This window comes from Aquarana catesbeiana, linkage group LG11 (assembly GCF_042186555.1).
Source record: "Aquarana catesbeiana isolate 2022-GZ linkage group LG11, ASM4218655v1, whole genome shotgun sequence".
NCBI lineage: Eukaryota > Metazoa > Chordata > Amphibia > Anura > Ranidae > Aquarana > Aquarana catesbeiana.
The window spans coordinates 212,925,447-213,151,719 of record NC_133334.1 but is presented as its reverse complement, the minus strand read 5'-3'; the positions used below and the strand labels follow the sequence as shown (position 1 = coordinate 213,151,719).

At 44.5% G+C, this 226,273-nt stretch overlaps 1 protein-coding gene, 1 non-coding gene and 1 pseudogene across 4 annotated transcripts; 2 read left to right on the top strand and 1 right to left on the bottom strand.

Annotated features, from left to right (window-relative positions):
• Positions 1–37,157: 37,157 nt before the first annotated feature.
• Positions 37,158–37,230, top strand: TRNAA-AGC (transfer RNA alanine (anticodon AGC)). The gene has a single exon. It is a non-coding gene; the product is annotated as a tRNA-Ala (tRNA).
• A 27,368-nt stretch (positions 37,231–64,598) lies between these two features.
• PGGHG (protein-glucosylgalactosylhydroxylysine glucosidase) lies at positions 64,599–136,975 on the top strand. Of its 3 annotated transcripts, XM_073605273.1 has the most exons (14): positions 64,599–64,693; positions 67,709–67,979; positions 75,719–75,926; positions 83,075–83,501; positions 94,073–94,192; positions 102,120–102,251; positions 104,202–104,313; positions 106,130–106,202; positions 122,807–122,943; positions 131,249–131,382; positions 132,565–132,660; positions 133,409–133,506; positions 136,010–136,218; positions 136,384–136,975. In XM_073605273.1, the coding sequence occupies exons 2-14, from the start codon at positions 67,736–67,738 to the stop codon at positions 136,443–136,445; spliced, it is 2,052 nt and encodes a 683-aa protein (XP_073461374.1). In that variant the 5' UTR covers positions 64,599–64,693; positions 67,709–67,735; the 3' UTR covers positions 136,446–136,975. The 3 variants fall into 3 exon arrangements, with proteins under 3 accessions (XP_073461374.1, XP_073461375.1, XP_073461376.1); XM_073605274.1 differs by lacking the exon at positions 94,073–94,192; XM_073605275.1 differs by lacking the exons at positions 136,010–136,218; positions 136,384–136,975 and adding an exon at positions 133,964–135,987.
• An 8,700-nt stretch (positions 136,976–145,675) lies between these two features.
• LOC141111732 (mixed lineage kinase domain-like protein) lies at positions 145,676–170,200 on the bottom strand (annotated as a pseudogene).
• Between the last annotated feature and the right edge of the window lie 56,073 nt (positions 170,201–226,273).

Sequence of the window (226,273 nt, the reverse complement as noted above, 5' to 3'; positions counted from 1 at the left end):
AGGGGCAGTGGGGACAGCATATAGAGGAGCCGATCCCCCCTATTTTGCTCCTGCTTCTCCCCCTCTCCCGCCAACAGGCATTCAGTGGCTGCAAGAGGAAAATGGAGGGGATTGGTTACTTTATATGCCACACCCATTGCTCCTCCTATACAAGTCCTGCTGCCCCCCAGGCCCCTGTGTGCTCTCTTGGCCCCCCTCCCCTCTCCCGCCGGCTGCTGCAGGGGGTGCTTTCAGGATGGAGAATGGGGAAGGGCCAGTAAATATGTAATTTACCGGCCCCTTCCTTTTTTGAAGGGACAGAGTCAGTGATCAGTACAGATCATTGACGCTGTTCATTCATAACTGATGTATAGTAAACTGTGTTTGCTATGCTTCAGTTTGTGAAAGCGATGGGTGAACCTGAAAATCTGTATAGAGATATTCATGTCCATTCATTCTGTGCAGCTGAGGTTGCCAAGATGGGGATTGAGGGCTGTGTCCTTAATCTCCTTTCTCTGTGTCAAAGATGGAACAGCAGAGGTCTGTTTAGACACCTGAAATTTCACCAAAGCCCCCCAACTGAATTGAACTTCCTCTTTTGAAGTGTCGTCAGTATGTTGAAACGTTACTACGTTCGTGTTTGTTGCCTAAAAAGTCCTGCCGTGTGTATGCAATACAAGTTCACGGCCAACGCCCTTTGGACAGAAATCCACGGAAAAGTTTGTTTAAAGTCCGATCGTGTGTACGAGGCTTTAGGGTTTCACGGAACCCTGGTTGAGAAACCTTGATGTAGACATTCTACATCACTGACTGTGAACCCAACAACACCTTTCATCTCACCTGGAGACTAGTACTGCTCAGGAGCCATTTCCCATTGTGGATACCAAGGTTCCCAGTCAAGTTCAATACTGAAGAAGTCCATCCCAAACCTGAGTAATACACCTCGCCTTGCAGTCATCCTACAGTATTCCCTTCAAACACCTCTGTGATACCTGTACTTCCAGATGAGCCATTTCCCATTAGGAGTACCAAACAAAATCACAGTCAGCTTTAGGAGAAAAGTGGCTCCCCACCTGTCAAACTATGCGCCATCAATAAGATGGACCATAATACCCTATATTGCCGCTAGGAAAATCAATCTTACTCGACTACCTAAGCACACCAAGGTAGACATTTCCCATTAGTGATACTAAACTTCAGGGTAAACCTGCCTCCCACCCTGGAGAATTCTTTGCATCCCATAATACTGCCTATAAACCTGCCACACCTATTTGATAATTCTGATATCTGTACTCCTAGAGTTCCCACTTGCACTAGGTGACACCAAGTTTCACAGTTAGGTTTAGCAGTAGAACTGCTTCATGTCCACGACATCCTAGAAAGACTGACAATGCTGCCGGCAATTCCACTCAACACCTTTGCAGCACACGTGAATGCTTGAATTCCTAAATGCTATTTTCTGTGGTAGGTACCGAATTTCATGGTCAATTTTTATGTTGTAAGGGTACCTCTTACCCTGCCAAAGTACACATCAGCTCCAAGATGTCCCACAATACCCTGGTAGGCCAACAACTTAAAACTGAACTCCAGACATAAAAACTTTCATTTACAGGTGTTCCTCAATAGCCACAGAGGATATCAATCTACTTTGTGTGCACCAAATGCATTTTAGAATACCCAGTTATTACCTTGTAAATTAGCAGTGACGTCATCATTGTTAATAGAATGTGCCGAGAGCAGAGCCATGGGACTATGGGAGGAACCCAGCAGACTCCCCCCACTGCAAATTACTGCTGAAAAATACAGGAGGGGGCCAGTGGTGGCTGGTGGTCAAAATTTTTGGGGGGGCGCAAACAAACTGAAAAATTCAGAAAAAAATCCCCATCAATTCCAGCCTCACTGTACCACCAAACGCAGCCACTGTGCCATCAATTGCCGCCACTGTGCCATCAATTGCTGCCACTGTGCCATCAAACGCAGCCACTGTGCCATCAAATGCAGCAACTGTGCCATCAATTGCTGCCACTGTGCCATCAAACGCAACCACTGTGCAGTGTAAGTGAAGCATAAGAGGGAGATATGCACATGAATTATAATATTATTCACTCCGCCCCCCCCTACAAATATAATACAACAGCCTGGTACTGGCAGCCATCATACTTAACTTGCACCGGCAGCTCCGCTCGGACCGTGCGTCCCACGGAGCTGCCGACGTCACTTCCGGTTTCCATCTGGTCTCTGGAACAGGGAAGCCGGAAGTAACTTGAACAACAAAGCATCCGCCCGTAGTAATACTACAGGCGGATGCTGCTCGGAGCGATGGATTGCGCCGCAAGGCGGGTTAGAGGCCTGCAAATGAATCGCCTCGTCTGCAAACTCGTGATTACATAGACGTGGCGCTTCCCATAGTGCACTGTGTCCGGCGCCCGAACACAGTGCACTTAAGGACCTTTTTTTCAATTTTTTTTAAAGGGCCATTTAAAAAAAAATTATTTTTGTGATTGCCTGGAAGGGGGGCGGCACCTGTGCGCCCCCAATGGACGGGCCACCACTGGAGGGGGCAGAGACAAAACCAGTCACCCTGGCAAACTGGAATAGCAGCAGTGACTGGTCTGTATTGCAGAAACATCCCACACAGAGGCAATTTTATGCTGGATTACTGTACATACACTATATTGTCAAAAGTATCGGGACATCTGCCTTTACATGCACATGAGCTTTAATGGCATCCAAGTCTTAGTCTGTAGGGTTCAACATTGAGTTGGCCCATCCTTTGCAGTTATAACAGCTTCAACTCTTCTGGAAAGTGGCTGTCCACAGAGTTTAGGAGTGTGTCTATGGGAATGTTTGACCATTCTTGCAGAAGCGCATTTGTGAGGTCAGGCACTGATTTTGGACGAGAAGGCCTGGCCTGCAGTTTCCACTCTTATTCCTCCAAAAGGTGTTCTATCAGGTTGAGGTCAAGACTCTGTGCAGGCCAGTCAAGTTCCTCCTCCCCAAACTTGCTCATCCATGTCTTTATGGACCTTGCTTTGTGCACTGGTGCGCAGTCATGTTGGAACAGAAAGGGGCCATCGCCAAACTTTTTCTACAAAGTTGGGGGCATGAAATTGTCCAAAATGTCTAGGTTTTCTGATGCCTTAAGAGTTCCCTTCACTGGAACTAAGGGAACCCCTGTAAAACAACCCTACACCATAACCCCCCTCCATCAAATGACTTGGACCAGTGCACAAATCAAGGTCAATAAAAACTTGGAAGAGCGAGTTTGGGGTTGACTGGCATGTACAGAGTCCTGACCTCAACCCAATAGAACACCTTTGGGGTGAATTAGAGCAGAGACTGTGAGCCAGGCCTTCTCATCCAACATCAGTGCTTGACCTCACAAATGTGCTTCTGGAAGAATGGTCAAACATTCCCATAGACCCACCCCTAAACCTTGTGGTCAACCATCCCAGAAGAGTTGAAGCTGTTATAGCTGCAAAGGGTGGGCCAACTCAATATTTAACCCTATAGCGATAGGGTTAGCATAACACGATAGCATTTTCCGATGGAAAATGTGTGATAGGACCAAGTTGTCGCAAATTCCGACTGTGTGTAGGCTCCATCACACATTTTCCATAGGAATTTCCGTCACACAAAATTTGAGATCTGGTTCCCAAATTTTACCACAACAAAATCCGTTGTCGGAAATTCCGATCGTGTGTACACAATTACGATGCACAAAATTCCGCGCATGCTCGGAATCAAGCAGAAGAGCAGCACTGGCTATTGAACTCCATTTTTCTCGGTTCGTCGTACGTCTTTTTACGTCACCACGTTCTTGATGTTCGGAATCTCCGACCAACTTTGTGTGACCGTGTGTATGCAAGACAAGTTTGAGCCAACATCCGTCGGAAAAAATCCTAGGATTTTGTTGTCGGAAAATCCTATCGTGTGTACAGGGGATAAGACTGGGATGCCATTAAAGTTCATGTGTGTGTAAAGGCAGGTGTTGCAATACTTTTGACAATATAGTGTATCTGGAAGCAATACACGAAACACACCAAGATTCAAGTAAGAATACACATGATTCTAGTATTTAGACAATATTTGGGTATCCAAAAGTTCAGCTTTAAATCTACTCTGGCTATGTACAAAGCCCAAACCATTTTGCTAAAGGGGGACACCAAACATCATGGCAAAGTTTCAGACTTTTGCAAACTCCATCTACCTGGCATCTCACAGTACCACACAATACTGCCTACAGCGTCTCAGAGAAGTTTCTTGTAGTTCCTGTATCTTAGCACTGCATGAGTTTGGTGCAAGGCCGGCAAGATCTTGGAGAAGAGACTTCTAGTAAAGGATGAAGTGAGCAATTATTAGAACCGGCATTAGAGGGGGGAGATCAGTGATAAGGACTTCCTTTAGGTATCAGATGTTTGGGTTAAGGCTTTGGGGTTGGAACTACGTTGCTAGATAAAATTGGAGCGCTTCGCTAGATAAAATGAGTTTTAAAAAATTGTTTTTTTTAAACAGCGGCCTGTTAAGAAAAGAGGAATACTTACATGTTCTACCACTTGCACCACAATCTCTCGTGAAAAATACAGTGGCTGAAGTATCTTCTGCATCCAAAACACTTCCAAGAGAGTTGAATGCCGATGGTGGCATCCAGCAACTTCTATGTCACCACTTTGTCCTGTCCACAGAGTGTGGAGAGAGTGTTGAATACAGAAGCAGACAATTTTTTATAACTAATTTTATCTAGCGAAGCGCTCCAATATATCAAAGTGCATCAAACTAATAAAGAAAAATGAAAGCAAAACAATATATAAGTCTCACCAAATGTGAATTTTCCCAATAATCAATCACTAAATATAAATTATAAAAACAACATGAAGTGAATAAATTCAAGAGCACTAATAGTTCACTCTGTATAAAAAATATGTGCAAGGACATACTGTATATTCAATCATGTGAAATAGTCCATGAATATAACCACTCTATATTGGATATGTGCAAAAAAATAAATGTCCAATCATATGAAAAAGTCCATAAATATCAAGTTGCACCGTGAGTAATGTTTAATCCAATCTTCTTAAATCCACAAAAAATGCCACTGTGCTCATCACCATACCCCTTAGGGTATACGCTCACCTGATCCAGTGGACCTCTCAATTTATTTGGAGATAAACGCTTATGCCGCGTACACACGAGCGGACTTTACGGCATACTTGGTCCAGCGGACCGGAGTCCGTCGGAAAATATCGATCGTGTGTGGGCTCCAGCGGACTTTTTTACCCAAAAGTTCGACGGACCTAGAAATGAAACATGTTTCAAATCTTTCCGATGGACTCGAGTCCGGTCGAAAAGTCCACTCGTCTGTATGCTAGTCCGACGGACAAAAACCGACGCTAGGGCAGCTATTGGCTACTGGCTATGAACTTCCTTGTTTTAGTCCGGTCGTACGTCATCACGTACGAATCCGTCGGACTTTGGTGGATTGTGTGTAGGCAAGTCCGTTCATTCGGAAAGTCTGTCGTAAAGTCTGTGGAAAAGTCCACCGGACAAAGTCTGCCGTAAAGTCCGCTCGTGTGTACGCAGCATTAAAGGTATCACTGGTGTTAGGAAAATCAGACCCCCTGATGCTCCTCTTATGATCCTTGGTCATCAATGGATAGAAGGCTTATGCAGGACAAAATGGAGAGCTAATAGGTCTGTAAGTCTGCTAAAACTTTTATTCTACTCAAAAATTATAAAGATGTACACTCACATATAGAAAAGTGATATAGCATGAAGCAGGTACAAAAGCGATCCGGCAATACATCCAACAAAATAATAAGGATGCGTTCCACATCCGTCTGGCGGATCGGATGAGTGTTGAGTGGAAACCGACAGGCAGTCTGTTTACAACAGATTCCCCACTGAGCAGGTGGATCCACCCATCTGAAAAGGGCCCAACTCTGCTGTCTTCTGCTATCAGCAATCTTCTTTTTCAGCACATGAATTGATTGTCTCCTTGTGTTGCTCCTTTATACTCAAGAGCTCCAGCTCTGTTGTATAGGGCTTCAAGCGACTGATGCAAGATACAATTCAGGTGCTTACATGGCTTGCATTTAAAAAAGAATTTTTACCATTTCAGTTCTCCCACCAGTATACCCCTTATAGACCAGAGCAATTTTTACATTTCAGTTTTGGTCTTAGTTTTTCCCCAATATTTTTGTCATTACATAAAGGATAAATTCACCTTTTGATAAAAAATAATTAGTAAAAAAATGTGCATTTACTATTTTTTGATTTAGAAGCCTGGAAAGCATTGCACCAGTAATCAGCAAATCGCTAATGCCATGCAGATCTCCCGCAGACTGTCAGTGTAAGCTGTCTGTCCATACATCGTACAGGCAGGCAGTTTTACATTGACAGGAAGAATCAATAAACTACCTAGAGCGCTCAACAGCCCAGCGGTAGTTCATTGAGAACTACAAGCCGACATCCACAAAGGCTGATGGTACTTGTAGATCATTCATTCACAGGGATTTGTAAGTCAATGACGCGGCCATGTGGCCAGAGCTCTGCACAGCCATGCTCTTTTTGAATCGTGGTAGCAAGTATGGGGAGAAGATCCCTGGCTCACTGCCATAAGAAGTGGGAGGATCGGGGGAGAGGGGTCTGATGATGAACATGTTACACCATAAATATGGGTGTAACATGTAACCTGTTCAGAAAGGTGAACCATACCTCCCAAATTTTTGAGATGGAAATGAGGGACACCTATCAGCAAAAGTATGCAGGCATAGGACACACCCCTTGCTACACCCCCTTAAAGGAGAATTGTACAAAAAAAAAGATTGTTAAACCCACAAGTGCTTTTTTTTTACCACTACTATTCCTTTATATTGGCTCTTGGAATTTACAAATGCAGCAATTTAGAAATCAGCTGAAATGTTTAGCACTGGGAAAATTTTTGATGGATAAAAAGTGCATTTTATATACAACTTTATAGATCAGACCAAAATGAGGGACAAATGAGGGGGAATGAGGGACAGAGGGACATTGCTCCAAATCAGGATCAGTCCCTTGAAATCAGGGACAGTTGGGAGCTGTGGGTGAACTTATCCTTTAAGACAAAATAATATAAACATTGTTAGTTCACACAAGGCTTACTTTAGCAATATTATTTAAAATAATGTATTTTATTCTTTATGCAATCCATAGACAAAAGTTGTAACAAAATGAAAAAAATGTGTTTTTTTTTTTTTCTAGTTTGACCAGTGTTACTTTTATTTGTAATTCTTTTTTATTGCTTTTCTGAAAAGTATTACAGAATCGCAAGGGGTAACACCTATACAAACCATATGGCAGACGCCACTTTTATACAGGTTACTAACCAAAAGAAACTGAAGACACAAAAACCAGTGTTACGTTTACAATCAATAAGTGTTCCTGTTGATATAAAGTTCACATTAAATTCTATAATTTCTGCTGTGTATGATGACGCTGAAATGTTGTGTGTATTACAAAGCGTAGCAAAGGTATTTAAAAATAAAACACGTGTCTCCCATGCAGGCTTTTACCGACATAGGGATGCACAGCTGTTGTGTGCATCCTCATGCCAGTGTCCCATTCATTTTTATTGGGACATGCGGCTGTACAGGCACAGCCGCTGTGTCCTAATATACTGTAACATGCCGGTGTGTGGTGCAGGTCCTTGAATGTATACAGGGCAAACACTAGGGATGAGCCGAATACCCCCGGTTTGGTTCGCACCAGAACTTGCGAACAGGCAAAAAATTTGTGCGAACATGCGAACACTGTTATGCCCCATACACACGGTCGGATTTTCCAATGGAAAATGTCCGATCGGAGCGTGTTGTCGGACATTCCGACCGTGTGTGGGCTCCATCGGACATTTTCCATCGGATTTTCCGACACACAAAGTTTGAGAGCAGGCTATAAAATTTTCCGACAACAAAATCCGATCGCGTCAATTTCGACCGTGTATGGCCATTTCCGACGCACAAAGTGCCACGCATGCTCAGAAGAAATTCCGAGACGGAACAGCTCGGTCTGGTAAAATTAGCGTTTGGAATGGATACAGCACTTTCGTCACGCTGCAATGTCAAAAATAGTTTAATACAGCGCACTCTCTTCTTCTTTATAATGTGAGAAGAATGAAGTAGTTTTGCTGCTCATATTCACACAAACTTCTCACAAACGTATTTCTTTATTATTATTTGGGATTCCCTCAATATATTTAGATTTGTCACATTGTTTTTAAATATTTTATGTTTATTTCAAGGCTGTTTTTTTTTTAATTTTTTGGGGGTTTATCTTTTTTTCAAGGCTGTGTTTTTAATGTTGTTTTTTGTGTTTTACTACATAATATTTTTGTGTGTGTTTTGTGTGTCAAGTTACCACAACACCATTGATATCTTGTATTATTGAATCTCAAGGAGATTGTTTGGTGTTGGTGTCCCTTGTTAATTTCACATTGTATTTTTGAAATGTACCTGCCTACTCACAAACAAACTGTCCTTTTTGAAGGAAAACACACATAGGAGAGTATAATTGAAACAAAAATTCCTTTATTAAGGGCTCAGAACCAAACAAAGAGGGAGGCAACGCTGGATAAACAGTTGAAATTAGTGAAGCCTTGGACCCCCAGGGCAGACATCAATTCTTTACCAGCAAAATTGGTGGCCTGAGGAGTCCATATCTAAGGGAGTGCAGTCTGGTCCAGAAGTCCCAGAGATCCGGAAAGCAGCAGATGACATCTGTGTCCCCAGGCTGTTGTACTACAAGAGGCTGCATATTTTGCCAGACCAGACTGAACCCAGGCCATCACTCTCTGGTCTTCCTTAGACGCTTCCTTCCACGCTGTGGCTGTGGTGTGGGAGATGTGCCAGGAGGAGGAGTAGGACCTTGAGGAGTAGGAGGAGGAGGAGTAGGAACTGGAGGAGGAGGAGGAGGAGGAGGACCATGTGTGAGGTCACAAATGTGGGTAGCACATGTTATTTCGCCCCTCAACCCCTTATTGAGAGCTTCCAAAATTAGGAACTCACACAGGAGTCATTGGACCTCCTCCATCTGCATCATTTTGCAGGCAGTTCTGCCAGCAAAGTCCTCCTCCACAGTGTGGGGGGTTCTCAGGGCCTCTGTAGCCTTCCAAAAGAGGCCTATGGCAGCCTCCTCCAGGGTACTCCTCTTCCTGGCACTTTGTCCTTGCAGGTGTAGGGGAGGGACCTGGATATCAGGTAGCCTGCTCGGCCCGGCCACCTCCTGGCTGAGACTTCCCTGTGTATGAAAAAGGGACATGGTTTTAGTTTTTGCTTCATCAATCACAATCGTAAATTAGTACTCCAAACTAACATCTAGTTAACATCACTGATTGGACAACCATAAATATTTAGAAGAATGCTATACCTGGCTCAAGCTGGGCTCCTCCACATGTTGCTGCCTGGAAGGCCCAGATTGGGCGTCAGAAGCCTCAGCCGGGAGGAAGGTAGCCTGGAAGGAAGCCTGGAAGGAAGACTGGAGAGTGATGGGCCGGGTTCAGTCTTACCTGCCAGAATGCAGCCTGTCATAGTACCACAGCCTGGGGAGATAGATGTCATCTGCTGCTCCGGATCTCTGGGAATGCTGGACCTTCTTGCGCTCCCTTAGATATGTGCTCCTCAGGCCACCAATTAGGGCCTTCAAATAGAGGATGTCTGCCATGGGGATCACCTGCTTCACAAATGCCAACAAACTATCCAGCGCTGCCTTCCTCTTTGTTTGGTTCTTATAATGTGGGTGGTTTATCTGCCACAGACAAGGCAGCTCCCTGTACATATCAATGAATATGGCCATAAATTCATCCTCTCTAAAGATATCCATTTTCACTGCAAGACACAACACAAGACAAACCCTAATGTCAGCCTAAAGTCTACTAAACTTGTGAAAATACAGTCCTCAATCTAGAAGCAGTATAGGCCCAATGTAAAATCTTACCTTCGCAATCACGATCGGCGCCTCCGTTACTCCTTCCTCCGCTCACAGATCGTACGTACTACGCACGCGTGTTACGCTTTATAGACACTGCGGATGCGTGAAACTCCGCCCGCCCCTGATGTTCTTTCTAGTCTATTCCCCGCCCCTTCTCGTTCGTCGCAGTGGGAAAGAGCACATGGCGGAGACACAGCAGGTGTCAGATAATTACACCAACGAGGAGGAGGAAGAGGAAAGCCCGGAGCCTGAAACGTCCCGATCCAGAAGGAGACGATATAAGGCATCAAATATGTCCTTTGGGGAGATGTTGGAGATGGTGGACATCCTGAAGAGGGCCGACTATGACGACAAGCATGGACCTTACCCCAACCCCAATGTCAGAAAGGCCAAGATAATGGCGAAAGTAGTCAAGAGTCTGCATTGGAATTTCGGGGTACGACGATCGAAAGATCAGCTCAGGAAGCGGTGGTCGGACTTCAAATTAAGAGAACACGAGCAGTACAGAAAGATCCGGAGAGTGCTGCAAAAAAGTAAGTAGTTGTGCTGTGTTCCTATTCTTTATGTTTATTACGTTCGTGCTGCTCCATTTGCTTTTCTTAACTGTTATCCAGTTTAAAATGGCAACTTTCATGTTCATGGGCACATTATTCGTTCGTATCAAACATAGTTCGTTTGGCCATATGCAATTGCCATCATTTTTTGGGGCCTACTTGTGTGAAAAGAATTGGGTTGTGTAGATGTGTTTGTTACTAGAATGAAATGCAAACAAGATTCTGGGGCCCCACACAGGTGCTCCAGTGTATACTATAGGGGGGTCTCCATCTGTGAAGCTTGTACAAGACAGGTAAAGTATTCAAGCTTGACAAAGGACAATAAAAATGCTACATCTTGGAACTCTGCCAAAACAAACAATTGTACCCCACTTGCAATGCTTCATATTTATAGTTCTGACATCAAATATCTGTGTGCTAAGTATACCTATTTTTTTGTACATAGGGGATAAAAGACTCGGAGGACATCCCTCATCCGAGGAGACCACAGACCCCCCACCTCTGGGAGAGCAGGAGGAGGAAGACGTGGTGGAAATTGTCACCACAACAGGTGAGTGTCTGCGACCACAGGCTCAGGTAAGAGATGGATGCCGGCAGATTTATAATACATGGTGTTTTTTTTTTTTTTTCTCTTTTTAGGTGATCGTGATGTTGTGGATCCTGATCCTTTCACCTCTGAAAGTGCCCAGATCCTGATCGGGGAGATCATGGGGTGTAATGTTGCATTGGAAAACATCAAGAAAAACATCAATGGTGCTCTTCAAAAAAATAAGAACATCATTGATGTTTTAGGGTGAGTTTAAAAGCCCTCCAAATCCCTTTGTTTTTTGGTGTGCTACAATTTTTGAAATTTTTTTTACAAATATTAGAAAAGCCAAATTTTGAAGAGGCACACAGTGTGTCAACATGTGCTATTTGCAATCACGGGAGATCAATGGATGCGTTTTGGGGGTGCAACCCCTTCCTCAATAATAAAGTAGCTGTGAGGAAGGGGTTGCACCCCCAAAACACGTCCCTTGATCCCCCATGATGGCAGGTAGCACATGTTGACATTCTTAAATTTGTGTGCATCTTCAAAATTTGGCTTTTCCTGGGGTGACTTCACCCCATCTGCTGAACGCAATATCCAACTCAGTTTGTAAATACTCATGTCTGATATTGCCTTCAAGTTCTACCAAATGTGAACTTTGTAAGTTCAAGATTTGTGTCTTTCTTGTTGGTTTTAAACATGCCTGTTTGATCTAAAATGGACATTTCTAATTTTTCTAATGTGACCCCAAAAATTGTTATACAGCAAACATGTTGGTTTGTTTTAAAAACCTTTTCTAAATGCACATGTGATTATGCTGGTATTAAAAAGATTGTTAATCAAGATTGTGTGGATTATTGTCTCAACGCTACAAAACTTTTGTTGTGCTGTAATGGGTGTTTTCTGTGACAATGGAGGTTATTTCCTGAGGGGAAATCCACTTTGCACTACAAGTGCAGTTTCAGTGCAGTTTCAAGTGCACTTGTAGTGCAAAGTGTCTTTGCCTTTAGGAAATAACACCCAACAGTGCTTTGTAAGGTTACACAATCATGCCAATTTCAGGACTCACCACATTTCTCTCAGGGTCAGCTAAAACAAACACAAGCAGGAAATGTCACCAAACCTTGTTTTTTTTTTTTTTTAAATTTAAAAAATGTTTTAGACATTGTCTGGCATATTGATGGCCCCCCTACCCACAAAGAATTCAAGGTATCTTAGCCAGACATCACGGGCACTCAGGAGGGGCAAGCCAGGACGGCCACTTTCAAGCGCAGGGTTGGTTCATTAGGAATTCCGGCCTCAGGCCCAACTGAGCCAGCATAGTTGGCAGAATGTTTCCGTAAAAAGTTGTGTAGAACACAGCACGCCAGGATAATGTGATTCAGTTTGTACTCCGCCATATGTATGGGTGTAAGAAATAGGCGGAACCGGCTGGCCATGATTCCAAATGTGTTCTCCACCACTCTTCTGGCTCTGGCCAGCCGGTAATTAAAAACCCTCTGGTCCGGGGTGAGGGTCCTCATCGGGAATGGCCGCATAAGAGGGTCCCCCAGCACAAACGCTTCATCCACAACGAAGACGAATCGGAGTTCTTCCACATTGTCTTCTGGAGGTGGCAAGTCCAAGCTGCATTCTGGAGACGCCTGTAAAACTCTGGGCGATGACTCCACCATCCGACATCCGGCCATTCTTCCCCACGTCCACATACAGGAACTCGTAAGTAGCCGACACCACCGCCAACATCACAATACTATTGAACCCCTTGTAGTTGTAATAGTACGACCCAGAGTTGGGTGGTGGGACGATGTGGACGTGTTTCCCATCAATTGCCCCTCCATAGTTAGGAAAGTCCCACCGCTAGGCAAAGTGGGAGGCCACACTCTGCCATTCCTGTGGCGTGGAAGGAAACTGTGGAGTCAAAACAAAATAAAAAATTAGTCATTTTGCACATAAACAGGGAAAGCAGATTAGACACAAACATTCTTGCCCAGCATCAAGCTAACATTTTTATGAGGGAATTTTTTAAGACCAAAGTATAAGGTACACCTATCAGATCCCCCCCCCTCTCATGGGCCATTTATAACATTATAGGGGGGGAACTCTTGGACAGGTAACCCTCTTGACTTCATTGAGAGATGAATGCCTAAATAATGGCTATTACTTTGGCCAGCCCCTCCTAAGTTACACTATTGGCAGCCCACTGGATAGGTAAGAAGTGTCATAATACAAAGATATAAATACACATTGTACACATTTGAGCACATTTGGACATTCTGCTATTACCTATCAAGATAATAATAGTATACAAAAACTTTAAACAGTACCATTTGAAAGTATACAGGCAGGCCCTTGCACTACATGCTTTGGGGAATTCATCCATACATCTGAGCACAAAAGAGATGGGTATAATGTGTATGGGTTTGGCAAAGTCATTGGGGATAGATAGAGAATTGGTATCAATGACTCAGCAGTTGGGGAGAGGGAGGGTTACAAATGATTTGGGGACACTCAAAAAAAGCCTCTGGCACTCTGCCTGAATTTAAAGCACAAATCACATTTCTAAACATTTTAGGGGGTGTTTGGGGTAAAGCACTACTATGGAGCTGATAAAATGCATTGTTAAGTGACTACATGAGGTGAATATAGGGCCAGGAGAGCATGCTGGGGAGGTAAGTGAAGGCAAATATGTATGAAGGACCAAAAATAATTACATAAAAATCCAGCTTGCATGAGGACAAAGGGGACATTCACAGCATATTCCAATCATGGTAATTAGGGAATGAGGAAAGAAATAAAATATATTATCAAACATTATATACAATAAAATGTGATATTAAAGGATAAAAATCTTACCTTAATATACTCTTTCTGCAGGACCTGGATGATGGCAAACAGGTCTCTGGGATAATGTTCCCCAGAGCCTGGGGGGGATGCCTGTCGAGAACTTCGAGTCCTGCAGGCTTCTCCCCATCGCCAAGTACCGCAGGGTGGCGACTAGCCTCTGCTCTGGAGTGATGGCTTGCCTCATGCAGGTATCCTGCCTGCTGATATAGGGGGTCAGCAAAGCCAACAAACGGTGAAATACGGGGTCCGTCATCCGGAGAAAGTTCCTGAAATCATCAGGATTATTCTCACGGATCTCACGGAGCAAAGGCATGTGACAGAACTGGTCATGCTGGAGCAACCAATTCTTGGTCCATGAACTCCTCCCCACCCTGTTCATGGACTGGACTTGTGTCAAGGTCAGGACCCCAACACCAAGCCCCCGCACAGAACGAACTCTACGAGGAGTACGTATACGCAACATGGCTAGAAAACGGTCGGCTGCTCAGAACGAAGTAACAGAACGCACTGAAGAACAGCAAGGCCTGTGAAGAGCGACCTGAAAAACAGTAACGAACGAACAAGAACAAAATGACAAGTCAAGGGTACTCGCTGCACGCACTGAAGAGCAGATACAAACCCACAAGCACAAACTGAACAGCAGAAAACGATCTGAAAACCACAAGTCTGAAAAAGCGCGAATCGTCTCCCACCAAACTTTTACTAACACAAGATTAGCAAAAGGAGCCCAAAGGGTGCCGCGCTTGGTTCTGAACTTCCCTTTTATAGTCTCATCATACATGGTGTACGTGACCGCGTTCTTGGCGATCGGAAATTCCGAGAACTTTGTGCGACTGTGTGTACGCAAAACAAGTTTGCGCCAACATCCGTTGTTTTGTTGTTGGAATGTCCGATTAATGTCCGACCGTGTGTACGCACCAACATTGACAACATTGGGACACCAACATTAAAAGTGCTCATTTTAACCACTTGAGCCCCGGACCATTATGCTGCCTAAGGACCAGAGGTCTTTTTCCAATTTGGCACTGCGTCGCTTTAACTGCTAATTGCGCGGTCATGCAATGCTGTACCCAAACGAAATTTGCGTCCTTTTCTTCCCACAAATAGAGCTTTCTTTTGATGGTATTTGATCACCTCTGCAGTTTTTATTTTTTGCGCTATAAATGGAAAAAGACCGAAAATTTTGAAAATTTTTGTTATAAAAAAAATCCAATAAACTAAATTTTAGTCATACATTTAGGCCAAAATGTATTCGGCCACATGTCTTTGGTAAAAAAAATGTCAATAAGCGTATATTTATTGGTTTGCGCAAAAGTTATAGCGTCTACAAACTAGGGTACATTTTCTGTAATTTACACAGCTTTTAGTTTATGACTGCCTATGTCATTTCTTGAGGTGCTAAAATGGCAGGGCAGTACAAACCCCCCCCAAATGACCCCATTTTGGAAAGTAGACACCCCAAGGAAATTGCTGAGAGGCATGTTGAACCCATTGAATATTTTTTTTTTTTGTCCCAAGTGATTGAATAATGACAAAAAAAAAAAAATATTTACAAAAAGTTGTCACTAAATGATATATTGCTCACACAGGCCATGGGCCTATGTGAAATTGCACCCCAAAATACATTCAGCTGCTTCTCCTGAGCATAGGGATACTACATGTGTGGGACTTTTTGGGAGCTTAGCCGCGTACGGGGCCCCGAAAACCAAGCACCGCCTTCAGGATTTCTAAGGGTGTAAATTTTAGATTTCACTCTTCACTGCCTATCACAGTTTCGGAGGCCATGGAATGCCCAGGTGGCACAAAACCCCCCCAAATGACCCCATTTTGGAAAGTAGACACCCCAAGCTATTTGCTGAGAGGCATATTGAGTCCGTGGAATATTTTATATTTTGACACAAGTTGCGGGAAAGTGACACTTTTTTTTTTTTTTGCACAAAGTTGTCACTAAATGATATATTGCTCACACAGGCCATGGGCATATGTGGAATTGCACCCCAAAATACATTTAGCTGCTTCTCCTGAGTATGGGGATACCACATGTGTGGGACTTTTTGGGAGCCTAGCCGCGTACGGGGCCCCGAAATCCAATCACCACCTTCAGGATTTCTAAGGGTGAAAATTTTTGATTTCACTTTTCACTGCCTATCACAGTTTCGGAGGCCATGGAATGCCCAGGTGGCACAAAACCCCCCCAAATGACCCCATTTTGGAAAGTAGACACCCCAAGCTATTTGCTGAGAGGCATGGTGAGTATTTTGCAGCTCTCATTTGTTTTTGAAAATGAAGAAAGACAAGAAAAAACTTTTTTTTTTCTTTTTTCAATTTTCAAAACTTTGTGACAAAAAGTGAGGTCTGCAAAATACTCACTATACCTCTCAGCAAATAGCTTTGGGTGTCTACTTTCCAAAATGGGGTCATTTGGGGGGGTTTGTGCCACCTGGGCTTTCCATGGCCTCCGAAACTGTGATAGGCAGTTAAGAGTGAAATCAAAAATTCACGCCCTTAGAAAGCCTGAAGGCGGTGCTTGGTTTTCGGGGTCCCGTACACGGCTAGGCTCCCAAAAAGTCTCACACATGTGGTATCGCCGTACTCAGGAGAAGCAGCAGAATGTATTTTGGGGTGTAATTTCACATATTCCCATGGCATGTTTGAGCAATATATCATTTAGTGACAACTTTGTGCAAAAAAAAAAAAAAAAAAAAAAAAATTGTCTCTTTCCCGCAACTTGTGTCGCAATATAAAATATTCCATGGACTCGACATGCCTCTCAGCAAATAGCTTGGGGTGTCTACTTTCCAAAATGGGGTCATTTGGGGGGGTTTTGAACTGTCCTGGCATTTTATGCACAACATTTAGAAGCTTATGTCACACATCACTCACTCTTCTAACCACTTGAAGACAAAGCCCTTTCTGACACTCATTGTTTACATGAAAAAGTTATTTTTTTTTGCAAAAAAATTACTTTGAACCCCCAAACATTATATATTTTTTTAAAACAAATGCCCTACAGATTAAAATGGTGGGTGTTTCATTTTTTTTTTTCACACAGTATTTGCACAGCGATTTTTCAAACGCATTTTTTGGGGAAAAAACACACTTTTTTAAATTTTAATGCACTAAAACACACTATATTGCCCAAATGTTTGATGAAATAAAAAAGATGATCTTAGGCCGAGTACATGGATACCAAACATGACATGCTTTAAAATTGCGCACAAACGTGCAGTGGCAACAAAATAAATACATTTTTAAAAGCCTTTAAAAGCCTTTACAGGTTACCACTTTAGATTTACAGAGGAGGTCTACTGCAAAAATTACTGCCCTCGATCTGACCTTCGCGGCGATACCTCACATGCATGGTGCAATTGCTGTTTACGTTTGACGACAGACCGCCGCTTGCGTTCACCTTAGCGCGAGAGCAGGGGGCGACAGGGGTGCTTTTTTTTTTTTTTTTTCTTTATTATTTTTTTGCTTTTTTATCCTATTTTTAAACTGTTCCTTTCATTTTTTTTTTTTTTTTAATCATTTTTATTGTTATCTCGGGGAATGTAAATATCCCCTATGATAGCAATAGGTAATGACAGGTACTCTTTTTTTAAAAAATTGGGGTCTATTAGACCCTAGATCTCTCCTCTGCCCTCAAAGCATCTGACGACACCAAGATCGGTGTGATAAAATGCTTCCCCAATTTCCCAATGGCGCTATTTACATCCGGCGAAATCTAAGTCATAAAATGCTCGTAGCTTCTGGTTTCTTAGGCCATAGAGATGTTTGGAGCCACTCTGGTCTCTGATCAGCTCTATGGTCAGCTGGCTGAATCACCGGCTGCATTCTCAGGTTCCCTGTTGAGACAGGAGAGCCAGAGAAAAACACGGAAGACGGTGTGGGGGGGGGGGCATTCCCTCCCACGGCTTGTAAAAGCAGTCTAGAGGCTAATTAGCTGCTAGGATTGCTTTTACATGAAAGCCGACCGCTGGCTGAAAAGAATGATACCAAGATGATACCTAAACCTGCAGGCATCATTCTGGTATAACCATTCAAAGTCGTGAATGGCGTACCTGAAGACAAAAAAATGGTTAACAATAAAGCACAGTAAACGGTAAAGTATAAAAAATTGCATACCTGAAAAGCAAACATGATAAAACATAATAACAATAAAACATTGCAGAATAGAATACAGTAAAAAAGAGCAGAACAATAGAGAGAGAATAGAGAGAGAGAGAACAATGAAACGACAACTGTTTTTTTTTATTTTATATATATTTTTTTTTTTTTACACTTTTTTTGTAACTAACTTTTATAACGGTAACCGGTTCCAGGTTCGGGTCTCTCAAAATGCGATGGCATCTTGGGAGACCCTGTGAAAGTGTGCCTAGTCTGTGGAATGCTGTACCCTACGCTAATACTCAACTAATGAATGGTAGCATTCAAAACATTCACCAATGCAAAGACCAGGATTGTCAGGACAGGAGGGACAATAATAGCGGGTGTCACGCCTATATCCGCGCTTGCTGCAGACACGACATCTTTTTTGGGGGGGTTCGTTGGGTAGGGGTACTCGGGAGGACATAAAGAAAATGCCTCTCATGCAGCCGACCGCATTTGGTTGGGGATGTGAATGGGGGAAGTACGGGCGCTGCAGAAGCGGTGGGTTCCCAATTAGGATTGGCGAATGCAGCAGGAAGGGCATTATGGGCACGACGGGCCTGTGTTTGTCTTCTTGGTGGCAGCGAGACACTACTTGTGCTTGCCACCTCACCAGCTTGAACTGCACTTATGGGACTCACCACGTCACCAAGTGTTACTGCAGTGCTGGTTTGACTATGACCGGGGTGTACTAGGCCGCTGGCGCTTGCCAGTTCAATAAAAAGCTACAAAAAAAACTGTTAGCGATCGCAGGGATCAGGCCTGACTCTGTGAACGCTGCAGTTATGCGTTAAGTGTTTTGTAAGTGACAGTGATCGATCGATACTGCACTTGGGTGGGCTGGGCCGGCAGAGGGGCAAAATGCAGGTGCTAGCAGGTATCTGGGCTGATCCCGCTAACACTGCGTTTTTGGGAACCCTAAACTGCTGGGGACGCTAGTATAGATTTGATCGGATCAGATATTGATCCGTTCAGATACTATACCACTAAGGGAGGTGTATGCTGCGTGCGTGGGTGTTAGCGGTACTGGCGCTAATCTGACGCTGCTTGGGGCTGGTGCTTGCCAGTTCACCAAAATACTACCAAAAAAACTGTTAGCGATCGCAGGGATCAGGCCTGACTCTGCGAACGCTGCAGTTATGCATTTAGTGTTTTGTAAGTGACAGTGATCGATCGATACTGCACTTGGGTGGGCTGGGCTGGGCGAAGGGGCAAAACGCAGGTGCTAGCAGGTATCTGGGCTGATCCCGCTAACACTGCGTTTTTGGGAACCCTAAACTGCTGGGGACGCTAGTATAGATCTGATCGGACCAGATATTGATCCGTTCAGATACTATACCACTAAGGGAGCTGTACGGTGCGTGCGTGGGTGTTAGCGCTACTGGCGCTAACCTGACGCTTCCTGGGGCTGGTGCTTGCCAGTTCACCAAAATGCTACCAAAAAAACTGTTAGCGATCGCAGGGATCAGGCCTGACTCTGCGAACGCTGCAGTTATGTGTTTAGTGTTTTGTAAGTGACAGTGATCGATCGATACTGCACTTGGGTGGGCTGGGCGGAGGGGCAAAACGCAGGTGCTAGCAGGTATCTGGGCTGATCCCGCTAACACTGTGTTTTTGGGAACCCTAAACTGCTGGGGACGCTAGTATAGATCTGATCGGATCAGATATTGATCCGTTCAGATACTATACCACTAAGGGAGGCGTATGCTGCGTGAGTGGGTGTTAGCGGTACTGGCGCTAATCTGACGCTGCCTGGGGCGACGCATATCACCGCCGGGCGATCAGGGGGCTAAACCTTTATTCGGTAATAAACGGCGGGTGCCCTGACACTATAAAAAATAAACAAACTAACCAGCGTCACCCGTAACGGTTATACGGTGATCAGTGGTGAAAGGGTTAACTAGGGGGCCATCAAGGGGTTAAAACATTTATTCGGTAGTATATGGGGGTCCCTGACGCTATAAAACGCTGACGGTGAACCTAAATATTTACGTCCCTAACTAGCGTCACCAGCGACACTAATACAGCGATCAGAAAAATGATCGCTTAGCGACACTGGTGACAGGGGGTGATCAAGGGGTTAAAACTTTATTAGGGGGGGTTAGGGGGGGTATCCTAGACCTAAAGGGGGCTAATACTCACTGTCCCAACACTGTAACTGTCACAAACTGACACCAATGCAGTAATCAGAAAAAAAAAAAACTGCTGGTGTCAGTTTGTGACGGGGGGGGGGGGGGGGGGTGATTGGGGGGGGATCGGGGTGTTTTGTGTGCCTGGCATGTTCTACTGTGTTGTGTAGTGTTGGTGCACTCACATACCTGTCTTCTCTCCTCGGGCCGGAACGGAAATTACCGAGCCGAGGAGAGATGACATCATTTCCTTTGCTGCTGTTTAGCATACAGCAGCAAAGGAATGATTCGATTGGCCGGCGGCGATCGCGAGGGGGGGGCCACGAACGGATGGCCTCCCCCTCACCTCCGATCGCCGTGGGACAAAAGACGACCGCCTCGGGCACCAGGGGGGGGGTCCGATCGGACCCCTCACCCGCGGAAGGCAAATCACGTATATGTACGTGATTTTGCCTGTCCGTGCCACCTTGCCGACGTACATCGGCGTGAGGCGGTCGTCAAGTGGTTAAAGGCTTATATGCATGTTATTGCCATTAAAAGTGTTTGGGAACCCGGGTCCTGCCCCAGGGGATATGTAACAATGCAAAAAAAAGTTTGAAAAACGACCGTTTTTTTCAGGAGCAGTGATTTTAAGAATGCTTAAAGTGAAACAATAAAAATGAAATATTCCTTTAAACATCATGCCTGGGTGGTGTCCTTAGTCTGCCTGTAAAGTAGCATATCTTTCCCGTGTTTATAACAGTTCCACAGCAAAATGATATTTCTAAAGGAAAAAATGTAATTAAAAACTGCTCACAGCTGTGAAGTATTGTCGGGTCCCAGCAATATAGATAAAAATAATTGAAAAAAACAGCATGGGTTCCCCCCCCGGTCCATTACCAGGCCCTTTGGGTCTGGTTTGAATATTAAGGGGAACCCTGCGCCAGAATTAAAAACAAAAATAGCGTGCCCCCCCCAAATCCATACCAGACCCTTATCCGAGCACGCAAACTGGCAGGCCGCAGGAAAAGGGGGGGGAACGAGAGAGCTGCCCTCCCCTCCGTACCAGGCCACATGCCCTCAACATGGGGAAGGTGTTTTGAGGTCCACATTCACCAAAAAAAGTGTCAAAAAAGTGAAAATGACAGTAGACAGTTTGGGACAATAATTAAAAAAAAAAAAAAAAAATCTTGCGATGTCCATTCATCCTTCCGTTTTTTTTTCTAGGTCCGTCGGCACTGTGATCGAAGACGGATTTACATCGCGGGACATTTTATTTATTTATTTATTTTTAATAAAGGAATGGTCCCAAACTACCTTCTGTCATTTTTACTTTGTTTACACTTTTTTGGGGGAAAGAGTAGGGGTACAATGTACCTGATACCCATTCACATGGGGGGGCCAGGATCTGGGGGTCCCCTTGTTAAAGGGGGCTTCCAGATTTCGATAAGCCCCCACCCGCAGACCCCCACAACCACCGAGCAAGGTTTGTGGGGAAGAGGCCCTTGTCCCCCCAAAACACCCTCCCCAAAACACCCTCCCCATGTTGAGGGCATGTGACCTGGTATAGTTCAGGAAGGGGGGCGCTCTCTCGCCCCCCCTTTCTTGCAGCCTGCCAGGTTGCGTGCTCGGATAAGGGTCTGGTATGGATTTTGGGGGGGACCCCCTACGCCATTTTTCTTTTTTTTACATTTTGGCGCGGGGTTCCCCTTAAAATTCATACCAGACCAGAAGGGCCTGGTATGGATTTTAGGGGGGACCCCATGGCATTTTTTTTAAATTTTGGAATTTTGGCGCAGGGTTCCCCTTAATATCCATACCAGACTGAAAGGGCCTGGTAATGGACTGGAGGGGGAACCCATGCCGTTTTTTCAATGATTTGTATGTATATTACCAGAATCTGGCAATACATTACAGCCGCGAGCAGTTTTAAATTACATTTTTTCCTTTACAAAAGCAGCCTTACTTAGTGTGAGGCGTGGACTGTGATTGGCCAAAGCATGCAAGTCAGGTGCATGCTTTGGCCAATCAGCAGCCATCAATGCACTGCAATCTCGCAGTGCATTGACGGTCACGCCGTTCATTATGGGGCGTTCCGCGAATGCCCCATAATGTTTTAAATTCGGTGAGCTGGCAAACACCCAGGGGCATTGCTAGGTGGCAAAAAGACCAGGGGCTTCAGCCCTAAGTCAGAGCCCAGCACCGGGGTGCGGCGGGCAGTGGGGTTGTGTGGAGGAGGGGTGTTACCTACCTGACACGCACTGACCTGTCTGACATACACTGACCTACCTGACACACACTGGCCTACCTGACACACACTGGCCTACCTGACACACACTGGCCTACCTGACACACACTGGCCTACCTGACACACACTGGCCTACCTAGCTGACATACACTGACCTACCTGACACGCACTGACCTACCTGACACGCACCGACCTATCTGACATACACTGACCTACCTGGCTGACATACACTGACCTACCTGGCTGACATACACTGACCTACCTGACACACACTGACCTACCTGGCTGACATACACTGACCTACCTGACATACACTGACCTACCTGACGCACACTGACCTACCTATCTGACATACACTGACCCACACTGACACACACTGACCTACCTGACCAGACTTCAGGTGACCTCCTCCTGCAGCTCAGCCATAGTGTGCAGCGCGTCCATCACAGTAAAGTAGACAACAGCAGGCACTCCAGGCAGCCAGAGCCAGAACCAGAGCTATGACAGGAGAGGAGAGCTGCCCGCCCGAGCGCTGAGCGGGGATTTTTTCACAGTGACACGGCGGCCGCATTGTAATTCCCGCCTTCTGGAGCCTGCAGCGCCTATGATGTACGTCACACGTCCCGCGGTCCCGGCATTGGACCAGTGGGACGTCCATCATAGGCACTGCAGGCTCCAGAAGGCAGGACCTGCTATGTCACTTGGCCACGCTCGGGGTCAGATTGGTCCTCGCTCAGGCTCGAGGCTAATAATAGAATTGTGAATGCCCGAGACCCAGGGCTTTTTGGGGACCCACTCGGGGCTCCAGCACCCCTCAGCCCCCCCTCCCGATGCCACTGCGAACTCCTTATGTTTGAGTCGAACTTACGTTCGACTTGAACATCGGGCTCATCCCTAATAAACATGGGCATGCATGGGATACACATTGATAAGTCCTGTGTGAATGAAGCCTAAAGTTTCTATGAATAAACCAGGAAAGTACAATGAAGCAGTGGCGGCTGGTGCCCATCAAAAGCAGCCACTGTGCCATCAAACACAGCCACTGTGCCATCAAATGCTCCCACTGTGCCCATCAAATGCTCCCACTATGCCATCAAATGCTTCCACTGTGCCCATCAAATGCTCCCACTGCGCCATCAAATGCTCCCACTGCGCCATCAAATGCTCCCACTGTTAATATCAAATGCTCCCACTGTTAATATCAAATGCTGCCACTGTGCCCCCCGCCCGCTGTCTGCCCGGCACTTACCCTGTCTCGGTGGGGCAGCAGGTGACTGCGGCGAGCGGCAAGCAGTTTCCTCCATGTCCTCGATGTCTTCTCCCGTCTGCTCCTCCCGTCCTCTCCTATGATTGGACGCCTGGTAGGTGTCCAATCGCAGTGCCTGTCGTTTCAGCCAATCAGGTGATGGGTAACAGACCCGAGCACCTGATTGGCGGAGAGGCATTTCAGTGTTAGAAAAGCGAATATTCATTCACTTTTCTAACACAGCTGAGTGAACTGCGAGTGCCAAGCATGACGCTCGCTGCTTAAAGTTTTTGACGCCTATTACAGCCTATGGCTCTAATCAGGTGCTTAAAAAAAAAAATACCCCGCCGCTGTAATTCAGGCGCCCGGCGCCCGAAAAGGGGCCGGGTGCCTGAATACGGGGTGGCAGCGGCGGCCATAGATAGATTCATGCAATGCATGAATCTATCAATTGGGTGATAGAGGGGTGGCTGGAGAGAGGGGGCAGCGCCTGTGCGCCCTTATGGACGCACCGCCACTATTTAAACCCCAAAACTGATTATAGTGGTGATATTTGTGCCTTTGAGTTCCCAGCTGTATCCACCTATGAATACCAGTTGCAAGGGGAATCATTTTTCCTTTTTGCAGCTCAGTTACATTATAAAGAAAGTTGTCTGGCAAGTTATATGTAAGCACTTTAAACAAAGGGGTTAAGGGTTGGAACATAATTATTATGTGCTAAAGTTCAACAAAATTCTGGTCCAATTAATAAAAGCAAGATATTCGGGTTTTTTTAACATAGCTGTAACACATGCATCATTCGCTAATAAGATCATTGTTTGCAGCAAATATTATCTTTAATTAATAATCATTTTGGCAAATTAGGCACATTATGTATGCATTTTAGCATTGTGAATTGATCTTTTTGTTTTTAAATGAGAAACATTTAAAACTGCTAAACACAGTACAACCAATACTTCTGCTAAATGCATTTGCCATACGAGAGCAGTTTAAGCCAAAATCCAAAATTCCCCAATTTTTTCAGTAACCACATGCAGAGTGTCTCTAGAGAAGCATGCATGCAGGGTACAGTTTACTGATGTCCCCCTTCCAACTTCATAAAAGTTCAGCGCTCAGCCTCAATGATTGATTACTGCAGCCAGTGTTAAATTATACAATATAATATAACACTGGCTGCAGTAATCAATCATTGAGGCTGAGCGTTGTACTTTTGGATATAATATAATTTATATTATATCCAACATTTCAACGCTCAGCATCAATGATTGATTACTGCAGCCTGTGTTGTTATATTATATTATATCCTTACCTCATGAGTCATATGCTGCGTGGTGTGCTCTCTCTCTCATTACTTACCATGCGAAGAACGGAGCTTGCGACGTCACTTCCAGTTTCCATCTGTTCCACGAAACCCGGAAGTAACTAAATTTAAACAACAATGCTCCTGCCCCTAGTGATACTACGGGCAGAAGCTGCTCAGCGCTTTGGATTGTGCTGCAAAGCAGGTAAAAATCCTGCAAATGAAGCGCCATGTCTGCACTCTTGTGATTGCATTGACGTAGTGCTTCCCATAGTGCACTGTGTCTGGCGCCTGAACACAGTGCACTTAGTTAAAGGACATTTAAAAAAAAAAAATTTTTCTTAAAGGGCCGTTTTAAAAAAAAGGTTTTTTTTTGGTGACTACAAGGGGAAGAGGGGGGCGCCCCCTATGGACGGGTCGCCGCTGCAATGAAGCATCAACACCATTGTTTCATTGTATTGTTAATTGACCTGCAGATGCTGTTCTGTGAATGTTAATTTAGTCAGTCAAAGATAAAACAAGTCCCAGCTTTATAGCCTGTAAATATGTCTGGAGAGCAGCCAGAGAGGGGCTGGGTATACTACGCAGTATTTGTATGAAATTATTTTGGGAATGTGTTGCATGCCCAATGATGCAGTAATATTGAGCTACATTAATTTGCCTATTTTATATCTTCCTAGTGTAGAACCCTTTTAGTTAGGTTGCTAGTAGTATTGAGGTAAATTTAATTGCTGCAACCAGTGGAGCAAAATTTGATTGCTTTTGACTATTATGGGTTCCCCATGGTTTCTGGTAAGTTTCAGAATTTAGTGGGTTGGAAGAGGCAGACCCTCAACTTGCATATTCATACAGCCTCAGGCAATCCCTGTTAGGAAGAATGACCAGCATGGGGCTGGGATGTGTATAAATAGGCTGGGGCCTAGAACAGCAGGGTCCTTGTCCTGGTGGAGAAGCTCCAGGCTGACGGCTGTGGCCCTCTGGGTGACTTAGCTCAGGTTTTGTATTAGTAATAATTTTTATACTTTTATACGTTTAGTATTACTTATATATTTTTATACTTGCTTTTTTTAGATGTCTTATGGTTGGTCATGTGAAGCCAAAGGGTCTTATATTATTCTCTGGTGCTGGGTGGTCCTCATTGATGCAGATCGTGTCACTTTTGTGATGTCAACTCGATTGAATTTTGGCACCATTCAGCCTGAAAGATGACCACCACTGGGTCACTACAGCACACCTGCACAACAATGCACTTACATAATAGCAAACTACAATGCACTGTTGTAAACCATCTGTATGTTGTGGTGCTCTGCCATAAAAAAAGTACTTTATAAGAGATTGACAGCCCAATTAAAATTAATGGGATATCTTAACGCAACATGCCTCAACAGACAAAGACACATGCATTCATTAATTAATTAACATAACAAATAGTCTGAATGGATCCTAAGCCCTGTTTTATATATGAGCAGTGTGAACAACAAGCTTTGTTGAAGCTTTTCAAGTACTATTTAACTCCAGGTTGGAAATGGTGAACACAGAACCTAATGGGAGTGTTGATTGCCACTTTAAGCAAACATGTATCAGGCTTCAGCAGGCTTTCAACAAGCTTCAGGAAGTTTTGAAGCCACTAGTAGCTTGTTTAAAGTGGCAATCAACACTCCTATTAGGATTAGGGATGCCACCTTTTCCTCCAACCAAACCTGAACACTTTAGCGGCACAGGGCATTTTTTTCCCGCAGTAAACACTATAGGATTATAAAAGACCTGGGACACATTTAGGTGCCCCAAAGAGAGTAGTAATGCGTTGCACAAATAGTGGGTGTGGCCAAACTGCTCTTATTGACATCATGGCTCCACCCTTCAGTGATGCCAAACCTGCCCCCAGACAGCCGCCCGCAGCTCCCGGACAGCAACAGATTTGTGTGTGACTGTCACGGTTACATGGGGAGCCGCAGTCTGGTCTGAATAATTTGTCCGGGTTTCAGGCGGACTGAAACCTGGACACATGATTTAAAACCTGGACTGTCTGGGTGAATCCTGGACAGGTGGCAACCCCAATTAGGAATTAGGATACAAATTTAACATTAACAAACTGCAACTGAATGCTACTTTAAAAGCTTCAACAAAGCTTGCTGTTCACACTGCTCTTAAACAAACTAAAGCCCCCGTGAAACAGGCCTTATCATTCTGGCAACCCTTTCACTGGCAACAGGGCTGGGACAAGGGGTGGGCAGGAGAGTGGCTGCCCTGGGCGCAATGGTTTACTGGGGGCGCATTCCTACTGTTACAAGGCTGACATGACATGATGTCTTAGCCCTGGGAGCTGGATGACCTTGTCCTGGCACTGACTGGCAACAGTATGGTACTGATTGTATGTCTGAGGACATGTTTTTAGTGGTGTCAGTTGTGATCTAGGGGATTGTAGGATCAGTGGTAGATGCATTGTTTAGTGATGTCCATGTCAGATGGAACGGTGTTGAAGCCCTGGTAGCCCACTTTTATTAAAAGGAAGCAAAGTCTTTACAATGTATGACTTGTTATGGGGGGGTTCAGCTTCAGCAAACCCAACTGAAAAATACCAAGCCACCTGGCTCTTAAGGTGCACTCAGCCTCAGTCACAGGACTATGCTGCACAGGCTCACTTCTGGCCTCTAAGAAGGGGTTCTCCTGACGCCCCTCACTCCTCCGAGACTTAGTTTCCTCTGGTCCCCAGGACGCTCTCCCAGCTGTCACAACTTTCTCAGTCCACTGACCTGGAACCTCTCCTACATGAAGTGCCATCCTGCTCCAGACTCTGGAAATACCAATATCCGGAGAAAGCTGCTACAGCAGTTTACCCTGCTCAAAATAAACAATCCATACTCTTGCACATGCAAACCCTGTTTTCTTTTCCTATCCAACTCCACAGTGACAGACCCTTGCACTCAGAACCGCTGATCAAAATCATGGGGCACTGTACAGCCTACCCGATGAAGCCCCTTTAGCCCCATCCCTGGCCCCTCCCCCGACCCTGCCTCAAAAATAAATAAATAACCGCATGTAAAAATCAGACAGGTTGGCTGAACCCAAGTCGATCTAACACTTGGGTACAATCAGCCTACCCATAGATGGCTTGAATCCTAGCCGGTCCCTGCTAAAGCAGGCAAGATTCTATTCTTCTGTGGCTGGCTTAATTAACTGACACTGACATCAACAGTGATACTAATATAATGATCAGCTAAGGGAGAGGAGTGAAGAGTATATGGCAGTGGGTAGTATGTGCACGATAAGAGTGTGGAGTATATGGTGGTGGGTAGTATGTGCAGGATGGAGTCTGTAGGGCAGTAAATAGTGTCAGTATAGCAATAGACAGTGTCAGTGTTTTTTTTGTTTATCATTTTATTTTTTATTATTTTTTATTATTTGTTTACAATTTTATTTTTGTATTTTTTTTTCTTTACAAATAGTTTGTGAGGGCAGTGGGTGGTGTTAGTAGTTTTTTTTTATTTTTTAGCATTTTTTTACTATTTTATTTTTATAAATTTTTTTAAATAATTATTTTCACAGTGTTTTGGTTGGGGGTAAGGGGGGCTGCTGTGGATATTTATGGCTGGATGGTATCAGTAGAACAAAAGACATTGTTGTTAATTTTTTACAATTAATTATTTTATTACTTTGACAACTTATATAGTTTTTTGTTATTTTTTTTTTTTTTTACAATGTTTTCTTTTTTGGGGTGGGGAGGGGGGGGGTGGACGGTGTCAGTGTTTTTTTATTTTCTTATTATTTTTACAATTTCGTTTTTAAATATTTATTTATTACAATGCATCTTTTTTTTTTTACCAGCCCTGTTTAGGGGAGGGGGGTGAGGCTTTGGTGAAATATGAGGGGTCTAAACAGACCCCTGACATCTCCCCTTTGAGACAGGAAAAGGGACTGAGGACACATATTCCCCAGCCCCTTTCTCTGCAGCCTCAGCTGCATTGAAGACGAATGGACACGTGACAGAGGCTCCTGTTCATTCATAAACTGAAGCATCATAAACACAGTTTACGATGCTCAGTTATGAATGGACAGTCAGTGATCACTGACTCTGTTCATTCTGAAAAGGAAGGAGCCGGTAAATAACATATTTACATATTAAATATAACATATTATATTATGGTAAGATATTTACCGGCTCCTTCCTCTGCTCTCCATCCTTCCTGACAGATCCAGGATGGGGGGGTGAGACTGGAGGAGCACAAAGGGGGACCAGAGGAGGGCACGGCGCCCAGAGAATAAGTTACATTTGATGGGCAGTCGGGGATGATTGATGCGGCGGTGGGGGGAGTTACAAGCATCGATCTCCCTCGGTGCTTGTAACTCCCCTCCACCGCTGCACCGATCATCTGTGAGGCTGCCCGGGCCCCCCTGCTGAGCTCAGGATGCCGGGCCTGATACAACAGGGCTGGCTGTACTGGCTAATCAGTGGCCCTGCTCGCACTGTCACACAGTATGATACTGATTGTGTTTACGGACATGTTTCTGGTGGTGTCAGTATATTTCTGGTTGTGTCAGTATGGTATTAAGTTCAGGGGTCAATAGTCAATGTCGCAGAGATCAGGGGTCAACAGTAAGTTACACAGAGTTCAGAAGTCAGTAATGACACAAGGATTGGTAGTAGGTGACACAGAGTTCAGATTGTAATGACTCAAGGGTCAGTAATACAGACTTCAGAGGTCAGAAGACAGTAATGACTCAGGGGTCAGTAGTAAGTGACGCAGAGATCAAGGGTCAGCAGTAAATAAGTCACCTCCTATTAACCCCTGAATGGGTGCTCCAAAGTCAAATGTTGGGCCCTGACCCCTCAAATGTACCTCTGAAGATCCCCCAATGTTTAGTGCAATTAGAAACATTGCTGGCAGCAGGGCTGTCTTTAACCTCTTACCCACTGGGCACTTGAACCCCCTTCCTAACTAGACCAATTTTCAATTTTCAGTGCTCTCACATTTTGAATGACAATTACTCAGTCATGCAACACTGTACCTATATGACATTTTTTGTCCTTTTTTTCACACAAATAGAGCTTTCTTTTGGTGGTATTTAATCACCGCTGGGTTTTTTCTTTTGCGCTATAAAAGAAAAATGACCGAAAATTCTGTAAAAAAATGAATTTTTCTTGGTTTCTGTTATAAAATTTTGAAAATTAATAATTTTTCTTCATAAATTTTGGCCAAAATTTATACTGCTACATATCTTTGGTAAAAAATAACCCAAATCGGTGTATATTATTTGGTCTTTGTGAAAGTTATAGAGTCCACAAGCTATGGTTCCAATCTCTGAAAATTGATTACACCTGATACACCTGCATACACCTTTCTCTGCAAAATCAATTTTTTTTCTTTTTTTTCCCTCAAAATTGTTATATTAGCAGGTTATTTCTCGCACACAGCATATGCATAGCACAAATTACACCCCAAAGCACATTCTGCTACTCCTCCTGAGTACGGCGATACCACATGTGTAAGACTTTTACACAGCCTGGCCACATACAGAGGCCCAACATGCAAGGAGCACTGTCAGGCGTTCTTGGAGCATAAATTATACATATCATTTCTTGACTACCTCTTACACTTTTGAAGGCCCTGGAGCACTAGGACAATGGAAATACCCCAAAAATTACCCCATTTTGGAAAGAAAACACCCCAACATATAATCTATGAGGCCGTGCCTGGGCATAATGAGTCTTTTGAACATGTCATTTTTTACTACAAGTTTTTGGAAAACGTGTAAACAAAATTAAAACGCAATTTTTTTTTTACAGTCGTCCATTCATACAATATTTCTAACAAATAGCATGTACATGCCAAAAATTACACATCAAAATAGATTCTCCTACTCCTCCTGAGTACGACCACATACCACATGTGGGAGACTTTTACACAGCCTGGCCACATTGAGAGGCTCAACATGTAGGGAGCACCGTTAGGTGTTCTAGGGGCATACATGTCAAATCTAATTTGACTACCTATTACACTTTTGTGAGGCACTGTAGTAGCATGGATGATAACTGATGTGGCATGGAGTGGCATGAATGGGGATGGATGTGCCATGGATGGGGATGGCTGAGCATGAATGAGTATGCCTGAGTACGGCTGGGTATGGCTGCGTACGGCTGGGTATGGATGGGTGCGGCTGGGTATGGCTGGGTGCGGCTGGGTATGGATGGGTACGGCTGAGTACGGCTGGGTATGACTGAGTACGGCTGGGTACGGCTGGGTGTGGCTGGGTATGGATGGGTGCGGCTGGGTATGGATGGGTGCGGCTGGGTATGGCTGAGTACAGCTGGGTATAGCTGAATACGGCTGGGTGCGGCTGAGTATGGCTGGGTACGGCTGGGTACAGCTGAGTACGGCTGGGTACGGCTGTGTACGGCTGGGTGTGGCTGAGTATGGCTGGGTATGGCTGAAAAGGATGGGATGGCTGAGCATGGATGAATGGATGAGTATTGCTGAGTATGGATGGATGGCTGAGCATGGATGAGTGTTGATGAGTATGGATGGATGGATGAGTATTGCTGAGGATGGATGAATGAGTATGGCTGAGGATGGATGGATGGATGAGTATTGCTGAGGATGGATGGATGGCTGAGCATGGATGGCTGAGTATTGATGAAGATGGATGGCTGAGTATAGATGGCTCAGTATGGATGGATGAATGACTGGAGTTGTCACATATCAGCGCTGTGGGCGCTGTGGGCACTGCACATCCAGCCCACAGCACTGCTGCCTCTGATCTCTCTCCTCTTTGTACTGATCGATACAGAGGGGAGAGAGGAACCGGACGTGACGCCGGTTTGTTTACAAGTGATCGCTCCATCATTTTTTTACAGTTGTCCATTCATACGATATTTCTAACAAATAGCATGTACATGCCAAAAATTACACATCAAAATAGATTCTCCTACTCCTCCTGAGTACGACTACATACCACATGTGGGAGACTTTTACACAGCCTGGCCACATAGAGAGGCCCAACATGTAGGGAGCACCGTCAGGTGTTCTAGGGGCATACATGTCAAATCTAATTTGACTACCTATTACACTTTTGTGAGGCACTGTAGTGGCATTGATGATAACTGATGTGGCATGGATGAGCATGAATGAGTATGCCTGAGTACGGCTGGGTATGGCTGAGTACGGCTGGGTATGGCTGGGTACGGCTGGGTATGGCTGGGTGCAGCTGGGTATGGCTGGGTGTGGCTGGGTACAGCTGGGTATGGCTGGGTGCGGCTGGGTACAGCTGGGTACGGCTGGGTGCGGCTGGGTACAGCTGGGTATGGCTGGGTACGGCTGGGTACGACTGAGTACGGCTGAGTACGGTTGGGTACGGCTGGGTGTGGCTGAGTATGGCTGAGTACGGCTGGGTACGGCTGAGTAAGGCTGGGTACGGCTGAGTACGACTGGGTACGGCTGGGTACAGCGGAGTACGGCTGGGTGCGGCTGGGTATGGATGAGTGCAGCTGGGTACGGCTGAGTACGGCTGGGTGCGGCTGAGTACGGCTGGGTACGGCTGAGTATGGCTGAGTACAGCTGGGTGCGGCTGGGTACGGCTGAGTACGGCTGTGTACGGCTGGGTGTGGCTGGGTATGACTTGGTATGGCTGGGTATGGATGGGATGGCTGAGCATGGATGGATGGATGATTATTGCTGAGTATGGATGGATGGCTGAGCATGGATGAGTATTGATGAGTATGGATGGATGGATGAGTATTGCTCAGGATGGATGGATGAGTATTGCTGAGAATGGATGGATGGATGAGTATTGCTGAGGATGGATGAGCATGGATGGCTGAGTATTGATGAGGATGGATGGCTGAGTATAGATGGCTCAGTATGGATGGATGGATGGATGGCTGGAGTTGTCACATATCAGCGCTGTGGGCACTGCACATCCAGCCCACAGCACTGCTGCCTCTGATCTCTCTCCTCTTTGTACCGATCAATACAGAGGGGAGAGAGGAACCGGACGTGATGCCGGTTTGTTTACAAGTGATCGCTCCGTCATTTGATGGAGTGATCACGCGGTAAACGGCCGCTGTCAGCGGCCATTTTACCATGATCCTTGATGCGCGCCCCGTCAATGTATGCCCTCCCAGAGTTATCCGACCGTGCTGCAGCCATCATTCGGCTATAGTGCGGTTAGCAAGCAGTTACGGCAGAGCAAAGGGGGCAGCTGCCCTGGGCCCCATCATTGTTGTGGGCCCAAAGCAGCTGCCGACTACTTGCCAACTATCCCAGTTTAAATTCCCTTGTCCCAGGAAGTTTTAGTCCTGTGCTGTGTCCCAATATCTCAGTGTGAAGTTCTGTTACTAATGCTGCCCAGCTCTGCCCTTTTGTCATGTACAGATGACTCACCTGCAGACCCTGTGTTTACATGTAAATAACATGCATCTTCCCATTACATTGGGGCTTGGTGTACAATCCTTTCATTCACACTAGTGGCCAGTATGAAGGCCCCCCTTACATTGATGGTCAGTGTAAATCCCTCCTTACATTGGTGATTACTGTGAATGCTCCTTGTTACAATCCCCATTACATTAGTGGTCGGTGTAAATCCCCGTTAAATTGGTGGCCAGTGTACAAACAACTCTTTATATTGGTAATCGGTATAAAAATCCAAACTTGCATTTGTGGTTGAATCCTCCCTTGCATTAGTTGTCCATGTAGAAGCCACCTTTAAATTGTTGGTGAGTGTAAATCCCCCCTCACATTGGTGGCCAGTGTAGAAATCCCCCTTTATTGGTTGTTGACGTAAAATCCTCCTTTACATTGGTGATCAGTGTACATTTCCCGTTACATTGGTGGTAAGTGCAAAATTGCCATTACACTAGTGGTCAGTGTAAATCCCCCTTTACATTGGTGGTCAGTGTAAATCCCCCCTAACATTGGTGGTCGGTGTAGAAATGTCACTTTACATTGGTGGTCGGTACAAATCTCAAAAATGGTTGTCAGTGTAAATTCCCCCTTACATGGAGGTCAATGTATATTCCCCCTTACATGGAGGTCAATGTATATTCCCCCTTACACTGATGATTGATGTAAATGCTCCTATTACATTGGTGTCAGTGTAGAAATACCTCTTTGTATTGTTGGGTGGTGTAAAATTCCCAGTTACATGGTGCTCAGTGTAAATTCCCTCTCACATTGGTGGTCATTGTAAATTCCCCCTCACATTGGTGGTCAGTGTAAGTCCCCCCTTACATTGGTGGTCATTATAAATTCCCCATTACATTGGTGGTAAGTGTAGAACCCCCAACTATATACTTACCAAAGATTTCCAGCTTTGCTCTACATGATCCAGAATTTGCCACAGTGTACTGCCTCCTAACTAATCCTATCCCCCCACCACTGCCACTGATCCATCAACCCCCCAGCATTGCCACTAATCACACACCCCTTTCCCCAGAATTGCCACTGATTCCAGGAGTTCTAGGATCCCCAGGAGTTTTCTGTCTATTGATGGGTCTCCTACCCCCAGTCCATGGTGTGCAGGCAGTGAGGAGATGATGTGCTATAACCTTTAGCAACCAATCAGCGAGCAGTAATGATGTGCACTAACCTCTTGCAACCAATGATTGAGCAGTAAGGATATGCAGTAACCTCTAGAAACCAATCAGTGAGCATTAATGATGTACAGTAACCTCTAGCAACCAATTAGTGAGTGGTAAGGATGTCCAGAAACCTCTAGCTACCAATCAGTAAGCAGTATTGATGTACAGTAATCTCTAGCAACCAATCAACAAGTAGAAGTCATGTGCTGTAATCGCTATCAAATAATTAGTGCGCCATAATGTGTGCTGGAGGGGGGCCAAGAAAATGTTTGCCTAGGGTCTAATCAATACTAAGGCTCGATTCACATCTATGCACGTTACTTTTGAGCGTCTCTGCAGTGCTTTTTGCGGTGCTTGTCGCATTTTTGGACATGCGTTTTTCCACGATTTTACCGTGATTTGCGCTTTGCGTTTTTTTTTACACTGTATATAGCCGGTTGCTAAGGAGGGGGCCGGAAAGCCGGCCACCGGGTCGTTAGTAACCGATGAATCATCAGTTGTCAGCGGGCTTCCTGCTCAATGTAAATGAAAAAGAATTGCCGGCTAAAAAAAAAAAAATTGATAAAAAAAACAAAGTGCCCCCCCCCCCCAAGTCCATACTAGGCCCTTGGGTCTAGTATGGATTCGGAGGGGACCCCCATGGCAAAAATTTTTTAAAAAATGGTGTGGGGGTCCCCCCAAAATCCATACCAGACCCTTATCCGAGCATGCAGCCCAGCAGGTCAGGAAAAGGAGGGGACGATCGACCGACCCCCCTCCTGAACCATACCAGGTCGCATGCCCTCAACATGGGGGGATGGGTGCTTTGGGGCAGGGGGGGCTCTGCGCCCCCCCACCCCAAAGCACCTTGCCCCCATGTTGATGGGGACAAGGGCCTCTTCCCGACAACCCTTGCCCAATGGTTGTCTGGGCTTGCGGGCAGGGGGCTTATCGGAAACTGGAAGCCCCCTTTAACAAGGGGGCCCCCAGATCCCGCCCCCCCTATGTGAATGAGTATGGGGTACATTGTACCCCTACCCATTCACCTGGGAAAAAATTAGTGTAGTGTTAAAAAATACAGTAGACAGTTTTTGACAAGTCTTTTATTAGGCAGCTCCAGGGGTTTCTTCCGACTTCTCCACTCTCTTCTCCGCACTCTCCGGTTCTTCTCCCGCTGTCCGGTGCCTTCTGCTGGGTTCTTCTGCTCTTTTGCCCGCTCTTTTTCTAGCTCTTGCCCGGTCTTCTCCATCGTCTTCTTCCATCTTCTCTTCTTCCGATGTTAACTCGACACTCTCTCCCACTGTAATGCCGTGTGCACGGTGCGCAACGACGTATATAGGCTTGGAGCTGGGTCACCTGGTGATGTCATCCGGTGACCCCGCCCCTTATGACGTCACAGCCCAGGGTATGATGGGTCCGTTATGTCACAAGTGGGCGTGGCCTCCGGATTAGATAATCCGATTGCCACGCCCCCATCGTTATTTAAGAAATGCAGGACATCGGTGCCGACAGATCAGCGGGACGCAGCATCGGAGGAGGGTCATCGGCGGGAGTTGCGGCAGAGGAAGAAGAACACCGGACAAAGAAGACAGAAGAAGAGCAGAAGAACAAGCAGGGGGAGAAAGAGAAGACCGGAGGATGAAGATGCGGAAGAAGGTGGAGGAAGACCGGAGGAAGAAGCGGAGAAGAAGAAGAAGATTTTTAATAAAAGACTTGTCAAAAACTCTACTGTATTTTTTAACACTACACTACTTTTTTTCCAGGTGAATGGGTAGGGGTACAATGTACAATGGTAGGGGGCCTCTAGATTCCGATAAGCCCCCCGCTCGCAAACCCCGACAACCACCGGGCAAGGGTTGTCGGGAACATGGGGGCAACATGGGGGCAAGGTGCTTTGGGGTGGGGGGCGCAGAGCCCCCCCCCTGTCCCAAACACACATCCCCCTTGTTGAGGGCATGTGGCCTAGTATGGTTCGGGGGGGCGCTTGCAAGTCCCCTCCCTTTCCTGACCTGCCGGGCTGCATGCTCAGATAAGGGCCTGGTATGGATTTTAGGGGGAACCCCCAATGCCTTTTTTTTTTAAATTTTGGCATGGGGGTCCCCAAGGGCCTGGTATGGACCTGGGGGGGGACCCCACGCTGTTTTTTTTCACAATGTTTTTTTTTTAGCCAGCATTTTTTTTTTTTACATTGAGCGGGAAGCCAGCTGACAGCTGATGACTCATCAGTTGTTAAGGACGCGGCGGCCAGCTTCCCGGCCCCCTCCTTAGCAACCAGCTATATACAGTGTAAAAAAATAAATTAAAAAAAAGCAAATTGCGGCAAAATTTCGGTAAAAACACGGTACTTGCGTTTTGGATGCGGGTCCATTGAATTCTATTACAAGCAAAATGCTGCATTTTGCGGGGGAAAAAAGTCCCCGACCCTTTCCAAAAACACAGAGGCACACAAATGCATTGATGTGAACATGTTCCATAGGAACCCATGTTAAAAAATTTCCTTGCATATCTGCAAAATGCAAAATGCATAAAAAAAGGCATTAGTGTGAATTGAGCCTAAAAACGGCCCTGGCTGGCAACAAATTGTGCCCTCCCTATTTGTTAACTACACAGAACTGCATTCAGAGATACAGTCAATTGGCTATGAACATAAGTACAAGTATATATGAATATTGCAAAGTGTATATAAAGGGGAATTAGCTCAGATGGTAGAGCGCTCGCTTAGCATGCGAGAGGTAGCGGGATCGATGCCCGCATTCTCCAAGTGTTTTTCCAAATATCAGTTTTATTATTATTAGTTTTTTTTTTAGAAGAAACACTTAGTATTTGAATTTCTGTTTTTGACAATGACACAACATAATATGTGGTTGTATATAATAGATTTTAACATATATTAGAACAGTCTTCACCAATGCAATAGCATATCAGTCTTCCATAGCAAATATTATTCATATAAGTGAATTTTACAGTAATAATTGGTGTTTTAATTCTTTCATCTATTAGAAAGTAGGAATGAGCTGGTTACACGTTTTCATGAGTCCAGCCCTGCACTTGACTCATTTCTCCCTTGGTTAGCATTGGCCATATTTCTGTTCAGTAAATCTCTTTGTGTCCTCCACGTTGACATTATACACAAATCTTGTGATATAGTAATTGACTTCAGCTGTAAATCCTTTACACTATCCAATGCATACGTTCAGAAAATTATGTACATACATTTATAAGCTGTATATATATATATATATATATATATATATATATATATATATATATATATGATGAAATATGTTTTGCAGCTGGACAGTGACACCTCGTGGACAATCGGTGAATGGTAGCACAGTGATATTTGGCGGACAATTGTTAAATTACAGCTTCCTTCAAATATTGACAGCATGGGAACAGACCAGTAATGAGGGAAGTATGTAAACTGCCATCACTCACCTCTCCTAAAAACACTAGTAGGCTAGTCTGGCTGTCATGTCAATGCTTTGGATTCAGTGCATTCCGAACAGCTAAAGCAGAACAAGCGTAACAATCACAATCCAGCCCTGCTGTACAGGGACTTTGTTCTGATGTACATGTTATCTGTGCATTTATTCAGGAGCCAGACAAGGCTAGACAAAGCCAGGCATTTAGCATTTTAACAACTTCAGCTCTCCTACCTTTATACTCCTTATGGACTTGAGTAATTTCTACATCTTCGCTATGGCCTGTTCGGTGATAACGTTTATAACTTAATTTGACAAAGTACTATATGCATTGTTTGTTTTTTTTTTTTGGGGGGGGGGGGGGCTATGCTTTATTTGGAAATTACAAAAATTATTTATTGTCTCTGCACTTTATACACAAAAAGATGTTAAATAAGGCCTTATGCACACAGGTGCCTGGTGCCATATAACAAAATATTCAGATGTATGATACAGTAAAACCTTGGATTGTGAGCATAATTCGTTCCACAAACATGCTTGTAATCCAAAGCACTTGTATATCAAAGCAAATTACCCCATAAGAAATAATGGAAACTGAGATGATTTGTTTCACAACCATTTATTCATAAGTCCTTCAGTTTACAGTCCATATAAAAAGATTATAGCAATGCGATCGCTTGTGTAACCATAAAACATCCATTTTCAAATGGCGGCCTCCACAAGGGGATTAGCAAAATCCAGCAGGAGCCACAGAGTATAAAAGAGAAGAGAGGCGTCTCCAAGTGTAGCAATAAGTTGCTAAATGTTGTACCTTCATTAAATGTAACCATATTGCTACACTTAGTGCCAGTTCACACTACAGCAACTTGGGATCCGACTTGTCAGACCTCGAGTTGCCCCAAGTCGCTTGACATTAGGGATGAGCTTCGAGTTCGAGTCAAATGCATGTTCGACTCGAACATCGGCTGTTCGCCAGTTTGCCGAACAGCGAACAATTTGGTGTGTTCACGGGAAATTCGAAAGCCGCGGAACACCCTTTAAAAGTCTATGGGAGAAATCAAAAGTGCTAATTTTAAAGGCTTATATGCATGGTATTGTCATAAAAAGTGTTTAGGGACCTGGGTCCTGCCCCAGGGGACAAGGATCAATGCAAAAAGAAGTTTTAAAAACGGCCGTTTTTTCGGGAGCAGTGATTTTAATAATGCTTAAAGTGAAACAATAAAAGTGTAATATTCCTTTAAATTTCGTACCTGGGGGGTGTCTATAGTATACGTGTAAAGGGGGCGCATGTTTCCCATGTTTAGAACAGTCTGACAGCAAAATTACACTTCAAAAGGAAAAAAAGTCATTTAAAACTACTTGCGGCTATTAATGAATTGTCGGTCCGACAATACACATAAAAGTTCATTGATAAAAACGGCATGGGATTTCCCCACAGGGGAACCCCGAACCAAAATTTTAAAAAAATGGCGTGGGGGTCCCCCTAAATTCCATACCAGGTCCTGCAGGTCTGGTATGGATTTTTAAGGGGAACCCTGCACCAAAATTTTTTAAAAAATGGCGTGGGGTCCCCCCAAAAATCCATACCAGACCCTTATCCGAGCACGCAACCTGGCAGGCCACAGGAAAAGAAGGGGGATGAGAGAGTGCCCCCCCCTTCTGAACCGTACCAGGCCACATGCTCTCAACATTGGGAGGGTGCTTTGAGGTAGCCCCCCAAAGCACCCTGTCCCCATGTTGATGAGGACAAGGGCCTCATCCCCAGAACCCTTGGCCGGTGGTTGTGGGGGTCTGCGGGCGGGGGGCTTATCGGAATCTGGAAGCCTCCTTTAACAAGGGAACCCCCAGATCCCGTCCCACCGTGTGAAATGGTAGGGGTACAAAAGTACCCCTACCATTTCACAAAAAAAGTGTCAAAAATGTTAAAAATGACAAGAGACAGTTTTTGACAATTCCTTTATTTAAAGTCTTCTTCTTTCCATCTTCTTCGGGTCTTCTTAATCTTCCATCCTTCTTCCTTCGGTTTCTTCCTCCATCTTCTTCTTCCTCTGCTTCTTCCTCCCATCCACTGCTTCTTTCTCCGGTGTTCTCGTCCGGCATCTTCCTCCACGGCGTCTTCTTCCCCGCTTCGTTCTTGGGCCGCTCCGCATCCATGGGAGGCTCCCGCTGTGTGACGCTTCTCTTCTTCTGACACTTCTTATACAACGGAGGGTGGGGCCACCTGGTGACCCCGCCCCCCTCTGACGCACGAGGACTTGACGGGGACTTCCCTATGGCTTTCCCCGTGATGTCAGAGGGGGCGGGGTCACCCGGTTACGTAATGGGTGACCCCGCCCCCTCTGACATCACAGGGAAAGCCATAGGGAGGTTTCCGTGCGTCAGGGGGGGCGGGGTCACCGGGTGGCCCCGCCCTCCCTTATATAAGAAGTGTCAGAAGAAGAGAAGCGTCACACAGCGGGAGCCTCCCATGGATGCGGAGCGGGCCAAAAACGAAGCGGGGATGAAGACGCCGCGGAGGAAGATGCCGGAGGAGAACACCGGAGCAAGAAGCAGAGGATCGGAGGAAGAAGCAGAGGAAGAAGATGGAGGAAGAAACCGAAGGAATAAGGATGGAAGATTAAGAAGACCCGAAGAAGATGGAAAGAAGAAGACTTTAAATAAAGGAATTGTCAAAAACTGTCTCTTGTCATTTTTAACATTTTTGACACTTTGTCGGATCTCCATCTATATTTAAGCGACTTTACAGGAAAAAGTAAATATTTTACACAAGTAATTCCCACGTTTGCCCAGGCACCCCTCTCTCTCCCACAGAGCTGATTATTCTGTGATTGGCCACAGCCAAAATCGCCTGACCTGGAGGCAATTTTAAGTTGAGTTGTAAGTTGCGCAAAGTCGCGCTGAAGTTGCCTCCAAATCGCCTTGCAAAGTCGCGGTGTAAGTCAGGTTGCCCCTGTGTGAACCGAGCCTTAGAGGCGCCTCTCTTCTCCTTTATTGCTCTCAAACCAAGCTACTTTCAAACTAAGGTTTTACTATATTTTTTTTTTATTTTGGCATGGAGATCCTCAGAGCACAAGTCGCATGCCACTAGTCGGATCAGTTAAGACGATGATCCGACTTGGATGCGACTTTCATTGAAATCAATGGGCTGAAATCGTGCCCAAACCGGACCAAAGTAGCGCAGGGAGCATTTTCAATGTCGGACTGACACAAGTCGGACCACTTAAGAGCGCTCTTACAAGGAACCATTAATTTTGACATGTCATGCGACTTGTGCTCTGGAAGTCAAAGCGCATGTCGGACCAATGTTAACCGGCCCTTAGTTGGGTTCTAGTAATGGCATTGATGCTCACTGCATTAAATATCTCCCTGTTATACTGGGTTTATGTATAATATCAATGGTTTCTATAGCTGTGGCGTCATGATGATGGTATTAAGAGGTGGATTAATTCAGGTAGGACACCACTGAAGGCCTAGGTGTGAAATGCACAGCCTGCCACTGAAAAATATTGCAGGTTAATTTTCTGGTCCGTGGTGGTGCGTTGGAGTTTAAAGAATGGGACAACTTATTGCAACGCATCTTAATGCCTGATATAAGCTTGGTGAATTGAGCATAATGACGACTCTGAGAACTGTGACAAATACGTTTTTCTCTACTAAAAACATGAACAACCTGTACCTATAATGTAAATATGATTAGAATATTTAGGGCCTGATCTATGTGTGTGTAGAGGTGCAAACTGAAAATTGACTGACCGCTTATATACATTTTTGGTAAATCTGTTTGTCACCGCTGTCTCAACTCCATCTGTAGCCATGCTCACATTATTTCAATGTTTATTTAGCCATTAAGTCTTACCTAAATTATGGGTTTCCTTATCTTTACAATTTTGGCCTTTTAGTCCCCTTGCAGTTTGATTGTGGTGTGAAAGTTATGCCCTGCTTGCTGTGTTCCTAATATCCCCTCCTAATTGATTAATTGCCAGATTCCATCCACACCCAACACAGTATATAACAAGGCCTTCTTTACGGGGGAGCACATACAGGGGGTTCTTCCAAAGAAGTGGGGTTCTGAAAATAAGTGACACTTCTGCTCTTGCACTTCAGCGATTTGCACAAAGCTAACCATAGCAGATTGCAGGTGATCTCATTTTCATATTATCTCACCTTCTCTGAAACATGCTCTCTTTACCTCTCCTCCTCTTCACAATTGCAGCCTCTCTCCTCAAGCTCTCTTTTCTACATCCCTCTGCTCCACCACACAATCTGTACATATCACCCTCACTTCTCCCCTCCCCCAACTACTGCACTCATCACCTCTTTCTAACTCTAAGCCCACTTGCTAACATACCACCCAGGATACTAAAGCATGTCCCCTCATACAAATCATATTCTCATATTACCTCCCTCACTCTTCTGCTTCTCCTAATCGCTGGAGATATTTCCCCAAACCCTGGGCCTCCCTTATTTAACTGTGCCCAACACACCCATCACCATCACCATCACCCTACACCCTCTGGCAGTAGTCGCAATCTACACAATTTAGTCTCCATTCCTCTTCTTCCCAACGCCAGCCTCTCTCTCTCCTGTGCCCTCTGGAACGCCCGCTCTGTCTGCAACAAACTCACTGCTGTTCATGACCTCTTTGTCACTAATTCCTTTAATCTACTTGCTCTCACCGAAACCTGGCTCCACGAATATGACACCCCTTCTCCTGCTTCCCTCTCCCAGGGTGGCCTTCACTGGACTCACTCCCCTAGGCCTAATGGACGCAAGGGAGGTGGAGTGGGATTCCTCCTATCCCCCCAGAGCACCTTCCAGGTTATTCACCCTCCTCCCTCTTTTTCCCTCTCATCATTCGAAGCCCACTGTATACGTCTATTCTCTCCTACTTCCCTAAGAATTGCTGTGATCTACCGGCCCCCTGGACCATTATCGACTTTCCTTGATGAGTTTTCTGCCTGGCTACCCTACTTTCTCTCTTCGGATATTCCCACAATCCTTCTCGGTGATTTCAACATCCCTGCTAATACAAACACTCCCGCTACTTCTAAACTTCTTAGTCTAACCTCTTCATTTGACCTGAAGCAATGGGTAAAGGCTTCTACTCACTCTGATGGCAACACCCTTGACCTTGTATTCTCCTACCAATGCACTCCATGCAACTTCTCAAACAATCCTTTTCCTCTCTCGGACCACCTCCTTATTAGTTTCTCTCTCCCCCTGTCTTCCACCTTTCCCTCCAATCGCCTAACCATCACCCGTAGAAACTTTCGCAACTTCAACTCCTCTCTCCTCTATTCTGCTACTGACCACCTCTATGACAAAATCTCTCCCATGTCCTGCCCCAACCAAGCCATGTCCATCTACAATAAATCTCTGTCCTCCACCCTGGATAAGCTCGCTCCCCTCACTACACGCAGAATCAGGCCTCGACCCCTACAACCCTGGCAAACAGATGACACTAAAATTCTCAAAAAACGTAGTCGCGCTCTTGAGCGTCTGTGGCACAAGACTAAGTCTCTCAAAGACTTCAACCAATACAAATCTGCCCTCCAAATATACTATTCTTTCCTCCACACTGCCAAGCAAACCTATTTTACAACTCTTATTAACACTTTCTCATCCAATCCCCGTAAACTCTTCTCTACCTTCAACTCTCTACTTTGTCCTCCACCGCCTCCACCCACTGACTTACTCACTGCCCAGGAAATCGCTAATCACTTCAAAAACAAGATTGATACAATCCGTGATGAAATCTCTATTCTACAGGTATCTCCCCCAGCTAAGACCCCATGTCAACAGATACAAATGACACTCCCCCTATTCAAATCTACTACTACAGATGAAGTTGCTAAACTCCTTTCTATCGCCCACCTAACCACCTGTCCCCTGGACCCTATTTCCTCTCAAATGCTACGGTCACCCTCTGACCCCATCCTACACTCTCTAACCCACATCTTCAATCTCTCCCTCACCTCTGGCATCTTCCCCGATGCTCTAAAACATGCACTGGTCACCCCCATACTCAAAAAGCCGTCCTTGGACCCTACCAATCTTAACAACCTACGCCCAATCTCCTTGCTCCCCTTTTCCTCTAAACTCCTTGAACGCCTGGTTTACAACCAACTGAGTGACCACCTCATTAAAAACAACCTTCTTGATCCCCTTCAATCTGGATTTCGCCCTCAACACTCCAAAGAAACTGCTCTTTTAAAACTCACAAATGACCTACTAACTGCAAAAACCAATGGACACTATTCTGTACTCCTACTTCTGGATCTTTCAGCTGCCTTTGACACGGTTGACCACCCCCTCCTCCTCAAAAAACTTTACTCCCTCGGTCTCCGTGACTGTGCTCTTCAGTGGCTCTCATCCTACCTATCCCAACGCACCTTCAGTGTCACTTACAATTCTACTTCCTCCACTCCTCTTCCCTTCTCTGTCGGGGTCCCCCAAGGTTCTGTTCTTGGACCTCTTTTATTTTCAATCTACACCTCTTCCCTGGGTCAGCTGATAGCCTCTCACGGCTTTCAATATCATTTCTATGCTGATGACACACAAATCTATCTCTCCACCCCTCAACTCACTCCATCAGTCTCCTCACGCATCACTAACTTACTAACCGACATATCTGTATGGATGTCACACCACTTCCTCAAACTCAACTTGTCCAAAACCGAGCTTATAATACTTCCTCCCCCACGTTCCTCTTCCCCCGACTTCTCTGTCAAGAACAATGGCAAAACCATCCACCCGTCCCCACATGTCAGGGTACTAGGTGTTATCCTGGATTCTGAACTCTCCTTTCAGCCCCACATCCAATCACTTTCCAAAGCTTGCCGCCTCAACCTCCGCAACATCTCTAAACTACGTCCCTTTCTAACCAATGAAACCACTAAGCTCCTGATTCACTCCCTGGTTATCTCTTGCCTTGACTACTGCAACTCACTCCTCATTGGCTTACCTTTAAACAGACTATCCCCCCTTCAGTCCATCATGAATGCTGCTGCCAGACTCATCCACCTTACAAACCGCTCAGTGTCTGCTACCCCTCTCTGCCAATCCCTCCATTGGCTACCACTCGCCCAACGAATTAAATTCAAAATACTAACAATAAGTTACAAAGCCATCCACAACTCTGCCCCCAGCTACATCACTAACCTAGTCTCAAAATGCCAACCTAATCACCATCTCCGTTCCTCCCAAGACCTCCTGCTCTCTAGCTCCCTCATCACCTCCTCCCATATCTGCCTCCAGGACTTCTCCCGAGCCTCGCCCATCCTCTGGAATTCCCTACCCCAATCTGTCAGACTGTCTCCAACTTTATCCACTTTTAGGCGATCCCTGAAAACTTTCCTCTTCAGAGAAGCCTATCCTGCCTCCATCTAACAACTGCACTATTTTCTCCATTAGCTCATCCCCCACAGCTATTACCCTTTTGTATAACTTGACCCTCCCTCCTAGATTGTAAGCTCTAATGAGCAGGGCCCTCTGATTCCTCCTGTATTGAATTGTATTGTACTTGTACTGTCTGCCCTAATGTTGTAAAGCGCTGCGTAAACTGTCGGCGCTATATAAATCCTGTATAATAATAATCTTTTTGTAGTGTTAAGTGGGGTACACACTATAAGAAAATCATCCGATTTTCCTTGTTTCACAGCAAACCGGAACCAATGAACAAGACAAAAATTCCCGTACAACAAAGGCTTTTTTTGTTGATTATTCTTTCTGATCACGGGCAGTCTTTCTTTTCTGATTCTTGTTATACAAAAATTTTTCGAAAACGGTATACATTAAACAAAAATTTTGGAGTTTGTCCCTTCGAGAATTTTCATATGAAAAGTCGAAATAGGCTGTCGAAAGTTGTGTACACACTATACAAAAATCGCACAAAAATTCTTTGGACGAAAATGTTCACCTGATTTTCTTGTGTAGGAGCCTTGAGGCTAGTGCATCATCATGCATCAATGTGCATTTCCTTTGTGCATTAACATGCATTATTGACAAGCTTTTTTAGGCCTCCTACATACGGTCAGTTTTTCAGGCGGGCCCGATCAGAACCTCCGTTCTTCTCTATGGAGCGGCGAGTGTAAAAGCCGACCTGCCAAAAAGAGACGGATGGAAATCCGTTCCCCTTTCGTTCAGTGGAGCAGATCGGATGGCATTCGGATGTAAACACACAGGCGGTCCATTTACATCCGGCAGCCCATAGGGGAGAGCTGTCTGTGTCCGTGTCCACGCTGCATGACCGGAGTATGTATATGGACCTGTCATTTGTCTGTTCAGCAGGAATCAGCGGTAGTCTGCTCCATGTGAAAGGGGCCTGAGGCCGGGTTCACACTTGTACAACAAACTCTCCGCATTGGGAGCTCATGTCGCATGACGTGTGAAAATCAATGTTTCCCTATGGGAGCCGTCTTAAGTGGTCCGACACAAGTTGGTCCGACTTGGAAAATGCTCCCTGCACTACTTTAGTCAGACTTTGATCCTACTTCAGCCCACTGAATATCACTAAAGTCGGATCAAAGTTGGATCGCCGTCTTAACTGATCTGACTTTGGCACACAACTTGTTCTTTGATGATCCTGAAGGGGGACTCCACGCCAAATAAAAAAAAAAAAATCGCATGGATTCCCCCTCCAAAAGCATACCAGGCCCTTCGGTCTGGTATAGATTTTAATGGGACCCCCCTACACCGAAAAAACGGCGTGGGAGTCCCCCCCAAAATTCATACCAGACCCTTATCCGAGCACACAGCCTGGCAGGTCAGGAAAGGGGGTGGGGACGAGCGAGTGAAAAGGGGCAGCGCATGGATGACCCTAAAATGATGCCCCCTCTGAAAAAAGTTCTGCGGACGCCCATGCCCCCCACCCCAAAGCACCTAGTCCTCATGTTGATGAGGACAAGGGCCTCTTCCCAACAACTCTGGCTGTTGGTTGTCGGGGTCTGCGGACGGGGGGCTTATTGGAATCTGGAAGCCCCCTTTAATAAGGGGGCCCCCAGATCCCGGCCCCCCACCCTATGTGAATGAGTATGGGGAACATTGTACCCCTACCCATTCACCTAAAAAAAAAATCAAAAATAAAACACAGCACATAGGGTGTTAAAGTAATTTATTAAGGCAGCTCCGGCGTCTCTTCCAACTTCTTCTTCCCTCTCCGGGTCTTCTCTGCTCTCTCTCTCTGTTTCTTCTCTCTCTGTCTGCTGTCTTCTGCCTCTGCTGGGTCTTCGCTATCTTCTCGCTCTTTTGCTGGGTCTTCTCCGCTGTCTTCTCCCTCTGTTCTTCTTCTGATGTTGACTCGACGCTCTCTCCTGCTCTAATGCCGTGCACGTGGTGTGCCACTACTTATATAGGCATGGGGTGGGTCACTGAAGACCCGCCCCTTATGACATCACCGCCCATCATGCCGCTGGTGATGACGTCATAAGGGGCGGGCCTCCAGATGACGTCACACGGTGACCCTGCCCCATGCCAAAATAAGTAGTGGCACACAGCGTACCCACATTAGAGCAGGAGAGAGCATTGAGTCAACATCAAAGGAAGAACAGAGGGAGAAGACAGCAGAGAAGACCCAGCAAAAGAGCGAGAAGATAGCGGAGAAGACCCAGCAGAGGCAAAAGACAGCAGACAGAGGGAGAAGAACCGGAGAGAGAGCGGAGAAGACCCGGAGAGAGGAGAAGAACCTGAGAGGGCTAGAAGACATCAGTGGAGAAGAAGTCGGAAGAGACGCTGGAGCTGTCTTAATAAATTACTTTAACACCCTGTGTGCTGTGTGTTTTATTTTTGACACTTTTTTTCAAGTGAATGGGTAGGTGTACAATGTACCCCATACTTATTCACATAGGGTGGGGGGCCGGGATCTGGGGGCTCCCTTGTAAAAGGGGACTTCCAGATTCCGATAAGCCCCCCGCCCGCAGACCCCAAAAGCAAACGGCCAGGGTTGTCGGGAAGAAGCCCTTGAAGCCCATCAACATGAGGACAAGGTGCTTTGGGGTGGGGGGGCGCAGGGGCCCCTCCTGCCCCAAAGCACCCACCCCCCCATGTTGAGGGCATGCGGCCTGGTACGGTACAGAAGGGGGGACCCCGTTCGACCCCACCCCCTTTCCTAACCTGCCGAGCTGTGTTCTCGGATAAGGGTCTGGCATGGATTTTGGGGGGGGGTACTCCCATGCTGTTTTTTTCAGGGTGATGTGTTCCCCTTAAAATCCATACCAGGAGGGGAGACCCCGTTCGACCCCACCCCCTTTCCTAACCTGCTGAGCTGTGTTCTCGGATAAGGGTCTGGCATGGATTTGGGGGGGGGGGTGGTCCCATGCTGTTTTTTTCAGGGTGATGTTCCTGGTCCTTTCCTTAACCTCCCTGGTGGTATGATTATGTCAGATTTTTGATGCTCAAAGTGGTACAATGTTTTGCATGGAAATTTGGCGTTATATATTGTAGGCCTGTAATTCTTAGGAATAACACACTTAAATCTGTCCAAACAAGAGTCTAGTAGATATTCCGAGTATGATAAAGTTTGAAACACGAAATCATAAATTATAATATAATAAATAACTATAAATAATTATAACAAATAATAATATAATAATAATACAAAATATTCAATAATGTGATCAAATCAAAAACACTGAAATTTGTTCAGTTGCAAGAATTGTCGCTGTCGTTACTTTCAGCGTTTGATAACGAATTTCCCCACGATTCACTATTGCTCAATTCTGCAAGTGATTCTAATTCATTATCGCTGTTTATGTGCTGGTCTAAAACCGCTTTTGATGTAAAGGGACACTTTTTGGTTGCCATGGACAATCTCAAGTTTCCAGGCAGAAAGAACAGTATATACAGTATATAATATAAAATGGCATGCAGGGCACTGGACAAAGCATTAGGGATAAAAGGGAGGTGAAATAATTAGACATGTGCATTTTGTTTCGTTCCGAATTGAAATTTGTACACATTTTTCATTATTCGGAAATTTGTATGCATCCGAATTTCCGAATTACAAAAGTAGCGTATTTAAACGAATCCGAAAAAAAGAACGAATTCGAAAACAAATTTGAATCGAATTCGAAAACAAATTCGAATCGAATTTGAAAACAAAATCAAATTGAATTTGAAACAAATTCGAATCGAATTCAAAACAAATAGAATTCAAAACAAATAGAAAACGATTTTCTAAAAAATACAATAAAATAGAATATAAAATAATAAAGCAATAGAATATATATATATATATATATATATATATATATATATATATATATATATATATATATATATATATATATATATATAAAATATTTTTTTATTATATTTTTGAAATTTGAATTTTGTATAGAATGAATTCGAATTTGAATAGAAAAGATTAGAATAGAAAATAATAGAAAAGAATAGACTAGACAAACAATAGAACAGAATAAAATATAATATATATATTTTATTCTATTCTGTTCTATTGTTTTTCTTGTCTATTCTTTTCTACTCTATTCTAATGTTCTCTATTCAAATTCGAATAAATTTTATACGAAATTTGAATTTCAGAAGATGATATATATATATATATATATATATATATATATATATATATATATATATAATATTTTTTCAGTTCTATTGTTTTTCTATTATTTTCTATTCTATTCTTTTCTATTTGAATACATAATTCATTCTATACGAAATTCGAATTTTGGAAGTTGTTTTATATATATATATATATATATATATATATATATATATATATATATATATATTTTTTTTTTTTTCTATGCTGGTCTATTGTTTTTCTATGCTATTCTTTTCTATTATTTTCTATTTTATTCTAATCTTTTCTATTTGAAGGCAAATTCATTCTATACAAAATTCGAATTTCGGAAAATGGTACAGTGCAAAACAAGGCATTGTAAGTCAGTAATGGGAGAAACAACCAGCTGTAGGGAGACCACAGGCAGTGAGCAGTCACTGAAGATCTGTCACCAGGATATTCCACTACGTCGAACCCCTTTAGTTAAATCTTGGAGTCCACATTTCATAAAAAACAGAGGGCACACAATGTAAAACCATTTCTCTGATGTAAGTTTTCTAAGTTTTCTACCTTTTAATAAATCCTGTGAGAAATGGTTTTACACTATGTGGAGGCCTTCTGTTTGAGTCCAAGATTCAACTAAAGTGGTTGGACGTAGTGGAATATCCTGGTGACAGATCTTCAGTGACTGTTCTCTGGGTCATCATTCTACTGTTTCTATCCTTATGCCTCTTTGACTCTTTGCTACTGGCAATAGGGCCCACACATTCTGGTAAGCATATTTACTCTCCCCTCTGGGTGGCAGATGTACACGTCTTGGTGACTCCTTAAGGAGATAGTGAATAACTTCCATCTGTACAGAGTGGATTCTACTTCAAACTTTTATCTGGACTGTTTTGATACACAGTGGCTGTTTTACACTCATAATATTTATGTGTGGATTTTTCTATATATTTTCTCAACTGTTTTGGACTTTATTTTTTGGCACTATGCACTTTATGGTTGTTTACTTTATGGTAGTAATACCCCCTTCACACAGCTGGGCACAGCTGATCACATGGTAAAGAGCCATGTCATAGTCTCTTTATCATGTGTTCGAGGGACACACTGCACCACCGATCGCCAACTGTGTCCACGGGGCGCACACGAGCGGCTTGTTCTGAATGATGTCATATGAAGTCCAGTCAGAACATTTAATCCACCGCCCGACCATCAATCTGATGTAAGACGGGCGGGAAGGTGTTAAAAGCATATCAACAAGCAAACCAGTTAAGTGTAACTAAAGGCAAAACTAACCTATATTCTATCAGTTTATTATTATTTTTTCCTTTTGTGTCCCATGGCAGAGATTTCCCTTCACTTCCTGTCTAATAGCCAAACAGTGAGCAGAAATCCTTTCAAAGTGAGGGAATCCTGGTGTGTCACCAGAACTGTTCCCCTCTATTACTGCTGTGGTGTAAACCAGAAATTTTCTTTTATTTTCACTTTTGATGTCAGTGGGAGGAATAGTGCCCCATCATTGGTGTCAGTGGGGGGAATGGTTTTCCATCATTGGTGTCAGTGGGAGAAATGGTTTTCCATCATTGGTGTCAGTGGGAGGAATAGTGCCCCATCGTTGGTGTCAGTGAGAGGAATGGTTCTCCATCATTGGTGTCGGTGGGAAGAATAGCACCCCATCATTGGTGCCAGTGGGAGGAATGGCGCTCCATCATTGGTTTCAGTGGGAGGAATGGTTTTCCATCATTGGTGTCAGTGGGAAGAATAGTGCCCCATCATTGGTGCCACTGGGAGGAATGATTCTCCGTCGTTTGTGTCAGTGGGAGGAATGGTTCTCCATCATTGGTGGCAATGGATAGAATGGTGCCCTAAGGGCTGGATATAGGCAAGCAAAGGGCCACATTGGGCCCACAGGCTTCAGTTTGGAGACTACTATACATTCTGTTATAAAACCAAATTGAATAAAAATGCCGGGACTGTACGAACACTCTTAAAATGACCCAATTTTTGGAAAGTAGACACCCCGTCCTAATCTAATTTGTTGCCGCTTTTTTAGCAATTAAGAAACATGCTGGTATTGAGGTGATTAAATCATGGAGTTTGGATAAAAGACCCTGATGTCTCATTGCAGAGGACCAGTCACAGAAAATAACACATATGAGACTTTTTTTGTCCTCTGTGATAAAAACAGAGTTTAGTGAAAAAAAAGTTTTAAAAAATAAAGTTACTTAAAGCACTTAAAATATGCCCTCCAAAAATGTTTGACACCCCCAACTCCACATACATGCACATACAAACGTAAACACATGTCAGAGGCACCTGGGCATGAAAGCATTGATACACATTAAAGTGTTGCCTATGGAAAATATAGGGTGCCAAAGTTTGTCGCTATTTCACGGAGCACCCAATTTTAGGGCTTGACATATGGGCTATTAATCTACTCAGCACGACCTCATTATTTAGATTTTTCAAACAAAAATGGGTCATATTTTGTGTTTGTGTGCCCTAACCTTAAAATAGAACTATAGGCAAAACATTTTATTTTATTTTGGATAGAGTAGGGGAGGGTTATAACCCCTGTAAGCTTTACTTTTGCCATCTTTGTACCATTGCAGAGATTTCTCTTCACTTCCTGTCCCATAGCCAAACAGGAAGTGAGAGAAAATCTCTGCAAAATAAGGGGATTCCTTGGGGTCCCACAGATCACCAGAACTAGTGTCCCCATTAGAGAATTTCCCCTCTATTACTTTTCTGGGGACAACCCAAAATTTGGGATTTTCTTTTACTTTCAGTGTCAATGATAATGGTAAACAGGACAAATAGGGAGGATGAATCGAGAGACAGACAGCAATAAAAAATGGACAGGGGTTCTAATCTCTCTCCACTCTATCCAAAACTAAAAAAAAAGTTTTGCCTTTAGTTGTAATTTAACTCTAGTGTATTGTTTCCTGAAATTTTACACTTGATAAACTGCTGTTCTAATATTATGTGGCATTAAAGATTATGCAAAACCTGCAAAAAATAGCTCTGGCAACAAAATGGTTAAAGTTTCCCTTTTTGAGAAAAGTTCCTATGTAGTCATGGGGCCCCAGAAAATAACAAACTTCACAGCTTTGTAAAATGTTCATTAGATTTATTATCATACATGTAGGCCATGTGAGCGCCTCCTGGAAGCCTGGCAGAAAGACTGGCAGATGGCAAACCCCTTGTCCTGCTATGTTGCTAGGATGTAAAAAATGTCTGTTTTCACTCCTGTAATGAGGTGCACCGCCTTTTTTAAGTCGCATTGAAGTGGCAACGAGGGTCAGTTTATATGGCCATAGTTATGTGTGTAGTAAGACTGATTTAGAATTTCAGCTAAGAATCATATTTCTTGTATTTCATCCTGAAACTATTTATGACAGGTTGTGGTTAAAGACACTGGACTTACTCCCCCTCCCATACAGAAACCTGCTGAGTTCCTCTTTGTGCAAGAGCATACTGCAGAGAAACGAAAGTTTTGTATAAAGTTAAAAATATATATGGTTTGCAGAACTTGTCTGGGTTAGGATGCATAGGTTGATTTTTAAAAGGTTAGAATGTTTTGTATAACGGAAGTGTACCGCCTGTTCGCTTGTGACGCAATATGCTGAAAATTATATGTACACTGTATTAGCTGTATTAGACACTCTTGACATGTAGACACTAGTCGGGTCAGGAGTGTCCATTCTTTTTGTCCAAAAAGATGGAATAAATCTCCCATACCAGAGTTCTTTGTCCAACAATGTCATTCACCGATATCCTGCCTTAAACCTGCTACTTTATTTGGTGCATTTGGCCATGAGGGGGGAATATCGGTGTGACCTGTTGAGGCGGGTGGCACCGTTTTCCACCAGACCTACAAGGAGTGTTTCGAGAGGCCAGCCCTGTGGGCTATATCGTAGTCTCAAAAGGCGCCTTCTAGAACTGTTATCTAGGAGACTGCGCTGTGTCCCATTTGGTGGCCTGCTGTGGACGACCTTGGTAGCGTCAAAAGGACCTGGGAATCGGAGAAATAGATAGCTGGAGCTCCAACGGGAACAGGTGAGAGTCTTTTTACTTTTGTTTTTGGATAACAGTCAGACAGCCAGCCAGCCTCTCGACGGATCGAGAGAAAGGAAGCCTGATCACCTTCCGAGAGAGACGTCCATTCAGATGATTGTGCATCTTTCGGACGAATCCTCAGTCAGTCAGTAATTTTTGGGTGGGAGTGTCTGGTATGATTGATGTGTGTATGAGACATCACTTTGTGGTGAGGTGACAGTTGTCCTCTTCTAAGTGCGTTTCCTGGCCGGGAGACCGTGCCCAGGCCACTGACCGAGGGAAGCGTTGTCTATTGTTCCTACTTGTGTCGAGGATTCAGACCCCTTACTGAATTCTCATAATTTACCCTACCCTCTGTGTCTGTCTTGGTGTCTTTTAGGTTACAAGAATGGGTGGGAAACATAGTGTTGAATCTCCCCTACAATCCATGATCTCCAACTTTAGGAAGGTATTTTCTAAGAACTGCAATTAAAAACTTAGTCCTGAGAAATTGATAACATTGTGTGAGAAAGATTGGCCCCGCTATGGAGCACGGTGGCCCCCACAGGGAACCTTTGACTGATTATTTGAGAATATTATGTCAGACTCACAGAAACATGACCAGGACGCACCTTCCAGGAGGACTGTTCTTTTGGATGATTGTGCATCCCTCGAATAAATCCTTAGCCAGTCAGTTAGGAGGAATATCCGTCCGGATGATTGTGCATCTCTCGGATAAATCCTCAGCCAGTCAGTTAGGAGGAATATCCGTCCGGATGATTGTGCATCTCTCAGATAAATCCTCAGCTAGTCAGTCAGGAGGAATGTTCGTCCAGATGATTGTGCATCTTTCGGACAAAAAGTGAGAAAGATTGGCCCCGCTATGGAGCGCGGTGGCCCCCACAGGGAACCTTTGACTGATTATTTGAGAATATTATGTCAGACTCACAGAAACATGACCAGGACGCACCTTCCAGGAGGACTGTTCGTTCGGATGATTGTGCATCCCTCGAATAAATCCTCAGCCAGTCAGTTAGGAGGAATATCCGTCCGGATGATTGTGCATCTCTCGGATAAATCCTCAGCTAGTCAGTCAGGAGGAATGTTCGTCCAGATGATTGTGCATCTTTCGGACAAATTCCCAGTCAGTCAGCTAGGAGAAAACGTCCATCTGGATGATTGTGCATCCTTTGGACAAATGGGAGATAAATACCTGCAGTGGATAGAAACCACAAAAAGAGGAACAGTGCAGAATTATGGTTATGACAAGAGTAGTGCCACTGACAAAACAAACAAAACACATATATTCTCAACCCGAAGAGACAGATCAGCCTCCCCCGTATGTAGAGGAACGGACCTCAGATCGAGACAGGTCAGAACCATGTCCAAATGCCCCGTCCAGTAAACAAGGGGACTCAAGTTGTTGTCCACCTACATCAGATTCAGCAAGTTTGTCAATGCCAAATCTCAGTAAATATACTCTGAACCGTAACACTCTGGGTATAGGCAGGACAGAAATAGGGAACTCAGTAGTAGTCAATGGGCTCCCCAATCAAGTGTCCACTTCCACTCCAAGAAATCCTGATGCAAATAGCCGGACCCTTGCCCTGTCTTTCAACATACCTCTGCAAATGCCCCTAAGAGAACAGGCGGTGGGGGAACATCGGACTCTAGTTTACACCCCTTTTTACCACAACAGATTTACTGAACTGGAAGATTCATAACCCTGCCTACTCTGAGAAGCCCCAAGCCATCACAGATTTGCTCTGGTCAATAACTCAGACCCATAACCCCACTTGGTCGGACTGCCAGCAACTTTTATTGACCCTTTTTAATACTGAGGAGAGACACAGAATTAACCAAGCAGTACAGAAGTATAAAGTCAAAAGACCCTTCCTATTAGAAAGACTTTGTAGTTTTGGGGGGCATCAAGGCCAACATCAGTTCCTGTACATGCCGGATTGCCCTATTCCCTTGCTGGGCAGAGACTTACTTGCTAAACTCAGAGCACACATATACTTCCAATCTGACGGACAGGCTATCCTAAAATTGCCCCATCCCTTTGAAGCCCGCATACCGAAAGACATCCTGGGACTATGGGCAGAAGACAACCCACCAGGATTAGCCAGACACATTTCCCCAATCCTTATTGAATTAAAATCAGGAGCCACTCCAGTCTCGAAAAGCCCTAATAGGAATACAAAAGTACTTAAACAAATTCCTACACTATGGAATTCTAAAACCCTGTCAGTGTCCCTGGAATACACCTCTACTCCCAGTACAGAAACCCGGAACAGCTCACTGTTGTCCTGTTCAAGACCTCAGAGCGGTCAATCAGGCTGTAATGACCATCCACCCAGCGGTCACTAATGAACTGTAACAATTACTGTGGGAGGCAGGTTATAAGGTGTCCCGGAGAAAGGCGTAATTGTGCCAAGACACTGTAAAGTACCTGGGATTCAGAGTATCACAAGGACAGAGACAACTGGGAGAAGGCAGCAAAGAAGCTGTTTGTCAGATTCCCACCCCGACTACCAGACGGCAAGTACGTGAATTCCTGGGGGCGGCAGGATTCTGCTGAATCTGGATACCGGACTTTGCCACAAAAGCCAGACCCCTCTATGAATCCACAAAGGGGGGAGAAAAGGAACCCTTTCCATGGGGAGAACAACAAAACAGAGCATTCCAAGACATTAAGGTCTCCCTAATGCAGGCTCCTGCGCTAGGCCTGCCGGATAGCCAAAAAGTCTTCTATTTGTATGTCAGTGAAAAACAAGGAATAGCAGTAATACTTGGGGTCGTGGCAGCGCCCTGTAGCATACCTTTCGAAACAACTGGACACTGTAGCTCAGGGATGGCCATCCTGCCTGTGGGCCATCGCAGCAACAGCCCTCCTTGTGGCTGAAGCTGACAAGTTGTCATTAGGTCAGGAGACTTATGTCCGAGTCCCACACCAAGTACAGGCATTAATGGATTACAAGGGAAATCACTGGTTCACTAACAGTCGACTGGTTAAATATCAAGCTATGCTGTGTGAAAATCCTCGTATCCACTTAGAGACTGTAAACACTTTAAACCCAGCCACTCTGCTCCCCACCTCACAAGAACCCCTAACTCATGACTGTCTCCAGGTAATGGATATGCAAGCTGACCAGACTTGAAAGACAGCCCCTTGGAAAATACAAACTTTGAGTACTTTATTGACGGAAGCAGTTTTGTAAAAGATGTTTATCCCCAGATATGGAATGCCCTTCGCCATAGGCTCAGACAATGGCCCTGCCTTTGTCCACAAGTGCTTCCAGGAGTTAGCAACAGCACTTAAGATTACTTGGAAACTACACACTGCATATAGGCCCCAAAGCTCTGGAAAAGTTGAACGAATGAACCGCACGCTCAAGTCACAACTGGCCAAGCTCTGTCAGGAAATCCAAATGAAATGGACCTTGATGTTGCCCATTGCTTTACTGAGAATTTGGAGTACCCCAACAAAGAGGACAAATCTGTCCCCTTTAAGGTACTGTATGGTAGGCCTCCACCCATCATTAGAGGGATAAGAGGAGACTTGCAGCAGATAGGAGGGGTAGTTAACCATGAACTGATACAGAGACTTGGGGAGAGTAAGCAAGACATAGAGAAATGGGTTCAAGAGAAACTTCCCATAAGCTTGTCGAACCCAGTATACCCCTTTAAAGCAGGAGACACAGTGTGGGTAAAGGAGTGGAACTTAACCCCACTAGGGCCAAAATGGAGAGGTCCTTAGACCGTTCTGCTATCTACCCCAACAGCCATTAAGGTAGCCGAGGTGACACCCTGGATACAACACTCCAGGGTAAAACGAGCTGCTGACCTCACAGACTCCTGGCACAGTACAGTAGATCCCCAAGATCTTTTGAGACTGAGATTGACCAAAGACATCAGAAGGAAGAACTCCAGCCCTGCGGCCAGCACACCCCTGGAAGCTGCTGGCTCAATGCACAGCGGAAGATAAAGGATATCTACTAAGCTCTGCTCCAACCACAGCCCGGACGCTGGTTGGTCTACGCATAAGCTGAAGCTTGAGGATATTCATCGATGTAATGTTTACTAAAATCTTTATAATGAGACTGTTGATAGCCATAGCAGTGATACTGGCCGAGCTAAAAAGGGGGAGGGTAATACATGTGACCCTTGTATAAAGACCACCAGAGTAGGATCCATAGATACCAAGATGTTACTGTGGCACTCTCATTATCAATGCAAGGGCACAGAAGCTGGTACTTGCATACGTAATGGGACTAACTATTCAATGTGCTTCGTTGAAAATCAGATAACTTGTTATAACCCCACTTGTGCACCCTATAAAACTTGGCTAACTGCTCGGAGCTTTAGCTCCACCGGTAAGCTGGTAAACCATACCCTGTTCACCAACTCAAGTATTGCAGAGACAAGTTTTAATTATTTTCTGATTCTCCCTATAGTGTATGGAGTGCTAATATTTTTACTCTTTTTTGCATTCTTATTGTTACCATGGGCCAAGGGTCGCCATCCCAGTGTTTTATAAGTTAATGAGAGACCTGACTAGAGCTGACAATGGGGAATAGTCTCGGTAGAAGAATGTTTTGTGCCTGCTAGTGAGGCCACCATAAAGAAGAAAGAAAAAAAAAACAAAACTGTATGTTATCTAGTGATGCTTAATCTCGCTCATATTAATCGCTATGATTATGATCAAAGGGGGGAATGAAGTGGCAACGAGGGTCAGTTTATATGACCATAGTTATGTGTGTAGTAAGACTGATTTAAAATTTCAGCTAAGAATCATATTTCTTGTATTTCATCCTGAAACTATTTATGGCAGGTTGTGGTTAAAGACACTGGACTTACTCCCCCTCCCATACAGAAACCTGCTGAGCATACTGCAGAGAAACGAAAGTTTTGTATAAAGTTAAAAATATATATGGTTTGCAGAACTTGTCTGGGTTAGGATGCATAGGTTGATTTTTAAAAGGTTAGAATGTTTTGTATAACGGAAGTGTACCGCCTGTTCACTTGTGACGCAATATGCTGAAAATTATATGTACACTGTATTAGCTGTATTAGACACTCTTGACATGTAGACACTAGTCGGGTCAGGAGTGTCCATTCTTTTTGGCCAAAAAGATGGAATAAATCTCCCATACTAGAGTTCTTTGTCCAGCAATTTCATTCACCGATATCCTGCCTTAAACCTGCTACTTTAGCATCACAAAGCATAGGTGTAAATGCACCCCATAGGAAATAATGGGATTCCTGTTGCTATGCATTGCCGTATGATGGCTGAAGTGCTTCAAACCGCACAGATATAAACGCGGCCTAAACCAACGCATAACTAAGAAGTAGGCGGAGTCAGGTTTAATTTTGCTGCAGTGATCTGCAGTGAGAGAGGAATAAATGACTCGGGCTGGAACATTGTGGTAAATCTGTTGTACAATTTGTCTACTACTTCTATATAAAACGGTCTTGTTGTGTCCCCCATTGTGTTTATGAAAGGTTTTTATTATTTCATTTTCACGCGGCACTGGTCTTAGCTCCGCCCATTTTCTTCCTTATAACAATTGTCTGAGCCTCTGGGAGGGAACCTGACAGTCTCCATGGAAACCCTGCTCACCTTCCCTTGATTGGCCCCATAGGTCACCATAGCTGGTCTCCATGGAAACCCTGACCATTCTCCTTGGACTGGACTCACAGACCACTGTAGTTGGTCTCAATGGAAACCTTGCTCACTTACCCAGGATTGAGGTCACAGGCCGCCATAGCTGATCTCAATGGAAACCCCCACCCTCCCTGGCTTGGACTCACAGGCTGCCATGTCTGGTCTCTATGGAAACCTGTCCTTGGATTATCCTTACAGGCCGCCATAGCTGGTATCCATGGAAACACTGCTTACTCTCCCTGGGTTGGATTCTTAAGCCACCATAGCGTGTCTCTATGGAAACCCTGACCACTGTCCTTGGATTGGACAAATAGGGCGCCATAGATGGTCTCAATGGAAACCTTGACCACTCTCCCTGCATTAGACTTATAGGCCGCCATAGCTGGTCTCTATGAAGATGGGATTCCCAGAGATACAGAAGAATGGCTCCTCTTTGTGTACAGTAAGTCTGGACAGCAGAGACAGTGTGGTGGAGGGACATCTTCTCTCAGATCACAATGACAGCATCTGTACCTTTAACAAGTCAGCAATGGCGGATCCAATATTTCCATCCTCACAGGTTAAAACCTAATATGAGAGAAATACACAGCTTGTCATTGCTCACCAGCTTCTGAAAATGCTGATTACCTGGCTGTGACCCAGAACAAGCATGGAGCCAATGAAAGAAGATCTCCTAATCTGTGTACTTGTTCTGGGTCAGTGCAAGAGAGAGGCTCAGAGCCATAGGATCAGCATGACAGCCAGGCAGCTCGCTTTTCCAGGAGGAGAGGTTAGCAGTGGCGGCCTGATGGTGATCCTAGTTCCTTGAATGTGTATGTAATCCCCAAATCTTTATTTATTATGTCTGGCATCAAGTCTCTCTGTATACAGTTTTCTTAACCACTTCAGCCCCGGAAGAATTTACTCCCTTCCTGACCAGAGCACTTTTTGCGATTGGGCACTGCGTCGCTTTAACTGACAATTGCGTGGTCGTGCGACGTGGCTCCCAAACAAAATTTACGTCCATTTTTCCCACAAATAGAGCTTTCTTTTGGTGGTATTTGATCATCTCTGCGGTTTTTATTTTTTGCGCTATAAACAAAAAAATAGCAGCAATTTTGAAAAAAAAACGCAATATTTTTTACATTTTGCTATAATAAATATCCCCCAAAATATATAAAAAAAAAATTTTTCCTCAGTTTAGTCCGATATGTATTCTTCTACATATTTTTGGTAAAAAAAAATCGCAGTAAGCGATTATTGATTGGCTTGCGCAAAAGTTATAGTGTTTACAAAATAGTTGTTAGGTTTATGGCATTTTTATTAATAATTTTTTTTTTACCAGTAATGGCGGCAATCAGCGATTTTTATCGTGACTGCGACATTATGGCGGACACATCGGACATTTTTGACACATTTTTGGGACCATTGTCATTTATACAGCAATCAGTGCTATACAAATGCACTGATTCCTGTGTAAATGACACTGGCAGTGAAGGGGTTAACCACTAGGTGGCAGTGTAGGGGCTAAGTGTGTCCTGGGGCGTGTTTCTAACTGTGTGTGTGTGGGGGGGGGGTGGCGGCTACGTGTGACACGTCACTGATCTCTGCTCCCGATCACAGGGAGCAGAGATCAGTGACACTGTCACTAGGCAGAACGGTGAGATGCTTGTTTACATTAGCATCTCCCCGTTCTTCCTCTCCGTAAGACGATCGCGGGTATCCCCGCGGCCATCGAGTCCACGGGACCCGCGACCCCGACTCACGGTGCTTTCCGCGCGCGCACACCGCTGGAGGCCCAACCTTTGCCCGCAGGCCGCCTCTTAAAGGGCAACGTACAGGTACGTTAGTTTGCCTGTACGTGCCCTTCTGCCGCAGTATATCTGCGTGAGGCGGTCGGCAAGCGGTTAAAGTGGAACTAAACCTTTCTCTCCTTTACAGCCAGGGGAGCTGCCATCTTAGCCTCTATTTGATCTGCAGCTGCCATGATGCTGCACATGTGATCAGTTATGGCACCAGCCATTTGATGGCTTGGCAGTTCGGTTGAGAGCACAAGCAACTGTGTCAGTTAGCATTATTGAAACGCTTTGAATGTAACTGTTGGGAATCCGTTAAATTGATGGGATTAGACCACTTTAAGCAAATCCTTTTGTGTGAATCTTTTGCCAAGTTTCTTACCTGGAGATCCTGCCAGTAACATCACTTCCTGATGGGGAATTACAATGCAAAGTCACTGCTTTGCAATTAGCAGCAGTGTTGTCAGCCTGCTGTGTGCACTCTGCCATTTGGCCATTGGGCTGTCTATCATGTATACAACCCAACAGCCAACTGAAGTAGCTTACATGGTAGAGTGACAACGTTGATGTAAATTGTGGCTTATAGTTGTCATCCTGCAACAGGAAGTGCTGCTGCTACTGGCAGGGCCTCCAGGTAAGAAACTTTGTAAAATTCAATTTGTTTTCTTATAAACTGTATACAATGAGATATGATGCCAGATATACTCAATAACTGATTTCAGGTTTCCATACACTTATAATTTGATACAGTAATGTAATCTGTAAGATTACAGTGTACTGTATGTGTAATGTGTCTTTAACGTTTTGAATTTGGCGCCGTACTCCCTCCCCATGCGTTGCAGGGAACGGAGCCCGGCACTGTGATACATCGAGCGGAGACACGGCTCGCACACACAACGGGCAGACATTGCGGGATCCTGGGGACAAGGTAAGTAACTTTGCCTGGATCCTGCGATGCGATCCCGAGTGTGGCTCGGGGTTACCGCTTTTGGTACTGAAAATTCACCCCGAGCCACACTCGGGAATACCACCAGGGAGGTTAAAATGTACAGATGTGAACATGACACATAGGAAATCATGTTAAATGGACTGTAGTGTGTTTCTTCAAAACCGAAAACGCACTAAAAAGCATGGCCTTTTTACACTTTAGGATTTGGAGTGGATGGTGTTAACAGCCATTGACCAAGCCCTGTTAATACCTGTTATCCAACAACGCAGGAAAAAAACGAACACATATTTTGAAAAATGTACCGCACTACAGCACTGGGATGGGAACAAGCAGTGGGGTTGATTTACTAAAACTATAGAGTGTAAAATCTGGTGCAGCTGTGCATGGTAGCCAATCAGGTTCCAACTTCAGCTTGTTCAATTCGTCTTTGACCTAAAACAGGGGTAGGCAACCTGGGGCCCTCAAGCTGTTGTGGAACTACATTTCCCATGAGGCATTGCAAGGCTGGCAGTTACAATTACTCCCAGAAGCATAATGGGACGTGTAGTTCTGCAACAGCTGGAGGGCCCCAGGTTGCCTACCCCTGACCTAAAACATGGAATCTGATTGAATTTTATGCACAGCTGTAACAGATTTTGCATGCTCCAGTTTTAGTAAATCAAGCCCACTATTTAAATTTTTATGTACCCTAATGGCAGCCTGCATTTCCCCAGTGTGAAAAAATACAGGTCACGTCAAGCCCTAAGGCTACATTTAGACATGCCACACCTCTGAAAAGTGATCGGCGGTGGATTACTTTTCAGAGGCATTTGACAGGAGGAGAGAGGCATTATGTGACCTCCTCACTGCCTGTTTTAACCCTGTAAATGCCACACCATTACATGCAGTTGCAAGGAGGTTGCAGCACAGCCCCATTAGCTTAATGGTCGTTTTGTGCTGCATCATGTGTACGCCCCAGTCTGACTGCCTTTGAAGAGGCTAGAAGAAGACTAAAATTAAACTTCCTGTTGCATTTTTGTAGGTAGTATCGCCCACCAAACATGACTTATTGAACTGAATGGGACCATGTTGAAATTGACACGCAACTGTGTGCAATGAACGTGGTTGCAGCGAGATGGTGCCAGCTTTTAGGAGTTGAAACAAGCGGTGAAAAGGCAACATAACACCTAAATGTCAATATCAAATGACCTCTGTAAAGCGATCCACCATAGATCACTTTTCTGAGGTGTGGCAACAGCTGCATATCTTAAATGTAGCCTTAGGACTCACTGGGACTTGTGTTTTTCCACACTAGAGAAATACAGGCTACCATTAACCACTTCAGCCCCGGAAGAATTTATCCACTTCCTGATCAGAGCACTTTCTACGATACGGCACTGCGTCGCTTTAACTGACAACTGCGTGGTTGTGCGACGTTGTACCCAAACAAAATTCACGTCCTTTTTTTCCCACAAATAGAGCGTTCTTTTGGTGGTATTTGATCACCTCTACGGTTTTTATTTTTTGCGCTATAAACAAAAAAGAGCGTCAATTTTGAAAAAAACACATTATTTTTTACTTTTTGTTATAATAAATACCCCCCAAAAATATATAAAAAAAACAATTTTTTTCCTTAGTTTAGGCCGATATGTATTCATCTACATATTTTTGGTAAAAAAAAATCACAATAAGTGTATATTGATTGGTTTGCTCAAAAGTTATAGCGTCTAGAAATAGGGGATATTATTATTATTATTTTCTTTTTTTTTTACTAGTAATGGCGGCGATCTGTGATTTTTATCGTGACTGTGACATTATGGCAGACACATTGGACAATTTTGACACCTTTTTGGAACCATTGGCATTAATAAGTCAGTGCGATTAAAAATGCATTTTTAGGTTATTCTAACTGAAGCGGGAGGGACTAACTAGAGGAAGTGATGTATCGTGGTTCCTAGCTAATAGGAACACACGATCTGTCACTCTTGTCAGAACACAACAGGGAAGTGTGTGTTTACACACACTCGTCCCTGTTCTGTCTCTCCTGGTCACAATCGCTCGTGGCCGTTGGTCATCGTGACCGTCGGCCACAAGCATCGGAACCCCCGCTATGCAGCGGGCGCCTGCTATCTGGACCCCGCGAGCCGTCGTATAGTTACGTGGTTTCGTGCAGGGGAGCCAACCTGCCGCAGTGAAACTGTGGCGGCTGGTTCGGAAGCGCTTAAAGTACATAAAAACAACTGTCCACATTTTTCCTCACTGCCTGACATGGAACCGCAGAGCGCTGCAGTACAGTGACATGAACTGAGTACCGCTATGTGACACTTCAAATAAAGGGGGGAAAAAGCAAGCAGCGTGCTGAAACTGTTGCACAAGTGAGCACAATGAACCTGGCACAACAGTGCAGGCTTTTAGGGGTTAAAACAGGCAGCAAACGCCCCCTGAAAAGCGATTTACAGTGGATCACTCTTCAGAGGACTAATGTAATTGTAAACATGCCCATTAAAGTTTTTCTAGATCTCAGAATTTGCTTGTTTTGTTTCAAAATCAATCAATAAGAAGCAAAATGCCACCTCCTTCTGGCCAGACAGTCCTTTTATTATCTAATGTTCAAATGTCACCTTGAAAATAATCATCTGATTCAGATTTTTATTTTAGTGTTATATATACCAAATGAGAAGAGAAAAAAATCCTGGTTTATTTTAAGCAAATGTGGCTGATCTTCTCTGAGCTTCCCCAGTCATTGCTGTGCTGAAAGTTCCCTTCCTCAAACTTCTTAAAAAAAAAAAAAAAAAAAAAAAAAAAAAAGCTTTCCTTCCTGTCCTGTGAGTCTGCCACACTTTGTACTTTCCATGCTGCACAGAGGGCTGAGTGAGTAATATCTATAGATCAGAGGGCAATGCACCCAATCAGATGAGTAGAGGTGGGGAGACGAGACCCATACAGGGGAAATCTTCCATTTCCTGTTTGTGTTGGAGGGTGGGGGTCAGAAATCAGAAACAAGGTATAAAAGTGGAAGAGAGCAGACCCAGCCCAGCACAGTCTCATATACTATAACACAGACAAGATGTTTAAAGCTACACTCGACATAGAACGTTGCAGAGATTAGGAACACTGGGGTGCTGGAGCTGGTGCTTATAGGACCTATTAGATTTATAATATCATTTAAAACCCAAAATGTGATTGTTTGTCTATGTTATTGAAAGATGATGTCACAGATGCCTGCATTCTTCCCATTCTTTAACCACTTCAGCCCCGGAAGATTTTACCCCCTTCCTGACCAGAGCACTTTTTACAATTGGGCACTGCGTCGCTTTAACCGACAATTGCGCGGTCATGCAATGCTGTACCCAAACGAAATTTGCGTCCTTTTTTCCCCACAAATAGAGCTTTCTTTTGGTGGTATTTGATCACCTCTGCGGTTTTTATTTTTTGCGCTATAAACAAAAAAATAGCGACAATTTAAAAAAAAAAAAAACAATATTTTTTACATTTTGCTATAACCCCCAAATCTTTTTTAAAAATCAAATTTCTTCATCGGTTTAGGCCAATACATATTCTTCTACATGTTTTTTGGTAAAAAAAAAATTGCAATAAGCGTATATTGATTGGTTTGCGCAAAAGTTATAGTGTCTACAAACTATGGGAAAGGTAGATTTATGGTATTTTTATTATTATCATTATTTTTTTTTTTTTTTACTAGTAATGGCGGTGATCTGCTATTTTTAGCGGTACTGCGATACTGCAACGGACATATCGGACACTTTTGACACATTTTTGGGACCATTGATATTTATACAGCGATCAGTGCTATAAATATGGTTAGGGTTAGATGGTTAGGGTTAGGGTTAGGGCTAGTATATTGATTGGTGTGCACAAAAGTTATAGTGTCTACAAACTATGGGAAAGATAGATTTATGGCATTTTTATAGCATTTTTTTTTTTACTAGTAATGGCGGTGATCTGCGATTTTTAGCGGTACTGCGACATTGCGACAGACAGATCGGACACTTTTGACACATTTTTGGGACCATTGATATTTATACAGCCCTCAGTGCTATAAATATGCACTTATTACTGTGTAAATGTCACTGGCAGGGAAGGGGTTAACACTAGGGGTTAAATGTGTGTTCCCTAGATGTGTTCTAACTCTACGGGGATAGGACTGACTGGGGAAGGAGACATATCGTTGTTCCTACTTAGTAGGAACAAACGATATGTCTCCTCTCCCCTGACAGAACAGGGATTTGCGTGTTTACACACACAAATCCCCATGCTGGCTCTCATGCACGCGATCGCGCCCGCCGCCATGCGCATTGGGTCCCCCCGCCGTGCAGCGGGCACGTGCACCTTCTGCTCTTAAAGGGAAAGCTGTACCCGTACGGGGTTTCGCTCAGGGGAGCCATTCTGCAGAAGTATATCTACGTGAGGCGGTCAGGAACCGGTTAAAGAGTTTTATTAGCATTTTTTTTACAGCACATGAAGAAAAAAAAAGCTTTTAGGAGCATTTTAGTAGCGTTTAAGGGTGTTTAGCGTTTTTTTCGGCTGGGAAAACGATCCTAAATACTTTGCAAAAACAATTTTTTTTTTTGCTCCTAAACGCTGAAGCTTGAAAAACACTTCTAGCATCAAATAGTGTTCATGGACACATAAGATAACACTATTAGCTTCTAGGAAAAAACATGCTCATAATAGCTTCTAAGAGCTTAAAAAACCGCTAGTATGCATGGAGCCTAAGTTATTCCTGTACAATTTAAGCCACAGAAGGCAATCTAATGTCATGTCAAGAAGTCATTCTAATATACACTATATTACCAAAAGTATGGGGACACCTGCCTTACACGCACATGAACTTTAATGGCATCTCAGTCTTAGCCTGTAGGGTTCAATATTGAGTTGGCTCACCCTTTGCAGCTATAACAGCTTCAACTCTTCTGGGAAGGCCGTCCACTGACCTCACAAATGCACTTCTGGAAGAATGGTCGAACATTCCCATAGGCACACTCACAAACCTTGTGGACAGCTTTCCCATAAGAGTTGAAGCTGTTATAGCTGCAAAAAGTGGGCCAACTCAATATTGAACCCTATGGACTAGGACTCGGATGCCATTAAAGTTCATGCGCATGTAAAGGCAGGCATCACAATACTTTTGGTAATACAGTGTATGTTTCCTTTATTGGTCTTATTTCTGGCAGGGCGAGTATCCTGGTACAGTGTAGCAGTTCTGGCAGTGCAGGTACAGTAATACCATACAACTGTTTTTGGAGTGCACACATGATGCTACAGACAGCACTTTCTCTGACCTCGTCATTATAACAGGACCCAGCACAGATCAAGGTGAGGTGTTCCCAGGCTTCTCCTTTTGCAAAACTCTGGTCCAAGCACCCCTGGACTTTGAGACAATGCAATGGAAAGTGTGCAGGTGCCAGGAAGCTGATACTGTAGACTTGAACTTGGTGCTGGTCGGGTGAGCTGAAACGCAGTGATGAGGAGACCCCCGAGAGCTGGGTCACAAGCCAAGTTTGGTAACAGCCAGGTAGGAAGACACCAAATTATGAGCAGGATATAGGTCAGAGACTTGCAGAAGTTGTCAACGTGCAGGCAACGAGGTACAGAATTAATAGGCAGAATCTATTTAAGAGTCCAAGCCGAGGTCAGTAACACAGATAGACAGCAGACATAACAGGCAGGGGTATTCCAAAGGCACATCAGATGAAAACACCTGAATTGGATGGCAAACCACTCTTCTTATAGCCAAATATACAGTATGGCAACTATTTTCTGTCTGAATGTCTCATAAGCTATTGATATTTAAAGCTGTTTGAGAAATATATTGTTTGACTGTGATAATAAATGGGTACCATTTTTTCTTTTATATTTACGGAGTCAACTAACAAGATAACATCACTAAACATGGAAGAAGGTCCCTGGATATTCTCTAACAAATCATTACCTTCGGACTCTCGTCTAATGGCAACCATGACTAATGGATATCTAGGAACAAGGGTCTACGGAGATGTCCTGCATGTGAATGGAGTGTACAATGGGTCAGTAGGCGACTGTCACAGAGCAAACGTCCCAAGCCCTCTCGACATCCAGCTTGCCATAAGTAAAGAAGAAATTATGGATGAGAGCTTTTCTCTAAATATTAGAACTGGTAATGTATGTTTCAGCTTTTCCTTGTGGACAAGATGTCTATATCTATATATGTCCTGTTGGTGGTATTATCATTTTAGCCTATTTATGCCAATATGATAGTGTATCTTATGTGTGTATATGCCTTATTTATCCTTCTGATGGAAAATACAGCATATACACCGTGTCTTTGCTCAGCGGGCGTTATCGGTAAAGCGCCGCTAGTTTTAGTGGCGCTTTACCGCTCTTATAGCGGCGCGTTTTGGCCACTACCGGGGAGCTTTTAACCCCCGCTAGTGGCTGAGGAAAGAGTTAATGATGCCCATTTTGTGGGGCTGCCAAAGCGCTTTGCATGTGCTTCAGCAGCGCTGCCCATTCATTTCAATGGGCAGGGCCGGTGGAGGAGCGATGTATACACCGCTCCCGCACCGCCCCAAAGATGCTGTTTGCAGGACTTTTTTTTCCCGTCCTGCAAGCGCACCGCCCCAGTGTGAAAGCGATCAGGCTTTCACACTGGGGTGGCTTGAGAGGTGCTTTTCAGGTGCTAAAACGCCTGAAAAGAGCCCCAGTGTGAAAGGGGTCTAATACATATATACAGGGATTGATTTACTAAAACTAGAGAGTGCAAAATCTGGTGCAGCTGTGCACAGAAACTAATCAGCTTTTTTTTTTTGTCATAATTAATTCAGAAAATAGAACTGGAATCTCAAACACACATTGTCAGCTTACTCAGCTATCTTCTGGGAACTGCAAGCAATGCAATGGAGATGAGGAGAGGGGGAGGTGTTTTTGGTTATATCAGGAGGGGTGACAACACTGCTCTTCCATATGTACAGTTCAGGGAGTGCATGGAGTTGTCACCTTAGGAAAGAAAGTATATTACTGGCAGAATCACCTTGTGTAATTAAAAGAACAAAAGCATGAAAAGTGGAAACTAATGGAGCCACCACATCTATGAACTGGTAAATTGTAATACATTATTTTTTGAGGGTTGAAATACCCTTTAACTGATTAAAGAGTCATGGCTCGGTTTTAGGTAAATGCTAGAGTGCTGAATGAACGTTTTGATTCAGCTACTTACCTAATCTGTTTGCCTTTGCAAGAAATGCTCACACTGCCAGTTGGAGTTTTCATTTATTTTAGGGTCACCCATGCACTGCCCATTTTTGATAATGTCATTATCACATTATCATGGTCAGAAACTGTAGATGTAGTACAGTAAGTAATGGATAAGTAATGGATAATGGCCAACAGACCCTCTTACCAGACCCAGCGAAACTACAGCAGTGATCCCTCCGGCTGGACGATCGCTCACTCTGGGTTCCCCGGGGGAGACTCTGGTCAGTAGTGTAGCATGTCTGCACCCTGGCAGTGGCTCAGTCTTTCTCTCTCTGGTGGCACTGTGGCTCTCTCTGGTGGCGCTGGACAGCATTTCTCTCTGGTGGCGCTGGGCTGCATGTTTCTCTGGTGACGCTGGACAGCATGTTTCTCTGATGGTGCTGGGCAGCGTGGCTCTCTCTGGTGGTGCTGGGCAGCATGGCTCTCTGGTGGCACTGGGCAGTGTGGCTCTCTCTCTGGTGGCACTGGGCAGTGTGGCTCTCTCTCTGGTGGCAGTGGGCAGGGTAGCTCTCTATCTGGTGGCGCTGGACAGCATGTCTCTCTGGTGGCGCTGGACAGCATGCCTCTCTGGTGGCTCTAGGCAGTGTGGCTCTCTCTCTGGCGCTGAGCAGCGTGGCTCTCTGGTGGCGCTGGGCAGTGTAGCTCTCTCTTTGGTGGTGCTGGGCAGCGTGGCTCTCTGGGGGCGCTGGGCAGTGTGGCTCTCTCTCTGGTGGCATTGGGCAGTGTGGCGCTCTCTCTCTGGTGGCACTGGGCAGTGTAGCTCTCTCTCTGGTGGTGCTGGGCAGCGTGGCTCTCTGGTGGCGCTGGGCAGCGTGGCTTTCTCTCTGGCTGCTGCCCAGCACACTCCTCGTTCTTTGTCCTGTAGCACTCTTTCCTCTCAGCTTTTTTCCCAGGCTGCAGTCTGTCAATCTCTCTCTTGATCGAGCTGTAGCCTCCTCCTTAGGGACTACATGTCCCATGATGCTCTCCTAGTCTCCTTTGATTGGCCCTCAGTTATGGCCAATGGGGAAGGAACAGAGCGGGCAGGAAGCTGGGCAGGGAACCTAGTGAGAGCCGCCGTCTCTTTTCCCTGACAGGAGAAAGGGGAGGCGAGCAGGGGAAACCTCTGATAGCTCGCAGCTCGCCTTTCTCCTGCCACAGCACCACCGAGTTATCTGCTGGACTGAGCAGGGAAAAGAGCCCGCAGTCACACTACACTGATGGGGGGCTTGACAGCACCTTGATGGTGTCACATCACTGGCGGGTAACACCCGGGTGCGGGCTGCCCGCACCCCGATAGCGGCTCAACTGTGCTGAATTTAAGATCCAATCCCTGATTCCGAGGGGGGGGGGGCACCTGACCCCCCCTTACCCCTAACTGCGGATGCCCATGCTTCCAAGTGCACTTGCAGTGCACTTGTAGCGCAAAGTGGATTTGCCTTTAGTAAGTAAACAACAATGAGTCTACTGGCCATTACCGAGGGAGATTGGAACATACTGCTGATGTCTCTGGGTGAAAAGAGAAGCTTGTGTGTGAATCACATCACTATATCCCTGAATCTGGTAATTTAGTTTTGGTTGTACAAAATATTTAAAACAATGCAGCACAAACAATGGCCAAATATGAGATACTGTATCATCAATGGTCCAAAACAATGAGAGATCCTATTAAAGGGAGCATGCCACTAAATAAATACATGAACTGTATTAAAGACTTCCTTCTAACACTTTTCAAATAGTTGACCTAAGGCAAGTATTCCAATTAGGTTTTCACTTCCCTGGCTCCATACATGTTTGCGGACAGATACTCAGAACATATGGCAGGCTTCCTTGAAATTCTCTTTATGACCACTCAGATAACTTAAAGCAGTCCGACATGATGTTTCAGTTAACAAGAGAACTTCTTACAAGGTGTGAGCTATGAATGTGTTGAAAACAAAGACTTGAACACCACTGAGGCCTTCGGTACTTTACCCTTCAGCCGAGAAAAGGTAAAGGCACTGGAACCAATTATACACCCTCTTCCAAATTATTATGCCAATTATATTTTTCTCATTTACCTAAATAATTGATGTAAACAACAGTCAGCATAATTCTCATGTTATCAACTATTAAAGCGGAAGTAAACCCATCCATTTAACCATTTCAAAAAAAGGTACATTTCCGGCAAATGCCAGGAATGTAACACTCCCATTGGTTGTGCTCTCAACCAAACTGTCAAACCATCCAATGGCTGGTGTCATAACGGATCACATGTGCAGCATCATGGCAGTTATAAATCAAACAGAGGCCAAGATGGCAGCTTCCTTGGCTGAAAAAGATAGGAGGGTTTACTTCCACTTTAAGAGTACAATTCAAATTTTATTGAACAAACCTCCTAATGATAACCGTTTTTAAAATAAAAAACTTACAATGCACTGTTCCAAATTATTACGCACAGTAAGTTTCAAAACACTTTATAGGTTGTAAAGAACTTAACCACTTACCGACCGCCGCACGACGATGTACGTCCAAACTTTGGCGGCGGATATCGTTGTAATGGCAGCAGCTAGCTGCCATAACCCCAGTATCCCCGTTTTCGTGCGGCGGCCAGCTTTCAGATAAAAGTGGTCCCTGCGGTGGACTCGCCGCGAGATCACTTTTATCGGTGGCAGGAGAGGGCCCCCCCTCCCGCCACGATCCGGTGCCCTCCGCCGCTTACTGGAGCCGTCGGTAGAGGCGGAGGCGATCGCATCCGTCTCCATCCTGTGTCTGGAGACGAGTGAGGCTAAGATGCCGCCCACTCGTCTCCATGACACTGCTGGGCGGAAGCGACATCAAATCGTCACTTCCGTTCACGCCTCTTAAAGGCACATTTTTTCAAATGTCATTTTTTTAAATGACTTTTTTTTATTGCATTTTAGTGTAAATATGAGATCTGAAGTCTTTTTGACCCCAGATCTCATATTTAAGAGGTCCTGCCATGCTTTTTTCTATTACAAGGGATGTTTACATTCCTTGTAATAGGAATAAAAGTGACACCATTTTTTTTTTAAACAGTGTAAAAATAAATAAAATATTGTAAAATAAATGATTAAAAAAAAAAAAAAAATGTTTAAAACGAGCTCGCGCGCAGAAGCGAACGCATATGCGAGTAGTACCCGCATATGAAAACGATGGTCAAACCACACATGTGAGGTATCGCAGCGACCGGTAGAGCGAGAGCAATAATTCTAGCCCTAGACCTCCTCTTTACAGCAAAATATGCAACCTGTAGAATTTTTTAAACGTCGCCTATGGAGATTTTTGAGGGTAAAAGTTTGAGGCCATTCCACGAGCGGGCGCAATTTTCAAGTGTGACATGTTGGGTATCAATTTACTTGGCGTAACATTATATTTCACAAAATAAAAAAAAAATTGGGCTAACTTTACTGTTGTCTTATTTTTTTATTCAAAAAAGTTAATTTTTTCCAAAAAAAGTGCGCTTTTAAGACCGCTGCGCAAATATGGTGCAAAAAAAGTATTGCAATGACTGCCATTTTATTCTCTAGGGTCTTAGAAGAAAAACCATATATAATGTTTGGGGGTTCTAAGTAATTTTCTAGCAAAAAAATCTGTTTTAAACATGTAAACACCTAAAATCCAAAATGAGGCTGGTCCTTAAGTGGTTAAAATTGTCATTTGTTGTGTTTGCAGCACATTTACTGAAATCAAAAGCTATTTCAATCAAACTTTGAACAACATTTTAACTTTTTAAACATTTTAACAGATCAAGTTACATTTTAACATAGGACCCCTTATTTGATAGCAGCTTCACAAGTCTTGCATCCATTGAACTTGTGAGTTTTTGGACAGTTTCTGCTTGAATTTGTTTGCAAGATGTCAGAATAGCTTCCCAGAGCTGCTGTTTGAATGTAAACTGCCTCCCACCCTCATAGATCTTTTGCTTGAGGATGCTCCAAAGGTTCTCAATAGGATTTAGGTCAAGGGAGGATGGAAGCCACACCATGACTTTCTCTCCTTTTATCCCCATAGCAGCCATTGATGCAGAGGTATTCTTTGCAACATGAAATGGTGCATTGTCATGTGTGAAGATGATTTTATTACGGAAAGCATAGTTCTTCTTTCTGTACCAGGGAAGAAAGTGGTCAGTCAGGAACTCCACATACTTTGCAGAGGTCATCTTTACACCTTCGAGGACCCTAAAGGGGCCGACCAGCTCTCTTCCCATGATTCCGGCCTAAAACATGACTCCACCACAGCCTTGCTGACGTTACAGCCTTGTTGGAACAGGGTGGCCGTCCACCAACCATGGACTACTCCATCCATCTGGACCATCCAGAGTAGCATGGCACTCGTAGGTGAACAGGACTGTTTGAAAATTAGTCTTCATGTATTTTTCTGCCCAATGCAGCTGTTTCTGCTTGTGAGCATTGGTTAGAGGTGGCCAAATGGAAGGTTTATGCACAGTTCCAAGATTCTGGAGGACTCTACACCTTGATGTCTGTTGGACTCCAGAGGCACCAGCAGCTTCAAATATCTGTGTGCTGCTATGTAATGGTGTTTTAGCAGCTGCAGTCTGTGCTCTGAATCAGCCACAAATCTCTTAATAGTGCGATGATCACGCTTAAGTTTTTGTACAATATCTAATGTTTTCATACCTCGTCCGGCATTGAACTATTTCACTCTTTTCGGCAGCAGAGAGATCCTTTTTCTTCTCCATATTGCTTGAAAATGGTGCTCTGCTTAATAATGTGGAACACCCTCCTTTAGGCCGGGTTAACCCTGGTGCGACACGACAGCCGTCCTAATTTGGATCCGACTTTGCCCCGCGACTTGAAGCCGTCATAGGTCCGACTCTCGATGAACGGGGGCCCAACTTGGATCCCCACCAATACCAGGCACTGTGTTTGGTATGAATCTTGAGGGGGAACTCCACGCCAAATTTTAAATAAAAAACCGGCATGGGTTCCCCCTCCAAGGGCATACCAGGCCTTTCGGTATGGTATGGATTTTAAGGGGCACCCCCTACGCCGAAAAAACGGCATGGGGGTCCCCCCAAAATCCATACCAGACCCTTATCCGAGCATGCAGCCCGGCCGGTCAGGATTGGGAGTGGGGACCCTGTGGCCCCCCCACCCCACAGCACCTTGTCCCCATGTTGATGTTAATAAGGGGGCCCCCAGATCCCGGCCCCCCACCCTATGTGAATGAGTATGGGGTACATCGTACCCCTACCCATTCACCTATAAAGACATATAAGTCGTTGCGCAACGCACACACGTCATTACAGCGGGAGAGAGTATTGTGTCAACATCGGAAGAAGAGAAGAGGGAAGAAGACGGCGGAGAAGACCGGGCCACCGCTAGCAAAAGAGCGGGCAAAAGAGCAGAAGATAGCGGAGGAGCCTGGCAGAAGATACCGGAGAGCGCGGAGAAGAGGCCGGAGAGCGTGGAGAAGAAGGAAGAGACCGCGGAGAAGAAGGAAGAGACCCCCGAAGTCAGAAGAAGACCAATCGGAGCTGCCTAATAAATTACTTTAAAAACCTGTCTAGTGTGTTTTATTTTATTGACACTTTGTACACGATGTACCCCATACACATTCACATGGGGTGGGGGGCCGGGATCTGGGGGCCCCCTTATTAAAGGGGGCTCCCGGATTCCAATAAGCCCCCCGCCCGCAGACCACGACAACCAACGGCCAGGGTTGTCAGGAAGAGGCCCTTGTCCTCATCAACATTGGGACAAGGTGTTTTGGGGTGGGGGGGCCTCAGGGCGCCCCCCTGCCCCAAAGCACCCACCCCCCCATGTTGAGGGTACGCGGCCTGGTACGGTTCAGGAGGGGGGGTGCTCGCTTGTCCCCACCCCTTTTCCTGACCGACCGGGCAGCGTGCTCGGATAAGGGTCTAGTATGGATTTAAAGGGGGAAACCCAAGCCATTTTTGCGCCGTAGGGGGTGCCCCTTATAATCCATGCCAGACTGAAGGGCCTGGTATGCTCTTGGAGGGGGAACCCATGCTGGTTTTTTATTTAAAATTTGGCGCGGAGTTCCCCCTCAAGATCATCTGAGCACAAGTCGCATGCCAAAGTCGAATCATGCAAGACGGCGATCCGACTTTGATCCGACTTCAATGATAGTCAATGAGCTGAAGTAGGATCAAAGTCGGACCAAAGTAGTGCAGGGAGCATTTGCAAAGTCGGACCGACTTGTGTCTGACCAGTTAATTCGGCCTCCATAGGGAAACATTGATTTGCACACATCATGCGACATGAGCTCCCAATGTCGGAGCGTTTGTCGCACTAGTGTAAACCCAGCCTCAGTAGTTTTTCTTTTAATTAGGCTCACCTGGCAATCTAATTATCACAGGTGTCTAAGATTTTTTTCAGTGATCAAAAGAGCCCTGAGACACAATGCCATCCATAGTTAAACTGAAAAACAAAATATTTAATCTTTGTGACACTGAAATAGAATTTACATAATAATTTGGAACAAGGCGTATGTTAGATTTCATTTTTGCTTCAACTTGGATGTCTATGTTGTTTTGCAAAAGCTTGTTTAACTGATTTTCACAGCTAAATGATGCTTAGTGCTTTCATAAGAAGGATGGCTTATCGCTATTGCTTTTGCTATATCTCCACTACTGCTATGCATTCCATCACACATTATGTTCTTGGTCATTTTTAGGTACATTCAGCCATTCCATCCAGTGCTCTTCATTTACAGCTACCCAGCAGATCTTTGCTCATCGTTTCCACAGACATCTCTTGGTCAACATTATATCATTAAAGATCACAAGGGGTTCCAGTCCTGTTAATGTCAATCTTCAAACACAATTTAAGGCAGTAAGTGAAGATATAGATCTTCAGAGAGGTCCTGACTACTGCAATGCTCAGTGAGTATAATGAAGTTCTTGATCAGGTAACTGTTTAATACATATATGAGCTTGTCCAGCTAACTATTAATGCCATGTAATAATTTGAGATCGGTAGAATATGAAGTCATATGAAGGGCCGAAACTAAGGGGAGCGCCGCCAGGGGTTCCGCCCTCCACTGCACTGGGAACCGCTGCTCTCAGGGTGTCACCGCTGCCCATTCAAGTGTAATGGACAGGCAGGTCTCTTTCCTAGTCCTGCCCAGTGCCCAAACAGCCTATGTCTTTTCTGTGTGAGGCATCTCAGAGAAGGCTTCAAAGAAGGCCCTGGACTGGATGGTGGGGGCAGAGGAGGCCCTGGACTGGGGGGGTGCAGAGAAGGCCCTGAGCTGGGGGGATGCAGAGGAGGCCCTGACCTGGGGGGGGCGCAGAGTAGACCCCTGGACTTGGGGGATACAGAGGAGGCCCTGAACTAGGAGGGTGCAGAGGAGGGCCTGGGCTGGGGGGTGCAGAGGAGGCCCTGGGCTGGGGGGGGGTGCACAGAGAATATCCTGGACTTGGGGGATGCAGAGGAGGCCCTGATCGGGGGGGGGCGCAGGGGAGACCCTGGACTTGGGGGATGCAGAGGAGGCCCTGGACAGGGAGGGTGCAGAGGAGGCCCTGGACTAGGAGGGGAGTACACCGGAGGCCCTGGACTGGGGGCTGTAGAGGAGGCCCTGGACTTGAAAAGTGGGGTTTATAAAGGACCTGGTTTCGGAGAGCAGGGTGCAGAGGAGGCTCTTAACTTTGGGCGGGCTGTAAAGGGGGCCTTAGACTAGGAGAGGAGTGCCTTGACTAGGGGGGTGGGTGCAGAGGCCATTGACTAGGAAATGGTGGTTGGTGTGGCAAAGGCCCCTGGATAAGGGGGTACAAGGGAGATACTGGACTAGGTGAGGGGTTGCCTGGAGGTCCCAGATTAGGGGAGGGGGTGTCTGGAGGCCCTCTGGACTAGGAAAAGGTGTGCTTGAAGGACCTTCCAGCTTCAGGAAGAAAGAGCCTGGATCTAAGGCCTGGGCTGAGGAAGAGCCTGCCTGGGCCCTTGAGGGTGAGTTAACAACATAAACGGGCACATTTATCAATTGTCGCAAGTAATGCCAAACACCAGCAGAGAGACAGGTTGTGTGATAGATTAAAGAATTTAGTAAAGAAGAAATGCAGCCAAAGTCTGGCCACTCCCACCTCCTCCACAGCCCAGTGTTTCAGTGAGCACTGGGGGAGGGAGGGACAAAGCAGAGAGCCAGAGACTGACAGCCACTAGCTCTCTGCTCAGGGAGCATTGAGAACTGAGTGATCGGCTGTTTGATTACTCGGTTCTCAGCCTTAGAGCCTATGGCGGACAGATGCAGCATCTACCTAGGTAAGTATGATTCATGAATAAAATTCCCATACTTCTCTTTTAATTACCCGACATTTCCTCTTTCACGCTATTCGGTCCACATGATGACTATTAGGCCTTATTCACATGGAGCATATGCGTCCATACACCTTTTGTGTGCAGCAGCCCCCCCAGCCCCACCTGATTCTTACCTGAGCCCCCTCTTGATCCAGAGATGTCCACAAGAGCCTTGGCTGTCTGGAGACTCATACTCCTGATTGGCTTTTGGCAGCAGTGGGAGCCATTAGCTCCCACTGCTGTCAATCACAGCCAGTGAGCCTCCACTCCCCTACACTGTCAGGGGACTGTTCCTTGGTGTTTTCACTTCCAGTTCTGGGCTGTGGGCTCTGCATTTGACTTAATGTCAGAGGACCTGCAAACACAGGAGCATGGAGGAGAAGAGGCTATGGGGACTGGACTTATAACCTGGAGGTAGCTTGAGAGAGTGGAGGATCGGGTAAGTAAAATGGCTTTTTCCAGGTCTCTTTTGGCCATACTTCTCATGTTGGTCACAGGAGTGCACTTAGTTCTGCACATCTGTGACCTAGATCTAGCCAATAGCGGGCTAAACTCTTGTCAGATGCATCAAAGAGCAGGTCCATGCTCTGCAGGGATCCTGACAATGATGTCAGGATCCATCCAGATGCCTGACTGGTAATGTTGGGCAAACCGCTTGAGCCAAACAAAAGTATGGCCCGTCTGGCGAATACCCGAACTTGCAGGGTGTCTGAGACTTCCGAGTGTCCCACAATGCACAAGTGCATTTTAAGGCCCTAATTAAGGGCACCAGAGCACTGTCAGAGGCCTGATTGGAAAAAATGATGATGACTTTCTCCAATCACAGCTCAGTGCTCATAGTCCCACCCCACACTATAAAAGGTAACTTCCCATTGGAAGCTTTTGCATTGTGTTGGAGTGGAGATAGATAGAGCAAGGCTCAGTTTGCTACTAGCGAGTTAGTGTGTTTACTTATTGTGACTATGAGTGTAGGAGTGTTAGTGTAGTGTTAGTATAGTTTGTCAGTATAGTGTGTTAGTGTAGTGCAGTGTTTAACACAGCACTACATAACATTTTGTGCTGTATACTCCTTTTTTTTGGTTGCTGCGTGTTTTTTTTTTTTTTGTCTTCAGTCGGGCTTACTAAACCATCCTCATCCTCCTCATCCTCCTCTATGACCTAAGCTGACACTAGTGCGCCATCCACCGCAGCTGCCAGGGCGGCTTTCACTAGGTTCCCCACCCAACTTCCTGCCCGCTCTGTTCCTTCCCCCATTGGCCATAACTGAGGGCCAATCAAAGGAGACTAGGAGAGGAGAGCATCATGGAACATGTAGCCCCAAAGATTGGTGGCCCCATTTTCCACTGGAATGAGGCTACAGCTCAATCAAGAGAGAAATTGAGAGACTGCAGCCTGGAAAAGAGCTGAGAGGAAAGCGTGCTACAGGACAAAGAATGAGGAGTGTGCTGGGCGGAAGCCAGAGAGAGAGCCACGCTGCTCAGCACCACCAGAGAGCCACGCTGCCCGGTGCCACCAGAGAGCCACGCTGCCCCAGTGCCACCAGAGAGAGAGAGCCACACTGCCCAGCACCACCAGAGAGAGAGCCACGCTGCCCGACGCCACCAGAGAGAGAGCCACACTGCCCAGCACCACCAGAGAGAGCCACACGGCCGAGCGCCACCAGAGAGAGAGCCATGCTGCTCAGCGCCACCAGAGAGAGAGTCACACTGTCCAGCGCCACCAGAGAGACATGCTGTCCAGCGCCACCAGAGAGACATGCTGTCCAGCACCTCCAGAGAGAGCCACGCTGCCCAGCGCCACCAGAGAGACATGCTGTCCAGCGCCACCAGAGAGACACGCTGCCCAGCACCACCAGAGAGACATGCTGTCCAGCGCCACTGGAGAGACATGCTGTCCAGCTCCACCAGAGAGAGCCACGCTGCCCAGCGCCACCAGAAAGAGAAAGACTGAGCCACTGCCAGGGTACAGGCATGCTACACTACTGACCAGAGTCGCCCCCGGGGAACCCAGAGTGAGCAACTGTCCAGCTGGAGGGATCACTGCTGTAGTTTCGCTGGGTCTGGTAAGAGGACCTGTTGGCCATTATACATTACTTATCCATTACATATCCCAGGGACTGTACTATGTCTGCAGTCTCTGACTATGATAATGTGATAATGACATTGTTGAAAAGGGGCAGTGCATGGGTGACTCTAAAATTATGCCCCCTCTGAAAAAAGTTCTGCGGACGCCCATGTGGAGCTGTTCTTTCCAGCCCACTTCCCACAGCTCAGTTGTGTGGGCCTTTTTTAGCACTAGTGCAGCCGATCACACTGTTGCAATGTGCAATCTCTGCTGCAAGAGCAAAAACACCAGCCATTTGGGTATCACATGCTTGATAAGGTATTTAACCTCCCACCATGCTGGCAAGAGCACCTGAAAGCCACACACAAGGACATAATTCTTCTCTACCTCAGCATTCATGTCTACCCCCGCTATATCTCGTGACCACTCAGCAGCCTCTAGTGACAGAGATGATTGTATAGCAAAGGGTGTCACAGGTCCTTGCAACACATCTGCCAGCAGCACACCACCAGCTGTAAATGATAGCAGATTTCTCTGTCCCAGCTGCTGCATCTAAAAAAAAAAAATACACTCCCTGCCACCCACATGCCCAGTGTCTAAATTCAAGCTTGTCCAAATTGCTGGCTTTACAACTCCTGCCTTTCCTTCTGATGGATTCTGCCCTCTTCCGTGAATTTGCAGAACGTGCTGTACCACAATGGCAGGTTCCCAGTTGCTATTTTTTTTGCACGTAAGGCCATTAAAGCTCTGTACCATGGAAGGCAATGTTTTGACATCATTGGGCAAGGCAGTCAGCCATAAGGTCCACATTAATGCTGACACGTGGTTCAGCAAGCATGGTCAGAGATGATATATTTTGTTCACATCACACTGGGTAACTCTGCTTGCAACTAGGAAGGATGCAGGGGGCTCAGTGCTGGAGCTTGTTTTGCCGCCACGACCATACAGCTGGTGGTGATAATGCGAGGTCTGCTGGATTGTCCAATGAACCACCAGTACCTCTAAGTATTCAAGGGGTCATTCAACAAGTCAGACTAAAATATGCCATGCAGTGCTTCAGCTGGTCTGTCTAGGGCAATGTTTCTCAACTCCAGTCCTCAAGTACCCCCAACAGGTCATGTTTTTAGGCTTTCCACTATTTTGCACAGGTGTTTTGATCAGTTTCACTGCCTTAGTAATTACCACAGCTGTTACATCTGAGGGAAATCCTGAAAACCTGTTGGGGGTACTTGAGTACTGGAGTTGAGAAACATTGGTCTAGGAGACAGGAGCCACACTGGAGTAGAAATTCTTTCAGCTCTGCAGGGGCAGGCCCAGAGGTGGTTCACACCACGGACGCTTGAGCCAGGAATGGTGGTGTGCGATAATGGCACTAACCTCCTGTCCGCCCTTCGACAGGGAAAGTTGACACATGTGCCATGCCTGGCACATGTCCTCAATTTGGTGGTGCAGCATTTCTTAAACAGGTACCCTGGGTTGCAAGATCTTCTAAGGCAGACCAGAAGTGTCTGTAGCCATTTTAGGCTGTAATACACAGCCAGGGTTCGGTTGGCTAAAATTCAGTGTGAATTCTACCTGCACATAAACTGCCTGATTTGTGACATGCCCACCAGGTGGAACTCAACTTTGGTAATGCTGTAGTGGCTGCACATGCAGCAGAAGGCCGTCAACAAGTACCTGTGTGAGTATGGCACAAGGACAGGCTCAGGGCACCTCAGCTTTTTTTTCCCACGCCAATGGCTGCTGATAAAGGATGGTGACTCCTGACAATGCATGCATCAGTGACACAATCCCTCTTGTGTTCCTGCTGGAGCATACTCTGCATGGCAATATAGACAGGGCACTTGAAGCACAGCAGCGGGAGGAAGAGGAGGACTTCCTTTCCTCTCAAGGCCTGCTTTATGCAGAGACCATTCTTGAGAAGCCACAAAACACACAAGGAGAGGGAGGAGGAGGTTTCTGGCAGTTTTGGAGGATTAAAGCAGAGGAAGACATACGTCAAACCTTAAGGGATGGTTTTCAGTCCCCAGAAACCTTGGGAGTAGTGCGTGGCTGGGAGGAGGTAGTTCCAGATACTGTAATCCTTAATAACCCCAAGGACTCTGCTTCTCATACCTCCGCAAACTTGCGGTGCATGGACTCCCTTATTCTTCAAAGCTTGCAAAAGGACCAGAGAATTTGTGGCATCAAGGACAAGGATCATTATTGGTTGGCAACCCTCTTTGACCACCGTTACAAGGGGAAAGTCTCGGATCTCATCTTGCCCTCGCAGAGGGAGCACAGGATGAAATATCTTGAGGACAACTTAAAGAGGAGTTTATGTAACACCTTTCCAGAATCTGGTAGGTTACAGTGGAAAAGCTAGTTTTGAGTCTTCTGTTGGTCAAAGGAGGAGAGGTGGAGAAGAGTACCGCCTCAGTGATGCATTTCAAAAATATTTTGGTCCTCGGCACCCAGGGCTGTCAGCTTCAACATCCCATCGGCTGCGTCTGCATGAGAGGGTGTAATTTTATCTAGGGGCACAAACAGACATGGAGAGCCAGTAGATGAGCCACTGGTTTTCTGGTTCATGAGAGTAGACCACTGGCCAGAACTTGCCCAGTATGCAATTGAGCTGCCCTGCCTCCAGCATGCTTTCCAAACAGGCATTCAGGGCTGCCTGGGGTTTTATGACAGATAAATGAGTGCGTCTGTCCACAAACTCTGTTGACCGGCTGACATTTGTCAAAATTAATCAGCCCTGGATTAGCAGCAGCTATCAAGCCCCTGATGCCAATGTCGCTGATTAAGCATTATTGGGTTCTCAAATCTCTGCAAGACTGTCTAAGCTGCCTAGATTTGTGGATGTTGATTTTATCTTAAAGTAATTTTTTGGTATATAACAAGGAAGTCCGGTGGACTCGGGCAGTGCTTATAAATAAAATACGTTCATAAACAAAAATGATCAATAATAAAAGTCCATCAAACACATAAAATCAATGAAAGTCCATGAACTGTAGTTATTATTATTAAGATCAACACATTCATTTGATAGGAAAACGGATAAAATGTCCTTTTGAAAAAGAAAAAAAGTCCCTTTTGAAAAAGAAAAACATCTTTTTAGGAGAAAGCAGTCTTCTAAAATAACCTTTCCAGAAAGAACAGCTGTTACCAGAAGAAAAGGAGTCCAGACACCACACGTGCTCGAGTAAAGAGGGGAGGTGTGTGAGAAAACCCCTTCTTAGGCAAACTCTTACCAGACGAGAGATGGATCTTAGCGTGTATGTCATTCAAATCGATAGATGTCCGACTCAGTATTCTGATTCCTTTCTTTCCCTGGAAATCAGCTTTATGGGACATCGTTTTAAATTGGCAAATTATCAGTTCACTGTAATTTGCACACATTTGCTCATTAAATAATTTGTTTTAGTTCTAACGTACAGTCACTTGATTAAGTCCCAGCTTTAATTAAAAGACTTAGGTCTCAGTAACATTCGCTGTATAATAAAAAATATCCACTGTACCTGAGCTGTCTCTTGACCTTTAATACCATGAGAGATCCAATTCATGAATTTAATCTACACATATTCATGGTGGTTTACTGTTTCAGATAAAAATAAGTGTTTCAAAGTAGTTATCTGATGAAAATCTAAGTAATTTTAATTTAAACGTTCTATATTGTTGTTTTATTTAGGTATGTCTATGGAAGCACGAAAGTCCCAGAGGTAAAATCTTGTCCATTAAAGTCTGTCCATATGATCTACACTCCAGTCCCGGAGTTTCTAGTCATGCCTTCTGAGCAGAAGTCTTGGGTGTTCTTGACAGCAGTAGCCGAGACAGAAGAGGAGGTGAAGGAGAAATATTCAGAGGGACTTAGTCTGGTTGAAGAGAATCGGCTGTACCTCTCACATGAAGATGCATGGACACAATTATGGGAGGGATGCTGGATAGAAATGGAAGCATCTCTGGCTCTCAGACAGGCTGTCTATGGCTGTCTTTATTATCTCCTGAGCGCCTTACCACCATTGGGCTGTGATGAAAAGTTCGATGGAATTAGCCCTGGAGGTCTCTCTAATGGTCAGAGAAATGAAGATTACTGGGGTCATGTTTTCTGGGATCAGGTATGTCTAGTTATGAAGTGACCAGGCATGGTGTGCTTCCTTCAAAAAACTCTGAAATTAGGGAGTTATGGCAAGCTTCGGAAATCATTTTCCCCTGACTCTTGATCAGATGCTGAACAGCTTTAGCACAGTAGACTCAGAATTGCCTGGCTTTTTTGTGTCACACAAACAGAACCTTGGTAATCTATTTATTTTAGATGTTTCCTTCCTTTCTAAATCCCTTTCATTAATTAAAGTATAACTTAAGGCAAAATTTTTTTTTTTTGTTTTGGATAAAATGGACAAGGTTTAGAACACCTGTCAATTTTTATTGCTGTCTGTGTCCCCGTTAAGGAAATTCACCCTCTCTATTTGTAATATTTACCATTGATAGTTGACATATCATTGAAAGTGAAAGTAAAAGAAAATCACAAATTTTGGGTTGTCCCCAGAAAAGTAATATAGGGGAAATATTTCAATGGGGACACTGGTTCTGGTGACTTGGGGGTCCCCAAGGAAATCCCTAATTTGCAAGGATTTCCTCTCACTTCCTCTTTGGCTATGGGACAGGAAGTGAAGAAAATCTCCTCAATGGGACACAGATGGCCTGGTGGTGACCCCCAGAGTCTGGGAGGGCTTACATTCCTCCTCAGGTTGCAGGTTTCTAGGCATGGTGGGTGTAGTGCAATGTGGAAAGATGGGCGTCAGTCACTTTTAAAAATGAACAAAGAGATTTTATTTCTCTTAACAGGAACTATGGGAGAGAGGGGTAGGGCACAGGACACTCTTAGGCAAATGCAGTAGCAAATAGGTAGACTCCTTAGACAAAAATAGAACTAGGCAGACAGCAATACAGAAAAAGGGCCTTTAAGGGCCTTTAAGCTGAATGCAGCAATCTGTATTTTGTAGCAACTGCTGTCTCCTATAGCAACAAGCTCAACACACACACAGCTACCCGCGGTACTTCTTCAAGTTTAGCTCACAGCTACCCGCTGGATTCCTCAAGCTTTACTCACAGTTGCTGTACTTGGATGAGTTCTCTCCTGAAGCTTTCCCAGCCACTTCACAGTCCCCGACTGATAAAGAGTCTCCTCTGGTACCCTGCAAAACTCCATCCCTCTTCACCTGCCTCTGGCAACAAGAGTGGTTGACCCTCTGGCAACTTCTTCTCCCATGCCTCCCGGCAACAATTAGGCTCCCCTCAGGCCGAGCACCTTTACACGTGGTTAGGCCTCAGGCTTCTGGCGTACACCTCTGCTGCTGCTCCACGCACACCCACCCAGGCCACGGCCCGGGTGTAAAGAATCCCAATCACCTAACCTTCTCTGAATAAATACCCTCTTCCAGCATCCTCCACGGCCCAAAGAAACTCTTGCTGATTGGCTGAGAAAAGTATATATACTCATAACCTGAAATAATTCATCACACTGAAGCCAAAGGTAACAGTGCCACGTATCGACAAAAGGGAGAAATCACAGTTAACACCAGGCTTAGGAGAAACCCATTTGATCAATAGACTACAAATTAGTCAGGCTAGCTACTACCCAGTACAGCTAAATTTACTAGCAGCCCTGTTTAGGACAAGGGTGCTACAATCAGTTCTTTCAGACATGGAGGCTCAACATCACGTATGGGCATTGCTTAAGGGAGTCAACATGCAGATACAGCCTGCATAGGAACATCCACTCATGCAGACTCGCATCTACAAATCAAGGTATTTTGATATTTACATATGTCCTCCTAAGAGCCAGCCCAATACTTGCATCAGGGCTGAGTGCTGCTAAGAGGGGTACTGTTATGTTTTCAGGAAGCTATGTACTGCACCCTGTTGGGCCACTGTCACCAGCCATGATCTGCCTGCATTCCTTTCTAGAGAAGCATAAGGACCCAGTTATGATGTCTAAAATAAGGTATTACCGAAAATGGAAAGATTATTAGTAAATACTTCATTAGCATGATGATTAGGAGGGAAAAGCGGAACAATGCAAGGCAAAATATAAGCAGAATTAAAATCAGCTGAAGGTAATATTAAAACTTGATGAATCAGGGTTAATAAGGTAGTTAAACTGGCACAAGGTCGAACTTCAAGAGCACTGTATTGCTTACTCTGCAGTTCAATGAGATATGATATATATATTCTGTATTGCAGTTCAGTAGCTAGTAAAGAAATTACCTTCATAGACAGTATAATTACTTTTGAATTATATATTTGAATTGATCTGTACTAAGCCTAAATAACCACCAGTCAAGATGGTAATTAAAATGAAACCCCAGGAAAACTTTTTTTTTTTTTTACATATACCAAGAGTCAAACAAATCAACACTAATGATGATTATGCTAAGTGTTGATCTCTGCTGTTTACTGTAAAAATCCTAGTTTCATTGACACAGGAAAATACAGTGCATTTTAAAATGATGTGGGGTCCCCACAGTGCATTTTAAAATGATGTGGGGTCCCCCCCAAAATCCATACCAGACCCTTATTCGAGCACGTAGCCCGGCAGGTTAGGAAAGGGGGGGGATGAGCGAGCGCCCCCACCATACAGCACCGTGTCCCCATTTTTGATGGGGACAAGGGCCTCATCCCGACAACTGTGGGCGGTGGTTGTGGGGGTTTGCAGGCAGGGGGCTTATCGGAATCTGGAAGCCCCCTTTACCAAGGGGGACACCAGATCCTGGCACTCCACCCTATGTGAATGAGTATGGGGTACATTGGTACCCCTACTTATTCATCCAAAAAAGTGTAAAAAAAATTAATCAAAACAGTAAACAGTCCTTTATTAAAAATGAAGAATGTCTCCCCTCGTAGCTCCAACGTGTCTTCTTCCTCCGGTTCTTCTCCCTCCGCTGTCTTCTTCCAGTTCCTTCTCCCTCCTGATGTCTTCTCCCGACGCTAGCTCTCTCTGTTGTGTTAGCTTCGGTGTGTGCCATTACTTATATAGCCATGGGGTGTGGCCATCTGGTGACATCATCCAGAGACCCTGCCCCCTTGTAACGTCACCGGGGAAGGGTCTCCGGATGACGGATCGCTCCTTAGCAATCAGTTATATACAGTGTGTTTAAAGAGAAAAAAAAGTCCAAACGCATGAAAACTGCATGCAAAAACGCATCAAAAACACTCGTTTAAAAATGCACCCCAAAACATGCCTGAAAACCGCATCACCCGCATAGATGTGAACCTAGACTAAGTGTATTACAAGGAACTCAAATTCATGTAAAATATAAGAACTTTCTGATTCTTGCACAGTTAATTTTGGTGTCCTGACGATTTTACACAATCTTCATGGAAAGCACATACACTGTTCAATTCAGTGGCAGAAAAAAAATGTAATGTGTCTGAGTACTGTTATGCCCCGTACACACGGTCGGATTTTCCGATGGATAATGTCCGATCGGAGCGTGTTGTCGGAAATTCCGACCGTGTGTGGGCTCCATCAGACACTTTCCATCGGATTTTTCGACACACAAAGTTTGAGAGCAGGCTATAAAATTTTCCGACAACAAAATCCGATCGCATCAATTCCGACCGTGTGTGGCCAGTTCCGACGCACAAAGTGCCACGCATGCTCAGAAGAAATTCCGAGACGGAACAGCTCAGTCTGGTAAAGTTAGCGTTCGCAACGGATACAACACTTTCGTCATGGTGCAATATTAGAAATGGTTTAATACAGCGCACTCTCTTCTTCTTTATAATGTGAGAAGAATTAAGTAGTTTTGCTGCTCATATTCACACAGACTTCTCACAAACTTCTTTCTTTATTCTTTATCGGGATTCCCTCAATATATTTTGATTTGCCACATCTGACAACATTATTTTTGTGTTGTTTTATTTATTTTTTTTTTTTCAGGCAGATTATTTTTTTTTTTTAGGTTTGTATTTTTTTCAAGGCTGATCTTTGTTTTATTTTATTTTTAGTTTTACTCCAGAATATTTTTGTGTGTGTTTTGTGTGTCAAGTTACCTCAACACCATTGATATGTTGTATTATTTAATCTGTAGGAGATTGTTTGGTGTTGGTGTCCCTTGTTAATTTCACATTGTATTTTGAAATGTACCTGAATCCTCAGAAACAAACTGTCCTTTTTGAATGAAAACACACATAGGCGAGTATAATAGAAAAAAAAAATCATTTATTAAGGGCTCACAACTAAACAAAGAGCGAGGCAACACTGGAGAAACAGCAGAAATGGGTGAAGCCTTGGACCCCCAGGGCAGACATCAATTATTTTCAAACAAAATTGGGAGCCTGAGGATTCCTAATATAAGGGAGTGCAGTCTGGTCCAGAAGTCCCAGAGATCCGGAAAGCAGCAGATGACATCTGTGTCCCCAGGCTGTGGTCATACAAGAGACTGCATCTTTTGTCAGACCAGACTGAACCCAGGGTCATCACTCTCTGGTCTTCCTTCCACGCTTCCTTCCACTCTGTGGCTTTGGTGGTGGAGTTGTGGAAGCAGGAGGAGGAGGAGGAGGGGCCAACTCACTCAGGTGGGTATTGGGTGTTAGTTCCCCACTCACCCCCTTACTTAGGACTTTATACAGAAGGTCCTCACATAGTTTGCGTTGACCCTCCTGCATGCCCTGCAGTTTTGCCATGCAGGCAAAGGCCTCTTCAGGAGTGGGTAAGGCTCTGAGGGACGCAGAAGCCTCCTGAATGAGCCTGAGCGCAGAATCCTGCATGTGAGTCGCCTTCCTCGCTCTTTTGTATGGAAGGCGGAGGGGAGGAACCTGCGATTCTGTCAGACTTCGACTTGTCCCAGGCTTCTCCTGGCTGACACTTAGCCCCGCCTCCTTCTGGCTGCCACATTCCACAGCCTCCTCCTGGCTGAGGTCTTCCTGTGTATAAAAAAGGGACATAGTTTTAGTTTTTGATTCATCAATCACACACAATTGTCACCTCATGATTGTTGCAAATTGAATGTTAACAAATCTAACAGACTATCCTTCTGAGCCCAGCGTTTTTCATTCTTGTCCCAATTTTTGGTGCCCACTACTGTCTATTGATATGTAAAACACTTTTTACAATCAGCAATTAGAGATCAATAATGACATCTAGTAAACGTCATTTATTTATTGACCAGAAATCTGCAGAAGAATGCTATACCTGGCTCAAGCTGGGCTCTTCCACTTCTTCCTGGCTGGAAGGCCCAGGTTGGACATCGGAAGCCTCAGCTGGGGTGGAAGGAAGAGTGGAAGGAAGAATGGAGAGGGATTCCCTGACTTCAGTGTGGTCTGACAGAAATCGCAGTCTCTCATAGTACCACAGCCTGGGGACATAAACGTCATCTGCTGCAGCTCCTGATCTCTGGGAATCCGTGACCTTCTTGCGCTCACTAAGATAAGTGCTCCTCAGGCCACCAATTTTGGTCTTTAAATAGGGGATGGTTGCTGTGGGGACCACCGGCGTCACCAACTCCAGCAGTTTCTCCAGCGCTGCCTGCCTCTTTTGTTTATTGTTGTAATGGGGGTGTCTCACCTGCCACAGACAGGGCAGCTCCCTGTATTTGTCTATGAACAGGGGGAGGAAATTGTGGTCGTTGAAGCCATCCATTTTCTCTGCAAGACACAACACAAGACAAACCCTAATGTCAGGCCAAACTCTTCAAATCTTGTTACAATATAGGCTTCAATTTAGAAGCAGTATAGGCCCAAGTTTGTCTCTTACCTTCGTTATCATGATCGGCGCCTCCGATACTCCTTCCTCCGCTCACAGATCATACGTACTACGCACGCGTGTTACGTTTTTTTCTCACTGCGTGTAACTCCGCCCGCCCCTGACATTCTTTCTAGTCTATTCCATGCCCCTTTTCGTTCGGCGCAGTGGGTGAAGAGCACATGGCAGAAACACAGAAGGTGCGTGCTAATTATAGCAACGAGGAGGAGGAGGAGGAAAGCCCAGATCCGGAAACGTCCCGATCCAGAAGGAGAAGATTTAAGGCCTCAAATATGTCCTTTGGGGAGATGTTGGAGATGGTCGACATCCTGAAGAAGGCCGACTATGACAGGAAGTATGGACCTTACCCCAACCCCAATGTCAGAAAGGCCAAGATAATGGCGAAAGTGGTCAGGAGTCTGCACCGGAATTTCGAGGTACGTCGATCGAAAGATCAGCTCAGGAAGCGGTGGTCGGACCTGAAATTAAGAGAACATGAGCAGTACAGAAAGATCCAGAGAGTGCTGCAAAAAAGTAAGTAGTTGTCCTGTGTTCCTATTCTTTTTGTCTTGATTACGTTCGTGCTGCTCCATGTGCTTTTCTTAAAAGTGTTGTACAGTTTTAAATGTCAACTTTCATTTTCATGGGCACATTATTCGTTCGTATCAAACATTTTTCTTTCGGCCTCTAAAACACCATTGTTTTGGCCATATGCATTTGCCCACATTTTTTAGGGCCTACTTGTATGAAACTAATTTGGTTGTGTAGATGGGTTTGTTACTAGAATGAAATGCAAACTAGATTCTGTGTAAGGAGAGGATACTCAGCAGCTGTTTTCACATCTGGACACTGAAGCACTAGTGTGGGACACCAGAACACCATTTTTATTAGGGGGGGCCACACAGGTGCTCCAGTGTGTACTATAGGAGTGTCTCCATCTGTGAAGCTTGTACAAAACAGGTAAAGTATTGAAGCTTGACAAAGGACACTCAAAATTCTACATCTTGGAACTCTGTCAAAATAGACAATTGTACCCCACTTCCAACCAATGTTTCATCTTTAAAGTTCTGCCATCAAATATCTGTGTGCTAAGTATACCATTTTTGTTTAACATAGGGGAGAAAAGACTCGGAAGACACCCCTCATCCGAGGAGACCAGAGACCCCCCCCCCCCAGAAGAAGGGGAAATACCCCAAACACAAGAAGAGCAGGGGGAGGAAGAAGACGTGGTGGAACTAGTCACCACAACAGGTGAGTGTGTGCGACCACAGGCTCAGGTAAGAGATGGATGCCGGCATATTTATAATACCTGCTTTTTTTGGTTTCTCTCTTTTTAGGTGATCGTGATGTTGTGGATCCTGATCCTTTCACCTCGGAAAGTGCATAGATCCTGATTGGGGAGATCATGGGGTGTAATTTAGCATTGGAAAACCTCAAGAAAAACATCAATGATGTTATTCAAAAAAATAATAACATCATTGATGTTTTGGGGAGAGTTTAAACCCCCTCCAAATCCCTTTGTTTTTTTGTGTGCTACAATGTTCAAAATGTTTTTGCGATTTTTAGAAAAGCCAAATTTGGAGGATGCATACAGTGTGTCAACATGTGCTATCTGCCATCACGGGAGATCAATGGACGCGTTTTGGGGCTGCAACCCCTTCCTCAATAATAAAGTAGCTGTGAGGAAGGGGTTGCTCCCCCAAAACACGTCCCTTGATCCCCCGTGATGGCAGCTAGCACATGTTGACATTCGTAAATTGGTGTGCTTCTTCCAAATTTGGCTTTTCCTGGGATGACTTCACCCCATCTGAATGCAATATCAAACACAGTTCCTAAATACTCATGTCTGATATTGCCTTCAAGTTCTACCTAATGTGAACTTTGTAAGTTCAAGATTTGTGTCTTTCTTGTTGTTTGGAAACATGCCTGTTTTATCTTAAATGGACATTTCTATTTTTGATAATGCCATCCCAAAAATTGTTATACAACAAACATGCTGGTTTGTTTTAAAAACCTTTTCTAAATGCACATGTGATTGTGCAGGTATTAAAAAGATTGTTAATCAAGAATGTGTGGATTATTGTCTCAACGCTACACCACTTTTGTGGTGATGTAATTGCTGCTTTCTGTGACAATGGGGGTTATTTCCTAAGGGCAAATCCACTTTGCACTACAAGTGCAGTTTCAGTGCATTTTCAAGTGCACTTGTAGTGCAAAGTGTCTTTGCCTTTAGTAAATAACACCCAACAGTGCTTTGTATAAGGTTACACAATCACGCCATTTTCAGGACTCACCACATTTCTGTCAGGGTCAGCTAAAACAAACACAAGCAGTAAATGTCACCAAAGATTAGCTTATTTTTTTTGTTTTATTTGAGCAAGGTTTCACAAATTGTCTGGCATATTGATGGCCCCCCTACCCGCAAAGAACTCAAGGTATCTTAGCCAGACATCACAGGCACTCAGGGAGGGCAAGCCAGGACAGCCACTTTCAAGCGCCGTCAGGGTTGTTTCATTTATAATTCTGGCCTCAGGCCCAACTGAGCCAGCATAGTTGGCAGAATGTTGCCATAAAAAGTTATGTAGAACACAGCACACCAGGATTATATGATTCAGTTTATACTCCGCCATATGGATGGGTGTAAGAAATAGGCGGAACCAGCTGGCCATGATTCCAAATGTGTTCTCCACCACTCTTCTGGCTCTGGCCAGCCGGTAATTAAAAACCCTCTGGTCCGGGGTGAGGGTCCTCATCGGGAATGGCCGCATAAGGTGGTCCCCCAGCACAAATGCTTCATCCGCAACGAAGACGAATGGGAGTCCTTCCCCATTGTCTTCTGGAGGTGGCAAGTCCAAGCTGCCATTCTGGAGATGCCTGTAAAACTCTGTCTGGGCGATGACTCCACCATCGGACATCCGGCCATTCTTCCCCACAGCCACATACAGGAACTCATAATTAGCCAACACCACCGCCAACATCACAATACTATTGAACCCTTGTAATTATAATAGTATGACCCCGAGTTGGGTGGTGGGACGATGTGGACGTGTTTCCCATCAATTATCCCTCTGCAGTTAGGAAAGTCCCACCGCTGGGCAAAGTGGGAGGCCACAGTCTGCCATTCCTGTGGCGTGGAAGGAAACTGTTGATGAAAAAAAAAAAAATTAGTCTTTTTGCACATTAAAACATGGAAAGCAGATTAGACACAAACATTCTTGGCCAACATCCAGATAACATTTATGAAGGGGAATTTTACAACACCAAAGTATAAGGTACACCTATCATATTCCCCCCCCCCATGGCCTATTTCTAACATTATAGGGGGGGGGGACAGGTAACCCTCTCCACTTCATTTGGAGATGAATGCCTAAATAATGGGTATTACTTGGAACAGCCCCTCCTTAGTTACACTATTGGCAGCCCACTGGACAGGTAAGAAGTGTCATAATACAAATATATAAATACACATTGTACACATTTGAGCACATTTGGACATTCTGCTATTACCTATCAAGATAATATTAGTATACAAAAACTTTAAACAGTACCATTTGAAAGTATACAGGCAGGCCCTTGCACTACATGCTTTGGGGAATTCATCCATACATCTGAGCACAAAAGAGATGGGTATAGTGTGTATGGGTTTGGCAAAGTCAGCAGATAGATGATTGAAGATAGATAGAGAATTGGTATCAGCTGACTTAGCAGTTGGGGGGAGGGAGGGTTAAAAATGATTTGGGGTCCCCCCCCATGCATGAGGACAAAGGGGACGTTCACAGCATATTACAATCATGGTAATTAGGGAATGTGGAAAGAAATACAATATATTATCAAACATTAAATACAATAAAATGTGATATTAAAGGATAAAAATCTTACCTTCATATACTCCTTCTGCAGGACCTGGATAATGGCAGAACAGGTCTCTGGGATAATGATCCCCAGAGCCTGGGGGGAGATGCCTGTCGAGAACTTCAAGTCCTGCAGGCTTCTCCCCGTCGCCAAGTACCGCAGGGTAGCGACTAACCTCTGCTCCGGAGTGATGGCTTGCCTCATGCAGGTATCCTGCCTGCTAATATAGGGGGTCAGCAAAGCCAACAAACGGTGAAATACGGGGTCTGTCATCCGGAGAAAGTTCCTGAAATCATCAGCATTATTCTCACGGATCTCGCGGAGCAAAGGCATATGACAGAACTGGTCACGCTGGAGCAACCAACTCTTGGTCCATGAACTCCTCCCCACCCTGTTCATGGACTGGACTTGTGTCAAGGTCAGGACCCCAACACCAAGCCCCCGCACAGCACGAACTCTACGAGGAGTACGTATACGCAACATGGCTAGAAAACGGTCGGCTGCTCAGAACGAAGTAACAGAAAGCACTGAAGAACAGCAAGGCCTGTGAAGAGCGACCTGAAAAAACAGTAACGAACGAACAAGAACACAATGACTAAAGTCACGTGGAGCTTGCTTGCACGCACTGAAGAGCAGATACAAACCCACAAGCACAAACTGAACCGCAGAAAACGATCTGAAAGCCACGAGTCTGAAAAAGCGCGAATCGTCTCTCACCAAACTTTTACTAACACGAGATTAGCAAAAGGAGCCCAAAGGGTGCAGCGCTTGGTTCTGAACTGGCCTTTTCTAGTCTCGTCGTACGTGGTGTACATCACCGCGTTCTTGGCGATCGGAAATTCCGACAACTTTGTGCGACCGTGTGTACGTAAAACAAGTTTGAGCCAACATCCGTCGGAAAAAATCCTAGGATTTTGTTGTCGGAATGTCCGATCAATGTCCGACCGTGTGTACGGGGCATAAGTCTCCTTTTGCAATATGTCTATTGTAAAGTGTTTTTCGATTAACAATTTTGTCATTATGTACAAAATAATAGTTTTCTAAGTTTTTTTTTTTAATAAAATAATGATTTTGTCTTCATTGCAAAAGGACACTTGGGTGTATCCGAACATTCTGCTGTTTTATCCAGAGATGGCCCGTCATATACTTAAATACAGGATTCGGACACTAGAGGGAGCAAGGCAGAATGCTGAACAGCAAGGATACAAAGTGAGTTTCATATATACTATAAGAAAAAGAGGGTTTGGGACTTTAAATGAGGTAGGTCTAGCATGGCACGTTTCGTGGTTTCCTACCACATCATCTGGGGCAAGTGCACTAATGTCTGTAAAAATGCATAAATAAAACAATATGGCCCAATGTTACACTCAAACACAGGGGAGACTATATACAGTATCTCACAAAAGTGAGTACACCCCTCACATTTTTGTAAATATTTTATTATAGCTTTTCATGTGACAACACTGAAGAAATTACACTTTTCTTCAATGTAAAGTAGTGAGTGTACAGCTTGTATAACAGTGTAAATTTGCTGTCCCCTCAAAATAACAACACACAGTCATTAATGTCTAAACCGCTGGCAACTAAAGTGAGTACAGCCCTAAGTGAAAATGTCCAAATTGGGCCCAATTAGCCATTTTCCCTCCCTGGTGTCATGTGACTCGTTAGTGTTACAAGGTCTCAGATGTGAATGGGGAGCAGGTGTGGTAAATTTGGTGTTATCGCTCTCACTCTCTCATACTGGTCACTGGAAGTTCAACATGGCACCTCATGGCAAAGAAATCTCTGAGGATATGAAAAAAAGAATTGTTGCTCTACATAAAGATGGCATAGGCTATAAGCAGATTGCTAATACCCTGAAACTGAGCTGCAGCACGGTGGCCAAGACCATACAGCGGTTTAACAGGACAGGTTCCACTCAGAACAGGCCTCGCCATAGTGGACCAAAGAAGCTGAGTGCTCAGCGTCATATCCAGAGGTTGTCTTCAGGAAATGAGTGTTGCCAGCGTTGCTGCAAAGGTTTAAGGGGTGGGGGATCAGCCTGTCAGTACTCAGATGATATGCCGTACACTGATTTAAATTTGGTCTCCATGGCTGTCGTCCCAGAAGGAAGCCTCTTCTAAAGATGATGCACAAGAAAGCCTGCAAACAGTTTGCTGAAGAAAAGCAAACTAAGGACATGGATTACACGAACCATGTCCTGTGGTCTGATGACCCCTTTGGAGACTGGGCCGCAGGGCAGTATTCCAACATGATAATGACCCCAAACACACCTCCAAGACATCCACTGCCTTGCTAAAGAAGCTGAGGGTAAAGGTAATGGACTGGCCAAGCATATTTCCAGACCTAAACCCTATTAAGCATCTGTGGGGCATCCTCAAACGGAAGGTGGAGGAGCGCAAGGTCTCTAACATCCATCAGCTCAGTGATGTCATCATGGAGGAGTGGAAGAGGACTCCAGTGGCAACCTGTGAAGCTCTGCTGAATTCTATGCCCAAGAGGGTTAAAGCAGTGCTGGAAAATAATGGTGGCCACACAAAATATTGTCACTTTGGGCCCAATTTGGACATTTTCACTTAGGGGTGTACTCACTTTTGTTGCCAGCAGTTTAGACAAGAATGGCTGTGTGTTGAGTTATTTTGAAGGGACAGCAAATTTACACTGTTATAAAAGCTGTACACTCACTACTTTACATTGTAGCAAAGTGTCATTTCTTCAGTGTTGTCACATGGAAAGTTAGAATAAAATATTTACAAAAATGTGAGGGGTGTACTCACTTTTGTGAGATACTGTATGTAAAGTAGGGGAGAAATTAACTCATTCCACTATGTACTTACGTGTCAATTAAGTCTAGACCATGTGAACATGAAAACTGGTGACTGCTTAAAATGTTCATCCTGGGAGCTGAAGAAGGGGCCCGCAGGAAAGCCGGATGCACATCATGATCCCCATAGAAAAGGAAACAAGTGATCAAAAAGAAAACCATTTGGGCTTTAATGCTGTAAAAGTGAATAAATGAGGTAGAAAAGGTCCCACATGCCTCATTTAAAGTCCTAAACCCCTCTTTTTGTACCATATATACTACATGGAATTTTTACATTGTTTATATGAGGATAAAATGAGCTTGCTCTGCTTTTTCACACAGCACAGCCCTGCCTGGCAGAGCGGCCATCTGATTTTTCTCGAATACAGTTGAAGTCTGATTAAACTCAAGAACAAATATGTCATAAATTATGGCTTGCCAGTCCTTAGCTGTGGTGGCTACATTCATTTTTGTTTATTTTTCAGGCTTAGAACATTTTCAGCAAGTACAGAAAATATCTGTTGATCTTTCCAGAAATGCAGTGTTCTTGTCTCTTTCTGTGAAGTGCATTGGAAGCAAAAATGTGTTATCTTTCTTGTGTAAGCTACTAATACGTCACCCCCATGTAATGCTGACAATTACACTGGTAGAATGTTTTGTTTGATTTTATAATCATTAGTGGGTCAAATTGATATTTATTTTCCACCACTGTGAAAATTTGAATAAGCAGGATGGAATTTTTTTCTCAAACAAGTTTTAGTGTATGTGGCTTTTCTTCAAATTACATTCATTCCAAAGTCAAGTGGTAAAAACCAACACAATTTTAAAACATACTTTAAAATTAATTTAATTTAGTCATTGAATATACAAGGAATTATTGTGTGAATATTTGTACAAATATTTGCTTGAAAAACTACTAGTGTATGGCCAGCTTAATAAAGATGGGCAAAGGCAGACATATTGGAAGTCCAGCCTGTGTGCCAACCATGGATCCTTCTATAAATCCCTTGGAGAGGTAAGTGTAGCCACAAAGGGATGAGAAGAGTGTTATTTGCAGCATTAAGAGGTAAGAATAAAGGAAAAAATAATACAACTAATGCTGCCCCCACATTTAAGGACTGGTAAGCTGCAATATATAATGTTTTTGTTTTGGGTTTAGAAGCATTTACCAAAAAGATGTAGAAGAATATATATCGGCCTAAACTGATGAATAAATTATTTTTTTTATATATATATATATATATTTTTAAATATGTATTATAGGAAAAATTAAAAAAAAATTTTTTTTTTTTTCAAAATCGTCACTCTTTGTTTATAGCACAAAAAATAAAAACCACGGAGGTGAGCAAATACCACCAAAAGAAAGCTCTATTTGTGGAAAAAAAAGGACGTCAATTTTGTTTGGTACAGTCATTGATCTAGTCATTAAAAGGGGCAAATCCTTCCGGTTCTTAAGTGGTAAAGGAATATTATTTACTGTGTGTATATATATATATATATATATATATATATATATGTATATGTATATGTATATATATATATATATATATATATATATATATATATATATATATATATATATATATATCTATATATGTATATATTAGGGCTGCAGCCCCTGATCGGTGTAGTCTAACAGCAGAGAGTCCCCACTGTCAGAAGAATACATTGTCCCAGCTGGAAGGCTTCCTCTATCCACCTCAATTGTGTGGATGGGAAATTCATTTTGTTTTTGTTTGTTTTTTTACCCAGCTGGCGCTATTAAAAAAGATGATCCATCTATGACCAGCTTTGGATTAAATACTCCTCCAGCCTTCCAATTAACCTGTTCCTTAGTACTGCATTTAAGCAGGTGCAGGTTGGCTCCCCGTCCCAGGTAGCACTGTTGCATCCACCTTGCAGGGAGAGTGGAGGGCAGGAGGAATACTCGTTCCTTTTAGTCCTCCATACGAGTCATCAGGTGAACTGCTGTCCGACTGGATGTGGTCATCTGAGAGCCCCCAGCGTCCATCTTTAGTGTGGGCAGAGCTTACAAAAAAACCCTGGCTTCACTGGAGTTGGTCCACGTTTTGCCCGTGGCCAGGAATCTGCTGGTCAGGGGGAGCGAACCTAGCACAGGGACAGGTTCTAGAGGAGGGACAGTGTAGGGATTTTTGCAAGCTGCTTGGAGATTTCTCTATTTCAAGCTCACTGCATCTGCCAGCCTTCCACCTCTGTGTCAGGTGCCGCCGGCCTCAGTCTTCTACTCTCCTGCTGGAGTTGGTTTCTAGTGTGAGTGTTGCTGCTCAGTTTTTACTGTTGAAAAGACTCAACTGTTGTGACTGGAACTGTTAACAATATATTTTGCATCATCAACCACTGTGTATGTGAGTCTTCCCTTTGGGTGCCTGTCAGCTGGGTCCTCCTCAGCCCCTAACCCACAGTCAGATCCCCTTTCATTTAGATGCAAACCATTTTTAGCATATAGGATGTACCCCATTGAAAAGACAGCCTAGTGCTCTAAAAACCCAAACCCTTCCTGCTTACACTAGGTTTTTAGCCATGCATTCAGTACTCTAAGCTCACCCTTTTCTTTCCTGTGTTTCGCATTACACAGGCGATATTGTAGAGAATATCACCTTGGAGGCCCTTCCCTTCAAATTGCAGCCTAGTTCTTCTGTGACAGGTACTGTACATGATTTGGCCGCAAGCACTAACAATTTTGATGTGGCAGCTAACTGAATTCTAAAGGGTGTCTGTAATACCCGTTCTAAATTCCACCAACTGTGTGCATGACGGATTTGGGTCCACCACCAAGAATCCACTGATTCTTAACGGCGGTCACCAGTGTAAATGTAGCCTAAAATTTATTGACATATATGCATAATGAAGGTGTTGTTTTAATAATATATACAGTGAATTTCAGGCCATATTGTTGTTCTATTGCCTGTAACCTTGAGGTTAAAGATGTTGAGTTAGTGATGGTAGGTGTTTTAAATTTGTATTTACATCTGGTAGGCACTGAGTTCCACCATCCTTAGAAAGCCCTGTTACATTTGGTAGTTTATACTGTACATGTGAGATGTTGTAGTGTTTTTTTTTTTTTTTTTTTTTTTTTGGGATCTATGATACCTCCCCCCAGCTTCATGCAAACATCCCTCTAACAGAAATTTTGCAGTCATTTAATTGTACGTTTCACAGAAAGTGATGGGAAATTCAAAGTGTGCAGTTGTCACCAGAACTGAAGTAGAGTGTTAAAGTGATTCTAAAGGCATTTTTTAAAAATAACAAACCTGTTATACTTACCTGCTCTGTGCAGTGGTTTTGCACAGAGTAGCCCCGATCCTCCTCTTCTGGTGTCCCCCACTGGCATTCCTGGCTCCTCCCCCTGCCAAGTGCCCCCATAGCACGCTGCTAGCTCCAGGGGCACTTGTGCATGTTCACTCCAGAGGGTCTATTGACACACACAGCGTGGCTTGACCCTGCCCCCTGCTCCCTCCTCACTGGTTGTGATTGACAGCAATGGCTCCTGCTGCTGTTTCTCTGTCCTGTGAGGAGAGGGAGAGCCAAGAGAGTCACTGCCCTTGTGCATATTGATGTACTGAGATCATGTTTAGGTAAATTTATAGGGGGGCTGGGGGGGAAGCTGCATGCAGAAGTTTTTTTACTTAAATGGAGAGAATGAAGGTAAGAAAACCTTCTGCCTTTGGAACCACTTTAATCTTCCAATACAGACATCTGTTCTAGTGACATCCACCTCCCTTAATTTTGTAGAGCTTTCCTCTCACTTCTGTTGCATTTGTCATACTTCCAACCTTAATGCATAAGAAAAGAAATATACACAAAAACATTATAAATTTCCTTTAATAATTGGCAGCCAGAGACGGTGTGATTTAAGCTGAAAGCTTAGGTGTTCCCTGGGGCTTTCTCATGTTTGCACTCCAGTGTACTCCCAGTATAATATCTGCACCGTTAATGTATCAGAAATATTGGGGTTGCACCTTATAGTTTTGCACCCCTTGCTGTTGACACAATGGGCCCACTAAACCCTATAACCATGCAGTGAGGCAGAAGTATATAAATAATAAATAGAAAAAACTTACGGACTTGGACTAAATTAGATGAGATAAAAAGCTGCCACACAACAGTTCATGATACCAAAATTCCCAAAATACATATAGAAAAATAGTACAGCCCTCTAAATACTCAGTGAATTACATAAAAAATGTGTACAAATAAATGATCTACCATCTACGTTAAAAGGGACAATTAGTCCATTAGGGTATCACATGAAACAATCCCCATAAAGTCCATGAAATAGTGTGATGGGAGTGCTCTTCACTGCTTTAAGTAAAAAATACCCAAGTGTTTAGAATACTTCTGTGTAACAGCCTTTTCGCGCACAGTGCACCCAATCCAGAAAGCACACATTCTAGCTTCTTACCGGATCACCATGACCACTGTAGTTACCAATGGTTATTCAGTGCATTAAGGGTTAAAACCTCCACCAGGTGGCCAGTGCGTCTTCTCTCTCCAAATAGACTTTCCTCAGAACACCAGCTAAGCTCAACTTCCTAAACCCTTTAAGCACTGAATGACCATTGGTAACTGCAGTGGTCATGGTGATCTAGTAAGAAGCTAGAGTGTGTGCTTGTGGGTGCACAGTGCACGAAAAGGCTGTTACACAGATGTCTTCTAAACACTTGGGTTTTTATTCTTTCAAACTTATTTTAATAGGAACTGGTGGGTGGAGATAGAGAGAGGGAATTTTTATGTTTTTTCCTGTTTTTTCCTTTCTCTTTACTTAGAGTCTACATTTCTGCACAGGTTTAAAAAATGTTTCCCTAGGAAGCCAATGCCTTGGCAAAACGTAGGAATTGATTACCTGTAACCTATACTGGCCTTACAACAACTTACGACATATTTTTCTGTGTTGTTTTTGTTCAAGCACCTATGTGTGTGTATATATATATATATATATATATATATATATATATATATATATATATATATATATATATATATATATATATATATATATATATATATATATATATATATATATATATATATATATATATATATATATATATATATAATATATATATATATATATATATATATAAATATATATATATATATATATAAAATATATATATATATATATAAAATATATATATATATATATATATATATATAATGTGTGTGTGTGTGTAGTTTATGTTTATGTTTTTTAACATTGTTTATAAATAAAATAACTTTTTATGAAATTTTTTTGTAAGAACTACATTTTTTTGGCACCGTTATAATCCCCTCTCCCTATCTCCACCCACCAGTTCTTAACAAAATTGGAATGAGGTGCCTTACATATTGAGGATTTTCCAGCCATATTCCATTTTCTCTATTATTTTATTAGGGTTTTACAAGTACAACAAACAAAAATTGAGTTAACAGTAGGCGGAAAAACTCAAGTGTTTGGAACATTTGCGTAAGTTCAAAATATGGTGTACAGCTATTGTATACCAAAGATTTACAGTACCAGACTAGTGTGCAGAAAGTATTTACAATACTTGGATGTTTTTTACCTAAAGCAGTAAGGAGCACTTTCATCACACTATTTCACAGACTTTATGAGAAGTGTATAAATAACAAGTATTTTGTCAGGTAAAGCAGCTCAATTACATGTATTAGTCTGCCCAGTCTCAAGTTCCTATTGGAGGAGTTCCCTTTCAATTCAAGAACCAAACTATGATTCATCTGAATAGAATTATAAGAAGGCAGGTGAAATTATTTTAACAGTTAGTACATTATTTCTGTATTCTTGTGTTCCTCTAGATTGCCATTCACCAATCCTTGCACCATGCACCTTTAGTTAATTTGCTGCACTAGCTTCTCTATGCTTGGTGCCAGAGAATTCCCATACACCTCTCTGTGCCCAACCAGCAGAATTGACATAGGGCGATAAGGAATATTATTGTCCAGAGCAGGAAATAAGTTTGCATAAAGGCGGCACAGTGTTGACATACATTCACATACATGGGTCATGTGAATTAAAGCAAAGTACTCATTTACTCAAAAGTAAAGGCGTAGCTACATACTATCAATATCAAACCATGGTGCTTTATTCTATTTTGCTGGCTTCAAAAACACAGTCCCTGCCAAGGCCACGCCCTCTGATGCATTTCACCCTGATGGGGCTTAATCGTAGAGCTTGACAGATGGCTCCTGATGCAACAGTGCAGAGCTTTGAGTGGTGTATTTTTACAGAATTTCTACTGAAAGTTCTCACTTAGTCATTGCTCATTATCACATGTTAAAAAAATTAATGTAATCATTTTTTTCTTCAAAATGTAGGGTGCCAAATTCCCGTGGGAAAGTGCTGTAACGGGATGTGAAGTTTGTCCTGAGAAAATCTATGGTGACCAAGAAATTCACATCAATGGGGATGTCATGATGGCGTTTAAGCAATACTACGAAATGACAAAGGTATTTGATTAGAAATCTCAATTTAGATATTCAGGAAACCTTCCTTAAAGTGGATGTAAACCCAAAAAAAGTTTTTAATTAAGGCTTGCACCTTGTACAGTATAGGAGTTCATGTCATCTGTGCCTAGTCTTGCCACGAAGAGCAATGAACAATCCTCTTATCTTTTTTCAGTAGGATAAAAACAGACACACAAAGAAATAGGAGTCAGTTCTTCCCCCTTGCTGTGAGTGACAGGTGATTTACATATCTCATACATGAGCGTGAGAGACATTCAGTGTACTTCAGATCCCCTCCTCCTTTATTCTCCAGCTCTCCCAGGATTGGCTGCTCCACACCTCAGCATGATTGGGCATGTTGAAGTCATGTGGTAACTTTTCTGGGTTTTGACTAAATAGATGTTAGTGATCATAGCAGAAGTTCAGTGTAAGAAATACACAGGAGAAAATGCATGTTGACAAGGGAAGTGTAGAGGTGGGTGGGGAGTCTACTGACATCACAACTCCATCCATGAGCTCCGGACAACAGACTCACCCACAAAATCTGCAGTTTTTCGGGTCTCATAACAGACAAAGGGGAGACATTTGACAGGTAAGGATGCATACAGGAGGCATGTATATCCTTACAGATAACCACTATGGCAGTAGTTTAGAAAGGATGAGAGTGGGTTTACATCCACTTTAAGGCTAAATGACATGTTGATAAAACACATTGCAAAATAGTGTCAACCAAGGCTGGACAAGCATCTCAATTGTATTTATTGCAAGAGGGATGCAGGAAGCATTATTACATATCAGAAAGATCAAAGATCCCCCTGTGTCTAATATAATCACTACATGTTCAAACCAAATAAATATTTTCCACTGATATGAGCAATTTTTTCTTGGCAGGTTATATATTACTACTTGTTTTCCCCAGCATTCCGGTAACCTGATCTAGCTGGAGTCTTTTATGCAAAATGATATTGGTTCCAATTTTGTAAATTTTACACTGCTCAGCCATTGCTAATGATGCTAATATGCTGTATTTTTTAGTCAGCATTACTGGGTTGTAGTTAAAGAGAACCTATACTGGGGAAGTGGTGTCCACAAAAGGCAGGTGAAAGGTAAAGGACTAGTTGTCGGTTTTACCTGTGGACTTCCTGCAGCTAATGTATCCCCTTTACTCACTTACCATGTATTGTTCTGCACAGTGTTTCTCTGCGGAGGGAGCAACCAACCGCAGGTTGCACAGACAGTGTTGACAGGGGAATCCCCCCCTGCCAAGCCATTGTGTTCTCCCGGAGGGGGGGGTCAGGGGAAGCCATCCCCGACAGGATAACACGGTGATTATTGCTAGCGGCTATAACAGCCGCTAGCGATAATCGCATGTAAAATCCCGCAGACTGGTTGTACCAAAGTTGATCATTCAGCCTGCCTATACATGGTTTAAATCTCGACCGGTTCCTGCTGTTTGAACCATCTATGTCCAGCTTTATTGGAAGAGCAGGGCTTTGTTTTCTCATCTCAGAGCTGTTTCTCTAATGACTGTTGATCTGATGATTAGCTGGAGAATATCGAAAAAGCAGCATGAAAAGTGGATAAAGCACAGATCTACAGGATAAATAAGCAGAAGCAGGTCCTTGGGTACAGCTTCTTCTCCAGTAGGCCCTAAGAAAACCACTGAGCTGCACAATACTGACATCCTCAGATCTCACTCCAAAGCTTATGAGACCGGCGGTCAGAGGCAGCTGTGCCTTAGATCTCACACTGCAGATATACAGCTATAAGGCTACAGAACAGGAATGCCTGAACACAATCACATGTGAGGAAGTGCAGTGTTATTTTATGGAGTAATCCAATTTTTTAAGGGTACTGCTTAGAGATAATTAACATTTTTGCATGTATAAAATAGAAAATCTCCACTTTTTGAGTTCAGGTCCACTGTAACAGCGCTTTTTTTGTCTATTTCAGGATTTAGACTTTTTTGTTTCAAGTGGAGGCTGGGATGTGGTGAGTTCAATTGCAGACTATTGGTGCAGTAGAGTGGTATGGAGTAAAGAGGAGCAAAACTATCATATAAAAGGTAGGCCCTTAAAAACAAGCATGCGTGTCTACATAAGTCAGTGGGTACTAACACTACAATAACTGTGAATGCATAAAGACAAAGTGACATTCTCTTCAATGAAAGTATTGTAAACTTGACTGAGCTTACAAATTAACAGATTGCTCTGTGATCCAACAGTCTGCACTGAGGGCAGTTTTCCTTCAGTCAACCACCTTCTAAGGTCTAAAGGGCTGTTTTAGTGAGCAATACTAATGCATTTTTTTGTCACAGATCTGAACAAAGATAGCTAATACTTACCAGGACCATTGTATTCTTTTAATTCAAACTCAAAGTCAACTTTGCTAAATCTCCAGTCATCATAATAAATATATGTACTATTTTGTAGGAGATAGTGACATGTTCACTGTTGTGAGGCAGGCTTGCATATGGAGGAAGAACATGTCATGACGTGCCAAATATAATTTGAGGAAACAAAATATCACAGTGGTAGTGAAAGAGAGATGGGCAGTGTTAATGAAAAACTGTAAAGCAAATCAGTTTAAATAATGTGCCGTCACCCACTTCATTTGCATCATATTTGAGTTCAGTTGATCTGAACTTCGAACATGCTTGTTATTTTAGTAAATATGCTGTATGATAATTTAAGACACATTATTAACTACACAAATAATACTGGTCCCAACTATGGATCACTGAGCTTGTACTGAGAGAAATATAAAGACTGTCCTACTGACCTCACCTTTTGAAAATATAGTTAGCTGACAGCTGGCTTCCAAACTTTCTGTACCATGGACTAAAACAAAATATTCAGATCAGGAATTCTTATTTCTCTCTGACTTTGTGCTGCATGTTTGTTACTGGTCTATGATCTAGATTATTAAAAACAAGAGGCAGCCAAGTAACTGACATTTTCAGAAGTGGGTCTCCAGTGGCAGTGTCCAATTTTCTCTCAGCACAGGTTTCCTTTAAATGAAAGAACAGATTTTACCAACAGCATCAAATTGAACAACCTCTCGACAAACTAGCTCAGAAATATTGTGATATCTCCACTATATATTGAACATTTCCTGTAGGTATATTCAGTGCTCCTCCTTTCTGTGTGCGGTACCAGGAAATGGGTAAGGGATGGTTGCATCTCATGTTTTAACATTCTACCAAATGGTTGTATGCAGAGAATGCTAGAGGACTTCGCTATAGTTCCAAATATCCATTGACAGCGAGGAAATGCGTGAATATTAAATTTGTTTTTCTGCTTACCATTTCCAGTATTTGGAGAACAATCAAATAAGAGACCCAATTACAAGTCATTAACCAATATGTTGCTCCATGAAGTGAGGTAGCAATAGTGGCTCATGCCATATGACATCCTATATGTATGTAAACATACTTCATTTGTGTAGTGTATAAAACAGTTTATGGTTAATAGTCATTTTGTATATTGTTTTGACATGTTAGTTTGATTTTGGAGAGGTTTTCCTTTTTCTTCTAGTATGTGAAAAGCCCCTGTGCAATCCTCCTTGCTGCTGATGAAAGGGGCTGTTCCTACCCCCATTAATCAGCCATTGCAAGTGCACCACTACATACACCTAATGTGACTCTCATTAATATCAGATGGGTTCCAAGGTCTTGGCATCACACTAGAAATGTGCGGTAGTAGTAACCGCAGAGTTGCCTAGTTGCATTGTTCTAGTAACAGAATAGTGGAAATAGAAGTGCTGCAACTCCCACCAGTTAGCAACAGGGAGTCATGCACATTGGTATCGCCTTCTGTAGGTGTAAGTGTAAGTGACTAGTCATCAGCTTTAAAGTGACATTTATTTCCTTCTTGGCACAGGTGTGATGCCCCCAGATGAATATCATGCAGGTGTTGATAACTCTGCCTATACAAACGCTATTGCTCAGATCAGGTACTTCTTTCTAAAGGCATTGCCTTAACATTCATTCAGTATTATTCCTTATTAAATAAACCTGTTATTGTTCTAGAAACTCTTTAATTAATTTCCTAATTTAGTAATTATTTTATAATTTAACTAGGGATGAGACAATGTGCCTTTGGTTTGGTTTCAAAGAGAGTTGGTTGAATCCTGAGTCCAAACATTTTGAACCATGATAATCCATTCTGGACATTTAAAAGGCTAGTAGTCAAGGGATGTGTAGTATTTCAGAGACAATAGCCACACATATTGTAGAGTGGCTGGACAGTATGTAAGCACCTTGGTCAGATCCAGATCATAATGTAAGCGGGAGAAACAAGGTTTCTGGATCTGGTTTCACTTAAGAGATTTGGGTGGATTGCCAATCCCATGGACCATGTTTGGTGTTTCCCTGACAGGTTCACTGAAATGTGTAGCTGGTCCAAGCTGTGTTGGGGAGTGTATTTGCATCTCAGCTCCAAGAGAGACACAGTGGGCTGAAAAACAAAAGGCTTCCGCAAATGCAATAGGAGCCTGTTTTATTGAAAAGAAAAAATCAGGACATGAACTAAGTAAAGTTTAGATGAGCAGACATTTGCTTTATCTCATTAATTTACTTTGTTGGATGCCTGTCTGTTTTGTATTTTGTAACTCTGAAATAAACAGCCTGTTTTAATTGCAGAAAATGCCTCTACTATGAGTCGCATTCCCCAACACCTAAAATTTTAAATCAGAATGCATTACTTCAGAGACAATAGCCACACAAATTGTACAGTGGCTGGGCAACATGGAAGCAGCTTATTTAGGCTTTGGGGTAAGAAGGACAGATGAGGCAGGTTGTATTTTGAAATAGAGAAGACAATAGCCATACATACAATATTTTACAATGGCTGGACAGTATATAAGCACCTTGGTTGGGCCACAATGTAAGATGGAGAGACAAGGCAGGTTTTATTCTAAAATAAAGAGACAGTAAACACAAATATTGTACTGTCACTGGAAACACTGGTTGTAGCCTCAATAAAAAAGAGTGTATTATTTTACAATAGCCACACATCTTGTACAGTCACTGGGCAGTATGTAAACACCTTGGTTAGGCAGAAATATAAGAGTGAGATTGGAGGTAGGTTTTTTCTTGAAATAAACATTACAGTGTAATATCTGAAAGAGATTATCCACAAATATTTTTGAGCACTGAAATCCGATGCAAACTTGGAGACAAAAAGCAGGATTTACTCCGCAGCCAACATTAGTTATTTGACAGCTGCTATCCAGCTGTGGAAACCTTTTGTGGCACTTTTACTGTGCTGGAACACCAGAATAAGCTACAGACTTTGAGGCACAATACAGGATTTCCTCTGCAGAAAAGAACACATAAATGGCAGCTGCAGTCCAGCTGCAGAAACATAGTGTGCACCTTTACAGTGGAATGTGTAAACTTTGCAATTGAATAGAATGCAAACTTTGAAGCACATTGCACAATTTACCCAGAAGTAAACAACAAAAATTTTGATGGGCTGAAGCCCATCTGCAGAGATTTGTGGCACATTTACAGTACCTGAGCACTACAAGAGACCAAGAGAGGTGTCAGGATTTGGTAAAGTGGTAAACATTAGCTGGAAGAGATGTCAGGCTACATGGCAAGAGCTAGTATTGGTAGCAGGCCAGTTGAAGTGAAAGGAGTTGGTAGTGGTGGCAGGCCAAAAGAGATAGAAGGAGTTGGTAATGGTTGCAAGCCAAGAGATGTGGTATTGGCTGATAATGGTGGCAGGGACTGGTAATGGTGGTGGTCCAGAAGATGTGGCAAATGCTGGTAATGCTGCAAGGTACCAAATGACAATGAAAAATTCAGTTGGTAACATCAGTAACAGCGGGGGTTATGTACTCACATGCATGAGTTAGGCATAGACAAGCTGTTCAGATAAATTCAACATGTGGGGGGAGAGAGTATACATTTTTACCCTGCAGTAAGTGGAAGCACAGAACCGTCACCCCTGTTGTCCAACTAGAGTTAGAGTGGACTGGCCAGCCTTATAAGCCCCCCACTTGGTCGGTGTCTGACGTCACCGACCGAATGCGAACATATATCAGCCACTGCACATGTGCCGATGAAGGACCAAGATGCCGTGCGGCAATGCTGTCACATGACACAAATGCGTCACATGACGCAAGATGGAAACACTGGCAGAAGGCGGTGCAAAGCCAGCCAAAAGGGGGCAGAGCCAAATGGAAAGGCAAGGAAAAGGCTTGTCCAGGTGATCACATAGGCAAAGTGTACAGTGGCTTGGAGCGGGCGTCTGTCCCAGAAGGACAGAAGCCCTGGGCATCTGAAGTTGCTGCTGGCACATTCAAAAAGGTAGTCCTAGATAGAATATTTTAGGGTTGATTTACTAAAGGCAAATAGACTGTGCACTTTGAAAAGTGCAGTTGCACTCTGCAAGTGCAGTTGCTTGAGAGTTTAGTAAATGAGGTAAAGTTTCACATTGCAAAGAATACCCAATTACGATCAAGGAAAAGAAAAAAAGAAAAACAGCACTTTTCTTGCACATGATTGAATGATGGAAGTCAGCAGAGCTTCTTCTCATTTACTAAGCTCTGGAGCAACTGCACTTTGCAAAGTGCAAAGTCTATTTGTCTTAAGTAAATCAACCCCTTTGTGTCTGTGCACTGTGAACACTGGGGAGGGGGTACGCAATAATACGTAGCACAATGCAATGCAATTCACAGTAATGTGGCACAATACAGCACTGTATAGCACCTCAAAGCAACAACTATCTCTCTCTTCAAACATAATATCGGCTCTCTCTAGCCATCTGACCAAAGTTCAGAGGAGAAAAAGTGTATTATTGGTAATTCTTCTGCTATGGCAGGGAATGGCCACATTAGTTTGCAATTTCCTACAAACTAGGAACTAATTGGGTTTGCCTTCAACCTGTGCTCGGCCCAAATCTCATCCCTATATTTAGCTTTAAAAGAAACCTGTTATGATAAATTTTGATGAGTTGGCAACGTTCACTTGTTTTTGAAGGTATATGTTCCAAGCATGGTATCCTGTTTTCACTATTTATATGATCACTAATCTGAAAGAAGCATGTGCAAATCAGACCCCAGACAACTGATGTTTCTGGTCAGTGACTCCCTGAAAGAAGCAAAGCTAAGGATGATTGACCCAGAGCATGCTCCTTCAAAGACAGTTGCAGCTTTCCTGTTTCAATCTGACAGGTTTCCCCCAAGCTATTCATAGACATGATATGACAGTCTCCTCACATCACTGGTGGCTAAATGGATTCAAGGATAAGCATATAACAGGCAGCTTAGAAAACCAGCCATAGTTGTTATTGTTTTCCCATGTGATAAGTATATGCCAGCACTTTTTTGTCCCTCCCAACTGACTAACTGTATATAGAACATGCGTGCGCACGGGGTGTGCCGGATGTGCCTGCACACCCTAATCACCTTCTGCCAGCCAGCACTCTTTTCTGGTGAAACTGCCTGCTCCACCAATGAACACTCACTGGCAGTGACAGAGCTACGAGTGGGACTATTTTGGTAATTATATTACTATTTTATACTATATAGATTGACCTATGAGAAGGACTACAGCATCGGAGTAAGCGGGCAGCCGGATGCATTTTCCGATGCTGCCTCTATAGTTTCGGCAACAGATCCCTTACTGTAGGTGGCGGAGTGATACAGCTGCACTCAGCCTGCCATCCTGTGCCTCTTCTGCTTACACTGGAGCCGAGGTCAGCAGCAACTAGCGGGGAGCATGGCAAAATCTAGGAGGGTGAATTTCACATGTGCCCCCCCCCCCGGCAACCTCCCTCCGGCAGGGTTTGCCAACCATCCATATCTGGATAAGCTAGAGCTGCTGTGTCAAAGCATCTGACACAGTGCCAAGCAATCAAAATCCCCCTTCCTCCCTTCCACAAACAGAAGAGGAGAAAGGGCTCGATCCGGTTCCCCTTCTCCCACCCCCATCCCCAGTGTCTACCCCACCCACAATGCAATCAGTGTGCAGCCTTTACCTGAGAAAAGGGATGTGGGGGGGGGCAGGGCTGGACTGGGACAAAAATTTGGCCCTGGACTTCATCATGACCGGCCCACTTTAATTGTAAATGTCCCCAACAGCGCCCCCTTACATCAGAGAGTCCCCATCAGGAGTCCCCTTCACATCAGAGTCCCCATCAGAAGTCCCCTTCACATCAGAATCCCCACCAGCAGTCCCCTTCACATCAGAGTCCCCATCAGAAGTCCCCTTTACATCAGAGAGTCCTCCCTCTCCTCCCCCTCCCACATGTACTCACCGTTTTGAAGGCAGCTTCTCGCTCCTCTCTCCAGTCATGTGATAACAAGTGATAAGGGGAGAGAGGAAGGAAAGTCTGCCGGCTGTCCATCTCCCCCTGCAGGCTGGAGGGAGCGTAATGCCAAATGCTCTCTCCAGCAAGTGACGGAAGCAGCACCTCCTGACAGGAGTGAAATCGCGATCACTCACTGTCAGAGAGGAGCGGCTCCAGGACTGCACCTGACTGGCCCACTGAGCCATTCGGCCCACCGGGAAACTCCCTGTAGTCCCAATGGCCAGTCCATGCCTGGGGGGGGGGGATTTAAGGTGCGGCAGCTGGAAGATCCGTGGTGGCTGCAAGATACCAGCCTCTGGTAAGTAAGCAGTCCCCCATCTCCCTCCCTCATCTGTCCCCTTCCTTCCCTCTTTCAGGAGCTGCCCAGTTGATTTCTTGTCCAGCTAACACTTATGCCCTGTACACACGGTCGGACATTGATCGGACATTCCGACAACAAAATCCATGGATTTTTTCTGACGGATGTTGGCTCAAACTTGTCTTGCATACACACGGTTACACAATGTTGTCGGAAAATCCGATCGTTCTAAACGCGGTGATGTAAAACACGTACGTTGGGACTATAAACGGGGCAGTAGCCAATAGCTTTCGTCTCTTAATTTATTCTGAGCATGCGTGGCACTTTGTGCGTCGGATTTGTGTACACACGATCGGAATTTCCGACAACGGATTTTGTTGTCGTAAAATTTTATAGCAAGCTCTCAAACTTTGTGTGTCGGAAATTCCGATGGAAAATGTGTGATGGAGCCTACACACGGTCGGAATTTCCGACAACAAGGTCCTATCACACATTTTCCGTCGGAAAATCCGACCGTGTGTACAGGGCATTAGGGACAACTTGGCTTCTGGTTTAAGGGGGGACTCTGCCAGGTCTTCTGGTGTAAGCGGGGACTCCACCAGGGCTTCTGGTGTAAGGGGGGGGACTCTGCCAGGGCTTATGATGTAACAAATCCTGCTGATTTTGTTCAACCTTTTTTTGCCCATACACAATTGCATTCATGCAACTCTGTAAACAAATTATATTTATATAAATAGATCTTTCTTTTGGTGGAATTTGATCACCTCTGGGTTTTTTTATATTTTATAAAAAAAAAAAAAAAGATATAAAATATTTTATAAAATATGAAAAAAGACCAAAATGTTTGAAAAAAACCCCATAAATTTCTTCATATAATTAGACCAAACTGTATTTTGCTACATGTCTTTGGTAAAAGAAACATGAGGTTCTGTTTGAGGTGCACACCCTAATGCAATATGTTGCCCACACCTACAATCTAGAACCATTGCTACTGTCAATAGAGTGGTGTAATGAGACTGAAGGTGGTTAGGTTATGCCTGAACATTATTAACAAACGTACAGATTAAAAAATCCTATTTCCTCATCATTTAGTAATGCAAAAGATACTAACTTAGGTAGACTCTTAATACCTAAAAAATTATATACCTTAAAAGCCAAAACTAATACATCTGATGTAAAATAATTCCACAAGAGGGCACTAACATATGCTAATAAATTATAAATGGATACATAATACATGTCATTTTTAACCAAGCCACATGCAAAATAAAAATTGCAGTTCCTTCAGCCACAGGATTGTGTAGCCCCAGTTCTGTATGTTTAGATGTTATGCCCTGTACACACGACCAGTTTTGCTGTTGGAATAAACTCCAAAGTCTGACCGTCCAGAACGCAGTGATGTACAGCACGTACGACGGGACTAGAAAAGAAAGCTCAATACCCAGTGCGCCACCCTTTGGGCTCCTTCTGCTAATCTCGTGTTAGTAGAAGTTTGGTTAGAGACGGTTCGCGCTTTTCAGACTCCAGCTTTTTCAGATTGTTTTACTGCTTTTCAGTTTGTGCTTGTGGGTTTGTATCTGGTTTTCACTGTGTGTAGTCAGTTCGTATCTGTTTTTTCCGTGCGTTCTTGTCTGCTCGTTGCTGATTTTCAGCTCACTCTTCACAGGCCTTGCTGTTCTTCAGTGCGTTCTGTTAAGTTCGTTCTGACCAGCCGACTGTTTTGAAACCATGGTGCGGGTATGTACTCGTCGTAGAGTTTGTGCTGTGTGTGGGCTTGGTGTTGGGGTTCATATTTTGACCAAAGTCCAGTCCATGAACAGGGTGGGGAGGAGTTCATGGACCAAGAATTGGTTACTCCAGCGTTGACTTCCTCTTTATTTTGTTACCCAGAATAAATGGATATTTTATTTTCAGTAAATACTTTCCTATGTGTTTTTCTTCAAAAAGGACAGTTTGTTTGTGAGTAGGCAAGTACATTTCAAAAATACAATGTCAAATTAACAAGGGACACCAACCTCCTTGAGGTTAATAAAAAATAATAATGTTATTGTGGTAACCTGACACACAAAAAAAAAACAAATTATATGGAGATCACTAGAAAATAATTTTTAAACAATCGTAAAAGAAATCTTGATGAAATAAAAAATTATAAAAGATAAGTATAAAAAATAATGGTAAACATTATTATGGAGATCGGGCTTTTAAAAAAATAGAATATTATTCATGAGATGAGGATAAATAATGAAGAAATAAGTTTGTGAGAACTCTGCGTGAATATGAGCAGCAAAACAACTTAATTCTTCTAGCATTATAAAGAAGAAAAGAATGCGCTGCATTAAAAGATCACAGAATTAGCAGCGTCAGGAATGTGCTAGCTCCAATACGAACGCTAGTTTTACCACACCGAGTGCTTCTGTCTCATACTTGCTCCAGAGCATACGTCGTTTTTGGTCCGTCGGAACAGCATACAGACGAGCGGTTTGCACGATAGGAATTAATTCCTAACAAACTGTGCTCATACTGATGTTGTTTGTGATATAACCAACTCAAATGTGACCTAAAAGTGTGCTGCAATAACTGGTTTGTGTTTCCACAAATAAAAATGACAGCTGCTCTCCTTTCTATAACAAGTAAAAATATACAATCCATCCAAAAGTATACATATCCAAATAATGTTCAAACAAACATATTTGTGTACAGTGATAACTATTAAAGTGCTCAAAACTGTTTTTCCCTTTTAAATGGTGATCTCTTGTACTACAATAAGGTGTTATTAGTACATATAAAAAATTGAAAGTCCCTAAATAATCCACAATTATTTCCTGTGTTGAAACACTCTGTGTTGATCCCTTCACCTGTCACCAATAACATCCGGTTCCAAAACAGTGTCACCACACCACGTGTCCAAGGCTCACAGAACTCTCACTTTAACCATGTATCGATTAGGCCTTATAGCGATATATTGTATTCCTTTTCTTTATATTAGCATCTCTATCTTATCCTATTCACTGGTGTCCCTCCCCAGATTACTCCTCCCTAATATGCAGTATGATTATATGGCTCCTTATGGTGATATTCCAGGTTACATATGACCATTCTGCATAACTCACAATAGGGAGGGGGGAAACAAAGATGCACATGCTCCCATAGTGTAGTATTAAACCATCAGCTTTCTTATTTATTTAAAAGAGAGGAGATGCACTCACATTCAATATGTTAAAAACACACTTCAAACATAAAAAACCTTGATATCCCCACATCTTCCCATGTTACTTCCGGTTTGCCTCAGCATCTCCTCTCTCCCTACACGTTACGTCACACCACACGTGACTTCATAAGCCCCCTGATCAGGAGAGCAGTGCTTTCTTGAAGACAGTTGTGTGCCAAATCTTTATCCAACCTTGCCCTGAAAAGTCCTCATGTGTGCATGTCAGTTGGGCAGGACTGGTGCAGAGAGTCAGTCAGGGAGACTGGGAAGAGAAATAGTCAGGTGTGGCTGGTGGCAGCATTTTTCTGCAGCAGTTGAACTGGGCTCAGTGTCTACAGTGAAGCAGATGGTCACACAGATGATCCACAAAGGGATGGGAGGTCCCAAGCCTATAATGGGCTGCTGCTGAATTATCAACGTAACTTTTAGTTCAACTAGGAGTAACCAGCAGGTGCTGTACATAGTGAACTAAGTTTGTGCAGGAGGAAGGAAGAAGAGGATCCTTCTTTGTAAATTAGGAGAAAGTTGTCCCTTGTCCTGTGTTATGGACATTTTTCAAGTTGGGCATCCCATAATTCCCAACCCCATCCAAGTTATCATCCCCTAATAAAACAACAAAAAAACAAGCCAAGGACTGTTTTTTGTGTTGAGTGAAATAAGGAAATGCTATGTGACTGGCTGTGCAGCAGTGGGGAACCCTAACTTCAGCATCTCCTGTGGGGGTAGTGCTACACTTATATAGGAAAAAAACAAAAAATATAGGTAAGTCACAGCCATTTCTCTGAGCAACATGCCAACTTCTGCCAAGGAATTCATGGGAGGCACAGGATTCGGTGTGCACAGGGAAAGATGGGCTCTGCAGCTAATCCTTTCTTATACAGATAAAACTGGCTCCATGGTAGTTGTGTGCACCATATAGGACACAGCAGCAGTAATTGGCGCTCCCAGTAGCCCAGGGGGCATGGCTGTGGCAGTCATTGGATTTTGTGGGAGGCTGCGTGTTACACTGACATGAAGCATGCCTGCTGCAATTTCATTCATTCACAGTTAGGAGGGGAGTGGGAGAAAATTAAAGAGCTGCACAGTTTTTCACCAAACACCAGATGCAGAAGTAGATGGGACAGAAACAGATGAGGCTGGAGTTCGGCTCAGATTCCAACAATAATATGCAAACTGTGAAAAAGGGAATATTTCGTATATACCATGTGGGTACACTGGTATCTCATAATTTAAATGGGGTCATTAAGTCCTAATTAGGCCTCATGCAATTTGAGGTAAAAAATGCTGCTTTAACAGGCGTTTGAGCTTTTTTTTTTTCTGCCACTAACCTCTATGTTAGCCTATTGCCCCGTACACACGGTCGAATTTTCCGATGGAAAATGTGTGATAGGACCTTGTTGTCGGAAATTCCAACCGTGTGTGGGCTCCATCACACATTTTCCATTGGATTTTCCTACACACAAAGTTTGAGAGCAGGCTATAAAATTTTCCGACAACAAAATCCGCTGTCGGAAATTCCGATCGTGTGTACACAAATCCGACGGACAAAGTGCCACGCATGCTCAGAATAAATAAAGAGATGAAAGCTATTGGCCTCTGCCCCGTTTATAGTCCCGACATGTTTTACGTCACCGCGTTCAGAATGATCGGTTTTTACGACAACTTTGTGTGATCGTGTGTATGCAAGACAAGTTTGAGCCAACATCCGTCGGAAAAAATCCTAGGATTTTGTTGTCGGAATGTCCGAACAAAGTCCGACCGTGTGTACGGGGTATACGTGTCCATGCACACTATAGGCATTTACAGAAGTTTAGAGGCAGAAAAAACCCCCCATCAAAGTCCCGTTCAGGAGAAGAGTTCTTGATCATAAAAAATGCCTGAGGCGCCTTTAGCGCTTGAGCGTTTTTTCATTTCAATGGTCAGAATAAGTTAATATTCTGGCCAATGAAAAAAATAAATGCCCAAGTGCTTTCTGTGTTTAGATGCGTTTGCAAAAACATGGCCTAGGTGTATTTTTAAAGGCTACATTTCTCTTGCCAGGAGGAAAGCGGTTTAAAATCCCCAGTGTAGGAATACATTGGATTTAATTCCGCGCTTAGGATAAAGAGGTATGCAGCCTCCCCTAAATCGCACCCCCCAAAGGAGGGTGAGATAGAAGTATATAAAAGAAGGTAAGGGGTAAGTGGCGCTCCCTGGGAAGGATTTCCCTATATAAATGTACAAACAAAATTAACACCTAAGTGTGTCGTGCTGAAAGCCATCTAAATGCTAGAATAACAGTAATAGGTGTGAAACAAAACTACAAAAATATGCGTATATATATCACAATACCATATACAGGTAGATAATACATCAATTCGTGGTGGTGTAGCAATGTGAGCAATGCCACTACCGTGATATAGTCAAAATTATATATCCAGTATCCTATTAACAAAAAGGGGGGAAATAAGACCACCCAAATATTCCCCAGCTAACACCAAACATATGCCTTGATTAACCGGTTCAATACCGGGCATTTTCACCCCCTTCCTTCCCAGACCAATTTTTAGTTTTCAGCGCTGTCGCATTTTAAACAACAATTGCGCGGTCGTGCGACGTTGTACCTAAACAAAATTGACGTCCTTTTTTCCCCCACAAATAGAGCTTTCTTTTGGTGGTATTTGATCACCTCTGCGGTTTTTATTTTTTGCGCTATAAACAAAAGAAGAGCAACAATTTTGAAAAAAATACAATATTTTTTACTTTTTGCTATAATAAATATCCCAATTTAAAAAAAAACAAAACAAATTTTTTCCTCAGTTTCGGCCGATACATATTCTTCTACATATTTTTGGTAAAAAAAATCGCAACAAGCGTATATTGATTGGTTTGCGCAAAAGTTATAGCGTCTATAAAATATGGGATAGATTTATGGCATTTTTTTAAAACAATTATTTATTTATTTTTTTTACTAGTAATAGCGGCAATCGCTATTTTTTTTTTCGTGACTGCGACATTATGGCGGACACATCGGACACTTTTGACACATTTTTGGGACCATTCACATTTATACAGCGATCAATGCTATAAAATTGCATTGATTACTGTGTAAATGTGACAGGCAGTGAAGGGGTTAACCACTAGGGGGCGGGGAGGGGTTAAATGTGTTTCCTAGGGAATGCTTCTAACTGTAGGGGGAGGGGACGCACAAGGGGAGGAGACCGATCAGTGTTCCTCCGTTCAGGGAACACAGATCGCTCTCCTCTGAGCTGGCAGGACGTGGATCTCTGTGTTTACACACAGAGATCCACGGTCCGGCCCGGTTAACGGGCAATCGCGGGTGCCCGGCGGACACCGCGGCCGCCGGGCACACGCACCGCGCCCCCCCTAGGCTGCCGGGAACCCAAGGCCGTCATATGACGTCCACCCAGGATGGGAGATCCCATCTGTGGACGTCATTTGTCTATGGCCGGGTAGGGAAGCGGTTAACAAATATAATAAATCCGCGTGATAAGCGTCCACTTCAATAAAAAATATATATTGAAAAACTGCACATCGGATAATATATATATATATATATATATATAAGTGGAAAACGTAAAAAATGAAATAAAAATAAAAGTGAAGCTCCAAATTGGCAAAATGTTCATAAAAAATGTGTGACTCTTGTGCTTCATCAAAATCTGGTGACTTCTGTGATCCCCCTCAAGGGTCCCCACTCACCAGCTCCTGGTACCCCTGCAGGGGTAATGGGCATATACCAGCAAGGGTGGATGGCTTCCTGGATCCGGTCAGAGCGTCTGCATGGGTCCTCTATTCAGCCCAGCATCCAGCATCACATCCAAGAGATGGTGCACCGGCTTCTTGTGGTCACATCCTCATAGGAAAGGACGGGGCTCCCATAGTGTAGTAGTTTAAAAGGCTTTATTTAAAAACTAATATAAAAGCAAATAATTCCCACCAAAGGGACAGCCAAAAAACACACACTACAGCATATGGTAGATAGCGGTGTTTAGGGAACAGTGAGTGCGATCGGCTGCTCGGTGTGCGCCTCAGCTGCGCTCCAAGCTCTCTGTCACTACCGGGTATGATGTAAGTGCGTGGCTCCGCCTTACGCGTTTCGTCATAGACGTTGTCAAAGGCATACCCATCGTACTACGTATTGGGATTATATTAGGCGAGCGAGCGTGCAGGATCATCCCCTTACTCCTCCCACGGGCGGCACACATGGGTGTCCGGAGTAGACGGGCCCTCCCTCAATTGTTAATGAATAATATCATCAAATGGAGAAGAAAAGGGGAATTAAGAAACGCCCTCCTGGGAGTGACCCAGGGCTCTCTAATGTGTAGCAAATCAGTGCATCCCCGCTCACCTTAAATCCAAAGCAGACATTTAGACGGCATGAGTGTAAGCCAATTGCCAGAGTGTGTATAGAAACATGTGAATAATAGCGGGATGTATAATAGAAGGGTAATGTATAGAAGGGTAATGTATAGGGCATGTGTTGAAACCCATCCAACAGATACCAGATGTTAGCAAATGTGACATATAGAGTGCATTACTATTACCTACATTCATCCCTGTGGTCGAATGTGGAATTGCGCAGACCTAGGTGAATAGTGTCAGAGACACCATCAACCTATATGCCGCAGCCTCACAGATGGAAAAGGGGCCATTGTACTAGGCATTAGGTCTCAAGCCATCCAATGGATAAACACAAGGAGATAAGTGACTATTTATAAAGACACTAATATGATACATATTATATACACATATATGTGGATTATACAATATAAATATACAAAAAAGCAGACCTATACCAAAACAATGGAAGAAGCATGAAAAAGATTTTTCAAAAAGATTTCCCAAAAAATCTTCTTAACCGGTTCAATACAGGGCAATTTCACCCCCTTCCTTCCCAGGCCAATTTTTAGTTTTCAGCGCTGTCGCACTTTAAACGTCAGTTGCGCGGTCGTGCGACGTTGTACCCAAAAAAAATTGACGTCCTTTTTTCCCCACAAATAGAGCTTTCTTTTGGTGGTATTTGATCACCTCTGCGGTTTTTATTTTTTGCGCTATAAACAAAAGAAGAGCGACAATTTTGAAAAAAACACAATATTTTTTACTTTTTGCTATAATAAATATCCCATTTTTTTTTTTTAAAAAACACATTTTTTCCTCAGTTTCGGCCGATACGTATTCTTCTACATATTTTTGGTAAAAAAAAATCGCAATAAGCGTATATTGATTGGTTTGCGCAAAAGTTATAGCGTCTACAAAATACTTTTTGATTTATGGCATTTTTTAAAAAAAAAAAAAATTATTTTTTTAGCGGCGATCGCAATTTTTTTTCGTGACTGCGACATTATGGCGGACACATCGGACACTTTTGACACATTTTTGGGACCATTCACATTTATACAGCGATCAATGCTATAAAATTGCATTGATTACTGTGTAAATGTGACAGGCAGTGAAGGGGTTAACCACTAGGGGGCGGGGAGGGGTTAATATGTTTCCTAGGGAAGGATTCTAACTGAAGGGGGAGGGGACGCTCAAGGGGAGGAGACCGATCAGTGTTCCTCCGTTCTGGGAACACAGATCGCTCTTCTCAGAGCTGACAGGCTGTGGATCTGTGTGTTTACACACACAGATCCACGGTCCGGCCCGGTTAACGGGCAATCGCGGGTGCCCGGCGCCCCCTAGACGGCCGGGAATCCCAGGACGTCATATGACGTCCACCCAGGATGGGAGATCCCATCCCAGGACGTCATATGACTATAGGCGGGTAGTGAAGTGGTTAAAAAAGGGTTAGGTGTAACCTCCCTTGAGAAAAAAACTAAAGAAACTTAAAAAACTCAAAAAAAGGAAAAAAAAGGGGGAAAAGTACTAACAATAAAATAACCAAATAGGGAGGGGCAAACCAACTATCATGTGCATGCTGCCAAGTAAGGCCCACCCAGCATGCTCCTATAGGCAGCCATACATAACTATTCTACAACATGATATAAGCATGTATATACACACATAATCCCTATATATATATATATGTACGTGCAGGCGGCTAATAAGGGGCTAATGTGCTCCAGCAACAATTGCAATAAACACTATTGTAAAAGCACATTACTAACCCCTCATGCAATGTGCCTATATGTAGGCTAATAAAAAGGGGGGGAGGGGGAGAGAAATCCTATAAGTGTAGACCTACATACAGTGTCCCTCCACCCTATTGGCACAAGGTGAGAGTATATATCCATCCCCCCACTATATGAGATATACGCCTGAAGGATCATAAAAAAGAAGGGGCATATGACAGGGGTACTGAAGTCCTATTACATGCATTGGTACCGAAGCTAGGCGTCCCCTAGATCAGGTCCTACATACCCTCAAAAAGATGGCAAATAGGGGTGAACTAAAAAACATGGGGCAAAACCAATAGACATACTAGGTCATAAGAAATTGTATATAATCAATACCTGTCAAACTAACCTAGGCCTTAAGGGTTGGCTATAAAACAGTTGAGATCTATATCTAGGTTTAAGCCCCTGGGGGCAAGGGACTTCAATCGATATATCCACTTGGTCTCGTTCCTGGAGATAAGTGTATGTTTATTGCTCCCTCTCCAGTGATCCTTAACATGATCAATGCCATAGAAAATAAGCCCAGTGGGGTTCCTCTGATGTACTTCGGCAAAATGCCTAGATAGATTATGCTTAGGGAACCCTTTCTTAATGTTGTTAATATGTTCCCGTATTCTCACAGAGGGCGAGTGGTTCTTCCCACATATTGGAAGTGACATGGGCATTCAATAATGTAGGTGACATGAGTGCTCTGGCATGTTATTAGTTGTTTTATGTGGTATTGTTTCTGGTCAACTGTAGACTTGAATACTTATTTTTTTCTCGGTTGCAGTTTGCTGACCCTGCAGGGTAGGCATCTACGACATTTTTAAAATCCTTTCATATCTAAAAAGATTTTTGCTTTTTCCTGTGAATGTGATACCATATCTGTTCACATTCTGATCTTCAAGGAATTTTTCAAAGGTGTCAGGTGTACCATCCCATAAGATGATTAAATCATCAATATACCGCCTATACATCTTAATTTGAGGGATATTTCTACCATAGACATGCTCCTCCTCCCACATGTTCATAAACAAATTCGCTACACTGGGGGCATAACGAGCCCCCATAGCTACACCTTTGGTTTGCACAAAGTATTTCTTGTTATACCTGACATAGTTACATTCCATGGCTAATTTAAGACCCTCAAGGATGTAGTTAATCTGCTGTTGTGTCATCCCTGTGTTTTCATGTAAGGCTTTTTCTACTCCAGCTAATCCATCTTTTTGTACAATGCTGGTGTACAACGAGTTAACATCTATTGTTGCCAGCAGCCAGTTCTCGGCACCTTTTAGTTCTTGAAGTTCTTGGATAAGCTGTAGGCTATCGCGTAGATATGATTTACCCCGCTGTACCAGTGGTTTCAAATATTTATCCGGATATTCTCCTAATCGAGAAAAAGTGGAATTGTACTCAGCTTCTTTTGGGTTCAGTATCCCCATGCTTTTCCCTTTCTCAATATACCTCTTCAGTTTCTTCTCATATTTCTTTTTGGGATTTTCTTTCAGCTTTTTATAGGTGTTCTCAACTTGTAATAAATTATCCATCTCTTCCTGGTAGTCCTTTTTGTTCAAAATAACTAATCCTCCCCCCTTGTCCGCCGGGCATATCACTACATCATGTCGTTTCCCTATTTCCTTAATAATTTTCCATATGTTTTTGCCTTTTTTGTCTTTCCTTCTTGGATTTCTCAGATCTTCTTCAACCATTTTCTTAAACACATTCAGGCATTGGTTACCTGGTGTTTTAGGGTTGAAGGTAGAGTTATTTCTAAGACTGGTTTGAACGTATTCTGGGTCATCTTGGATCTTATTATCTGTATTTAAGGCAAAATGTTTCTTTAAATTAAGTTTCCTCACAAACTTTTGGAGGTCGATATAGGCCTCAAATTTATTTAGCGTCTTGTCTGGGGCAAATTTCAATCCAAGGTCCATCACCTTAAGTTCTTCATCTGTAAAAGTCGAGTTGCTTAGGTTATAAATCCCTTACCCTAGTACACTCTCCTTCTTTTTCTTCCTGCCTCCTCTCCTTCCTCTTGTCTGCTTCTTCTCTCTGGGTTTCTTTGTGCTAATCCCCTGTCTCTTCCTTGATTGTGATCCCAGCCATTGTTGGGATTCATCCTTTCTCCAAATCCCTGGTTGCCAGTTGGGGTTTGATCTTCCATCTTCCTTCTCTGTCCTCCTCTCTGAGGTCCACCTCTGTTTCCATATTGTCCTCTCCATCCTGGAATCCTGTAGGGAACACGAGCCTTCCATCTTCCTGGGGGCATTAAGCCTTAGATTGATGTCTTTCTATTTCTCTAGTTTACCTTAATCACTTTGGACTATTTTCATAAAAATGCAGTAGATTTTGCACAAATCCACTTAATACTTTGTAGCTTTGATAAAGGATCTTTATTGCTCAGACCTTCCTGCAGTGACATGCTAATGAAGAATAGAAGCAACACAGGATTACTGGAGGTTTGAGCTTTTCTGCATCTTAGTGACTGTTAGATCTCCGTTGGCCTTAAAACTGGCAAGTGTTTCCAAAGATGGGGTTTTCCAGCAAAAAGTTATGGTAGAGGATACAAATATATATATATTTTATTGTATACAATAACCAATTTAAATGTTTTTTGTTTTCTTTGACAGTTTGAACTTTTCCATAGACCTTGCTACTGATTTACAATATCAGGTCCCAGAAACGTGGAAGGATGTGGCAAGTAAACTCAAACTGCCTTTTGATAGTGAAATCAACTACCATCCTGAATATGAAAATTATTTTGTAGGTAATTGATACTGTATCAGATACACTGTGCCAAAGCATGTGCAGTCATGTGAATGTGGTTTGTGTAACTGCATAAAGCTTGCAGGGAAGAAAGAGGATGATGACTTTTTTACAGATAAAAACTATTGTTATTCATCTCCTTAAGCCTAGTACACACGATCAGAAAATTGTATGAAAAATACCGCTTTTGAAGCAATCGTATGATAAGCTGACAGTTCACCTGAAATTATCCGAAGGGACAAACACAAACATTTTTTTTCATATGATACAAGATCGTACGATTTTTGTTTAATAAGTCCAGCATTCGTCCAAAAAAAATCAGGCTGAGCAAGACCACACATGCTCAGAAACTAAAGAATATATTACAATCAATACAACACATGACATCACTTCTGAAGTTGTATTCTGTCCTACAAGAATTTTCCTGAGTTTAGTAACCTCTTCATTTTCAATATTAGAATGGCATGCAAAAAAAAACGGACAATTATTTGTCCGATATTCTCATCATGTGTACAAGGCTGAAATCTGCATTTTTTCAGTTTACATTAATAATGAAACATTTGTTGCTTACTCTTCCTTATATACAGTACAAGATTGTATTTTACAAACAAATTAGTTCTTCCCTCCTCTAGTGGCTGCCACTGTGCAAGCCAGCGCAAAAACATTTTTGAACAACAGCTGCTGTGAGAAAATCAATTAGTTAGATTTGATAAAATAAGCAGTTACTTTACCAAACTTTTTGTATTTCTGAAACTGAGACTTCTGATGTGCAGAGAGAACAACCATGGAGTTGTCCAACTGAATCCGGATTGACCCAGCACTTGAAGATACAGCTAAAAATCCCTCAAAGCTCCAATATGTTTAGCAGGAAAAAGATTTCTCATGGAATGGAGAATAAATTACTTCTCTAACTCCAGAGATGGATTCCTGAGCAGGGGCGGACTGACAACAACCAGGGCCACCGGACCAATTTAAGCAAGAGCCCCCTGTCAGGCCCTGCCCATGAACCGCCCCTGGCCCTACCATGACCCTCCCCTAGCCCCGCTCCTTCATTTTGCACAAAGTACCACTTCTGCCTTTTTTTAAAAAAACACTGTTTAACAGAGTCTAATTAGAAAGTGTCCCCTCCAGGCCCCATTAGAGATTACAACAGAGTCTAATGGGACCTGGAGGGGGGGTCTCTCTAACAGAGGACCATTCAGTGTCCATTGTGGAATCTGTTAGAGTCCCCTTCAGGTCCAATTATAGACTGAAAAGGAGTATAATAAGACCTGGAGGGGGGCCTCTGTCTAACAGAGTGTACAGTGAACACCTTTATTCACTCTGGTCCTCACGGGACCCCCTCCTTGTATTATGACTCTCACCCCTGCCCTAACCTCTCACAAATAAAGAAATAAAATTGGCACTCTGTAGCGCTCCTCTTACCTTAACTATGGGTACTGTAGCTGTGGCTGGTTCCCACGTCCTCTGTGGGTGGCTGGCTCCTGCATCCTCTGTGGCTGGCTCTTGTGGGTGGCTGGCACCTGTTGGTGGCTGGCCGGCACCCTGCTGTGGCTGGCTCCCTGGTGTGGGTGGGTCACCGTGGGTGGCTGGCTGGCATCCTGCTGTGGATGGTCACCATGGCCGGTTGGCTCCTGTGGGTGGCTGGCTGACACCCTGTTGTGGCTGGCTGTTTTCCTGGTGTGGGCGGGTCACTGTGGGTGGCTGGCACTGCTGTTGGTGGGTCATCATGGGCATTGGCACCCTGGCCCTGCTGTGGGTGGGTTACCGTGGGTAGCTGGCTTCTGTCTATGGCTGCCTGGCTCCCTGCTGTGGGCCAGTGGGTGGGTGGCTGGCTGGCATGGTGCACCCTGCTGTGGGTAGCTGGCCTGGCTCCCTGCTGTGGGTGACTGGCATGGTGCACCCTGCTGTGGCTGACAGGGGGGCTGACAGAGAGGGGTTGACTGACAGAGAAGGGGGCAGACAGAGAGGGATGGGCAGACAGAGAGGGGGGCTGACAGAGAGGGGGGCAGACAGAGATGGGTGGGCTGACAGAGGGATGGGCGGACAGAGAGGGGGGGCTGACAGAGAGGGGTGGGCTGACAGAGAGGGGGGCTGACAAAGAGGGGTGGACTGACACGGGGAGGCTGACAAACGGGGGTGGACTGACAGAGGGGGAGGGGGGCTGACAGAGGGGGAGGGTGGCTGACAGAGGGGGGGCAGACAGAGAGGGGTGGGCTGACAGAGGGGGGCTGACAGGGGGGGGCTGATGGAGGGGGGCTGACAGAGAGGGGTGGGCTGACAGAGGGGGGCTGACAGAGAGCGGTGGGCTGACAGAGAGGGGGCTGACAGAGAGGGGGGGACAGAGAGTGGTGGTCTGACAGAGAGGTGGACTGAGAGAGTAGGGCTGACAGAGGGGGGCTAACAGAGAGGGGTGGGCTGATAGAGAGGGGGGCTGACAGAGGGGGGAGCTGACAGAGAGGGGGGCTGATAAAGAGGGGTGGACTGACAGAGGGGGAGGGGGGCTGACAAAGAGGGGTGGACTGACAGAGGGGGGCTGATAGAGGGGGCTGACAGAGGGGGCTGACAGAGGGGGAGGTGGGCTGACAGAGGGGTTGGCTGACAGAGAGGGGGCAGACACAGAGGGGGGGGCTGACAGAGGGGGAGGCTGACAGAGGGGGAGGCTGACAGAGGGGGGGGGCTGACAGAGGGGGGCTGACAGAGAGGGGTGGACTGAGAGAGGGGGGCTGACAGAGGGGGGTGGGCTGACAGAGAGGGGGGCTAACAGAGGGGGCGGGGCTAACATAGGGGGCAGATGAGAGAGACCTCAGAAAACACACAGCGCGCCAGGCAGTGAGGAGGGACTCCGGCAGCAAGTGGTCGTGATCACCTACAGACCAGTCCCGCCTGGCCGCATCCCCACGTGATCAGCTCAGAAGAGGGGCAGGGCACTCGTGTGGACTACAAGTCCCAGAATGCCACAGCGTGTAGCCACACATGACCCCATCCGGCCAATCACATGATGTTTGCGTGGACTACAAGTCCCAGAATGCCACTGCATGCGCTCAGTCGCCGCGGCCGTGCCCCTGGCCGACTTACTCAAAGAAGAAAAAAATCGGCAGCGGGCTGACTGAGCTGCTCATGGGGCCCCCCTGACTACGGGCCCTCGGTCGGTGCCCGAGGGCCCGAATGGTCAGTCCGCCCCTGTTCCTGAGCCACCAAGCCAGGTACAGCCTAGTCCTCAGTGACAGCCGAATCAGTATGTCCATAGACAGGACTGATTGTCTCAATGACAGGAGTGAAACTGGACAAAAGGAACTCAAAGGGGGCTATTACCAGCCTCAAGGCTTTCTTGCAAAAGCGGAGAAAGCCTCTGAACTGAAGAGTTTGAAACAGAGAGTCGGAAGCTTGTCCTAGGGAAGGAAGAATTTGGCCGGAGATGTGTCTAGGACCAGACCTAGATACTCCAAGCAATCAGTGAGTTCAAGTGATGATTTTTGAAGGTTCAGGATCCACCTGAAGTCTGCACAAACAGGGATACATTGTCCGACAGAGCCCTCGCCAACTGTTCCCTCAACAGAAGGTCATCTAAGTATCCAACAATGAAGATGCCACAATAGCACAACAGGGACAAAACTGGAGCCAGCACCTTTGTGAACACCTGAGGTGCCAAAGAGAGGCCAAATGGCAGGAACACAAACTGTCAGTGCAGGAGCCCAAAAGCAAACCTCAAAAAATATATTGCACTTAGTTCAAAATTTAAGAGTCGATAGTCTTTCAGTTTTGAACTATTGAGGAGCTCTGATGCGCTGAGTGTGATATATTATTGGTTTATGTAACAATTTTGATGTTTTAAGTAGCTGTCTCCTAAAGAGAAATTTTAAACAATCTTTTTCTTTTTTTTTTACACATAACCACTGGGTAGTGTGCATGAGATTGGCACATTTTTCTAGCACAGTGTGTGCCAAACCTCAAAAAAATGTTGGTGCACAAGAAAAATAGGTGCATGTAAGATACCTTTATGTCCACGGAAGCCATAAAGTTTCCCTGATGAACAAAAGAATGACAGCCAGTGGCGGCCCATACATTGTGGGTGCACGGGCGCCGCCCCCCGCTAACACCTCTGCCGCCCTCCCTATTCATGTGCCTGGCCCCTTTTCAGGACGCTGGACACATGAAATACTATGACAGGGATAGGCCAAGGGTGTGTATTTTGAAGTAGAGGCTCTAATAGGCTTCAAAAAGGGTGGGCTCAGGGCTCAGAGCACTGCGTCCCGATCCCACCCTATTGTGTGACATAGTGAATTAATTTTTGCTATTTTCACACTAACGTTCTTCCCTGCCAATCAGGAGGCAAGTCAGTAAGACCTGTCTCCTGATTGGCCAAAGCATTAGGCGATCCTATTGGATGCCTAACACTTTGGCGGAAGAGGAGACACGGCGGAGGAAGCCTGAGGAGCCGAGCGGACACCGGAGCCGCCGCTTCCTTCCACTCCAGGAGAGGAGCAGAGCCCCACCACACGAGTGGTAAGTGCTGCCGGAGCGGCCACAGGGGGGATGGGGGGGTTGGTGAAGTGACAGCCGGGGGATGCGCCTGGCTGCATTTGATGGCACAGTGGCTGTATTTGCTAGGCACAGTGACTGCATATCATGGGCACAGTGACTGTATTTGCTGGGCACAGTGGCTGCATATGATGGGCAAAGTGGCTGCATATGATGGGCACAGTGGCTGCATTTGATGGCACAGTGGCTGCATATGATGGGCAAAGTGGCTGCATATGATGGGCATAGTGGCTGCGTATGATGGGCACAGTGGCTGCGTATGATGGGCACAGTGGCTGTATATGATGGGCACAGTGGCTGTATATGATGGGCACAGTGGCTGCATTTGCTGGGCACAGTGGCTGTATTTGCTGGGCACAGTGGCTGCATATGATGGGCACAGTGGCTGCATATGATGGGCACAGTGGCTGCATTTGATGGGCACAGTGGCTGTATTTGCTGGGCACAGTGGCTGTATTTGCTGGGCACAGTGGCTGCATATGATGGGCACAGTGGCTGCATTTGATGGGCACAGTGGAGGCACATGATGGCCACAGTGGCTGCATATGATGGACACAATGGCTGCATATGATGGGCGCAGTGGCTGTATTTGATGGCACAGTGGCTGTTATTGATGGGCACAGTGGCTGTATTTGGTGGGCACAGTGGCTGTATTTGATGGGCACAGTGGTTGCATTTGATGGGCACAGTGGCTGCATATGATGAGCACAGTGGCTGCATATGATGGGCACAGTGGCTGCATATGATGGGCACAGTGGCTGCATATGATGGGCACAGTGGCTGCATTTGATGGCACAGTGGCTGCATTTGATGGGCACAATGGCTGCAATTGATGGCACAGTGGCTGCATTTGATGGGCACAGTGGCTGTATTTGATGGGCACAGTGGCTGCAATTGATGGCACAGTGGCTGCATTTGATGGGCAAAGTGGCTGCAATTGATGTTGTTTTTAAGTATTTTTCAGAATTTTTCAGTTTGTTTGCGCCCCCCAAAAAATGTTGAGCACTAGCCGCCACTGATGACAGCCCTGGTGGATTCATTCTTAAATTTGTGGACCCGAATGCAGGGCAAACACTTACAAAATAGCTCCACATTCCAGCTGTGCCCTATGTATAAACACTGATGGAAAACAGGACATTCACTAATACAAGTTTGTTTGATTTTTTCAATTTGTTTAAAGAACATTGGTTTCATTTTCTAATAGTTAGTGGGCGCTAAATGTTGTTCTTTTTTAACCACAGTGACAAGAAAATAAATTCTAATCTTTTTGAGTATATACACCACCACAATGGATTTCAAATGAAACGAAAAAGATGTGCTTTAACTGCAGACTTTCAGCTTTAATTTGAGGGTATTTACATCCAAATCAGGTGAACGGTGTAGGAATTACAACAGAGACCAAGATCAACTTGCACCAGAGTGATGGGAAGAGAAGAGTATGGAGAAGGAAAGGAACTGCTCAAGATTCAAAGCATACCACCTCATCAGTGAAGCATGGTGGTGGTAGTGTCATGGCATGGGTATGTATGGCTGCCAATGGAACTGGTTCTCTTGTATTTATTGATGATGTGACTGCTGACAAAAGCAGCAGGATGAATTCTGAAGTGTTTCGGGCAATATTATCTGCTCATATTCAGCAAAATGCTTCAGAACTCATTCACAGTGCAGATGGACAATGACCCGAAGCATACTGTGAAAGAAACCAAAGAGTTTTTTAAGGGAAAGAAGTGGAATGTTATGCAATGGCCAAGTCAATCACCTGACCTGAATCTGATTGAGCATGCATTTCACTTGCTGAAGACAAAAGTGAAGGGAAAATGCCCCAAGAACAAGCAGGAACTGAAGACAGTTGCAGTAGAGGCCTGGCAGAGCATCCCCAGGGATGAAACCCAGCGTCTGGTGATGTCTATGCGTTCCAGACTTCAGGCTGTAATTGACTGCAAAGGATTTGCAACCAAGTATTAAAAAGTGAAAGTTTGATGGATGATTGTTAATCTGTCCCATTACTTTTGGTCCCTTAAAAAGTGGGAGGCACATATACAAACTGTTGTAATTCCTACACCGTTCACCTGATTTGGATGAAAATACCCTCACATTAAAGCTGAAAGTCTGCAGTTAAAGCACATCTTGTTTGTTTCATTTCAAATCCATTGTGGTGGTGTATAGAGCCAAAAAGATTAGAATTGTGTCGATGTCCCAATATTTATGGACCTGACTGTACTAAGAACTTCCATACAAATTTTTGTATGAACATTTGTACGAACCAGTGTATAGCCAGCTTTATGCAAAGAAGTCAACGCAAGGTTTTCAGTAAGTCATCAAAACTGAAATTCAGTGCCACAGCCATCTGTTCCATATGTTCCACTAACAGAGGGTCAATGGTAGTAGTGGTTTTATCTTGTTTAGGAATTTTACCTAGTCAGACAAAGTAAAATCACAGCCAAAGTTAGGTGCAAGGCAGTACCTGCCAAAGGGAACCTGGAAAAGGTTTCCAACCACTTATTGGTTGGGTCTTTAAAGCAGGTGAATCCTGCTCTGGAATAGTTGTCATCTTGTTAAGGCAAGGTATAGCCAGATCCATACAGGAAACTGACCACTTTTCAACACAATCTGCACCAAGTGGATACAAGGCCAGCAAGCCCTTAAGGGAAGCAAATAACCTACCAGGGCGCTTCCAATGTTCCTGTAGAACATGAAATAATGGGTGTGAAGGGAATGACTTTGCTGCCCATACAAGCCAAGGTTGAAAGCAGCACTGGTTCAAGCTCAAGCTGATCCTCTAGTTTCAGGGTGTTGCCCACTACTTCAAAAAGGGTTAAAAATGTATTTTTTAACTTGGGGAGTAACCAGAACTAAAGCTGGCCACAAAGCGGCAGGTTTTTTGTTCAGCCAGCGAGCTGCAAAAAAAAAGATTTATTCATCCACACAAGGGAGGTGGATGCAGGAATCCTTCCCCGCTGGGACATTGTATTCTGACAACAAGACTCACTTGTTAGAATGCACTGACTGGCAGCTGCAGCCACTGATTGCTGAAAGTTTACCAATTTGGCCGCTCGACAGAAGTCGATCAAATGATCGACTTTTGTTGAACAGGGACAATCTCACACTGATCGAAAATTTTTGAGCATTCTATAGACAGCTTTAGCCTGCAAAAAACCCCAGTGCCTGATAGTCACCTTCAGACTAACCTTGATATTTCAGTGAAAGATGGGCTGTTGATAAGAGGTATCACGTCAACTGTATTGAATACCCAAAAATAGACAGACAATATATTTTAAATATCATCATACAAAATATAAAAAAATACACTTTTATTAATATCACTTTAAAACATTTTAAAAACTCTGTTGCTGACAAATATATCAAAGTTTTATCCCAGTTGTGCAGGTATTCCACTCCAGTACCCATTAGCCATTTATGTATTTGAACATTTGATTCCTCAATTTAGTAGTTATGCATACTACACATTTTTTTTATAATTTTATTGCTAATGTAGCAATTGAGTGGGGATCTTGCAAATGCATTTCATGGATAACAAAAATAGGATTCTTCAGGAATAAAACTGGAGCTGTCTCTAAAATAAATATAAACTTATATCAATTATACATATATATAATTAATTATGTTGTATTGTCTGGTTCATTATAAAAACATCTAGTCGTGAACTCAATTGGATGGGTGGGGGCTTTAAGGGAATATTATATAAAAGTGCACATACTCTAACATATTATTTATAATGCAGTGTTTTTATATCGTTTTTGCAGGTGAGAAGGTGAAACAGGCCGATGTGGTCCTGCTCGGTTACCCTCTGATGTTTCAAATGACTCCTAAACAACGCAGAAATGACCTTTTAATCTATGAGTTAGTAACAGACCCTGATGGCCCTGCTATGACATGGGTAATAATAGTTTGCTTTACACTGGTGATTTGTGCTCTCCTACACTGATCACTGCTTTAATGATTGTAGGTAAAAGATAACCATCATAAAAAAAATGTTATATTCTCATAACTGTATGAGATTATTACAAAGTCATAGGGGTTGATTACTAAAACTGGAAATAACTTGAGTGCAACATCTGGTGCAGCTGTGGATGGTAGCCAATCAGCTTCTAACTTCAGCTTGTTCAAATAAGCTTTTTTTTTTTTTTGCACTCTTCAATTTTAATACATCAACCCCATAGTATTTAGAACACAAATTTATTTTTTATTTTGCAAGCTTTATATTTTTTTATCTACATTTAAAGTGGTTGTAAAGGCACAAGGTTTTTTTTACCTTCATGCATTCTATTCTTGAAGGTAAAAAAACCTGCTGTATGCAACAGCCCCCCCAGCCCCCCTCCAATACTTACCTGACCCCCCTCTCGATCCAGCGATGTCCACGAGAGCATTGACTGATTGGCTATTGGCGGCAGCGGGAGAAATTGGACCACTGCACCCAGTTGTGTGACAATAGTGAATTAATATTTGACATTGTCTTCCTGATTCTCCTCTTGGCAAATCCCGGCTCAGGAAGTGGGTCCTGAGACCCGATTGGCCGAGAGGAGAAGCAATTCTATTGGCCGCAGAGGAGGAGGAGGAGGCGCAGAGGCCTGCCGCCCACCGCCTGAAGGAAGCCCGCAACCTAGATGGGGTAAGTGCGGGGATCGATCGACTGACTGGGGGGGTAGCAGGATTGCCGCCCCCCCCAAAAAAAATTATAACACCAGCCGCCACTGGTCTGTGCCATAAAGTATTTGATAATATGTTGGCAAGATCTCAGACTAATTAATTGAACACCTCCAACCCTCAGACACAAATGCATTCAATCTCCTGCCAGACTGCCCAAACAGGCATTCAATGATTTACCCATTGATATTGTGAACACAAACATCCACTGCGGCACTGTTCCAATGCAGGAGTCAGTGGGATCCTGGAACAGCTGATAGATGAATATCCGAATATTTCTGCTTAGAAATAAGATGACAGAACAGTGGGAGGTTAGGAAGAGTCCAGATCTGCTTTCAGTGTGCATCAGTAAAAATGTATATTTAATAATTTTATGGGTATTGCATTTCAAATAATACCATATTTTCTTTTTCAGAGTATGTTTTCAATTGGTTTTATGGAAATAAAGCAGATTGACGCTGCTCAAACGCAATTAAAGAAATGCTTTGCAAACATAACAGAACCTTTTAAGGTGAGACGTTGTTGGGTGAATGTCATGCTACAACATAATAGTAGCTTTGGGTCATTGAAGCCATATCATTACTACAAGTGACATTACTGACCCAGGTTGCCGTCCGCCTGACCTCTCTTTAGTAAACTAAAATCAGAATGCTTACCCTAGAACACTACTTTACATTGCATCCCCTTTAATGAGTTAGCCAGATTTCAGCGATGTGTATAGGATTAAGAGCCCATTCACACAGGGGCAACACGACTTCCAGTGCGACTTTGGGAGGCAACTTGGACACGACTTGAGTATGAATCACAGCAGGACTTGGGGCAACTTACAACACAACTTGAAGTCGCCTCCAGGACAGGGAACTTTACAAGTGGCCAATCAGAGCTTATCAGCTGTGTGTGAGAAGGAGGGGGCTGGCTGTTTAGTGGAGTAAATTACTTTCTGTTTCCTTTCTGCTTCCTGTAAAGTTGCCTCAGTATGACAGGTGATCAGACTTGGAGGCAACTTCCATTGAAATCAATGGGTACAAGTTGCCGTAAAGTCGGATTGAAGTAGTACAGGAACCTTTTCTGAAGTCGGAGCGACTGCAGTAGTGTGCATTAAGACGGATCCATTCATTTACATTGATTTTTCCATGTAGCGCGACTTGAGGCGACTAGGGGCGACTTGAAGTCAGATCCAAAGTTGCCCCTGTGTGAATGGGCTCTAAAGGACCATGTTTTGTCTTTGGTTGACTTTGTATCACATTTATTGTTTTTAGATTTGGACAGAATGTGCTGATGGGTCTGGAGCTGTTAATTTTCTCACAGGAATGGGAGGATTTCTGCAAGCTATACTTTTTGGTTATGCAGGTTTCAGGTTTGTGATAACAAATAATATAAGCCTGTCCCCTAGGTCCTGAAGCCCCTATGTATTATGTATTTCTATTATGCTAATATGAGGTTCTGTTTTAGTGTTTTCATTTTTTTAATGCTTCATGGTTTAAATGAGATGACAAATGACACAACTCACATGTTTATGTGTAGAGCAAAATCATTACAAGGAATCAACAGGGCCGTCTTTTCCATTGGGCATGCTGGGCAGTTGCCCGGGGGCCCCACTTGCCTGGGGGGCCCCAGCGACCCCAGCCAAGCATCTATGTGTCACCCTCGCTCCAATTTTCTGTGACCCCGTGCTCCGGCTGGCCCCTGGCGCCCTGTGATTGGGCGAAAGGGGTCGTGTGCGGCAGGTGGGGCTGGCCTGTCCTCAATCGCGAGAGAGCAGGGCTGGCCTTCACTGTGAGCTGTAGCCGCTGTCTTCTCCTCCTCTTCTCCAGGTCACCGATCATGTCCCCGCCGGGGCATGCAGTCTGTGCCTGTCTTCTTCTCCTCCTCTCCGGGTCACCGATCATGTCCCCGCCGGGGGCAGGCAGTCCGGCAGTGTGACAGACGGCGAAGCAGAGGCAGAGCAGATCAGGAAAGAAAAAAAGGTAAGAGACTCAGTTGTGAGTTTTGTTGCTGGCCTCGGGGGGGGAGTAGATATGGTCTGGGGAGAGGGAGCAGCCATAAAGTCAGTGTATAGTGTAATGTGTTGTGTGTAGTGTATTGTGTGTGTGTGTAGTGGTCTGTGGGTAGAGTATTGTGTAGCGGTCAGTATGTAGTGTATTGTGTAGTGGTCTGTGGGTAGTGTATTGTGTAGTAGTGTAGTGGTCAGTGGATAGTGTAGTTTGTGTATTAGTGATCGGTATAGAAATCAGGTAGGGTGGTGTGGTGTGTAGTGGTCAGTATTACTGTAGTGGTCAGTTTAGGAATCAGGTAGGTTAGTGTGGTGTGTAGTGTAGTGGTCGGTGTGGTGTGTAGTGTAGTGGTCAGTGAATATAGTGTAGTGTAGACAGGGCCCCAGTGCACTGTATTGCCCGGGGGCCTATAATGCTCTTAAGATGGCCCTGGGAATCAATGTTCCTTTGCAACAAGTCAGATAGTATATAGTAGCATGTTCTCTCACAGAAGAATCAGAAATAACACCCCATATTCAATAACATGTTCAAGCACCACCCTCACTGCAAAAGTCCCTAATGTGTGAAAGAAGCCAGCAAGTGATTCTTTTCCCCTTCATCTATCAAAGGTGAAATATTGTACAATACAAAATATCATTCAATATTTTAAAGCAGTATTAAACCCTTTTTTGTAATGGGCCCCCAAGGTGGTTGATGCCATAATGTTCAAGTGTGCACTGCAAATTAGCACATTATGACAGCCTTACCTATCAAACAAAGCACTTCAACGCTGAGCTGTCACCACTCCCACACTCCTATCTTCACCCAGTCTTCCTTCTGGGATTGTGCTATCTGGCCGCTTAAGTGGCTGGGCCGAGGTGACATCACTGCCACGCATGCACACAGGAGTTACCATCGTGGCATGCCACTCTCTGTCACAGGACAGCCAGTGTGCAGTGAATCCAAAGTGAACTGTGTGTGTATGAGTGAGTTCATCGGCTGGTATGATATTTCAAACTTCTGAATGTTGCAGCTTTACAGGGTTCAGGAGGGGCCTACAAGTAAGATTTATTATAATCCTTAATACAGGGCAAAGTTAAAACGTTGACTTTAATATTGCTTTAATGCAGTTTGAATTCAATAAAATATATGTAAATGCATTTATGAATAGCATCTCAGTCCATCCTTATATAGGTACTTGCTAGTCTTCTGAATGTCAGGATTCAGCCTAGCAGAGGAAGATGCTGCAATGTGGATCAGCCCAACTCAACAGCATTGCAGCTGCATTGGAAGCCTTCTGACAGTAAAGGGAGTACAGGAATGATATCATAAAACTGTAGAGTAGTTGTCCCAGGAAAGGTGCCTTGTTGTAAAGTACAGTCACCCACCTTTGACAGCTGGGAGCATGCACAGGTACACCCTGCAAGTTGTCAAGACTTTCTTTGGCAGCTGCAGTTTCTAATAACATTCTGGAACTAATCAGCATCCACACATAAAAAATGCTTTAAAAGTAAACAATACAGTGTTTAAAAATAATAATACACTTAAAAAAAGACTAAACATTTTTTTTACACTTTTTTTGTCCAATTGTCATTCTGTATTTAAACAAATAGCATTTTTTAAGACAATATACCAAATAAAAGACGTACATACACTATATGTCCTTGAAAAACAATGTAACATTTCTAAAATGAATCATACAATTATTGCTATGTTGCAAACCTCTAACTTAGAGCTTGATAAAAGGTTATCAATTCCAGCATACCACTCTTCCTGACTCAGTATAAGCTGACTATTGCCACCCAGATAAAATCAGTGGCTTGGGCAAACAAGCAGTATATTGTGTTTTTTTTTTATTTTTAATAATGGTGCTTCTGTTCCATTTAGAATCAACAAACAAAGCCTGGACCTGGATCCGGTTGTCACTGATGAAATCACACATTTGCAGATTACTGGGGTTTCTTATCTTGGGAATAAACTTAATTTTACTTTCACAAAATCTGTTACAACTGTGGAGTTGACATCAGCACACGGAAATCCAAAGGACTCACTGGTTATCTCATTTGAATTAACACCAGATTTACCACTATATATTGGTACGTTAGTACACCTATCCTGTTGTCATATACTGTTATTTTTGTTATTTAGTTGGCAATTAAACAAAAATACATGGTGGAAACACACTCTTAAAAATACACCTTGTTTTGCCAAATACGTCATTACCAATTATATTATTATTGCACTTTATTTCTTTTTTGCAGGGCAACCAGTTTCCTTTCCAACGAAAGCAGCCCATATTCACACAAAGAGTACCCGTGTTTGACTCAACGTTGCCTGGATAAAGTACCCTGTGTGCAGGATCCTGGGTGTTTTTCTGTTGAGAAGAGGGTACTGACTGATTTTTTTTTATTTAAAGTTTAATAGAAGGTGTTCCTGGGTGTGTCAGAGACAAATCAGTCTATAAATACGGATGTGAACACAAATATAGATGCAGATATTAGAATGCATTCCATTAACGTAACTCTTGTAATGTTTGAATATGTTATTTGTGTAAGGTCTTTACAAAACAGGAATGCGGATATATTTCTGTATACCCATCGCAGCTAGGATACTGCAGACTCATAAAAATGTTATTAAAATATCAGTTTATATTTCTGTCTCTAGTTCTATTTTTTTTTTCTACAGAAAGGGCACTATGAGTTATGATACATACAGATCCCCTACTAGCCCTATTTTTTTGCAGCATAGTTAAAACATGTATCATTTAATGCTACATCTTTCGTTGAAAAAAACTACCATGTTTATACGGTACACTAGTGCTGTGCTTTGATTATTAAACTTCTGAGTATCACATTTTTCTTTTTGTCTTGAATGGCTCTTTCATTGCTAGTTCCAGAGGCAAACACATTTTCATATGGCAGTTTAACAGCAAAGGGTTGACAGTTAAGTGCTAAAGCTAAATTGCCACTACCGTTGTTAAAGAGCATAAAAAACCCAACATAAGCTCTACGCCTTCTACAGTCTGAAAGTATGAAAGTATGAAAATATTTTGCCCTTTAGATACACTTAAAGGAGAAGTCCAGCCTGAGCTCATTTGGCTGGGCTTCTCCTGTGGGTCACAGGAGTGCAATTCGTTTTGCACTCCTGTGAACCATTTTCAGCAGAGAGCAGGCTGAAGTTCTCTGCTGATGTCACAGGAATCAGTCCAGGCACCACGTCATCACAACAATAAAGTCTGGATGAGCCAGGTGCCTGGCCTGATACCGTCTCAGCCTCTCAGCGAGCCGCTGAGAGCCTGAGGCGGATGATCCCTGGCCCTTCACAGCTCAGTGCTCCAGTGAGCGTGGAGGAGCAGAGCAGAGAGCTGCTGACTCCTAATCATCTGCTCAGGGAGCTGTGGGAACCGAGCCATCGGCGATATTCGATCGCTTGGTACCCAGCGCAGAGGCGGTGGGGGGCAGATGCAGCATCAGACTGATGCTGCATCCACCTAGGTAAGTATAAACCTGCAAAAAAAAAAAAAAACATCTCTTTTAAGGGCTCCTTCACACCATAAGTGCATGAAAACTGATGGGAAAACCAACATCACTTTCACAACAGTTTCTATCACTTTTCATGCATTTGAGTTATGTGCTCTATTCATACAAATGTTGATGTTATGTCAGTTTTTTTCCCGTGCAGAAAAAATCCACACGTGATACCAGTGTTGTGATGTGAACAGGGCACAACAGAAAAATTGTTTTTTTTTGTGCCCTTGCAGAACGCATGTAGAAAAACTGATGTCTCTGCAACATGGTTTGAACGAGGCCTAACTGTAGTATTGACTCGGTCTGGTCAATTAACATGGCTGACATTCCCAAACCTAGAAGCAGCTGTAAATATGTTGGCGCTGGCAAGGGAGCTTGCCGACATTGCATCACTGGAGCAGAGATGATTCTGCTTAAAAAAGTGTATGCCCAGCCACAGTTTAATTCCACCAAAATATTTTTTTATAGTTTTGGAGTGTGGAAGGATTAAGCTGCCATGGTTTTTCTGTTATCCAGAACTCCATTAGAAAGATTTCCCCCCACTTGTTGTAGTGACAGGGGTTCAATCAAATAGAGTAAGGAAAAACCTCCAATAGACACAGCAATAATTAGCTGGCAGGGGTTCTAGTCTTTCCTGGTGTGTTATGGTAGCTACAGAAAGCCATTTCATTACAGCAGCTACAAGTGTACAGTTTAGAATTAATATAAGTGGCTGCTCTCTTAGTTGAAATCTTCTGCACCTCCCCATACCCCTGCAGCAGTAATCTTCTGTTGCTGCGGGGGATAATACAGCCGTTGGACCTGCCGTCAACACTCTTCAAAAGAGTGTCAACTATGCTTGCCCTTTCTGCCCTCCTCCTCCATTCATAGAAGCTGTACTTTAGCTTCCAGCAATGAAAAGCGTTATATTATTGGAGGCTGACGGGTGAATGAAAGATGGGCATGACCATACTTGGTCAATGACATTACTGGTCAAATACAGTTATACCTATATTTAGTAAATTATGTAACAAGGGAGACTCCGCCCCTCTGCTCACTTTTGCAGGGGGGAGGGGACCCAGGGGTATCATTTATTGCGATGGAAGCAATGGGATCAGATTTGTCAGCAGCCGACCATTCTTTGCTTTTGTTGAGCATCATTCATTGTGATTGACATAGATCTGCAATGCTGGACAACATGCTTGATGGCGGGTTTACATGGTGGGCCATTTTTTTTAAAAATAGGGGGCTTGTCAAAAACTGTGTTTTTTTAACTGTTTACTTTTTTTGTGAATGAGTACCCCATACTCCTTCACATGAAGATGAGGGTGGTATCTGGAGGCCCCTTTATTGTTAAAGTAGGGTTCCAGATTCTGATAATCTCCCTACCCGTAGATCCCCACAACCACTGGGCAAGGGCTGTAGAGAAGAGGCCCTTGTCCTCACCAAAATGCTTTGCAAGGGGGGCCCTCATACTGAGGCCATGTACCCTGGTAAGGTTCATGCCTTTCCTGGCTTGCCAGGTTGCATATCTTTTTTGTGGTATCCTCCCTAAAATCCAAAGAGCTAAAGGGACTGATTTGAATTTTGAGGGAACCCCATGCCATTTCTTTTTCACATTGTACCTGACCCTTTGTTTACATTCACCTGTCAGCCGGGAATCCCCAGCTGATAGCTGAATGTAACCGGGTGGGGATGAGTCAATGGTTGTTAGATGCCGGTATCAGAAGGGGCTTGAACATCCAACAAACATGTATACCGATGCACTTGTGGCAGCCTTGCAAATCTAAAATACAGATGAGATGCTTGATGCTGAAAAGCTCATGAAGCACTAACAACAAAAAACATAAAACGTTCATTTGAGATTCTGATGTCTTTGCTAATGACAGAGTTTATACCTGGTCTAGTAAGAACAAAGGGTTACCCCCACAGACTGTCTCTGCAGCTGACTCTGATACATCAATGGAGACAGAAGAGGGGAGGGAGAAAGAGACAAAGTGACTCGAGCAATGGCAGAAATGAGGTCAGATATACCCCAAAAAGAGGTAGAGGTAGAAGAGGTAATTTCAGACTCCGTAGAGGTCAACGGGGGAATGTTTTAGCAACATCTACTCAACATATGAGAGATCTAGATCAATGGGGATATAACGAGTACCAAGAAAAGGAGGAAGTGATAGATTCCTCAGATCAAACCACCACCTAGGACAGTGATTTTCAGATATTTAATCTCTCTGATATAACATTGACAGCTGACCACATTGCAGTGCTGAAGAGAGGACTATCTTTTGTGACCTCTCAGGACTTCAACTTTTTTGAGTGGGTAAAGGATGTGAATTTATTTGTAAGGAAATTTGCCCTTAAGAAAGAATACATTGACAAATCCACTCAGCCTTTTAGGTTAGATACCTCCAGGACATTAAAGCCCTCAGACTTCTTGAATCACTCCAAAGTGAAGTGAGTGGGAGCAGTGTGGACGGGGCCGATCCTAGGGTCACAAACGCCTGGGTGCAGAAATATTTCTGGCGCCCCCACATGGGCGTGGTCATCTTGCCAACCCCTCCCCTTTACAAATGTCTCTATGGCAACGACTCAAACACAGAGATGCTCCCCTAAGGATCCTTCGTTACCCTGGGATCCTCCCGTGATCTTTTAACAATAAAGAAAATACAAGAAGAGCGTACACTAATGAGACCCAGAGGGGAGTCTCTCTGACACACACAGAGAGGGCTTCTGTTAGAGAGTCTGTTATAAAGAGCCCCCAGACATAGTACAGGAGACAGTCAAAGACCGCAGACATGATATAAGAGATGATCAGAGACTGCAGACATAATACAGGAGATGGTCAGAGACTGCAGACATAATACAGGAGATGATCAGAGACTGCAGACATAGTACAGGAGATGATCAGAGACTGCAGACATAATACAGGAGATGATCAGAGACTGCAGACATAGTACAGGAGATGATCAGAGACTGCAGACATAGTACAGGAGATGATCAGAGACTGCAGACATAGTAAAGAAGATGGTCAGAGACTGTAGACATGATACAAGAGATGGTCAGAGACTGCAGACATGATACAAAAGATGTTCAGAGACTGTAGACATGATACAAGAGACGGTCAGAGACTGCAATCATAGTACAGGGGATGGTCAGAGACTGCAGACATGATATAAGAGATGGCCAGAGACTACAGACATGATACAGGAGATGGTCAGAGACTGTAGACATGATACAAGAGACGGTCAGAGACTGCAATTACAGTACAGGAGATGGTCAGAGACTGCAAAAACATGATACAAGAGATGGTCAGAGACTGCAGACATGGTACAGGAGATGGTCAGAGACTGCAATCATAGTACAGGAGATGGTCAGAGACTGCAAACATAACACAGGAGATGGTCATAGACTGCAGACATAATACAGGAGATGGTCAGAGACTGCAGACATAGTACAGGAGATGGTCAGAGACTGCAGACATAGTACAGGAGATGGTCAGAGACTGCAGACATAGTACAGGAGATGGTCAGAGACTGCAGACATAGTACAGGAGATGGTCAGAGACTGCAGACATAAAAAAGGTGTTTGGTCAGAGACTACAGACATGATACAAGAGACGGTCAGAGACTGCAGACATGGTACAGGAGATGGTCAGAGACTGCAGTTCCTATGGACGTTAGTAGATAATGGCCGATCGGCCCTCTCACCTGACCCAGCCATACAGCAACGGTTCCTCTGATCAGGAGTCAGCTCTCTCTGAATTGCCCGTGGCGACTCCGCTGGATAGCACTCAGATCTGTATTCTGGCAATTACTCCATTTCTTTCTCTGCCAGGGATGGCGCTAGGCTGTGTGGCTTTCCCTCTGGTGGCACAAGGCAGCGGGGTTCTCTCTCTGATGATGTTCCTGGGTGTTCTTCCCTGAAAGCTTCCCCAGGCTCCTGGCTCTCTCTCTCTCCCATTCAGCTGAGCATGCTGTATGGCTGCAGTTTCCATATACAGTGGGGCTGCCAGTCCTCGGGACTACATGTCCCACAATCCCCTTCTCTGCTCCTTTTTCTATTCCATTTCTTCCCTGGCTGATATGAAGGCGGGGGAAGAAACATAGTGGGCTGCTGAGCTGGCAAGCGCCGCTCACTAGTACAGCAGCGCGAGGAGGAGAGAGGAGGGAGGGGGAAAGAAGAGCCTGCAGCTGCAGTAGTGTCACTAGGTGTGGTAAAACATGATGTCAGCCCCCTCCACCAACTATAGTTGCCCCTCAGTACATACCCCCCTTCACTAAGTATAGACCCCCCTCCGTCAGTGCAGACCCCTCACTAAGTATAAACCCCTCCCTTAGTACAGACCCCCCTCCATCCGTATAGACCCCCCAGGACGAACCACCCCCTCCATTAGTACAGACCCCCCAGGACAAACCCCCCTCCATTATTACATACCCCCCACCAGGACAAACCCCCTCCATTATTACAGACCCCTCCAGGACAAACCACCCCCTCCATTAGTACAGACCCCCCAAGGACAAACCCCCCTCCATTATTACAGACCCTCCCACCAGGACAAACCCCCCTCCATTATTACAGACCCCCCACCAGGGCAAACCCCCCTCCATTATTACAGACCCCCCCAAGACAAACCCCCCTCCATTATTACAGACCCCCCACCAGGACAAACCCCCCTCCATTATTACAGACCCCTCCAGGACAAACCACCCCCTCCATTAGTACAGACCCCCCCCAGGACAAACCCCCCTCCATTATTACAGACCCTCCCACCAGGACAAACCCCCCTCCATTATTACAGACCCCCACGAGGGCAAACCCCCCCTCCATTATTACAGACCCCCCAAGACAAACCCCCCTCCATTATTACAGACCCCCCACCAGGACAAACCCCCCTCCATTATTACAGACCCCCCAGGACAAATCCCCCTCCATTATTACAGACCCCCCAGGACAAACCCCCCTCCATTATTACAGACCCCCCACCAGGACAAACCCCCCTCCATTATTACAGACCCTCCCACCAGGACAAACCCCCCTCCATTATTACAGACCCCCACGAGGGCAAACCCCCCCTCCATTATTACAGACCCCCCAAGACAAACCCCCCTCCATTATTACAGACCCCCCACCAGGTCAAACCCCCCTCCATTATTACAGACCCTCCCACCAGGACAAACCCCCCTCCATTATTACAGACCCCCACGAGGGCAAACCCCCCCTCCATTATTACAGACCCCCCAGGACAAACCCCCCTCCATTATTACAGACCCCCCACCAGGACAAACCCCCACTCCGTTATTACAGACCCCCCAGGACAAACCCCCCCTCAATTATTACAGACCCCCCAGGACAAACCCCCCCTCCATTATTACAGACCCCCAGGACAACCCCCTTCATTATTACAAACCCCCAAGGACAAACCCCTCTCCATTATTACAGACCCCCCGAGACAAACCCCCCTCCATTATTACAGACCCCCCACCAGGACAAACCCCCCTCCATTATTACAGACCCCCCACCAGGACAAACCCCCCTCCATTATTACAGACCCTCCCACCAGGACAAACCCCCCTCCATTATTACAGACCCCCACGAGGGCAAACCCCCCCTCCATTATTACAGACCCCCCAAGACAAACCCCCCTCCATTATTACAGACCCCCCACCAGGTCAAACCCCCCTCCATTATTACAGACCCCCCAGGACAAACCCCCCTCCATTATTACAGACCCCCCACCAGGACAAACCCCCACTCCGTTATTACAGACCCCCCAGGACAAACCCCCCTCCATTATTACAGACCCCCAGGACAACCCCCTTCATTATTACAAACCCCCAAGGACAAACCCCCCTCCATTATTACAGACCCCCCAAGACAAACCCCCCTCCATTATTACAGACCCCCCAGGACAAATCCCCCTCCATTATTACAGACCCCCCAGGACAAACCCCCCTCCATTATTACAGACCCCCCACCAGGACAAACCCCCCTCCATTATTACAGACCCTCCCACCAGGACAAACCCCCCTCCATTATTACAGACCCCCACGAGGGCAAACCCCCACCTCCATTATTACAGACCCCCCAAGACAAACCCCCCTCTATTATTACAGACCCCCCACCAGGTCAAACCCCCCTCCATTATTACAGACCCCCCCACCAGGACAAACCCCCACTCCGTTATTACAGACCCCCCAGGACAAACCCCCCCTCCATTATTACAGACCCCCAGGACAACCCCCTTCATTATTACAAACCCCCAAGGACAAACCCCCCTCCATTATTACAGACCCCCCACCAGGACAAACCCCCCCTCCATTATTACAGACCCCCCACCAGGACAAACCCCCCCTCCATTATTACAGACCTCCCACCAGGACAAACCCCCCTCCATTATTACAGACTCCCCCACCAGGACAAACCCCTCTCCGTTATTACAGACCCCCCCAGGACAAACCCCCCTCCATTATTACAGACCCCCCACCAGGACAAACCCCCCTCCATTATTACAGACCCCCCAGGACAAATCCCCCTCCATTATTACAGACCCCCCAGGACAAACCCCCCTCCATTATTACAGACCCCCCCACCAGGACAAACCTCCCTCCATTATTACAGACCCCCCCACCGGGACAAACCCCCCTCCGTTATTACAGACCCCCAGGACAAACCCCCCTCCATTATTACAGACCCCCCAGGACAACCCCCCCTCCATTTCTACAGACCCTCCCACTAGGACAAACCCCCCTCCATTATTACAGACCCGCCACCAGGACAAACCCCCCTCCATTATTACAGACCCCCCATCAGGACGAACTCCCCTCCATTATTACAGACCCCCCCAAGACAAACCCCCCTCCATTATTACAGACCCCTCCACCAGGACAAACCCCCCTCCATTATTACAGACCCCCCACCAGGACAACCCCCCCCACCAGGACAACCCCTCTCCATTATTACAGACCCCCCACCAGAACAAACCCCCCTCCATTATTACAGACCCCCCTACCAGGACAAATCCCCCTCCATTATTACTGGCCCCCCAGGACAAACCCCCCCTCCATTATTACAGACCCCCCCAGGACAAACCCCCCTCCATTATTAAAGACCCCCCCAGGACAAACCCCCCCATTAGGGTACATAAAAACAACCAGCGGAAGCTGGAGAGGAGAGGACAATGTGCAGCCGCGCCGCCTGGGTGGAGAGCAGATCACAGCAGGCAGGAGTTAGACACAGGGAGGAGGAGGAGAACATGTGTCAGGTACGGACCCCCCTCCCCCCCCCAGCAACATCACTGCGCAGCTGGTCTCTGTCCACACAGAGACAGCCGCTCCGATCTCTGGCTGCTCCCCTTCTCTGACAGGAGGAGGGAGGGGGGATGGGCTTCAGCAGGAAACACAGCGGTGGCAGAGGTGACGGGCGGAGAGAGTTGCCTCTGGACAAGGAGAGGAGGAGGAGAGAGGGTAGCACAATGGCGCTTCAGCGCCCCCACCTCTCTGGCGCCCAGGTGCACTGCACCCCACGCACCCGCCTGGGATCGGCCCTGTTTAAGTAGCAGCAGGTTTCATTGTCCACACTGTCACGGTGAAGCTCGCCCCAGGCTCTTTGCAGTCACTGACTTGAGCCCTTGTTGTCTGCAAGCCTTGCTTCTTAAGTGTACTATGTCTACTTTACACATTATACGCTTTGGAGGTGATTTACTAAATCTGGTGGACTCAGAATCTGGTGCAGCTGTGCATTGTAACCAATCAGGTTCTAACTTCAGCTTGTTCAATTAGGCTTTGGCAATAAAACCTGGAAGCTGATTGGATGCTATGGAGAGCTGGACCAGATTTTGCACTCTGCAGCTTTAGTAAATAACCCCCTCTGTGTACGTGGACAGACAGCACTCCCCCCCCCCCCCCCCCCCAGACCCTACTACAGGAAAAATTGACAATGAAAATCCATCTCAGCAGACTCCAACCCAACTATATCATGGAACCCAGCAATTTTGCAGCTACAGTGCAGCTATGTACAGCTAAATGGTCTACATGATATCAGTCCATCCTCATGTTGGACATTTGATTGGAGTTTGTGTTGTTGTGGATATATAATCTGGTACCTTAACACAATACGTTCCATGCACCAAAAACTTTGAGCTGCTCAGATTCCCATGGAGGATGGCTTTTACTTCAGTCTCATGCAACCTGTAATTAGAATGACCTCAATAAGTAATGGTGGGTTTTGATAAAAGGTAAGCTATGTTCACATTCCTTAAATTGTGAGTCCATATATTTCACATTTCCAGCATTACTGATTTCTAACACCTAATAAATGTGGTCACTTGTCTCCTGCAGCCTCTGACCATCTCCAAGCTAAAACAGCTTTGTCAGGTAATTCAATGCTTCTAATTACAAGATAAAATGGAGATGTCTCACCTGTACAGCACTCTGGCTGCATCTAGAGCCATAAGAACTCTCAGATCCCAAGGCAAGTCCAGTTCAGCTTGTAGTAGTTCCCGTAGTGTCCCTTTCTCACATAACTCCATCACCAACGAGTAGCAGGTTTCTGGGCCAGAACTAAAGGATGAGAGAGGATTAGGATGGAACAGAGACAGGAGACCAAGATGGAGAGATAGAGAAAAGGGGGGGGGGGGGGTGTGAACAGACAGGAGACCAGGTCAAGAGAGCTGCAGAGAAGGGGAGAGAGGAGGAGGATGGGAACAGATATAGGAGACCAGGACAAAGACCTGAAGAAAAAAATGGAAGCAGAGATGGGATACCAGAACAGAGCTGCAGAGAATCTGGATGAGAACGAAGAAGAAATAACAGAGATCAGGGATATGGAGACATAATTGATGTTACCATCCTCACCTGAATTATCTATACAGATACCGTAGAGTCGTAAAATATTTAAACACTCAAATTTCTTCATCGCTTGGCTCTCAGACAGAAATGTCCTCCGAATGAATCTGTAAAACAGAGAAACGGTCACCTTCTGCCCTTCCTTCAATGAGATAGAAGAGGACTGGTCTGTGTGTCCCCAGGAACTCACTCTTCACTCTGCACATTTTGATCCTTGAACACTTTGATAGCCACAGGACTGCGGTGGAGCTCTCCACAGTAGAGGAAATGGATGGGTCGCTCCAGTAATAGGTCTCCTCGCTTCAGATCTGTCACCCGGATCTCTGTGATGTTCCATTTCGGCCGGACACCTAGAGATAGAAAGTGGAGAATTTCACTTTGCTTTCCTACAGCACTATGAGCTACCTAAAAGGCTTATTCTCACCCTGTTCGCTTTACTGCACACCACTGCAGATGTATAGTGGGAATAAAGCCAAAAAGACAGTACATAGCAAGTAGCCTGCCTTGTAGCTCCCTTTGACTGAAATCTCATTTTTTCCCACCCAATAAGGGTGGAGTCACTCAGATATGTCATTCAGTTCACAACACAAAGGCTAAGAGGAGCCTGTAAATATGTGAAAATGAGAGTATAGCTCCACATTATGGCACCATTGATGAATGCTAAAATTGCTATTTACCTGAAACCCGTTATGCCGCGTACACACGGTCGGACTTTTCGTCTACAAAAGTCCAACGGACGCTGACGGACTAAAGCTGGCTGGTAATCCGATCGTGTGTGGGCTTCTCCGGACTTTCAACTGACTTTTTCAGCCTCAAATCCGACGGACTTTAGATTTGAAACATGCTTCAAATCTTTCCGACGGACTCGAGTCCGGTCGAAAAATCCGCTCGTCTGTATGCTAGTCTGACGGACAAAAACCCACGCTAGGGCAGCTATTGGCTACTGGCTATCAACTTCCTTATTTTAGTCCGGTGTACGTCATCACGTAAGAATTCGACGGACTTTTGTGTGATCGTGTGTAGGCAAGTCTGTTCGTTAGAAAGTCCGTCGCAAGTCCGTCGAAAGTCCGTCGAAAGTCTGTCGGACAGGCTGTCGGACTTTTGTAGCTGAAAAGTCCGACCGTGTGTACACCCCATTACTATTAGCATACCTCCCAACTTTTTGAGATGGGAACGAGCGACCTGTTAGCAAAAATATATAGGCATAGAACAAACCCCTGCCACACCCCTTAAAGGAAAATCAAAAATGATTATTTAAACCGACAAGTGCTTTTTTAACCACTTCTATTACTTTATTCTGGCTTATGAAATTTACCAATGTAGAAATTTAGAAACTGGATGGATGGTTTAGCACTGGGAAAGACTTTTTGGAAGATAAATAGTGCATTTTATATACAATTATATAGATCAGACCAAAATGAGGGACAAATGAGGAGGAAAGGGGGACTGAGGGACTTTGTTCCAAATTAGGGACAGTCCCTCAAAATCAGGGACAGCTGTGTATTATTGGTGATTAATAGAATCCAACTTGATTTACAATAGCATATGCCAATCATGCCACAGCAGTGCATTGTAGATATTTGGTACTTACTCTCTGGATCTGGTCTTTTAAATGAACATCCACTTTTCTTTTTTTTATACACATCTTGAATTTTGGGTAGAGGGTATAGTATGGTTGCCTATGTAAAGGTTAGGGATTTGGCCTATGCTGCCCCCATGTGAAAGTTGAAGATGGAGGAATGAGCATTTTCTTAGTATCTATGAGTGCCATTTTCTCAGCTATATCAGAAATGTCTGGACTACTGACTATACGCCTACCTGTGTGCCACTGTGCTGGTGTTCTGAGTACTTACATGCTAAATTAATTTCAGCCAGTTTAGCATTCAGTTTGCTCATTGCATCCTTCATGTTGTCCATCTTGTCCTCTATTTGGGGCACATGACCTGCATCAAACAGAAATAGAGACAACGTTTTCTTACATTTTCAGTTGGGTGAAATCACAGCTGTAAGCTCATATGGAGAATGTTATGGAGCTCCTGTTCTTGTCACTGAAATTATCAGTTCAACCACCAGACTCCACCCAATAACTGTCAGGGGATGAGTCATGAAACACGCTATATGGCCAAAAAGTTTGGACACCTATTTGAGCTTTTTGAACATTTGAGCTCCAGGCCCCTCCCTCAATATAGGCCCATGGCAGTGGCTTATTAATATCTGTGAGCCTTCCGGAAGTAAGAGGAGCCCTCTGTGCACACATAGAGGAGACAATTGTTAGTCAGTGCAGCCCAATCCTGTCTCTGTGACTCCTATCACAGGATCTGTTACACTCACACAGATCCTCAGTGTCTGGGAGCTGCCTGGGGGAGGGGCGCTGATGTTGTCCTAATCAGCAGGAGCCCGGGAGGAAGGACATCTCTCATGCTGTTGAGATAAGGTTAGTAAATTTGTTAGGGAGGTGTTGAGTAATTATTGTGCTAGGGGACAGAATGCCTGCTTCCCCCCATGTAATGTGCTCTCCCTCTTGTGCCCAGTGCCCACCATGTCATGTGCTGTGCATTGCAGAGCCCACTATGTAATGTGCTGTGCCCACCATGTCATGCCATGTGCATTGCAGTGCCCCCATGTAATGTGCTGTGCCCACTATGTCATGTCATGTCATGTACATTGCAGTGCCCCCATGTAATGTGCTGTGCCCACTATGTCATGTCATGTACATTGCAGTGCCCCTCATGTAATGTGCTGTGCCCACTATGTCATGTCATGTGCATTGCAGTGCCCCTCATGTAATGTGCTGTGCCCACTATGTCATGTGCTGTGCATTGCATTGCCCTTAATGTGATGTGCAGTGCCCACTATGTCGTGCTGTGCCTTGCAGTGCCCACCATGTAATGTGCAGTGCCCGCCACATCGTGTTGTGCCTTGCAGTGCCCACCATGTCATGTGCTGTGCCCACCATGTAATGTGCTGTGCCCACCATGTAATGTGCAGTGCCCACCATGTCATGTGTTGTGCCCACCATGTCATGTCATGTGCCCACCATGTCATGTCATGTGCATTGCAGTGCCCCCATGTAATGTGCTGTGCCCACTATGTCATGTCATGTACATTGCAGTGCCCCTCATGTAATGTGCTGTGCCCACTATGTCATGTCATGTACATTGCAGTGCCCCTCATTTAATGTGCTGTGCCCAGTATGTCATGTCATGTACATTGCAGTGCCCCTCATGTAATGTGCTGTGCCCACTATGTCATGGCATGTGCATTGCAGTGCCCCTCATGTAATGTGCTGTGCCCACTATGTCATGTGCTGTGCATTGCAGTGCCCCCCATGTAATGTGCTGTGTCCAGTATGTCATTTGCTGTGCATTGCAGTGCTCACTATGTAATGTGCAGTGCCCACTATGTCATGTGCTGTGCATTGCATTGCCCTTCATGTGATGTGCAGTGCCCACTATGTCGTGCTGTGCCTTGCAGTGCCCACCATGTAATGTGCAGTGCCCGCCACATCGTGCTGTGCCTCGCAGTGCCCACCATGTCATGTGCTGTGCCCACCATGTAATGTGCAGTGCCCACCATGTCATGTGATGTGCCCACCATGTCATGTGATGTGCCATGCAGTGCCCGCCATGTCATGTACTGTGCCATGCAGTGCCCGCCATGTAATGTGCAGTGCCCTCCATGTCATGTGATGTGCCATCCAGTGCCCACCATGTCATGTGCTGTGCCCACCATGTAATGTGCTGTGCCCACCATGTAATGTGCAGTGCCCACCATGTCATGTGTTGTGCCCACCATGTCATGTGTTGTGCCCACCATGTCATGTCATGTGCATTGCAGTGCCCCCATGTAATGTGCTGTGTCCACTATGTCATGTCATGTACATTGCAGTGCCCCTCATGTAATGTGCTGTGCCCACTATGTCATGTCATGTACATTGCAGTGCCCCTCATTTAATGTGCTGTGCCCAGTATGTCATGTCATGTACATTGCAGTGCCCCTCATGTAATGTGCTGTGCCCACTATGTCATGGCATGTGCATTGCAGTGCCCCTCATGTAATGTGCTGTGCCCACTATGTCATGTGCTGTGCATTGCAGTGCCCGCCATGTAATGTGCTGTGTCCAGTATGTCATTTGCTGTGCATTGCAGTGCTCACTATGTAATGTGCAGTGCCCACTATGTCATGTGCTGTGCATTGCATTGCCCTTCATGTGATGTGCAGTGCCCACTATGTCGTGCTGTGCCTTGCAGTGCCCACCATGTAATGTGCAGTGCCCGCCACATCGTGCTGTGCCTCGCAGTGCCCACCATGTCATGTGCTGTGCCCACCATGTAATGTGCAGTGCCCACCATGTCATGTGATGTGCCCACCATGTCATGTGATGTGCCATGCAGTGCCCGCCATGTCATGTACTGTGCCATGCAGTGCCCGCCATGTAATGTGCAGTGCCCTCCATGTCATGTGATGTGCCATCCAGTGCCCACCATGTCATGTGCAATGCCCACCATGTCATGGGCTGTGCCATTCAGTGCCCGCAATGTAATGTGCCGTGCCCACCATGTCATGTGCTGTGCCTTGCAATGCCCGCTATGTAATTTGCAGTGTCCACCATGTAATGTGTTGTGCCATGCAGTGCCCACCATGTCATGTGCAGTTCCCACCATGTCATGTTCTGTGCTGTGTCCACCCTGCCATGTGTTGTGCTCAGCATGTAGTGTGCTGTGCCCACTGTGCAATGTGCTGTGCTGTTCAGCAGTGCCCACCATGTCATGTGCAGTTCCTAACATGTAATGTGCAGTTGCATTACCCACCATGAAATGTGCTATGCCATGCAGTGCCCACCATGTAATGTGTTGTGTCCACCATGTAATGTGCTGTGCCATTCAGTGCCCACCATGTAATGCGCTGTGCCCACCACGTCATGTACTGTGCTATGCAGTGCCCACCATGTAATTCGCTGTACCCACCATGTAATGTGCTGTGCCATGCAGTGCCCACCATGTCATGTGCAGTGCCCACCATGTAAATTGCTGTGCAATGCCCACCTAGTCATGTGCTGTGTTGTGCCCACCGTGTCATGTGCTGCGCCATGCAGTGCCTACCATGTAATGTGCTGTACTCACCATGTTATGTGCTGTACATTGTCCATCATGGCATGTGCCGTGCAGTACCCACAATGGAATGTGCTGTGCAGGGCTCACCATGTCATATGCGGTGTCCACCATTTAATGTGCTGTGCTCACAATATAATGTGCTGTGTCGTGCAGTGCCCACCAATGTGTCCAATGGAATGTGGTGTGCAGGGCTCATCTTGTCATGTGCGGTGTCCACCATTTAATGTGCTGTGCTCACAATGTAATGTGCTGTGCAACGTGCAGTGCCCACCGTGTCATGTGGTGTCATGCAGTGCCCATCTTGTCATGTGCTGTGCCCACCATGCCATGTGCAGTACCCACCATATAATATTCTGTGCCCACCATATAATGTGCTGTGCAGTGCCCACTTGTAATGTGCAGTGACCACCATGTAATGTGCTCAGCTGTGCCCGTCATGTCATGTGCTGTGCCCACCATATAAGGTCCTGTGCCCACCGTGTGCATGTGCTGTGTTGTGCCCACCATGCAATGTTCTGTGTTGTGCAGTGCCAACCATGTCATGTGCTGTGCCCACCATATAATGTACTGTGCCTACCTTGTAATGTGCTGTATTGGGCAGTGCCAACCGTGTAATGTGTTGTGCCCGCCATGTAATGTACTGTGCTTTGCCCACCATTAAATGTGCTGTATCCATGTATCCACCATGTAATGTGTTGTGCCAACCATGTAATGTACTGTGCTATTCCCCCCCCCGTGTAATGTACTATGCTCTGCCCCCCACAGACTCACCCCCTCACTCTCACCCCCCTCTCTCTCTCTCTTTTATCCCCCTCACCCCCCTCTCTCTCTCTCATCCCCTCTCTTTCACCCTGTTCTCTCTCTCACCCCCTTCACCCCCTACCACCCTCTCTCTCTTTCACCCTCTCTCTATTCCCTTTTTTCTCATCCCCTCTCTCTCTCCCCCTCTCTCTCTCATTCACCCCCTTTTTCTCTTTCCCCCCTCCTCTCATCCCCTCTCTTTTAACCCCCTATCTCGCTATCACCAAACCCCCTCTCTGTCTCGTCCCCTCTCTCTCACCCCTCTCTCTCTCATTCACCCCCTTTCTCTCTCTTTCCCCCTCCCTCTCATCCCCTCTCTTTCAACCCCTTATCTCGCAATCACCCCCTCCCTCTCTCTCTCTCTCTCTCTCTCTCTCTCTCTTAACCACTCTCTCACACCCCTCTCTCTCTTTAATTTAAATTTAACAAAAAATTGTTTGCGTTTTCATTTCATTTTTTTTCATAAAAAGGCCCACCAAAATCCTTAGCACCAGGCCCGTGATGCTCTTAATCTGGCCCTGCTTCGGGGAAGACGTTCCCCAAGATTTTGGAGTGTGTCTGTGGGAGTTTGTGCGCATATGTGAAGTCAGCTACTGATCTTGGATAAGAAGACCTGGCTCACCATCTCCAATTCATCAGACATGTTTAGTAGGGTTGAGGTCAGGGCTGTGTACAGGACACTCCAGTTCCTCAACACCAACCTGGACATACCATGTCTTTATGGAGTTAGCTTTGTACACAGTCATGCTGGAACAGAAAAGGATCTACCCCAAGCTGTTGTCACAAGGTAGGAAGAGCACAACTATCTAAAGGTCTTAGTATGGTATGATGTAATACTAGCAGTACCCTTCACTGGAGACACCTAAACTACATGGGGCCATATACATAAGAGACTTTGGACTTGGAATTAGATTCTCATGCTGATTAGAAGGAGATAGAATGTATGGTATACACACCCCCACACTGTACTAACATGTCATACTTACCTGCTCTGTGCAATGGTTTTGCATAGAGCAGCCCCAATCCTCCTCTTCTCAGTCCTCTGCTGATGCTCCTGGCTCCCCCCCCCACCAAGTGCCCCCACAGCAAGCTGCTTGCTATGGGAGCACTCGTGTATGCTCGCTCCTGAGCCCCATCCACCTTCTACCTTTACAACCCCTTGTGGCCTTTGGCACTGTGCTGTTAAAACATGATACATATTCTGAACAGACAGACCTTTACTACTATTTTTAGAAGATTTATAAAAATACGATCCAGACTTACTAATGCTTGTCTGGAACATGAAAGATCTGTAGAGAACCCTACACACATTAGCTACTAGAGCTGCACGATTCTGGCTAAAATGAGAATCACAATTTTTTTGCTTAGAAGATAGATCACGATTCTCTCACGATTCTCGTGGCATAACATCATCTTTCACATTAAAACAAAAAAATTGGGCTAACTTTACTGTTTTGTTTTATTTATTTTTTATTCATTGAAGTGTATTTTTTCCCCAAAAAATTGCATTTGAAAGACCGCTGGGCAAATACAGTGTGACATAAAATATTGTAGTAATTGACATTTTATTCCCTAGGGTCTCTGTTAAAATATATATAATGTTTGGGGGTTCTAAGTTATTTTCTAGCAAACATATTGATTTTAACTTAAGAAACAAGTGTCAGAAAAAGATTTAGACTTTAATGCCCCGTACACACGGTCGGACTTTGTTCGGACATTCCGACAACAAAATCCTAGGATTTTTTCCGACGGATGTTGGCTCAAACTTGTTTTGCATACACACGGTCGCACAAAGTTGTCGGAATTTCCGATCGCCAAGAACGCGGTGACGTACACCACGTACGACGAGACTAGAAAAGGCCGGTTCAGAACCAAGCGCGGCACCCTTTGGGCTCCTTTTGCTAATCTCGTGTTAGTAAAAGTTTGGTGAGAGACGATTCGCGCTTTTTCAGACTCGTGGCTTTCAGATCGTTTTCTGCCGTTCAGTTTGTGCTTGTGGGTTTGTATCTGCTCTTCAGTGCGTGCAGTCAGTTCGTATCGGAGTTTTCTGTGCGATCTTGCCCGCTCGTTGCTGTTTTTCAGGTCGCTCTTCACAGGCCTTGCTGTACTTCAGTGCGTTCTGTTACTTCGTTCTGAGCAGCCGACCCTTTTCTAGCCATGTTTCGTATGCGTACTCCTCGTAGAGTTCCTGCTGTGCGGGGGCTTGGTGTTGGGGTCCTGACCTTGACACAAGTCCAGTCCATGAACAGGGTGGGGAGGAGTTCATGGACCAAGAATTGGTTGCTTCAGCGTGACCAGTTCTCTCATATGCCTTTGCTCCGTGAGAATAATCCTGATGATTTCAGGAACTTTCTCAGGATGACGGACCCCGTGTTTCACCGTTTGTTGGCTTCGCTGACCCCCTATATTAGCAGGCAGGATACCTGCATGAGGCAAGCCATCACTCCGGAGCAGAGGTTGGTCGCTACCTTGCGGTATTTGGCCACAGGGAGAAGTCTGCAGGACTTGAAGTTCTTGACAGGCATCTCCCCCCAGGCTCTGGGGATCATTATCCCAGAGACCTGTTCTGCCATCATCCAGGTCCTGCAGAAGGAGTATATGAAGGTAAGATTTTTATCCTTTTATATCACATTTTATTGTATTGAATGTTTGATAATATATTGTATTTCTTCCCTCATTCCCTAATTACCATGATTGTAATATGCTGTGAATGTCCCCTTTGTTCTCATGCATGCTGGATTTTTAGGTAATTATTATTTTATGTCCTTCATACATATTTGCCCTTCAATAACCTCCCCAGCATGGTGTCTCCTGGCCTATATTCACCTCATGTAGTCACTTAACAATGTATTTTATCAGCTCCATAGTAGTGCTTTACCCCAAACACCCCCTAAAATGTTTGGAAATGTTATTTTTGATTTAAATTTAGGCAGAGTGCCAGAGGCTTTTTTTTGTGGTGTCCCCAAATTTTTTTTAACCCTCCCCCCCAACTGCTAAGTCAGCTGATCCCAATTCTCTATCCTCAATCATCTATCTGCTGACTTTGCCAAACCCATACACACTATACCCATCTCTTTACTGGTCAGATTTATGGATGAATTCCCCAAAGCATGTAGTGCAAGGGCCTGCCTGTATACTTTCCAATGGTACTGTTTAAAGTTTTTGTATCCTATTATTATCTTGATAGGTAATAGCAGAATGTTCAAATGTCCTCAAATGTGTACAGTGTGTATTTATATCTTTGTATTATGACACTTCTTACCTGTCCAGTGGTCTGCCAATAGTGTAACTAAGGAGGGGCTGTTCCAAGTAATACCCTGTATTTAGGCATTCATCTCTCAATGAAGTGAAGAGGGTTACCTGTCCAAGAGTTCCCCCCCCCTAAAATGTTAGAAATGGCCCATGAGAGGGGGGTAGGGGGAATATGATAGGTGTACCTTATACTTTGTTGTTGTTAAATTCCCCTTAGTAAATGCTATCTGGAGGTTGCCCCATAATGTTTGTGTCTAATCTGCTTGCCATGTTTCTGTGAAAAAATAGTAATGTTTATTTTTTTTTCCTCAACAGTTTCCTTCAATGCCACAGGAATGGCAGACTGTGGCCTCCCACTTTGCCCAGCGGTGGGACTTTCCTAACTGCGGAGGGGCAATTGATGGGAAACACGTCCACATCGTCCCACCACCCAACTCGGGGTCGTACTATTATAATTACAAGGGGTTTAATAGTATAGTGATGTTGGCGGTGGTGTCGGCTAATTACGAGTTCTTGTATGTGGACGTGGGGAAGAATGGCCGGATGTCCGATGGTGGAGTGATCGCCCAGACGGAGTTCTACAGGCGTCTCCAGAATGGCAGCTTGGACTTGCCACCTCCAGGGGACAATGTTGAAGGTCTCCCATTTGTGTTTGTTGCTGATGAAGCATTTGCGCTGGGGGACCACCTGATGCGGAATTATATACAAAATAATTCTTCGCTGCCCAAAAAGGAAACAAAAAGCAGCTAACACAACCAACAAAGTATATATGGGAAGAAACGAAAAAAGTGTAGCGCTAAACAATATCGTGAACGACAGTGGATTAGTCGATATGCAGTGGAGGGGATCACCTATAAACAAAACTTTATAAATAGGTAGTCCTGATATGGGCTTTGTGACTAAACAATGAAAGTGGTTAGTCCTTATGTAAACATATTTGGACAAATAATTCAGGCATCCCAAAATGCAGACCAGCTCACTCCCACCGAGAGATGAAAAGGCTTACCAGATAAGATGGACCCAAAGGGGCATACGCCGAATTGGGTCAGATAAGGCTTGGGTGGTGAGTGGCTGTGGATGGCTGTGATCCTACGGATTGCTGTATTCCTCCAAATGGCACCCGGGTCCAGAAAGGTGTGGGAAGTTACACGAATATAGATGGTCCTATAGGTCATAGCATGTAGATTTTGAGAATAATACAGATCATGTGTGAATAAATTCAGACAGATATACAGTCCCCAATATTGGAATAGTATTCTGATTGAATGGCTGTGGACTGGGCAAGTTCAGTTAAAGATCTGCATCTGCAGATCTTTAACTGAACTTGCCCAGTCCACAGCCATTCACAGCATCTGCAGATCTTTAACTGAACTTGCCCAGTCCACAGCCATTCAATCAGAATACTATTCCAATATTGGGGACTGTATATCTGTCTGAATTTATTCACACATGATCTGTATTATTCTCAAAATCTACATGCTATGACCTATAGGACCATCTATATTCGTGTAACTTCCCACACCTTTCTGGACCCGGGTGCCATTTGGAGGAATACAGCAATCCGTAGGATCACAGCCATCCACAGCCACTCACCACCCAAGCCTTATCTGACCCAATTCGGCGTATGCCCCTTTGGGTCCATCTTATCTGGTAAGCCTTTTCATCTCTCGGTGGGAGTGAGCTGGTCTGCATTTTGGGATGCCTGAATTATTTGTCCAAATATGTTTACATAAGGACTAACCACTTTCATTGTTTAGACACAAAGCCCCATATCAGGACTACCTATTTATAAAGTTTTGTTTATAGGTAATCCCCTCCACTGCATATCGACTAATCCACTGTCGTTCACGATATTGTTTAGCGCTACACTTTTTTCGGACCACCTGATGCGGCCATTCCCGATGAGGACCCTCACCCCGGAACAGAGGGTTTTTAATTACCGGCTGGCCAGAGCCCGAAGAGTGGTGGAGAACACATTTGGAATCCTGGCCAGCCGGTTCCTATTATTTCTGACACCCATCCATATGGCGGAGTATAAACTGAACCATATAATACTTGCCTGCTGTGTTCTCCATAATTTTTTAAGAAAACATTCAGCCAACTATGCTGGCTCAGTTGGGCCTGAGGCCGGAATCCCTAATCCATCAACACTGACGGCGCTTGAAAGTGGCCGTCCTGGCTTGCCCTCCCTGAATGCCCGTGATGTCCGGTTACGCTACCTGGAGTTCTTTGTGGGTAGGGGGGCTATCAATATGCCAGACAATCTGTGACACCTTTTTCAAATAAAAAACAACCAAAAGAAATTCTTTGTGGACATTTACTGCTTGTGTTTGTTTTAGCTGACCCTGACAGAAATGTGTTGAGTGCAGAAAATGTCGTGATTGGGTAATCTTATAAAAAACAGTGTTGGCTGGTACTTCCTAAATGCAAAAACACATTTCACTACAAGTGCACTTGCATCTGCACTGAACCTGCACTTGTAGTGCAAAGAGGATTTGCCCTTAGGAAATAACCCCCATTTTTGCATAAAACAGCAATTACATCACCCCAAAAGTGTTGTAGTGTTGAGACAATAATCCACACATTCTTGAGTAAGGCACTTTTTTATACCTGCACAATCACATGTGCATTTCCCAAAGGTTTTTAAAACAAACCAACATGTTTGTTGTATAACAATGTTTGCAGTAGCATTATCAAAAATCGAAATATCCATTTCAGATAAAACAGGCCTGTGTAAAACCAACAAGAAAGCCAAAAAACTTGAACTTACAAAGTTCACATATGGTAAAACCTGAAGGCTATATCAGACATGAGTATTTATGAACTGTGTTTGATATAGCGTTCAGATGGGGGGAAATCACCCCTGGAAAAGCCAAATTTGGAAGATGCACACCAATTTACGAATGTCAACATGTGCTATCTGCCATCAGGGGGGATCAAGGGACGTGTTTTGGGGGAGCAAGCCCTTCCTCAACGCTACTTTATAATTGAGGAAGGGGTTGCACCCCCAAAACGCGTCCATTGATCTCCCGTGATGGCAGATAGCACATGTTGGCACACTGTGTGCATCCTCCAAATTTGGCTTTTCTAAACATTGAAAAAATTTTGGTACGATAAAACAGGTGATTTTGTGGGGTTTAAATTCGCCCCAAAACATCAATGATGTTATTATTTTTTTTAATAACATCACTGATTTGTTGCTGGATGTTTTGCAATTGGAGATTACACCCCATGATCTCCCCGATCAGTATCTGGGCACTTTCAGATGTAAAGCGTTCTGGATCACGATCACCTAAAAAGAGATAAAGAACAAAAAAAAAGGTCTCAAAAATCTGCCACCATCCATCTCTTTTACCTGAGCCTGTGGTCGCAGACACTCACCTGTTGTGGTGTCAATCTCCAACACGTCTTCTTCTTCCTCCTGCTCTTCTTCTTGTGTTGGTATTTCCCCTTCTTCCAGAGGGGGGGGGTCTCTGGTCTCCTGGGATGAGGGGTGTCCGAGTCTTTTCTCCCCTATGTAAAACAAAAATGGTATACTTAGAACACAGATATTTGATGGCAGAACTAGAAATAGGAAACATTGCTCGGAAGTGGGGTACAATTGTCTATTTTAGCAGAGTTCCAAGATGTATATTTTTTATTGCCCTTTGTCAAGCTGCAATACTTTACCTGTTTGGTACAAGCTTCACAGATGTAGCCCCCCCTATAGTATACACTGGAGCACCTGTGTGCCCCCCCTAATAAAAATGGTGTTCTTGTGTCCCACACTAGTGCTCCAGTGTCCAGATGTGAAAACAGCTGCTCAGTGTCCTCTCCTTACACACAATCTAGTTTGCATTTCATTCTAGTAACAAACCCATCTACACAAACAAATATTTGGCATCCAAGTAGGCCCCCAAAAATGTGTGAAAATGCATATGGCCTAAACAATGTTGTTCTAGAGGCCGAAAGAAAAATGTTTGATACGAACGAATAATGTGCCCATGAACATTAAAGTTGACCTTTTGAAACGTTACAACTAATAAAAGCATATGGAGCAGAACGAACGTAATAAAGACAGAAAGAATAGGAACACAGCACAACTACTTACTTTTTTGCAGCACTCTCCGGATCTTTCGGTACTGCTCTGGCTCTCTCAACTTCAGGTCCGACCACCGCTTCCTGAGCTGATCTTTAGACCTTCATACCCCGAAATTCCGCTCTAGACTCCTGACCACTTTCGCCATGATCTTGGCCTTTCGGATGTTCGGGTTGGGGTAAGGCCCATATTTTCCGTCATAGTCGGACTTCCTCATGATGTCGACCATCTCCAACATCTCCCCAAACGACATATTTGTGGCCTTAAAACGTCTCCTTCTGGATCGGGACGTGCCTGGATCCGCCCTTTCCTCCTCCTCCTCCTCGTTGCTACAATTAGCCCGCACCTGCTGTATGTCCGCCATCATGCTCTTCCCCCACTGCGCCGAACGAAAAGGGGCGGGGAATACACTAGAAAGAACGTCAGGGGCGGGCGGAGTTACACGCATGCGCAGTGTATATAAAGCGTAACACGCGTGCGTATTACGTTTGATCTGTGAGCGGAGGAAGGAGCATTGGACGCGCCGATCGTAAGAACGAAGGTAAGAGACAAACTTGTGCCTATACTGCTTCTAGATTGAGGCCTATATTGTAACAAGATTAGGAGAGTTTTGTGTGGCATTAGGCTTTGTCTTGTGTTGTGTCTTGCAGTGAACATGGATATGGTACTCAAAGATAAGGACTTCATTTCAGTATTCATAGAGATGCTAAGGGAGCTGCCTTGTCTGTGGGAGATTAAACACCCCCATTACAAGAACCAAGCAAAGAGGAAGGCCGCACTGGAGCAATTGTGTGAAATTGTGAAGCAGGTGATCCCCACGGCAGACATCACTTATTTAAAGATTTTCATTGGTGGCCTGAGGAGCACATATCTGAGGGAGCGCAATAAAGTCCTGGATTCACAGAGATCCGGAGCAGCAGGTGACATCTATGTCCCCAGGATGTTGTACTACGACAGGCTGCACTTTCTGGCAGGCCAGACTGAACCCAGGCCATCCCTCTCCAGTCTTCCTTCCACGCTTCCTTCCCCCCCGGCTGAGGCTTCTGACGCCCAACCTGGGCCTTCCAGGCCGCATGTGGAGGAGCCCAGATTGAGCCAGGTATAGCATTCCTCTAAATATTTCTGCTTGTCCAATCAATGATGTGAACTATATGTTAGTTGGGAGTACTAATTAAGGATTGTGATTGATGATGCAAAACATTACAACTATGTCCCTTTTTCATACACAGGGAAGTCTCAGCCAGGCCGAGCCGGCTGGCTGATATCAAGGTCCCTCCACCCCCCCTGAAAACAGAAAGTGGCAGTAGGACGAGTGCCCTAGAGGAGGCGGCTATCAGATTCTTTTGGAGGGCTACAGAGGTCCTGGGAGCACCACACACCAGGCAGGAGAACATTGCTGCATTCATAGCCTATAAAATGCAGAGGATGGAGGAGGGCCAAAAAGCCATGTGTGAGGCCCTCATATTGGAGGCTCTGGCGAAAGGTATGAGGGGCCAAATTACACCTCACACACAGCTTTGGGATGGTCCTCCTCCTCCTGCAGGTCCTACTCCTCCTCCAGGTCCTACTCCTCCTCCTGCCACATCTCCAACTGCACAGCCACAGCCGGGAATGAAGCGTGAAAGGAAGACCAGACAGTGAGGATCCTGGATCCAGTCTGTTGGGCAAAAAAATGCAGCCTCTTGTGGTACCACAGCCTGCGGACACACATGTCATCTGCTGCTATCCAAGTCTCTGTGAATCCATAAATTGCCACCACTGTGCCCATTAAACACTGCCACTGTGCCCATCAAATGCAGCCACACACATGTCATCTGCTGCTATCCAAGTCTCTGTGAATCCCGGACCAGACTGCCCTCCCTTACATATGGACTCCTCAGGCCACCAATTTTGATGTTTAAGAATTGATGTCTGCTGTGGGGGTCCCAGGCTTCGCTAATTTCTTTTGTTGATCCAGTGTTGCCTTCAGGGCCGGACTGGCCTACCGGGATACCCGGAAATATCCCGGTAGGCTGGCTGCACTGTAGTACCGCTGGGGCCGCTCACTGCCTGTGTCAGCATCAGCATTCTAAAGAGCAGCAGCGGCGGCCGCCGCTGCTGCACTATGCCAGCTGTGTGTCACTCTCACTCACTCTCTGTGTGTGTCTCCGGGGCCGCTCACTGCCTGTGTCCTGACCTAAAGATCAGCAGCAGCGGTGGCCGCCGCTGCTGCACTATGCCATGGCTGCCTGTGTCTGTCACTCACTGTCTCCTCCATTCGGCCGGCGCGCCGCCCACCACACTCATCATCATGCCTCGCTCTCTGTGTGCCTGAGGGGGAGGAGCAGGAGAACGCCGTGCTGCTCCATTTTGCCTCGTCCCGTGCGGCGCCAGCCAGCACCGCCCACTATCTGCACGAGGAGAGAATATCAGTGAATGGCCGGCAGTGCAGCTGCTACAGCACAAGAATCAAGGTGTCTCTTTCTCTCTCTCTCTCTCTCTCTCTCTCTCTCTCTCTCTCAAGTGCCAGATAACTTTGAAAACTGTGCCCATAGATTGCCAACACTGTGCCCTGCCCATCAAACACAGCCACTGTACCCATCAATTGCCACCACTGTGCCCATTAAACGCAGCCACTGTACCATCAAACACAGCCACTGTACCCATCAATTGCAGCCACTGTGCCATCAAACACAGCCACTGTACCCATAAATTGCCACCACTGTGCCCATTAAACGCTGCCACTGTACCATCAAACGCAGCCACTGTACCATCAAACGCAGCCACTGTGCCCATCAAACGCAGCCACTGTACCATCAAACGCAGCCACTGTACCATCAAACGCAGCCACTGTACCCATAAATTGCCACCACTGTGCCCATTAAACACAGCCACTGTGCCCATCAAACACAGCCACTGTACCCATAAATTGCCACCACTGTGCCCATTAAACGCTGCCACTGTACCATCAAACGCAGCCACTGTACCATCAAACGCAGCCACTGTACCCATAAATTGCCACCACTGTGCCCATTAAACACAGCCACTGTGCCCATCAAACGCAGCCACTGTGCCCATAAATTGCCACCACTGTGCCCATTAAACGCTGCCACTGTGCCCATCAAACGCAGCCACTGTACCATCAAACGCAGCCACTGTACCCATCAATTGCCACCACTGTGCCCATTAAACGCAGCCACTGTACCATCAAACGCAGCCACTGTACCATCAAACGCAGCCACTGTACCCATCAATTGCAGCCACTGTGCCATCAAACACAGCCACTGTACCCATAAATTGCCACCACTGTGCCCATTAAACGCTGCCACTGTACCATCAAACGCAGCCACTGTACCATCAAACGCAGCCACTGTACCCATCAATTGCAGCCACTGTGCCCATCAAACGCAGCCACTGTACCATCAAACGCAGCCACTGTACCCATAAATTGCCACCACTGTGCCCATTAAACACAGCCACTGTGCCCATCAAACACAGCCACTGTACCCATAAATTGCCACCACTGTGCCCATTAAACCCTGCCACTGTACCATCAAACGCAGCCACTGTACCATCAAACGCAGCCACTGTACCCATAAATTGCCACCACTGTGCCCATCAAACGCAGCCACTGTGCCCATAAATTGCCACCACTGTGCCCATTAAACGCTGCCACTGTGCCCATCAAACGCAGCCACTGTACCATCAAATGCAGCCACTGTACCCATAAATTGCCACCACTGTGCCCATTAAACACAGCCACTGTGCCCATCAAACACAGCCACTGTACCCATAAATTGCCGCCACTGTGCTTATTAAGCGCTACCACTGTGCCCATCAAACAAAGCCACTGTACCCATAAATTGCCACCACTGTGCTCATTAAGCGCTACCACTGTGCCCATCAAACGCAGCCACTGTGCCCATCAAACGCAGCCACTGTACCCATAAATTGCCACCACTGTGCCCATTAAACGCAGCCACTGTGCCCATCAAATGCAGCCACTGTACCATCAAACGCAGCCACTGTACCCATAAATTGCCACCACTGTGCCCATTAAACACAGCCACTGTGCCCATCAAACGCAGCCACTGTGCCCATAAATTGCCACCACTGTGCCCATTAAACACTGCCACTGTGCCCATCAAATGCAGCCACACACATGTCATCTGCTGCTATCCAAGTCTCTGTGAATCCCGGACCAGACTGCCCTCCCTTACATATGGACTCCTCAGGCCACCAATTTTGATGTTGAAGAATTGCTGTCTGCTGTGGGGGTCCCAGGCTTCGCTAATTTCTCTTGTTGATCCAGTGTTGCCTTCAGGGCCGGACTGGCCTACCGGGATACCGGGAAATATCCCGGTAGGCTGGCTGCACTGTAGTACCGCTGGGGCCGCTCACTGCCTGTGTCAGCATCAGCATTCTAAAGAGCAGCAGCGGCGGCCGCCGCTGCTGCACTATGCCAGCTGTGTGTCACTCTCACTCACTCTCTGTGTGTGTCTCCGGGGCCGCTCACTGCCTGTGTCCTGACCTAAAGATCAGCAGCAGCGGTGGCCGCCGCTGCTGCACTATGCCATGGCTGCCTGTGTCTGTCACTCACTGTCTCCTCCGTTCGGCCGGCGCGCCACCCACCACACTCATCATCATGCCTCGCTCTCTGTGTGCCTGAGGGGGAGGAGCAGGAGAACGCCGTGCTGCTCCATTTTGCCTCGTCCCATGCGGCGCCAGCCAGCACCGCCCACTATCTGCACGAGGAGAGAATATCAGTGAATGGCCGGCAGTGCAGCTGCTACAGCACAAGAATCAAGGTGTGTCTCTCTCTCTCTCTCTCTCTCTCTCTCTCAAGTGCCAGATAACTTTGAAAACTGTGCCCATAGATTGCAACACTGTGCCCTGCCCATCAAACGCAGCCACTGTACCCATCAATTGCCACCACTGTGCCCATTAAACGCAGCCACTGTACCATCAAACGCAGCCACTGTACCCATCAATTGCAGCCACTGTGCCATCAAACACAGCCACTGTACCCATAAATTGCCACCACTGTGCCCATTAAACGCTGCCACTGTACCATCAAACGCAGCCACTGTACCATCAAACGCAGCCACTGTGCCCATCAAACGCAGCCACTGTACCATCAAACGCAGCCACTGTACCATCAAACGCAGCCACTGTACCCATAAATTGCCACCACTGTGCCCATTAAACACAACCACTGTGCCCATCAAACACAGCCACTGTACCCATCAAACACAGCCACTGTACCCATAAATTGCCACCACTGTGCCCATTAAACGCAGCCACTGTACCCATAAATTGCCACCACTGTGCCCATTAAACACAGCCACTGTGCCCATCAAACACAGCCACTGTACCCATAAATTGCCACCACTGTGCCCATTAAACGCTGCCACTGTACCATCAAACGCAGCCACTGTACCATCAAACGCAGCCACTGTGCCCATCAAACGCAGCCACTGTACCATCAAACGCAGCCACTGTACCATCAAACGCAACCACTGTACCCATAAATTGCCACCACTGTGCCCATTAAACACAGCCACTGTGCCCATCAAACACAGCCACTGTACCCATAAATTGCCACCACTGTGCCCATTAAACGCTGCCACTGTACCATCAAACGCAGCCACTGTACCATCAAACGCAGCCACTGTACCCATAAATTGCCACCACTGTGCCCATTAAACACAGCCACTGTGCCCATCAAACGCAGCCACTGTGCCCATAAATTGCCACCACTGTGCCCATTAAACGCTGCCACTGTGCCCATCAAACGCAGCCACTGTACCATCAAACGCAGCCACTGTATCCATCAATTGCCACCACTGTGCCCATTAAACGCAGCCACTGTACCATCAAACGCAGCCACTGTACCATCAAACGCAGCCACTGTACCCATCAATTGCAGCCACTGTGCCATCAAACACAGCCACTGTACCCATAAATTGCCACCACTGTGCCCATTAAACGCTGCCACTGTACCATCAAACGCAGCCACTGTACCATCAAACGCAGCCACTGTACCCATCAATTGCAGCCACTGTGCCCATCAAACGCAGCCACTGTACCATCAAACGCAGCCACTGTACCCATAAATTGCCACCACTGTGCCCATTAAACACAGCCACTGTGCCCATCAAACACAGCCACTGTACCCATAAATTGCCACCACTGTGCCCATTAAACGCTGCCACTGTACCATCAAACGCAGCCACTGTACCATCAAACGCAGCCACTGTACCCATAAATTGCCACCACTGTGCCCATTAAACACAGCCACTGTGCCCATCAAACGCAGCCACTGTGCCCATAAATTGCCACCACTGTGCCCATTAAACGCTGCCACTGTGCCCATTAAACGCGGCCACTGTACCATCAAACGCAGCCACTGTACCCATAAATTGCCACCACTGTGCCCATTAAACACAGCCACTGTGCCCATCAAACACAGCCACTGTACCCATAAATTGCCGCCACTGTGCTTATTAAGCGCTACCACTGTGCCCATCAAACGAAGCCACTGTACCCATAAATTGCCACCACTGTGCTCATTAAGCGCTACCACTGTGCCCATCAAACGCAGCCACTGTGCCCATCAAACGCAGCCACTGTGCCCATCAAACGCAGCCACTGTACCCATAAATTGCCACCACTGTGCCCATTAAACGCAGCCACTGTGCCCATCAAATGCAGCCACTGTACCATCAAACGCAGCCACTGTACCCATAAATTGCCACCACTGTGCCCATTAAACACAGCCACTGTGCCCATCAAACGCAGCCACTGTGCCCATAAATTGCCACCACTGTGCCCATTAAACACTGCCACTGTGCCCATCAAATGCAGCCACTGTACCATCAAACACAGACACTGTACCCATAAATTGCCACCACTGTGCCCATTAAACGCAGCCACTGTACCATCAAACGCAGCCACTGTACCATCAAACGCAGCCACTGTACCCATCAATTGCAGCCACTGTGCCATCAAACACAGCCACTGTACCCATAAATTGCCACCCCTGTGCCCATTAAACGCTGCCACTGTACCATCAAACGCAGCCACTGTACCATCAAACGCAGCCACTGTACCCATAAATTGCCACCACTGTGCCCATCAAACACAGCCACTATGCCCATCAAACACAGCCACTGTACCCATAAATTGCCACCACTGTGCCCATTAAACGCTGCCACTGTACCATCAAACACAGCCACTGTACCATCAAACGCAGCCACTGTACCCATAAATTGCCACCACTGTGCCCATTAAACACAGCCACTGTGCCCATCAAACGCAGCCACTGTGCCCATAAATTGCCACCACTGTGCCCATTAAACGCTGCCACTGTGCCCATAAAACGCAGCCACTGTACCATCAAACGCAGCCACTGTACCCATAAATTGCCACCACTGTGCCCATTAAACACAGCCACTGTGCCCATCAAACGCAGCCACTGTACCCATAAATTGCCGCCACTGTGCTTATTAAGCGCTACCACTGTGCCCATCAAACGAAGCCACTGTACCCATAAATTGCCACCACTGTGCTCATTAAGCGCTACCACTGTGCCCATCAAACGCAGCCACTGTGCCCATCAAACGCAGCCACTGTACTATCAAACGCAGCCACTGTACCCATAAATTGCCACCACTGTGTCTTATCTATATATAATGCACTCTTTAAATGTGCTTTAAAATGCATGGTTTTCCATTTTATGAACAAGAAAATAATGACGTTATGCTGTTGGGCTGGTATACTAATGCTATGGGGCTGGTATGACATTTTTTCCAGGGCTGGTTTTCATTCCCAGTCCGGCCCTGGTTGCCTTCCTCTTTGTTTGGTTCTGATCCCTTAATAAAGGATTTTTGTTTTGAATTATACTCTCCTATGTGTTTTACTTCAAAAAGGACAGTTTTTTTGTGAGGATTCAGGTACATTTCAAATATACAATGTGAAATGAACAAGGGACACCAACAACAAACAATCTCCTTGAGATTAAATAATAAAAGATATCAATGGTGTTGGGGTAACTTGACACACAAAACACACCCAAAAATATTCTGGAGTAAAAATAAAAATAACATTGAACAAAGATCAGCCTTGGAAAAAATACAAACATTAAATAAAAAAAAGGCTTAAAATCCAAAATAAAAAAAAATTAAAAAATATCAAACTGTCAGATGTGACAACTAATAACAATATATTCAGGGAATCCCACTAAAAAAACACAAATAAAAGTTTGTGAGAAGTGTGTGTGAATACGAGCAGCAAAACGACCTAATTCTTGTCACATTATAAAGAAGACGAGAGTGCGCTGTATTAAACCATTTTTAACATTGCAGCGTGACGAAAGTGCTGTATCCATTGCGAACGCTAAGTTTACCAGAACGAGCTGTCCCGTGTTGGAATTTCTTCTGAGCATGCGTGGCACTTTGTGCGTCGGAACAGGCCACACATGGTCGGAATTGACGCGATCGGATTTTGTTGTCGGAAAATTTTATCTCCTGCTGTCCAACTTTGTGTGTCGGAAAATCCGATGGAAAATGTCCGATGGCGCCCACACACGGTCGGAATTTCCGACAACACGCTCCGATCGGACATTGTCCATCGGAAAATCCGACCGTGTGTACGGGGCATAAGTGTTTAAACTTCCTGCATTTACATGTTGTTAAAAACTTGGCAGACTGCCTGGATTTTTTATTTACACACAGAAGTTTTTCCCTTTGATCTGAGAAGGAAGAGTTAGTTACAATGTTTCATGTTAAAGACTTGGCAGACTGCCCGGATGTTTTCTTTTGATAGCTGAGTGAGCAGATAAGTTTCTCCACTTGTTATATGAAAGAATCCGCAAACTCTGCAATAAAGATCTTCAGGGGGGTTGAATCGAGATCACGATTTTTTAACGATTAATTGTGCAGCTCTACTAGCTAGATCATTAATACTGCTCAGAAAGCATTTATGATTAACCACTTGAGGTCTGGGCCATAGCCGAATGACAGCTACAGCACGGACCTCAATTTCCGGGAGGCCGTCATGGGACGTCCTCCCCTGTACACGCGCACTGCACGCACCCTGCAGGGCGCACGGCGTGCGCGCTGTGATCGCCGAGTCACGGAGACTCGGATGATCACAGATCCGAGTAAGGGGCTGGTCCCGGCCCCTTACCATGTGATCAGCTGTCAGCCAATGACAGCTGATCACATGATGTAAACAAAACCTCGGTGATTGGTTTCGTTTTCTCCTCACGCTGACAGCGTGAGGAGGAAAAACAAGCCGATTACCAGCTTATGTCACAGGGACATCGGTCCTGAAGAGGAAGGAGGCACATATGCCTCATCTGTGCCAACAGGTGCCATCTGTCATTGCCACCTGCCAGTGCCCACAAGTGCCACCTGTCAATGCCCACAAGTGCCACCTATCAATGCCCACAAGTGCCATCTATCAATGCCCACAAGTGCCACCTATCAATGCCCACCAGTGGTGCCAATCAGTGCCAGCTAGCAGTGCTGCCATCAATCAGTGCCCAATCAGTGCCCATCACCGCCACCCATCAGTGCCCATCACCGCCACACATCAGTGCCCATCACTGGCACCTATCAGTGCCCATCAGTGCCGCCTCATCAGCGTACATCAACGAAGGAGAAAAATTACCGGTTTGCAAAATTTTATAACAAAATATAAAAAAAAAAAAAATTTTTTTTTTTTGTAAAATTCTGTCTTTTTCATTTTTTTTAACAAAAACTAAAAACCGCAGAGGTGATCAAATACCATCAAAAGAAAGCTCTATTTGTAGGAAAAAAATGATAAAAATTTCATTTGGGTACAGTATTGTATGACCGCGCAATTGTCATCCAAAGTGCGACAGCGCTAAAAGCTGAAGATTGGTCTGGACAGGAGGGGGGTTTAAGTGCCCAGTAAGCAAGTGGTTAAATTAATGGCATATCTATATGTCGTTGTACATATCAATAGGTTGGGCTATGGTCTACATGATCTGTAGTGGGGGCAAAAAAAAGAAACTCACTGTTGAGGTAAGTGCAGAGCTCCTGCAGGTCTTCCTCTATATCCTATTCATTCTGCCTCTTCCTAGTGTTCTCCACGAAGAACTGAGAAAATTTAGACTTGTGTTTGGCAGCCAGCAGGACAGAGATCTCGGTGGCAGCATCCCCCAGGCGGTCGTTGATTAGTTGAAATTCTTCCTTGATGCCATTGGCCTGGAGTACCTGTTTCCACCAGACATGGTGGGAATATTTAATGACCCAACACTTGGCGTTCTCTAGCGTGGTGGCCAGCTCCCCCACCACTGCCAGCAGAGCCATTGACTTATCCTGCTGCTTCTCCAGAGTCTTTGCAGTCAGAAGCAACATTTTGATCCTCTTCTCTAGGCGGCGGCATTGCTTCTTGTTGGAGCTGGCCTGGTCACACAGGTCATAGATGGTCTGAGCAACACTGAAAACGTGACCCAATGCCTCCAACGCCTCCATCCCCTGCAAAGACAAAGGGGGGGGGGGGTTAGAGAGGGAACCATGGATGAGTGTGGAAGGTGCAAGGGTCTGGGCTTGGTGAATAAAGGACTGTGGATGAAAAACAAGGCACCACTCTAAGTACAGAGATTACATGAAGTTTATTAAAAAAACTAGGAAAAGCGGTACTCACAAGGGTACATGATAAAAAGACATGTTAGCAATGATGCCGGAGTGTCCTAGAGTATCTCTGATCTGGGTCTGGATGGCGGTGGTGTCCGATGGACAGGCTGAAGCGGTGGATGCCGTCACTTCCGGCCGCTGGAACGCACGCTGGAATCCAAGGAAACCAGAGAGAAGAGATCACTTCCGGGTAGGTGGACGTGTAGGCGATGCGTTTGCGGTGCTACACTCCTTCCTCAGGCCTAACGTGAGATGTGATTGGGCTGGGATTAAGAGGCTAGTGGATGGCGCTGATTGGTTGAAAAAGCGCTCTATGTTATTAATGTTATTAAGTTATTAATAAATGAGATTGAACGAATTAACGGATGCGGGAGAGGGGAGCAGTCAAATTAGGCTGCTCACCTCTATTTCTACATTCAAACCACCAGGGCAAGAGAGTCCAAAGTGTATATCCAGTACGTTTCCCTCTGGCAGAGAGGTTTTTAAAACGCTCTGCCAGTGGGAACGTACCAGAAATGGACTGAATGATCCAGACCCTGAGGCCAGAGGATGAGTGGTCATGTTTTTGAAGAAAATGTAAGGGAACACTGTGGGTGTCGTCCCCTGCTTCTACGAGACGACGGTGTTCCCCAAATCTTTTTCTCAGAGTGCGTATAGTTCTGCCCACATAATAGAGCCCACACGGACAAGTTAAGCAGTAAATAACGAATTCTGTGGAACAATTAAAGAAACTGCTAATCTGGTAAGTCTTGCCTTTGTGGGTAAACTCCTTTTGACCATGTGTGACATGGTTACATGTCAAGCATAATTTTTTTATGACACTGGTACATCCCAACCAGAGGAATGAGACATGGAAATGCTGTCTTGGGGCCTAATTTGGATTTGAGTTTACTGGGTGCTATCAGGTTTTTAATGTTCCTTGTTTTACGATATGTGAATTTGGGTCTCGGTGTAATGATGGATTTTAGTTGCGGATCCTGAAGTAAGATAGACCAATGTCAGGATGCGTTCCATGGCTTTGTATCGGGTATGGAACTGAGTCACAAATCTAATAGGTTGTGTCATGGACTGATCCAAATCTCTGGTACATGTGGGGTGCTCTGACAAATGAAAATTGAAAGCTTCGTCAATCAATTTTGGTGGAAAAACTTTGTCAATACATTTTTTTTTCAAAAGGGACCCTTCTGTAATGTAATCTGATTTTCTGGTGCAGTTCTTACGCAAACGGCAAAATTGACTTTTGGGGATATTAGAAATCCACCTTGTATGGTGGCAGCTTTGGTGGTGTAAAAATGAATTACCTGCTGTAGGTTTTGCATAGTTTTTAGCCAATATTTTGCCATCCTGATGGAATAATGTTAAATATAAGAATGCCAGTTGAAGGGGATGGTGCTCTGAAGTAAATGTAAGACCATGTTCATTGTTGTTGCAGTGCGTCAGAAAAAAAATTATGCTTGACATGTAACTATGTCACACATGGTCAAAAGGAGTTTACCCACAAAGGCAAGACTTACCAGTTTAGCAGTTTCTTTAATTGTTCCACAGAATTTGTTATTTGCTGCTTAACTTGTCCGTGTGGGCTCTATTATGTGGGCAGAACTATACACACACTATACACAAAGATCTGGGGAACACCATCATCTTGTAGAAGCAGGAGATGACACCCACAGTGTTCCCTTACATTTTCTTCAAAAACATGACCACTCATCCTCTGGCCTCAGGGTCTGGATCATTGAGTCCCATTCTGGTACGTTCCCACTGGCAGAGCGTTTTAAACGTCTCTGCCAGGGGGCGTGGCTTAGCGCATGGAGCTGTAGGACGCACATCGCGGCAGCTCCCGGTCCTGACGATCTCCACGGGGCCCTATCTCCTATACCATCGCCCATCCAGCTACTACGAACGCCCTGATGGGTAAAGGAAAGCCCAGGGACCACTCGAAACCCGCTGGTGACCGGACACAGGGCGATTTAGGGAATCTTGTGACCCGATCCTCTGCGGCCTACCAGAGCCAGAAAGCCTCCAAGATGGCGGCGGCGCCTCCATCCCCCGCCCGGTCCGCACGTGCAGACGCCGAACAGGTACTACCCAGAGGCCGCTCAGTCTCCCTCACAGATCTGGAGCCCCCACTATATCACCCACACAGCCCCCAAAGCCTCTCCCAGGCCTCCCTTTGCTCCAGGGACGGATGGGACATGGAGTCACAGATGCGATCCATGCATGCTTACCTCCGCTCTTTACCCACTAAAACTGACTTTGAACATTATGTCTTCCGCATGGAAAAGTCATACAGGAAAGAGATTGCTGAGCTCAAGAGGGATCTAGGGACTAGAATGGAGGATGTAGAAAATACTACTGATGGTATGTGCAATACATTACAGTCCCATGAAGAGATCCTTAATACCCATACTAACATACTACAACAGCTCATGTACCGCCAAGATGACATTGAAAACCGCAGCAGACGGAACAATATTAGAATCCGTGGTAAACCAGAAACCATAGATCATAATGATTTACATGGAGCAGTCACTGCCATTTTTAACCAAATCCTGCAGCAACCCAAAGACACCCCTATTGAGTTGGACAGAGTTCACAGAACCTCGGGCCCGAGAAGCTCTGATTCCTCCTTTATTTGGGACACGCTCTGCAGGGTGCACTTTTATAAAGTCAAGGAGGAGATCATGAAAGCAGCTAGCACACAGGACTCCATTCGGCTGAATGACACTCCAGTCATGCTGCTACCTGACCTATCGCACCAAACTCTGGCCATGCGGCGTGCACTTAAACCGATTACATCTGTTCTTCAGGAAAGAAAGATTAAATATCAATGGCAGTTCCCTTTTCAACTACGGGTTCATCATGAAGGCAAAATGGCCCTTTTCCGCACACTAGGAGATCTGCCAAGGTTTCTGAGCACTCTGGAGCTACCCCAGATCTCCCTGCCAGACTGACCCCTTCCATCTGCTACTCCGGGACTTCCATTCCACACACAATGGCAGAAAGCAAGCAAGAATAAGCGACCCAGAAGCTCCCCTCAGAAGTCTCCAGACGGCTGACTGAACTCTAGTCTCTACAAACACCACATCTTTACCCTGTCACCGTGACTATTGTTTTGTTTTTTGGGTTTTTTTTTCCCTTTCTTTCAAAGAAGGAAAGAATAGGAAAACGGTACAGGCCGTCTACCCCTGAACCACTTTTAAGTGGTAATGGTCTCCCTGGACTACCTACCTGTTTTTTACACTAACAGTATTGCAGAGCCAGAACCCCCCCCTCCCTTTTTTACTTTTTTCTGCATCATCATTCTTGCATATGCCTTTTTGTCCCCTCCCATTATCCTAGTTGGATGTCCTTTTCAGGATGATCCCTTCTTTTTTTTTTTTTTTTCTCTATTGTTGTCTACATTTTTTATTTCTCTGGGGACAAGGCTGGGGTGGACAGGTTCTGTAATTATAGCTTGCCCCCCCTATTGAAACTCGCTCTTAACTTTGAGTTAACATACGGGAGCCTTATAGAAATGCTTCCATGCTTTTTTGATGTGTTTAGGAGGGGGTGGGGGTATACACGTTATATGTGTTCAGTTACTACTTATATGTTCTTACCGGGTTATCTTATTATAACAAATTGATGGTTATATACTGTTTCCACCAGTTATTGCTCCCCCCGTGGACCCCGGGACCGGGAGGCACTCTAGGTGCTCACCACATCCCCCCCTTAGGACTTGTAGTGCTTGTTTGCACACTATATTGATATTAGTCTATAAGCACTTTACAGAAATGTTTCTACATTCAAATGATTACTTAATGCTGCCACCTAGTGGCTTATTTTTTTACTTCTTTTTCTCTCTTACTTTCTCCCCTCCTTTTCCTCCCTCTTCTCCTGCTTTTTCTTTTCCCCCTACCTACCCATTTACTTCACTTCCCTTTCCTAGGGCTGGACGGACCTCGGTACTGACATTATTAACATCTACTGCTACCTCTCCTCACTCCTGCTATGTCTTTACTTGAGCATCTAACCTTATCGTCCTATAACTGCAGAGGCTTCAATACCCCTGAAAAAAGAAGTCAGGTGTTATACCACTTTCATAAAGCTAAAACTAAAATCCTGCTTCTACAAGAGACACATTTTCGGGGTTCAGAGATTCCATCCCTTAAAAATCCTCATTTTCCCCAATGGTTTCACAGTACGAACCCTCAGGCAAAATCCAAAGGTATGTCTACAGCTTTTCATAAATCGTTCCACCCAGAAGTCTTAGATTCCCTGATAGACCCGCTAGGGCGTTATTTATTCCTCAAACTCAAATTTAATTATTCTGTCTTTACAGTGGCTAATGTCTATGGACCAAACCAAGATCAAGGGAACTTCCTATCCAAGGTTCTAAACAAATTGCTGTCATTTGGGGGTCCTTGTGTCATTTTAGGTGGCGACCTCAACATAACTCTTTCTCCAGCCGTGGGCACTTCTTCGGGTAAGTCAGCCATGTCCCACACGACTCTTACACACATAAAATCCCTTTTAAATTCGGCACAGCTCGTAGTCATATGGAGGATACAACATCCTCTAGAGAGAGACTACAGTTGTTACTCCGTAGCTCATAAATCTTATAGACTTATTGACTCAGTTAAATTGATGATAGGCAACTCCTATCCTCATATTGATTAGTGGTTCCAAATTAATAATAACTACTGCAGTAGGGAACAGACACAAAAGATACGCTCAGCATCTTTCCAAATTACTGTTCTGCTTTATTATGACGCAATTGAAGGTTTTTATGCACATGATTACGTAGGTATCACATTAATATTACAATTGTACATTTATCGTAACAAGGGGCGTTACATAGGCAGGCTTATTCTAATCAGGACTCAAAAGAATGTAAACATGTACTGAAAACATTATTAGTGCCGTGTGCACAGTGAGGGCAGTGTGCGATACATACAAAATACAATACAATTATATACAGAACTTACAAATTTCCATTACAGTCTCCCCTCTTTTGATCAATATTTTGATCACTAACCATACCTGCTATCACCTTTAACCTGGAACCTCCACACGCTTAGGTAGAGGTAGTCCTGGCCAAAGAGGCAAAAAACTCCATTGTGGAGAAAATAATAGCTGAGCAACTTTTTCATTACAAAATGACTTTTCATTGTGAAAAACAACTGATTGATAAGACATATTTACAGAGTACTGGCTGTACACTCCTGTAGCCAGAATGGCCTTCTAGCTGAATTGTTGGCATACTGACTTATCAGCATATGTAAACACAGACAATTCTACATAAAATGGAAGACGTACAAAAGACAAATATGACTTCACACATGGCTGAACTACTTTTCAAATATATATATATATATATATATATATCCTGTACAATTAAAGTAATTGAATCAAAAAGTACCCTAGACTGTGATGACAAGAGGGAAACAAATCAAACACAGAGATTTCTTTAATTAAGTCATTTTTGCAGTGTCTGGTGTGGATCCAGGTGACTTTTCCTTCAAGTTTTGCAAAAACTGTACATGAAATAGATGCTGTATTGAGTCTCCAAACATTTCCTTATATATAAATGTCTCTTAACAATCCACAAGTCACCTGGCTTTAGTTTTAGATCCTTCCAAACTTTTAGGATCTGGAATTGGGGAGAAAACACATAAATGAGTTTGTCAAAAACCTTAAAAGATCAGCAACATTCTCTATGAGATCCGAATGAAGGACTTCAGCTGCTGAGACAAAATATAAGCAAGTGAGTAACACACTCCCAAACCAAATCCCATAGGGAGAGAGTCCAACATCCCCCTTAGGGGCTTGATAAAATATAAGAAAACATTCAGGCAAAAGTTTTCTAGTTTCTTACTCTACTTTGTCCGCTACATTGTAGACAGTAAGGGGTGTAAAAATAAAACCTCAAAACTTCTATTAAGGACTCTCCTATAAAAAATGATTTCCTCTGTTACTCTCTGTACTTTCTGGCACTCTGTACTTACAAACTACTTCTGATAACACTTTTTACTGTGGCCTTTGCAGTAGCATTTGCCACTGGACATCCAAGAAACATGTCCATACAGACAAAATGCATACTTGTAAGATCCTAACTTGGGCATCTGGATATATCTTTTTTGTAATCTCTGGGAGGGATGTTCAGCTTTTGGTAACACCTTTGGTAACAGGTAAAACAAGAAGTGGTATGTTATAAAAACAACTGTGGTGAACCCTGGCTCTATCCCATGCTCATTTACTAAGGCAGCCATAACTGCTTGTGACTGATGACACGGTCCATGTGTCAAGCTGCAGGGAAAAGAGTGGCTGGCAGACATAAATGATCACCTTTTCCAAAGTCCTGTTTCATAAGAAGTTGCCCCCTGTGGACCACTTGTTCTTCTCGTTCTGGGGTCCTTAAAGTTGAATTATTAATCCCAGCTATACTGGGCCAGAACTAGGGTGGAATCTGTGAGTTGCACAGACCCATCAAGTGTCCGGGGCTGTTACAGTATGCAGCATCCTTAGTGCATCCTGGTCTGCTTCCATGTGTGAAAGTTAATATGGCTACCTCAGCAAGAACCTGGAAGGCTGAAAACAACCAATCAAATTAACTTGGCATGCTTTATTGGTTTACCTGCTGAAGTAAAAACAAACTTCTGGCCCTTCAAATGGAACCAAAAGCTCTCTATATCTCGACTATCTATATAAATATACACTCTTTTTGTAGCTCACAGGCTTTGCTAAAACATGGAGCTCTGCTTCTTGAGCTGGGGAAAAAGGATCCAATGACTTTGAATACAGAGTATCCTTCTGGGTGATAAACTGCATACTCAAATCTACAAAAAATTAAATATCTGGGTCTTCAGGGAGTGTGTCCTGCACTGGACTCACAGCAGCTGATTCCTATGTCATCAATTTAACACATGCGTCTTTTCCTTTCTTTTGAATAAATGTACGCATTTTTCATTGTTAGATATGTACATAAACAAACTCATATTTTAAACCTTTCATTAGACAAACATTTAGTTAGCTGTAAATTTGCTGCACAGAATGTCGGACCATTGACCAAAACAATATCTAACTTTGTCTAAAAGCACCTTTGCATAAAAGCTGCAGCTCTGATATATCCGGGTGAACCCTTCATTACTGGGTCCAGCTTGCATAAATATATTACAATGTCTTGTTTTCTATCACACTATTTGTGTAAGAACTCCAGTTTCATGTTTCAAAAGACAACTTCTTCCTGGCAATATTATAATAAATGATAACAATACCCTGCGGTCATGCAGAGATGTCCATAAATCCAAAACTATTCTTCTGCTTATACCACTGTACTTACAAGAAAAAGGGGCACATCATTTCACAATCCACACATTCTGCTTTGGATTTCAAAAATAAAAATAAATAAAAACAAAAGGACCAATCTGTATGATGGACCAGAAAGCATCAAAAACTATAAAACAACTGGCTGCAGGTGGCATCTATCCTAACAGCGTGTGTGTACTTGATGTAATGGGTCTGTTATAGTTAAATTTTATTTAATATTACTCTTACATCATGGACCGCACATCAAGTTATTATCAAAAACCTTAAAATTTCATTTTTGTAGAAGAACTTCTTATGTATTCCATCCATCTTGGCTTTGTTAAATATTATGGCAGCTTTATTCAAAATAACAACCTCATCTTAATCTTTTTTTTCTCTCAATAAGGGCTTATTGTATAAATGTAAAATTACAAAACTGTTATCTTAATCTAAACTAATCCCATTTTTACAAATTTCCCTGGATTTCATTTCCAACCAAAGGTTGTCTAAACCAGTTTCATTATATCTATATAATTGTTAAACTCATATTAGAAATTAATACTCATTATTACTTAATTTTACTTAATTTCCCTTTTTTAAATGCACTGTTTCCACTATCAAAGGATATTCAATTTGTGTAATACACGGTTAAATGTAACCTTCATTTTACCATGTTTGGAAAACAGATTCAAAATAATTGTGATCACATTGTTTACCATTAGATTCGTTAACCCGGCACATTTTGTTATAAATGTTTTGTCTAAAAAACAGAAATTGGCAATGGTGTCCTTCCAGCTTATCACTAACCTCTCATCCCAGCCACATTTCTTTCATGAGAGCACAAAGGAGGGGGTCACATCTGCGTACATGACACACACAAGCAATAGAACTAAAGGTCCCAGCATTCGCACACACACTAATATCTCTCTAAAATCGCTTACATTTTTCCCATTTGTACACAACATGTGCATATCATTCTCTCACTTTCTTTTAACTCTTTAATATTTCCCTGCCTAAATTCTGCTTTCCTTATTTTGTTTAAATAACTTTTATATCTAGCTTCTATGATCAGATGGGCAGCCAGAGTGCTCATCCCATCTTCCCTCTCTGACAACATATAAAGTATTCTGTTTTACCTCTCATTTCTCTGTTTCTGACTTTTACTAGTTGTAGTGCCTGATCCCAAATTCATCCCACAACTTAACATGAAAATGTCCCTTTCTGTCTAGTTCTAATGTCACCCTTGATCCATCCTGCTCACATAGCTGTTTCTCTAGCTGTTTACTCTGCATGATTCTTAGTCCCTGTGGACCTTGGTAACCCAGTTACCCAATGTGGATCACTGTCAACTTTAACCATTAATCTAGGGGCTCAGTATAGGCGGAACCGCACCTTTGGTTCATATATAGCGCTCCTCTTGCGCTGGGCATTTTTGAGGGTCTCTTACCCTTCATTCCCTCACTTAATTCAATGCCCATAATGACTGGCCAGTCTTCTCTCTCTTCTCTACGTGTGCCTATACCCTCTTGCCTCTAAACTACTTTATCTAGCAGATGTACTACATATACCTGTGAACAGCACTATTCTTCCCTTTCTTATCTATAACACTCCGATGGACAATAGACCGGGACAACATAACATATAACCACTAATCAATACAGTTCGATTAAGGGGAGTAAAATAGGTACCCTTTGTCCCGAAAATGCCTTACCGATCAAGGAAGTCTGATAACTCAAATGTAAGCAAAAGGCTTACCTCAGCCGGCTGATTATCAGAAATTCCTGGATCGTCTCAAGCTCCTCGTTTCGGATACTCAGGGTCACCTGGAATCCCCTCTTGGCTGGCTCGCCATGCTGACTCAGTTAAATTGATGATAGGCAACTCCTATCCTCATATAGATTAGTGGTTCCAAATTAATAATAACTACTGCAGTAGGGAACAGACACAAAAGATACGCTCAGCATCTTTCTAAATTACTGTTCTGCTTTATTATGATGCAATTGAAGGTTTTTATGCACATGATTACGTAGGTATCACATTAATATTACAATTGTACATTTATCGTAACAAGGGGCGTTACATAGGCAGGCTTATTCTAATCAGGACTCAAAAGAATGTAAACATGTACTGAAAACATTATTAGTGCCGTGTGCACAGTGAGGGCAGTGTGCGATACATACAAAATACAATACAATTATATACAGAACTTACAAATTTCCATTACAAGCATCTAACCTTATCGTCCTATAACTGCAGAGGCTTCAATACCCCTGAAAAAAGAAGCCAGGTGTTATACCACTTTCATAAAGCTAAAACTAAAATCCTGCTTCTACAAGAGACACATTTTCGGGGTTCAGAGATTCCATCCCTTAAAAATCCTCATTTTCCCCAATGGTTTCACAGTACGAACCCTCAGGCAAAATCCAAAGGTAAGTCTATAGCTTTTCATAAATCGTTCCACCCAGAAGTCTTAGATTCCCTGATAGACCCGCTAGGGCGTTATTTATTCCTCAAACTCAAATTTAATTATTCTGTCTTTACAGTGGCTAATGTCTATGGACCAAACCAAGATCAAGGGAACTTCCTATCCAAGGTTCTAAACAAATTGCTGTCATTTGGGGGTCCTTGTGTCATTTTAGGTGGCGACCTCAACATAACTCTTTCTCCAGCCATGGACACTTCTTCGGGTAAGTCAGCCATGTCCCACACGACTCTTACACACATAAAATCCCTTTTAAATTTGGCACAGCTCGTAGTCATATGGAGGATACAACATCCTCTAGAGAGAGACTACAGTTGTTACTCCGTAGCTCATAAATCTTATAGCCGTATCGATTATTTTTTAATCTCCCAGTCATTACTGGACATACCACTTAAGGCCTCCATAGGAAATATTCTCTGGTCGGATCACGCACCCGTACACCTCAGCCTAGCCCATCCACCGAAATCCCGCACCCGGTTCTCGTGGCGACTTAATGACTATTTACTGACTGACTCGTATGTGTTGCAGCGGTTGAAAAAACGATTAGTGATTTTATTGCAGATTAGGGATGAGCTTCGAGTTCGTGTCAAACTCATGTTCGACTCGAACATTGGCTGTTCGCAATAGGGAGAAGGGGCTGTAGGCATAAAGCCTGGGGATTTTAAAGGAGTCGATAACAGAGATTATAACAATCAATCCAAATTGTGTTGGAAATAAAAAAAAGGAATTTTTATTACAATTTAGATTTAAAAGAGCCTATCAATAGGCCATATATTGTACAACATTGTTCAAACAGTTTTTTCATAAAGTGCAAATAACAATTTATGATACAAATACCACATATAGTCTCGACATGTTTCGCTCAGTGGAGCTTCTTCGGGAGATCGTGTGGTATTACTTTTAAAAAAAAAAAATGAAATTAATATAAAGAAAGAAGACATCAGTACAGAATAACATATAAACGCATATTTGTAGTAAAAATAAATCTTACAGATCAATATATCAATTTGGTCAAATAAATTTCTAGAGGTCATTATTTATATTGATTTTCATTTAATAAAAAAAAAAAAAGAAAAAAATTAAATTTTTGTATATGATGAAGTAAACTGTAACCTTACCAAGAAACAATATTTATAAAATGAAACTGGAAATTTATCAGGTAGTGCAGAGATTTTTTTTTTTTTTTTTTTTTTCTTTCAAACAAAACCGCTGTCAAATTTTTTAAACAAAGCTCAATATCCCCTCTTACCCCCCAACCCATCCTCCCTACCCCCCCCTCAGGACCGTGCTAGTCCAATGGAGTATGAGTCCATATACCTTAGCTTATGATAAATCAGCAACCTCCTTCAGATAATCCCAAGTCCCTTTGAACTTGGTCCAAGCGGCCCATCTCCCTGATTGCTCTTCTTCTTTAGGTTCAATTCCTCCCTTGTCTAGCTGCTCGATGTTATATATATCATTGAGACTGTTCAACCAGTCTCGAGTACAAGGCCTCGAGACATTCATCCAGTTCAAGGATATCTGTCTCTTGGCTTCATCCAACAAAATAGGGACTAGGGAAGACTTATAGTTTTTTAACGAGTCCGAGGTCTTGTGGAGGAGACAGACCCATGGGTCCTCGTCTAATGTTATTCCAGTAATGACTTTTATTAACCTTAGTACTTTTCCCCAGAAGGTTTTTATAACGGGACACTCCCACCAGATATGGGCCATTGTTCCTAAAACTGGGCAGCCTCTCCAGCAGGTGTTTGGTTTAGTCCTATCCATTTTGCTGACCCTATCTGGGGTAGCGTACCATCTCGCAAGGCATTTAAAATGGCTTTCTGTTCTTCTGGTGTCTGTTGCTACATAGTGGGCCATCTTCAAAATCTTTTCTATCCCAACTTCGCTGCATTGAGACCCCAATTCCAGTTCCCACTTTTTAATATAGGGGGGTGTCTCCAATTCTTCCTCAGTTCCCAAGATCCTATAAATTTGTGTTATTGCTCTTCCTGTCTGTTCCTTTATGCAGAGCTGCTCAAAAGGTCTAAGTTCTTCCATACTCCTAAGTGGTTTGGGAAGTCTCTCTATGAAGTGGGAGAGCTGAAGAAACCTCCATCTATTCATTACCCAGAGATTAGATTCTGTACTTAGTTCTGAAAATGTGCGAATTTGCCCCTTGTGTAGAAAGTGTTTCAATTGAACCGTGTCTCCCTTTAGCCAGTTTCCTCCTACCTCCCTCCTCCCTGGCTCGAAAAAAATATTATCTTTCATGTGTATCAGTGGTGAGTTATATGACCATTTGTTCTTACAGTGTATCCTATCCCAATGTTTAAATGTGTTTTGCGTTAATTGTGATGTCTGAGTGCTCAGTGATCTAAATTTTGGGGGATTCCAAAGTGCCTGTCCTAAATTTGTGTTGCTCAAAAAGTGTTCAATGTGAACCCAACGTTTGTCTGTGTCTTTTTTGTTCCATTCCGTGATCCTAGATAGCACTACAGCGCTATAGTATCTGTTAAAATCCGGTAAAGCAATTCCCCCTTTTTTCTTCCCCCTGCTAAGAACTGTGTAGGCAATGCGTGGTTTTTTACCCCCCCAAACTGCCCCACTTATTAGCCTCCTAAGGGCCTTCAAAAAATACCCGGGTAGAGGGATGGGCAGCATTTGAAATTTAAACAGGATCTTGGGTGTTAGATTCATTTTTATCGCGTTGACTCGCCCGAACCACGAGAGAGGTCTGGTCTGGAGTCTTCTCACTTCTCGTCTGGTATCGTCAAGCATAGGTAAAAAATTTTTTACAAATATTCTATTGAAGGAGTTGGCAAGTTTTATCCCCAGATATTCCACCTCCTCTTTCCAAGGGAAAGGGAAAACTGCGGCCAGATGGCTTTCTTCTTGTTTGCTAATGTTTATGTTTAAACATTCGGATTTACTGGAATTAATTTTAAAATTCGAAACTTCTCCATATTTTTTAATAATGTGGAGTAAATTGGGCAGGGTTATTCTAGGGTTGGTAACGAAGAATACAATATCGTCAGCAAAAGCCGCTAATTTATGCTCCTCCGTTCCAACCCTTACTCCTCCACAGTCCACATTTTTGCGGATGGTAGACAGCAGTGGTTCAAGGGTCAGGACGAACAAGAGAGGGGACAGGGGGCAACCCTGCCTTGTTCCATTGAGCATCCTGAATGGCTTAGAAGTAGTCCCATTTACTCTCACCATCCCTGCCGGGTTACTGTATAAAGCCCTGACCCAGGAGATGAACCTCTGACCAAACCCTAGGGCCTCTAAAGTGTTTAACATGAACCCCCAGTCTACCCTGTCAAAAGCTTTTTCAGCATCAATTGACAGGAATAGAGCTGGGGGTCCACCTTGTTTACATACTTCTGATAGGAGCACCGCCCTAACCCCATTGTCCCTACACTGTCTCCCTTTGATAAAACCTGCCTGGTCCGGATGCACAAGATCCATCATTTTCTCTTTAAGCCTGTTTGCTAAAACTTTTGCGTAGAGCTTGACATCTGCGTTCAGAAGGGAGATTGGTCTATAACTAGAACACAACCTGACGTCCTTCCCTTCCTTCTGAATAAGTGTGATTGTAGCAGTCAAGGCCTCTATTGTCAGTTCACCTCCTGTTCCAAGGCCATTCCAAAAGTGGCAAAGCCTCGGGACCAGGATATGTTTCATTTTTTTGAGGTAAAGAGAGGTGAAACCGTCCGGGCCTGGACTTTTCCCCTTCGGAGACTCCCTTAATGCTGCCAAGATTTCTTCTTCTACAAAAGGTCTATCCAGTAGTTCCCTGTCCTCTGCTGATAGACCCCCTAGTCCCGCCTCCTTCAGGAACTCCTTACTCCTGTCCGAGCGAGATAAATCTTCTACTCCCCGTTGCCCTAAAGAGTATAGATCCCTGTAATACTTTTGAAATTCGTCTGCTATGGCATTGTTCGTCACTCTTACTGCCCCTTCTTTGCTAAGTATTTTCTCCACAAAGTTCCTGCTTTTCTTTTTCCTAATTATCCTGGCCAGGTGTTTACTGGGCTTGTTGGCCCAGAAATAGTTGTTCCTGGTTATAGCGTTTATAGCTCTCTTGGCTTCTAGGTCCATCGTGTCTCTTAACTCCTCTCTCTTGGCAACTAGTGCATGGTAGCTATCTAGATCCCGGCCCTTAGCTTTTTTATGTGCTTGTTCCAAGGAAAAGATTTCCTCTATCAGTTTTCCTCTAGCTTCTCTTTTCTTTTTTTTCAGACCTGCTCCTATTGAGATTAGGATACCCCTTATATAGGCTTTGTGTGTGTCCCATAGTAAGGCTGGTGACACATCCCCCGTGTCGTTTGCTTTAAAGAAAAAGTCTGCCTCTTCTTGAAGTCTCTCCATAATTTCGGGATCTCTCAATAGATCCTCGTTCAGTTTCCATGAATAGGGACGCCCTTGCCCATCTGGTATTCTAATCTGCATCGCGATCGGGGAGTGGTCTGATAGGGTCATTACCTCTATTTTTGTTTCCTTGATCCAATCTAACAGGCTATGATCAATAAGGAAATAATCTAGCCTGGAGTAGGTCCCGTGCACAGGGGAGAAGAACGTGTAGTCTCTCTCTTTAGGATGCTGAAGCCTCCAGACATCCATTAACTGACTTTGGTGTAGCTTATGCCTGATAGCCCTGAGTGATACCTTCCCTGTCCCCTGTGCACGGGACGTACCATCCAGTTCCGGTTCCAAACAGAAGTTTAAATCCCCTCCCAAGATCACCACGCCCTCTCCGAACTCAGACAGTTTTTTCAAGATCTGACCCAAAAAGACCGTCGGTTTCTTGTTGGGACAGTAGACATTTACTAGGGTGACCAGTTTAGGACCTAAGTTACCTTTTAGAAAGATAAAGCGGCCATCAGGATCTGCCAATCTTTCTCTTAGGGAGAAGTTTATGTCTTTTGAAAGCCCAATGGCGACTCCCCTCGACCCCCTATCAGGGGAGTCCCCATAGAACCACTGAGGGAACCTAGTTGAGAAGAGCCTAATTTTAGTGTCAAGGGTCAGATGAGTCTCTTGTAGAAAGATTACATCTCCCCTTAGTCGTTCCAGCTCTTTTAAAATTTTATGTCTTTTACAGGGCGAGTTTAGGCCTTTCACGTTGTATGAGATAAATTTAAGTTCCAGCATAACTGGGGATTGGTTCATCTGTAGAGTCCTCCCTTGATCTTAGCACGTCCTGCGGAACCCTCCCCATTCCCCCTCCCCTCTTCCCACCCACCCAATACCCTCCCCCCCCTCCCCTCCCCCCCGTGGTGGAATTAACACCCTGAGTCCCCCAGGTTGGAACTTCTCCCGTTCCAATCTTCAGAACTCCCTCCTCAGGGTGAAGCTCCAACGAGAACTCTAGCATTTACACTCCCTCCCGATGGAGGAGAGTGTATGAGAGGTATCTTGTCTCCTTAATACGGTAGAACCGCCCCTGAGCCCCCACCCCCCCCCACACCCCCCAAGTACAACAAGTCACAACACCACCCAGCATCCCCCCAGCTCCCGTTTTAGCTTAAGGCTCGAGGCGCTCCCCCTGCTGCAAACCAAACCGGAGAGGGGAAGAGACAAGAGAAGGGAGGGGGGAGGGGGGGGGGGGCGACCGGGAGAGGAAAAAAAAAAAAAAAAAAAAAAAAAAAACCCTCTCTACCGTCCCGCCCCCCCCCCCCCCCACCACCCCAGCAAGACACTCTAGTGTTTTAGTCCTCTGAGTCTCTCGATCAAGTTTAACCTGAGACATATCTGGAACGGGGATGCCCAGGCTGTCACAGAAGTCCCGTGCTTCCTCCATATATCTCATCCTGCTTGATCTGCCGTCCTTTAGGACAATCAGGGATGTTGGGAACCCCCAACTGTATTTGAGATTTGCTTTCCTTAACTGCTCCAGGATTGGTCTCATCTGTCTTCTACGGGCAAGTGTTCCTGCAGAGAGGTCGGAAAATATCTGTAGCTCTTTATCTTCGAACATTATGGGGGGGGCTCCCTTTAAAGTCTTCCATATTTTCTCCTTATCTTCGTATTGGTGGAATTTAACAATCACATCTCTAGGAGAGTCTTGTTTTACATGCGTAGGCCTTCTTACTCTGTGTACCCGGTCTATCAAGATGGGCTCTTCTATTCGCTTTCCCATTATAGGGTTAAAGATTTTTTTCATCTTTTCCCCTAGATCTTCGCCCTGTTGCTCTGGGATTGACCTGATGCGTAGGTTTTGTCGCCGACTTTGATTCTCCTGTTCCTCCAATCGAAATATCATGTTGCGGTTTTCAATCCGCAGTTTACTGAGTTGCTCTTTTAATTCGGAGATTTCTTTGGTATGGCGCTCTGTGACCTCCTCTACCTCCTCCACCCGACGCAGGAGGTGACCCATGTCTGCTCGGACATTAGATATTTCAGATTTTATCACACTTTCTAACTTAGTAAACATTTCAATGAGATCTGTTTTACTTGGTACGAGCGCCATTATCCTTTGTTCTTCCGCCGAGCTCCAGACAGATGCCCCCTCCATATCCGATTCTTCGCGGACTTTGTCCCCCTGGCCCCCTTTTTGCTTCTGTTGCTCTTTCTTTTTATCTTTTGACCCTGTTTGTTTTGTCTCCATACTAGGGCTTTTGGCGCTTGCTTCTTTTAAATATTTTTGGATGGAGCTGGTGTTGAGGCTATCTCTGGTACTCTGGGGTTCAGTTGTTCGCGTTGAGCGGCCTCTCATACTTTCACCTCCAGCTGCCGATTACAGCTACCCCTTGATCAGGCCTGTTTGCCCTGGGCCCAATGTCCGCCCAAAGGGCTGAAGTTGTCCTTTATTATACCCTCGATGTATGGGTGGGTGGTGGGACGGTCCCAGTGTGGTGTTCAGGAGGGGGGAAGAGGGGAGTAAAAAAGGGGGGGGGGTAATACACCCCGCCGCCCCGTGTCGTCCGCAAAGCTCAAAGCTCCAACCGTCCGACCAGTCTACAGTCCAGGGAGAGATGGTCCCGCTCACAGCTGGCCTTGGTACGATTCACGGGGGATGTTAAGTTTAAGGAAGATTTAGTTGCTCCTCTGCTGTGGCTGCTGTACCTTTTACATTCCCCTTTTCTTTCCCAACCACCTCCTTCCTCTCCCCCTTATCCCCGCCTCCTCCAGGCCTCCCCCTCTGTATAAAAGATAGCCTATGGGGTTTTATTCACAGCAAAAAGTAAACAAGGCAAAGTAGGAATGAAGAGCAGGCTTTTGGCCCACTTTTTACCCCCCAGGGAAGGAAGTTATCGGTACCCAGCCATGTTGGAAAAATCAGACATCCTCTAATTTTCCTCTATTTTCCTATATTTCCTACTAGTACTCCATTCTAGTATTCATGAGAGAAAACACAGTTCATTGGTTAGGCGGTAATCAGAAATCAAGCTGCTAGTGCTGGGTTTGAGAAACCGGGGTTATATTGTTAGTTTTACAGCATTTCAATCATTGCTTCTTTTGTCCACAGTTTTCCAATTTGTATTACATGTGACTCGGGGTTAAATCAGATGCGTTGTTTCCCTACCGTACCAGTGATGAATCGCGGGATCTCAGCCTGAGTTAGAATCCCCAGCCTCAGAGTCTTTCACGGTGTCAGTCTCTAGAGAGATCATCTGCCCGATATGCTGCTTGAATGTGTGCAGCCTAAACTCTGCTCCTCAGCATGGAAGGGAGGGGGGGTCCGTAGATGGCGTCTTCCTCAGTCTCCTCGGCGGTGGGGGGGACGGGGGGAGGGGGGGGGGACGGGAGGCGAGGCGGAACAGCCCAGGAAGCGGCCACTGTGCCTAGCCCGGACCGTGTCTCAGCCGTCTCTCACACGGCGAAGCATCCGGGCTCTCTGTCGCTGCACCTCCGCCAGAGCTGACGCTGGGCTCCTCCCTCGTGCGGACGTCACACGCCCATCCCCTCACCAGGTAGTGCAGAGATTAATCCCTATGTTGACCCCCTCTCGTTAGGGTTCCCGGATCACCAGAACGCTTGCAGAGGCAAAATTTCTAAAGTCACAATTTTTTGGATACATATAGATATATGTTGCCAACTGAAAAAAATAGGACACATATGATTGAAAGAATATTAATAAATGTTTAAATTTATTAAAAAAGAGAGAATTAATTAATAATGTTCAACAGAAATCATTATATTATTGGGATTTTTTACCTGAATATATTTTAAGGGTAGAATCAATTTTGTTTTGTATTGGACATCCAGGGTGTTTAGTGTGATGGGAGCACCAACCATAGGATGTAAAAAAGAAGAAGAAACCTCAAAGAAAGGGGAGAGGTAGGGGCGGTCTGAAAAAGGAAGGGATAAAAATCAGCCTTCATTTAAGTCTATCAGCCATTTACATAGCCCAGTAATACAAGATTTGGGGGAAAAATCTAATAGATAGAACAATAAAAGTTAGCATTCAAGATAGAGCTGCCTACCTTGCAAAAATGTCTTGGGGTTTGAGTAGGGTGAGGGGGAGAGATCCTTCCCTCCTCCTTCAATGGTGTCCAGCAGAGAAGTGACAGCGAGATACAAACAATCTCCCTGTTTAAATATTGCACTCCAGAGCGGCTGGCGTCTGACGTCACCGCCGCTCTGAGGACGTATAATGGACCTTATTGTGCATGCGCACGCATTAACTTAAACGGCGTTCTAAGCTGTTAGGGAACACAGCAATCAGTCGTCATTTTTAAAGTGGTTTTGCCCTCACATGATGGGAGGGGGGCTGGCGTGGCTCAGAGGGATAGATGCTGATAATACAGACATGAGTGAGCCAAAATGAAAAGTAGTGGAGGTCTATTTAACAGTGCGAGGCATGACGCAGAGGGCCAGGAAAGGCATTTGGAGACGAGGCCATTGATTGGAGACCAACATTCTAACAAATGCCTGGGTGTCCGTGCAAGCTTGTAAAGGGCGAATCAGGATAGAGGAGGGGTCAAAGCATAAAGGAACCAATCAATATATGAAGAAATAAAATAATAACATGAAGAAATAAGTATTCATAATAAAAATTATTATCAGGAGGTAAATACTTAGGAAAAAATGAAAATGGAAAAAAAAAAAAATATATATATATATATGTATATATACAAACATAATTATGGCATGCATAAAATACTCATACAGAAAATATGTATTTAATCCAAGAGAAAAAGGAACATGTTATGATGTTTTTTCATAGAAAGGGTTTGTAGCTTAAAGCATCATTCAGGCCTGGGGCTTTTAAAGCCTCTAAGTTTGAAATCCATTTGGCCTCACGTTGTAATAGAATTTGGTCATAGTTACCACCCCTTTCTCCTGGAGGGACATATTCTAAGGCTACAAAGCGCATCATAGTGTCATCAAATTTATGGAAGAGGCCCATATGACGGCTAATGGGCGTCTCCATTCTTTTTTTACATACAAGGGAGACATGATCTCGTATACGGTGAAAAAATGGGCGCTTTGTTTTGCCCACATAGAAGGCATCACAGACACAGGTCATCAGGTAGACAATGCCAACTGACTGGCATGTAACTGAGAATTTGGGAGAGTAAATGCGGCCATTGGGAAGGGCAATGGTACGTGTTGCATGGATATACCTACAGAAACCACATTTGTGGCATGGTCGTGTACCCCTATTCGCACTGGTAGGGATGTGAGATGGATCATAGTGACTGTGAACAATTTTGTCCTTAATGGACTGTGATCGTTTGAAGGTTATTTCTGGATGATTTTTTAAATGTTTGGAGACCCGTGGATCCCCCATTAGAAGATACCAGTATTTCTGCATTAATTCCCGTACTTGTTTGTGCTGTCCTGAAAATCTTGTGATCATTCTTAATGCTGATGGAAGTGTGGGAGTTTTTTGACCATGAATGAGGTCCGATCTGTTTTGTTTTTTGGCCCTCGCGTATGCTTTTTTTAGACTTTTTTTACTATAGCCACGGGTCTTTAGGCGATGTTGTAACGCCTTGGCTTCTTTTTCGAAATCGCTACTACTACTGCAATTTCTTTTAAGGCGAAGGTATTGCCCATAGGGGATATTCCTTTTAAGTGATGATGGGTGAGAGCTGGCGGCATGGAGGAGGGAGTTACCCGCCGATGGCTTCCGATAAAGGGTAGTACCAATAGTTCTATCCTCATTAACAAAAATTTGAATGTCCATAGTGAAGCTAAGGTTATATTGATTAACCTTTAGGCTATCAAAAAACCTGAGTAAATCAGAATAACTACCCAACCAGATGAAAAAAATATCATCTATATATCTTCGCCAGATCGGTATCTGTTCCAAAAAACCCTGTGTATTATCATCAAAAAACAGATCTCGCTCCCACCCCCCCAGATACAGGTTGGCATAGGAAGGGGCACATTTAGTGCCCATAGCCACACCTTGTATCTGGAGGTAGTGGGAGCGTTCAAAAATAAAAATGTTGTTGTGTAGAATGAATCGTAAAAGATCAAGAATGAATTGGTTATATGCTGGAGAGGATTCCCCATCGAGAGAGATAAAGCCCTCTACAGATTCCGATAAGCCCCCCGCCTGCAGACCCCCACAACCACCGGCCAGGGTTGTGGGGATGAGGCCCTTGTCCTCATCAACATGGGGACAAGGTGTTTTGGGGGGCTACCCCAAAGCACCCTCCCAATGTTGAGGGCATGTGGCCTGGTACGGTTCAGGAGGGGGGGCGCACTCTCGTCCCCCCCTCTTTTCCTGCAGCCTGCCAGGTTGCGTGCTCGGATAAGGGTCTGGTATGGATTTTTGGGGGGACCCCACGCCGTTTTTTTTTTTTTTTTGGCGCGGGGTTCCCCTTAAAATCCATACCAGACCTGAAGGGTCTGGTATGGAATTTAGGGGGAACCCCACGTCATTTTTTTTTTTATTTTGGCAGGGGGTTCCCCTTAATATCCATACCAGACCTGAAGGGCCTGGTATGGAATTTAGGGGGACTCCCACGTCATTTTTTTTTTTAAATTTTGGTTCGGGGTTTTCCTGTGGGGAATTCCCATGCCGTTTTTATCAATGAACTTCTATGTGTATTGTCGGCAATGCATAGCCGCGGGTAGTTTTAAATGTGTTTTTTCCTTCCAAATGTCATTTTGCTGTCAGACTGTTCTAAACACGGGAAACATGCGCCCCTTTACAAGCATACTATAGACACCCCCCAGGTACGAAATTTAAAGGGATATTACACTTTTATTGTTTGACTTTAAGCATTATTAAAATCACTGCTCCTGAAAAAACGGCCGTTTTTAAAACTTTTTTTTGCACTGATCCATGTCCCCTGGGGCAGGACCCGGGTCCCCAAACACTTTTTATGACAATAACTTGCACATAAGCCTTTAAAATTAGCACTTTTGATTATTCATGTTCGTGTCCCATAGACTTTAACGGTGTTCGCGTGTTCGAGCGAACTTTTTTCCTGTTCGCATGTTCTGGTGCGAACCGAACAGGGGGGTGTTCGGCTCATCCCTATTGCAGATCATCGCCAAGATGATACTAGCCCCCTCATTAAATGGGAAGCCCTGAAGTGTGTACTTAGAGGGACACTAATCCAGCATGGCTCTCTGTTAAAAAAAGCTAGAATGGCCGATATCTCACACCTCTTATCTATGATTAAAACGCTTGAAACTACACATAAACGAGACTCAGACCCTGCAACATATACCGACCTATCTAACGCACGTAGAGACCTGCTCCGTCTACTTGATGCTAACTCTCTTAAAGCCAGAGACCGAGAACGTAACCGACATTACACTCTAGCTAACAAATGTGGACAACACCTCGCGAGAGTTCTTCATCCTCGTCCCCCACGCCGACCTATACCACAAATCTGTACATCTGACCAACAAAAAATTAATAACCCCATTGGCATTTCTGACGCATTTAAACAATATTACTCAAACTTATACAATCTCCACACCCCAAACGGGATGACCCCTACTAACGACATGCACCTATCCTCCATGCAGGACTACATTTCTGACACAGCTCTACCACATCTAAACCCTGAACAGACATCTGCCATGGACAACCCTCTTACAGTAGCGGAATTCACTGCCGCTATCAAAAGCCTGAAAAATGGTAAATGCCCAGGCCCCGATGGGTTCTCCCCAAGATTTTATAAATCCTTTACTCAACATCTTACCCCACTGTTAGCTAGCGCATTTAACTCTATAGACGATACCCATCTCCCCTCCAGAGACCTACTAGCAGCTAATATTTCAGTAATACCCAAACCTGGCAAAGACCCCTCTCAATGTAGCAGCTATCGCCCCATTTCACTCAACCTGGATATTAAGCTCTACGCCAAAGTCCTGGCTAACCGCCTATCTCCTATCTTACCTTCACTCATACATAAAGACCAGGTGGGATTTGTCCCAGGCCGAGAGGCTAGGGACAATACCACAAAAACCATTCACCTCATTTCCTATATCCAAAAACACAATCTAAAAGCCTGCCTGCTCTCGTTTGATGCCGAGAAGGCCTTTGACTGGGTCAACTGGGATTTTTTACGCCTCTCTTTGCAACAGATAGGCCTTGGTTCCACTTTTGTTTCTAGGGTCATGGCTCTATACTCACGTCCCTCGGCGTCAGTCCTGGTCAACGGTTCCTCCTCCGCTTCATTCCAGATTTCAAACGGCACACGACAGGGCTGCCCCTTGTCTCCCCTCCTTTTTGTTTTGGTGATCGAACACCTGGCCCAGGCCATTAGACAAAATGCATCCATAGTGGGAATTCAGACACCCTCATCTGAATATAAACTTTCACTTTACGCAGATGATTTATTAGTCTACATACAACAACCTCATACTACTCTACCCTCACTGATGCAGGAATTTCGTAGATTTGGACAGTTTAGTAATTTCAAATTGAACATGTCTAAGACTGAGGCCTTAAACATATCATTACCTCACACCACCCTTACCCAACTACAGACTAACTTTCCCTTCCAATGGGGTTCCAGGGGCATCTCTTATTTAGGGATCACGATTCCTGCCAGTCTTTCCGATTTATATGCTTTAAATTATATACCCCTCCTAACCCGACTTAGGAAGGAATTGGAATCCTGGAACCCCTCTACACTACCTTGGTTTGGGCGTATCAATACATTGAAAATGGACACCCTACCAAAATTACTATATTTATTTCAAACCGTTCCTATTTTGGTCCCTAAACAATTTTTTACGTTTCTTCGCTCTGTCCATACGATTCATATGGCAAAATAGCATGTCCCGTATCCGTCACAACTTACTCACATACTCTAAAATACAAGGCGGAGTGGGCCTACCTGACTATGAGCTATACCATAGAGCTGCACTGTTATCCCTGGTCCTAGAATGGTTCCCTCGCCCTTTCCCCAAAGCGTCCACCATGGTGGAACAAGACCTATCCACTTTTGATCTCAGGGCCTTGCTCTGGGGATATGGACGACATTTACATTCACTCTCCTCTACTTCCCCACTAACGATTGCAGCTTTACATTTCTGGTACAAGAAAGGCTTACAGACTCTTCTATCTTCAGACCCTTCACCACTCACTTCTCTATTTGACCACCCCGCACTCCCTCAAGATAAAGGTTCTAACACAATAGGCCCATATTCTCGCTCTACGTGGCCTGTGGGGGGTCATTTGTAAACCCTACCTCTGGTGCACCCATTCTACCAAACTCGCAGGGTAATTGGCTCACAGCCCTCCGTATATCCTCCTTTTGCTCCGACCTGTTCTCCTCCTCTCAAATTCACAGACCCTTAACAGAATTCGAAACAACTGTGCTCTCTTACTGAAACACCCAGACACTTACTTTCTACCCTATACACGATACAGAATATACTGCTACATAACCGACCCCCTTCATACACCAAGAAGTGGTCCACGGAGCTGGGAAAGGAACTTCATTCAGAGGATTGGCAAAAGTCATACTACTTTACGCACAAATCTTCAATATCCTGTTATGCCCAGGAAAAAAATTTTAAACTTCTTTCCCGATGGTACAGGGACCCTCAATCCCTTAACAAAATTTTCCCCTCGGTCCCATCCTGCTGTTGGAGGTGTGGTTCAGAAAACGGAAGTTACCTACATATATGGTGGGACTGCTCATCTATTCAACCACTTTGGTCCCAGGTTTTTTCCATTTACAGTAGTCTTTATGATCAACCCTTACCACCCTCACCAGAAATTGCATTACTGTCCTGGTTCCATCACCTCACAGAAACGTTTTTTCTTATCGGCTGCCAGGCAGATCATACCCTTTTTCTGGAAAACCTCCACCAGACCCCCACTTAACTTATGGGTTTCGACAATGAATGACATTATGCGCATGGAGGAGAGGTTGGCCATGGATAACGATACTTTTGATAAATTCCAAACTCTATGGCTTATCTGGATTGAATACTCTACATCAGACGCCCTGAAAACCTTATTGATCACTCATGGTTAGACACAAATATTCATCTTTAATACTCCTTGCATACATTGTCGTGCTGAGGTCTGCTCCACGCCCCCCCCCCCCCCCCTCGTATCCTATCCCTCTTTTCTTCTTTCCACCCGCTTTTCTTTTCTTTCTCTTCACCTTCCTGAACTCTAATACTACCTCATAGTCAGTGGTTATAGTCTCTCCTAGACTAATTTATACGTCTTTATAGACAGTTCATTACCATATAATATTGTTGGTTAATGATGGTTTCCTATCCTGCAAGACCTAATCAAACATTGTACATTGGAATAGGATATATTCAGTAATGTCTTTGTTATTGATAACTGACTACCAGTATTTCTGTATAAATATTCTTTGATATTGTTAATAAAAACATATTTGACACTAAACGTCTCTGCCAGAGGGAAACGTACTGGATATACACTTTGGACTCTCTTGCCCCTGGTGGTTTGAATGAAGAAATAGAGGTGAGCAGCCTAATTTGACTGCTCCCCTCTCCCCCATCCGTTAATTCGTTCAATCTCATTTATTAATAACTGTTATCCCACTTTTCAATTCAATTTTTAAGTTTTAATTTTTATTTATTTACTACAAATATGCATTTCAAATTTTTGTTTTCATGTGCAATCCCCAATTGTCAGCTTGGTCAAAACACAAAAGTTCACATATATTACCTCATAATAACTTCGGCAAATCTCTTAGATTTCTTAAAAGCTTCCCAGTTGACCCATTTAGCTCCATTGACCCCCCCCTTCCCCGGACGAAGAGTCTGCTACCTCATTCTTCTCTAAAATATAGCTTTCATTAACCCTTGCAATCCATTCCCGAATCCTAGGTCCCTCAGCCTCCTGCCATTTTTTTGGTATTAAACTTTTCGCTGAGTTCAAAAGAACAGGAGTTATGGAGAGTTTATACCTTCTGTTTAATCCCTCTGACCCATGGAACAGGCAGACCCATGGATCTTCCTGAATAGCTTTGCCCGTAATCTCCTCAGTAAGATGAATCACTTCCTGCCAGTATTTGTTAATGATTGGGCAATCCCACCAGAGATGTGCCATCGTTCCCAAGACCCTACATCCTCTCCAACAGTTTGGGGATTTATCAGGTTGGAATTTACTGATTTTATCAGGTGTCGCATACCACCTAGCCAGACACTTATAATTTGTCTCAATCATTTTCATATCTACTGCCGAGCTATGTGTTGCCCCTTATATAGTCCCCAACAAGCTTTTGCTACAGACTGATCCCAATTCATTTTCCCATTTTTTGATGAATGGCGGTACTTCCTGCTCTTCTCCACTCGTCAGAATTTTATATAGCTCTGATATATTCTTCCTTGGCTTTTCCCTTAAAAAAAGCTTCTCTATCGGCCTATAGTTTTTTTCGTCTCTTATAGGACCAGGAAGGCTTTTGACAAAATGAGAGAGCTGGCCATTTCATTAAACCCGAAATGTGATGATTTTACCTTTTTTAGTCATGTCTTTTAATTGTGCTTCCCTGTTTTTTATCCAGTTTCCTCCCATTGCCTCCGTCCCAGGGGGAAAAAACTCGTTATCTTTTAAATATATTAAAGGTGAATTATACTCCCATTTATTTTTTGAATAAATCTGGTCCCAAATTTTAAATGTGTGAAGTGTTATGTCATGTGAGTCTGGACCTAAATTCCTATAGTGAGGAGGATTCCAAATCAAGTGATTTCAACGTGCATTACTTAAACCCATCTCCAAGTTAACCCATCTTTTATTAGGCCCCCCATTTACCCACTCTACCGCCCGTGATAAAACTATCGCATTGTAATATTTTTTAAAGTCTGGAATAGCCAGACCCCCATGTGCTTTCTCCCTACTCAGAACCGTGTATGCTATCCGTGGTTTCTTATTATTCCATACAAATCTACTTATTAATCCAGTTAATATTCTAAAATATGTTTGAGCCAATGGGATTGGGAGCATTTGCATCTTATAAAAGACTTTTGGGGCTAAAACCATTTTAACTGTGTTTACACGCCCGATCCAAGAGATCGGGCAGAGACATTTTTTTTATTTCTAATTTAATTTAATCAAGTAATGGTATATAATTTAACAGATAAATCTTCCTAAGTGAATTGGCTAATTTTACCCCTAAATATTTAATGTTTTCCCTCCAGGGGAAATGAAACCCATTCCTAAGTCTAGCTACTTCCTGTCTATCTATATTAATGTTTAGGGCTTCCGATTTACCGAGGTTGATTTTATAATTTGAAAGCTCTCCGTACTTCTTCAGGGTGGACAGTAAATTAGGGATTGAAATCCTAGGTTTAGTAATAAAGATTAACACATCATCGGCGAATGCCGCCAATTTGTGTTCCTCCCTACCCACCGTACAGCCACTGATATCCAGGTTTTTACGGATCGAGGCCAGTAAAGGCTCTAATGTCAAGACAAACAGAAGAGGAGACAGCGGGCATCCCTGCCTAGACCCATTCTCCATTGTAAACTGTGCGGAGGCTATACTATTTACTTTAACAAATGCAGAGGGGTGATTGTACAAAACTTTAATCCATTTCAGCATAATTGGGCCGACTCCCATGGCTTCCAGCGTTTTAATCATGAATCCCCAGTCTACTCTGTCAAATGCCTTCTCAGCATCTATTGACAGAAATAGACTTAGGGACCCACTGGATTTGATAGCTTCTGAAATAAGGAGAGACCGCACCCCATTATCTCTCCCTTCTCTCTCTGGAATAAACCCCACTTGGTCCAGATGAACCAAGTAGGACATTTTTTCCTTTAACCGTAATGCCAATACCTTGGCATACAGTTTAACATCTGCGTTTAAAAGCGCAATCGGCCTATAGCTGGAACAGAGCGTACAATCTTTGCCTTCCTTTAATATTAAGGTCACTGATGCTGTAAGTGCTCCCTCACATAATTCCCCTTGCATCCCTAAGCTGTTCCACACCTGACAGAGCCTCGGAACCAAAGAGTCTTTACATTTTTTATAAAAATAAGATGTGAAACCATCTGGTCCGGGCATTTTACCTGATGATTTTAAAGCAAGACAGATTTCTTCTTCGGTGATCGGTCTATCTAACTCTAAGGTGTCCATTTCAGACAAAGTAGGTAGTCCAGCAGCTTTCAAAAAATCTCTCACCCTCTCCTCTCTTTCCACGCAACCACTTTCGCTCTGTCTAACAGAGTAGAGGGCTGTAAAATACTGCAGAAATTCTTCACCTATCTCTTTCGATGTATGCCTAAATTCACCTTTTTTATTTTGAATTTTATCAATGAAGTTTATATCCCTTTTTTTCTTCAGGATTGTTGCCAGTTGTTTGCCTACTTTATTTCCCCACCAGAATCTATCTTTTAAATGTTTATTCAATATCCTATTTGATTCAGTCTCCATTAAATCTTTAGGTTCTTCTCTTTTGGTTATTAATTGCTGCAGGAGGGTCCTGTGGTTCCCATTATAGGCTTTATGAGCTTGTTCAAGTTTATGGATTTCTGACATAAGATTCTCTTTCCTTTTTATTCTTTTTTCTCTCCGGCCCCAATAGATATCAAAACCCCCCTGATATATGCCTTAAAGGTCTCCCACAGGACTGTTCCCGAAGTCTCGCCCGTGTCATTGGTCAAAAAGAATGAGTCAATTTCCTGCTGGATTTTTTTGGCTACCTTATCGTCGCTAATTAGATTTTCATTGAGGCGCCATGAATATGGGTACTTTTGGAGCCCCTTTATACTCACTTTCATTGAGACAGGGGCGTGATCTGATAGCGTAATTATCTCTATCTTCGTATCCCCCAGTGACTCCAACAAACTGTGATCTACCATTAGATAATCCAGTCTTGAATAGGTCCTGTGCACAGGAGAGAAGAAGGTGTAATCCCTGGATTTCGCGTGCTGCACCCTCCATGCGTCTATGATTTGGAAATTATGTAATTTGCACCCTATGTTAATTAAAAGTTTTTTACTTACTCCCTGTGCACTTGACGTACTATCCAGGACTGGATTTAGACAGAAATTGAAATCCCCCGCTAATATCACTTCCTCCTCAAATTCCATCAGCTTGTTCAGGGTCTTCTATTTGGGCAATAAACGTTAGCCTAAGTGAAAATCCTTTCTCCAAGCCTTAGCTTCTAAAAAAAGGTAACGGCCCTCAGGATCTATTTTCCTTTCTAACAAACCATATTTGGTCCGTTTCGAAAACCCAACTGCCACTCCCCTCGCCCTTTTAATGGGGGAATCACAGTAGATCCAATTCGAGAAATTTCTAGAGTACAAATTAATACCTGCATCTAACGCCAAATGGGTCTCCTGCAGGAATACCACATCCGCACCATAATGCTGTAGCTCTCTGAGCACTTTATGCCTCTTACTAGGAGAATTAAGCCCTTTTACATTATATGTCACACAGTTAATTTCCATCAAACCCAATATTCACAAAGCAGGCCTTGTTCCAAACACAGAAACGTGGCATTTGAACTCCGCTTGTAGTGCCACTGTGGGATAGGATCTCCCCCCTCACGCCCCCCCCACCCCAAACCCATCCCCCCCCCTCTCGCCCCCCCAGTCCACACCCACCCCCCCTAGCCAATACCTGACCACCAGACCACAGCATCGAGATCACAACTATCTCAACCTGCGTCCCACCATTTAATGGGGTGAGACTCCAACAGCGGGCGGCCGTGTTCCATCCCCCCTTTGTGGGAGGGGGGAGGATGGAGAACGCGGAAGCCTTAACACCTTTACCACACCTCCCCACAACCCCCCCAACCCTTTCCCTTCCCACTCAGCCCTCAGATTTTCGCTTACCGCATCGCAAGGTCTCCCCAAGAGCCCGGGTTTCAACCCCTCTGATTTCCTCTTTTTCCCCTTACATGGCTGCCTTATTAACCCTTTATGGGCATTTTTATAATATACCCAAACCTCTATTCCTAAATCCAACCTTTTTCCTATTTATAGGCTCGCCCACCCTGGAATAGTTGGTAATGGAATATCTAAATTCCTACAAGAAGTCCTGTAAGTCCACTAAATGTTTCAGTCTAAAGTTTCTGCCTTCTTTCATAACATTCAAGGATGCTGGAAAACCCCAACTGTTCTTTAAATTTGCCGCCCTCATTATGTCCAATAGGGGTTTCAGTTGGCGTCTCCTAAACAAAGTCCCAGCTGAAAGGTCGGAAAAGATTTGGATTTCAGTATTGTTAAATTTCACCGGATGAATTCCTCTCAGTTTACTCCAGATCTTTGCCTTGTCTTCTTATTGATGAAATTTAACAATAATGTCCCTGGGGATGTCTTCTCTCACACTTGGAGGTTTTCTTATCCTATGTATCTAAGCTTCTGCCTAGGAGGGGATTGAAAATGTCTTTCATCTTACTGCTCAGGTCTTCTCCTCGTTGTTCTGGTACAGATCTGATCCTTAAATTTTGCCGACCATTTTGATTTTCCTGTTCTTCTAATTTGTAGAGCATCTCACGATGGTCTGATTGAAGCTTTCTTATTTGAGTTTTTAAAGCTATAATTTCTTGCGCCTTTTGCTCTGACGCCTCCTCCACCACTTCCACTCGTTTCAAAAGGTGGCCCATATCTGACTTTACATTGAGGATCTCTGATTTAATTGAGTTTTCTAATTTAGCAAGCATGTCCTGCATCTCCGTTTTAGTTGGGAGTAGATCCGTGCCCATCTCTTTCTCCATACTGAGGTCAAGATCCCCTGTACTTCCCCTCTGGGAGCCCCTCCTTGGGCCCCTTTACTTTTAGTTCGTTCTTCTTACCCTTTACTCCCTGTTGTCTATTGTCCATGTCCGGGCTTTTTAAGTTTGCTTCTTTTAAATATTTTTGGATCGAGTTTGAGTTTAACCTTTCTCTGGGTTTTTTAGGTTCCGCAGCTTTTTGTGAGCGGCCTCTCATGTTCCACTCCACTCAGCTCACTTTCTCTTGCTTACCTCTGGCACTCTTGTTTGCTCCTAGTGCCTCTTTTGCCCCACTTTACGTCCCCCAAGCTAGAGTTTACTTTGCGTCTACAATTGCTTTCTAATTACATTCTCGCAGCAACCTTTTATGCAATTTATGATGGCAAATAGGCTGTTTTACCCTTTTAAGATCTATTTAGCACCGACCATTCAAGAGGCAGATTAAAGTCTGAGAATAAGATAGAGGTCTCAGAAACATCAAATGCTCAGAGTCCCTTTCGTCTCAAGACACAGGCAAGGTCTGATGCTGCACACCTGTTCTCAGTGTCCTTCTTAGCAAATGACCCTCAGTTTCAGGCACTCCAGTCTCACCCAAGCAAGTCTTATCTATAGCCGCTCAGCATATTTGGACAGACAGTAATGCAGGGCAGCAACCCAGTGCCTCTTTTGCTCAATAATTATGCATAAACTATACAGCGCATAAAATAGTTCACAGCATCTGCTGATCCTACCTTGAGCCCGCAGCTGTTTTCATAGGGATACTTCAGAGCCTGCTTGACTTCCGAGGAGAGCGCTGATCCGGATCTCCAGGGTGTCCTGTTTACAATTTCAAGGGTCAGTCTGGGACTCTGTGGTCACTGGGGTGCCTCTAAAGGTGAGGGCCGATGTTTGCGATGCTTCTGTGGTTCCACCAGAAAAGATAGTGAGGCTGAGTGAGGAGTTCCCGAGCCGAGGGTAGGGCCAGGAAGTTAGGTACAGGGAAGGCGCAGCAGGGGGCTGGGCGCAACTCAGAACGATCCAGGTGCTTTCACTGTGCACCGATCCGGTGGTGTTGCAGCCGTTACCCACGAACTCCGGCTGCCTCCTCTAGAGCGTCCCTTCCCGCTGCACAGGGATGGAAGATTACTGGGTCATCCACAGGCTCTCACCCCGTGCCGATCTCGCCGCCATCGAGAGAACCTCCTCCGCCCTCCTCCACAGCGCCGCCGTCAGGCCCCTCCCCCAACTTCAGCACGTCACATCACATGCTCCTCCTTGTAGCACCTCTTATGCTCTAAATGTGGTTTTCTATGTCACCATTTCTTCTTTCTCCATTTATATCATTCATTATTATCCACAATGTTCTTATATAATTTTTACACATTCTTATGAATTATGTTTTTAAAATTGATATTACATATGTATTGTTCAATCTTAGTAATTTTAGCATTTGTTGTCTGATGAATCCAAACCGGCTAGTTATTGTGCCAACCCGAGCGATTGCAGTTTAATCCAATGCATAGAGCGCTTTTTCAACCAATCAGCGCCATCCACTAGCCTCTTAATCCCAGCCCAATCACATCTCATGTTAGGCCTGAGGAAGGAGCGTAGCTCCGCAAACGCGTCACCTACACGTCCACCTACCCGGAAGTGATCTCATCTCTCTGGTTCCCTTGGTTTCCAGCGTGCGATCCAGCGTGCGTTCCAGTGGCCGGAAGCGACGGCATCCACCGCCGCAGCCTGTCCATCAGACACCACCGCCATCCAGACCCGGATCAGAGATACTCTAGGACACTCCGACATCATTGCTAACATGTCTTTTTATCATGAGTACCGCTTTTCCTAGTTTTTTTAATAAACTTCATGTAATCTCTGCACTTAGAGTGGCACCTTGTTTTTCAACCACAGTACCCAGAGGATCGCTTCTTTTCCTACAACGGGGCTGCTTTCTAAAGTGGTCAGCATTTCATCTATTTTATGGACAATATTTCAGCCTATATGGACATTACAGATCATTGTCCTTTTTATTAATTTCAATTTCCTTTTTCATTTATTTATTATTGGCATTGTTTTTATCCCTATTTTTAAATATAACTCCATTATATAATTAATTATTTTATCATTTACAAATCCATAACTGTGTTGGGCTTAGCGCTCACTTTTACCTGTTGTTGCATTGTGTTTTTTCAAGAAGTCATATCATTGTGCTGCTTACCCCATACACAGTCATTTGTACACTTCATTTCTCCATCCCATCCTCCCCCTCACCCCCCCCCTTTCTTTCTCCCCTCTGCCATCCCCACCCCACAGTACTATATATATCCATCTTCTTGCCTTTATATTGGTTATTCATTTACCTTGTCCTTCCCCTACCTTGTTCGTTCGACTGCATGTCGCTACTCAGCCACTCTAGTTGATTCATCACCATATACCACCCCTTTTAGATTGAGCATTTATTGCTGTAACAGTGCATTTGACTGTTTATATTTCTTTCTGTATTGGTGTATTTTTATCATCACCTTTGGACATAGCTGGGCAGCTCACTGTCCAGCGAGCAAATGCAACTCATTGGATAGTGCCCACCCCATCCATTTCCCATATCCCATTCATGGTTACCATCTATACAATGGAGTGGTTGCAACAACTCGAATCGGCCAAATATGACATATTAGACCAACTGTATGCATTATTTCCAACAGGGTTTTTCAAAGACCGCTTTTCCATCTCTGGTCCCAATTTCAAGAGTTGCTGCACACATTTCAGGAAATTAGAGCATTTTATAATTTCTGCCAATCACCAGTGGTGGGATAAGTTCTTTCTAGAACAATACACATCCCACACTATTTCCCCTCTGGGTTTAAGAATACTTAAAACGTGCTCCTTTTTGACACCAGAGTTATCTGATGAATGGTCCCAGATTTCTGAATTTTGTACACAAAAATGGATGCGTATTATCATGCAGCAAAGAGAACTAAAATATTTAGACCTAGTTGAACAAATCAAATCTCACATCTCACATCCTTATCTTCCCACTTACCTATTTCATGGTTAAACACCCTTAAACCTCACACCAAAAAAGATGAGGATTTGCTATTACAGACCAAATTAGGTAAAATGAGGAGAGATTTGGACGATTACAATTTAGGAAGGGTTTTCAATTGGAAAAAGAGTCATCGTGCACCCAAACAACCAGCTCAAGAACCAATCTCATGCCCCTCATGCAATGTATTGTAGATCCCCCAGGCCACAGATCCTGGCCTTCTCATAGGCCCTTGTTTTCATCACACCGAGGGCATCCCATTAACAATGAGTCAAGGGTTAAGCCCTTTCCCTCTTTGTTAGGAACGTGCCCACTTACTCCCAAACCTCAACGTATACCAACCAAAAGAGTCAGAAACCGTGTTGCCAAAAACCCAAGTCATAACAAAAACACCAACAATAATAATGAGACATCCAATCACCATTCCCACAGAAACAATGATACCAATACACACCCAAACCCAACCACCAGCAGTGGGCCCGCACAAGATAAGAGCATCTACTCAAGCCCCTTGCCCTGTTTTACATCTCAGGATAGTAATCCAGATCCCACATCACAAAACACCACACCCTGCAACTCTGCAATTTCTGTTTTGGATAGAGCCACCAGTTCCAGTTACCACAGTCAGGTCTCCCTCTCACACTGGACCAAAGGATCCTCACACACAGTTGCTTGCATCATCTTTTAGCTCAAATCCGGCAGTTCCAGTGGAACAAGTTTCCTTAGACCATATCCAACAGGGTTCCGGGTTTTTTTTAGTATTCCCCTCCCTCGCTGACCCATTGTCCAACCACAGGAAAAAGAAAATTAGAAGAAGAGGAAATCGAGGGGGAAAGCAACATCACAAATCCCAGGGCCAAGTCCCAAAAAAAGTAAAAATTTTCAATTTATCTTCCCATAACTTGTCTATAGCTAAAGCTTCCATTTTACAACAGGGTCTGAACTTTGCTCCATCATCACTTCCCAATTCATTTTGTTTATTTAAAGATTTACACCTGTTCATTCGCAATCTCACCCTAAAACGTCATTACAATATTAAAACTCAGAAGGCCCCAGATAGCCATATATGCCCCAGTTATGTAGAATCCATCCCCCACTCTGGGACCAGTGACTCACCAGAATTGAGCATCTTAAAAGAGCTATGTAATATAGAGAGTGAAGATGAGGTTGAAGATTTTCTCCTTCTAACGCAACATCTCTCAACTTCACCTCCGGTACAACACAGCAAATTCAGGCCCAAATTTGTGTTTAATCCCACACGTTCCAAGGGACCCTATCTTCATACTCTTTATCAGGTGGTTTTCACCGATTTACAAAAACGTTGTCAACAAACACATGAAAGCCATTCCAACCATTTCAATCTCACCCCCTCAGAAAAAAACAGCTTTTAAACATCTTACTGACAATTCAGATATAGTCATTAAAACTGCAGACAAAGGCGGAGGCATCATTATTCAAAATCGTAATGATTATTTGGCAGAAGCCAGCTGCCTATTGCCTGATGATAACACATACCTAAAACTACGCTGTGACTCTTTGTCCACCTTTACCACAGAAGCTAAAACACTTACAGATAAAGCCAAAAATAATAACATAATTTCCAAATATGCTTTTTTTAACAGACCTTACTTCTCTACTCCATATTTCTATCACATCCCCAAAATACATAAGAACACTCAAAACCCCCCAGGCCGACCCATAGTCGCAGCCATAGACAGCATCACCAGTTCCTTTTCTCAGTACATAGACCAATTTTTACAACCTCTTGCAACCAGTCTTCCTTCTTACATCTGCGATGGCACTCATCTTTTAGAATTGTTAGAACACTACATATGGGAGCCCACCTACATGTGGGCTTCCCTTAATGTGAACTCTCTGTACACTTCAATCCCACAGGATATAGGTCTTAGAGCAATTGCTAACTTCCTCTCTTCTGATCCTCTATTAAATCTGGGCCAGGCAGAGTTCTTTTTGGAGGCCACAGAATTCTGCCTGACCCATAATTACTTTGAGTTTGATGGAAAATTCTACCTCCAATGAAAGGGCACAGCAATGGGGGCTAATTTTGCCCCCAGTTATGCTAATTTAACCATGGGGTTCTGGGAGGCCAACCACATCTGGCTCAATAATCCCTATACCTCCCATATAGTATTTTATGGGAGGTGTATAGATGATATTATCATCATTTGGGATGGCCCAGAGCCCCTTTTTCTAGACTTTCTGACACACTGCAACAACAATGAACATGGTCTTACATTTACTTCAGAGCACCATCCCCTTCAACTGGCATTCTTAGATTTAACATTATTCCATCAGGACAGCAACATTTTGGCTAAAAACTATACAAAACCTACAGCAGGTAATTCATTTTTACACCACCAAAGCTGCCACCATCCAAGGTGGATTTCTAATATCCCCAAAAGCCAATTTTTCCGTCTGCGTAGAAACTGCACCAGAAAACCAGATTACATTACAGAAGGGTCCCTTTTGAAACAAAAATTTGTTGACAAAGCTTTTCCACCAAAATTTATTGATGAAGCTTTCGATTTTTATTTGTCAGAGCACCCCACATGTACCAGAGATTTGGATCAGTCCATGACACAACCTGTTCGATTTGTGACTCAGTTCCATACCCGATACAAAGCCATGGAATGCATCCTGAATAGACATTGGTCTATTTTACTTCAGGATCCACAACTAAAATCCATCATTACACCAAGACCCAAATTCACATATCGTAAAACAAGGAACATTAAAAACCTGATAGCACCCAGTAGACTCAAATCCAAATTAGGCCCCAAGACAGCATTTCCATGTCTCATTCCTCTAGTTGGGATGTACCAGTGTCGTAAAAAATTATGTTAGACATGTAACCATATCACATATGGTCAAAAGGAGTTCACCCACAAAGGCAAGACTTACCAGATTAGCAGTTTCTTTAATTGTTTTACAGAATTCGTTATTTACTGCTTAACTTGTCCGTGTGGGCTCTATTATGTGGGCAGAACTATACGCACTCTGAGAAAAAGATTTGGGGAACACCATCGTCTCGTAGAAGCAGGAGACGACACACACAGTGTTCCCTTACATTTTCTTCAAAAACATGACCACTCATCCTCTGGCCTCAGGGTCTGGATCATTGAGTCCATTTCTGGTACGTTCCCACTGGCAGAGCATTTTAAACGTCTCTGCCAGAGGAAAACGTACTGGATATACACGTTGGACTCTCTTGCCCCTGGTGGTTTGAATGAAGAAATAGAGGTGAACAGCCTAATTTGACTGCTCCCCTCTCCCCCATCCGTTAATTTGTTCAATCTCTATTATTTAACTGTTATCCCACTTTTCAATTCAATTTTTAAGTTTTAATTTTTATTTATTTACTACAAATATGCATTTCAAAATGTTTGTTTAGACTCTTTTTCATGTGCAATCCCCAATTGTCAGCTTAGGTCATGTGTCCTTGCAGCACCTCTTATGCTCTAAATGTGGTTTTCTATGTCACCATTTCTTCTTTCTCCATTTATATCATTCATTATTATCCACAATGTTCTTATATAATTTTTACACATTCTTAGGAATTATGTTTTTAAAATTGGTATTACATATGTATTGTTCAATCCTAGTAATTTTAGCATTTGTTGTCTGATGAATCCAAACCGGCTAGTTATTGTGCCAACCCGAGCGATTGCAGTTAAATCCAATGCATAGAGTGCTTTTTCAACCAATCAGCGCCATCCACTAGCCTCTTAATCCCAGCCCAATCACAACTCACGTTAGGCCTGAGGAAGGAGCGTAGCTCTGCAAATGCGTCACCTACACGTCCACCTACCCGGAAGTGATCTTGTCTCTCTGGTTTCCTTGGTTTCCAGCGTGCGTTCCAGCGACCGGAAGTGACGGCTTCCACCGCCGCAGCCTGTCCATCGGACACCAGTGCCATCCAGACCCGGATCAGAGATACTCTAGGACACTCCGGCATCATTGCTAAAATGTCTTCTTATCGTGTACCCTTGTGAGTACTGCTTTTCCTAGTTTTTTTAATAAACTTCATGTAATCTCTGCACTTAGAGTGGCGCCTTGTTTTTCATCCACAGTACCCAGAGGATCGCTTCTTTTCCTACAACGGGGCTGCCTTCTAATGTGGTCAGCATTTCATCTATTTTATGGACAATATTTTAGCCTATATGGACATTACAGATCATTTTCCTTTTTATTAATTTCAACTTCCTTTTTAATTGATTTATTATTGGCATTGTTTTTATCCCTATTTTTAAATATAACTCCATTATATAATTATTTTATTATTTACAAATCCATAACTGTGTTGGGCTTAGCGTTCACTTTTACCTGTTGTCAATAAAGGACAACTGTCCCAAGACAGACTGGTAACCCATATAGAGATTGAAGATGAAGGTCTATTCTTTTTTAGGACAATATCATCCTTGATCAGGCTAAAAAATGGCTAGGTAAAGCCTGGCAAGGCTCATTCCTGATTTCAGGTCCCTAGTAATAAAGTGACACCAGTTTCAGAGAGGCACACAGGCAAGGGTGGTCAGCCAATAGCAGGCACCTTGAGCTGTGCGCATTGCACTATGCCAATACACCCAGGAAGCCTATGCTTGGTAGATGTACTTGTTCCCTTTTCTTATGAACCGAAACAATGAAAATTGGCATCAAAATTACACCACACTGATTATTCTGGATCATATATCTAACACCAATTACTGAAATTTTTTTTCAATCTCTTTATTAAATTTTCTTTGTATCTTATAAAAAAATTTGTGACATACAAAAATTTTGTGGTATCCTCTAGCTTCATATGTCAGCTTATATAATGGTATAGCTTGGTTGACAATAGTGAGTCAGAGTTTCACGGTCGGGACCACATTAGATTTCCAATGCATGGTTATTGTTTTTTTAGCATAAAACATCACTATACGTATGAAGGATTGAACGTTTTTGGATAACTCTTCATCATCAATATACCCCAACAGACATCTAAGAGGATTACAGATATTTGGTATTTTAGCTATAGTGCTGATAATGGCCGTAACCTCTAACCAAAATTGCCGTACCGGCGCGCACTCCCATATTAAGTGGAAGAACGTGCCCTCAGCCGTCCCGCATCGAGGACATAGAGAATCGGATGCTCTCTTAAGTTTAAATAGCAATTGTGGTGTGAAGTATGCTCTGTATAATAACTTAGTCTGGATCACTTTATCTCTAGAAGAGATGACAGAGGGGATCTGTATGGGCAAAATTTCCCCCCAAATCTCCTCCGTCAGCTCGGGTATGTCCGATTTCCATTTATGTTCAATAGCAGTGAGCCTAGTAGTAGTAGAGTGTAGCAAAGTCTTATAATAGGACGATATAAGTTTGTCATGAGAAGGATCGGTCAGTAGAAGCTCAAGTTGGGAAGGTTGCATCTCTGTATTACGAAGCCCAAATTGTGCCGCTGCAGTATGTCTTATCTGCAAATACTGGAAGTAGGCCGTGTGTGGGAGCCCCAAATCCCTCTGAAATTCCATAAAAGATCGGAATGTATTGTCTAAAAACAGGTGTGCTATACTTTTAACCCCTTTCTTTGCCCAATATCCCTCGTCAGTTCTCTGGTTAAATTCTGGTAAGCTTGGATTCCCCCATAATGGAGCATTAGGAGACAAGATAGCTCTAGAACTAGGGGGTAGTAGTTTAGAAATTTTAAAAATCTGTAGTGTCATGGCCAGAACCTTTACTCCCCCTCTCCCCCTAAGTGACATACGATGTATTAGGTTTTGGAGGGATTCGTATGAGGTGAGGATGGCTGCCTCAAGAGCAGTAGCTGCATTGTTGGCTTCTGGAAAGAACCACCAATGGGCATGTGCCAGTTGTGAAGCGATATAATATGTTTGGAGACATGGTAGCGCCAGTCCCCCCTCCAAGGTGGGCAATTGTAGGGTATGTTTGGCAATCCTCACCACACCGCCCCTCCATATAAAATGGGTGTTTATAGAGTCTATTTCCTTAAATTTAGCTTTTGTTATATAGATTGGTGAGTTGCCCAGAACGTAAAGGAATCTCGGGAGGTAGATCATTTTAAAGATATTTATTCTTCCTAAGAGCGTAAGTGGGAGGTTATTCCAGGTTTTCAATGTGTTTTTTAATCTACTAATGAGGGGGTCTAAATTAATCTTGGCATAGGAGGAGATAGGTTGTTCAATCAAAACCCCCAGGTATCTAAAACTGTGGACTATTTGTAATGGGCATTCTTGAGGTAGTCTTATTTGAGTCTCTTGGTCGATCTGGAATAATAAAGATTTATCCCAGTTGACCTGAAAGCCTGAAAAATGGCCAAACCGTCGGATGATTTCCAGCAGGGTCGGGAGTGAGGACTGGGGGTCCTCCAAATATATTAACATGTCATCCGCATATAAGGACACTTTTTCTTCTAGGCCCCCAGTCGTCAGTCCCTTAATTTCCCCACTGGATCTCACCAATGCTGCCAGGGGCTCTATTGCTATTGCGAACAGGAGTGGTGACAATGGACACCCTTGTCTTGTACCTCTCTTTATCTGAAAAGCTTTTGATACGGACGCATTTACTCTCAATCTAGCAATAGGATTGGAATGAAGGAGGCGTACCCACTTCAAAAAGATATGGCCATTCGACTGAGTCAAAGGCCTTGTGAGCATCTAAAGCCAGCATAGCGCGGGCACCAGTTTGAATTGCCTGCAGATTAGTATACAGTCTACGCAAATTGATAGAGGTTGACCTTCCAGGTATGAATCCTGTTTGATTAGCCCCCACAATGGTCGTAATCACCGCATTCAATCGTTTAGCAAGTACTTTAGCTAAAATCTTTACATCAGAATTGATAAGCGAGATTGGCCGGTATGATTCACATAAGAGATGGTCTTTATGAGGCTTGGGGATTAACACTATCAGTGCTTCTGACATGGAGGGTGGCAGCTGACCTGTTTTAATGGCAAAATTGTACATCCTTAACAAATGAGGTATTAGTAGGTCCCTAAACTGCATGTACCACTCAATAGGAAATCCATCAAGGCCTGGAGTTTTGTGTCTAGCAAAGGATTGTATTGCCTCCCCTATTTCGTCTACCGTCAATGGAGCGTCAAGTGTGACTGTCTGAAGCTCCGTTAATTTGGGGAGCGGAATTTCCGAGAGGTAATTGTCTAGTTCCACTATTGTGTAGTGAGCTCTGGTTGTGTATAGGGTGGTGTAGAACTCGACAAACGCTTCCATAATATCTTCGCTGTTCCACCACTATGCCCGCTGAATTTTTAATTCTGGGGATATTGCAGGGTCGGTAATCTGGTCTGGCTAGGTATGCTAATAATCGACTATTTTTATCCCCGAATTCGAATATACGCTGGCTCTGATATAGAAGTTTTTTGTGTACGTTCCACTAGTACCAAATCCAGCTCTCTTGCCTTGTGTCGCCAAGTGGCTTGTGTCGCAGAGGTAGGGCCATCAGAGTACGCAATCTCTGCGTCCCTGAGCTCACCCTCTGTGTCTACTAGTCTGGACTGTGATGCCTTGCGGGCCTGTCCAATCGCAGCTGCAAAGAAACCACGAGTGGTGGCCTTAAAGGCATCCCAGACCATCAGGGCGTCTGCACTGTGTTTGTTATTTATCCAGTAAAGTTTCATATCAGCTGAACTCTGGTCTATCACGGCCTGATCTGCTAACCAGAGTGGGCTCAGCCTCCACACCCTGTACGAGGAGGGCGTGTTAAAGGCCAGGTCCACCATCAGAGGTGAATGGTCTGATAGTGCCCTGGGTAGGTACTTAATTCCTGTTATTAAATGAAGTATATTAGAAGAGACCAAACAGAGATCAATTTGTGATAGAGTATTATGGGAGTCAGATTGACACGAGTATTCCCTCACATTAGCATGTCTCCACCTCCAGGCCTCCACCAGGTCAAATTGAGTTAGATAAGATCCTAGGGGCGTTGGGGGTAGTGTAGAACATCGGAATCTGTCCATAGAATTATCTAGCACCGTATTGTAATCCCCAACTATTATTAATGGGCCTTCAGCAATTTCTAGTATTGTTCCCATCACCTTCTCAAAAAATTTCTTTGTAAAGGGTGGTGGGATATAAATGTTTATCATCGTATATGGTTTACCTAGAAGTTCCATTACCAAGATGACAAAACAGCCATTTGGATCAAGTTTAATGTGTTTAATTGAGATTGGTGCTGATTTGACAATGAGAATAGATGTCCCCCTGGCAAAAGAGGAATAGGTGGAATGTAGAGCATAAGCTATTTTAGCTCTTTTAAGGGCCATAACTCTGGAGCCCTGGAGATGGGTCTCCTGGAGGAGGATCACATGCGGTTTGTGGCGTGCTAAGTAGTCAAACATCACTGAACGTTTTATCTTAGAATTAAGCCCCCTAACATTCCATGATATCAGACGTAAAGTATTCATTTCTGAGTGTAAAACATAAGGTTACACGACCACCTTCCGGGGCACCTCAGAGCCAACCAACATGTGGAACTCCAATCTCCTCGAGAGGTGGGGGCGCAACTCCGGACATTTTTCTAAAAAAATATTATGTTATCAAACACGTATACCTGAGCACCTTGATGATTTGTCTGATCCGTGAACCTGCAAACATTTATCATAAAGTAATAATCATGTAACCATGGCAGAAACGATGCCAACACCCATAAGGTTTTCCAACCCTCCCAACCCACCCTAACCCTCCCGGCTCCCATACCCCAACTCATGAGAGCTTTGTACCCTGAACTGAAACTGCGTAGCAGGGGGTGTTTAGAACAGTCTCGTGGTCAATAACCTGAGATAACACTAATCAGGGGGAGATTGTGAGCACAGGCTACCAGCCGTGGATACTTCCCAAGCTGAATATTCATCAGCCCGGCCTTAACAAAATATTCTTCCAAATGCTGGTAGGAAAGTTTCAGTTCCGGCCCACCTAGCTGTAACCAGATTGGTCAGCCGATAGAAGGATACTAACAGTTCCATCATGGGACGTACAGAATTGGATATCTTGGTCTTCCTGCAGTACGATAAGTGCCAATATGGGAATGTCAAGTTCCTGGGGCTAGTTTTCAATCTTCACTGTGGATATTAAAGATCTTTAGCTCAGGGATGTCAATGAACAGAGAGCTTTGCTGTTATTTGAACAATAAGGAGATGTATTGGTCATCGAGGGGGTGATCTCCGTGGCAAGTTCCTTTGCTCTGAAGGTCCTAGCATGTCTGCCCAGTGAGCCGCTTCTTTCGGATCAGTGAAGAAATGGGCTTTACCCTGATGAATGACCCGAAGGCGTGCAGGATATAGCATGCTGTATGGTAGTTGTCGATCACGCAAACGCCTCTTGACCGCTAGGAAAGTGGCACGATGTTTCTGTGTGGCTACCGAAAAATCAGGGAAGATGGTAATGCCATTACCGTTGAAGAGTATGTTCCCCTTCTCTCTTGCCGCCTTGATGATGGCTTCTCTATCCCTGAAATGCAGCATCTTAATGAGCATGGCACGTGGGGGTGCCCCAGGGGGTAAGGGGCGCAGCGGAACCCTATGGGCTCTCTCGATGGCAAACATGGTGGAAAGAACATTGGCGCCAAATACTGACATCAGCCATTGTTCCATAAACTTTTCTGGGGCCTTGCCCTCTGCCCCTTCCGGAAAGCCTAGGAAGCGGAGATTATTGCGTCTTAGACGATCTTCCATATCTGTAAGCTTATCAGCCATATAATCTTGGGCCTGGCGCAACTCCCTTACAGATTCCTGCAAGGGACGCGTGTCATCCTCTAAATCTCCTATGCGCTGTTCCGCATTTTGCACTCTATGTCGCAGGTTTTGTACATCATGCTTCAGGAATGATAGATCAGTTTTAATTGAGTCCATCTGAGTGGTAAGGGAAGCATGGCTGTGCTGTATAGCCTCCATGATTTGTGAGAGAGAGGGCTCTGCAGGGCCTGCAGCCACATCAGCATTAGGATCAGATACTGAGTCTAGGTCATCTGGGGAGGAGGATAGAAGGGGGTCTTCAGGGCTGCTGCCAGGGGTATGTTGTGACTCACCCTTCCCTCAATGCTGCTGGATTGTCAGGGAGGTGGATGGCTGATCTTGCTTCTGAGCGTGGAGCCGGCCGGCGGGCATGGCTGCGATGGCGGACCGAATCCCGAGATTTCCTCCATGGCCGGACCGTATTTCACCATGGCCAAAGGTGCTCTGGAGTCCTGGGAGGTTAGTGAGCTTGAGGATGGTTGTGGATGGCGGCCGGGCTAGCAGGATGGTTGAAGGATCTGAGTGAGACGGACGGAGCTCAGGCTTTACACGTCCTCACATCCCAGTCGTTGGCCACGCCCCTTCCCTCTCCCTTCACATTACTCCCATCTTTTCAGCAAAACTTATTGTGTGCTTAAACTTGACCCAATCACTCCACTTTTCTTCAAATCCAAACCATCCCTCCTCCCCGCTATATCTCAAATACTCCAAACTGTAAATTTGTTTACTTTATTACACCAACTCCTCAGTGTAGGACTCTCCGGGTCCTGCCACTGTCTAGGGATTAAGCTTTTCGCCGCGTTTAACAGTGGAGGGGCCAATGATCTCATGTATTGTTTAGTTGAAATATTCATCCGGTGAAACAAGCACACCTACGGGTCCTCTGCTACCGCCACTTTAGTTATTTCCTTTGTCTGCAATACCTCTGTCCAGTATGTTCTGATTTTTGGACATGTCCACCAGATGTGAGTCATGGATCCAGGTTCATTACACCCTCTCCAGCAAAATTGCAAAGTCTCCCTTTGGTATTTATGTGCCTTGTCTGGGCTTAAATACCAGCGTGCTATACATTTATAACTCATTTCTGACGTGTTACTATCAGTTGACGCTAAGTGTGCCAGTCTTAATATTCAAAAACAAATTTGGGGGGCACACCCTAAAATGCGTTTAGATTCAAGATGGTACTGCTATAAGACCAACAAACAGTACAAAACATATTACAGCGCACACATTCAAGAATGACATTTCCTGCAAGGCTAGTTAAAAACACCTGAACATATTCAAAAATATGGGGGTTTGGTCACACTATATGGTCATATAGTGCTAAGCCCACTTACTCCTGATCTCCTCTATGTGGGAGAACTGAAGGGGATTCCTCCTATGCACTGGTGGCCACTAAATAAGAGGTAATGAAGAGGGGGATCTTCCATTCTATAATTGGGTAGGACTCGCTAATTTGGGGTACTTTGTCACAGTAAGTGGGCTTAGCACTATATGACCATATAGTGTGACCAAACCCCCATATTTTTTTGAATATGTTCAGGTGTTTTTAACTAGCCTTGCAGGAAATGTCATTCTTGAATGTGTGTGCTGTAATATGTTTTGTACTGTTTGTTGGTCTTATAACATCACCATCTTGAATCTAAACGCGTTTAAGGGTGTGCCCCCAAATATGTTTTTGTATAAACAAAAAAAGAGCGACAATTTTGAAAAAAAACAATATTTTTTACCTTTTGCTATAATCATTTTTTATAACAGCTTACCTGTAAAATCCTTTTCTTGGAGTACATCACGGGACACAGAGCACCATAGTAATAACTATGTGGGTTATATGCCACCTATAGGTGAATGGACATTGGTACACCCAAAAAAACAGAAGTTCTCCTCCCTATATAACCCCTCCCATACAAGGAGTACCTCAGTTTTTGAGACAAAGCAATATACACTTATCTCAATAAGAGGGGCGGGACCTCTGTGTCCCGTGATGTACTCCAAGAAAAGGATTTTACAGGTAAGCTGTTATAAAAATCCTATTTTCTTTATCGTACATCACGGGACACAGAGCACCAGAGTAATAACTATGTGGGATGTCCCAAAGCAATGCCACCTGAGGGGAGGGAGACACAAAGCTAAAGAGCCATTGCCAGGTGTGAGGACATATACTGCTGCCCGCAGCACACTGCGCCCAAAGGCGGTGTCCTCCTGCCATCTTACATCCATTTGATAGACTCTTGTGAATGTATGTACTGACGACCAAGTAGCGGCCTTGCAAATCGGAGCCACAGAGGCTTGGTGATAGATATGTGCACACTGAAATATTTCGTTTCGGAATTTCGTTTTTGTCCGAAAAATAAATCTATTTAGTTACTCCCGAAATTCGTTTTTATTTATTTTGTTTTTCGTCCGAAAATCCAAATTGAGGTTGAATCTGTCATTGAAGGCTTATGGTGTCTGTCGAATGTTCAAAGAAGATTCGACGGAGCAGCTAAACTGTACAACGCCGTATAGTTTACCTGCTCCGGCTAATCTTCTTAGAACTTTCAACAGACAAAATAAGCCAAAGTACATGTGTACTTAGTTCTAGCTATTTTACTGCTCCTCCTCTTTGGTTACAATCAGCCAATAACATTCATCATCATCATTTTTATTTATCTTTTCTCCCCTACGTCAAATCTTTTCTCCCCTACGTCAAATCTTTTCTCTCTATGTCGAATAATCTTGGACTAATAGAGTTAAGGTTAGGCACATTCGACCACAGGTTTGATGGACACAGATTGTTATTGTCATCATCATGTCGAATCTCCTATCTATATCGAACTGTTGTAGCAACGAAAATGAAAATAAAGCATTTGTTTATGTCGGATCTTTCCTTTTTCGGATTCTGCACTTCCGTTATCATTTGTTAAAACGATAACGAAAATACCTGAAATTCGGACGAAAACGAATGCACATGTCTACTTGGTGATGCACTGCCCATGAAGCACTGACTGCCCGGGTAGAGTGCGCTTTAATCTGAAAGAGAGTAACCTTTCTTTTCAGACCATAAGCCTGTCTAATCACCTGACAAATCCACTTAGCAATAGTAGATTTCAATGCTGCCTGGCCCTTTCTAGGGCCTTCTGGCAACACAAACAAAACATCAGTTTTCCGTTTCTGAGCTGTCGCTTTCAGATAGGCCTTAACTGCTCTCACTAGATCGAGAGAATGCAATAATATTTCTTCTGCAGAACGAGGTTCTTGGAAAAAGGAAGGTAGGGAAACACCTTGATTCAGATGAAAACCAGACACTAAGTTTGGTAAAAAGGTTGGGTGAGGACGCAGCACTACCTTATCCTTATAAATGATTAGGTATGGCTCTTTACAGCAGAAAGCACCCAACTCTGATACTCTTCTTGCAGAGGTTACCGCAACTAGGAATACCAATTTCCTTGTCAAAAGAAGCAAAGGAATATTACGTATAGGTTCAAAGGGTTGTCTTTGCAACACTGACAAAACCAGATTAAAATCCCATGGGCACAAGGGTGCTCTAACTGGCAGAGTTATCCGAGTTACCCGTTGTATGAATGCCCGGACTAAACAATGCGAAGCAAGCGGCCTTTGGAAAAACACTGCCAAGGGGGCGTGGCCTGAACTGGCATGGCGTGAGGAGTGGGAATCGGGAGCTCCGCTTGCCCATAATCTGCTTTCACATATCCTAAACTCAAAACTGCCGTTTATCGGCTACCGCTGGATTCCTCACATTCCCCTCTACATGGAGATCATGTCCCCTCCGAAGCAGAAGACGGACCCCGCTGCCAAATTGGCAAAGTATCGCAACACGGACAAGGAGGCTGGGGGAGAAAATGGCGCCGGTTCCTCCTCTCACACAGACGCGGCACGTGTGCTAGAAGCCATCTCGGCTTGTAAGAGCACACTTACAAGCACTAGGCTAAAGGGTAATATTCCCTTCAAAAACAGCGAGATCAAGGTATTTCCAGATTTTTCTGCAGACGTCCAGAAGAAGAGAGCTCTATTTACTGAAGCCAAGCGCCAACGCCACTACACCTATGCGATGCTCTTTCCCGCGAGACTGCGGGTGGTCGGTACAGACCGTGCTCACTTTTTTGACACCCCAGAGGCAGTGTTGGCCTGGTTAGAGGACAAGGCGGTTCCGGACCGTGAGCCCGCTTGATTTTCCCCGGTCCTTCTCACCCCGTGTTTACAATACCACAAACCTAGAGGGACACATGACTTCCACAATAACATCAGCACCCGGAACAACCTCCTCACTCAGGTACTGTACTACCAGTAATAGTCAAAAATTGCTGATGTATCACCCATGTATGAACTCCCTCACCCCCATAAGAACTTCCGATCCCCCAGCTCATTGTCCTGATACTTTTCTGGTCTGCAGCTCTCGATTCAGAATCCGAGTGTCCTGAGCATACATACCCATATACGAACTCCCTCACCCCCCCCCCCCCCCCCAAAAAAAAACAAAAAAAAAAACTTCCGACTCCCCAACTCCTTGTCCCGTTATTTTTCTGGACTGCAGCTCTCGATCTAGAACCCGAGTGTCCTGAGCACACATACCCTCGATCAAGAAAGCAGTGTTCCCAATTTGGAGAGACACGGACAGATACCCAGCGTGTAAACAAGCTGCTGAACTTACCTATTTAGATCCTTGCGGCAAGTGTTAAAGAACACATGGGACAAAGGACTCTGGACACTATGTCACCCGTTCCAGTAGTCCCCCTCTTACTGCTACTGCTTGCTTTACATCAAAGTTTCGCTCCACTAGATACGGGTGTCCCCTCGGAACCCGCTGTATTTCAATGCAACGTTTATTTTTTTACAACAAGTTGGTTTCCCTGGTCTGCCCGGTCCCAGCAAACTGCATTTGTTATTTACTGGATGCATTGCTTACCCGGGCGTTCTGGAGTGTTGTTACAGTTTCAATCAGACTGTTCTGATTGGGTTGATGTTTGGTATATGAACCATATATTGAAGAGTGATTATTCTAAGTGCTTATTTGTAACTACAGCTATACTACACTGGGGTGGAGTTGTGCCCAACTTAGAAATTTGTCAGTCTGTCCATAATTGGTTGTCCTGGCCTGCAAGAACCACAGTTGAGGACTGTTGGCGGGCGTCGTGGACTCCCCCAATGTTGGGGCGGTTCGTGACGTCTTGGACGGCGAATGTATGGTACATACTCTTATCAGACAACTAACATGCTAGAGATTAAATGTCTTACATGAAACGTGAGGGGTATCAGGGCTAAAGCTAAAAGGACTGCAGTCCTCTCTTTCCTCAAAGCACAATCTGCAGGCCTTATGGTGCTTGTGGAAACCCATCTCACAGGTCAGTTGCAGATGTCACTTAAAAAACCCTGGGTGGGATGGTTATACCAGGCTCCGTTTACTGCCAATTCCAGAGGCATAGCAATATTAGTAGCGAAAACAATGCAATTTGTCCTATTAACCCTCAGGTCAGACCCCCAGGGCAGATTTTTATTTTTGCATGCTAAATTAAATGGTTTGGAATTGTTAATATTGGCATTTTATATACCTCCTCCCTTTCAATTTACTGTACTGCACGAGGGGTTAGCATTTATGTCCCAATTCCCAACTGTGCCTGCCAAGTGGCTGGGCGACTTTAATAACGTCATGAATAAGGACCTGGATCGTACCTCCATGGCGTCCCACGCTGAACCCTCTCAGGAATACACTAGATTTGGTAGAACCCTTAATGACCTGGCACTTATAGACACATGGCGATATCGCAACCCGCTGAGCAGGGCATATTCGTGCTTCTCGGCGTCGCACAATGTTATGTCCCGTATTGACCTGATCCTGATATCCCGCACCATCTCCCCCCTGCTGGGAGAGGTGGGTTTCAGCCCCCGTATCCTATCAGATCATGCCCCATATTGGATTAAACTTAAAATTGACTCACCCCCAACAACATACAATTGGAAACTAAATCCCTTCTGGCTGACCGCAATCCCAGATTTGGGGGAGATTACTTCTGAGTGGGATTTCTTCTTCCAGACAAATAGGGGTACAGCACCCTTTGGCACAGTATGGGATTCTTTCAAATCCCATGCTCGCTTGATCCTCTCCCATCGCATCTCCCGTTACCGTAAGACATCCTCCCAAATACTCCTACAAGCAGAACAATCCCTAGTGGAAACAGAACGGAATTTCACTGACAATCCGTCGCCGCTCACAGCAGATCAGATGAAGTTACAGGTTAGAATTGTGAATAATCTACACTTTGAAAAAGCTGACAGGAAAATATACTATAACAAACAGAGACACTATGAATGTGGAGAGAGGGCGGGTCGCCTACTGGCGTACTTGGAGCACCTGGATTGCAGGCCCCCCACGGTGGTTTCACTCCGGACCTCCGATGGTAAACTAGTGTCAGATCCTGAGGGGGTGACTGGGGAATTCCGTTCATTCTTCGAGTCTCTATACTCATCCACCGTAAACAATCCCAAGAAATTGCCTCATTGTTGTCAGATATAGAATTACCATCCCTAACTTCATCTCAGGTGGAAATACTTGAGGCCCCCATCACCGAAACAGAAATAACTAAGGCAATGTCCTTACTCAATATATCCAAAGCTCCAGGAGCAGATGGGTTACCCCTGGAATTTTACACAACGTACAGTGAGAGTCTAGTTCCCAAACTTCATGAACTATTCACTCACATATTTGAATCCGAGAGTCTGCCCCCTTCCATGTCAGAGGCAAATATTGTACTTATCCCTAAACCTGGCAAAAATCTAGAATATCCAGAATCCTACCGCCCAATCTCCCTTCTCCAACTGGACATAAAGATCTTGGCCAAGACCCTGGCACTTCGCCTGAACACAGTCATTCATACATTGATCCACCCAGATCAAACTGGGTTCATGCCAGCGAAGAACACGGCATATAACCTGCGTAGACTCCATATGAATATCCAAGCTAAACATGATTCACTAGGCTCCAGAGTAGTGGTGTCCTTGGACGCCGCAAAGGTGTTCGACTCCGTTGAGTGGGCGTATCTTTGGGAATGCCTTGCTAAATTCGGTTTTGGGCCCAGGTTCATTAAATGGATCAAACTATTATACCAGAACCCACACGCCAGGGTCTTGGTCAATGGTAAAACCTCTGATTTTTTTCCTTTATCCAGGGGCAAGAGGCAGGGATGTCCACTTTCCCCCCTATTATATGCACTAGCGGTGGAACCCCTTGCCTCGTCCCTTCGGACTCACCCGGATATTCAGGGACTAAGCCGAGAAAATATACTAGAAAAAGTCAGCTTATATGCAGATGACATGCTGTTATACCTGTCAGACGCGGGCCCTTCCCTGCGGGTGGCTCTGGAAATGATTCAAAGATTTGGTAGGTACTCGGGCCTGAAAATCAATTGGGATAAATCCCAAATCCTCCCGCTAGATATCAGTGCCCCCACCAAGATACAGACCAGCTCCCCACTCATCAGGGTTAGCGCTATGACATATTTGGGTATTGTGATAACCCGCTCCCCGGAAGACTATACTTGCCTTAACATAGAACCCTTAATAACTATCTTGAAATCTAAAACACAAACTTGGGCTAAATTGCCACTTGGGGTAATGGGTAGGGTGAATCTAATCAAGATGGTGCTCCTTCCCAAATTCCTATATGTCCTATGGCATGCCCCACTGTATATTCCGCTAAGGATATTTAAATCCATTGAGCCCATCCTTAATTCTTTTGTCTGGGGATCGGGTCGTCACAAATTATCCTGGCAAGCATTGAAAAGCCCCTCAGAGCTGGGGGGACTGGCACTGCCTGATTTTAATCTCTATTATCTGGCAGCACAACTCTCCCACTTTTTCCACCTGGACAAACATGATAGGGAACGATACTTATCACTAATAGACTCCCCCCTTGGGCACAGATTTACGCATCCCTTCCAACTTATACTCCGAGGCACCGGTAAAATAGACAATAAAAAAGGGTTACTATATCATCACTGCAGAATATGGGAGGTGGTGCAACGTAAACTCAGAACACCGGCCACTCATTCTCACACACCACTTTGGAACAATCCGAGCCTAGGGGAACTGCTCAAGGTACCAGGTCATGAACTGTGGTTGGACCATGGAGTTGGGTTCTTGTCAGATGTTTATGTAGACAAGGTGCTAAAATCATTCCAACAGCTTAAAGTAAAGTTCAATCTTCCTAACACTATGCACTTCCGCTACCTCCAACTCAGACACGCCCTTAGAGCACAATTTGGGGATGACCCCCCGGATGTTGAACAATTAGATATTATGTACATTATGCTAGATTCAGATCACCGCAAACTGATCTCAGGATTTTATAATTCCCTGCTGCGACCCACAGCGGTACAAATTGCATACAGGCTGAAAATTCCCTGGTCCGAAGATGTGGGGGGATTGGAGGATGATGAATGGGAAGACGCCTTGGATGCATGTAAAAAAGTTTCCACAAAACTGTCAGACCGCCTCACACAACTCTATATCATGCACAGGACATATCTAACTCCTCTCCGTTTGGCTAAATATAAGTCTAACCAGAACCCGCAATGCCCTAGATGTGATAGCCCCTCCAGTACGTTCTTCCATCTTCTCTGGTCATGTCCAGTAATACAGGACTATTGGTCCCAAATAGTAAAATTCATCCATGATGAAATGGGCTCCCCTCTTACACTATGCCCTAAACAATGTCTGTTAGGAATCTTCCAAGATCCCAACTCAGACAAGTTTCACAAGATCTTTCTTCAAGAGTCACTCTTCATGGCCAGATTATTGATAGCCAGAAAATGGTTGCAACCCATATCTCCGACACTTCAGGAGTGGATCTTGAATATAAATAATGTTTTACCATACAAGAAGGAAATATACGTTCATAGGGGTTGCCCTGCAAAATATGGCAAGGTCTGGGACGCCTGGATGGGTAGTGCCTCTACCTGCAATGCAATATCTGAATAAACTACCCGAACTATGCAATAACGAGCACAATTAGGCGCATTGGACAGTGATTGGGTACTGTAGATCTGATGTATAACACACTGTTTCACTCAACACCAATTATTATGTACTAACATCCCGTTTGCTACCCCTCTATAAACCCCCCCAGTAAGTGTATGCTGATCAAAATGCTAATGTATTGTCATCCATATATACACTGTATGTAACTTACTCTTCCAATAAAACACCATATTGTTTTGGAAAAAAAAAAAAACACTGCCAAGGCCGAAATCTGACCCTTGTACTCAAGGCCAGCTTCATTTCTACTCCTAACTGTAGAAAGGCCAGAATTCTTCCTATGACATACTTTCGAGGATGCCAACCCTTGGTTTCACACCAAGCGACATAGGTCTTCCAGACCCTGTAATAAATGGTCCTGGAGGCCGGCTTTCTGGTATTAATCAGGGTGGTTACTACTGAACCTGAAAGCCCCTGATATTTTAGAATGTGGGCTTCAATAGCCACACCGTTAAATTTTGCGACTAAGGCAGGATGGAATACCGTCCCCCATGGTCCATGACTCCCACACTGCCATTCTCATGATCCCTGCATACCAGGGTCTTCTGGGCCATGCTGTGGGCTACTAAGATTACCGGCTTCCCTTCTTCCCTGATCCTGTGGAGCAGCCGTGGTAGTAGCTGAACTGGAGAGAATGCATAAATCAGTGAAAACTGATCCCATGGGGTCACTATCTATTCCGAGTGCAAGTGGATCTCTTGTTCTCGCCACAAGGTTGTCCAACTTCTTGTTGAACCTGGACGCCAATAGATCTACATCTGGCATACCCCATCTTTGGCATATGGCCAAAAAGACATTGGGATGTAGAGACTATTCTCCCAGCAACAACTGTCGACGGCTCAAGAAATCTGTCTGCCAATTTTCCACTCCTGGAATGTAGACTGCAGATAGGCAAGAAACATGTTTCTCTGCCCAAGACAGAATATGGTCCACCTCCCTTTGGGCTGCGTGGCTTCTCGTGCCCCCTTGGTGATTGATATAGGCCACTGCTGTGGCATTGTCGGATTGTATTTTGACAGGAGAATTCTGCAACCTGAATGTCCAGGCTATTAGAGCCAGACGTACTGCCCGAATCTCTAGGATATTGATGGGCAAGGTCTTCTCGGACTCCAAATTGTATATAAAGACTGCGCTTATGGACAGAAATAGGTCTGCTGCCTCCCCTAATGGAGCTCCCTTAGGGGTTCTCCAGACAGAATACACGCAATAGATTGGGGTAGGTGGCGCTCCCTACAAATGGTTATAACAGGCGTAGACAAGTGTAATAAAGAGGGGGGGGTGCCTGAGTGCTAACCCACCAATGAGTATACCCCACCTATATACAATGTATGTGATCCCACCTCCAAGATAAATTACCAGTGTTACAAATATCTATATCCACTAATCTATTGTAAGGTGATGTAAGACTTTTATATAGTCCCAGCTACAATTAAATTCCGTTGATGTAAAATGAAAAGTGAGTGGTATAAGGTAACATACCATAAAATGTGTCTCAAATGTGACTAATAGGCTTTCCAAATGTTCAACCTCTAAATGCGATTAAATGTGAATGTGATCAGTGTCAGATGATCAATGATTGGTAAAGTGCAATGTGCATATAACTAAGTGGTGATTATCTAGTGGTTCACTGGTAATATTACCTCCAAATACCAGGAGTAAGGATCTGGTACCAATAAGGTTGCAATCAATACATTATTACCCCAACCAAAAATAAAAATAAAAAAGAAGAAAATAAATCATCATAATATAAACCAACTTAAATACCACCTTTCATAAAGCCGCACTGTGCGGACAAACTAAGTGTCCATAAATATGTATAAACAGAAATCACATATACATGTGCATGTAGCAGTCCATATACGGTATTGTGCATTAGGTTTTCTCCAAAAACTATGACAGAAATTCAAATGGTGACTTGGGTGCTCATAAGGTCCTCTGGTGACTTTGTGCTCCCCCTCAAAGGTCCCCATTCACCGGATCCACTCACCCCAAAGGGGCAACACGCATATGGATGTGATTGCTGTGATATCTTCACCAGCGTGGTTAGTAGGATTCCAGGGATGAGCCTCTGTCCTCAGGTAAATTAGGGCCTGGTCATGATGAGTCCCTCATAAGGGGAAGAAAGGAAGGGTGGACTCCCATAGTGTAGTATGATGATTGAAATGTATTAAAAACGTATACAAATAAAAAGTATAAAAAATAGCAAGTCCAGCAGCAAAAAACTTCAAGTACTCCAGAATCTATAGTATGTTGTTGGATAGAGCAAACTCTTACATAAAGTCAAGCGTGTGGACCATCAGCAAGGGTTGGACGCAGGATGGAGACAGTAGCGGTGTTCTGCGCTCCACCTGCGTTCCACCAGTCCGTAACCCGAAATAACGTAGCGTGCGTGGCGCCGTCGTATGCGTTTCGTCATAGACGTCCTCAGCGACGGTGCCAGCACACACCACGTCATTTAACAGGGAAGCAGCCAAACTGGTCCCACCCCTCGGTAAGAGGACGGCCAATTGGTGCAGTGCTATTATTGGCCATCCTCTCACCGAGGAGTGGGACCAGTTTGGCTGCTTCCCTGTTAAATGACGTGGAGCGTGGCGTGCTGGCACCGTCGCTGAGGATGTCTATGATGAAACGCGTACGACGGCGCCACGCACACTACGTCATTTCCGGGTTATGGACTGGGGGAACGCAGGTGGAGCGCAGAACACCGCTACTGTCTCCATCCTGCGTCCAACGCTTGCTGATGGTCCACACGATTGACTTTAAGAGTTTGCTCTATCCAACGACATACTATAAATTCTGGAGTACTTGAAGTTGTTTGCTGCTGGACTTGCTATTTTTTATACTTTTTATTTGTATACGTTTTTAATAAATTTCAATCATACTACACTATGGGAGTCCACCCTTCCTTTCTTCCCCAATCAGCTACCATCTTCCCTAGTAATCTCATGCAAAGGCGAATGGAAGGACCCTTCCTTGCCTTGACCACCTGGACCAGCTCTCTTAGAGCCTTGACTTTTGCCTGAGGCAAAAACACCCTTTCCTGGGTTGTGTCTATGACCAGGCCCAAATACTCCAGCCTTCTTACCGGCCGTAAGGATGATTTCTCTAGATTGAGAATCCAACCCAGGTGTCCCAGATAACTGACCGTTCTGGACACCCCAGTGCTATTGACTGATCTACCAGTAGCAGGTTGTCTAGGTATACCATTACTGCTATACCTTGGCCCCTTAGTCTTGCTAGTACTGGAGCCAGAACTTTTGTAAATACTCGGGGAGCGGTGGCTAACACAAAGGGCAAGGCCACGAACTGAAAGTGGCGCTGCTCTACCGCAAACCGCAGAAACTTCTGGTGAACAGAAAATATTGGCACATGTAGATTCGCATCTTTGATATCAATGGATGCTAGAACTTCTCCTCCCCGTACGGTGGATACAACTGACCGGATCGACTCCATTCAAAAGGAGCGAACATTTAGGAAGTGATTCAGATCCTTAAGATCTAGAATGGGTCTGACATCTCCATTTGGTTTTGGTACCGTAAAGAGATTTGAATAAAACCCATTGTTCCTCTCTTCTGAGGGGACCTCTATTATCACTCCCTGAGACCTTAACCGGTCCAGGTCCAGAAATAAGGACTTTTTCTTTACTGGGTCCTTGGGAACATTTGATCTTAGAAAACGAGACGGTGGAAATTCCTGGAACTCTAGTTTGTAGCCCAGGGCTACCACAGAGAGGACCCATTTGTCTTGGATTTCCTTTTGCCAAGTTTCTGAAAACCACCGAAGTCTTCCCCCCCCTCGATCGAGCGGGGCGCCCCATCACAAGGAAGCCTTGGGACTCTGTTTTGTGGACTTCTGACCCCAGGACTTTTTCTGGCCCTGTGTTTGGTTATGAGGCTTACTCTTTGCCCCTGACAGTGGAGGCCGTTGAAACTGCCTCAAGGCTGTTGCCCCAGGCATTGGAGGAGAAGCATGTTTGAAAGAAGGACATTTATTCTTTTTCTTAACCAGCAGAACGGTACTTACCCCCAGAAATCTTTTGGATATATTTATCCAAATCTTCCGCAAGCAACATTTTTCCATGAAAGGGAAACCCAGCCAAGAGCTTTTTGCATGGTAATTCGGCAGACCAGTTCTTTAACCACAGAATCTTACGCATATGTATCAACATGCTTTCAGTAAAGTATATTTGCATTGGAGAACGTGTCCCTTCGTTATGTTTTTATGTATCAACATGAGTGCAAGGTAAGACACTTGATGGACAGAATCCTTGA

Bases quoted from the DNA above. Each gene is read 5' to 3' on its own strand.
- PGGHG (XM_073605273.1), top strand. From the start codon at position 67,736: ATGGAAGAAGGTCCCTGGATATTCTCTAACAAATCATTACCTTCGGAC. The intron at 106,203-122,806 runs GTACTTCTTTCT...TTTCTTTGACAG, and splicing joins AACGCTATTGCTCAGATCAG to TTTGAACTTTTCCATAGACC. The intron at 136,219-136,383 runs GTACGTTAGTAC...TCTTTTTTGCAG, and splicing joins AGATTTACCACTATATATTG to GGCAACCAGTTTCCTTTCCA.